At 38.4% G+C, this 288,358-nt stretch overlaps 8 protein-coding genes and 1 long non-coding RNA gene across 33 annotated transcripts in view; 5 read left to right on the top strand and 4 right to left on the bottom strand.

Annotated features, from left to right (window-relative positions):
* Positions 1 to 5,419, top strand: part of PNPO (pyridoxamine 5'-phosphate oxidase) — a 14,731-nt gene extending 9,312 nt beyond the window's left edge. The window contains exon 7 of the mRNA XM_081343141.1: positions 1,337 to 5,419. Coding sequence (XP_081199267.1) covers positions 1,337 to 1,502 — 166 coding nt within the window. The 3' untranslated portion in view covers positions 1,503 to 5,419. The remainder of the gene's footprint in view (positions 1 to 1,336) is intronic.
* An 11,117-nt stretch (positions 5,420 to 16,536) lies between these two features.
* Positions 16,537 to 24,550, bottom strand: PRR15L (proline rich 15 like). The gene is made up of 2 exons (XM_081343142.1): positions 24,333 to 24,550; positions 16,537 to 20,699 (listed from the first exon to the last, which is right to left on the bottom strand). Exon 2 carries the CDS (start codon positions 20,671 to 20,673, stop codon positions 20,350 to 20,352), a length of 324 nt encoding a protein of 107 aa, XP_081199268.1. The 5' UTR covers positions 20,674 to 20,699; positions 24,333 to 24,550; the 3' UTR covers positions 16,537 to 20,349.
* A 173-nt stretch (positions 24,551 to 24,723) lies between these two features.
* CDK5RAP3 (CDK5 regulatory subunit associated protein 3) lies at positions 24,724 to 50,424 on the top strand. Of its 3 annotated transcripts, none has more exons than XM_081343139.1 (14): positions 24,724 to 24,843; positions 30,192 to 30,237; positions 30,379 to 30,510; positions 30,690 to 30,790; positions 33,688 to 33,736; positions 37,509 to 37,687; positions 38,208 to 38,344; positions 38,982 to 39,126; positions 40,530 to 40,655; positions 41,283 to 41,349; positions 43,752 to 43,840; positions 45,340 to 45,545; positions 47,882 to 48,053; positions 50,087 to 50,424. In XM_081343139.1, exons 3-14 carry the CDS (start codon positions 30,468 to 30,470, stop codon positions 50,150 to 50,152), a joined length of 1,380 nt encoding a protein of 459 aa, XP_081199265.1. In that variant the 5' UTR covers positions 24,724 to 24,843; positions 30,192 to 30,237; positions 30,379 to 30,467; the 3' UTR covers positions 50,153 to 50,424. The 3 variants fall into 3 exon arrangements, with proteins under 3 accessions (XP_081199265.1, XP_081199264.1, XP_081199263.1); XM_081343138.1 differs by lacking the exon at positions 24,724 to 24,843 and adding an exon at positions 28,618 to 28,749; XM_081343137.1 differs by lacking the exon at positions 24,724 to 24,843 and adding an exon at positions 29,004 to 29,033.
* Positions 50,425 to 124,041: 73,617 nt separating this feature from the next.
* On the bottom strand, positions 124,042 to 152,418 carry COPZ2 (COPI coat complex subunit zeta 2). Of its 5 annotated transcripts, none has more exons than XR_014028578.1 (10): positions 152,215 to 152,418; positions 150,295 to 150,363; positions 147,627 to 147,708; positions 146,132 to 146,223; positions 145,383 to 145,438; positions 143,807 to 143,884; positions 142,122 to 142,173; positions 141,879 to 142,006; positions 127,169 to 127,207; positions 124,042 to 124,644 (listed from the first exon to the last, which is right to left on the bottom strand). XR_014028578.1 is itself a non-coding variant. In XM_081344784.1 (9 exons), the coding sequence occupies exons 1-9, from the start codon at positions 152,356 to 152,358 to the stop codon at positions 124,597 to 124,599; spliced, it is 735 nt and encodes a 244-aa protein (XP_081200910.1). In that variant the 5' UTR covers positions 152,359 to 152,406; the 3' UTR covers positions 124,042 to 124,596. The 5 variants fall into 5 exon arrangements, 2 of the variants coding, with proteins under 2 accessions (XP_081200910.1, XP_081200911.1); XR_014028579.1 differs by having other exon boundaries at positions 152,140 to 152,406; XR_014028580.1 differs by lacking the exon at positions 150,295 to 150,363 and having other exon boundaries at positions 152,215 to 152,406.
* Positions 152,419 to 166,501: 14,083 nt separating this feature from the next.
* Positions 166,502 to 192,595, top strand: NFE2L1 (NFE2 like bZIP transcription factor 1). Of its 4 annotated transcripts, none has more exons than XM_081345316.1 (7): positions 166,502 to 166,587; positions 169,661 to 169,870; positions 170,115 to 170,626; positions 184,819 to 184,998; positions 186,774 to 186,863; positions 187,652 to 187,813; positions 189,381 to 192,595. In XM_081345316.1, the coding sequence occupies exons 3-7, from the start codon at positions 170,117 to 170,119 to the stop codon at positions 190,692 to 190,694; spliced, it is 2,256 nt and encodes a 751-aa protein (XP_081201442.1). In that variant the 5' UTR covers positions 166,502 to 166,587; positions 169,661 to 169,870; positions 170,115 to 170,116; the 3' UTR covers positions 190,695 to 192,595. The 4 variants fall into 4 exon arrangements, with proteins under 4 accessions (XP_081201442.1, XP_081201440.1, XP_081201441.1 ...); XM_081345314.1 differs by having other exon boundaries at positions 184,819 to 185,037; XM_081345315.1 differs by lacking the exon at positions 166,502 to 166,587 and adding an exon at positions 166,774 to 166,838 and having other exon boundaries at positions 184,819 to 185,037.
* A 3,345-nt stretch (positions 192,596 to 195,940) lies between these two features.
* Positions 195,941 to 223,386, bottom strand: CBX1 (chromobox 1). Of its 4 annotated transcripts, none has more exons than XM_081343477.1 (5): positions 223,365 to 223,386; positions 205,748 to 205,918; positions 204,273 to 204,450; positions 203,062 to 203,156; positions 195,941 to 197,259 (listed from the first exon to the last, which is right to left on the bottom strand). In XM_081343477.1, the coding sequence occupies exons 2-5, from the start codon at positions 205,885 to 205,887 to the stop codon at positions 197,115 to 197,117; spliced, it is 558 nt and encodes a 185-aa protein (XP_081199603.1). In that variant the 5' UTR covers positions 205,888 to 205,918; positions 223,365 to 223,386; the 3' UTR covers positions 195,941 to 197,114. The 4 variants fall into 4 exon arrangements, with proteins under 4 accessions (XP_081199603.1, XP_081199600.1, XP_081199601.1 ...); XM_081343474.1 differs by lacking the exon at positions 223,365 to 223,386 and adding an exon at positions 214,318 to 214,520; XM_081343475.1 differs by lacking the exon at positions 223,365 to 223,386 and adding an exon at positions 212,963 to 213,758.
* A 1,538-nt stretch (positions 223,387 to 224,924) lies between these two features.
* Positions 224,925 to 241,630, top strand: SNX11 (sorting nexin 11). Of its 13 annotated transcripts, none has more exons than XM_081343469.1 (8): positions 224,925 to 225,104; positions 230,755 to 230,848; positions 232,805 to 232,849; positions 235,031 to 235,118; positions 237,229 to 237,329; positions 238,162 to 238,260; positions 239,058 to 239,267; positions 241,170 to 241,630. In XM_081343469.1, the coding sequence occupies exons 3-8, from the start codon at positions 232,833 to 232,835 to the stop codon at positions 241,342 to 241,344; spliced, it is 690 nt and encodes a 229-aa protein (XP_081199595.1). In that variant the 5' UTR covers positions 224,925 to 225,104; positions 230,755 to 230,848; positions 232,805 to 232,832; the 3' UTR covers positions 241,345 to 241,630. The 13 variants fall into 13 exon arrangements, with proteins under 13 accessions (XP_081199595.1, XP_081199590.1, XP_081199585.1 ...); XM_081343464.1 differs by having other exon boundaries at positions 232,805 to 232,856; positions 235,032 to 235,118; XM_081343458.1 differs by lacking the exon at positions 224,925 to 225,104 and adding an exon at positions 225,371 to 225,464.
* Positions 241,631 to 259,627: 17,997 nt separating this feature from the next.
* Positions 259,628 to 288,358, bottom strand: part of SKAP1 (src kinase associated phosphoprotein 1) — a 482,593-nt gene continuing 453,862 nt past the window's right edge. Inside the window, exons 11-12 of the mRNA XM_081343140.1 lie at positions 264,332 to 264,446; positions 259,628 to 259,677 (exon numbers count right to left, since the gene is read on the bottom strand). Of these exons, the coding sequence (XP_081199266.1) occupies positions 264,348 to 264,446 (99 nt within the window). The 3' untranslated portion in view covers positions 259,628 to 259,677; positions 264,332 to 264,347. The remainder of the gene's footprint in view (positions 259,678 to 264,331; positions 264,447 to 288,358) is intronic.
* On the top strand, positions 259,645 to 264,832 carry LOC308677025. The gene is made up of 3 exons (XR_014028399.1): positions 259,645 to 259,801; positions 262,748 to 262,904; positions 264,737 to 264,832. It is a non-coding gene; the product is annotated as an uncharacterized lncRNA (long non-coding RNA).

The following is a 288,358-nucleotide window of genomic DNA, read 5'->3' as shown; positions in this document are numbered from 1 at the left end:
AGATTACTTTAAAAAAAAAAAAAACTTCAGAGGAAAAACAGCTGCAGAAACATTTTGTCTCCTTGCTGGCTTGGTTCATCTACTCTTCAGCCAGGAGGGAGTCCAAGGCCTAGAGAAGGAGAGCTTTGCAGCATCCCTATGGACAGCTGATGGGCAGACAGCTGATTAGCGGAGAAGGCTCTGAAAGTAGCACCAAAGCCTCGGCCGCGCACAAGTCCTCGGTAAGTTTTTTTGTTGACTGGAGTATAAGCCGAAGTGGAATTTTTCAGCCCAAAAAGTGGGCTGAAAAATTCGGCTTATACTCAAGTATATACGGTATATATATATATATATATATATATATATATATATATATATATATATATATATATATATATATATTCTACACACACACACACACACACACACACACACACACACACACACACACACACTTCCCAGACAGTCCTCAACTCCATATTTTTGCAATCTAGGTTCCACTTCAGGGGAAGCTACAAACTTTTATAATTATGTCAAATTAACATAGTTTATTTATATAACTGTCGTTTCTTTTTTCATAATTTCTTGCTAAAAACAAATTCCAATTTATTCTAATTCATGTTTAAGCACAGCACTCAATCTCATATCTTTCAAGTATAATTTTTTCACCACAGGGATCAGAAAACTATTAATTTCAAAATAGGAACTTGAGTTTAATAGATGATTGAGTTCTAGGCTAAATGTAATATTCTGTGTTCAACAGCACAGTTATTCTTGGATAGATAGAAAATTTTTCTCCCGGGTTCATTGTTTTCGTTGACAAGTGTTTTTGTGAGCCATGCCTCTATTTCTGGGTCAGTAATGAGTGAGAACATCACATTGTCATGGCTTGCTTTTATTAAGTTATGACTGACTATCTTATCATTTATGGCAAATGGACAATCTGACTGAATGCAGCCTTTGGACTTTTTTTATGCTTCTCCCTCCCTCTCCATTCTTTTCCTTGCTACTTTTGCTATTATAGTTACACCGAGTAAGAGACTACAAAATATTTTTCTTAGGATTGCAAAGAGGAGTAATGCTGAAGTATCTATGCTTGTCCAGAAATCCTGAGTAAGATGGCCATTTTCTCCCTGTTTACGTCCAATCCCTTGGTCCATCTCTGTTAAAAGGAGATAGGTCTCCCCTTCTTGAACAAAAGAAGCCTTTGTGGGCATGTTCATTTGGCCTTTAACTCATTTGGTCTTATTGGATGTGACTTTTTGGCCTGAGTAGTTCAACCTAGTCTGGACTTGTAGCTTGTAGATCAGTCTAACTTTTATTGTCAAACATTTTGCTGTGGTCCTCTTTCTTCCAGGGGAGGCTATATCTTAAAGCCAGAAGTCATAGAGTTCTGGCAGGGCCAGACCAACCGTTTGCATGACCGCATTGTCTTCCGACATCTCCAGGACAGCAGCACATCCTTGGACCCTATGACTCACAGAGGAGAGGACAACTGGGTATATGAGAGACTCTCTCCTTAAAACAGCTTGCAGGATTTGTCTTTAAATATACATGGCAACATCTCTGATCCCAACCCTCCCGAGACAGAGCAGATGAAGAACCAAGAGGATAAAATCCTGGATCTGCAGCAGGAAGACCTGGATTCAGATTTCTGCCAACCATAAGTAACTTTGGACTAGCCCTTAACTATCCACCTATTTCATGTCACAGTTTTTGTGAGGACAAATTTAGGGTTTCTTCAGTGCAGACTATCCTGAGGTCATGTAAGAATGGAGGAATCTTAATGAAAAGGATTGAACTCTCAACAACCATAACCCCCCCACCCCCCAAAAAATACTTTCCAGAGATGGGTAGTAGCACTGGTGGGTGAACATAACAGAGTAGCCTAGTTTTGTAGTTTATGTTTTGCAGTCAAATCTATATTAATCTGCATTCAGTTGTAATAGATAAATTGGATTTGGTTTTCAAAAACATCATTACATTATCTAGGACAGAGGTCTCCAACCTTTTGGGCACCAGGGACCAGTTCCATGAAGAAAGGTTTTTCCATGGACTGGAAGGTGTGTGATTTTGTGTGCTGCCTGCATCCCACGGATGGGGCTTTGTTTGTGTGGATTGGTTGCTGGCATGCCGTGGCCTGCTACCGGTCCATGGACCCAGGGGTTTGGGACCCCTGATCTAGGATATTAAAAGCTTTCTGTACTAGAGAGGCAATTTGATGCAGTGGTTAAAGTGGTTTCTGAGCCAGAAACTAGGAGAAACCAGCTTGGTGTGGCTTGGTGCTAGTCACACTCAGTCCTAGGAAGAAAGCAATGGAAAACCATATCTGAAAATGTTGGCAATAAAAATTCATCAACTTGTCCAGGCAATCCCTGGAAGTCAAGACTGACTGGAAGGTGTTAAAAGAAAAAAAAATCAATTCTAAAGCACCTGCACATAAGATGCCTTTTGACTCAACCCAGCAGTTAAGATGAATTGGAAGCAATATGGACTCTGGGCCATGATTAGAACTAATGGAAAAGCAAGATCAGATTATTAGTGCCAAATGCAACAATTGGCATTTATAAAATAAACAAGACTAGAATAAGCTGTAGTACAATAAGATATAAGAATATCCAGGGTGGGAATAATAACTGAAAGGTCAGTCTTTTTGCTCCTGAACTTTCACTGCCTATGTTTTTAAACTTTTAAACTTTTCAACCTGTAAAACTTTTCAACATTTCTCACTAGGTTTGCTCAAGATTGATCACAGTTTTGTACTACTCTGAATTAAAAAACACAATACACACACATACACAGTAGTGTAAACCCTAAAATAAATATAGCATAGTTTTTAAAAAGCAAGTCTTCTCAAACCTAGAAAAAGCAGGAATTTTCAACTTTGGCAACATATGTGGCATGTTTCTGTGTGTTTTGCATCATCAGCCTGCCATCTGTAGTCTTCAGCTCTGTTGGATGTAGCTGTTGGCCACTGACAGTTTATTCACCCAACTATGCTTTAGAACAGAGGTCCCCAACCTATGGGCTGCGTCTCACTACCGTGGCGTGGCCTCTTGGCCACCAAGCTGCGTGAGAGCTGGGCAGTGCATGTGTGTGTGTGTTTCACCCTCCCCCGTGCAGCGTTTCTGTGAGTGTTGTGCAGTGACAGCACCGCCACCAGTATCTCATGGGTGATGGTGTTGCCACAAACCTTGCACAGGTGGCAGGAGTACCACGAGCGGCAGGTGGGTAGCAGTGCATCACATGCAGGTAGTAACATTACCACGAATTTTGTGCGGGCGGCGGCAGCACCACAAGAGGCAGCATGAGCCTTGCACAGGGTGGTGGCATCGCAGCGGGACATAGCATGAGCCTCATGCAGGGTGACAGCGTGATAGTTGTGCTTGTGGTAATATCACCACAATTCTTACACAGGCACTGGCATTGCTGAGAGCCTCGCATGCATGCTCGCAGCCTCGTTTGCATGGTGCACATGCTTGCAGCCTGTTTGTGCGTGTGGGTGCATGTGGCGTGTGGGTGCATGGCCACATTCACATTTGGACGTGTGTGTAAGGTGCCTCCTCCTCCCTCTCTCACCAGACCCCAACCCAGAAAGGTTGGAGACCCCTGCTTTAGAAGAAAGATGCTTGCTTAAAAAATAGAGGCATTGATGGATATCCAATTCTATAATTTCTAATTGTTCCTAGAAAAAAAGAATATGCAAGGGTAGATCCTGCATCTCTGCTTGCATTGTGGGAGAGGAAATCTGTCCCATCTCTCCATCTGCAAATACCATACAGGTAGTCCTCGACTTACGACTGTTTAACAATGTTTCAAAGTTATGAGCCTTAGGAAAAAAAATGACTCATGATCTATACTTGCACTTAACTACCATCACACCACCCGTAAGTCAAACAATCACAATTCAGAATCTTAGCAACCAACTCATATTTAAAACTGGTTACAGCATCCTGTGGTCACATGATTACAATTTGTGCTCCCCCCTCCCCAATTTCTTGCAAAAACAGCCATTGGAGAAGCTGGATTCTCTTAATGACTGTTGTAAAATTGGGTCCTACTTGACCCACAATGACTTACAATAAAAATTCCTGCCCCGAGTGTGGTTATACATTGAGGATTACTTGTGTTGCATCACTCAGAATGCTTTCCAGGCCCAGGAGTTTTTCAGTAATGTTGGAAATTACAACAAGGAAGGCGGGGGGGGGGGGAGGAGCTTCATTTTCTGAACTGTTGTGTTCAATTGCATAGGAAGAATTAATTTAATTAATTTAATTTAATAATTTGATTTCTATACCGCCCTTCTCCCGAAGGACTCAGGGCGGTGAACAGGGCAATACACAATAAAAAACCAGATACAAAAATTAAAAAACCATTAAAAACCAATTAAACATCATGCCCATAAAATCAATACATAATTAAGTTAAAAACTAATTTTAAAAACCCAACCCCATCCCGTCAGACCAGGCCAGCTTGTTCGAAAAAGAATGTTTTAAGATCGCGCCGGAAGGAGCGAAGGTCGGGGGCCGTCCGGAGCTCAACCGGTAAGCTGTTCCAGAGGTCTGGCACGCCCACAGAGAACGCTCTCCCCCTGGGGGTCACCAATCGGCATTCTTTGATCGGCGGCACCCTGAGGAGGCCCTCTCTGTGGGAGCGCACTGGACGGAGGGACGTTGACGCCGGTCGCAGGTGTTGCCGTAGGTAATCCGGACCCATGCCATGAAGGGCTTTGTACGTCATAACTAACACCTTGAACCTCACCCGGAGAGGGTGAGTCTAACCTGCAGTAATACTTAAAAAGGAAACCTGCTTTGTCTCCTGATGCATCGTCCACTATGATAAGCCCCATGTATGCTTTTGCTTTCAGAAATGTGATTCTTTTATGCTAGAACTGGATGTGCAAGTTCTACATCAGCAAGCAGTTATTGTGGATCGGACACGGGGTTGTTTGCACTTTGTGTTAATGTTATTTGTAAAAAAATATTTAAGTGGCGTTATTACCTTAATAATTGTTGTTCTGTCTGACTGACCTATCTTTGTGCTCTTATGTACTTAGTTGATTCTGTGACCATGTACATTTGGACAATAAAAGTTAGTGAATGATAGTTGAAGGTGAGCATAGTTTAATATTAACTTTGTCCTGTTTTATTGCTTTCTTATTTTTCTCAGTACAGAAGGATGAATCTTCTGTATTTCATATGCTCTAAGACAGATCTGGACATTTTATGGCCCATGGGTCACATCCGGCCCTTTGCCTGGAGCAGGGGAGGCAGTAAGCAGCTTTCCACAACCCATTTTCTCACGTGGTCCCTTGGGAAAATTAATTGCCTACCTCTGCTCTAAGACTTTATATCAACCAGACTCCAAAATAAAACTCAGCTGGATCAGCTGCTATTAACAATCTTTGTTTGTTTGTTTGTTTCACCCCTTATAATAGAGCAAGGTTTCTAAATCTTGGAATCTTAAAAGATGTGTGGACTTCAACTTCCAGAATTCCCCAGCCAGCATAAAAGAGCACAAGATACATACTTTTGGATATTCTAAAAACATTTGTCTTTCTTACATTTTTAACTAGTATCATTCTCACATAACTTTCTCCAGAGAAAGCCTCAGAGGTAAGGTGTGTGTGTGTGTGAGGGGGGGTGCCTTATCTGTAGAATGCCCCAAATTTTGGGCAAAATCCAATCCCAGGTTTCTTCCAAGATAACAATAACAATAATAATAATAATAATAATAATAATAATAATAATAATAATAATAATAATAATAATAATAATAATAATAATTTTATTTGTATACCGCCCTTCTCCTGAAGGACTCAGGGCGGTGAACAGGGCAAACATATAAAAGTACAAAGATACAAAAGTTAAAAAAGAATCAAACGAAATGCCCAAGCTAAAACAATAGGTAAATATATTTACAACAACAATAAAATCCCAACCCATCCCCCATCAGGCCAGGCCGGCTTGTTCGAACAAATAAGTCTTCAGATCGCGCCAGAAGGAGCAAAGGTCAGGCGCCATCCGGAGCTCAACCGGCAACCGATTCCATAATAAGACATAGAGGCTGGTGTTGCTAATGCTTCTGACGCAGAATTCTGGAGAAATGCTGCCAGTAAGAATAAGACAATGTTGGAACAGAGGAATAAATGGTTTTACCTGATATAAGCAAGTTACTTACATTCTAAAGAGACCTATCTGTTCATCTATCTACTAAGGAGCAGTCTAAGAATCTCGGCAGCATAATAGTTCCAAAATGTCAGGCAGCTGGTAGACGTTACTCCTGCCGCCACCTCTCCCACAATTATGGAAACCCATTTGACGAAGTACAGTATGAAGGACAAAAATCAAGTTGTTATTTCAGCTCTTTAAACTGTCTTCTAAGATACACACACCTCTAGAATTTGGAATTTGGAACCTGAGAAGGGCAAAAAGATGGAGCACCTGCAATGCTTCTTGTGTTTTTACAGAATGTTCTGAAATCGAGATCCGAAAAGAAAACTACAGAAAACGGTTATTTTAATAACATCTTCCTTAGAGAAAAGAGTAAAAGGGTGCCTTAAATTTGTTTTCCACCAGGAGGTGCTAGAAGGAGATTTCTAGTATACAGTTCAAGTATCGGTTCTCTTGGGCTGCATCCCAGTGAAACTGTAGCTGTGATAACCTTTTGCCCTTGCTGAGCTTCTGGAATGTATTTGCCTTCTCAGTCACTGCTCTTTTGTTTTCTAATCACGAATCAGGATCTCTTGCAGTAAGTGAATGATGGGATTCCCTAAGGCCCAGGTGAGTCCCCTGCTTTATGGAATGTTCCCTGAATACCCACTTTCCTCATTTAGCCTCTGGCTTCTTGACTCATTACCATGCCTGAAACTTGCAAGTCAGTCTTGTATTCATAGCAAGGATGGAAACTCTGCCTCTGCCCATGTGCAGAACAACAAAGCAGCTGAGCAATTGGAAGCAGTTCTCACTTCCTCCATTATATATTGGGGATTGCAAAAGAGGCTCCAATTTGGGAAGTAGTGTATGGCTTCCAAGTGCTAGTGATTTTAGAAAGGCTCTGTATTGGCCCCATCCTTATTCAACTTATATATTTCCGATATACCACCAATGGAGGTTAATCCCAAGCGTAAGTAAGACAGTCACATCATGTTTCCACCTTAATAATAAACTGGCAAAAAGAGAACTCAATGTATACCTAAATAACAAATTGCTCCCATATAAGGCAACTCCAAAATATCTGGGGGTCACCTTAGACAGGACCCTGTCTTTTAAAAAACATATTCAGAATATGGCTGCCAAGGTTAACAGCAGAAACAACATTCTGCAAAAACTATGCGGAACAACTTGGGGAGCTTCAGCTCCAACTCTTCGATGCGCAGCCCTTGGGCTTTGCTACTCTGTAGCGGAATACTGCGCAACTGTATGGATAAACAGCTCACATACAAGACTTGTTGATGTTCAACTCAACCATACAATGAGATTAATTAATAAAATCTACACCTATTCACTGGCTACCAGTTCTTAGCCACATACTTCCCCCGCACTTACGACGACAAGAAGCTCTCATTCGGGAGTATAGTAAGATCCTGCTAAACTCCTCTCTACCCATTCATGCCTATACCTCTGATCTCTTAAGATGTTGATTAAAGTCAAGAAATCCACCACTACTCACAGTGCTTAAGCTGCTGGCCGAACTTCAGAGCACTATACAAAAGTGGATGGAAGCATGGAGTAGCTATACCTCCCAAGATATTTCTGAGCATATTAATCCTAATAGTATACCTCCAGGATTTAATCTACCCCGACACATATGGGTGACATACAATAGAATTAGAACGACTCATGGGGTGTGTGCTGATTCTCTGTATAAATGGGGAAAGACACCTTCAGCACAATGTGATTGCGGGGCTCCCCGACAGACTATCCAACATATAGTGAGGGAATGCACTAATAGAAGATACCCAGGAGATTTTAAGGACTTCCTCTGCGTAACAACGGCAGCTACTGACTGGATCTCCAAACTCAACATTAAACTCAGAAATGTTATTTCTGTTTTCCTCTTAGGTTTTATAATTGCTTCTTTTTTTAAAAAAAAATTGTTTTAACTGTTCTAACTTGTAAATATGAAGTGCTTTTAATTCTGTGTGTGACCAGCCATACGCTAAATAAATTTAGAAAGGAACATATTGGCTGTATTCTAACAGGTAGGAACACAAACAAGCCAATCGCTTGTTAGTCTAGCTGTGCAAATGCTGCCTGTGGGGTTGGTTTGTGTTTTACAGAGGGGTGTGAACCTTGAGTCATTTGCTGTGAACTAAGGTCAGCATTTTTTCTTGAACTAAGCTCAGTGGGGAATATTTTTCAGGCTTGAGTCTCCCAAAATTGGGCTACAACAATTTTTTTGTCTTTGCCCAGCACTGCCAAGCAACTAGGGGATTGCCATAGTGATAAGAGATACTGCCTTCCCCAATCTGGTGACCTTCAACTTCACATTTTGAGAGTTGTAGTTCTTCTATATCAGTATTTCTGTCTCAGAGCCTTTAAGAGATGTGGACTTCAACTCCCAGAATTCCCCAGCCAAACTGCCTCCCCCTACCTTCATCTTCTTAAAAATTTTGAGAACTGTGGTTCCTCAATTAATCAGTGGAACAACCTGCCTCCAGAAGTTGTGAATGCTCCACCACTGGAAGTGTCTTGTCTATCAGAACCTTGACACGAGGTTTTTAAGAAGAGACTGGACAGCCATTTATCTGAAATGGTATAGGTTTTCCTGCCTGAGCAGGGGTTGGACTAGAAGACCTCCAAGGTTCCTTCCAACCAGGGTGGATAATAATATATTACTCAATCTCAGAGACTTTAAGAATAGAATAATATTTAATTTATTCAAGAAAAGTTGAAATACAAAACACCAAAGCATTAAAAAGACAAAGAAAAAATACAACAAACATTTAAAAAGGGCCTTTAAAAGATCAACATAGGAACATAACATCCTCCCTAAATGAATGCTGATTAATATAATACAACAGTGTTAATTCATCCATTACAAAACAGACCGGAAGAATTTTAAACTAAACTACTAAATCTGTTTAAAAATTGTTAACCTGTCATCTATATATCAGTAACAAAAGGGTTAACAGTAAAAGCAATAGTAATAAGAATACATAGAAATATAAAAGTAATAAAGATTATCGATAATAATGAAAGAAGACAAAATTAAAATTCCATATATAATCAACTCATACAAAATTTACCATATCTTCAATCCAAAATCATCCCCCCAAAATTAAACCCAATTGGTCCTGGATCAAATAGCCATATTTCTTAATGCCATCTCTTATCAATTGCTGATTGATTAAATACAATAAAGCCAATCTGTCTTCCCAAAAAAACCCAGATGAGATTTTTTTCCCTACTTAAATGTAATAGGTTTCTCCGCTCTCTTTCAAACCCCTTAAATTTAAGGCTTAAAAAGACCCATTTATCACTTATCCACCCAAATCTCAGAGTCCTTAGATTTGTGGACTTCAATTCCCAGAATGGCTAATTAGGGAATTCTGGGAGATGGAAGTACATACCTCTGCTCTATACCAAGGGAGTGCTACTTTGGAAAGAAAGATTTCAGTTATGGGGTTGGGAGATGATACATTTTAGGTAGGAATGTAGATTAACTGAATGGCTCTTTAAACTGGATTCTGTAACTTGGGGTATTTAATGCTTCCCCCCCTCCCCCCCCCCCGCTTTTTCTTGATAGTTTGATGGTATTAGATGCAATTCAGAAGAAAAAGCAATCTTTAAAGACCCAACTAATGACTTTCAGCCCTATTGTCATGAAATTTGACAGATTTTTAAAAATCTTATTTTGATGGGGCGGGAAATCTTTTTCTAATTTATGCTAGCTGGAAATTCTGTCTCTTGGATCTGACTGCAGGATTCTTCATCACAAACTTTTGCTTAACAAGACAACTTAGGAGTGAAACTAACATTTACAAGATTAGGTTTAAATTGTAAAATCACAGCTAAGAAAGCAGTGACATGTGGTATAAAGATCACATTTGCCCTTGAGTTATTGTGACCCTGTATAATTGGATCTGTGAAGCAGAAACACAGGTGGCATTTTATATCTGAGTGGGAGATTTGTAATCAGGTCAGGTGCCTTGAATATAAGTGACTGAAAGGTTGTTTACAATTCAAAAATGAAGAAATAAAAAGATAATTAAAAGAATACTACCAAAAACTGTATGATATAGAAAAAATTTCATGGGAGAAAATGATTCAATATATGGAAAAAAATAATTTACCAAAAATTCCAGAAAACTTCAAAACTATGCTAAATGAGAATATAAAAATGATGGAACTGACAGAGGCTATAAGAAGACAAAAAAAAACAAAAAACCAACAACACCAGGACCAGATGGGCTCCCGCCAGAGTTGTACAAATGTCTACAAGATACAATAAGTGTAATGAACGTTTGTTGGAGGTTAAACTCCCAAACACATGGACAGAAGCAAAAACAAAAAAGGACTCAGACCTGACACAGATAAAAAAAATTACAGACCGATATCATTACTAAATGCGGACTATACAATCTTTACTTTAATAATAGCGGACAGACTGAAAAGATTTCTAACTGAATTTATATATCCAGGTTAAAATGGATTTCTACAGAAGAGACAAATAAAAAATAATTTAAGTGTTATAATGGATACATTGGAATATTATGAAATGCATCCAGGGAAACAACTGGCACTGGTATATCTAGATGCTCAATTTTTTTAAAATATGATTGAAACAATATATCACAAACAAACAGCAAAAGTGATTGTAAATGGAGATTATACAGAAAACTTCGATATAAGAAAAGGCACAAGACAAGAATGTCCACTATCCCCATTGTTATTTTTTAACGTCGGAAATTTTAAATAGAAATATTTGACAAGACCCAGAAATTAAAGGACTAGAAATAAAAGGTGAAACATCAATTGCAAGCATTTGCAGATGACTTGGTATTCATCCTAGAGAAACCTGTAGAGATGATTCCTAAATTATTGGAAAAGATAAAGCAGTTTGGAGAGATAGCAAGACTGATGATAAACAAAATATCTTACAGATAAACAAAAAAAAAGTCAGAGAAAACAGAATTACAAATAGTCAAAAAGGTGAAATACTTGGGAATATACCTGACAGCAAGATGTTCAATAATAAAAGACGATAACTATATAAAATTAATGAATCAAATAAAACTTGACTTGGAAAGATGGAAAAACTTGCAACTGTTGAAGCTAGGAACAATTGCTACGGTGAAAATGAACATATTACCAAAAATATTGTTTTTATTCCAAATGATACCTACAAAACTAGAGAATTTTTTTTGAAGACTTATTTTCCCTAATTTTGAAATTTATTTTGCAAGGAAAGAAAGCTAGAATTAAATTGAAAATGTTACAAGAAGCCATGGAAAATGGAAGTTTTGGCCAGAGTGGGTTTTATATTATCAAGCATCAGTATTAATGTAGGTAAAAAAATGGATAACTCTTAGAAATAAAAGGTTGTTGTATTTGGAGGGACATGACTTGCAACTCGGTTGGCATGCTTTCTTATAGTATGGGAAAAATAAAATTCATAAATATTTTCAAAACCACTATACTAGAAATGCACTATTACTAACATGGGGAAAAATAAAATGTAAAATATATTTGAAAATTCTAGGATGGCTTTCAACAATGGAAGCATTTGTACATCCAAATTTAGTTAGTTTTGAAAAAATATGGACATATAAAGATATTCTAAATTCTGAAGGAAATTTAAAATCTAAACAAGAGATGGAAAATCAGGGTATTGATTTATCATGGTGGGCATATTTACAAATGCAAGTGAGATATGATAAAGATGTTAAACTGTATGGATTTTACAAAGAACAAACCTTATTTGATCAGATATTATAAACCTCTGATGAGAAATTTATTAAGAAAATGTATAATTTTTTTTACTGAATTTGAAAATGGAAAATGAACAAGTTAAAGATACAATGGTAACATGGGCAAATTTTTTTGGATATAATATAGATTTGGAAAAATGGCAAAACTTGTGGGAAAGAAATTATAAATTGACAATGTCAACCTCTTACAAAGAAAACTTATATAAAATGTATAGATGGCACTTGCCACCAGCAAGATTAGCAAAAATGTTTAAAAATATGTCAGATAGATGTTGGAAATGTAAACACAAGTCAGGTACTTATTACCATGTATGGTGGACATGTGTTAGAGCAAAGAGATATTGGAGAAAAATACATACTTGGCTAGAAAAGATGTTGGGAAAACATGTAGATTTTAATCCTGAACTTTTTTTTTATTAGGTATAATGCCAGAAAAGCTTGATAAACAAAATATATATTTGATTTTACATGTGATAACAGCAGCAAGAATCATCTTCGCACAATATTGGAAAAATGAAGAAATACCACCAGAGGAAGAAATAATAATAAAAATACCAGACTGTGTGGAAATGGACAGACTTACTTTGAGATTGAAAGAAAAAGAAGAAACAGAATACTTTCAAACTTGGGACTTACTTATCAATGGCTGGAGAAAAGAATAAGGAATTAGGAATCCAATTTGTATTAGTGAGTGATAAACTCAGACAACACGTTTGTTGAACAAATATTTTTGAACCGTATGAAAAAATCAATAAAAACTTTTTAAAAAAAGAATATAAGGGACTGAATCCATTGTAAAGGACAATTGCAAAAGACTTTAGATTTGTAAAGGATTCATATCTATGTGTTGTTATGAATTGAAAGAAAGATTATTCTAAATTCAATTGAAGTCAGTCCTTCCCACTCCTTGAAAAGGAAAAGCAAAAAAAGTGAATCTGTGTCTAATATCATATTATTAGAAAATATAAGAATTTTAGGAGTAAATGGTCAGGCAAATGTGGCTGGGGTGGGGACCCTATGCATTTCCTTTCAAGTAAACACATGGTTGAACATAGTTGTCAGACCTTGGGGTAATAGCTTAATTCTAGCTGAGGGCATGGTGGCTTTTGATTTAGTTTCTAAGAAAACCTTACAGAAGCTTAATAGTTGTCTTCTCTTAGCAGGATGAGAAATGGCTGTGAAATGAACTTGCCTAAACCACTGTCTTCTGTAAATGAACAAGAAATAATGTCATTATCTTCACCCAACGTGACCACTGAAGAGCACCATATTGAGAACCATATTGCTGATAGCCTAGATCACAGGTATCAAATTCTCCATGTCATGTGATGTGTCGTGACATATCGTGACTTTTTTTGCATTGCTGGAGCTGGGATGAGCGCGGCCTCCGTATGATGCAACCGGCGTGCGGGCCGGCAGTTTAATACCCCTGGCTTATATGCTTTTTGATCAAAACAGAGAAGGGAAATAAGTAGGAAGATAATTTCAGATGCAAGTGAATAAGTTCTTTTATAAGTGCTGATCCAAAACAGGAATAGTTACATAAAGAGCCTATTTTTAAACACCTCGGTGCATTCATTTCTCAAATGAATAAGCAATAAAGCAGGGATATTTCAGTATGAAGAAAGACTACATTGTATGTACTTGTGTTTTGTACAATATTCTCACACAGACATAAATTGTATCAAAGTTTGCCCCAAGGAAAATGTATTTCCTTTATTTCCCATTCTCTTTGTTATCTGTTACCAAAATAAGAGATTGCTTTGTCCTAGAATGAGTCCATCTGCATTCTTTACTGCCTGGAAATTTAGCCTCTTTTGGTTAGAGTAGGGCGGGTGAGCAAATTAAAACATATTTTACAAAGTATAAGAAAGGACTGGAGCTTGGGTACCCAGTGTCTCCTGTATTATGGTGACAGAGAATTAGTACCAGCAGATCACTGCTTAGGGGGCAAGGTTCCTAGATTGTGCTAAACTATAAACCATGCTCCTAAAAAACACTGGCATCTGTTGCACCAACTTTTGGCAGATTTGCGAAAGTTAGATTATAATTACACTTAGGGTAACTACAACTGGGCTGCCAAAATCCAGACAACCATCAGAATGTAGCAATGTCTACAGAGCTTCATCTTTGCTGGCAAATATATCCATAGGAATGCAATCCATTCCATTTTTTTTTTAGCATCAGCACTGAACCTTCATGCCAATGCCATACCATCCATCCCCTGCCAAATCAGTAAGAAACATACAGCCCTCGCTATTTGTCAGTGGAGAAGCTCTGAAAAATGCAGACAGAAATGTGAGACCTGTTCACAGGAAAACACTCTATACATGCTTAATTAGACTGACATTTTCTTCCCTTTCATTGTTATAAGAATCAAACCAGCTGTATAGCCAGGGCTTTTTTTCTCATAGAACGCTCAGAACGGAGTTCCGGCACCTTTTTTGGATGAAACCTTGTAGAGTAGGCAAGGCAGGTTGTATGACATGTGTGAGTTCTGGCACCTTTTCTTTTACAAAAAAAGCACTGTATATAGCTATCATAGGATATGAGTCCCTTGCCTTCTTCCAGGAATTATTTCACACTTCAATTTCCCTGCAGTCTAGGATTTCCTGGCAGTATCTTGTTGAAATCCCAACCATGCCCAACCTGCCTTATGTTTTTGCAATCGGGTAAAATTGGTTAAGTATTACCACCTGTAGATAATTGCAATATTGACGTGTTGAGCATCTCCAGTGTGGGGTATAATTTAAGGCAGGACTTGAAATTAAGTGCAGCCATCCTTGACTATGTTTCTCTTCCTCCTCCTGTCTTCTTACATTTGTCCTACTCAGTGCAGGGTCTACTTGTTTGTACCAAACTTGCTCAGTTTGTACAGCAAAGTCATCAATACCTGATGAATACTGCAGGTGTTTTGTTTTTCAGCCAGCTTGTCATAGCCAGCCCTTGTTTTGGGCTGAGAGAAGTGACTGGCCCAAGGTCACCAAGCTGACTTTCAGCTTAAGATAGAATTAAAACTGGGTTTCTCCACTTCTAATCCAGCACCTTAACCATCATATCAAGGGGCTCTCATACTGACTCTCTCCATATAATTTTCTTAAATCTTAAAGTACAATAGTTCTTTACAGAAATCGTGACCATTTTAGACCAAATCAAGTCCAAAAACACTAGAGAATTCCTGGAAGCCTGGCATTCTCACAATTCAGCCATCAATAAGCACATAGACCAACAACATTTACACGCTGTGCAAAAGACATAATCAACAAGCCAAAAAAGGGAGCAAAAAGACCAAAATACCTCCCAAAAGCAACCAAGAGCTAGATGAGCATAGATTAACATCAAGAGGAACATCAGATCAACTGTCAAGAAGAGAACAATATCCCAATCAAAGAGCTACCAGACCAGCCAACAGTAAACAGTCCACCCACCCACCCCCCAAAACCCCCAACAAGACCATTCCCACCAATGCTTGGTGGGGCAAGTCACTAGATATATACATTGAGAGCACACCTTACTCCATACCATCTCTGATGATGTTATGGCTTGGTAATGAGATGTCTGCAAGAAAACAGCCAAGCTCAGAGAGCATCAAGGATCTCTCATTTCAACCCTGAGATACGAACATTCTCCTTTATTGGAAAAATAGCTGATTTTGTGGTTTGCGCTAATAATTCTGATGAAATAAGTCACTATTTAATTGTTTGCTTTAGGACAATTGGAACAAATTACATAGCAAGCAATTTTTGCCAGATCATAAGGCAAACTGTTACAGAGTTCAACAAAACTGCTGTTTAAAGTTTATGAAAATTGTAATTTTTACAAGTGCAAAATGCAGTTGATGGATGAATTATTAATATTGTTGGCAGCTAAAGTTCATGTGGCTTGCTAGATAAATTTGAAAGGAAATAGTCTGAAGGCTATTGCAGTAAATGTGGGAAAAGAACAACCTTGAACTGAACGTATGTAGCAAGCAAATATTTTAAAGGCATTTCTGCTGATTTAGTGGATCAGAATTACACAATCATAGGTAAATTAACGTTTGTCATTGAAATGACTCGTAGGGAATGGAATTTCAGATGTGAATATGGAATAAAAATAAAACTTGAGGTTGAATTTATAAATGCACAGGAAAATGTTCAAATCTTCTTTTCAAATATTATCCCAGGTGATACCTAAAAAGAGATATTGGGGAAATTCTGAAGAAGTTATTCTAGGTAGTGTTAAAGAGTTCTGAGTTACAGAGTGAGAGAGACAAAAACAAGAAGTAAGCTATTCTTGATTCCTTATATTTAACAATGCCGTTTCTGGAAATGAATTACAATGTAAAGTTCTTAATTAACTTTCTGTAGAATTCTTCTGAGAAGGAACAGCCAGTCCAGCACCAACCCCCTCATCTCAGAATTTTCACTCCCACATCAGGAAAAAAAACAAAACAATCTCTTCAAACTTAGACATACTGTGGTTCAAAATGAAAGATTTGCCAAAGTAGTCTTTGATGATTGGAAGCTAAAAAAATGCATTGTACCTTAGAGAAAGACAAAATCTTTTTACATGGAGATTACTGTTCAGTTTGAATTGGAGAGAAACGACTTCTGTTTCAAGAATCCTTGGTATAAACCAGAGTTTTGGTGGACTTCAACTCCCAGAATATCCCCAGCCAGTAAATCAAAGGAGATGTTAAAACAATGTAATCTTTTAACAGCTTAAAACAATGCCGTACTAGAAGGAATTAGGAAGGAAACTAAGGTCATAAAAGGTGACTTTGTAGTCAAAGTTAGGGGAATTTTAATGGGGCACCAATTGACCTATTACAGTTCCCTCTTAAGTTAGCTCTTTTTTATGTGCTGTTGATAGAAATCCGATAATCTGTTGAGTCACATTTGGAGGTGGTCCAATATAAATTATTGTCTGAATAAAAAATAATATAAGAGTTTGAAAATGTATATTAGTTGCACATTGATATCAGAATGGTGATTTGTATCTGATCCATGTAATTCTGCAGGACAAATCCAACATTTCTGCCACCTGATGCACAGTACAAGAGCCTTCTCTTCCCAGTTTATAGACTAGATCCAACAGGTTTTGTAGCTAAATTTTTACTTCAAAAATTGGAAAAAGAATAGCAGATTTCATCATACTACAGGACAGCAAACAAATTTAGTGGGATCCCATGGCACTGTCTCATTTTCTGACTATAAATGGGATTAATAAATAAAATGAAAGCATATATCTGCCTTCTTACGAGATCCTACTACCAATCTCAGTCACATAGTGACTAGGTTCATATATTGTATTAAGCCATAGTTTATTGAATAAACCCCTATTGGTTGATTTTCTATTGCATATAAATTACTGTGCTTTGGCTCACACATTTTGTTAAACACCAACAATCACATCACTTAGTGGGTTATATGAAACCTGGCTATTATTGTCTAAGACATGCTATCATTGTGTCCTACAAAAGCACTGGCCTTGGGGTACATAAAAGTGTGGGCACAATTTCACCCATTTTATCTCATTGCAAGTTTATATATTTGGAGGCCAGTATCCCCACGAACCTACTTATTTGGCAGCCTGCATTAAGATCAGTATCCCTCTTTTTTTGCTAGGAATACAAAACATAAACAAGATTGTATATATTTTGCTGTGCACAGTATGGACTAAGCGGCTGGATTTGTGGACCTCACACTTAAGCAGCTCATGTGCCAGAAAGTTTAATAATATACAGATAGCCCTTGACTTACGATCAGTTATTTAGTGATCATTTAAAGTTATACTGTACATACCTCAGGGCTACATATGACATGGATTCAAAGGTCCAACAGTCATGGGATCAAAGTTCAGGTGCTCGACAGCACGGCCCCATTTATGAATGTTTTCAGCATCTCATGGTCATATAATTATGTTTTATGACAATTTTGCTGAAAACCGGCATTTACTTTTGGTGGCAAATATATGTAGTTTGGATGTAAGATGAGGATGGAGGTTCATTTTCTGAGCTTGTGCATTGTTTTCTGAATCTTTCATTACCAGGCTAAGTAATATCTTCAGTGGAATTTAGGAAATTCTCTAAACTCTGCTGAAGGTGTTACCTAACCTGGTAATAAAACGTTTGGAAACCAACCCAGAAACTCAGAGAATGGACCTCCACCCTCATTTACTTCTGGATTTTTGTAAAACTGGACCCATAGCAAACCATTGATTCACTTAATGATCATGGTGTTTGTTTAATGATTTCCACAAAAAAAGTTATAAAATTGTATTGGTAATATGACCAACTCACTAAATGATTGTCATGACTTACAACCATTATGAACAGCTTCATTATCTAGTGTGTCATAAGTTGAAGTCTATACTCAAAATTACTAGAGGAAAAATCTCTTTTCCTTTTTTGGTGAATTGGTAAAGTTATACTGTCCACACCTATGAAGTTCAAGAGCCATACAATGGAAGTCAACAGGTTCCAGTTCATTATTCCAAGTATAGATGATTTTCTCTAATCTTCACCTGATAGATTATTTATCTAATCTTCACCTGAATGCATCCAACAAAAGGGAAGCACTTCTTCTCTGAGTAATGTCAAACACTGTCAAACAACACTTACAATTCAGAAGTTATTTTTCCCCTCATACATATTCAATCAGAATCTCTTTTTCTGTAATTTAATTCATTATTCAGTGCTCTATGTTATGTTATGTTATATCCTGTCAAGTATTTAAAAAACATGATGATAGCTCTTGTTGGTCTCGAATATAATTCATTTAATCCAGTGTTTTTCAAACTTGGCAACTCATGATGTATGGACTTCAACCCCCAGAATTCACAAATTCAGCTCCATTCTGGGAGCTGAAGTCCACATGTCCGATGGTTTGAAAATCATTGATTATATCTGATTATATCTCTTTTCCCAGCCACCTCATTGCTGTACTTTAAAGTGTTAAAGATTGCCTGAATCAGAACCCAAAACTAGTCACCGTATTCAAGGTAGAGTTGGGATATCAAATGCAGAACAAAGTGCAAGTAGAATTTTTATTTTAAAATTGTATTTCTGTATATGCTACTTAAAATTATACTTGCCTTTTGGTTTTGGTTTTTTTCCCCACAGGCATATCACATTGTTGACCCAAATCCCATATTCAATTTACAATTTATTAGTACTGCAATTTATCCATAAAATATTTGCTTCCTTGGAAAATAATTTTGCAATCATCTCTATTAAATATTATTGATCTATTTATCCCATTTCTTTTATAAAAACTACCAAATTTTATTTCTGTTTTGAAAGATATCCTATCCAGTTTTATATCAGCAGCAAATTCAGGAAAGCATTCCCTTCGTCTCTTAGGAATAAAAAATGTTTGAGAGTACAAGACCTAGGATATTTCCCCCACCCACATGATACCTTATTCCAATTCAATAAGGAACCGCTCTGAGAATAATTTTTGAGCCAGGTATGTAATCACCAACCCGCTCATACTCAAGTAGCATGCTAAGCAGAATATAATGGGCTGTTTTGTAAAGTGCTTTTCTGCAATTAAGTTAAACGACATCTCCAGCATTCCCTCAATCTAAGGATTCTATCCAAACAAAACCTTTGCTAAGGGTTCATGTGGCAAGATTTATTTATTTTTTTGGATAGGTCATGCTGACTGCTGGTAATTATCAGATTGTTTCTGAGTTTCTTAAAAATAAAGATTTGTATGAACTGCCATAGAATGTTTCCATGTGCTGACATCAGATTGACTGGCTTTATTGATATCTAAGAGGCTACCAAAGCTTACCTAGAAGAAGCAACTAAATATGTAAAATAATTCCCATTTTCTATCATGACTTAGAACAAGACTATATAAGGTGAATTGGGGTGAGTGGATGTTTGGATAATTTTCAGTGATGGTCAGTTTCAACTGCTGTTGCAAGAAAGCTGACAAGCAGGAAGGAGGGTAGGAAGAGGAAAGTAGGTGCCGGTACCAATGAGGCCTATCAGAGAAGCTGCCCAAGTGTGCCAGGAGCTGGGCAGACCTGAGAGGCAAAAACAAACATTTTCTATTTACTTTGATTAGAAGGTTAACAAGGTAGCTAAGGAGGGGTGATTGATCTGAATTTAGCAATATTGCGTATGTTCCCTGTTCTGTGCTCTACCTCTCAGTTTTGCTTTCTCGTTTGTAAGTTCCTCATAAGCTTGTGTTTAATGAAAATATCACCACTCTATTTCTTAAATTAAAAAAAGAGGAAAACAAAATAAAAAAATAGGTAAAGTTCATCCTTTTTGAAAACTTCACATGAAAATCAGGGCCCTATCCTAAAAGTTTCAGATGGCTCCCTCGTTAACTTCATTAGCAAATGTAATGAACCTGGTGCGTCATCATCAGCTTCTCTTCAGCAGAGAAATGTCCTCAAAAAAAGGGCTTATCAAAAGCATCTCCTTCACTTGGCTCTTATTTTTCGTCCCGTTCCCCATCAGAAAAGAAATTGGGGTTTTCTGGCAAAGTAACCCTGATTTTCTTCTTTTCTTTGAAGCGTCCAGAATTGGAAACTTTGACATGTTTCCCTTTGGTGCTTTTGTCCACAATTTTCTCTAGCCGGGCATTGAATTCCTGCTCATTGTGGCTTCCGCTGCTCCCATCTGCTGGTATGCCCTCTTGTAGATTCTCATCATTGGACACTCCGTAAATATCTGGACTTTCATACAATACCTTTGGAGTTGATTTTTTCTTTCGGAGGAAGGTTAACTTCCACCAGCTATAATTATTTTCTGCCATGGAGCCAACAGGAAGGATCAGTCACCCTTGGGAAAGGGGGAAAAAAGTACAGATCTGTTATGATCTTGTGACTTGGCTGGTTTCCCCCTCCTCCTCCAAAAAAGGTAAGACCATATTTAGAATTCGGAGCTTCATATTCCTCATGTACACATAATAAACATCTCACCCCAAATCCCTATTTCCCTTCCAAAAATAAATTATGCAAGTTAGATGGACAACATAAGAAACTATGAACTTTCTTGATCTGTGCCTTAGAGAAGAAAATGTGTAATGCAGATGATCAGGACAAAATCAAATTCCATGTACGTGGGGAAAATTTCAGATTTTTTTTTGATGTTTAAGATGCAGATGTTGAAGCTTCAGTTTGAAGGGAGAGACTGAAACTTAGAATAGTTTCTTTACCAGGGCCACCTGCAAGAATGGCAACTCCTGGGCAAGTTTAAAAGTCAGCTTTAAAGACAACTTTATGAAGTCCACAACCACCATAGGGCTTACATATACTCTTTGCAGTGAGTACCTAAAATGATGAGATGCTGCCTAAAAGATTACTTGGTTTGCATGTTCCTGTTTCCCCCCCAAAAATGTTAGAGAAACTAAATACTGTATTTAAACTTTCCCTTTAAAACATGGAACACCTTATCTTTTTTTTCCTTTATTTCCAAGTTTTGTTTATTCCCCACTGATGGTGGCAGACACAGTATACATATTATTAAAGTATCAATGTTAAGGCAGGAAAATATTTGATGAAGCTCATCTTATTTGTATACGTCTTAGCTCAGTCAATTCATCTCTGCCTAAATTCATCCATCTGTTCACGAACTTATTGTTATCATTTTGAAAATTTTAAATGCGCTATATAAATGCTGCATTGTAGGTAGAGCAAAGCTCATTGTGATGCTTAGGCACTTGCGAATGTGCTTCTCAGATTCCTGTTCTTGGATCCATACATTTTGCTAAGCCACATTTATTTTTGGTTTGAGATCAATCAACAGTGTTCCCAAGAACCACATTGATTGAATTCATGCATTATCCTAAGCTAAATAACTCAAGCCAATTGTAATGGGGAAAAAGGAATAACCTTGAGGAATAAGAACAGCCACAATCAAAACAACAGTCAGATAAAAGAAGTCTGACTCTGGGCCAGAATTGAGAAACCATCTCCAACAAGATTCTTCCTAGTTCTCAGATTCAGACATGCAATATTCTGTTTCTATAACCTAATAAAAATGCATGACTTTGGTTTCCTAATCTGGTGTACCTTGAAGTGCTAATACCAGTGTTTCTTATGGGTCCTCTTAAATGATCTATATGGGCCAGCCTTGGATAAGAGGAAAAGATAATAGAAGAAAAGGCTATAGTTATATCTTCTTGCTGAACAGAAAAAAATGTCCATAAAGAACTACAAGAATTTTTATTCTTTCCATCTAAGTGGCAGCTTGAAAAATTAAGTAGATTTACGAGATTAGCATTTGGATGGGAGACCACCAAGATACTTAAAGGCTAGACTGTGGAATATTGAAAAAATCCTTTAAAAAGAAATAGGAAAGAAAACTGCATGGGATGCTTATTAAATCAGCAGGAGAACTCAACTTGGAGAGTCCATACCTTTAAATTATTATTATGTATTGATTATTATTTTTCAGCTTCTGCTCATCTCAGGTGTAACTTCTTGTTTCAGATCAAGAGCAATGGCAGGAGCTATATGTAAGTGAATTTATTTATTCTAAATTAAATCATCACTGTTTCCTGTGTATGATCGAAGGATGCTATAGCTTGAGATACCATGATAATAGTTTACAAATAGACAACACCTCCTTGAAAGACAGACTGAACTCAATCCTCTATCTGAAGGCCTGTCTATTCCCTGTGAGCCACGCAAAAAGGATGAAAGGCAGTCTTCCTCTCATTCACTGTGTCCATAGATTTCTGTGGGAGCTGTTAAAATCCAACCTTATTCTCCATCTCAGAGGTGGAACCAGAAAGAGATATTAGAAACATAGATGAATGGTAACCTCTAGTCCAGGGGTAGGCAACCTCGGCTCTTTTATGACTTTATGACTTTTATGAATTCCTGGCTCAGGAATTCTGGGAGTTGAAGTCCATGAGTCATAAAAGAGCCGAGGTTGCCTACCCCTGCTCTAGTCTAACACCTTAACTATTATACCACACAGTACCGGCATTCTCCAACCAAGTATCCTCTAGATGCGTTGGATTATTTTTAAGCTTGGTCACTAGGTTAGATTCAAATATGCTGTTATCAATCTTCAACTTCTCCAAAACCATGTTTAAACTTTATTTTAAGACATTTAATGTTTCTCTAAAGCACATAATCTATATTTTCTTTCTTTTGGACTTATGTTCTCTTTGTCCATCAACCTAGTATCGCCTCCCAATATATTAGACTTTAATGCTAGCTCAGAATTATGGGAGTTATTCCAACACAGGTTGGGGAAAGGAAGGAAGGTGGGGTCCATAACCCATCTTTCATTGGGAATCATAAATGACTAGATAAATTATCTACAATGTCCTCACACCAAATATTAACTACTTCCAGAGTGGAGATAACAGCTGAGAAGGCTCTCTTCTGAAACTTTGCCAGAGTTCTTTGATTAGGAGGGGGGCTGCAACATATCTTCCTTGCCTGACTGAGTGGAACAAAGTTGGGTCTGTAGGTAGCCTTGCTCTATGCAATGTAGGGCTTTATAGGTCATAAACAACATATTGAATTGAACCCGGAAGCAAACTGGCACCCAATACAATTCATGGAATAGAGGTGTTTGATGTGTCCTTCTCTGGGCACCCAATATAGCATTTTGCATTTGATTTCATCCATCCTTGAGAGGAATCTAATAGATTGGGAGCAAGGCAGTTTAAGAGAAACTGAAGTATTTTGCACAGATGTATCTTTTCATTTTCTCCTTCCTTTTCTCTATATAAAAAAAGAGAGCAGGAAGGATTCATTTGCCAGAAAAAAATTTTTTAATGGAATGCCATGATAATATTCAACTCTAATCCAATGTTTTACATGGATAACAGAAAGAGGGTTTTTAAAACTCACAGATTAATGGACACCCTTGAAATAGGTAGTGAAGTAAATAAATGTATCAAGATGTACTTAGCACAGAATTGAGCCAACTAATGTTCTTCACGTTTTGGGCTACAGTTCTTACAATCCCTTGTAATTTGTTATTTTGGTTGGAAGTGAATGAGAACTGATTTGCCTGACCTCTGAGCTAAAGAATCAGACCCTCTTTCTCTGTTAAGTGTATTTTTAGCAGTAACTCAAGTTTGCAAAAGTGAAATATGCAAAACAGATAGCTACTCAGTGGGTCATCTGAGATGTTTTTGTTTCCCTATTTTATTTGAAAGCCAAATAAAGTTGTTCCTTCTTCATTTTATGTTTACAACAATCTGTAAAAGATTATAATAAGAAATTGTATCTCGGTCTGAGATCATCCAGAGATTAGGAGTAATCATGGATGAAAACATGTGTTTGCCCCATCTAGATTCAAAACTCTGCCCACTGAAGTTCTACTCATTTTATCTTTATATCTGCTGGTAGTGATCAATTAAACATTTGTGAAGGCTACAAAACACAAGTGTTCCCAGGTGTGGAGTTTCCTTCCCCCCTTCTCTTAAAAGTGCCATTAACAACATACCTGCTTCGTCTGATGTCTGATTTGTCCGTCACTGAACAGTATCTTCAACTCTTGTGGGCAAAGGCCAATATGGAGAAGACGTGAGGTAGAATGAGACACTGAGCTGGACGTTGAGTTACTTTTGTGCAAAACGGCAGAGTTGGCTTTGGCAACCAGTAAAAATGTGATTCTCACATCTCAGGTGTGTGGAGGTGCCACATACCTATTTGTGCTTCACTTCTCTCTCCCTCCCTCTGTATGTCAAGGTTAACCAGGGACTGAGCCACTCCTGCCTAAAGTAAACAGGAGCAAACAGTGGCTGAGCAGGGACAGATCTGAATATTCATGATGAGGGAAATCTAAGCTGAGACCTCTTAGAGCAATTCCATTTGACTTTACCTGTGGAGAAGGAGAAGGTGGTATTTAAGGTGGGGGGGGGGAGTTAAATTCCAGAATTTGAGCCCTGTTGGATATTGGAAATGTATCCCATGAAGCTTTAGAGATTTATTTACTGAGTCAAAGTTTTAAAAAGGTAAACACTTTACTTCCTCAGGTGGATTATGTTGATAACCATGGACAATAAATGCATTACTGAATGTACATGCCGAGAGAGGTTTATACTTTATAATCCAAACTGAATTAACAAGGCAAAATCTAAAACACCAAAGATTGTAAAGAATTGTACCCTGATAAGTGACTGGTACTGCAGGGTGCAAATTCTCACATGGGGACACTATTATTCTGCAGGAAGGTAAGACCCATTTTCATTCATAATACAGTGTCAACTTATTAAAGATAATTTCCCATCAAGGTCAATTTTTGGTAATCTGACTAGTTTATTTTTTTTGGCGGGAATCAAATGTGGAAATCAACCACTGAAAAACATGGTAACTATGAAGAATTGAAAATTCACAAAAATTCTTCTGAGTTTTAATTTTCAGAGTCACATATACTGTACATATAATTTTATATTACAGTAATCAAATGATAAATGACATGTGTGAACAAGTGTTTTATAAATACTTGCTTTGTGACTTCTAGTTTCAGTTAACGTGTTTTTGGATACTTCTTTTATCCTTCCAATCACCCAGCAATATAGGTAGGCAAGAATGAAAAATAATGTGTTAGGTATTTATAGTTGCAGCATAGCGTGTAAAACTCCAGTTGGTCATATTTTATTACAATAAACAAAATGTTACAGGGCAAAATTGGGAGATGAGTCACATAGTTCTTTTCATGAATTGGTAAACTGGAGTAAGAAATATCTTTGGAAACTTGCCTTGAATATTGCAGATATTATAAAAGTGAAGTTTTAAGCTTTTATAATAAAGGCTTCAAGGTAGATGGGAAGGGTACAATGGCATAACCCCTAATTTTGAATTCATTTTTAAATAAATGAATATTAAACTGATTTGACCACATGAAAAGCTTCTTCCTAAAATAATTTTTCCACCTGCAGATTTTAAGAAAAGGAGAAAAATAATTCCCTCGAGACACATCTGGATTGCCATGTGCTCGGCTTCAGATCATGCTGGGGCTTAGACCTCTGTAATGCTGGGCAAGGTTAACTGGGTTTTTTTTAAAAAAATAAGGAAATGGACTTGCTTACTACTACCATGTTTGCAAAGCTTTCAACAATTGTGACTATTTGTTATTTATACAGTGTCTCAAACATACTTGGTTCTTTGTGGAACAGTATAAATAAACAAGGGACGCGGTGGCTCAGTGGGTTAGGACGCTGAGCTTGTCGATCAGAAGGTCGGCAGTTTGGTGAGTCAAATCCCGAGTGCCGCATAACAGAGCGAGCGTGCCTGTTACTCGTCCAGCTTCTGCCAACCTAGCAGTTTGAAAGCACATAAAAATGCAAGTAGAAAAATAGGGACCACCACGGTGGGAAGGTACCAGCGTTCCGTGTGCCTTTGGCGTCTAGTCATGCTGGCCACATGACCATGGAGACATCCTTGGACAAGCTCTGGCTCTTCGGCTTTGAAGCGGAGATGAGCACCGCCCCCTAGAGTTGGAAACGACTAGCACGCATGTTCAGGGGAACCTTTACCTTTATAAATAAACAAATAAAAATATAGATTTTGAGTTTCCAAAGTGCTTCCAGTCTAAACCGGACAACAGAAAAAAACAACCAAGCCTTTCTTGACTAAAATTCCCATGACAGTTAAACCCAGCAAAGAAGTCCTGGTAAATAGGGACCAATTTATTCATCTATGTAATCCTCCAAATCCAACTCTGTGGAGTATAAAATGTAATTTTCTAGATGTCAGAGCAATGCGGGGACAGCAGAATGTATACCCACTGGGAAACTAATTCTCAGCCTAATCCACCTAACAAAGAACTCCTTGTTAAAAATAAAACAAAATAACTCTTAGAATGACATTTAATTTGATATGAACAGGTGGAACTTCCTGGTCCCTGTTCTCACCAGTGCCAAACAATATTCTAATGTCTATTTTTTTTATCCTTCATTGAAACCAAAGGGTTAACATCTCTAGCTCTTACTCGTTTGGTTCTTTTACATCTATTCTTTTCTTTGGAGGATTAGTCAGACTAGACTTTGGCTCAGGCACTCATCAGACCGGTTTAGCCTTTCTTTTCTTTTTTCTTTCTGTGTTGGGGTGAGGGGGAATAATTTGTTCCTTTTCCTGTTCAGCTGCCAACATTTCCAGTAATCCAGGTTAGAGACCATTCAGTTGTTTTCCCAGGCAAACCATCATCCCAAAACAGCAGATCTTTCCAAGAGATGAACATTGTACAGTATTTAGAGTGGAAAAGAACCTGTAAGAGGAATTGTTCAGAACTGACTCTATTTGCAATAATTCAAATTTATATCAGTGCACCATTTTTGGACTGACTCTTAGTGAAATTCCAAACCCACTTGATTACCCATTCCTAGTCATACTAAAATTATGACCCTTATAATTTCTAAAACTAGACACAGGGCAAAGGTAATGTGAGAAAAGTTGGGCTTCCTTCAGTTATCTATAGCCCACATATTTATTTCCAGCTTAGATTTTATTTAAGCATTCTTAAATTTGTGTGCCACTTGAATCTATTCTCCAGACAAATTTAACTCCATTTATGTTCCATTCAAAATAATGGGGCTTAAGTTAAATATAATATCACCAAAATTCCTTGAGCAAAGATTCTATAATCCAATATATTTACAGGGAAGCATGACTGGAGAAAACTGACACATAAGACATATAAGGGAAATCCATCTTCCCATCACCTGCCTGAAAGTTATAATCAGAAGTGAGATTGGGAGTCTATCTAAAATATCAAAATTTACTTAATTCTCATTCAGACGATTCAGACTCTGAATCGTAAACTAACTGCTTATATGTGGTCGGATAAGCCATTTATGAAAGGTTTATGACTTTTGCTGTAAGCAAATATATGAACTGAATGCCAAGCGCTGTAATTTCACTTTTTTATGAAAGGCAGTTTCATTTTAAAATAGTGTTACTAAAACAAAAGCTGAAAATATTCACAATTCAGTTTGGAAATATGCTCTACACTTTGGTGCCAAATATTCTACCAATTAGAATTCCTGGACAATTCGACCTGGGGAATAGATATTTTTCCGTTGTTTGCTATTACTATTATTATTACCAGGTTATGCAATTCTTAACATTAACTTCTGGTTGGAGGAAATGGCTAATGTTGAAAAACAAAAATGTTAGAAGTTTTTTTCCCCAATGTGACCTTACATTCTGTAATCCATTAAATTACTTGAACGCAGTCTCGTTGTGTAATCATTTTTCAGCATTCAAGTTGTAAATAGCTGATGTAGTGGGCAACCTTAACTTGGATTGCTATACATACAATATGAAGGAATCAGACTACCGTTTTATCTCGAGCTATCGAATTTCTGAATACTATTCTGACAAGCTTTATAGAAAATAAAAATATAATTCTTCAGCCCTAGAGAATTCGCGGATTGACTTAAACCTTTCGTCTGCAGATAATCCTTTTACCACTGGTCATGTCCTTAACTGAAAGAGTTTAGCATTTCCGCTTCATCTATACTAGGGTTCAAATTTACACGTGCCGTTCGCTCATACAAAATTAGCCTCGTCAAAGAATCTGAATCTCTGCAAATTTTGAGCACCACCTGCCGACCAGCATCATTTCCTAACTCCTTTCTCCTTCTCCCCCTCCCCAACCCCCGCTTCTGCTATAAGTGAGTTTTTTTCACGGTGTGAATTTCTGTTGGCCAATCACAGAAATGATGCGTGGCCTTGTACAACTCCCTCATTTCACTTCCCTCAGAAGGCGGGCTCTGCATATTGGAACTTGGGTTCATTATTGGCTACGGCGGAAGAACTTTGTCCTGCGTCTGCGTCGATTGGTTGTTGAGGCGGAAGAGTAGCATCGCGAGGGGAAGCGAGTTCTTTTGGTGGCGGACGCAATAGAAATCATGCAGGTGGGAAAGAACATGTAACGTTAAGGGGGAGTTGGTGGGAAACAGCACTTGGGTTATGGGGTGGGGGGGGGTAATCACCTCATCCTGAAATTGCTTCGAAATCACTGTTTCTAGGTTTCAGAATAACAAGAGTTGGACCTTGGAGATCTAGTCCAACTCTGCTCAAGCAGGAGACCTTATTTTGCACCTACAGTAAACGCCTCTTGTTTCATTCTAAAATGAATGCCACTTAGTTTTCTCCGTTAACTCTAGCTTCGTGGTCACCCTGGATGCAGTTAGCAAGAGTAAATATAACACTGTTGGAAACACTTAAATATTTCAGAAGGTCTAAAGGCTCCCGTTTAAATGAAGTCTTACCTCTTGATTTCATTCAGGGTTCTATCTAGCTAGAGTGGAGCCCTCCACTTCAAGGCTCCGAAGCCTTTCCTGTTTCTATTCCAAGCCACTTTACTTTTTAAAATTGCTATTTTATTGTCTGTGAGAGAGACATCTTGCTTAATAATTAATAATGTACCCTGGGAGCTGTAGATTCTTAAAGGTTTTATTCACATTTGTGTCACGCAGGGTTTGCCAACCAAAGCATCTTTAAAATGTGAACTTCAACTCCAGGAATTGCTGGCTGGGGAATTCTGACTAGGAAACTCTTGAGAGTTGAAATCCACTCAACTTAAAATTGCTGAGGTTGACAAATAGTGGTGTAAGCATGTGGGTTGTTAATATGGTCACGCAGAAATCTAAGGCATTTGGAGGAAAGAGATCATGTAGTGGGTGTAAGCTACAACTTTCTTTAGCACATAGGAATTTCTAGATATTAAAAATCTATACAGCTATTTAACAATAGATGTTTCTGTCATATAAACTTTGAAGGGTTAATTTAAGGTGTTGAGTGACAAACAGAACTGAAGAGTTAGGCATGATTTTGCTAAATTCACTTTTATTATTGTATCATGTAGCAATGACTTAACTCCATCAAAGTGTCATTTAAAATATTTCAGATTTTCTATGAATAATGTAGAATCTTTCATCATCAATAGAGTTCACATGTCATGTTAAACTATATGAGTTTGTTTTTGTTTAGCACAAAGAGGTGAACCATGATATGTTTTGTAACTCATGGGTGTAGGTTTGTGTGATGTGTAAGCCCAACTAATTGTCATCTACTGAAGTCAACATTGCTAAGAACCTGGCACAGTGTGGTATGTGAAAGCAGTAATTGTGTTGTGTTGGAGCAAGAATTAAGCATATAATGGTCATTTTAGTTCAATATATTTTAGTATTTTAATAGATGTTTTATTTGCTAGTATTATTGGACATGTTATTTCCTTTAGCTCTTCAGAGAGTTCATATGTTGGGAGTTTTAACACATTATTGACATAGTAATTTCACTGAGTTAAATCTCTTTGAGAGTCTTGTTAAATCACCCTTTGTTTCTGTTTCAACAGGACTATCAGAAATTGCCAATTGATATACAGACCAGCAAGTTGCTCGGTAGGTCTCTTTTTGTGTTCTTTACTTGCCCTGTTCAAACAAGTGGTGGCTTTAAAAGTACTACATGCATAAATATGACTTGGGATAGATGTGTGATCTTTCTGGCTTTTCTTTTGATGTGTATTTTTATCCTTTTTGAAGATTGGCTGGTGGATAGGCGACACTGCAGCCTGAAATGGCAGGCTCAGGTCCGCATCATCCGTGAAAAAATTGCTTTTGCTATCCAGGACATGCCAGAAAATGAAGAGATCAAGTGTCTTCTTTCTGGTTCCTGTGAGTATTTATGGAAGTTCCTAAATGAATGTATAATTAACTTTATATTTAGAATATATGATTAACTTTAAATAATAAGCTTGGGATTTTTGCTGTTTATTTTTTAAAGAAAAATAAGAGATTCACAGAATAAAATATATTTAATCAAAATCTCACAGTTCTTCTGTCTCTGATTCCAGATATTCATTATTTTCATTGCCTCAGAATTGTGGAGATCCTCAAAAGAACAGAAGCCTCTTCTAAAAACATATTTGGCCGCTATTCTTCACAGCGAATGAAGGTGAGTGAACCAGAGGAGGAGAACAGCATATTTTGCATTTCACACTGCTCAGTGAACTCACATTTTCCAAGGGTTTGCTGTTCCCCTTTTTATTACTTATGCAAACCTATACCCATGGATTACAAAATATTAAGGTTTGATTAATTAAGGTTCAGTTTTTATGCTAAACCAAAACAACCTCATATAGTTTAACATAACATATGAACTCTATTGATGGTTAAAGTTCCTTCAATAAGTGAGCAATTTACTAATCCTGGGATTTTCAACAGTTGACTCAAGAATGCCAAGTTTCCATGTTGTTATCCACTTCCAACAAAAGTATTGGTTAAATTGAATAGGAGATGAAAGGCATAGTAATCCAATAAATCTAGATAAAAACACAACGTAGAAGACTGTTCAAGAAGTAGTGCACTAAAACTTAACATGTTCTGAAAACTCCTGTCTTTCAGAACACAATGTGGAGAACTTTTGCATCTGAAATATTATTTATACAGGATTTATAAAGAACTATATAAGCAAACATATAGTTCATTCATCTACTTTGCTAAAAATAATAAGAAACACAATATAATTAGAACAAAAAAACCCACAACACTGAGGCACAAGTAAAACTTGCATTCATTAACCACAGTAGCCTGGTCCACCCAGTCTTGGACCCAGTATCGGAAAAAAACCAGGTTTTCTTTGGTTTCCTAAAGGCCAAGAGATTGGAACTATCTGTATCTCTGCAGGAGGTTTTTTTTTCATGAGGCATGTGTCACCTTAGAGAAAATATGCTTTCCAGGCTTCACCAGGTAACACTGAGTGGTCTTGGAGCATGCCAATCCTGACAGATCTGGTGTGACAGGCAGAAAACTAGCCTGGCCTCATATCGTATAAGTTTTTAGAGGTGATCAATACCTTGAATTGCATGTGAAGCTTAAAGGGAGCCATTGCAGTTCATGCAACAGTGGTGGTTGTAATGTGCCCACTACCACCTATATCAGGGGTCCCCAACCCCTGGGCTGCGGCCCACCACCAGACTGTGGCCTATGCTGAACTGGGCTGCAAGTGAGGTGGATTGCTGCACACTTGTGAGTGTGCAGTTTCACTGCTGCAAGCTACACCCTAAAGGCTTCTCTCGCATGAGTGGAGCTGCACAAGCGTGCATGCCAGCCTGCCACTTGCGCAGCCCAGTTCCCCTTTTCTGCCCCCCCTCCAAACGGGCTGCCAAGCTGGCTGCTCCCAATACTCCAAAAGCAGAGCAGAGGCTGAGTGGGAGGAGTGTGCCCTGCTCAACTTTGCTGACCCATCGAGGCTACCTGCACAGGATGCCCAATCCGCTTTTGGAGCATCGAGCAGCCTCGGTAAATCTGAAGAAGCACGACACAGAGCCCACAAAGGCTTCACTTTCTCCATGCCAAAAGCTTTTGCAAAGGGATGAAAGGCTTCAGGGGAATGATCTCACGCTACTTCATGGCCTTCTGTCCCTTTGCAAAAGGTTTTGGCGCAGAGAAGCCTGAAGGAGCCTGAAACAGTGCCTCAAAGCCTTCTCTCTGGCGTAAGTGGAGCTGTGCATGTGTGTGTGCTCGCACAGTCTGGTTCCTCTCTCCGCTCTGCCCAGCTGGACCATGGAGCCACAAGGTTGGGGACTGCTGGCCTATATCACTGCATTCTGGACCATATGCAGTTTCCAAATGATCTTCAATGGCAATCCCATGTACAGACAGTCCTCGACTGAACAATGATTCTGAAGTTACAAATGCACTGGGAAAAGTGACGTATGACCATTTTTCATACTTAGGACCATTTCAGCAAACCCATGGTCATGTAATAAAAATTCAGTTGCTAGTCCACTGTTATATATCTTATGATGGTCGCAGTACCTGGGCTCACGTGAATCACTTTCGCAACCTTCTGTCAAGCAGGTCAGTGGGAAGCAGATTCACCTAATAACTGTGTTATTAACTGCAGTGATTCACTTAACTGTAGCAAGAAAAGTTGTAAAATGGGGCAAAACTCATTTAACAACTGCCTTGTTTAATAGCGGAAATTTTGGGTTCAATTGTGTTTGTAAGTCAAAGATTACTTGAACAGCAAGATGGGTTTGATGAATCCAAAGGTGACTGAAGCATGAGTAACTAAACAATACCTCCCAACCAACTGGGGCAACTGGGATTCAGGGTGTATTTGTGCAAAGGCCTCTAACCTCAACTGCCATTTCCTCATTTGACAGGAGCTGTGAGTCCAAAAGAACCCCAGAAGAGTATAACTCCTTGCCAAACATAAAAATGGCACATCATTAGATATGGGGGGTGTGGTGGTGGGGAGGCCCCACAGCACTTACATAGTTTTTTATGAAAATATACTCCATATCATGTGTAAACCATGGGTTAAAGTTAAGTACTGTATATGAATTAGGTCATTATTCAAATCATCATTAGATTAAATCATAGATTAAAACTCTATGAATCAAATTATATTGAGATGGATAGCAGATTGGTGTAATGTTCTCATAGATAACAGACAAGCTTAAAATACTTGAATGAACTTTAAAGAGGAGTAAGTACTAGTTTATATGAGTTTTAGTCTACTTAGATGGAGCAGCGACCTATTATTGCTTGGTTTAATAGTGCTTTGGGAAATCCTTAAAGAGCTAGCTCAACCTCTTATAATTTTGATGGATTTTCATTCGGTCAACAAATTAACTTTTTCTTCCTGGTTTATTTTCTATTTAATCATCTTCTGGATTTTTTTTCAGTTAAAAATAAGGGCAAAGTGCAAGAGATGCTGTAGTATCTATACTTTCTTATATCTGGGCGATGGTATTCTGCCCCTTAGAATGATCGGAAAATGGGTTGCAGACTGTATATCACAGCAGTATTCTCCTTTCATTGTTTTTTCTGCTCCTCTTACAGGATTGGCAAGAAATTGTAACACTATATGAAAAGGATAACACTTACTTGGGTAAGACAGCCTCCACGTGTTGCAGAGAAATTTACCAATTCTCATAAAGAGACTAAGACCACTCCTTTTTTAAGCCAGTAATTAAGGCTGTATAAATTCAGTGTTTACACTGCTTGCCTAGCAGCAATTTCCCCCTCTCAGAAACACCTTCATAGATCAGAAGGCTTAACGTTTGAAAAAGCTAGATTGCCCCAACTTAAGAAAAGCTTTCCACATTCATATTGTCCTTTCTTAATCTAGAGCAGTGATGGCGGTGCCCCAAAACTGCCCCGCCCCCCGCTCTGCCCCAGCCCCACCCCCTACGCCGCCTGCCTGTGTGCAGGGCCACCCACCGCCTCCATGGCCGGCCGTAGATCGCCCAGGTGGCCCAGCAGCACCATGGCAGCCACGCCCTCCGCCTGTGCCCCACGGCATCATCTGCATGTGACGGGGCATGAGGGCAAAGTCTTGTCCCCACTGCCCGGCTGCCATGTCCTTGGCTGTGCTGCTCCGCAAAGGCCACGCCCGGGGGGGACTGCTGGTGAGGGGGGCACAGGGGGAGGCGGGGCTGGGGTGACGGCACATGTGCCCACAGAGAGGGCTTTGAGTGCCACCTCTGGCATGCGTACCATAGGTTCAGCACCACTGATCTAGAGTATATATTCTCTCCCTCAGTACCTTACCAGTTTCCTTAATGTCTGCAGTCCCCAAGCACAAAGGAGTTTGAGGCGTCAAAAAGATTCAAGGGTTTTACAGCAGCCCTTCCCAATCTAGGTTCTTTTATTAAACTTCAGCTCTCTAAATTATCACCTACATGCACCCTGGATAGGGAATCTATATATCTGGTAGAAGTCCAGACTAGAGAAGACTGTTCTAGAGTCAGTGGCAAGAACCCTTCGACCCTAACTGAAAGTTACCATAGATCGTAGACCATGCTTGAGTTTTAGCTTTTTCTTGTCTGTTGTTTTATATCAGTCTTTAAAACTCTTGCACTAAATTTTCTAGGCTCAATATTTGTTTGCAGGTCTTACATCCTTTGTTAATGAACAATCCCAAGTGGGTTTCTTGGGTTCCTATCCAGAATAGGAATACACCTTCAATAGAGATAACTAAAGGTAAAGGTTCCCCCGCACATGTGTGCTAGTCGTTTCTGACTCTAGGGGGCGGTGCTCATCTACGTTTCAAAGCCGAAGAGCCAGTGCTTGTCCGAGGACGTCTCCGTGGTCATGTGGCTGGCATGACTAGATGCCAAAGGCGCACGGAACGCTGTTACCTTCCCACTGTAGTGGTCCCTATTTTTCTACTTGCATTTTTACATGCTTTCGAACTGCTAGGTTGGCAGAAGCTGGGACAAGTAACAGGCGCTGACTGTTACGCGGCACTCGGGATTCAACCTGCCAAACTGCCGACCATCTGATCGACAAGCTTGGTGTCCTGAGCCACTGCGTTCCTTTAGAGATAACTAGATGTCTATAATATTGCAAATCTGCACATTTCCAGAATACTTTCATTAGCTTCAGGCCTCTGATACTTGTTACTAAAGTTCTGCATCAGAGTAGGGAAATTCTGTGGCATTCTTTGTGTTACTGAATACATATTTAAATTCCTTGAACAATTTGCCTCCAGAAATTGTGAATGCTGCAATACTAGAAGTTTTTAAGAAGAGATTGGACAACCATAGGTATTTCCTATGGAGTACTAACTATAGTATTAGCATAGTATTAACACTTCTGTTGCCTAGCTGAATCATTGACACATGGATTCTTTCAATTTCTGAGAAAACGTTCTCCCAGTGTGGTGCTCCCTAGATGTGTTGGATCATTTGGAAAGTGATGTCAGCCATATTGAACAAGAACTATGAGTACTCCTGTCTGGGGACAGCAATTCAAAAGGCTGGAGATTTTCTAAGCATCACCATATGCTTTAATTAATATGTTTTAATTAATATGGAAAGATTTATAAATAAGCCCTATATGGTAAGTTGCAGTTGATACTTCAGTCAGGTTATGGAGGTGGAACAAAACATATACATGATTCTCATTTCCCTTTGTCAGTCTTTTGTTTCCCCTTTTCACTGATTGGCTCTACATGTTCCCCTTCAGCATCCGAAATTATCTATTTAGGATAAGGAGATCAACTTTCACAGTCGTCAATGCCAGTCTCTGTTCTTCTTTATTAATTTCATTGCATTACATATCCTAATGTGTGGGAACAGCCAGAATTTGGCCTTCCAAGAATTTGGTTTCTCAGCCTTCAGCTTTCTCAGCCCCCCTTAATTAGCCTCCCTGTTTGTTTCAGTGAGAGCAAACTCTCCTGGCTCACGGGCAGGCTAGCATGTGGGAGGTTTGGGAAACGCTATGATAAAGCTTTCTCATATAGTACCTTGTTTTTGTATGATCTCATAGGCACCTGAGAAGTTCAAATTATATCTATGTATCCTATGTTGTGTGAGAGGGAGGGAGTTTTTGTAATGTTGGAGGTGAATAAAAGTTCAGCGGGCAGTGCTCAAGGAGGCTTTTTTCTGTGGAGACGAGGCTGCCTGGCTGGTTCAAAGCTCTCTATAGACCCAGGTCTGAATTCCTTTCCCTTCCTCTGAATTTCTTTCCCCTTCACTAATGGGGGCACATTGGTCAAGAAGTGCACATTACAGGAGTGAAGAGGGTAATTCCAATGTTAAATTCACCAGCAAGGGTGACTTTAGAATTTGAGTTTCTTGACACCAAATCCAGAAGCTAAGCTTCGTAGCTTAGCTGCCCCCTCCCCAAATTCTCATTAACAAGTTTGTTTCTTCAAAGAAGAAAAAAAACCAGGCAGACTTAAATTAATCCACTTCAATTCTTTCTCTAGAGTGCTTGTCATGGAAGTTAAAGCAGCATCTGTTTTATTCTTACTAAATGGGTAGTTCCGTATTCAGTTGTTTATATTAACCAACTGTCATGGATAGGAGGTTCAAATTACCAGTACTGAAAAGTATCACTCCCTTGAAGATTAGTCTTTGCTTGGCAGGGGATGATTATGTTGTAAAACCGAATTTCTTGTGTACCATATGGACAGAGCTTTTCTCCCTGTTTTTTTTCTCCCAGTCCAGTTACGCTTCCCTTGCTTCACCTCCATTCCCACAATCTCTTTTTTCTCAGTGCAACTATCCATTCCTTTTATTGCTCCTTTTATACTACAAGGAGGGTGCTTGTGCATAGCCATGTGGTAGACTGTGAGAGTAGTTTGGTATATACAGATGGAGATCGGTTAATTCTATAAAGGGAGTGTATTATTTATAGGCAATTAATTTTAATTGGTAATTATTAATTCATGTGTTTAGGAGGGTATTTCTATGTTGGTCCAGCTTTGCCCTGTTTTGGATCATAGCTTCTGGAATATTCACGCGTGCATATATAAATATCTATATGCAAATACACACTTTTCCTTTTATTAGTAATCTCTAATATTAGTTGCATTTAGCATTGGCAAAAGAAGTTAAAGAAGCTGGGCATTCCCCGTGCTTTTCTCTGTTTGTCATTTTTTCCTACACTCTTCATTTTTTGAAATGGTGGTGGTCTTAACATCAGAATGGTCTTCCTTTCTGGTAAATCAGCATATCTACACTCCACCTGCTTCAGCTAAAAAACAAGGCGCTTTTCACAGGTACATTTCCTGGCCAATGAAAAGTTGCCTGTTCCTGTTCTATATTGCTTTGACGGGTGTGTATAGTTTGTCTTATCATAATGTCATGAGGCGTTTGCTGATGTGCAGAAGCAGCGTGAAAGACATCTCTCATTTTTATTTTCTCCTGCAGTGGAACTGGCCAGCCTTCTGGTACGAAATGTCAGCTATGAGATCCCCTCCCTCAAGAAACAGATCAGCAAATGTCAGCAACTGCAACAAGAATACAGCCGGAAGGAGGAGGAGTGTCAGCTGGCAGCTGCTGAGATGAAGGAGCGCTTCTGCAGCTCCTGCAAGCAGTACGGAATTTCGGTATAAAGCAGTGCTTTTCCCCCAAGCCCTGACTTTTAGTCTGTCTTGAACCTTTCGGCAGAAAGTGGAGGCTGCTAGAGATCTTGAAAGTTTATCCTCAGTTCTCCTAATTTGTTGACTTCTTGTGGTTATTTTTCTGCGGTAGAGGAAAAAAATGGCTCTTGATGGATTTTTAGATTTGATTGCTTCCTCTTCTTGTGATTTGTCTGAGTGTGTTGAAGGTGGGACAGATTATATATTTTTTAAAAAAATAAGTAAATTACGTTTAGAATATAGGGCTGATTGGAAACTCTGGACTCCCTGCAGACACAAGTGCCACAGTCACCTTTTTTCAGGCCCCTTCCTACCAAAGAATTGGAGCTAAGGCAAAAAGTTCAGGGATCACATTTATTTAATTAATAATGCTGAGGGGGATTAATTGTCACAGCTTCAGAATTAAACTCCTAAACCCAAGAGACCTTGGCAAACCTTTTTTTTTTGAATATTGTCTGTTTGTTCTTATGTGTCCCATTTCTACCAGGGGAATGATGTACGCCAAGAGCTTCTGGCTTTAGTGAAAGACTTGCCATCACAACTGGAAGAGATTGGAGCTGGTGCCAAGGGACTTTTGGAAGCCATCAATCTATACCAGGCCTGTGTACAATTTGTTTGTGATGGGTAGGTGCTTGTAAGCTGAAAATGGTCTAGATATGCAATCTTCCCCACTATTTAAAATCTGCTGATGCAGCTGGAAAAGAACAGTAGGTCTGTGCTAAAACAGGAGGTGCCAAAAGTGTGAAGTACTGCTTTTAGGGTCTCCCATATTAAAAAAAAAACACAAAACCTGAATTAAGAGTACTGCAAAAGATCTCAGGCTTGAAAAGGCTGGCATGGATTTAGGTAGCTCAGTGGTCCAATTCGGATAGATCATGTTGTATGATATGATGTGGGTGGTTGAAGAGAGAGGCTGTACTTCAGAAGAAGAATATGTCAAGCTGAGCTAGAAAAGCTTTTGTCAGAAACCCTGAGAAATGTTGATATGGTTGGTGTATTACTAACTAGATGGATAAACAAGGATTAGTTAGAGATGTTTTTTTTTCCTTTAAAGTGTTTGAGCTGCTCCACTTATTTGAGCCCTGTGCTGGAGCCCTGTGATCCTGAGATGAAGTTTGCAAGCACCACACAACCCACACATAGCAGTTCTTTTTACACTTACTTTCAGTTTGTAAAGTAAGACGTATTTCCAAAAGGGTGCAGATCATCTTTGTTTTTACAAACTAACAAAGTATAAATTGAAGCTTCTTTTGCATTCTAGTTCTACAGAACAAGTAGTCCCATTACTGAGACATGTGCAGGCTCAAGGCAACACCACCGTGTACGAATGGAGGCGAGGAGTCAAGCCAATATTGGTGGAACGGCCAAAGACAGAGGAAGCGAAGGAAATGGTCGAGGAGGAGGCGGTATGTCTAAAGGGGGCCAAAGGGACATGATAAAATGTACTGAATCTTATCTGAAAGAAGGACTTTTTTCCCCCTCTCTTCCAAATGTTACATTTTAAATATAAAAGCTTTACTTAAATTCTTTGAGAATATGGTAATGGAACTGTACAATTCTTTTCTGTCCATTTTGAGGGTTTGTCTTAAATTCAGAATTTTCTTCCTTTTCACTAAATATAGTGTATGATTCGATGGGGTGTGCCTGCAATACAAAATGTGTTTTGTTCCATGGATAAAATAAATCTATTAGGGCTCAGAAGTTTGGCCAGAACGTTCTGAGGGGGGAATTGCAGTCTGGTCAAACTAAAACCTGAAACATCTTTGTTTTTCTGGGCATTTGTGATAACAAATCCAGAGGTGAGTAGAAGAAGGCTTGAACATCTTGCCCCTCAGGCCTCCTTGACATGACTCCTGTTTCTGCACTCACCATGCTGCTGTTAGACATTGCATATGCCATTGGCTACCCCAACCCTCATCTTCCAATTCTCCCTCTGTCTCTTTAGCTGCCATTTCTTTTGACCTGCCCTTTTGCCTGGTGTCCCCATCCTTCAGTGACTACGTGTTTCAGCTCTGTGCTTACATGAAATGTGAGCGGAAACTTTTGCATGTTTTTATTGATTTATATACATCTGCTAATGAGAAAAAGAAGCAGAACACAGGACTTCAGGCAAACTATGCTTACATATGATATGGCAAACCATACAACTCCAGGCAGTATTAAATATTAAAATATATTTTGCACGAAAAAGGTATTTATACTAACTGTTACATAATTTAAAATGTCATAAAACTGATGCAGCATTAGAGAGATTAAAATATATTAAAATATGCAAACAATATAAATCAGGAGTTACGACTAACAGAGGATTACCATCTGATACCATCCGAGGTATCAGATGCGGAAATGAATAAAAATATGTGCCAGAATTGTAATAAAAATGGTACAGGGTTTGATCTGTAAGGGGAGGGTGTTTCACAAAGAAAAATCCTGACTGTGTAACAGAAATGCAGCATCTGTAGAAATAATTATCCTAAAATAGTCCCACGTTGTCCTCATATATCTGAAATTTGTCTCATTTTATTGGCCAGATGGGTACCCAAATAATCAACATTCTAAGTGGCCAGCGCAGAAAGTCCCAAGCTTTCAAATGTTAGGGAATTTATTTTGTACCTTCATGTTCTGTAAACAAGGGTAAGAAGCGTGAAATTCATAACCATGTAAGTATGTTTAGGAGTTCAAAAAGAAGACACCTAAGAATTTAAAGCATAGGTGTTGATTTGAAAGGGGAAAAAACCCCACCTTGAAATCATGAGATATCTCCAGAATTATTTAGTGATAGAGCCTGTGCTTTGTTTTCTCATTGCAGATTGACTGGGGTGATTTTGGAACAGAAGAAACAGTATCTATCTCTGAAGCAACAGATTATGGTATCTCAGTTGAAGGAGCAAGTGAGGAGATAGACTGGGGAATTTCTTTGGAACCAGAAGCTCAAGTGGGTGTCTTCCATATCTGCCTGCTTGTACATTAAGTCTGTATTCGTGCAAGTTTCAGAAGTACTGTGTCAAAACATGTTGACTGTCCATTATATGTGGATACTGTTGGTGCATAGCCACACAATATTGAGAGGAAATGTATTCAAATACAGCACTAGGCTGGGATTTATTTTAACACTGTTTATTAAACAAGCTGCAAATATCCTTTGGGACAGTCAAGGGATTGTGATTATCAAGTTATTTATCGGTGAAAATACAAAACAAGCCAGAATGTGATATACTTAAGCCATACTTAAAATGGGATCACGATTTGTAAACTGCTAAAGGACAATAGGTTTAAACTGCAGTCATGGAAGACTTAATTTTTTTTTGTTGCACTGAATTTACATTTTTTGTTTAGTTAGTTAAATGATTTCTGGTAGAGATCTTGATGCTACATATGAACCAGCCCATATTTCATGCAGACATAATATTCATCCACACAGTAATGGGTTAGAAATGCAAACTGACATTTTGGATCATGAATCTGTTAGCCTTGTGTATTGTTGCCACATGTCACCATCACCGGCTTGTGCATCTTTGCAGAACCTGATCCACTGAAATAGCCTATGCCTTCCTTCCCATAGGAGAGCAGCTCTTCAGGCATTGACTGGGGAGATATGAAAGATGATGTGGCTCAAATTGTAAGTGAGGGTAAGTGTCTGTTTTGCCACTGCTAGGAGCAGAGTGATGTGTGCATTTATATGAGCTAAAGTGAAACTGATTGGGGAATAAGTTGAAAAAGTCTTCCCCCTCCAAAACTGGTGAAGAAATGTCAGCTATGACATTCATTTCTCAACGAAGAAACCACTTCAACACCAGGGCCATTTGAAGGTGAGAACAGACAAACATGGGAGGGATTAAGAACCACTTTCTTGAACAATTTATTCATTCTTGGGATACTTCAGCTTTCGTAGAAAAGCCGTTATCCCAGGTCTAATTTGAGAGGGCCTGATATGAAAGAGAGGTGGAGAAGTTAGACACAAGAGGGCAGTATTGGATATGTGATTCTTGTTCCTGTTGTGGGATCCTTATCCAAAGATCAGGCTTTAGTTCATACTCATCCCTTTTTTGGATTTCTTCTATTTGTTTTCAAGATGTGCTGGTTGTTTCTTGCTTTATCCATTGGTGATACATGGGTGTAACTGTCAGTACTAGGATTCTTGCTGGTGGCTTTGAAATTGCAGGTGCTAGCTAGCACCTTGATTCATCAAAAGTGGATTTTCTCTTGCCCGTATATGAACTAGAAACATCTAATTGAGTTGTTTGGAGGCTGCTTGTTTCAGTGCTTGATTTATTACATGAAGCCATCATTCACAGTACGAGGCTATGATATAGTTCCACTTGTCTTTGGCTATGGTGGTTGGGGATGGTAGATTCAAACACATCTGGAGGCCATCAGGTGGAGATAGCTGATTGGTTAAGAACAGGGTAGGTTCCCAGTCATATGTAGATTGATTAATCTGTTAACTTGCTGTTAATCTGCTAATTTGCCTCTTAAGACAACAGCCTGAGAAATAAATCTGAATTCAAATGAATTCAAAATATCATTTGAAACCAAGATCACATAGGGGTCAAAGTTCCTAATACCAGCTACTTTGCAATCACAGAAGACTTGCCAAAAATGCAAATCTTTATATTGAGATACTGGTTTTCTCAAAAAAAAATGTGGGAGGTAGGCCTGGGCCTACTATTTGAAGTGGAGTTCATTTGGCATCTGTGTTCTCTCAGTCTTAGAATGGAACACTTTTTCTAGGTCGGAATTTTGCAGATGGACTGCTGACATAAGCAACATTGGAAGGAGGGAGAAAAGCTTTGTAGGTTGGAAATGACCACAGATAACTTACTGGTATCATTTAGGGTACTGTAGGCTAAAAATATGAAGAACAATTGCAGGAATTGCATATGTCTATTTTAATGAAAAGAAGGACTACGGGTGACATGATAGCAGTATTCCAATATCTAAGGAATTGCCACAAAGAAAAGGGGGTCAGCCTGTTCTCCAAAGCATCTGGAGTCAGGATAAGAAGTAATAGATGGAAACTAATGAAGGAGAGAAGCAACCTAGAACTAAGGAAAAAATTCCTGACATTTAGAACAATTAATCCCTGGAATGATTTGTCTCCAGAGGTTGTGGGTGCTCAAAACTGGAGGCTTTTAAGAAGAGACTGGACAGCCACTTATCTGAAATGGTATAGGGTTTGGACTAGAAGACCTCCAAGGTCCCTACCAACTCTCTTATTATGCATTTATACAAGTTTCTATCTGCATTAATAGCAGGTTTTATTTATTTTATTAGATTTTTATTCCACCTTTATTAATTTATAAGTAACTTAAGGTGGTGAACATGCATAATATTCCTTCTTTATAATAACAACCCTGTGAGATGGATTGGATTGAGAGGGAATGATTGGCCCAAAGTCACCCAGCCAACTTTCATACAATGCTTGCAGAGAAAAACCTAAAATCTATACAAAATCCTTCCCAGTTACTATGTAGAAATTGGATTTCTTATGCATTCTTTTTATGATAATCAGAAATTGTGTTCTTATACAGTACATAATATTACATTTGGGAATTGTTAATTCAGGCCTCACACCAAGAAAGCTGGAATCCACAATCCTTATGATACAGAATTAAGCAAATGTTATGTATTATTGCATATTTTTTTTGCTAATGTGAATGGAAAAGGCTCCATAATTCACTTCATTTGGTTTCTAATATTCACTAGAGCCTTGAAACAGATGTATGTGATTCTCATGAGAATTAGACATTAAGCTCAAGTAGAATAATTCTGTACTTATATTAATTCCCATCTTTGTACAGCACTTGCTGTCTGCAACTTCAACTGGTGATATAGCAGGGCATGGAGCCAGCTAGAATACTGAAATTATTCAGGATCTTTTAGAATGAATTCGTTCTGAATTCGTTTGATTGTGGGAAATGGAAAGAGAAGGAAACTTAAATCTTTGCCTCATAGCTTTTGGCGTTTTATATATATAAACAATAAATGGTATTTTTCTCTTTTACCTGTGTCCCTTGTTATTCCTATCCAGACCTTGAAAGAGTTGCACGAGGTCCTGATGCTTTCACCCTTCTGGAAACACCAGAGACTCGTAATCAGTTCATTGATGAACTCATGGAGGTAATGGTTGATAGGTAAAGGTAAAGGTTCCCCTGCATATGCGTGCTAGTCGTTTCCGACTCTAGGGGCCGGTGCTCATTTCCGTTTCAAAGCCGAAGAGCCAGCGCTTGTCCAAGGACGTCTCCGTGGTCATGTGGCCAGCATGACTAAACGCCAAAGGCGCATGGAACGCTGTTACCTTCCCACCGCAGTGGTCCCTATTTTTCTACTTGCATTTTTACATGCTTTCGAACTGCTAGGTTGGCAGAAGCTGGGACGAGTAACAGGTGCACACTCTGTTACGCGGCACTCGGGATTCGACCCGCCAAACTGCCGACCTTCTGATCGACAAGCTCAGCGTCCTAACCCACTGAGCCACCGCGTCCCGGAATGGTTGATACTTTTAGTTTACTCCTTTTGCCTCCATTCTTTTAATGTTGTATAGCCGTCCTGGGTCTGTCTTTGCCATCTATGTCTCACTTTTCTAGTTTCTTAGATTTTCTTGCCTTTCAAGATAAGTGATGTCCAAGATGCCCTAAGATAAATATATCTGGGATTCAAATTTATTTTTTTAAAAATAGCTGCAGTCTCGCAGTATTGCCAAATCCTGTGAAATCTATAGTATTCATACAATATCTCACTGGATTTTTTAAAAAGATATCACATAATTGATTTCTTTAAAAAAAGTTATAAAAAGTTATATTATTGTTTTCTTGTAGTCACCGACTGAAAAATTTTTATGCACTGTGTGATGTTACATGATGGCTGAAGATATCTGAAAATGTTAATCTTTGAGTAAAGCAAGGAGCGTAAAGATCCATTTTTGTTCATTATTCTGAAGGAAATTCAGGCATCTTGCTTCTCAATTCCTCCTTTTGTTTTTTCTTATTTTAATGTTCTCACTGAAATGAAAATCTATGTTTCATCTAACAGAAGAGCATTTGTTTTTTGGATCAACAGTGGCTTATGCCAAAACAGCTAAGATATGTTTTTACTTGCCAGTCCTGTGAATGAGGACTTAGGAATCAGTGCATAAAATCCTGACCTTAAAGTCAGAATGAACTGATTTGAACATGCAGTCAGGTACTTGACATCTCTAGTTGAATTTCCAGTTTGCTGGTGGTAGGCGGAATATCAAAATTAAAGGTTAATAGGTTAATAAAAGGTTATCTTTTTTCCCTTTTCCATCAGTCTTTGGGAGGTTTTATGCACTGTTTCAGTTCTTTTAAACAAAGCAGTGCCTACGTTCAAGATCATAGAACAAAATTTGGGAACGGCAACTTAAGCAATGTGCTTTCTTAATATCAGATGCCGATATTGTTCAAATGTCCAGAAAGAGCATTTTTCCCCTCCACCATAGAGAAAAAAAAAAGTGTACAGCAGAGGAAGATTGTGTCATTTTCTACATCCATCTACCTCAGTCACATCGTATGCTTTATTTCTAAGAATTGAATCAAATGTAAAAAGCTTATAATGGCAGTGTCTTTTTTAAATTTCTTACTTCTCTTTTGCTTTCCCAGCTGGAGATCTTCCTTTCCCAGCGCATTGCTGAGATGAGTGAAGAGGCAGATATCCTATCTGTGAGTCAGTTCCAGCGAGCACCACCTATCTTGCAAGACCAGACTAAAGAGAGATTAGCAACCATGATGGCAGTCATCCAGAATTTAATAGGACAGCTAACAAATCTGAGAATGCAACATCTTTTTATGATCCTTGCTTCTCCAAGGTAGGTAAACTACTGTTTTCACTCCAATCCTGATAATAATTTTTAGTAAAATTAACTGTGCTTAATGTTCTCACAGTTAAAGTTTGGTTGAGATAATAGCAAATGCAGATTAAATATTTCTAGAATCTCGAATTTTAGATTTCTGTAGAAGTTTTGGTGACACGGGAGGGGGGGAACAACTTTCTAGTATCCATTGATATTGTTGGGGAAAAATACAAGGTTACTTAGGAGAGTCCTGTGTTATGAAACTGAATTCTGATTTACATGGCTTTGTGCTTCAGACTCAATTTTTTTTTAAAGTCCTCTTTATGGCAAGGCGATTTTTTTCTGACGAAAGTGGTACAGGGACTAGAACTTCCAAGTGAGGCAGTTGTTAAGTGAATCACAGCCATTTTAATGACCTTTTTGCCGTGCTTATTAACTAAATCACTCCAGTTATTAACTGAATCAAATGGTCATTAAGTGAATCTGGCTTCTCCATTGGCTTTGCTTGTCAGAAGCCCAGGTTGCAAGTGGAGATCATGTGATCCAGGATGCTGCAACAGTCATAAATACATGCAAGTTGCTAGTACCTGGATTTTGATCATGTGACCTTGGGGATGCTAAGATCATCATAAGTAAGTAACTTTTTTCAGTGCTGTTGTAACACTGAACAGTAGCTAAACAGTTGTAAGTCGAAGACTACCTGTATGCCAAAGTGCTCCCCAGATGAATTAAGCATTGGTAAACAGACTGCCACAATCTTCTACTTGTGTGCATTGCTGTCTATTTTGTTTGGGATAACAAACCGCAATGCATGTGCATCAATCCATTCACTCTCTGATTTCTTGGAAGAACTGCTAGCATCTTGAGTTTCTGCCAAGTCATGAACTGGAAACAACCTGTGCTGCTAATTATTCAGCATTAAAATATACTTGGCTAGAAATTCATTCTGGTGAACCAATTAGATCTTACTTTGGTGTAAACATTTTTAAGGTCAAGTTATTAGTTTATTGAATTATTTCAATCAATAGATTAAAATGTGTAACTCCATTCCAAATACAAAGTCAACATTTTATGCATTTCTTCTCCTCCTACTTTTCTCTCATAGCTACTTTAAAATAAATTATTCTAGAATAGGTTACTTCAAAGATCATTCACCGCCTTTTTTCAGCTATTTTATCACTTCTATGAAACAAAACAAAAACATGACGTGGATCCCACACTTAAATTGAATGCTCTAATGTCTACTGATAGTCTTATGGTGAGATTGATCAGCCAGACTTGTCAAATACTCTGATTCTGAAATATCACAGTGATACAATGGAACTTTGATTTATTGGGTGGGAATTGTCTGCTACTGAATTTATTTATTTATCAAAGGTATATAGTCAGATATCTAAACAGACAAGACTCTGGGCAGCATACAAAAGTGCAATAAGATGATGTAAAAACAATATAAACATGAAAAATTGTTACTGAACATTAACATATTATTTAAAAATAAAGTATATAAATCATAAATGGAGAGGGTAAGTATATCAACTACATCATCCTCAATAGGGGAGTCACTTCAGAATGTTGTTGGTTCCCTGGGACTTCCAAGCCTGATGACATAATCAGGTCTTGAGGGACTTCCTAAACATCAAAGGGGATGGAACTTTGGGGAGGTGAGGAGAATGTTCCATCAGGCAAGAACCACAGCAGAGGATGTCCTTTAATTACACATTGGGTCAATGCATTATTTTATATTATGTATGTAATGTCATTAAAAGGGACGAGGTGGCTCAGTGGGTTAGGACGCTGAGCTTGTCGATCAGAAGGTCGGCAGTTTGGCGGGTCGAATCCCGAGTGCCGCATAACAGAGTGAGTGCCTGTTACTCGTCCCAGCTTCTGCCAACCTAGCAGTTCGAAAGCACGTCAAAATGCAAGTAGAAAAATAGGAACCACTACGGTGGGAAGGTAACAGCGTTCTGTGCGCCTTTGGCGTCTAGTCATGCCGGCCACATGACCACGGAGATGTCCTCGGACAAATGCTTTGAAACGGAGATGAGCACCGGCCCCTAGAGTTGGAAACGACTAGCACGCATGTGCGGGGGAACCTTTACCTTTACCTTTTAATGTCATTAAGTGTATAGTGTGCTAAAATAAAAATAATGCAAATATAACTCCTTTCTTCAAACTATTTACAATAAAAAAATTGTAATTTGATGACATCAGAACAGACATTTGGCCCATTGAATCCAAAGTCTCCTAAATAAAAGTTCGTCAAATTGAGATTTCATTCCATAACTGGTTAGGGATATAGCAGATAAGAATTGGTTTGTAGGTATTACATGGGTGCCATTATGATTCAGATATGTGGACCGAGTGACTGAGCTCCTCCACCAAAAATTGAAACAAGCAAATCTATTGCTCCTGAAGAAGGAGCTAATGGTGCAGAAGCAGAAGGAGGCACTGGAAGAGCAAGCTAACCTGGAGCCAAAACTTGACTTACTTGTAGAGAAAACCAGAGATTTGCAGAAACTGGTGAGTACCCAGGAAGTCATTTGAACAGTTTTCCATGTGATAAGGTCTTTGGATCATTTCTGTTTTTGTATAGTTCAGCATACAGTTTATTGATTTGATTCAGTATAGCTTACATTTCTGCCGTAAATTGCATCTTCCTCCTGTGCCATGATATCCAGAAAAACATGAAAGAAAATATAAATCAACATCACCTGACATTTTCAGGAAAGCTTTTCAAACACAAGGCATTCTATTAGGCCATGAAGAACAGAAATTCGGAATGCAGTAAGTGAGTATGTTAGTATGTGACTAAATATGAATGTATAAATAGGAAGTTGAGAATAGGAAGTAAAATACCAGTCTGAGAGCAGTTTTGCCTTCAATATGAAAGAGAAATATTTGGGCTGAAATGACATTAAAAAAAGAAAAAGATTTTTTTTCTGAATAAACTATTGGGTTACTTTGAATTAGAATTTCAATTAATCCTGCCTCATCACTTATTTGTTTATTTATGTTCTTGTTTATTATTGAAAATTGGTCCTCTCTGAGCAACTGCTGTTGCCTCTGGAGAAAATATATTTAATTATGATTAATGAATTGATGGCAGGCTGCAAGACCACATGTTCCTTTACTGCTTTGATCTGTCCTTTCACACACAAGTTCTGCCAGATATTTTCATGACCCTTGCTTGTAACAAATATTTGTTTTCCATTTGGCAGAGTCCTCAGGAGGGGAAGGACAAATTTTGGGGGGAAAGATATGTGAAAATCCTTAGCTTGAATTCAGTTCTCCAACTGAATTACCTTTTTTGGAAACTACAATTAAATGCTTGTACTGCAGTGAACAATTTAGACCATTAAACTGACCAGCTTCTTCTGGGCCTGTTATATATAGAAACCTGATATGATACAAGTTTATATTAGTAGCACGTCTTAGAGTTATTGATGCATACTTGTACTAATCCATTTTCACAAAAATAAGAATGTATGTAAGTTATAATTTGAATATTCATTCTTAAGTTGCTTTTTTCCCCTTCCTGAGTTTTATTGAATTTGTAAGTATTTCAATTATAGTGATACTCAAGACTCCACTAAGACTGCTAGTATTTTCCTTCTCTGTATAGGTTTTGCTAATATCATTATTAATACAGGTAGTCCTCAACTTACAACAGTTCACTTAGGGATCGTTCAAAATTACAGTGGCATTGAAAAAAGCAACTTATGACAATTTTTCACACATAACCATTGCAGCATCCCTATGATCATGTGATTTACACTCGGATGCTTAACAACTGGTTCATATTTATGACCGTTACTATATCCCAAGTTCCTGTGATCCCCTTTTGCAACCTTCTGACAAGCAAAGTCAATGGGGAATCCAGATTCACTTAACAACCGGGTTACTAATTTAACAACTGCAGTAATTCATATAACAGACATGGCAACAAAAGCTCTAAAATGGGGCAAGACTTTACAAATTTTCCACTTAGCAAAATAAATTTTCGGCTCAACTGTGTTCAAAAGTTGAGGACTACCTGTATATGTAGGCTCATGGTATGCTGCTCATGGTATGCTGTGCAGTGTTTGGATTTGATTCATAAGAGGCGAATCAAAATATGTGGGAATGTTAAGGCAGTACCATTTTGAGACCCATTAAAAATTACCATGTAATTTTCCAGGATTGTCCAACTGCAGGAAGCTTTGTTCCAATTCGGAAGCTCATCTTCCAGAGTGAATCCAAACTGCTGCATAGTTCTTCTTGCCAAACCTAACCTCATATGTCCCTCATGATTATTTGAGTTTGAGAACTCTGATTTAGAACAATGTTGCACGGTTGAAAGGAGGGGTGAAATATACAAATTAGAGGCTGAGAGGTGTTAATTGGTTAAAGAAAATTTCACATTATGGCCATAATTTTATGAAAAATTGTGCCTTTTTAATTCAGTAACAGTAGGTATACAATTGTATTTTTAAAATCCAGGATGTTTTATAATTGATAAAAGCCTTGTTGTTTGGACTCAGAATTCACCTGACAGTAAACATTCTGCATTTCAGATAAAAGCTGACATCTCTAAGCGGTATAATTGTCGACCTGTGAACTTGATGGGCACCTCTCTTTGATTATTCCTCCTCAAACATGCCAGACACAGCCTTTCAAGCAGCAAAGTGTTAAACATCTCCTCAAACAGAAGAAGAAAAATTGGGGAAAAGGACAAGTATCCAAAAATCCAGGAGTTTGGGATCTGTAGTGGAAAAGATGCTCTAATCCCATTTGGTATCAGCTATAAGCACTTCTTAATAATTTCTAATGAGTCAATAAAGCTGATGTTTCCATATTAAATTTCTTGTTCATCTTATGTATCCTCTGGTTGAGGAAGATAAAAACTATTTCACTGTTATTCTTTCTCTGGAGCATTTTTAATTTTTCCTTGATTTCTGGGAAATTCTCTGTACCCACTACTTGATAGCAGGAATATTCCGTGAATGCCAGTGAGTGATTAGTTTTTTTGCTTGATCAGAGAATTCCAGGAAAATACTGTACCCATGGTATTGAGTCATCTGTATTTCTCTTAATTTCTTTAACAAATAGGTCTGCCTGTCTGTGTGATATTTATTCAACTTTCAGTTATCCTAAGGAAGAAATTTTTACGAGTACTATCACTGTCATTGTCTTCTACATTTTTCAACTGCCATTTATTTCAGTGGCTTCATATAAAGTATGAAGGAGCTTGTAGCTATGGAAATTCTCAATCATCCAGATCATGGTTTTCTCCAAGGTGCTTTTTCCAAAAGGCAACTGGATCTTCTTGTTTGTTTGTTTTTTAAAACATTTCCTTTCTCATCTAAGAAGCTTCTTCAGTTCTTATTAAGAACTGAGGAAGCTTCTTGGATGAGATGAAACATTAAAAAAAAACCCCAAGAAGGTCCAATTGTCTTTTGAAGAAGCACCTTTGGGATTACGAAGGAACTTGCATTCAGCTACTTTCAGCTATAAATTCTAATTTTACGGTTCCAGTTTTGATTGTAGGAAAGATTCCAGCTGTTATATAACCTACTTCCACTTTTCAAGAGACTTCCATTTCTGCACAGGAAGCAAATGCATTTTGTATTGCTACATTTATACTTCATGTTTCCAGGTGCACACCTAACTCCAAATAGCTTCTGTTCATACACACAATGCATCTGGAATATAGAGTGTGCCCTATATGTGTGAGACAAAGCCCTAGGTATATACCTTCTATTGCTGCTGTTTCTCTGAAATATTTGCATCAGGTGAGATCAACAGATGTTTTTCTCATTAAGTCTTTCATTTCCATGTTGTCCATCTGTGATTCATCTTTGAATGATAACTAAATGGTATAGTAGCCAGTCACATAGTGAATCAGCTCTTCCCTTCTTTCCGTTCAAACTTGGCACCTTGGAAGAGGCTAAATCAAGTCATCCCTAAGCTGTGGATAGACAGAGATGCCAGCAAGTCACTGTGCGAGTGGCGTCAAGTCTGTGCCCATTGTCTTTTCCCCTGGCAGATGATAAGAGAAGAGTACCAGCACCACCCCTTTTTCCCTCTAATTTGTTTGGGGTGGGGGTGAAGAGAGTGAGATCATTTTGGGGTGTAGGGGGAGGTGATTCGATTTTAATTTCATAGGAGAGCAGTTGATTCATTGCTCTTTGTCGGTGGTGTTGACTCTCGTAATGACTTCCCATCAAAATGAAAAGTGGAATGACAGCGTTCATTATTCCTGCTGCTTGTTATCTCAGCAGTGGGGGGAGGGCTACACCTCCCCACCACGCAGCCTTTCAGCCATCCTGGACAGTGAGTGATGGGCCCTATTAATCACCGACCCTGCGGACTCTGGTGGACACACGCTACCCGGCAGAGAAGGAGAGAGAGATAAGGCACCAACAGCCGCTACAATCCATTAACGTCAAATGGAACTCTGGCCCCTCCTTCATTCTTTGCTTTCACCCTCTTGTGGCTATAGAGGTGGTTGTCTTGGGGTGGGGTGGGGAGGAGCGAGGGGAAAAAAACAGGGTCTCTACCCTTTTGGACTATCAGCTGGAAACTGAGCAGTGACCTTTTTTCACCAAAGCTCAGTACAGTAGCCTTCTGCGTTGTTTAGAGCCAATCCTTGTAATTGGATCACTATTGCTCTGGCTACCCAAAAGGAAAAGTTTCTGTTTTGCTATCTAATTTGCCACCCCCAAGCCCTCTTTTTGTTGACATAGCTCTCTAAATTCGTTGCCCGCTGCAAACACATTCTAACTCTTGCATGATTGTAAGGATCATTTATGACCCGCCTCCTGGTTGATGCATTTCAGCTGTGCCCAATCTGGTGACTTTCAAATATGTTTAGCAGAATTTCCAAAATTTCCAGTTACAAATGGATTTATTGCATAAAGTGCAATGGTTCCTATATCAAGCTATGAGTATATACTGTATTTAAGATGAAAGACAGCTGAACACAATGTGATTTGCTGGCTTGCGTTGGCTAGGCCTAGTACTCTTATTTTACCTACATTCCTGCAGAAAACTTGCCATAGTTTTACTTTGTGCTGTTGGAATTTAATTGACTATATTTTGAGATTTTGTCAAATATTTCATTAGTTTAATGTCTTGATGCAGAGATACAAAGAATAATATAAAGTGTAAAAATTGTTTAAAAGGTAGTGGCTAATAATATAGACAGCCTAACGTAACATTAAATACATCGCTCAAAAATCTTAGATTAAGGAAGAGACACTAAAATTGTATCATTCAATAATTTCAGATTTGGTGGAGTACATTGAAATTAACTGGAATGTAATAGATAGAAAAAGAAAACTAATCTATAATGACAACAGTGTACAATTGCACATTGTTGGATTTATGTCATTACAATTTATTTTGTGTTGCAATCCAGCAACAAGCACCCCTTAGTAGCTGTGGTTAAAATAAAAAGTTTGTTATATTTTTGGACATTATGTTTAATGTCAGATCTAATTTGCCCCTAAATTCCACCGTTATAAACATAAAGACTTTAGCCAGCAGCAGACTTGTGCAGGACTGCATTTAAGACTTAACAAAGATACCTATTTCTTAATAGTTTAAGCACAGATAGAAAACCCTTTGCAGTTCCAATGCAACAGAGCTCCAAAAATTTAAACTGTATCACCAATAAGATCTTGTCACTGTAACAAAGGCAGCTGTCTTAAAACATGTCACCATTTGAAATGTCTCATTATTACTATTCAAGTTTATATTTTTAACCACATATAAGAAAATCTATGGCAGGGGTGTCAAACTCAATTTCATTGAGGGCCACATCAGCATTGCAGTTGACCTCAGGGGGCCGGGTGGGTGTGGCCTGGGTGGGCGTGATGTACTAGGTGGGTGTGGCTAGAGTGTGTATGGCCTACTGGGTGGGCGTGGCCAGCTCTACATCGTTCACATCAAGGGGGCCTAAGGGGGCCTGGGCAGGAGTGGGACAGATCTGAGGGTCTCTGGCAGAAGGAGGGTCTCTGGGCCAGGGCCAACGCAGTGGGGGCTGTTCCCTCACTGTTTCCAGGATGGCTTCGCGGGCCGCATGAAACCACTTCGCGGGCCGGATCTGGCCCACAGGCCTTGTGTTTGACATGTCTGATCTATGGTGTCACAAATACTATTATTCAGGTTCTTCTGTTTCTACAAATTGTTATTGTTTGTCGAATACCAAAATTTTTTATTCCAAACATTAATCAGTAATCCTTTTATTTCAGAGCTGTTCCACTGGTGTTCTTAACTTTCACCAGCTGTATTAATGTATTAATATTGATCTTGTAATTTATCTTAATTCTGGTCTAGAATGGTTTCTTTTAACAAATAGCAGGAAGCTTTTTAAAACTGGATTTCCCCCCCTCTTTTTATCAGTTGTATACCACCTGATTTTTATGCCCAAATCTCTCAAAAACCTATCTGTGTTCATCTTCATGTGTGTGCCAGTCTTGAAATGTTGAGAACCTCAAGAGATAATTGCTGTTCCTTCCAGCTGATCAATATGCAAAAAACAGCTTTCACTTAGTCCTTTGCTAACGAACTACTGCCAGTTCCAAAGTAAAGAAATTTCTCTTATGCACATTTCACAGAAAAAGATAGTACATTGTTTTCTCCCCATTTTTGTTCATATCCTTATGCATTTCCCTGGTTATATCTGAGCAATTACAAGACCAGAACTAATGAGGTTTTATAAATGTAAATCTAAAGATGTTGCTGTGCCATCAAATATCCAGCTAATGTTAACTTAAAGGTAAAGGTTCCCCCGTACATGCGTGCTAGTCGTTTCCGACTCTAGGGGCCGGTGCTCATCTCCGTTTCAAAGCCGAAGAGCCAGAGCTTGTCCAAGGACGTCTCCGTGGTCATGTGGCCGGCATGACTAGACACCAGAGGCGCACGGAACACTGTTACCTTCCCACCATAGTGGTCCCTATTTTTCTACTTGCATTTTTTTTAACGTGCTTTCGAACTGCTAGTTTGGCAGAAGCTGAGACGAGTAACAGGCGCTCACTCTGCTACGTGGCACTCGGGATTCAACCTGCCAAACTGCCGACCTTCTGATCGACAAGCTCAGCGTCCTAAGCCACTGAGCCATCGCGTCCCTGACAATGGTAACTTACTCAGAGCTTATTCTAAGTGGATGTGGAAATTTCAAATGAAACTACCTTTACCTGCAAATTTACATAATAGCTATTTTTTGTTCTAAAATAGATCATAATACTCTGGTTTTTATCCTATTACTATATTTTGTATATATTTCTATAATCAGGGACCTTTAGCTGCTCCTTCTTTTGACTAAACTATAAACCAAGACATTGAAGTACATTAGCAGTAATTCTATAAATCAATATTACTAATCAAATGCAAAGTGATCTGAAAGAAAAGTTAAGGGGAAACCTTGATAAATGGTTGTGCTGAAAAACTAGATAAAGTGTAATAATTGCTTAATGTTTTGTATATTTTTATATCACACTTTCAGGGTATTTCACATACAATGTCTTACATTTCTTTTGATAACTGTTAAATTAGGACATAATGGGCTTTAGAGTAAATTAGGGACGCAGTGGCTCAGTGGGTTAGGACGCTGAGCTTGTCAGTCAGAAGGTTGGCAGTTTGGCGGGTTGAATCCCGAGTGCCGCGTAACAGAGTGAGCGCCTGTTACTCGTCCCAGCTTCTGCCAACCTAGCAGTTCGAAAGCACATCAAAATGCAAGTAGAAAAATAGCGACCACTACGGTGGGAAGGTAACAGCGTTCCGTGCACTTTTGGCGTCTAGTCATGCTGGCCACATGACCACGGAGACGTCCTCGGACAAGCGCTGGCTCTTCGGCTTTGAAACGGAGATGAGCACCGGCCCCTAGAGTCGGAAACGACTAGCATGCGTGCATGGGGGAACCTTTACCTTTTTACAGTAGTGACTCCAAAATCCTGATAGATTTCTAAAAATGGAAAAGTTTTTTTGTGGTGTGGATAGTGCCATTATCTAAGGCTCTTTTCATATTTCAGAATCCTAAATGGAAAAAATGTGCATACTTTTTCACTGAATAGAATCTATCTGGGTCATTTACTGAGATACTGGAGGTGAATAAAGTAGATAGAGCAATAGCTAGTACACTAGTGGGAGAAGGTAAGAGCTAAGTGCCTATTTAGCATTTATAATTTCCACGTTTCTGTACAGAGCTTAAGAAAATAACAGTTTCTGTTGACTTACAATAAAAGTAAATTTAGGTCCTTCCTTCTTTCCTTCCTTCTTTCTTTCTTTCTTTCCTTCCTTCCTTCCTTCCTAATCCAGGGAAACCTATGTCTAAGTTTCTAATAAACAAGAATAAATGCCACAAAGGTGCCAATAACAAGGCTTTTTGCTGTTACTTGCAAAACATTGAAGTTTTCTAAATTAATTTCTTAGTTTACCTATTATTTCAGAATGGGACCCCATTTCAGTCTTGACTTGATTTAATTTGGTTATTTTCCTTAAGGTGCCACTTGAGAATGTTTCATACAGAAAAGGGGGGAATAATTTGATGCAAATAATAGAAACTATAGAATCAACAGAAAACCCAATCAAGTGAATGGGTTGAAAAAGATCCCACACCTATGCCACCTTTTTGTCACTTCCTCCCACTTGTACATAAAGGCAGTCTTTTGGTTTGTAGCTTGCTATTTGTTTTTCCTTATTTTAGGTGTCTTGATTGATTGATTGATTGATTACATGCCATCAGTTCATTGTCATTTTTTAAGCAACCATGTATATAGATTTTCTCCCTGATTCAAGTGGCAAAATCTGGTTGATTTTTCTCTAAACTTCATAATAAAAGCCATGCCAGTCCTGGTTGATAGTTGAATGGGAGATTGACAGAGTATCAAGCAAATCTGTGAATCTGAAAACATTTTTGAAAAAGTCAATAGAAAGCCTCTTATTATTTTAATATATTATTATTATTATACTAAACTATATTATATATTATACTATACATCATATTACCAAGAAACCTTCATGAATATTTTAGTGTTTTATTTTACTTTAGATATCAAAAAGTGCAGTTATTTTTACAGATTCCACTGTAAATAGTCCAAATATTCAAAAAATATTTTATATTTTATTTTGTTTGTTTCATCGTTACATATTATACTTACTTTTTCTCAGGATCTTCTTTTAATGACTTACGATAGCTGAATTTTAGAAGTTGTTCTTTATGACATATGGTGCCTTGATTGATTGATTGATTGATTGATTGTGCATATGTCTAGTACAATTTTGGGAAGATTTCCCTACACTATTTTGCATTAAGGTGTTCATAGGAAGGGTATTTGCAATGTATGGCAGTGAAAGTTGGACCATAAGAAAGGCCGAGCACCAAAGAATTGAGGCCTTTGAGCTATGGTGCTGGAGAAGACTCCTGCGAGTCCCGTGGACTGCAAGCCGATCAAACCGGTCAGTCCTAGAGGAGATCAACCCTGACTGCTCTTTAGAAGGCCAGATCCTGAAGTTGAAACTCAAATACTTTGGCCACCTAATGAGAAGGAAGGACTCACTGGAGAAGAGCCTAATGCTGGGAAAGATTGAGGGCAATATAAGAATGGGACGACAGAGAATGAGGTGGCTGGATGGAGTCACTGAAGCAGTAGGCGTGAGCTTAAATGGACTCCAGAAGATGGTAGAGGACAGGAAGGCCTGGAGGAACATTGTCCATAGGGTTGCGATGGGTCGGACACGACTTCGCAGCTAACAACAACAAGGAAGGGTATTTCCCAAAATAGAGCATCAAGTGAACATAATTTTATACAGAATTATTGGCAGGATTTCACACGGCCTGATATTACTAAATGGAAAGTGCTAAAAATGAGCAGGAGCCGTCAACATTTACCTAGCACAGTTACACATCTATCGTTTTTCTTACATTCATATGTTCTACAGACATCTATTGCCCTGCTTGAACAAAAGCAGTGACCTGAGGAAATATATTAATTACCATACTCTTATTCAGAATTAATTAATCTAGACTAATTAGCACTCGCTGGACTAATACCAGAATTGTTAAGAAGGCATGATAGGAAATTCATCCAAGTATATTTTAAAAATTCTTTTATTTACAAAATAAAAATGAAATAAAAATACAAAATAAGGAATTTTCTGTGTTATTAGTTTTTCACTCCAAAAGTATGAATTCGTTCACTTTATAGCTCACCTATTTATTTATTTATTTATTTATTTATTTATTTATTTATTTATTTATTTATTTATTTAATTGGATTTATATACCGCCCTTTCCCGAAGGACTCAGGGCGGTTTACAGGGTATTTAAAACAAGAAATACAAAAGTTAAAAACAATTAAAAATAATTACAACAGTCCCTGAAAAAGTAAAAAAAAACCAATTAAAATTAAAATTAAAATTCTCAGCCTAAAATAACACATGAGGTGTTTTTATTTTTACAGATTAAATATTTGAAAACTTTCAGTGCTCTAATTCAGCATTCTGAATCCTGGTTCTCTACATACATTGAACTGTATCTTCCATCTTTCTCTATTCACTTGGTAGCCTTGTTGGTTGGAAATGTGGGAGCTGAGCTAAGTGCAACACTTCACAAAGATAGTAAGATTGTCCCATTTTGTATATTTGTGTGAAAGAATTATCACTGATTAACCACAGAACACAGACATCACCCAATTTAAACTCAAAACACTTTTGTGAAGAAGAGCGTTCTCACTATTAGATAATTTTATCATTCCAGGATAAATTATTTCCAGGATAAATTGTAATCTACTTTGCCAAAGCTTTAACCAAAAATGTCAAGAGCTGAAAAAATATTTTTGCATATAAGAATATCCGGAGTACCACTGCACTAGATTTTCTTCCTACTCACATATGCTGACTAGCCAAATTGTATATAGATATGCATAAAATATAATTTATCCTCTGTAAATTAATCTAACTTTTTTCACCTAGAAAGTATCATCTCATTTTGATGGTAATGCATTTTGTTTCTTTTCCCCTTGCTCTTAAAAGTTTTGTGGGATAAACATGTTCCTGTGTTTTGATATAGAGAAAATAGAGGTACTTTCTTCCATTGTTTTTTAAATCAAATTTAAACACTGTTTTGCAAAAGCTGTATGTATATTAATAGTTGGGTTTTCAGATGATACCTTTGAGAGCACCCATATCCTGAGCCATTTTTACTGATGTTGAGTAGATACTCTGCCTTCACTGATTTTTATAAACAATACTTTTGTTTTTTTAATGGACAATAAATATATTTGAAAAATAAGGGTCACTTTAAACATAATAATATTTCCAATATCTCTCTTAGACTTAGAGGCATTTCAAAAAGTACTGTGGTGTGGTTGCACTCTATTGCTTGGTTTAATTTTCTGCCCACCTGGGAAAAAAAAGATAAAGGTAAGTTAAGGAAGTAAAAAAAAATGCTGTGGGAGTTGAGAAGAGATTGTACACAACAATTTAGCAGTGCTGTTTCAATTATAGTATATTTTAAAATTAGTTAAATCCACCACAGTAATTATTCTATGAAACACATTATCTGGCAAAGTTACCATGCTCTATTATTTTATATTAGCATATGCCACATATGTCACCTGATCTTTTTTGGCAAATAGATACAGATAGCACTTCAAGAGCATATTGCTGGCACTTTCACAAAATGGCTGCCATGAGAGAATCAGTCATAAAAGCATCCATTTTACTAGAAGGCAAACTTATGATCACCACAACCATACCACATCATACCATTCTTTTTTTCTTTTAATGGATAATGTCATACAAAAGCCTGAACTGAAATTAATCTTCATTTTTCTAACAATGTTTATAGAGTTCATAGGCATTTTGGAAATTAAAAATCATGCTAAAAAAGCCTTGAAAAAAGCTGAGTTAAAGCACAGAGCATGTGTGATTTTAAAAAAGCATTCATGGGCTTATCACATTGATCACTCGAAGAAAATACCAAAAATAAAAAGACAATGTTTATTAAAAAAAATCATACTTATATAATTTAGACTGGCAAACTCTTCCCGAGGTACATTCAAAGCAATTTGTTTCCAGATTAATTATGTTCTAATATTTTATTTTGTTGTACAACTGACAATTATTAGTTGTCATTCACCTGTATTAGCCTCATCTTACATTTTATACACCCCTATTGACTTTATTAATTCATTAATTTCAATGAGGTTGTGCATGAGAAGTCTCCCGTGGAGTTATATTCCTATATACAGCAAAACCACTGAGTTTAATGAGGCTTATTCTGAGGTAAATGAATACAGGAATATAGCCTTATTTATTATCGTGACACACCTTAGCAATATAATCTTCACCCAAAATTGTCCTTGCAGTTTCTTTAATTTAAAAAGTTTCTTTAAAGGATAAAATACATACAATTTACCATTCCAAAGCAATATGCAAGGGCTCGATTTCACTAATACTTTTCATCAAAGTGGATGGCAAGTGAAAACCAGGAAGGGGCAGAGAAATAAAGAAGAAGTAAAAGATGGACTGTTAAAATAAAATAAAATCTTACAAGGCATATTGGACATGTTACTTTCTGGCAAGATGAAAAGTTGGAGGATGTGTGAGGTCTTTATAACTTCTCTATTATAAACTCCAGACTTGGCAATAACATCATGATCAGCAAACACAAGCAAACATCAATGTAGTACCCAATCTGTATGCAGCGTTGGCTTTGCTTTGATAGTCAAGTAACATCATATCTGAAGACAGCAGATTAGTCGGTGGACCAAGGACAGCTCTGTCATTTACTTAACTGTGTTTAACTCAGAAGAATAAAGAATGCAGAGCAAGAACTTCCACTGAACCAGCTTTCTTGTATTATTTTGATTGCTCTTAATTAAAAAAATATATCATACAATGAATTATAAGTAAACATACATGGACTTCTAATATATTTGAAATTGAGACCTAAATGTGAAGGATTTTTTTTTAATCCCATTTATATCCCGCCCTTCTCCAAAGACTCAGAGCGGCTTACAATTTAAGCACAAATCAAATGTGCTTAGCAATAGCCTTCATTCTATGTATATGCCTGCTTATTAGGGCTTTCACACACACACCCAAGCGGCATTATTACAAAGTCAGCTTAATTGCCCCCAACAATCTGGGTCCTCATTTTACCTACCTCGGAAGGATGGAAGGCTGAGTCAACCTTGAGCCTGGTGGGATGCGAACCTGCACTAATTGCAGGCAGCTGGTGTTACTTAAGGAGGCATTAGCCCACTGCTCCACTAAGGATAAATATGGGTTTGAGATGATAATGGACCTTGGAGTCCTATTGGGCGATCACTTGACTATGAGCCAGCAATGTGCAGCAGCAACCAAAAAAGCTAATACAATCCTGGGTTGTATAAACAGAGGCATAGAATCAAGAATGGTTGAAGTATTAGTACCGCTTTATAAAACCCTAGTAAGACCATAAGTGGAATACTGTAGCCAATTTTGGTCACCATATCACAAAAAGATGTTGAGAGTTTGGAAAAAATTCAGAGAAGAGCAACTAAGATGATCAAAGGCCTGCAGACTAAAACATACAAAGAACAGCTGCGGGACTTGACAGTCTATAGAAAAGAAGAAATAGGGGAGACATGATAGCAATATTCCAGTATTTGAGGGGCTGCCACAAAGAAGCAGGGGTCACGTTCACCACAGCACTAGAGGGAAGGATGAGAAACAATGGTTGGAAACTGATCAAAGAAAGAAGCAATCTAGAATTAAGGAGAAACTTCCTGACAGTGAGGACAATTAGCCAGTGGAACAACTTGCCTCCAGAAAACATGGGCACTCCATCACTGGAGATTTTTAAGAAGAGACTAGACAGTCACTTGTCTTAGATGGTATAGGTTTTCCTGCTTGAGCAGGGGGCTGGACTAGAAGACCTCCATAGTCCTTCCAGCTCTATTCTATTCTAAAATAATAATGTTCAGGGTGTTTTTTTTCAAGTAGCTGTGAATGCATGCCGATGTCACTCCGCTTGTTTATGAATCGTGTCTGATCAATTTTTGCTGGCTTTGCATCTGTAACAATCCCTTTGCCCTAAAAGCAGGAAGGGAAATGTGCAAAGAATCAGAAGCTTCTAACTTTCCAGAGACCACTAGAATCTTACTGGTGACGTGGTGGCATAATCTGAAGAAGCCGAGCCAAATTTTACATAACTTCAGACAAATGGGACGGGAAGTATGGGAATATGAATAGAAATCCTCCAGGAGATGTTAGTTCCCATTTATATTTGTAAACCATCTCCAAATTTGGGTGGTATAATGTCAAACCTTTTCAAGGTTTCTGGAGGGAAGTTTAAGGATGAAGATTGAAGAAATTTACCATTCAGGACCCTTTTGTTTTAATCCATACTTTTTTTAAAAAACAAGACAAAACATACAAAACTTAATGTGCCTTGTGTGTCCATATGGCTTATTGGTACCATCTCTGACTTATAAGATTGTTGTAACTAGATAATGCAATATTAAAGTCAATATGAGCCTTGGTGGAGCAGTGGGCTAATGCCTCCTTAAGTAACACCAGCTGCCTGCAATTAGTGCAGGTTCGCATCCCACCAGGCTCAAGGTTGACTCAGCCTTCCATCCTTCCGAGGTAGGTAAAATGAGGACCCAGATTGTTGGGGGCAATTAAGCTGACTTTGTAATAATGCCGCTTGGGTGTGTGTGTGAAAGCCCTAATAAGCAGGCATATACATAGAATGAAGGCTACTGCTAAGCTTGTAAGCCGCCCTGAGTCTTCGGAGAAGGGCGGGCTATAAATGGAATTAAAATAAAATAAATAAAATAAATATTAAAGTCATTCATACCGACAAACAAAGCAGTGCGTTTTTCTCCTCTCCATTCTTTATATTGCACTGTGAGATGGAGCATGTACATTTTTGAATGGAAATTTAGACATTAAAAAAAGATGAGAAAGTATTCCAATTTACCACCCTCAGTCATTCATTAATATCCAGTACTTCTGAAATGTCCCATTTCTTGTAAATGCACCACCCACACTTCAGTACTTCCCCCTGCTTACTGAAAAAAAAGAGGAAAGAAGGAAAGAAAGGGGAAAAATGCTTTAGTGCTCCAAAGCCATTTGTCAAACATTCCCGTGAGCTCTGCTTGGCTGTGTCTGAAAGGACACTGTGCCACTGCAGGGGAAGGTGAACATGAATAAAAGCGCTATGTAAATTGGTGCTTAATCTGTGGAGAAACACCCAGGCTCCAGAGAGCTACTCATCACTCCTCTTAACTGTGATTAACGGATGAATTAAGCAGCACCTTTAACACTTTCTTCACTTGCAAGAAGATGAACCACATAGAACTATGCATCCTTTACAAAAGGCCTGTTCTAACAACTCTTGGACACCAGAACTATTTAGAGAAGACTTAATATTCTGCCTTGAAGCAAGAGTTGCAGCATTTTTTCCAGTCTGAGAGGAGGATTTGGCTTTTATCAAGTCTGTCAAGGGTTTATACACTGCATAAGATTAGTTTCAAATAGACAGATTATGCTTCAGTATGCTGTGGGACATGTTATGTGACCTAGATAATCATGTTAAGTCCTGTAATACAGTTAGTTCATTTCAGAACAGCATGTTACAGGAACTAGTGGCTTAAGGTTTAGCATGTTATCTAGATCCAACCACTGAAAAAGGAGGAGATGATGGATTTTATATATGCATGAATGGACATTATAAGGCTTACTCTTCAAGTAAGGATGTGCCACATTACGGATATATGTTGGGATGCTATCTTTAATGTCAGCTCTGATGTAACATGGCTAAACATCTAACTTTGCCCCTGCAAGATTTTTCTACTTGTGCAATTTACAAAGTCTAATTTCCTTTATATTTAATCACGCAGGGGTATCCAAAAATGTAAATCTTTTCCCACCGCAGAAGTGACTTGTACAAATGTGAGAAACTAGGAACATATGTACAAATTCAGGAATGGAGTTAAAAGCCCAACTTTTCTGTATTCACAATGCCTTTAAGGATAAGATGTGCCTGACTGAGAAGATGAGTCAGTATTAACATTCCACAGCCTTCTTCTCTGGTACCTGCAGCCTCCCTGCCAGACTTTAGTTATTTTTAGATTATTTCAATTTAAAAAACAATGGGAAGCTGGTATGTGCAAAGCAAAGCACCAAGCTGAAGCATCATCTTTATTTACAACAATGCTTCTGCACTTCACATAGGCCTCGTAGGCATTCTTGAAAAATAAAAATGGTGGGTGGCTGCAGTGCTTTGCTTGAGAATGTGTCCACCAGAGCAAAAAACAAAAAGGCCAAAGTAAGCATGGGTGGAAGAAAACTTTCAGAGAAGCTAAAAAGGGTGGCAGGGAGCAACCTTCCTAATTTGCCTCCTGGTCAATGTTTGTTTTGTGACTGGTCATTCTGTGAGAATGCCCATGAAATCTTCTCAACATTCCAAAATATACTCACCAGTCCAAAACAATTGCCTATTCCTGACCTAATGTATCCAAAAAGAGAGGTTCAGATGCCATCCATCAAAGGCAATGTCACACATTGCAGTTTATTATCCAATGATCACCCTAACAAGGAACAACTAAAGTGGATGAATGAGCATCACACCTCATCATCTGTCGCTCAAACTGTAAAATCAGATAATAAATGCTCATAGAAATAGGGTCAAAACAGGCTACCAAGAAGAAAGAGGGAAATATTACCACACTTGGAGAAAAAGTTAAATTTGCAGATGTACAGGTGTGTTTTTTTTAACTTCCTATGGTCTATAGATAAATAGGGAAAATGAAGACTGAATATGTTCTGTAAACACACAGGACTGAATGTCACCTGAAAATAAAAATGGGAATCTGAGGAGAAGATGTGGTAAACTGCATTTAGTTTGCTTTTGTGCAACCATGCTGAAGAGGAATATGGCAACCTTGTGGTATCTCTTTATAATTCTCAGTTTTGTTGAATACTTTTGTTTATTCCCTCTGCAACATAGTCTTCTTACTGCTGCTTGAAGTTATTCTACTAACTGTTTGTCAAAGGCAGAAACTGGCAACTGATATATATTTACAACTGCTGCAATGTCTCAGGGTCATGTGATCGCTATCTGCAACTTTCCCAGCCACTTCTGACAATCAAAGTCAATGAGGGAGGTCGGATTTCCTTAACAACTATGTGATTCACTTAACAAACGCAGTGATTTGCCAAAAAGTAGTAAAATCAGGTGTAACTCACTTAACCGTTTTGCTCAACAATGGAAATTCTGGTCTCAATTGTTGTCTTAAATCAAGGATAACCTGTATAATTTTAATACTATTATTTTTATGGAAGGAACAGCCCACAAAGGCAAACGTGCTCACAAAGTATTGTCCTAATATTGCTCTGTTGCCATTCTATGGATTTCAAAGATCAGCTTGCAGCTACTACCACTCTGATGTAATACTAAAATAATGGGGAGAAAAAAGATGACGCTGATCACCGCATGAAGAAATAAAATGAATACATTATGTTCAGTGACAACACTCAAGTATGTAGTGACAACTGAATAATTAAAAATTGTGCTACGATTAGGCATAAACCTCCTCAGAATAGAATCTGAAGAATTGTTTCAGCTCAAGCCAGTTTGCTTGTGGGGCTAAATTGGGGAAAACTTTGCCTTTTTAACTTCGGTAAAGAAATTTTTATTGGGCTGAGAAATAAGCTTCTGTTCCCCCTCTGATTAGCCATTCTGGCTTTCCATCCGTGAATGATGGAGGGAAAGGAATGATGGAAAGTACATATCTATACAAAATATGCATACAGATAGTCCTCGACTTGCAGTCAAAACTGAGTCCAAAATTTCCATTCCTAAGCAAGACAATTATTAAGTGAGCTTTGACCCATTTTATGACCTTTCTTCCCACATTATTAAGTGAATCACTGCAATTGTTATGTTAGTAATATGGTTTTGAGAGAATTTGGTTTCCCCATTGTCACTAAACAAATATTTGTAAATCAAGGACTGCCTGTATCTAATTAATAAGTACAGGTAATCCTCAACTTATAACTATTCATTTAGTGACTAAAGTTACAACAGCACTGAAAAAAGTGACGATTGTTTTCCATTAGCATTCTCATGGTCATGTGATCAAAATTCAGATGCTTGGCAACTGGCGTGTATTTATGATGGTTGCAATGTCCCAGGGTTATATGATCACTTTTGCGACCTTTTGACAAGCAAAGTCAATGGGGAAGGCAGATTCATTTAACAACCATGTTATTAACTTAACATTAACTTAACAACTGCAGTGATTTACTTAAAAACTGTAGAAAGGAAAGTTGTAAAATGGGACAAAAGTCACTTAACAACTGTCTTGCTTTGCAATGGAAATTTTGGGCTCAATTGTGGTTGTAAGTCAAGGACTACCTGTACAAATATTAATACAAAAATCAGTTATAATTTAATTAGAAATTCATTTTTTTCCTCATCAGTGACTAACTGGGCATGTAGCTGTTGAATTTGTTGTCCAAGTAAACACTCATGGGCAACTCAAAGACCTCTGCTCTGTTTTTTTATGGTGCATATTTGAACTTAGACTTCAACTTTCAAAGAAGGCCTTTAACTAAATGATTGTCTGTAGGTAAAATGTGTGCTTATGTGAAATCTCCATTAGCAGCATGAAGACAAAAGTTCAGTTTTTAGGCATATTAAAGGTAAAAGTAAAGGTTCCCCCGCACATGCGTGCTAGTCGTTTCCGACTCTAGGGGCCAGTGCTCATCTCCATTTCATAGCCAAAGAGCCAGCGTTTGTCCGAGGACGTCTCCGTGGTCATGTGGCCGGCATGACTAGACGCCAAAGGCGCACGGAACGCTGTTACCTTCCCACCGGAGTGGTCCCTATTTTTCTACTTGCATTTTTACGTGCTTTCGAACTGCTAGGTGGGCAGAAGCTGGGACGAGTAACAGGCGCTCACTCTGTTACGCGGCACTCGGGATTCGACCCGCCAAACTGCCGACCTTCTGATCGACAAGCTCAGCGTCCTAACCCACTGAGCCACCGCGTCCCTTGTTTAGGCATATTAAACACTATGAAATGTGCCACAACATGTCTGCTATGTGACTGCTAATTTCTTTTTCTTTTAAAATTTCATTTAGTTTACATTTTCACCTATTCTTTTCTTTAATATTTTCTCTCTCTCTCAATTCTTTCTTTCTTTCTTTCTTTCTTTCTTTCTTTCTTTCTTTCTTTCTTTCTTTCTTTCTATCTATCTATCTATCTATCTATCATCCATCAACTCTATTATCTAGTTTATCTATCATTTTACTAATCTAGATGAAATGTTTATATATTACTAGTCCATGTGACTTGTATGATATGCCATTATCTATCTCATGTACCTACCTATCATCTATCTTTCTTCTCTATTTATTATCTAGCATTGTATCTAGTATTTACTGTAGTATCTAGATTGCTAGTTAGCTACAATCTGTCAGAGAATCATTTATCCAGCTACTATAAAGCTACTGTAGAAATCAGTGCCGTAATAAAATAGTTAACATTAAAATATATATTTCTTGTCATGTTTCAGTTCTTCCCCAAAATCTTCACTTCCCCTTTGTGGTGGTGAATGTAAGTTTTCTCCCATGTGGTGATCTCATCAAACATTTGATTCCATTTCCATAATCCCTATGCTAACCTGGAAATAACAGAAATATTATTTCTATTTAAATAAGGGCAAACCTAGATTAATTCATTCAGTAGCTAGATATGGCAGTTTTTGTTTTGTTGATACCATGCCAGAGAGGAAAATTTATGATCATGAATGTTTAGCATTCATGCTAAAGGCTGCATAGCGAAGCACACATTTTTATTGTCACATGCATACCCATAACAAGAAGTTTTAAAGTCTGTTACAAATAACCTTTTGTAGACCAATTTCATTAGATGCAAGATGTGTATCTCAGATTTCACAAATACAAGTATAAATCAACCTTAATGTTCTGGATGGGAATTACTGGAGCTGAAATTCAGAGTCCTTGAGACAATAGTTTGGAGATGTTTGATACACATGAATATAATTATAAACACAATTTAAAAAAGAACAATGGAATAAAATGGCCATTTTTTTAAAAAAAAAGTACAATCCATGATGACTAAAGCTTAAGTATAAGAAAAATAGGACACTAAGTAATTGCTGAAATTTTATTGGCAGATATTCAAAGCAGCTATGAAAAAGCAAAATTGGAACATGACATGTTTAGAAAGGCAACTTCAAGTGAACAATAGATGATAAAATCATTTTTAAAATAACTAAAGGCATATGCTCTGTAAACTGGGAGAAACATAAGAAAAGCTAGAACAATGATGGCAAACCTTTTGAGCTTGGCATGTGAAAAACTCAGAAAATGCCTAACTAGACTCAGTTGAATGTTCTTCTTAGAAAACAATAAAAGAGAAACAATTCTTTGCATAGTAATTTTAAAAAATACAGTCCAACCATGTTTGTGATTCCTGAATCTTCTAGATGCCACTTACCTTCGGCTGGTGTTCTCTTTCTGTTGATAGGCCCATGTAGCTTACTGAGGCAACTCTGAGTCACATAAGACCTTTATTCTTGAAGTAGTTTCAGAGAATGCTCTTCTGCAGCATGAAAATTATAGGAAAGCATGATCCTTTCTTGCCTAATTTGCGAAGGCTATGGAGGCCGCATGAGAGCACACTCTATTCTCATGCAACCTCCACAGTGTACAAAAATTGTGCAAGAACAGGTTGTTCCTTTGATAACAGTTGTCAGTTGTTGGTGAATCCTGGCATGTTGCTCAAAATGTCATGGTGTCAATGGCTTTCTAGCCATCACTGTGCTTAGAAAGATGGCATCTGATACTGGTACATGTCCAATCTCCCACAGATTTTATCAAGTGGAGAGGTAAGTTTAAACTGGAAGAAGTAATCCCTTAGGTAGCCTGACCTTAAACCATGTAGGACTTTAATGATCTGTACAAACCCTTAAAATATCTCTGGCAAGGAAATAGCAATCAGAGCAGATCTTACACTACAGTCAATAAAGGATCCAGTGCTGTATTATACTGGATCCTGGCAGCAATTTAACCCCTGCATCTTGCAGCATGTGCAACTCCCATACATTTTTCAAAAGTAGTCCATACTAAGCATGTTGCAGTGGTTCTCATGGGACATAACCAGGATATGGAGAATTGTCACAAAATTTGACCAGCTCTGAAAGAACCTCAGTTAGAATACTGAAGATAACTGTGCAAAAGTACCGGTACTTCTTGTCACAGTCACCCAGTGATAGTTGAGTAAATAAGGAATACTCTTTGGTTACAATCTTGATCCTTTGGGGCAGAACAACAGCATCCAAAGGACACTGAGCTCAGTCCCTGAGTTCTACCACCTGTAACCTTTTATTTGATGGCGTATTTCTGCAAGTTATTTCAGAAGCTAGGAAACCCTATGGGCAAGATGTGTGTGCATGTGTGTTTTCAACTACTCAGTGATCATTTTTAAATCAAGCATCAAGAAAAAGCATGAATGTGCAAAAAAAAGTGCTGTAAGATCAAAGTGTTTGACTGGGTCATGGCAAGATGGCTAATGTATAATATGAATAGGAAAGCAAGAGCTCACTGACCCAGCTTTTTAATCCTGTAGAAGTTAAGTTTATCTTCAAATAGATATGGTCTTGGATTTTGCCACGTTGGGCAAACAGCTGCCCAGAGAGTTAATTAACTGTTGTCTGAGATTGAGAAAACATCCTAGAAAGGATCAGGGAAACTAAGGAATGTAGTCCTTTTCATCATTCTTCAGTACACTTCTGATGGCCACATGAGGGAGTAGTGGGAAAAATCAGAAAGGATGGGGTGGGGCATTCTTCCTTGCACTTACCCATAAAGGTAAAGGTAAAGATTCCCCCGCACATGCGTGCTAGTCGTTTCCAACTCTAGGGGCTGGTGCTCATCTCCGTTTCAAAGCCAAAGAGCCAGCGCTTGTCTGAGGACGTCTCCGTGGTCATGTGGCTGGCATGACTAGACGCCAAAGGCGCACGGAACACTGTTACCTTCCCACCGTAGTGGTCCCTATTTTTCTACTTGCATTTTTACATGCTTTCGAACTGCTAGGTTGGCAGAAGCTGGGACGAGTAACAGGCACTCACTCTGCACTCGGGATTCGACCCGCCAAACTGCCGACCTTCTGATCGACAAGCTCAGCGTCCTAACCCACTGAGCCACTGCGTCCCATGGTAGACCCCAATTATGCTGTCTCTCTGAGTTTACTTTACACTGTAGAATGGAAAGTGAGGAAGAGGGAGAAGGAGAGATAAAGTTAGTCTATGGAGATTCTCAGTCATCCAGGTCATGGTTATCCCAAAGGTGCTTTCCTGAAAATGTTTTGCTTCTCATCCTACTGAAGAAGCGATGAGAATGAGAAGCAAAACATTTGCAAGGCAAAACGAAGAGAGTCCAGTTGCCTTTTGAAAAGCACCTTTAGGAGAGAGAGAGAGAGCAAAAGAGAAGTCCTCCAAGAAGTGCCAGCTTACTGTAAAAATGGCTGTGCCACAAAACTGTATCTCCAACCGTTGTATATTATCTCCTGCTGACACAAAAGGAGAATCAACTGACTGGGAAAGGAGAAGTCTGGATTGTTCATGTCCTGGCAACAAAAGACAACACGTGGTGCCTCTAATCCAGCTGCTTAGCACCCACATGGAGAGCTTTCCTCCAATTCTGACTTTGCATGGATGGATTTAATGGAGTGTTTTTCAAACTTGACAACTTTAAGATGTGTGGACTTCAACTTCTAACAGGCTAGGAATTCTGGGAGTTGATGTCCATACATTTCACAATTGCCAAGTTTGAAAAACAATGATTTAACACAAAAAAATAGCATGTAAGAATCCTTCTTCTGACAGGTTCTTTTTAAGCTACAAGTTCTACTTGCAATATAAAGGGACATAGTCAATCAGATACAAGTTTATTAAATTTTATGAGAAATAAGCACATTCTGAACAAGTTGTCTTTCTTATTCAAAGAAATTGCCTCAAGGTTTCACTTTTCTGTTTCCTTTGCTTTTGTAGAGTAGGTGTAAGAAAACTTTCCTAAGGAACATGTGTTCCTTCCACAAAATGCTATCAGCTTATTGACATATGCTACATGTCAGAACCAATACTGTCCATTGCTAGGGAGTGCAGCCATATTATTATGGAATGGTTGGTGGGTATTTTAAAACAAGCCAAAACTGCTAACAGGAGGAGTGAAAAACCACTGGAAAAATCTATTATAGCTTCACTAAGACATAAATGAACTGATACAGCATTATGTAAAACACATGAAAGATACAGGTAGAACTATTTATCTCAAATGTCCTATTTGTTTGTTGTACAACCCAGCTCTTACCTACAAGGTTTTAGAGTCTTAGACAAAAGTTTGAAAATTTTATATGATGGAAATGCATTTGCATGCAGAAGGAATTTCCCCAGTCTAAGCCTTGGGCATCTGTCATTTAGCCAGAAGAGGTAAGTAACACTTAGTGGTCAAGGAGCTTGTTTAGCAGTGAAAGATGACAGGCTGTCCATTAAAGTGAAGGAGAAAAGAAAGGATTGTGTCCCATCTTTTATTGTGTCATATTCTCGATGGGGGGAACTGTAAAGAAAAGCGGGCTTTGACAGTTCAGCTTGCCTCGCTCTCCTCCATCTCCCCAATCTATTAAAACATAGAGGCCTGTCAGGGTTATTAAAAGACCTTGTCACTCCTCTTTAAAGCAATCATAAATACCTACTGGGTACTGACTGGATTTAGCAGAGGGAGGTAGTGGGGCTGCAGGTGCCTTGGCGAATCTCTGCCTGATGACAGAAACTTGTATTGATGCCCAGTTGGCAGGTTTGAACAGTGGTTTGGTGCTTCTGTCTTCTTCTCTGAGGGCTAGGCTGGACTGCCATGAAGTATGCCAAAGATGTATGGGAATTAGTCTTTAATGTGACTGTATACTATGCATGTAAATCTTTACTTGTCCTTTAAAAATTTTCAGGGTAGATAAGATGCAAAATTCAAGAGATCAACAGCACCCTAATTCACTGTGAGTGGAACTATGATGTAGTTATAAATGAGGTATTTCTGAGTATGCACAGCCTATATTTTCTCAATGCTACCACGTTTCATAGCAATCGGGAGTAACAGAAACTAAACAGAAAAAATGGAATAGAACATAGTGATATCCCTACTGTCCTTATTTTCTTTTAGAGAAAATTGGCAGTGGGGGTGAGCCTGGGACTTATTTCCACTGGTACTTAACAATGCAACATGGTTTTCATGCTCCATGATTTTCTCCTTATCTTGCCTTCATCCCATGAGTAAGAGAGCCCTAATGCATCACTATCTGAACAGGTATAAACCAAAGAAGGCCTGGAACATCTGATCAAGAAAATCAAAAGAAGAAGAAAGTGAGAATGTTGGTCTTTTTCTGAACATCAAAAAGACTAAGCTCATGACCACTGCAAAGGATGAAAACATCAACATAGAAATTGACGGTGGAGAGATAGAATGTATGGAAAAATTAATAGGATCTCAGATTACTCAAAGTGGTGAATGCAGCCCAGATCTAAAAACATACTTGTTCGAGCAAGCCGGCCTGGCCTGAGGGGGGATTGGTGGGGTTTTTATTATTTTTATTGGGGTTTTTAGTATGTATTAACTGTATTTTTTAATTGGGCATGTATTTAATTACTTTTTATCTTTTGTAATTTCTGTGTTTTATTCTTGCCCTGTACACCGCCCTGAGTCCTTCGGGAGAAGGGCGGTATAGAAATATTAATAAATTAAAATTAAATTAAATTAAATAAAATGTGGGATTGCACTGGGTCACACAGCAATGATGAACCTGAGCCAAATATGGAAAAGCAAGAACATCAGTCTGGCAAACAAATATAGGTTAGTCCACTCTATTATGTTTCCCCTAGCCACCCATGGTTGTGAAAGTTGGACCTTAAAAAAGCAAGACAGAAAGAAAATCAGCTCGTCTGAGCTATGTTGCTTGAGAAGACTCCTATGTATTCCTTGGATAGCAAAGGTGACTAACAAGCAAGTACTGGAGCACATAACACCAGACATATCATTAGAAGGCAAAATCACAAAACTGTGTCTCACTTACTTTGACCATGTCATGCAAGGGAATTCACTGGAGAAAACAATTATGTTTGGAAGAGTTACTAGTAAAAGGAAACCAAGCCATCAAAGAACATGGTGGTTGGACACCATAAAAGCTGACACCAGCCAGAACACAGAAAAACTCAGAGAAATAGTGGAAGATCAGAAGATGTCAAGATACCTGGCCCATAAAATTGCCAAGAGTCAGACACAATTTAATGAATAACACTATCATCATCTCCATCATCATTATTATCATCATCATCAAGATGTTGTCTCTTATTCCAACCTGCCCAACAATAGCCTCAAGGTATGCAAATCTGTTAACCTTGGTCACTATGCCCTTTCTTTCCCACTGTTTGCCTACTTCATTAGAACTTCTGTTTCTAAACTTGTTTTATACCCACTTCCCTACTTTTGACAAACTTCTGGCAAGATAAATGGGAGAGGAGCAGACCTATATCATTTGAGGAGGAAGAGTAGTGCGTACTGATGCTTTGCCAATTTCTTTGTATTTGTCACTGCAATCATGTTCCTCTTTCTTTACCTGAAGCAGATGTAGTTGCCCAGTAGCTGACCAGTTCTCCAACTCTATTAAATCTAACTAGTAGGATAATCATGATAAGATTTGCCTCCTTCTTCTCTGAGGTTATTTCTCCTCATTATTTTGTGTTGTCCAAATTAGGCATGACAAAAGGGACAGACAAAACCACTTAGGAAAGCTCAGTCAGAATCCTGAATTTAGGTCTTCCTCTTCACTACTATAATCCCCTGATTGATGTGTATCCTTCCTGCTGTTTGGTAATGTGCTGAAACAGGGTAACAGCAAAGTCAGAGCCAAAAACTATTCAGTTTGTCTTTAACAAGTAGCACCCTCACAAATTAGCAGTGAGGCGGAACAGCCACAGAAGAAGCAATTAGGGATTGGCAATTGGCAATGGGTGGATAGCAATTTATAGTACTGAATAGTGGGGAAAGGGTCTGAAGTCCAAACTGCCACATAATATAATATTAACATGATACATTTTTTCTCGGTCTTCCCATGCTGCCAGTGCTCATTCATAAATTGGTCAAAGAAGGTCACCAAATATGGCAATCAGCTGGTGGCCCACATTCCCCTACTATTTTATTTGCTTTTTGCAGACACACACACACACACAAACACACTTGAAGGTCTCTCTCAGCTGGATGCTGTGGAAGGAATGGCAAAGTTGTCCATCAGAGCAATTGCAGAGGATAGGAGTTTGATGGCAAGCAGCCATGATACTTTCTCTGCAGGCAGGAGAGGGTAATGGTGGAAAGGTGGAAGTTTGTATCACACATTGGAAAATTATCTTCACAGTGTTTCTTCAGGAGCAGAGGCTGAACATTTAGTTAATTCACACAGCTTTCAGAGATCCACAAAAATTCTGCAGCATCTTGGAAATATAGAGATATGATGGTGAGAGTCAGTTAACATTGTACTTGCATTTCCAAGAGGTCTTTGTTTACCTCTCCACAATTAGTAAAAAGATAATAAATTCTGACAAAATAATTTGTAATTTAATAAAAGAAATTATGCAAATTTGTATAAACAGAGTAAGGTATGATATTTATAATATTGCACTATACTTTCTTTAGATTTTAGAATACCCTAGTGTAGAAAGTTTATATTATTAGGCTGGAATAAATGATGTGCTGTAATTATGAGATAGTTTTGAATGTTGTCTTTTTTTCTCATTTTTAAAATTAAATTTGAAAAATATTTCTTAAATTTACCAGCTATTCCTTTTTCAACTAAAACTGTTTTGGCTAGCAGGCATAAGATTGTCTTACATGTTGGTACTGGGGGAGAATAATAAAAATGAATAGCTGTACTTGTACAACATTCAGGTTGCACTCCCACCAATCTTCTTAAATTATAACATTTATCTCCCTTACTAACTTCAATACATTAACAAAGCATTAATGACCATACTTCAATTCTATTTCAACCCTCCTTTCGGAAAAGACATTAGATACACTATTCTGTGCAAAATGAGATGAACACTAGGTTGCTAAAATTGGTGTAGATCAAGGACCTGGGAGATTTGAACCACAGACCACAATCAATCATGAGGCTGGTTATTGCTTACTACAGAGAGATGATGTAAGAGTAAAGCAGTAGTGGAAAAGGAAAAAATCATGTTACCTTTTCTATGTTCCATAAAAAGAACAAGAGTAGATAATTCTGGTAGAGTGACTAAAATGTTTTCCTGTCTCACATAAAGGAAAAGATGCTCCACTTTTGCATGCAGAACCTTTCCAGGTAATACTGACAATCAGGCAGCATCTTTTAGATTATTTAGTGCCAAGCTGGTCATCTAATTCAATGACTATTTCACATAGGTTTTATTGCAGCTTGTTACCATGCCCCAAAGATAGAGTTGCTCAAGTTTTTTTCCTAGAAAGCCAAAAAAATGGCTATATGACTCTTTTAAATCTTCCTGGGAAATACAGATAAAAATAGTATTCTAATCATAAAATATAACTGATTATGATCTAACCACCAAAAGTAGTGGCAAGAATGAATTGGTGTAGTCAACAGAAAACCATTGTATAGCAGGATCCTCATGGATGCCTTGGTCAACACTGTGGTATGGATCCCTGTCTGCTTCAATTTGAAGCTGATATACTTTGTCAAGTGCCAGAAAGCCAATGTATTTGTTTCATTTGGTTGTGTTGGAGGCACTGGAAATAGCAAAAGAAAGACTTCATCCCCACACAGAGCCAGAGAGCCTCCTGGTTTCCATGGCAACCCCAAGAAATTTGAATCCTGAAGACTATTTTATTCCTATCTATAATAGGCCTTTCTCCTCACATGCAGTGGAACTAATGTAACCCCAGCTGCAGGGCTTGTGAAAGGGACAGTAAAGAAGAAGATTTCACACAGCCCCTTTTGCCACCTCCTGTGACCCAGCGCCACCATTGTTGGCCCCTGAGGTGCTGCAGCTGCTCCACCTGGGCCTTTTCCTTGAGTCAGTAGGTCAAGCAGTGACCTCGGAGAAGCAGGGGAGCAAGGGTCAGAACTTCCCTGACAAGGATCAGTCAGCCCTGGGACTGACGAGGAGAAAAATGAGTCCAAAAGGAAGGGGGTGGTAGAGTGATGTGTGTTGTGGTAATGGGTAAATAAAAGAGTCTTTGTACATCGGTGTAGGTTGCTGAAAAGCTGTGGGCTTCTGCCTGACCTTTTATCTTGCCTTATGTTCTATTCACTTTATTCTCTTATTTTTTCTCTTTCTCTCCTTGTATTTTGCAAAATCCTTCCTTCCTTCCTTCCTTCCTTCCTTCCTTCCTTCCTTCCTTCCTTCCTTCCTTCCTTCCTTCCTTCCTTCCTTCCTTCCTTCCTTCCTTCCTTCCTCTTATTATTCTTTCTTCATTTTAAGTGCTTATCTTTTCTGAGATGTGATGCTGAAATTACTAATTACTATTAGTAATTACTTATTTATTCTTATTCTTCTTAAATATCTTTCTATATAATCTTCATTTTCCTTCTGATTTGTCAGTTCCTTATACTTTTCATCCATCCACTTCATTTTCGGCCTGTAGTTTTTCTGGTCTTCTTCTTCTTCTTCTTCTTCTTCTTCTTCTTCTTCTTCTTCTTCTTCTTCTTCTTCTTCTTCTTCTTCTTCTTCTTCTTCTTCTTCTTCTTCTTCTTCTTCTTCTTCTTCTTCTTCTTCTTCTTCTTCTTCTTCTTCTTCTTCTTCTTCTTCTTCTTCTTCTTCTTCTCTCTCTCTCTCTCTCTCTCTCTCTCTCTCTCTCTCTCTCTCTCTCTTCCTGTGGATTTGTGTGTGTATGTCTGTGTTTCCATCCGTACAAATGGTGAATTTTTGTTTCTCTCCAACTCACTTTATTATTGTTAATGACAATTAGCAGCTACTCAGTGCACATATTATATAGAGAGAATCCTTTAATAATCTATGCCTCCTTTTTTAATCCAAATCTGTCACTGGGAAAGGGAGAGATGCTTTTTTGTGAAAGAAAACCAGCAGCATTTTTATTAGAAAGCTATCTTGTTCTTTTATTAATATAAATGTATGAATTTCCTGCAGGAGATTTATTACCTATTGAACTCTAGCGCCAATCCGTGTGAACATTGTATGCTGTTGTGCTTACTGTTAATGAGAAATAATAAAACTTCCAGTGTTGGAGCATTCACAACTTCTGGAGGCAAGTTGTTCCACTGATTAATTGTTCTAACTGTCAGAAATTAAGGAGAAACAACCTGCCTCCAGAAGATGTGAATGCTCCAACACTGGAAGTTTTTAAGAAGAGAGTGGACAACCATTTCTTTGAAATAGTATAGGGTTTCCTTCCTGACCTCCAAGGTCCCTTGTTGTTGTTGTTGTTATCGTCATCATTATCATTATCATCATCATCATCATCATCATCATTATCATTATTAAACTTCTGAAGCTTGCCATAATCAGAGATATGTACTGTTCATAGCAAGGAAAAGAAAATAGTAGGTCCTGTGCATAGGATTTACTCAATCAATAAACTCTTTTGTTATAGCTTACTTTAAAAGAAAGAAAAAAGGAATGGATTATTCTTTCAGGAAATAAGTCTGTCAATGGCTACTATCAAAGTAAAAGTAGAGCCTCTGTATTTAGAAGGAAAATATATGTGATTAACAATTCATGGAACAAGCACAGAGAATGGGATTATTTCCATAATGATATGGAACAGTGTAGATCCAGGAGAGTGATACATAAGGAGAATCAGATTCAAGGTCCTTCTCAATTTAGACATTTTTTTCATCTGTATACTCATCCCTTTATGGCAAATACTGTTAGAACAACAGATCTCTAAATGCCCAGAAGATTCTCTTTCTAACCAATTTTTCCCCTTTTAGATGTCTGTTCTTTTCCTTCCAATTTACAAATTGGGGTCATTAAATTCCCACTTGCCCCCATTTCCTGTTTACATGGGGGTTTTTTTAAAGAAAGGAAGTCAAGAACTGGTTAAGGTGCAAGTTTTTCAAGGCAGGATTTAAAGGGGGAGGGATTCAATGGTCCCTGTGGAGTGAGCCTTTTGGTTCTGCCTCCTTTCCACTCAGATTTCCTTAGTAGACCTCTGAGTGCCTGGAGTAAACAGGTCCAAGTCACTCAATTCCTACAGCTATGACTGTTATAGGCTTGGTACTAATTTGCATTTGCCTAAGCACCTAGCATTGCATCCTCATTTCTCAGCTCCTTCCAACCCCTCCCCCTTTCTTTCCCCAAATGAACAGAACAGCTTCATGCCGGCAATGCATTATCTTCGCAAGATTGAGGAGCTAATGGAGAAGATCGCCACCCAGCAAAGCAAAAACTCCCCTCAGAAGACCTGGGAGAGGTTGAGCTGTTTGTATTTCATCAGGAGAGTAGTCTCCCCTCTCCCCTTCCCCAACTGGGAGTTGGGTTTTGGTCCCTTGATACCTGAGAGCAGAATGATGAACAATTCAAATCCTCCTGCAACATGGGCCTTCAGCACAACTTGCCATAGCTTGCCAGATGGTTGTATTTTACACTGCTATGGTTTATTCTGCATTGATGCTCTTGAAAGTGTATCATGAACACTCTTAGTCTTTCTGTTTCATGTGCTAGAATTCAGGATGTTTCATATGCTAGAATTTCACTCAATATATTGCCAAAATACTTTCAGGAAAAACAGTTATGCCCCCTTCCTTCCTACTTCCTCCATCTAAAGAATTATGTTGTCTTTGAAATTATGTATTTTTTGTATTTCTATTCTAGGCTAGCCATCTTCTGTCTTCAAATAAAACAGTTCTCTGTTTAAAAACATTCTCTATTCAAAAAGCTCAAGTTTGCCTAAAGGAGGCAATAATAAAACCATTTTAAAAGTAATCTTCCTTTAACTACAAGTGCTGGGAAAGTATTAGTATGTCTCAAAATATGTTATTTCTGGCTAATGTGATTTAGAAATTGTTTCATCAGAATTCCAAGTACTTCTGGAAGATACTATATTTCCAGTGGTATCCCCAATGCTCAGAATCAATTCATGCAACCCTACGTTATCCTCAGTATTGGCTGCCAAAGAACCTCATTAATTCTTCCAGCTGGCCACTGTATGAGCATGAAAATCGCCACTCTAGTTGATGATCCACCTTACCTTGGACTTGAAGTATCATTGGAGGCATTGTAAAGTGAGACTTGTTTCTAGGGATGTCCATAGGTATTGTTAAAAAAAAATAAGATGGTGGCTAAAACTGTGGATTGAAGCTCTGTTTTTATGTGCATTGCACATAAAAGTCAAAATTGCATCATTGTGGCCACTATTTTGATTGTTTTGATCATATCTTTCAGGTAGCTCTGGTTACTGCCATGGGAAACTGCCTGCATTATAATTTCAAGAAAAATACCACAATATTATCCTTGCAACATTTTTTTAGCAGCAGAAGGCATGCTGATGCTCAAAACTTCAGCACAAATACCACAATTACAGTAATAATTACAATACCTTAAATAAATAGCTTTAATTTTTCTCTTCAATAACATGAAGATCAGCTACTTCAGGAACTCAGGACCAGCACTTATTTTGGAAAAATAATCATTCTTGGTCATCATCTTGATTAGGTTTTTGTTTGCAGCCCTTTCCCAGCCAGGAGCACTTGAATTCATAATAAAACCTTAGTGTTGCCAATAATAATATTGTTAGAAAGTATGACAACTAAGGAAGGCCTCAGATAAATTGTTTTTTCCCTCTGAAATATCAACATATATCAGATACATCATATGATGTATTCATCCAACACTTCTATACATTAGCCATTGTTTTATTATCATTTAGTTACTTATTTATTACCCTCTTTTTTGTATACAACACACTTTCTCTGAGTGAGGATAAAGATGGGAACACAGTGCTCTTTGGATCCATTTGTGAAACTAACCATGTTAGCATTTGGAGTGTCTTTAAAGTGAGAGTGGAACAGATGTTTCTGAAATATTAAAATCATTCATATTTCTAACTTTAACATATCCCTAAATTGGTTTAAATCCTGTGTCTCCAGCTCTTGTTCTCACCTTTGAAAAAAAGATGTGCTGCCCAAAATTGCCCACTTTCCTACAAAATGTTGGCAGCACAATTTCATGAAGCTGGAGACTGAAAAAATGGGGAGAACTTTCCACTCCAGGCCAAGACATATTTGCTCCTGGCCTAAACCATAGTTTTAACAGTTGTACAGTACAGGTGGTCCTTGACTTACAAAAGTTCACTTAATGAACCTTTTGAAGTTACAACTGCCCTGAAAAAAGTGACTTATGATCATTTTTTACACTTATGACTGTTGCAGTATCCTCATGGTCATGTAATTTACATTTGGATGCTTGAGAACTGAATCACATTTATGACAGTTGCAGTGTCCTGGGGTCATGTGATCACCTTTTGCAACCTTCTGACAAGCAAAGTCAATGGGGAAACCAGATTCACTTATCAACTGTATTACTAATTTAACAACTGTAGTTATTCACTTAACAAATGTGGCAAGCAAAGTTGTAAAATGGGGTAAAACTCACTTAACAAATTTCTCACCTAGCAACATAAATTTTGCGCTCAGTTGTGCTCGTAAGTTGAGGACTACCTGTATTAAGCTATACCTGAAGCAGAAGTAATATCATAGCAGATCTTTGGAGCAGTTCTATGAAATACTATTAAATAAGGGTACCGTTAAACCACCTGCTGCCGGCGTCGACTCCCCTCCGCCCTGTGCATGCCCACAGAGAGGGCCTCCTCAGGGTGCCTCCGGTCAAGGAATGTCGACTGGTGGCCCCCAGGGGGAGGGCCTTCTCTGTGGGTGCTCCGGCATTATGGAACCAACTGCCGGTTGAGCTCCGGACGGCATCAGACCTCCGATCCTTCCGTCGCGGGTTGAAGACCCATTTATTTGAACTAGCGGGTCTGGCCTGATGGGGGTATATGGGTTTTTATAGGCTTGTTTTATCATTCTTGTTTTAACTTGGGCATTGATTTAATTGTTTTTTAATTTTTAAAGAGCCTTGGTGGAGCAGTGGGCTAATGCCTCCTTAAGTAACACCAGCTGCCTGCAATTAGTGCAGGTTCGCATCCCACCAGGCTCAAGGTTGACTCAGCCTTCCATCCTTCCGAGGTAGGTAAAATGAGGACCCAGATTGTTGGGGGCAATTAAGCTGACTTTGTAATAATGCCGCTTGGGGTGTGTGTGAAAGCCCTAATAAGCAGGCATATACATAGAATGAAGGCTACTGCTAAGCTTGTAAGCCGCCCTGAGTCTTTGGAGAAGGGCGGGATATAAATGGAATTAAAATAAAATAAAATAAATAAAATAATTTTTGTATTGTTATTTATATATGCCCTGTGAACCGCCCTGAGTCCCCTAGGGAGAAGGGCGGTATAGAAATTTCAATAAATTAAAAAAATTAAAAAATTAAACAGAATTAAGAACAAATCTCCCAAAATATTCAGGCTAACTGTTCATATATTAAATTATATTAGTATACATCATCACCAAAAGAGTGAGACAGCATAACATTATTCAGCTCTAAAGGAAAGATCCTTTTCTGGGTTCAGATTCTGGCAACAGCATGATGGCAACCACAGCTGATCTTTCCAGTATTCTTTACCATCTGGTTAAGGCATTTAATTTGAATGTAATGTAAATTTCATCAGATGTAATGTCCTATTTTCTGTGTCTATTTGTTTTCACTAAATAATCTTTTCCTGTACCGGTAATTGTTTTTATTTCTAAATTATTTTAATTTTCTTCAGGTCAGAACTGTTGATCATCTTCTTGACAGGATTAGGGAATAGATTTTATATATAATAAATGCAATAAAATTACATAACTGCTGTAATGGTTAGAAAACGCATTTCCATTTCATAGACAATTGGAAATAAAATAGCCCCAAGAATACTTAAGGTTCATTCCTTTTACTCTCTTTGACTTGTTATTAACATCATAACTGGATAACCCACGCTTTAGCTATTATTTAGTTATTCTATTTGTGCAGGAATGTTCTTTATAAGAAGCAAAATGTAATGGATTTGGGGTATCATTAAGGAACAATAGAATAAGAGAGCTGAGTCCATATGTCAAACCACCAACTTCTTTCGTATAAGCCCGGAACAGGATCTATACAACCCAGAAGTACTCTGCTGTTTCTCCTTCCATCATTCCAAGATTGTCTGCTTTTTTGCCTCTTGTTCTATTTGTCACAGAGGAGCTGAATTGTGTGGTTGTACACAACAGCCTGTTATCAGCTAGGCAGTACTGTGACTTTCTGATAAACCAAAATAAAATACCCAACCCTCTTGAACAAAATCTTGTTAAAAGGCAGCAGGGACAAATGGTTGATCGATTCTGGGACATCCAGTTCTGAATGACAGATGATGGATGGGAAGAATGTCCTGCATGAGAAGGTTGAAAGAGGTCAGTCAGCTGATAGTAGCTGGAAAATTGTCATTCCCTGTCCCAATCTAGACAGGTGGGCAGATTATTGCATATGCATAGATATTAGTGTAACATGATTCATGTTTCAGTTTTGGAACTTGTTTCTAAAACAAGTTGCTGGGTTTCAGACCTATAATACAATAAAGACAAGAAGTGCCTGTGAATATATGGAAAGATTTTCCCACCATTTAACCTATACACAGAGTCTGATTATATAGAACAGATTTAAAGTTGAAAGAATTTACTCATGAATTCTACAAAATATGTTGGATTTGAGATGGAGAATTTCTTGGCTGCTAGAAACCACATAGTTCTAAAATCCTTCTTTCTCTTTTTTTCTCAAAAAAATGTCACAAATTTGTTTTTCTGCATTTATTGCCAACTTTAGAAATGCATTTTTCTGGAGATGCAAAAGGTTGCCCATTCATTTTACATATTTGTTGCTTAGGCTATTCTTTAAATATTGATACTCTTTTATAAATATAATGTGCAACAATAACATGTTCCTTGCACTGAACAACAGCTAAATGAAAGCCCTCTATAATTGTTACCAGATTTAAAATTTTAAAAATCTATGATAAAAGTGAAGGGACGTGGTGGCTCAGTGGGTTAGGACGCTGAGCTTGTCGATCAGAAGGTCGGCAGTTTGGCGGGTTGAATCCCGAGTGCCGCATAGCAGAGTGAGCGCCTGTTACTCGTCCCAGCTTCTGCCAACCTAGCAGTTCGAAAGCACGTAAAAATGCAAGTAGAAAAATAGGGACCACTACGGTGGGAAGGTAACAGCATTCTGTGCGCCTCTGGCGTCTAGCCATGCCGGCCACATGACCACGGAGACATCCTCGGACAAACGCTGGCTCTTCGGCTTTGAAACGGAGATGAGCACCGGCCCCTAGAGTTGGAAACGACTAGCACGCATGTGCGGGGGAAACTTTACCTTTACCTATGATAAAAGAAGTCCATAAATGCCATCTCTTCAAGCAATCTATACAAAAACATCTGGAGCTTTCTTACTCTAAGTCAGATTATTGATCTTTCTGGCTCAGTTTTATCTACGTTGGCTCCCAGCATCTTCTCAGGTATTCGTATTAGAAAATCGTGCCTATAAAGCAGGTGTTACTGAAGTGCCAATATAAGACTTTCAAATCTTGCTATTGAAGGTGGACTCACCCTCTGTTGATTGATTAAATCTGAGTTTTTGTTTTGGAATAGCTGCTCTTCAATATCATCAATGTAATCACTGTTACAAATGTGATTTCTTAAGCATCTAATTAACAGAGACTACTGTTAGATTTAACATTGGGCTTCCATGACAGAATTAATTATATTTTTATTTATTTATTTTTTAATTCCATTTATATCCCGCCCTTCTCCGAAGACTCAGGGCGGCTTACAAGCTTAGCAGTAGCCTTCATTCTATGTATATGCCTGCTTATTAGGGCTTTCACACATACCCCCAAGCGGCATTATTACAAAGTCAGCTTAATTGCCCCCAACAATCTGGGTCCTCATTTTACCTACCTCGGAAGGATGGAAGGCTGAGTCAACCTTGAGCCTGGTGGGATGCGAACCTGCACTAATTGCAGGCAGCTGGTGTTACTTAAGGAGGCATTAGCCCACTGCTCCACCAAGGCTCTATATTAACAATGACAATGAATATGGTAGGTGGAACTACTTTTAATTTAAATTTAATGTAATATAATTTTAAAAAATTATCAGCACCTCTTGAATTCATCCTTGTCGAGGACACCAACACACTTCCTAAAAAAAATTATGTCATTTGGCTTCTCTAGATAAAGTGCTGAGAATTCCAGATGCTATTGCAGCATAACTTGAAGCTTTGTAACCATTTTTCAAAGGTTAGCTTATATATAAGCATAATAATACTTTCTAGTCTGTCTCATTCACTTTTGCACAATTAGGCACAGGCTCGAACTGTGCAAATGTTTACCATTGGATTTTAAAATAGTAATTTAACATCTAATTGTCACTAGCCACCTTAGATATCCAGTACTAGACAGTCTAGCAGCCACATGGCTGAATTTAGACATGGTGAGACCCTAAATTATGAGAAGCGGTAGAGGCTCCATTTGTTAAAAACTAATGGAAAATAGCAGGGCTTACTTTAAGGAGACATTCATATATGAATTTATAATTAAAATTGTAATAATGTTATAACAAGTCTTTAAAAACTATAAAATTTTGAAAGGCTCTAAGCTGTAGTTGTTTAGTTTATGTCTAACTTTGGATCTAACCAACTGTCTATGCTGAGGTCATATCAGAGATTGGGGCATATGTGGCACAGTAGATTGTTTTCATTGTGACAATAATGACGTAACTATCACCTGATTATCCATTGTATTGTTTGTGGGAAGGATTGGAATAGTACAAGGGAAGATAGTTTAAGTGTCTCCTCCCTCATTCTTTGCCATCCTTCCTGCTCAAAGCAGAGACAGTTTCAGCAATAAACTGCTAAGACAAAAGAAACATAATGTATTTTATGCATCAAACAGGCTGCTTTTTGTAAAAAAAAAATAATGCACTGTACATACAGTCATTATATATTCTTGCTTTGACTTTCAGTTAAGAAAAAGTAAGCACTGATAACGCAGTTGTAAAACTCCTTTATGGATTTACACGTATCTGTGTTGATGATACACCAGTAGTAGCCAATAGGTGCTTTCCCCAGCTGCACTTACTTTCCCATTCCAGCTGAACTATTGTGAAAACCCACATAACTAATTTTGACAGAATTCTCCCCATGAGAGAAAAACATATGTTTGTCTACAGAACACCAGAAGCACAATGAAATCAAATCAACTCTTTTTTACATTTTACGATTGTCTTTATCCTTGGACAGGCATAAGGAATAGGAAGGCTTTTGAAATTCCTTTTTTAAAAAATGGTAAGTTGCTTTTTCTTTCTTTCTGTGCTAACAAGAATGGGATATGCTTCGCTTTGCTCGTAAGATAGGCTGCTGTACACGGTGCTAGCCCCAGAGGAGAAGAAAACTTCACCTGCTTGGAAGCAATTAAATTACCAATTAAGAGCCTTCCATTTGGTTGAGGCCTGCCAAGGAACATGCACTATACTCTAATTGCATTCCTGATAACAATTTCACACAATTAGTTGCCTAAACCCAGCATAGCACAATGGGCTTGGGGTCCCACTGCAATCTGGCCATCTGGGTATTCAATTAAGTGTTCCACTCCTATCTACTTTAACCCCTCCCTCTATATGGGTGAGTGAAAGATTCATCTTTCTTTCTTTCTTTCTTTCTTTCTTTCTTTCTTTCTTTCTTTCTTTCTTTCTTTCTTTCTTTCTCTCTTTCTCTCTCTCTCTCTCTCTCTCTCTCTCTCTCTCTCTCTCTCTCTCTCTCTCTCTCTCTCTCTCTCTTTCTCAATTTTGTTTAGAATATTTAGCACCCTCTTGTTGTATCCTGTCAAGATTATCAGCAAATATAAGTAAATAAAATGGAGAAGGAAAAGAGAATTTTTTTCAGTGAATATAAATGGACTGAACTCCCCATCAAAAAGGAACAGAATCTTTAAAAAATTACAGAATAAATATTAATATAATTTTTCTGCAAGAGACACATATAAAAAACCAATATTATAAACTTTTAGAATACCCCAAAATTGGAAAACTCTTATTATGCATCAGCACAACAACAACAACAAAAAGAGGAGTAGCTGTATACATTAAAGAGACAATAGATTGTAAAATGATTTATTTAGATGAAGAAGGTAGAAATATTTTTACATCAAAAACAGTAGTAATATATGATAGTAATATATGCACCAAACAATAAAGAAGAAGAAATCTATCAAAATCTTCATAGAAAAATAGTAGAAATGGAATATCAAAACATTTGCCTAGTAGGGGATTTTAATGCAATAGTGGATGGGTCATTAGACTATAAAAGTAGCAAAACAGGAAAAGAAAAAGATTACCTAAGACTTTTTTTTAACATGATAGAGGAAATTGGTGTACAAGATACTTGGAGAGATACTAATCCAGAAAAACTACAATATACATTTTACTCAAATAGCCATAAATCTTGGTTCAGAATTGACATGATTTGGATGACACCTGTATTAATAACCAATATGCAGGAGATTGAGATAGAATTAGGCACTTGGGCAGACCATAATCCTTTAAAAATGACATGGAAAGGAATAAAAAAAAACTAAGATGGACCTTGAACCAATCCATATTAAAAGAGAAATAATTTATGGAATTAGCAACAAAAGAAATGGAGCTTTTTAAAAAATAAAATAAAAAAGAAGATACAACATTACAAAATGTATGGGACACAGCCAAAGCATACTTTAGAGGTATAGCTATAACATACATGGTGAAAAAAACAAAAAAAAAGAAACAACAATATATACAATATGTTAAGGGAAGAATTTAAAATTAAATATTAAATTTAATTTAATAAAATCAGAAAAATTGGCACAGCAAATTAAAAGAGCAAAACAAAACTTTTTTTGAAAATGAAAATAAACCAGGAAGACAGCTAGCTTACAAACTCAAAAAACAGAAGGAGGAAAAAAAATGATAAATAACTTATGAAAAAGACTGTTGACAATTCAAAAATGAAGCAATAAAAAGTTAATTAAAGAATATTATTTGAAACTTATAATTATGATATAGAAGAAATTTCATGGGAGAAAATGATTCAATAGATGGAAAAAAATAATTTACCAAAAATGCCAGAAAACTTTAAAACTATGTTAAATAAGAAAATAACAATGATGAAACTGACAGAGGCTATAAGAAGACAAGAAAACAAAACAAAAAAAAAAAACACCGGGACCAGATGGGCTTCCAACATAGTTGTACAAATGTCTGCAAGATACATTAAGTGTAATGAACTTTTGTTGGAGGCTAAACTCCCAAACACATGGACAGAAGCAAATATTACTTTGATACCAAAAGAGGACTCAGACCTGACACAGATAAAACATTACAGACCAATATCATTACTAAATGTGGACTATAAAATCTTTACTTCAATAATAGCGGAGAAACTGAAAAGATTTCTAACTGAATTTATACATCCAGATCAAAATGGATTTCTACCAAAGAGACAAATAAAAAATAATTTAACACTTATAACGGACATATTGGAATATTATGGAATGTATCTAGGGAAACAATTGGCATTGGTATTTCTAGATGCTCAAAAGGCATTTGATAATGTTTCCTGGCAATTTATGACACAACTAAATACCATGGACTTTGGACAAAATTTTATAAATATAATTACAACAATATATCATAAACAAACAGCAAAAGTGATTGTAAATGGAAATTATACAGAGAATTTCAACATAAGAAAAAGGCACAAGACAAGGATGTCCACTATCTCCATTGTTATTTATTTTAACATTGGAAGTTTTAAATAGAAATATATTTGGGGTAGATATTTTGGGGTAGATTGTAAGGGTGACTCCGAAATATAATGTTATCATATTTTATCTATATCTTAAATTTGTATTTTATTACTATTTCAACTTAAATTGTATTTTAATTCCATTTTAAATTGTATTTTATCAAATTCCATTTTGGATTGCTTTTATCAAGTTTTGGTGACGGTTTGTTGCTGGAACTTTGTACTTTGATATGGCCCAAGGGCTAATCAATAAAGTTGTTATGTTAAATAGAAATATTAGACAAGACCCAATAATTAAAGGACTAGAAATAAAAGGTGAAACTTATAAATTGCAAGCATTTGCAGATGACTTGGTATTCATCCTAGAGGAATCTTTAGAGATAATTCCTAATGTTGTGTAGCCATTCTTTGCAGGCATTGAGAGAGACGGAAGGTTCAAAACAGCAACATGCTTTATTGAAGGTCAGAACAGAACAGAAGCAACAAGGGAGCTGCTGCGCAGCTATTTATATAGTTGGCCGATAGGTGGCGACCAATAGATTTGAAGCATAGGTTCGAGTGGGGTTTCCTTTCCTTCTGAACTGACTGATTATGCTGATGTGTTCAGCGAGACGGAGGCGGATCAATTACTCCCGCAAAGGCCCTATGACTGCCCCATTGATTTAGTCCCTGACGTGCCTCTCCCAGTGGGGCGTTTGTACTCCATGTCGGACCCCGAGTTGGCTGCATTGCAGGACTTTCTTGACAAGAATTTGGCTTGGGGTTTGTCATGATCTACTTGGAACAGAACAGGTAGTTCTCTATGCGGAAAATGTAGGATGACCATCTCTCTGGGTGCGTCATGTCAAATTCTTCGAGCTTTTCAACCTTCACCATGGTGAGATTTCTTCACAGCTTGTGTCTCGCATTGCTTTGTGCTTCTCGCTTCTGAGTAGGCCCTGGGACTGGTCCTCAGGGTGGGGTGGTCTGTGCTCTGTGCTGGTCTCACTCCCTAGTGACTTCAGGCTCTTACAATGAAGCAGCACATCCCACCTTTGTTGCCAGTGTTGTGTAGCCGGTTCTTTGCAGGCATTGAGAAAGACAGAAGGTTCAAAACAGCAACATGCTTTATTGAAAGTCAGAACAGAACAGAAGCAACAAGGGAGCTGCTGCGCAGCTATTTATACAGTTGGCCGATAGGTGGCAACCAATAGGTTTGAAGCATAGGTTTTCCGCCCAAAGACCTACTTAGCTGGCTGGAGACAACCAGCCTGGGCCGGCTAGCAACTGTTACAACATACACGTGAACTAGCACTTAGCAATTGAATGCAAGCAATTAGCAAACAGTGGAACAAGAGCAAACACTTACAACATATACAAAAGGCCAATACATTACACCTAACTTATTAGAAAAGATAGAACAGTTTGGAGAGATATCAGGACCGAAGATAAACAACCCCCCCCCCCAAAACTGATAGTTAAAAATCTTACAGATAAATAAATAAAAAAGTCAGAAAAAACAGAATTACAAATAGTCAAAAAGGTTAAATACTTGGGAATATACCTGACAGCAAGATGTTCAATGGTAAAGGAAGATAATGATACAAAACTACTGAATCAAATAAAAGTTGACTTGGAAAGATGGAAAAACTTGCAACCGTCGATGTTAGGAAGAATTGCTACAGTGAAAATGAATATATTAGCAAAATATTGTTTTTATTTCAAACGATACTTATAAAACTGGAGAAAAAAATTCTTTGAAGACTTAAATTCTCTAATTTTAAAATTTATTTGGCAAGGAAAGAAAGCTAGAATTAAATTGAAAATGTTACAAGAAGCTAAGGAAAATGAAGGTTTTGGCCTGCCAGAGTGGGTTTTATCTTATCAAGCATCAGTACTAACATGGGTAAAAAAAATGGATAACTCTTAGAAATAAAAGGTTGTTGTATTTAGAGGGACATGACTTGCAACTCAGTTGGCATGCTTTCTTATGGTATGGGGAAAATAAAATTCATAAATATTTTCAAAACCACTATATTAGAAATGCACTATTACTAACATGGGAAAAAATGAAATGTAAAATATATTTGAAAATTCCAGGATGGCTTTCAACAATGGAAGCATTTGTATATCCAAATTTAGTCAGTCTTGAGAAAATATGGACATATAAAGATATTCTAAACTCTGAAGAAGTATTTAAAATATAAACAAGAGATGGAAAATCAGAGTATTGACCTATCATGGTGGGCATATTTACAAATGCAAGTGAGATATGACAAAGATGTTAAACTGTATGGATTTTACAAAGAGCAGACCTTGTTTGATCAGATATTATTAACTTCTGATGAGAAACTAATTAAGAAAATGTATAACTTTTTATTGAAATGGAAAATGGAAAAAGAAACAGTGATAAGATGGGCAAAGAATTTTGGATACAATATAGATTTAGAGAAATGGCAAAACTTGTGGGAAAGAAATTATAAATTGACAATGTCAACCTCTTGCAAAGAAAATATATAAAATGTTTTATAGATGGCACTTGCCACCAGCAAGGCTAGCAAAAATGTTTAAAAATATGTCAAATAGATGATGGAAATGTAATCACAAGGCAGGTACTTATTATCATGTAGGGTGGACATGTGTTAAAGCATTGGACAAAAATACATACTTAGCTAGAAAAGATGTTGGGAAAACATGTAGATTTTAAAACTGAACTTTTTTTATTAGGTATAATGCCAGAAAAGTATATACTTGATTTTACATGTGATAACAGCGGCAAGAATCATATTCGCACAATATTGGAAAAATGAAGAAATACCACTAGAGGAAGAAATAATTTTAAAAAAACACTAGACTGTGCGGAAATGGACGGACGGATGCTGAGGTTGAAAGAAAAAGAAGAAACAGAATACTGTCAAACTTGGGACTTATTTTATTAATGGCTGGAGAAAAGAATAAGGAATTAGGAATTCAATTTGTAAGTGAATGATAAACTCAGACAACATGTTTGTTGAATAAGTACTTTTGAATTGTATTAAAAAATCACTAATTTTTTTTTAAAAAAGATTATCAGCAAAGACTATTTCCCCCTGAAGGTTTTAAAAAAGGTGTAATTTTTACGTGGAATTTATGAGCATGCTAGCTGCTAAATTAGACAATGTCCTAACCTGATGACATTTCAAAAAGAGGGAGAGTGCATGTTATCTGAGGTTCCTTTATCATACTTGATACTGATACCAGAACTACTAGCCAACCTGACTGTGTTGCACTGGCTTTATTCCATGTCTATCCCCCAGATAGTTTTGTCAGTCCTTTTTGTACCATAAAAATAACTCTTTGTTCCTCTTAACCTGATATTGAACCATGGGTGCAAATTTTATTATACTTCCACTCGACCCTGCTTTACAAAAAGATGCATTCATGGGACCAGACTCATCTAGTTCATCAGATTCTTGGGAGATGCCTGTGTATCATGCAGGGGAGTGGGTTACTTATTTACCAATAATCTTCAAAATATTTCCTTCACTATGGAAGACAACATATTTCAGGCGAACATACAATCAGGACAGCATACTTTTATGTTGACATAGTAAGGGATTAGTTAGTTAGTAAGGGATTAGTTATTCTAAGTAAAAAGCCCATGCTTCTCTTATGATTTTTTCAGTACTCAGACTGTGTTTTGTCATTTCTCTTTAATCTGGTACAAGTTCCATTAATATTGAGTCAGTTGTACAGAATTGGTTGTGCATGTATCACAGGATAATATTGGATACACTCAATAAAATCAGTTCCTCCCTTTCTTATGTCTGTATCATTATCTAATTTTTGTATTTTTTTTCTAAATTAAATAGATTTGAAGTATTGACTTCCTATACTGGATTTTTCTTTCTTTCAAAAATTAGTATCTATTCTTGGCACTTGGATATATTGGTGTGCGTGCCCAACTTAGTGGTTATAGACCATGAAATACCAGTGCATAAAGCATAAAATGTTTAAGGAACATGTTGTTCTGCAACAGACTCATGTACGAAAATGTGTCTATTTTTTATGAAAGTACTCCAAGCAATCTCATAGTGTTATGCTTTGTACATTTTATACCTGATGTTACTAGTTAGAACATTTAGTTTGAAATGGGTAAGTCACAGTACTGAATTAAAAGAAGGAATGAACCAAATTCACACACAAGGAATTGGCCAAGTAGTTTTGGACCATATAGAATAATGGTCTTTCGAATGAAGGCAAATAAACCTGTCCCAGGATAGTGTGGCTGTTTTTTTCCTCAACAATCTACATGTAAAAAGCTACACATTTAAAGGCCAAGTACGGCCTATTCCCCCAAAACCTATACCCACTCAAGGAAGCAATTCAGGTTTCAAAATGGAAGTCTTTATTCTCCATAAATGATTATTCTTCTAAGACTGAGATGAAAGAATAAAAATCCAGCGTCTCTCTCACCGCCACCTCCACCGCTACTGTCATTGGCTTCCGCTACAGCTGAACCCGGGCAGCCTCCTCCACCCCCAGCAGTGGTATCCGGGGATTCTCCGGTTCCAAGCAGCAAATGAAAAAGTTAGCAGTAGCAGGACTTCCTGTTTGGCAGCGTTGGACAAGCTGGAAAAGTCAGTGCTCGGCTTTCCAGCTTGATTTTTTTCGTCGTCTAACGACCCTTAAAGGGTCGAAAGTTGCCTTGGAGAGGCAATGAAGGAGGAGGGGCACTTCAGGAGCTCAGATCAGGGAGCACCCGATCAGAGCGAACTGTAAGACCCTCTGCTAAACAAAGATAAAAGGCTGTTTTTTATCATCAGCCATAGACATCTCCAACGGGAAGAAGAGAATCACAATTCAGAGGAACTCCAACAGCGTGTTGAATCTGGGTGAGCAGATTGTTTCATTTCCTTCTCTTAGAAGATTATTAATGTTGAATCCTTGATGATAAGAGCTGGAAGGCAAAGACCCCCAGAAGATTTATGAGCGGCGGCTAATTACTTGGGGTAAAAGAGATTCTCTTTTTAAAATATTGGACATTGATTCTTCATTTAAAATAGTGGACATTAATAAATAAGCTAAGGAGGACATCTAGTGGTGGAAAAAAGAGAAGAAGAATGGTAAAGGTAAAGGTTCCCCCGCACATGCGTGCTAGTCATTTCCGACTCTAGGGGCCGGTGCTCATCTCCGTTTCAAAGCTGAAGAGCCAGCACTTGTCCGAGGACGTCTCCGTGGTCATGTGGCTGGCATGACTAGACGCCAAAGGCGCACGGAACGCTGTTACCTTCCCACTGTAGTGGTCCCTATTTTTCTACTTGCATTTTTACGTGCTTTTGAACTGCTAGGTTGGCAGAAGCTGGGACGAGTAACAGGCGCTCACTCTGTTACGCGGCACTCGGGATTCGACCCACCAAACTGCCGACCTTCTGATCGACAGGCTGAGAGTCCTAACCCACTTTGTAATTCCCTCTGTTGATTGCGTGACCTTGGAAAGAACACCTGCAATAAGATAAAGTTGCTTTGTTATGAGACTGAGACTTTAAGTTACTTTTGTTGAACTTGAATAAGTTTAAAGACATTGTTTTTGCTACAGACTGTAAACTTCAAAATGACTTCATCTAATATTACTAGACTTACGAAAAAAACTTCCTCTGCACCCTCAGTTGGCCAATCCAGTCCTACAACATAGGGATCCATTGAAGCAATGTTGCAAAGGGAAAAAACTACAGTTCAAAGTGAAACACAGACCTCATTAAAATTTATTCAGGATCTTATGTTGAAGAATCAAGAGACGGTGAAGAAACATCTCTTGGAGACACAAGGGAATCATAAAATTACACAAGCAACATTGGAGAAGTTAAATGAAGAAATAATAGATATAAAGGGGAAATTAGAATCTCAAAATCAAATGATATTACAAAACCAACAGAAGATAAATAAGATTGAAGAAAAAACATGTGATAATGACAAAAAGATAGAAATTTTATTGCAAGAAAATGAAAAGTTAGACAATGAAATTAAGATTTTAGAGATGGCAAATGCGGAGCATTATTTGAGATTCCAAAATATTCCTGAGGACAGAGCAGAAAATATAGAAGAGGTGATTATTGATATCCTGGAGGACGCTCTGAAAATAGACAGATTGGAAATTCAACTTGAGCTTGATGGGGCTTTTCGTTTCAATTCAAGTTATGCAAGAAGAAATATATTACCAAGACAAGTACATGTACGGTTTGTAAGGAAGTCAATAAGAGATGAAATATTATGAAAAGTAAGAGATGAACCAATACAATATAAAAATAAAAAAATTGTGGTCTTAAAACAGATACCCAAGAGAGTTAGAGATTCTCGAAGACAATACCATTTTTTGACCATGAAACCTATGGCTAATGACATAAATTTTAGATGGCTAATACCAGAAGACATCTTAATAAACTGGAACAATACAAGATACAGACTTGATTTAATTCGGAAGGCAGGAGACTTTGAAGAGAAGAATAGATCAACTCTGGATGAAGGAGTAAAAAGAGGTCAAGAGGAAAGTAAAGAACAGAAACAAACAGAGGAGGAGATCCAAGGAGCAACCGCACAAACAAAAGAACAGAAAGAGGAAGGTCTCCAAAAGGGGGAAGATGAAAGACTTGTTAGAGAACGAAGAACTACCAGATCGGTTAGACCAAAATATAAGTAATGGAAATGGATAAAGAAAGTGGAATTTTTTCAGTAAATATAAATGGATTGAATTCTCCAATTAAAAGAAACAAGATTTTTAGGAAATTATGGAAACTAAATTTGGACATAATTTGTTTGCAAGAAACACATATAAAAGCACAACATTATAAACTATCGGAATATCCAAAAATTGGAAAACTTTATTATGCATCGGCACAACAACAAAAAGAGGAGTAGCTCTATATATTAAAGAGACAATAAATTTGAAAATGGTGTATTCAGATGAAGAAGGAAGAATATTAATGGTAGAGATTTATCTGCATCAAAAACAAATATTATTAGTGGCAATATACGCACCGAATAACAATCAGGACAAATTTTATAAAAATCTACATTAAAAAATAATAGAAATGGAGTATCAAAATATTTGTTGACTAGGAGACTTTAATGCAATAATAGATGGAAAAATTGACTACAAAAGTAACAAAATAAAGAAAAATGGTAGAGGAAGACTACCTAAGACATTTTTTGATATGGCAGAGGAAATTGGAATTCAAGATGTTTGGAGGGAAATAAATCCACAAAAATTACAATATACTTTTTACTCAAATAGCCAGAAATCCTGGTCAAGAATTGATATGATTTGGATGACTGCGGATCTGAGAATGAATGTGCAGGACATTGAAATAGAAATAGGTACATGGGCAGATCACAACCCTTTGAAAATGACTTGGAAAGAGATACAAAAAAGGCTAAGATGGACTTTAAACCGTCCTATATTAAAAGAAAAAGAATTTATAGAATTAACAAAAAAAGAAATGGAATTTTTTTTAAAGAAAATAAAAAAGAAGATACTAAGATACAAAATTTATGGGACACAGCTAAAGCATATTTCAGAGATATAGCAATATCGTATATGGCAAAGAAAAATAAACAGAGAAAACAGCAATATACATTACTAAGAGAGGAATTTGGAAAATTAGAATTAGAATTGCAAAAGAATCCACAAAAAAGACTTTAAAAAGAGATATGGATATGATAAAACATAAACTAAACTTGTTATACTCAGAAAAATGGCAGAACAGATTAAAAGAGCGAAGCAATTTTTTTTTGAAAACGCCAACAAACCAGGAAGATGGTTAGCTTATAAACTTAAAAAAACAGGAAAAAAAGATATATAATTTGCTGGATGAGAAAGGTTATTTACAACATAAAAATGAAGAAATAAAAAAGACAGTTAAAGAATTCTATAAAGACTTATATGATAACAAGGAAACTCCGAGAGAGAAGATTGTAAAATATTTAGAAAATAGTAATCTTACGAAGATTTCAGAGACATTTAAAAATATGTTAGACAAAGGAGTTACAATGATGGAAATAACAGAGGCTATAAAGAGACAAAAAAATGGTAAAGCTCCTGGCCCAGATGGACTTCCGGCAGAACTATACAAAAGTTTGCAAGAGATACTAAGTGATCCGTTGAAAGATGTTTGTAATGGACTTTTAACAGAAACTAAAATGCCAGCAACGTGGACTGAAGCAAATATTTCTTTAATACCAAAAGACGATTCAGATTTTCACTACTTAATGTGGATTATAAAATTTTTACTTCAATAATGGCAGAGAGATTGAAGAAATATTTGGTTGAATTTATACATTCGGACCAAAATGGCTTTTTACCAAAGAGACAAATTAAAAACAATTTAAGAATGATAGTAGATATACTGGAATACTATGAATTACATCCAGGGAAACAAATGGCATTAGTATTTTTAGATGCTCAAAAGGCATTTGATAATCTTTCATGGCAGTTTTTAATTTATCAATTACAAGCAATGGATTTCGGACAGAATTTTATAAATATGGTAAAAACAATATATAGCAAACAAACTGCCAAAGTAATTGTGAATGGAGATTGTACTGAAAGTTTTGAAATAAGGAAAGGCACAAGGCAAGGATGTCCTCTGTCTCCTCTGCTATTCATTTTTACCTTGGAAGTTTTAAATCGAAATATAAGACAAGATACAGAAATTAGATTTGGAGTTAAAAGTTGAAACATATAAATTACAAGCATTTGCTGATGATTTGGTATTCATTTTGGAAGATCCTTTGAAGATGATTCCAAAATTGTGGAAGAAATTGGAACAATATGGTGAAGTAGCGGGATTAAAAATTAATAAGGAAAAAAACTAAAATAATAGTGAAAAATGTTACGGATAAGCAAAAAAATTGAATTTCAGGGGTGATAGAGGTACAGATAGTGAAAAAGGTAAAATATTTGGGTATATATTTATCAGCTAAATGTTCAACATTAAAAGAAGACAACTATATAAGACTATTGAAACAAATAAAGCTAGACCTGGAAAAGTGGAAGAATTTAAAATTGTCCTTACTAGGAAGGATAGCTACAATTAAGATGAATATATTGCCTAAGATTCTATTTTTGTTCCAGACAATCCCGATAAAACCTGAGGGACTTTTTTTTAAAGAGTTGGATTCTTTAGTTTTGAAGTTTATATGACAGGGGAAAAAAGCTAGAATAAAAAAGAAAACTTTGCAAGATACTAAAGAAAATGGGGGTTTTGGTTTACCTGAGTGGACTTTGTAATATCAAGCATCAGTATTGACATGGGTGAAAGAATGGATAATGCTTAGGAATAAAAGGTTGTTATGCTTGTAGGGACATGACTTACCGTTGGGATGGCACGCGTTTTTATGGTATGGGAAAAACAAAATTCATAGATATTTTCAAAACCACTGTATTAGAAACGCTTTGATAACTGTATGGGAAAAAATCAAAATGAAAATATATGTAAAAATTCCAGGGTGGTTATCAACAATTGAAGCTTTTTCACATGTAAACTTGTTAGATTTTGAAAAAACGTGGACATATAAAGATATTTTAAATATTGATGGGACATTGAAATCGAAGCAAGAACTGAAATATCAGGGTATCAACATGTCATGGTGGGTACGTTTACAAATACAAAATAGATATGAAAAAGATATGAAAATGTATGGATTTTATAAAGAACAAAATGTGTTTGATAAGATATTATTAACGTCTGATGAGAAATTAATTAAAACATTGTATAACTTTTTGTTAACTTTAGAGATGGAAAGTGAACAAATTAAAGGGACAATGACAAGATGGGCGGAGAATTTTGGTTATACTATAGAGTTAGAAGAATGGCAAAAACTATGAGAGAGAAATTATAAATTGACAATGTCAACTGCATATAAAGAAAATCTGTATAAAATGTTTTATAGATGGCATTTACCTCCAGCTAGATTAGCAAAAATGTTTAAAAATGTATCAGGCAAATGTTGGAAATGTAAACATAATATAGGTACATATTACCATATTTGGTGGACATGTGATAAAGTAAAAGCCTATTGGAGAAAAATACAAGTTTGGCTAGAAAATATATTAGGAGAACATGTAGCATTTAATCCCGAACTATTTTTATTAGGTATATTACCAGAAAAGACTGATAAACAAAATACATACTTGGTTCTACATATCATAACCGCAGCAAGAATAAGCTATGCACAATGCTGGAAAAATGAACAAGTACCGTCAGAAGAAGAGCTAATAAAGAAGATATTGGAATGCGCAGAGATGGACAGACTAACTATGAGACAAAAAAACAAAGAAGAAACAGAATATTATGAAAGCTGGAATTTATTTTATAAATGGTTGGAAAAAGAACCAACCATTATATATGTATTAATGAATTATAAACTCAGTTCGCACGGTTTGGAAAATTAACATATGTATGTAAAGAATAAAAATTATATATAAGTTAGCAGTAGCAGCACTACTGGGAGCAGTTTTAATCGGCCCCTTCATTGCCAAGCGTCCCCATGGAAGTCAATGGAGGCGCCACGGCTGGCCTTTGGAATTGGTGAGTGAATGAGAGCGAGAGAGAAGCATTTTCGAGCAAAGTGTGAGTGAATGAGTGTGTGAAAGAGGCTTTTTAGAGCAAAATGTGAGTGAATGAGAGCGAGAGAGAAGCTTTTGCAAACAAAACGTGAATGAATGAGAGCAAGAGTGAAGCTTTTCCAAGCAAAGGCGAGTGAATGAGAGCGGAGGGGGCAGGGCGGGTGAATTTCTCGCCTTAGGCTCCAATCTTTTGTCAAGCCTCTTGTCCTGTGCATGCGTGCGCATGCATGCACATATTTTGCAGCTCCCAGTTTTTCCTTTTGTGAAGGAACCGGTTCCGAGTGGCTCTTTCACTGTTTCAGGTTGCTGATCCCTGCCCTAGATAGTCACCTGTTAGTTTTCTTGTTCCTAACTATAGTACTCCACAGATGCACATTTTATATTTCTGGATTGCAACTGCACAACATTTTGTAGGCTACAGTTTCGATGGAAGAGAAAAGGAAGAGAAAAAGTGTGGCAGTTGTAAAAGAATAAAATAAATAGAAATAAAAGGAATAAAATATTTTCAGCAATTAACAACTGCCAATTTTATATATTTATAGTTTCTTATTTAGAAAAAGTTGCTCTTATTTAGCAAAAAAAAAAAAAAGCTCACGGGAATGCCTCTATTGCTACAGTACTTCTGGAACTCAGAAGTCAAATCTCATCACTGTCTCTTCCACCTCCTTCTTATCATGGTTTATTTCCATTGCCTCTCATCTTGCCCCCCTGGTAACATTTACTTTGTCTTTGCTTTCTTAAGCATATACAGTGCAGCTGCTTAAAGATCTCTAAATTTCTCTGTTAAACAATACTTAACTGCTCAACAGATGCCCCAGTGCACCTTGGGACAGCTGCATTGCAAAATACAGTCACAGTCATAAAAGCAACTGAAGTTAGCATTACTTTGAAAAGTTTATTCTAATGTATATATTCCATACCCACCTTCCAAGTATTTTTTAATTAGATAGGTAAAGACAATTGGTCCTTAAAAGATATAAAATTAAAATTGTGTTCAACAATATTTACAATTAAGAAGCATGAACACGCTTTAACTCCAGTACTTATGTCATAAAAAGAGAATTGTGTGCACTCTTCAATGCCTACGTAGATCTACAAAAGTACCAGGGCTTTTTTTGTCATAGAACGTTCAGAACGGAGTTCTGGTACCTTTTTTGGATGGAACTTTGTAGGGTAGGCAAGGTGGGTTGTATGACATGTGTGAGTTCCGGCACCTTTTTCTTTTACAAAAAAAGCACTGAAAAGTACTAAATACCATTTGCATTGAATTCAACTTTGTTTAAAACTATAATAATGATGTTTCCTCTTCTATCTAATAGAATTTGATTTAGAGTGTTGTGGATAAACTTCATACAAGTTTGTCAGTATGAGAACTGAGATCCCTTCAGTGGACAGATCTATTAATTTTTTTTACTATATTTAAAAATTCAAGATTCATATCCTACGCCAGAAGTACCAAAATGCAGTCAGGGGATTGGATGAGATGAGAAAACTGTCTAATATGGCCTATGTAATGATACTATGATACACTCAATCCATGTAATGATACTATTTAGTGCTGGTTACATCTTTTTAAGAAACAACAAGTATGCAAGAATATACAGATAGTCCTCAACTTACAACATTCATTTAGTGAGCATTCAAAGTTAAAATGGCACTGAAAAATGTGACTGATGACCATTTTTCAAAGTTACAACTGTTGCAGCATCCCATGGTCACATAATCAAAATTCAGATGCTTGACAACTGGTTGATATTTATGACTTTTGCTGTGTCCCAAAATCATGTGATCACCTTTTGCCACTTTCTGACAAGCAAAGTCAATGGGGAAGCCAGATTCATTAATTTATCAACTGCAGTGATTCACTTAACAACTTTGGCAAGAAAGGTTATAAAATGGGGCAAAACTCATTTAACAAATGTCTCACTGAAATTTTGGGCTCAATTGTGGTCGTAAGTTGAGGACTACCTGCACATACAAAGAATATGCGTATAAAAAGGTCAAGATTTTCCCTTTCCAGTAGAGTCTGACTGTAGGGGATGGTGCTCATCTTTGTTTCCTAGCCAAGGAAACCAGTATATGGCCAGCATGATTATACGCCAAGGTGCACAGAATGCTGTTACCTTCCCACCAAAGTGATACCTATTTATTTACTTTCCTGTACATGCTTTCAAACTGCTAGGTTGGCAGGAGCTGGGGCAAGAATGAGAGCTTCCCCTTTGTGTGATGCTTGGGTCTCAAACTGCCAACCTTCCAGTCAACAAATAAGTTTTGCATTACATTGTAGTGGAAAAAACTATTTAAAATGATAACTAAAAAAATAAGAATGATACCATCTATTTTGGGATTTAATCTGCTTTTAGAGTTTGGCCTATGATATGCCTTCAAACAAATGGAAATAGGAAACTCCTATTGTATGTTTAATCCATGTTGAAATACTTTAGTGGGAAATGAAAGAACACACTGAAACCATTTCAGATGGCTCTGAGAAAGTTTTTGGACAAGTCAGGAGAACTATTATTATTACTCTTTTAACTTTCAGGACTGAGTTCTAATTTTGAATGTAAGATTAAGAATGAATTTCTAGATTTAATTAATCTCTAGGATGATCAATTAAACCTCAAGATCCACCAGGTATCTATAAATTTCATGACTGAAATCAAACTAAGGGGAGTTTATTCCAAACTATAAGAATTTTTATAATTGAATGTTTTCTGCACTCCTTCCACACACACATTTCACAACACATCACTCAAATTTTGAGTAAGGTAGAAATGGCAGGGGGAGGGTCAGGTTAGAGGAAAAATACAGAGGTAAATTTTAAAAAACTAACGTTCTTTTATCACTGCAAATCCCAAAATTAAACTTGCTTTTTAATAGAAACAGTAGCTATCAATTTTTAATTAGGCCTTGATCCTTGTTGAAACTGTCCCATGTATTTCCAAAGCACACAGCTTTCAAAAGTTTATTTTAGCAGAGAGAATTGAAAAGTTTATTATCTGGTGAAGCTGTATTACACTATTATTTAAAAGGCATATATCTATATATTGTAATTATGTATAGTTTTCTGGCTATTAGAATCTTAATTATATGTGTTCACTTTCTGAAGCATATACCAGTAATTTAATTTGGAATACTTCCAAAGCATCTATATTTTGCAATTCATGTTGATATTTATGGATTGTGTATTACATGGATGTCTATTTTTTACAGTTATAAACATTGCAAATAATATTTTGCTTTCTCTGAAAAATAGGCTACAGAGAATGGCAATAATATCTATCTTGGCTTCATCAAAGCTGGTCAGTATCTAAGAGTTCTATGAGCCAGCATACAAAGCTAAGCTCACAGTGCACCAGGTTATGAATTAACAAAAACCTCTTTAATCAATGTTTCCACAGCAAGAAAACACCTTGATTGTATGCATCCCATCTCCTGAACCATGCTTTACCTAAATATATGAGGTTTGCAAGAAAAAAAATTGGAGGAATGCATAGTAATGGCAAGTGAAGTTTAACTGCAAAAATGTAAACTAATATGCAGATAAAATAAAATATTATAGTATAGTATATATTGTATGCCCCAAGATAATGGTAAACTTGCATGCAAAAGTTGTTGCAAATGGTCTAAATCATAGAAGTATGGTAAGCATTGCATGCCAAAACAACAAGACACAAAAGACAGTTTTTATCCCTCGTGCAATCACTCTACTGAATACTTAATTAACCCAGTACTGTCTTATGTCTAAGGATATGTAGTATGGCAGCATTATTATTATTATTATTATTATTATTATTATTATTATTATTATTATTATTATTATTATTATTATTTCTCATCTTTTCTAATACCTTCTCCTATTGGTAACTTATGATTATGTTACTTTGTTGTTTGTATGTACAATGAGAGTTAGTAATAGAATAACAGAGTTGGAAGAGACCTTAGAGGTCTTCTTGTCCAACCCCCTGCTCAAATAGAAGACCATTCCAGACAGGTGGCTGTCTAGCCTCTTCTTAAAAACCTCCAATGATGGAATACCCACAACTTCTGAAGCAAGCTGTTCCACTGATTTATTGTTCTCACTGTTAGGTAATTTCTCCTAGGTTGCTTTTTTCCTTGATTAGTTGCCATCTATTGTTTCTCGTCTTGCCTTGTTGCTTTGGAAAGTAGGTTGACCCCCCTTTTTTGTGGCTGCCTCCCAAATATTGGAACACTGCTGTCATGTCACCCCTACTTCTTCTTTTCACTAGATTAGACAAACCTGCAACTGTTCTTGATATTAGCCTCCAGCCCTCTAATCATTTTCGTTGCTCTTTTCTGCACTCTTTCCATCTTTTTATAATATGGAGATATTATGGATTTTTTATGAGATGGTGATCAAAACTGGATGCAATATTTTAAGTTGGTCTTTAATGATTTATAAACCAGTAATAATACTTCACATGATCCCTCTGTTAATGCAAGCTAGGATTGCATTGGCTTTTTTGGCTGTTGCCACACACTGCTGGATCATATTTAAGTGATTGTCCACTAGGACTCCAGGATCCTTCTTAGAGTTACTGCTATTGAGCCAGGTTTTACCTAATCTATACCCATACACTTGAATTTTTTTTGCCTGTCTAAACCTTACTTTTCTCTACACTGAATTTCATTTCATTAGATAGGGCCCAGTGTTTAAGTCTGTGGAGATCTATTTGGATCCCGAGCCTATCTTCTGAAGTGTTGGCTATTCTTGTCAGTTTAGCGTCAGCTGCAAATTTGACATGTTCCCCTTCTATTCCCTCATCTAAAACATTTATGAAGATGTTGAAGAGTACTGGACCTAAAATGGAACCTTGGGGTACCCCATTACTTCCTTTCTTCCATGTAGATGTAATTCCATTGAGGACTACACATTGAGTGGGATTTGTCAGCCAGTTACAAATCCATCTGGTGGTGATGCTTTCTATCCCATATTTTTTTAACTTACCAAGAAGTAGGCTGTGGTCTCCTTTGTCAAATGCCCTACTGAAATCCAAGTATACGATGTATACTTCTATATGTATACTCTGAAGCTTGTATGTTTCTGTGTTCCTTGTGTGTTCCATCACAGTTGGCCAATAAATTATTCTATTCTATTCTAAACCTGTATTCCAAAGATTTAAGTGGAGTAATCTATGTGGGAAGGAGTGAATGAAAAATATAGGTATATCTTCTGTAAAAATGCATATCCAAACCAGTGATATTTTAGCTCTATAAGCAACATGCTGGAGAAGAAGATCAGCTGCAAGTACTTTATCTACACTGATATTACATAGGAAGAAAATGGCAAAATTGTGCTCTAGAGACAGAAGACAACTTGTGGTAAGAAATCCTTTGCAAAAAAAATAAAGTACCTTTATGGGCTGCAGAGATATTACAGAGTAACCCAAGGTAGAGGAATTTAGTAAACATCACATACTATATTGCAAAGGAAAATACAGTTTCCTTGGTGAGAAAGAGAGGATGAAATGTTGATTTTGAAGACTGCTTTGATATTATCAAATTGGCCAGTAGATGAGATTTTCTGTTAGCTGATTAAAAAGGATATCTAGAATGTATGAGAGTAATATGCCATATTTTGAATTACTCCACATTTCAAAGAGGGAATTAAATAGTTTGATGTTTCTGTCTCTATCATCCTGATCCCAAAACCACATAACAAACATTAGAAATGGACTTTTTTTCCTGGGACAGCCTCTTTTTCCTTCCCCACCTCAGTTGCTCAACTAAGCAGCAAGTAGAGATAGCCCTGCTGCACAATAATTGTGCTTTAATTGCTTCTCCTTTCTGCTCAGCCCCCATGCTCAATAATAATTTCTCCACCTCCACCACTACTCCCGCACCCCTGTCCCTGAATGTGCAGAAGGCTGGCTGAAGATGCTCTGGATAAAGCAACCAGTCCCTTGCCATCCAATTGTTGTCTCAACTATCAATCAAGTGTGGCAGCTCGAAGAAATGTGCAGGGGTGAGATGGGAAGTATAGAGTTCTGCTTGCATAAACAGCTCCAATGCTTTCCAATCCTCTCTCGGTCATGTTTTCTCCCCCCACTTCACTAGCCAAAAATATATGGCAAGATGGAACCTGGCCCATTAATCAAGGCAGCTGGTTGAACAGCCTTTCCCAGTGTTAATAAATACATTTCCCTCGCCTTTATTATTGGATGCTTGTCCTAATTTGTTTCTCCTCTGGATTCTCACCCCCCCCCAATCCTCTCCTCTTTCCAAAAGTGAAATCCTTGCCCATTTCTCCCTCATCACCCCCCAACTCCCAGCAGCTCTTGAGAAAGCAGATGTTAGGCAGCCCAAACAGAGCCAGGCTGAGGCTGGAGCAGCCCAGTAGGCCTTGGTTGCCATGGCGACTGAGGAGACCGCCTGCTGGCTGCCTTGTGTCTTGTCTTGCTGGCTCAGTGATTATCTCCATCTCAGCAGCCCTTGCCATACGGCCTGGGCTATAATCAAATCCCCTCTGTTCATCCCCTCAAGAGAGCCACACACCGATTTCACCGCTTTCTCTGTGCCCCTGCAATCAGAATGCAGATACACGAGCAAGCCTTTATTAGGAGCCTTTATTACTCTAGAGTTTCCATTTGAGTTGGAGAGGAAAGGGCAGGAGCAGGCAGAAACAAGCTGTAGAAGAGCACGCCCATGTGCTTGACTGTGCATAATTTGTTTTCATAGCATCCAGTGTAGATGTGGCTGAGGAAAAGAAGAGTGAAGAATCAAGACCTTTGTAGACCTGTACAGTCGAGTGGAGGATCAGCCTCTCTTTCTGTTCTTTGATAAGTCTTTCCAGCCTGATCACCTTCAGCCATATCAGACCTAAAATCCATTATCCTCAATTCTTTTCTCATGGAAAAAAATCTGTCTAGGTGGTTTCTAGAAATCAAACATGATTTGATGGCACATAATCAATCAATTAATGCATAATAGTATAGGGCAGAGGTCCCCAACCCCTGGTCTGTGGACCAGTACTGGACCGTGGCATGCCAGCAACCAGACCACACAAACAAGCAAAGCCCTATCCGTGGGATGAAGGCAGCACACAAAACCACATACTCTCCAGTCCATGGAAAAACCTTTCTCCACAGAACTGGTGCCCAAAAGGTTGGAGACCTCTGGTATAGGGTATAAGATTAGGGGAGAAAGTCCAACACATCTGGATAAAGGCGACATAGAGGTTTGGGTAGGTTTTTGTGTAAAAAGCAATAGTTTCTAGGGTTGGAAATGTAAGGTTGTTAATCAAGAGGAACCCATGCTAAATGCAGAATGCTCCTTGTTACAGCATCCACACCAAATGTTCATCCAGCTTCTGCTAAAAAGCCTCTGAGAATCCACCATCTTCTAGGACCATCTGGTTCACAATTCACACATTTCACACAACTGACAATTTCTTTCTAATTTTCTGGCAAAATCCTGTTTCTTAGAATTTGAATGTGGTAGTTCAAGTTCTATTCTCTGAGCAACAGAAAATAAATTTATCTTCCACATAATAGCCTTTTAAGTACTTGAAGATGGCTGATATATTGCCTTTTAATTATCTTTTATTCACACTAAGCATCCTCAATTCTTTTAGCCACTCCATGGAAGAGTTGGTTCACATAAAAGCTCAACTTGTTTCCTGTTTGGCATTAAACCCTCCAGGAATGAAAATTCTTTATTGTGTATTATTTCCAACCTTATACCATAGTTAGTATCAACCTGCCACAATCTGGTATCCCATATTGATTGATTGCTTTACATTATATATATCTGTTTTATCTCTCCATGCTGATTTTATGGAAAGAAAGATAAAATTCCTGCCTTTATTACTATAAAAAAATTGGCTTTTATTGGTTCAGTTTATAAAATACAGCAGGAGCAAAAATGTTGGATGCTATATTTTGTTCACTAAATAGTCACTAAATAATAACAACCTATACATATACATTGTTTCTTTTTTATACAGTATATAAAAAGTGCAAAACATCTTTGAATCAAACTCAGCTCTTATATGCAATGTTCTTTAAGAAAATAAACAAACCCCTAACATTGGATCAGCAGTCTAGCACTTATGAAATGTCATGAATCCCAGTGTATTGGTGTACTAATTAAATATTAATGCTATACAAAAAAGCAGTTCTAAATTTGATTACTTTTCACCAACAACTCAAAAATCGCTGGCAATTAGCAAACCATTCTTGGATTCAAATATAAAACAATGTGTGTGTGTGTGTGTGTGTGTTTGCATTTTTGACATGACCCAGTAGCATTATTCTATGTCACTATGTATCAGTAGCCCTCATAAAATAGCTACTGTTTGATAACAATTTAAACTGTATTTTGCTGTAGAAGACCGCTTTAGTTGGTGAGTCTAGACATGCATCTACTTAGATCAAAGCCATCAAACAATATTTTCCCTTTTGCATTGCAAACAAATAAGACAAAATGTTTTGTGATTACATAAATGCAAATTAGCAAGTCTCCAGCTAACAGAAATGTAATTTCAAGCAGTGACTGCATGGCAACTCTTTTATGATGAGCAGGCTTTAACTCATTTATTATGGGTTCTTGTCATTAGCACTCTCAGGATGTTTGAATGCCTGAGGAAGAAAATCCTCTAGAGCTTTCACTAATCCACTGAAACAACTGACTGGGATCTTTGCTGAAATGAATAAGAATCTTGTCCTGTACATTTCAGAATGTCCTGAGCAAAAGACAACTGGATTAGATTTTGCTTTGTGGGTCCAAAATAAATACACATGAAAGCAAGTGGATTCTGAGTACTAATAAAAAGCCAGTTAGCCGTTATAGAGCCTCTCTTCTGTTGTGAAGACAGCAGATTTTATGCTATAATGTTTATAATGTGCTTACCACTACTAAGCAGCAATTTTATTTTATGAAATATTTTGTTTCATATGTGGAAGGATTTCTGTTGTAAATTCTACCCAATGGCTCACTATTGTTAATTAGGGCCAGAGAATCGAAACATTCATGTGAATATTGTCAGTGTTTCTATTATATTTCTCAAATGACAAGATACCCACCTTTTTGGAAACACCTTGGGTCCCCAGGGTAGAATGTGGGATGAAAAAGAAACTATTGTCAACATGAAACCCCCCCATTTATGACAGAAAGGCTACTCCACCAAAGCCCCCTTTGGTTTCACATGTACTTGATGGGCCTTTTGTACATCTCTTTCTTAAGTCTATTGACTGTAGCTCTGTCTTTGTCATCCTGTCAGGCAGAGGTTGAAAAGAGGATGGGGGAGTGGCTCTTAGGGCTTGAGAGGATGAGGCAGCAAGGAGAAGACTCACATATTAGGTTATAAGCAGCAAAGAAAGAAAGAAAAGATTCAGCAATACATAGACTGCCTTGGGCTTATTGCCCTCTGTTCCCCTTCAGTCTTTACATGCTTTTTATACAGGGAATCTCATACGGTAAGTGATGCCAACAGATGCCTTATTGAAATCCCAGAGTAGAGCAGTCTTTTCTATACTCCGCGTAAGGATTTTTTCCCCCCAAATGAGAACAGTGGCAAGTTCTCTCAATTGATCCAGTTGGTTGTTTCACTGTATTTTCTGGAGAAAGCTGCCATAGCTTTGAAGATATATGCTAGTACAGGAAAACTGATTTGCAAAAATGTAGTGCAAGATGTCCCAGGATCATCTTTGTTACACAGTCTATTGTTTGCCATATTCATCTTTTTACAGATTTTATATATATACATTTCTTAGAATGGGGATAGCATAAAGGTATGAAAACTGAACTGACAATCTATTGTAATAATAATAATAATTAATAATAATAATAATAATAATAATAATAATAATAATAATAATAATAATAAGTAGTTGTTGGAAGGGACCTTGGAGGTCATCTAGTCCAACCCCCTGCTCAGGCAGGAAACCCTATACCATTTCAGACAAGTGGCTGGCCAGTCTCTTCTTAAAAACTTCCAGTGTTGGAGCATTCACCACTTCTGGAGGCAGGTCGTTCCACTGGTTAATTGTTCTAACTGTCAGGAATTTTCTCCTTAGTTCTAGGTTGCTTCTCTCCTTGACTAGTTTCCATCCGTTGCTTCTTGTCCTGCTTTCAGGTGCTTTGGAGAATAGCTTGACTCCCTCCCTTGACTCCCTTGCTCTGAACAAGTCTGCCCATGTAAATGTTATGTTAGCAATCATCAATATATCTGATATTTCATACCCTTTATACCAGAGGTCACCAACCTTTTCATGCTGGCAACCCGGAGGGAAAGGGAGCAGCTGGGAAATTTGTGCATGCATGCACATGCGCCAACAGGGCCACATGCATTAACAGGGGATACACCCACCTGCACTGCACTAGCAGCCCCATTTGCACGTGCGCACAGGTGTTAGCTGCCACTACTGCTAGCCCAGCGTGCATGCGCAAATGGGCCACGCAACCCGCACAGTGCTAGCAGCCCATTTGCACATGCACACAGGCATTAGCAAACGGGTCTTCAGGCTCCAGTGCAAGTGAGTTGGCCATGGCCCAGCAGTGGGCCACGCACCATAGGTTGGGGACTCCTGCTTTATACCCATGAAAAGTGCTTCTATCACTAATAGTCTCACTTTATTTGATACGTTGATCAAAAATGCAAGGCAGATCATACTTTAAACTAGATTTCAGGCAATATGCACGCCAGATCCTTTTTTATGGCTCCAGAGCTCCTTCAACTGTGCTGCTGGAGGACAATGGCATCATCATGGAAATCAGGATTGTGATGATTCTATGCTATTTTGATGCAGAAAACATAGCATACTGCAGTGTGAAAACTACAAAATTGCCTTAATACAATTTAAAAAAAATATTCTCCCCAGGAAAAAAAGTAACTGACTCACATTTTTAGTTACTTGAAAGATTAAATGTATATGTTTTTGTGACTGTATTTGTGTGTATGAACATTTTACTTGTTCAACATTACTGATTATCAGTCTAGCTACAGTAGATGGCAGTACCCAGCCATTCCTGGCTGAAATAAATAGTAAGCAGCAAGGTCAAATTTGGTCAGTATAGGAAATACAATAGAATAGACTGGAAAATAAATAAAATGGCGAAGTCCTTCCATATTATTGTCAAGTAAACTACATGGATCACTACATGAAGTTAACAGGAGTCAAACTCAACTCAATGAGTCTAGATTTACATTTTATTATGGTGTATCATATTTTTCAGTGGTAATATTGTGAAAAGCTGCTTGCTTTGTTATCCATCTATACATTTTGATAAAGGAAATGTGATATGTTTTTTGCACTCTTACTGGAACTATCTAAAGATGAAATTATTTTGGATCAGACCAATGGGGGAAAATTGAGCTAGACTCAGTTTTAAGATTAAAGCAGATTTAGGAAGTATACAGACTAGAACATGATTTAAATTAGTGTTAAGAACTAATGTTTTAACTTAATTATTTGATTTACAGAATCTTATCCCTTTAAAGATTTTAATATTTGTGTTTCTGAAATTTCATATGTAAATCCTGTTGACTGAATTTTATGACGTGATTTTTAAAAAAATCTCATAGACTATATAAATGTAAGTAAACAAAGTGTGATTATGCCAGATGAAAAATTATTATGGAAGCATTCCAGATTTGTCTCTATTCTAGTATTGCAGCTTCTGAGCTGAGATATTGTAGAAGAAAAACAGTCTTGGGGAAGTGAGAATTTAGCATTTCATCAAGAGTATCCATGGCAAATTGTAACATAGTGATTTTTCATAAACAGGCAGAAATGAACTGGCAATGCTGGAATATATTTACTTTTTTTACTTATACTGTTTCCCAGAGATTTGAATATCTCCATATATATATGGTAATGAAAGATGAGGGATTTAACTGTAGAAGTCCTGCCAAAAATCTTGTGCCAAAGTGAAATAGCACTGAAACACTATATATAATAAATCAGATTAACCATTCAGTGAAGAAATAACCTCTCCTCCATTTGATAGAATTTAATATAATTCAGGGATCATTTTAGTATATATTCAATTTTACTATTCACAGTTTATTAAACAGTTTGTTTTTTTACCCTTACTTTTAATTTGTTTAATTATAGTCTATCTTTATGCATTTGAATATTTATTGCTATGCTTTTAATAAGGCCATTGACAATATTTACACATGTGAGCTAACGTCTGTTAAACATTCAGCAATATGCTAGTTAAAGGTGCCTCTTCTCTTGCTACATCCAGAATCAATTGTGTTTATAATAATTTGTAATTAATACTGCCACATTGTAATTACACTATTCGATTTCTAATTTTAGTTAATGGGAATCCTGTTCTGGAAGTTTTATTTTGGTGAGCATGCATTTCTTTTTGGTGTACTTTTGTGTTTCTTCACTACTGCTATTTGCTTGTTAGTGGCCCAAGGTTCAGTCACACATACCAGAGTGTGTGTTTGTGTGTGAATATATATATATATACAGAGAGAGAGAGAGAGAGAGAGAGAGAGAGATGTTGTCATACTGTTGCTTTTTGGATCATGAATCCGGACATTATTCTCTCAGCCTGTCGCTGCCTTTTATCAGCCAATAGTCTTCGGATGCCCTCTGTTGGTAGAAGCCATCATGCTCCAGGAAATGCCGATGGACAGGTTTACAAGAATAAGAGACCTTCCCTTTCTGAGATTGTAACCATAAATATTATTTCATTAATAACTCACATGTCAGTTTTGTCATGTATGAATTAGAAAATAGTTAAGCACATCCAAATAAGTAGACCATAGCTTCTCTATTAAACAAAAATGTATTAATTGAAAAATCTCTCAGTTATATTTGATCAAAAATAGACAGAATACATGAGTTGGATGTATATAATACATAAATATAATTATATCTATAGTACATTTAGTTGATAAACTTTTAATTAGCTAAATTAATGGATCTATTCTAAATATAGCTCTACAGCAAGAACCCAGATCAATTATTATGGGCTGACATCCTTCCACAATCTTCAAGGGAGTTGTCACTGATTTGATAGAGGTAGCATTTTCCTAGAAATATACTTATTTCTGTTATCTCATTGTTCCTTTGATTAAACATACTACCTCCTTCTTCCCTGAGCCAAATTAATGCGAAATTAGGCAAATCATCTTTGTTCTGATTTTTAATTTTCATTTTTTGTTGTTTTCAAAAGTTGAAGCCATATATATATATATATATATATATATATATATATATATATATATTACAAGCAGAGATTACTACATCAAACTTGCAAAGTTTCTTTGTTATTTCTCTCATTATTTATTAACCTGTTCTTTATAGTCTTTACCTTTACTGCATCTTTCCAATTATAGTTAGTTATAGTCAGTTCCAGGGCTTTTTTTGTCATAGAACGCCCAGAACGGAGTTCCGGCACTTTTTGGGATGGAGCCTTGTAGGGTAGGCAAGGCGGGTTGTATGACATGTGTGAGTTCCGGCACCTTTTTCTGTTACAAAAAAAGCACTGGTCAGTTCTGTATAAAAATGTCAAGTGCCAAAGAAATCAGGAGATTCAGGCAGTGTAAAATTTATTGCAAGCTTAAGTTGTCTACAAGAATCTGACCAACTAATAGTCAAGGGAAATAAGTAAGAGGTAAGATAGGCATTCAAGATGGGCTGGACTTCTTGTAGGACTTATGATGCATTTGACTCCATCTTTGGGCTCAGCCTGGTTATTTCCCTATTTCTCATTTAGGTACTCACCCATCTCCTATGTCAGTGCGTGTAATAAGTATAAAGCCTTATGTGTTAAGTAAATGACCTATAATAATTATTTTTGCATTAAATGATCAGGAAGGAAAGAAGGAAGGAAGGAAGGAAGGAAGGAAGGAAGGAAGGAAGGAAGGAAGGAAGGAAGGAAGGAAGGAAGGAAGGAAGGTTGGTTCATGTAGCATTACAGAAAGTGCTTTTCCACCCTCTTTTGTTTATGGGTTGAGAACTGTTAAAGTTCTCATTCTTTCAAAAAACTATCCACCTGGGCATGAGTTCCTAATTTTTAGCAAATAAAAGAATAATAGTTGCATTTGTCTAAATTTTCTCAAGACCTTCATTTTTAAAAATCCCTTTAAAATTAATTTTTCTTTTTGTCCCTCCCTAAAACCTAAATAATTACTAAGTATTTTATATACACCATGTGATAACAACAATAGCTTTTAGCACAAATTGCTGGTCAAGAGAGTTCTTCAGTAGAAGTTACTTGATTTAGGAGCTAGGAGGGACAGGATTTTAATCTCAAGGCTTTTTGATATAGGTTGATAGTTAAATAAATAAGATTTGAGATAATGAAAACTGTATTTAATTCTACATACATTCAGATATGAACTTAAATACTGTGATGTCTCCAAGATTGAAACCTTTCCTTCTTCCTTCCTTCCCACAAAAGAAATCAGAAATGTGGGCCACATGTATTGCTAGATATTCCTAAACTGCTTAAAGAAAGCAGATCTAAGCATGAATTGTTGTTTCTAATGCCAAAAACTCTTTAAAGTCTGTGATACCACTTGGGCTGCCCAATTTGATATGGAAATATAAAATGTTTGTCTACACAGTACATGTAGCCATTGTTTTACTTGGGCCATTTCATGATGCAATCAACTCTAATACTACTCACTTCCATCATGTAACAGGGTTGTGCCATAACCCCAGTCCCTAGATCTTGTAATTAATTTTATAATTATTGGTTGGTTTTTTATTCTGTTTTTATTCCATTTTAAGCATCAGCTACTCAGAGTCATGTATATGAGATGGGCGGCCATATAATGTGTAAAATAAATCTGTCTATAGAGATCTGTTCTTACTTACATTGATTTGATTGACTAATCTGGAGCGTACATTATACCAGTGCTGAGAAGAAGAAAAAGTGTAATTCAACAATGGGAAAACTACATCAAGAAAAACCACAAAAGATATGAACTCGCAAAGGCTAATATGCTTCCATCCATTGATTTGAGACCTTTTCTATTTTCTTATCTTGGGAACTTGCATCAGAAATGAATGAGGGGGAGGAAGAAAGGGATATGTGAATAATGCTACTGATTTTCTCAAGGGGCCCTAAACTGCTTAATTAATTGTCAGGGTTTTGGGGTAGGTATAGCCCAGCTGTAACATTTGTCAGTCATGAAGATGGCTATTCATCACAGCTTTATCAAGGGCCACTCCATGAATAGAAATCTTTCTAGCAGTTAGCCAATCGTAAAAGTCTAAATTAAAGGTAGAAACTTCTAACACAGTCTGTTAGAGATAATTTATTTGTTGATTTCTTTAGTCTTCATTTGCAAAAACAAATTGAAAGACCACTTTTTTTTTACTTTCGGACTAAGGAAATTCTTATTCTGTTTTCAGAATCCATGCTAATTTCAGCTAATTTTGAGGATTCAGTTGTTTGGAAATGAGAACTTTGCAAAATCTGAAATTAAATTGTATTTAGTTATTTATTTTGTGCCATTGTGCATATTATCTGTCTTGGGACTATCTGAATAAAAGGCTATAGACATATACACATAAATATATAACTTGCTAAAGTATGTTAACTGTGAAATCTTACATTCATGTACCTGTGATTCAGCCCAATTTATCTCAAAGGAACTCATTTATGAGCAAAGATGCATTATTGTATTGTTGGAAAAGTTGCACATCAAATGTCGGTAACAATAGCAGAAACTAAGGGATTACTCTGAAAGGTAAATTTAGATTTTTGAGAGAAAATAGTTTTGGGGGAATAGGGTACTAAATAAAACTTTCAAATTCTTAAGTAACACCAGCTGCCTGCAATTAGTGCAGGTTCGCATCCCACCAGGCTCAAGGTTGACTCAGCCTTCCATCCTTCCGAGGTACGTAAAATGAGGACCCAGATTGTTGGGGGCAATTAAGCTGACTTTGTAATAATGCCGCTTGGGGTGTGTGTGTGAAAGCCCTAATAAGCAGGCATATACATAGAATGAAGGCTACTGCTAAGCTTGTAAGCCGCCCTGAGTCTTCGGAGAAGGGCGGGATATAAATGGAATTAAAATAAATAAATAAATAAATAAACATGTTTTGATAGCAATACAAAATTCATTTAGAGGATTTTTTTTTGATAATACTTGATTGGATGCAATTCAAGAAGAAATTTTAAAATATTCTTATTGCTGTTGTGGATACAATGGAATGATTTAATATACTCTCATGGCAACTTGGCAAACTATATGAACTCCAAAATAGGGTTCTGGAAAATTTTGGGTGAGAAAGTTGAAGTGTGGATTTTAAATATAACATTCAGTAGTCTTCAGAAATGCACCTCTCAGAAATGAAAAAAGAGGCTGCTTCTCCAAATTTCTTTCTTTTACATGAGATGTGGCCCAGGAATTAAAAATATGATATTTTGTCATATTTTTGTCATAAGGTAAAATTATTTTGGATTGAAGGACAATATCCTAATTAAAAATTATCCTTGAAACACTGTAATAAATTTATTTGCACAATGTATTTTAGTGAATACATGCCATGCTGCACAGGGTAATTCTGGGGGAAGATTAACAAATGAATTAAATAGTAAGCGTAGTAAGATTCTATAGTAAGAAGGTGCACGTAGCAAATCATACTGTAAATGTCAGTAATTGGAAACTGTCAGCATCCCCTAGCAAATGCAGTCAATCCTACAGTACCTCCAGGAATTGTCAACATTCACCAGTAATTGTTTTTCCAGCAAATGCTGACAGTGCCAATAATCTCATGTTTTTGATGTTTGCTGTTAATATAGTGCTTGACACCTAATTATTTTATATGAAATGTTGCATTTCTATACCACCTAATAGCAAAGCTCTTTGACCTTTTCACAAGTAAAGGTAGGCAATGTACAGTATTCAAATATAACATCACAATGTAAAGTCTAAAAAGAATACTTTTAGAGTAACTCAAATAAAGTCAACAGACAAAAATAATATAAGTATATGGTTTTGATGCCATTTGCAGATTTCAAAAAAGGAAATTCTTCTGTGCTTTTTGAGACTGTAGTTGAAGTTAAGAAAGATGCAACAGACACATTCTCCAAATATTTTTCATAGTATGAGAACTGACTCTTCTTCAGCCAACTGTCTCCTACTTGCCATCAAAGGAAAACAGATTAACTGTATACTCTGTTTCTTGGATTTATACAAGTTATACCGAATAATTGCTACAACCTGTTTTGGAGCTCATAATTACAGCTTGTTATTTTGCCTCCACTACCTTCCGTATGCTGACACATGCTACAGGATGTCTGTGGAGAGAGCAATATACGCTTTTTAAAGAAGAGGACAAAAGAATATAATGCATATATCACATATATGCAGTCATAAATATTGTGCAATCAGTACACAATTAAGAACTATCATTGTAATATTGGTTGACTTTTATGATAGGGCACAAATGTCAAGGTCAAAATCGGAGAGAGGAATGCCCTCCAGGTATATTGGACTACAACATGTATCATCTCTAATGATGGCCTAAGATCTGTCAGTAGATTGTCCAGTCTCTGCTTTGCAAGATGCCCTAGAATGATCCCTAGTTCAAAAAAGTTTTCCCTATCACAAGAGTATGCAACAAGTATATTTATAGATACTACATCATTTTGCCTCAATTAAATTATAGAATACTCTATAGTTAGATCATATCTTTATTATAAGGATAAAAATGCAACTTTTATCAGATAAAATATTCATGGAAAGAAGGGGCTGACCACCATGTTTGACAAAATTTTCAGAAGAATTTGAATGCTTCTACAAGATATTTTTGGCTTTAATAACGTCTTACCTCGTTACTGATTTTGGATTTTTTTCCTCCTTGGGTATCAACATGGCTGTCTTGTTGAAAATGATACTGTGTATCTATGAGCAGTTCAGATGGCTGATCTTTAAAAAGTTAAGCAGAATCAGATGAGTTCTATACTTGCAGATTAGATTGGAAAGTTAAAAGAAAAGAAAGTATTCCAAAATAGCAACAGCAAGCACTTACAGTACATACTGTTGCCAAGACACTTGAACATGGAATCACTAGGACTCAGGATAAAGTTGATTCAACCAATTTACTTTTCATGCATATGGATGAGTTGTATATATGCATGTTTTTAAAACAAAAATGTTGCAAACTTTTTAGAAAGACTGTGGGGAACATAATTCTGTTACAGGTAGTAGTATTTCATTTCTCTATATTCTCTATTTTTTAATTTTCTTGAACATACTTCCTAGTTCATGTAAGACGTGACTGAAGAACTTCAAATAAATCCTTGAATAATTTTAAAACTATTTGCTGTGAGCTCACCTTGATAAATCAAACCAAATCAACCAAATCAAAATTTTATTCATGATCTAAGACCAAACATCTCGATAAAACTTCCACAAGCAACTTATTTTCAAACTGCAGTAATATCCTTGCAGACCTATTGCATGCTTTTTTTCTCCATTCTTGATCCCCTGACAAGAATAGAAGACAAAAGGAATCAACCACAATATATGGCAGTAAGTTGTCAAGAGATGATCCCTTCATCTTCTCATAGCTCTGGTTAATTCCATTTTCTTCCTCATCAACAGAACAGAAGTATGTGAATGCCTCTACTAGCCATCAAAAATATATTGATCTGGTTTGGGTCACAGTGCTTGAAGAGGAGATTGTTTGGGAAACAGATATGCTAAAAGGAAATGCAGGTTGCTTTTTGAGATGGAACCAGGACTAGTTGCAGTGGGTGGAAAACTTTGTCATAATTCAAAGGCCAGCAGAGGGCATTCTGCTATAGGGATCCAGTTATCATCACCCAAACAGAAACAGCCTAAGCTTGAGGAAAAGTATTCTGAATATATACTGTGCTTGAAATCTCTAAAACCTTATATCTCATTCCCCACAGATTTCTAAACTAACATAAGCAATATACTTTAAATGGATTTGATGCTGGTATCAGAATAGCTAAAGGTTGCTATATGGTTTGCACTTACTCATAATCAATATTTTCTTTCTCTCCTGATATTCATTTTGGAGAAATACTACTATTCTTCATAAATATTTGCTGGTAATGACAGTCCAGTAAATGATTCACTATTGTGTTTGGGCATTTGACTTATGAACAGTTTTGACATAATGGATATTTAAGTCTTACAGATGGAAGTCAGGGATTTGATGAAAATTATGTCAAGCTTTCTCCGTAACTGGCTATGAGATTTAGTCCAGAGTAGCAGCACAATCCAAAGACTTTGAACTGTAGCCTTTTTTTTAGCAACACATAGTTCTATCTCAAATAATGAGATTTCTACTATGACTAACGTATCCTCATTGCTTTCCACAGAACGCAATTGCAATTTATTTAATTCACATCAAATCCATTATGGGTAGATATCAGGATGGACTATTCATGCTTCATTTCCAACCAGGTTTCTGAAAGGAATGTCCATAGGTGAGACAGAGCAAAAGAGATTTTAAAGCATGAAATGCAGTACTGATAGAGAAGAGACAGAAGTGAAAGTTATTTTGTTGCTATCTGCTATCTGCTGAGAATTTGCTTTTGCCTGCCATTATGCTGCGTTTGCATATTTATAAATGAATCAAATATTACAATGCTCACAAAACATTCTAAATTTTTCTGGTACCAAATAGTTCTGTTCTTAGTGGAAAGTACATAAAAGCACATGGTAAAAATGGTGTGTCTACAGAAGAAGAGAGAACTGTGGGGGAAATGAGACTTTTGGAAGTAGAATATATCCAGTATGATAGAAGGAAGAAAGTAATTTGCAAATGAATTTCGTAATCCAAGAATGCTGAAATATATCAGAATCCCCTAGCCTTGTGTCCCATGGATATATTGGATGTAATTCCCATAGACCAAAAATAATTCTACAGGCTGCTGAGCAATTCTATAGGAAAGCCTTTTTTTCCTGAACAGTTATATTATTCTTCATTGCTTCACTCCTCTCCTCAAAAGTATACTTTGGTTTAAGCCAGTGTAGATGCTTCTCCCTGGCTGTGAATGCTCAGTTGTCCCTTAAATACAGCAATGCAGAAGCCATATATGGTTGCTCATAGTGAAAATAAAATATTGCATGTGTATTCAGAACCGTTGTTTTTTAAAAATGTTCCAGAGGATAATGGTTAGCCATGTGAAACCTTTGATCCCAATTCAGAAGGAACTCCTGTAACTTTGATATTTGACATACAGAGAACACTATGAACTCTTGATCTTAGAAGAGGTGCCAAAAATTTCTGAAAATACAAAGAGTGTATGGCAATTACCAGTGCTTTTTTTGTAAAAGAAAAAGGTGCCGGAACTCACACATATCATACAACCCGCCTTGCCTACCCTACAAGGTTCCATCCAAAAAAGGTGCCGGAACTCCGTTCTGAATGTTCTATGAGAAAAAAAGCCCTGGCAATTACTGTTTGAAAATTTTTAAGACTGATCAATGATTTCAGCAATGGAAATTTCCATCTTGAGTTATCAATAGTGTCAAATAGTATTATCAGTTTTTGCCAGTAGGTGGAGATGCAAGATCACAAATTATTCTCAATGCCTCCCAAGCTAAGTTAGGACAATTTAAATTTTAAATGAATAATTTTAGGAAAAAAGGAACTGGGAAGGGAAGGGTGAGAAAAAAGTGAGCAATCAATAAAGGTAATAAAAGTGCTGCTTATGATTAATATTTTTTTACATTGATGGGAAATGTAGTATTGTAACAAATTTCTCTGTAAGAAAAGGGCAATTGAGAAAAGGGTGTGAAATTTTGACACTTAAATATAAGGTGCTTATAATTTATTCCACTTCAGTTTCATCATTCATAATGATGATATCTCTTCAGCAACAAATCTTTAATCATAGACTGGCATAAAATGCAAACAAGGAAAATTACATCCATTTTAATAATAACACCTAAAGTTTAAAAATAATCAAACGATAATTAAAAGCTAAGCGTACTAAAGCAATACTATACAATTTAAAATACTAAAATATATCTAGAAAATGCTTAATAATAACACTAAGAGGCTAAAGGTATAAAAAATAAAGATTAAGGAAAAAATCAGTACATAAAATAATTGTTAGTAAGTTGACCCTTGCCCAGTATGTTTAATTGTTTCTTTGTTAATGTCAATTGCTGCTAGACAAAATGTAGCAATATTGTGTTATAAATGGTTCCTTATCTGAGAGGAGAAAAAAAAGGATTCATTATGCTCTATAACATGTGTCAATAAAAGAAGAAAAAAAGTTTTTTTACTACACTGGTAATAGCAGCAGTGCCTAAAGACATGTGTGATGGTCTATAGTGTTGGTAAAATAAGGAGCCAGATTGTTGGGGGCAATATGCAAATAATGCTTACATTTAAACTGCCCAGAATATACTGTGAAGCACTATGGAGTGGTAAGGTAAAGGTAAAGGTAAAGGTTCCCCCACAGATGCGTGCTAGTCGTTTCCAACTCTAGGGGCTGGTGCTCATCTCCATTTCGAAGCTGAAAGGCCAGCGGTTGTCCGAGGATGTCTCCGTAGTCATGTGGCTGGCATGACTAGATGCCAAAGGCGCACGGAACGCTGTTACCTTCCCACCGTAGTGGTCCCTATTTTTCTACTTGCATTTTGACGTGCTTTCGAACTGCTAGGTTGGCAGAAGCTGGGACGAGTAACAGGCACTCACTCTGCTACGCGGCACTCGGTATCTAAATCTAAATCTAAATCTAAATCTAAATCTAAATCTAAATCTAAATCTAAATCTAAATCTAAATCTAAATCTAAATCTAAATCTAAATCTAAATCTAAATCTAAATCTAAATCTAAATCTAAATGCTATTGCTATTGCCAAATGGGTAAGCTGTCATACACTTGGGTAAATCTCCCATTAAGAACTGCAGAGGGTAAAATTGCCCTAAGAAGGGCATTTTGCTTTGCAGGGAAGTTAAGGTGATTCCTGGTTCCCATATTATGCAAGCTGTAAAGTGGGCTGGAATATAGCTGACTCTGTTCTGGAATTCCATATCCTTTGTCAAATGCTTTTTTTAGCTTGAGTGTATTCCCAAAAAAGCAGATGCTCAAATGGCAGACCATAATGGGTACATTTCCCCATTGTTGCTGTGATGGTTGAAATTGCTGTGTTAGGACTAATGGAAAAAGTGGCATTTGAGCTAATATGTGAATATTAGCAGTCATACTCTCATCTCCACTCTTTGTGGACCTGCTTCCCTTCAGTAAGTGTTCCAGCCCAATTATCTTCTTTCTAGTATTTCCCACAGATTTTTCTGCCCTTATTTTTTTATTTCATGAAATAAAAAATCCTCCCATATTTTAATTTGCTGATTTAATGAAATATTGTAGCAAGTGAATTGATGCTGATAATCTTTATTTTTAAAAGCACCCCAAGTTCCTAGCAAGAATGAGTAAGGAGCTACTGGATCCTGCAGACCTCTCAGCAGCTGAAGACTCTGATATCTGCTGCAGATGTCCTCTTGGATTGTGACAGAAAACACTGCCAGTATTAAGAGGTTAAAAAGTGGCATATTGGGTTTTGTTTAAGATGGTTAAGATTTCCAAGATTTCCTCACAAACTGAAAAAATACACCTGAAAGAATGAAGGGGGGGATTGTTTTTTGGGGATTGGGGGGAATAAATCTGCTTAAATTTGTTTTAATAATCAGCGATTTTGAAAGGGGAAAAATATTTTCTTCAATCTGTTCCTCATACCTGATCCTTCTATAAACACACTCAAATATTTATTTTTCCCCTCACCACCTCTTCACGGCTTTGTCTTCATCTCAAGAATGTCCCATGAGTAAGACAAGTTATCCTTGGCTGGCCTGATGTTAAAGTAATATTTTTGCCTCATTCAACTACCATCCAAGGTGATTGTCAAGATTTGTCTTTGTCACCCATTATCTTAGAGGGAAGTTTGGTGATTCAATGACTTCAAACAGAGGCACTACCGAGGATAGAGATCTGATAGCAAATTTCATGCCAGTATAATTGTCTGCCAATTCAAGGATGGCTGGGTAGCAGTTTCACTCAGCAGTGGAGAAAGGCCCTTTGTGTGCTTCCAGATGGATAGCTCTTCAAGCTGCTAATCAAAATATATTGTGCAGCTAGTCTGTCTTTTCCTCCTTAATCAATTTTTTCAGAGCAAGATGTGCTTGGCTCTAGCAAGCATGTATCTTTGGAGAGTGCCATTTACATCCCACATGTCATCAAAATTAAATTCCGGTGTGCTTTACAGCAGGCACAGAAGAGATATTCCATCCTGGATAGAAAAGAAACTAATCTGCATTTTAAACAACAATATTAAAAAATAATCTGATCAATGGGTGGGTCAATCATACTTTCTACAACAGAGAATTCAAACATATAAGAAAGAAAAATGTTTCCTCAGAGCATCCTTCCCCAACTTGAGCAACCTTCAGATGTGTATATTCACTTCCAAAATTTTCCAGCTACCATGGTCAGTGTTAAAAACTCTTGAAGTTGAAGTCCACACATCTGGAGAATGTCCAAATAAGAAAGGCTGCCATTAAGGCTGGGAAGAAGGCATCTGAGATTGCCTTCTCTTACTGACTTTTGGGGTTTTTCTGATCATGGGAGGGCAAAATCTAATCTATTCTGAGGTCCCTAAGATATACTCACAAGCACCATAGGATTGTGTTAGAAATAATATAGTTTTAGATATGAAAATATTCCACGAATGGGTAGATAAATCAATGTTTCTCAATCTAAAGTTTTTAAATGTATCAGTATTATTACTATTCCCATAGATCCCAGCCAGCATAATCACTGGGAATTCTATACAGCTTTTCCAGTGCATGTGCAGGAGACCAGGTTAGTAAAATCTGATATATGACATATAGTATTTTAAAAACAATGCAGGCTCAACTGAAGAAGAGAACTGATAAAATCTAGTACCTTATACATCCTGCTTCCAGAAAGATTTTTTCCTCAGCTGTTTTGCTGTAAATTGAACCCCACATAATAGAAATGCAAATACAGATGATGACTCTATATCAGATACATCCAAAGAAAGGGTGAGACAGGAAAACTGGTGTGTCACAAAGAAAATGAACAGATACTGATCTATTTTTGTTTCTAGATCAATATACAGGTTTTTTTTCAGTCTTGCCACTATTAGCATGTTTATTTCTCAAAGAAATCCCAGCAGTTTTGGTCATTTCCCTAACCTTGGCATCACCAAAGTTTTATGACCCTCTTGTATTTCCACTTTTCCTATCCCAAATTGATATTTTTGTGGCATATATTTGTTTGATGACATGTTTTGGAAAATGTAAAAGCCCACACACACTTCTGTATTAATTTGATTGGTCCTCATAAAATCCATAAAAGGATTCTTTAATAAAGCAAGAATCTCACTGTTACACAGACAAATTGGAAATAATGAGGGATGGACGTTATAGGACTTTAGTGTAATTTCATCCCAGAAAATAAGTTAAGAAAATATAGCTGACAATTTATAGCAGTTTTAGAGGTGGCAGTGCAAAAATATTTTAAAAACAGGAAATTGCAGAGGGCTCTTCCAGAATGTGTGCTTAGCAACATGAAAGTGAACTAAATTCCATGCTGATTGCTTGGTGTCATCACTGCATGCTTCTTATCATGCCTTGTCCAATTCTCTTCCTGTTGTAAAGTTTTGATAAATTCCTATTTTGAATCAGCAAGTCTCAGGACAGAGGAGGGACAATTTGAAGTGTTTTTCTGTGCAGGATACTCTGCAGAGCCATTCCAGGGTATAGTTGGCTCCAGTGCTTTTGTTGTAAAAGAAAAAGCTGCCGGAACTCACACATGTTATGCAACCCACCTTGCCTACCCTACAAGGTTCCATCTGTTCTGTACCAGCCTACTACCGGCCCTGCAGAAAAGGCAGGGACAACCCCTTTTACAAAATGGCAAGAGGCTGGAACTAAGCCTGCCAAATTTATTAACATAAAACAGAGCAAACACAAACCATGAAACAGGAGCTATTCAAACAGTTGCCTTCAGCAAACCAGCCCTCCCACACATTCCCCTTTTAAACAGTTCAGGGCGTGGCTTCTCTCTGCCTCCTTCCGAGGTGCCCCATTGCCTTCCTCTGTTTACTCCTGACTGACTGCCTCCTGCGTCGGGCGTCCTTGAACAGGGCCAGCTGGGGGTCATCTTCATCCACACTGTCAGGCTCACACAGCTGGGTCTGCGTCGTGACCAGATGGGAGGGGCCTGGCTGAGGGTCTGCAGAGCCTCAATACTATCCTCAGCAAGGTCTCCAACACCCCCCCTCCTCCTCTGAATCATCCGACCCAACTGCTGAACCCACAGGCTGACCCTGAATCACAACACCATCCCAAAAAAGGTGCCGGAACTCAGTTCTGGGCGTTCTATGAGAAAAAAACCCCTGGTTGGCTCACCTTACTTCCCAGCCTCTGATACTTGCACAGGCAAATAAATCTAAATATTGATTGATCGTAACAGGGATCATGCTGCCCTGGTGAGCCAACAAGAGCCAACAATATAAGAGAATATATGTAGCTTGGGACTGAACTATGGAATCCTTGGTGCTGTCTGACCTTAGTTGTTTACTTGGAGACATTTCTAGATACCACGTTCAATTCATTTCTAGATAACACCTTGAGCTTCTAAACACACGGCAGAATATAACTCTCATGAATAAACCTGAGAATGGAGTATTTATCCTGTTTGATTTTATTTTTTGTATTCAGAAGTCCTGGGTGATGGAAAGAAAAGGTGAGTTGTCTGAAAGTGTTTTAAATTAACACACCTGTTTTTATGTCTATGGAGATTCTTAGTCATCCAGGCCATGATTGTTCCAAAGGTGCTTTTTCAGGAGTTAATTGGACTTTCTTGTGTTAATTTGAAGATGTTTCACTTCTCATTCAAGAAGCTTCTTCAGCTCTGACTGGATGGTGGGGAATGGAAGGATGGAACGATGGAATTCTTCCATTCCCCACCATCCAGTCAGAGCTGAAGAAGTGTCTTGAGTGAAAAACGAAATGTCTTCAAAGAAAAATAAGAAAGTCCAGTTGCCTCCTGAAAAAGTACCTTTGGGACCTGTTTTTCTGTTTCACATTTACCCCACCGCTACATTTAGTCTAAACTTCACTTCTTTTTCAAAATTAGAACTCTTTTTTCAGTCCTACAAGACAACATGAACAAACAGAGAATCATGCCAAATTCCAGATTGGTTCAAACATCATTTTGAAATTGGAGACTGAACCCCATGCATTTTGAAATATCTTCCAGCAATTCTAGTTGCTTCTTGATAAGAGTTTTACTTTACATTTTTCCTTTGCCTTCACAGATTCTTAAACATATTTCCACTTTGTTTGCTGTTCCTCTTGTTCATGTATAATCTCCATCTATGGCCACATTTCTGATAAATAATATGATGTAATCAACTTTGAAAAACTTAAAGAGGTGGCCTATAGCAAGTTGGGCTGATCTGAGTAGCCATCACACAGCCTTGCAAAGTTTTCATTCTTTGGGGAAACAGAGTAATGTAAGAAACTGAAAATGTTCCAAGACAATATTTAGGATATTTTATTTTAATAAGGACCACTTAATTTGTTCTTTGGCAGATTGCAGCACCTACAAGGAAGCAAAAGGAGAAAGATATGAGAACTATGTCATGACTGTCAATTCACGGGATGTGCTCTGGGTGAGACCGATAGTGCTTTGCTCAGCATTCGGTTTGTTAATGAAAATGGTATTCCTCATTTCAGCACTACCTTATTTGCTGCCATTGCTTTGCTGTTAAAAAAAAAAATCTATTGATGAAACTTGTTCTTAAACGTTTGGTTTTATATTGTCCTCAGGCTATTATTTGAAAGGCATTATAAAAATAGTTCAATAAACCAGCCAGCCATTCAGCATGTTCACTTTTATGAACTCTGCAGACAACAGGATTAAATCGTTGACTAAGATTGGCAAATTGCCAGCTAGAGAACCAAGTTGCTACCAAGAACATTCCTGCCAAGCATTTGATGAATTTTGTTCAGAAAGACCCTCTCCCCCTACCAAAAAAAAAAATAAATCCAGCTTTCCTCAATACATAAATTTAATCCTGGTGAACCTTGGTGCAAACTAAGTTTTTTTTTAATCAAGCCTGTGAAAAGGGAAAACATTTTAGAACAATTGGAAGAATTCCCTAGGGCCTAGATTATCTGACCCTAGTCTTCCTATTCTGAACACTAGATGGCAGACATCTCTTTTAGATAAAGAATCGACACTGACCAGAAAGAAAGTTCACTAAATGAAAAAGAAGACTTGAGGCAGTTGCAGTATTTTGTGCTATTCTTTTTAGTTTTTCATTTATAGTCTTTTAAACCTTGATGATAAAATTCAGGCTTGATCCAAAAGTTGATGATTTAAATGATTTGTTTTACAGCAGGGGTGTCAAACTCAATTTCATTGAGGGCCGCATCAGCATTGTGGTTGCCCTCAGGGGGCCGGGTGGGCGTGGCCTACTAGGTGGGCATGGCTCAAGTGCGTATGGCCTACTGGGTGGGCGTGGCCAGCTCTACATCGTTCACATCAAGGGTGCCCAGTGCTTTTTTTGTAAAAGAAAAAGGTGCCGGAACTCACACATGTCATACAACCTGCCTTGCCTACCCTACAAGGTTCCATCCAAAAAAGGTGCCGGAACTCCGTTCTGAGCGTTCTATGAGAAAAAAAGCCCTGAGGGTGCCTATGGGGGCCTGGGCAGGAGGATCTCTGGCAGGAGGAGGGTCTCTGGGCCAGGGCCAAGGCAGTGGGGGCCGTTCCCTCACTGTTTCCAGGATGGCTTCGTGGGCCGCATGAAACCACTTCACGGGCCGGATCTGGCCCCCGGGCCTTGTGTTTGACATGTCTGTTTTACAGGATCCCATGCGGCTCCAAAAAAAGGTTCTTAATACAGGCCTACATCAGGTGTTTTCTGGCCCAGAGGAAGAGAAAGAGTTCTGGAGCTTGCATTAAGCTTAAGAAATCAGGATACAATTAATTCATGTGCCCAAATGCAATACTCAGTTCATTTACTTTTTTATTCTTTTACTCTTGATTAGCCAACCTTGTAGTAGGATTATCTCAGAACAGGTAACAAATCTAGTCTGCTCTCATCAAACAGCATTGAAGAAACCACTACACATCTAAACATAACACTGGAGGAGTTCTTAAATTTTAAATCATTTCATAATCTCTTGATTTCTGCAAAACTGATCACACAGCACTTTTTCAGGGAAATTAAAGACTTTCAAAGAGTTTGTTTTGTGTTTGTTTTGTTTTTTTGGGCTAATTGAGATCTGGTTTAATATTTTATTCCATCTTCCTGATGAATTCTGGGAAATGTAGTTCTATGAAGAAAGCTGTGATTATTAAACAGAAAATTTAATTATTTTATCGAACTACAGTTTAATTATGATTAATGGATACAAAATCCCAGTGCTTTTTTTTGTAAAAGAAAAAGGTGCCGGAACTCACACATGTCATACAACCTGCCTTGCCTACCCTACAAGGTTCCATCCAAAAAAGGTGCCGGAACTCCGTTCTGAGAGTTCTTTGAGAAAAAAAGCCCTGCAAAATCCATATCAATGTATTGTCTGTACCTGAGCCAGGGAGCGATGCTGCCTCAAGAGGGAAGAGCGTCGGGCGGGAGCCGGCAGGGCAGTCCTGCACACGTGCGCACTCCCTGGCTGCTAACAGCCGGGGAGCGTGCGCGTGCGCAGGACTGCCCTGCCGGCTCCCGCCAGACGCCAGCCTGCCCTGCTCCCTCCACAGTGAGAGGGGAGGGCGTGCCTTCCCGGGCTCGCTGATTTTCCAGCGTATAAGATGAAAAATCTTGAAAATCATCTCAAAAGTTGGGGGGTCATCTTATACGCCCAGTCGTCTTATACGCCGGAAAATACGGTATTTTATTTTTTTAAGAAAATGAACAGAAAGGATAGAATATTCAGTACCCATAAATGAAAATGGAATACAGAACTGTTATCTTTTAAAAAATTGGCAACTGGCTGATTTCCAGAGAACATTTTGCCACAGATTCCGCTTATCTGGCTAAGCCATCCAACTCCACCATACTTGAGAAATCAATGACTCCCTACAGAAGCCAAACTTCAAATGATTCAAGCAGTCTTACCTGAGTGACACTGTGCTCTGCTAAAGAGCTGTCATCGACCTAAAATAAGAAAAGAGATTCAGATAGTTAAGGAAGATAAAGATTAGCCAGGAGAGAGATAAATAGAATGCTGATAGCTAAGTCAAGAAATCTATAAAAATAAATAAGGCTTATTTAAAAAGGAGAGAGTCTTGACTAAATGGATTTGAGCAGGGGGGAAGACACAAAGCCAATATATATTGACAATTCAGCAAACAAATAATGAATTTCAGAAGCAAATTGCTAATGACGCAAAGACAAAGATATGGTTCTCGATTTAGTCATAGAATTTTTTTCCATTTAGAGTTAGTCATACTTAGAGTAGATCCATTAAAATCAATGATTTCTGAATTATTAATGATACTTATACCTTACTGAGTCCAATGAGTCTAGTCTAAATATGTCTAAATCTGGAGCCAATGTCATAAAATTGTCTTGCAGTATGAAATATAATATCCAACTAGATAGCAGTGTCTAGCCAACTATGGTTGATTTTGAAAGCTAAGCTGGTGGGATCTGGTTAATTCTTGTACTGGAGTCCATCAGGAAATGCCACCAGGAAAGACTTAAGAGTGTCTGCATTCATGAAATAGTTTGTGGGAATGTGTCTCAGAGAGCATTAATTTTTTCAGGTTTCACCTCCAAGTTTTCATAGATAGAAATTCTGTTCAGAAGGGGAATATCCACCATCAGAAAACCTCTTCTGACTCATCTAGAGTTGCTAAGTCATGTTCATTCTAATTCAATATCAGAGGGAATTGAAATTAAGCATGCTAGGAAAGAAACCACAGGTTCTCTGGATTTAATGCTTTCCAAACTCAAGGGAAAGATTTGTAAGCTAAAGAGATGGCCTATGGGATTTCTTTTTCCCACATGAAAACCAAAAACCCCTGTATCTTACTGTTTGTTGCTGTAGCTACATCAGCAACTATGCAAATGTTTGTGAGATTCAGACAACAAAAGCCTTTTGGGTAAATTCTAGGAAGGCTATGGTCGTATATGAGAAGGCGTAAAGAAGATTGTGAAATTGTATGGACAAAGGCAATGAGCAATTAAATCAGATGGAATATAAATAGAACTTATGCTAATTGACAAATTGCAAATTAATTATCCAGACAGACAGTATCCTCACAAATATATTTAAAGTTCTCAGATAAAACTGCTGGGTCATCTAAAACTAATATGCAAAATTAAAGCCAAATCTCCTTCAAGTCAACTTTGATTCCTGATGACTTCCTAGCCACCCTCGACAACTAGAAGAAATGGTTTATTATTATTTTTTAAAATTTCCCTGTTAATTTTCAAGAAGAAAGTGATCCTGTTAGTGCCAAAGTAATACTGAAATTACCCTTGAAAAAGCTTCAATTTGCCAGAAGGGAAATGAAGCATACTAAACTGAATATCCTACAAATAAATGAACATAAGAATCCAGGATGGATAATTTTAAAATCAGATGATAAATCAGATGATTACATGATACATGGCATATTTGATCATGTTTAGAACACAATATATTGTTACTTCTGGAAAGCTTTCTGTTAACACTAGAATTGAAAACATAATAGTTTATGGATTTGTTTATAGGTAGGATAGGAAATGGAGAAATAAATGTTTGTAACATTATAGGGTGAAGAGTCAATAAATTTGTTTATATGTGCGATGAAGGTTGAAAGTCTATTCTTTATGGGCTATATATTAAATTATTCAGATCATGATACATATGGCAATAAGAATGTACAACAACTAAATATGGTTATTGTTGTGTATGTAGGATGCTTTGACTGGCACAGCCAACCTAACATCACTGACATTACCCAGGTGATGGGATTGGTAAACCTGTCTGGCGGGAAATAGATAACACCGGGTTGGGTGTTTCCTGGCAGGCGGGAAAATAGAGCAATCGGGTTGGTCACCTGGTGGGGCATCAGTAGAATGAGGGTAGGTCCGGGGCTTCCATTATGTAATCAATAAAAGGAACAGTCATGTACCAAGTCTCTTCATTGTGTCCACGCGGCGGTCCACGCGGCGGCCATGACTTAACAGTGGCGACGAGGATGGGATTCCGTGAAGCGCTGTGAGCTGAACGCGGAAAAAAACAGCCGGAACAAGCGACTTCCGCAAAGAGCGGAGACGGCGCAAAGAGCAGAGGTGCAGCAGCGTGAAGCAGGAAATTTTAAAATACCGTCAAGAAGACTACAGAATGGCGAACGTGGGAGTGATAAGAGAATTCGACGTGCATCACCCAGAAGAATGGGAAGCCCATGTGGGACAAGTGGAGGGATACTCGTTAGTCAATAACATCACGGAAGACCAAAAGAAAGCGGCTGCATTACTATCCCTCAGCGGACCGGCAGTCTATAAGGTAGCCAGGTCCCTGTGTCACCCGACCCCTGTGGCAACCGTCGCTTACGCTGAATTAGCAAGGAAATTCAACCAGCGTTTTACACCTAATCGTTCAGAACTTTACTGGAGAAGGAAGTTCGTGCATCGCAACCAACTCCCAGGCAAATCCCTGACAGATTTTGTAGCTGCTGTGCATGAAGCTGCTTGCAGATGCACATTCCCAGACCTGGAGTTTTCGGTCTGAGGGATGAGCGGTTGCAAAACCGCTAAGCCCACTGGAACTCTGTTGGAGGTCATGGAAGAATTAATGACCCATGAGGACAGCGAGTTACGGGAGCCCCCCCAAAATAGCAATGCTGAAAGAGGGTCAATTCACAAACAAGGTATTGTGGAAGTCGGGGGGGAAGAGCTGGATTGCAAAGCGGAGATCGATGAAATAACCCAGAGGTTCGAGAAAACACCGATGAGGAGCGATTGCCGCGACAATGCAGGACGACAAAGAAGACTAGCAGCAACAATAGCGAGACCACCGAGGGACGGAAACAACAGTTGCCGGGACATGGAACAAAAATGTGGCAGCTGTGGGGGACCCCACTCCAGGGCATCGTGCAGATTCTGCAGTGCCAAGTGTTGCGCTTGTGGCAAGATGGGTCACATTCAGTCCATCTGCCGGAGCCGAGCCCGTGACAGTCTTCACGACCTAGATGCGTGGGCCCCAGGTAATTCAAAAACCCTGCACTGAAGCTCTGAGCCCTTTCGGCCCCAGGCACTCACCTGTAACCGAGGGAAAAAGGTGGCATCTGGGACTCACTATTCCATTCATCAATTATTAGGCCCAAAGATCAGAGTCGAGGTTCTCTTGCAGGGAATTCCCTGCAAGATGGAGATCGACTCCGGGGCTGCAGTCTCCATAATTTCTTGGGAGACATTATCTACAATTGCAAATAAAAGCAGCCACCGGATCCACCTTAAACCCACTCCCATTCAGTTAACAGACTTCCAACGGGCACCAATTAAATTAATGGGCACAGCCAAAATAGAAGTGTGCTACAAAAAGTTTAAGGGCCCATTGGAATTACTGGTAACTGAGGGGAAAAGAGCTAGTTTAATTGGGCTTAACTGGTTTGGGGCACTAGGAATTTGGTTAGGAGGAATAAATACAATTCAGTCAAAGAATCTCGAATATGTCTGCAAAAAATATGCAGATGTATTCGATGGGACGCTGGGAAAATACACACCCCCCATTAAATTTAATTTAAATCCTAAGGTCTTGCCAATCAGGATTAAGATCCGGAGAGTTCCATTTGCTCTCAAATACAAAATTGAGAGCGAACTGGAAAAGTTAGTAGGCCAAGGGGTCTTAGAACCGGTAAAAGAAGGGCCCTAGGAAACCCCCATTGTCACCCCCCTCAAGCCCAACGGTGAAATTTGCATCTGCGCTGACTATAAAGCGACACTAAATAGAGCAATTAATCCTCATGCTTACCCGGTTCCGACGGTGAAGCATGTTCTCGGCTGTGCAGTCCAGCGCCATCTTTGCAAAGTTAGATTTAACGCAAGCTTACCAACAGTTACCGGCGGCTACGGAAACTGCACACGCCCAAACTATCGTCACCCACAAGGGGGCGTTCAAGGTAAACAGATTACAATTTGGAATCTCAGCAGCCCCAGGTATTTTTCAAGAAGTGATGGAGAGAACATTCAAAGGTATTCCTGGGGTATGTCCCTACTTTGATGATGTATTAATTGCTGGGGAGGATGAGGAAAATTTAATTTAATTTAATTTAATAATTTAATAATTTGATTTCTATACTGCCCTTCTCCCGAAGGACTCAGGGCGGTGAACAGGGCAATACACAATAAAAATCGAATACAAAAATTAAAAAACCATTAAACATCATTTTTATTTTATTTATTTATTTTAATTCCATTTATATCCCGCCCTTCTCCGAAGACTCAGGGCGGCTTACAAGCTTAGCAGTAGCCTTCATTCTATGTATATGCCTGCTTATTAGGGCTTTCACACCCCCCCCAAGCGGCATTATTACAAAGTCAGCTTAATTGCCCCCAACAATCTGGGTCCTCATTTTACCTACCTCGGAAGGATGGAAGGCTGAGTCAACCTTGAGCCTGGTGGGATGCGAACCTGCACTAATTGCAGGCAGCTGGTGTTACTTAAGGAGGCATTAGCCCACTGCTCCACCAAGGCTCATGCCCATAAAATCAATACATATTAAAGTTAAAACTAGTTTTAAAAACCCAACCCCATCCCATCAGACCAGGCCAGCTTGTTCGAAAAAGAATGTTTTGAGATCGCGCCGGAAGGAGCGAAGGTCGGGGGCCATCCGGAGCTCAACCGGTAGGCGGTTCCAAAGGTCTGGCACACCCACAGAGAACGCTCTCCCCCTGGGGGTCACCAATCGGCATTCTTTGATTGGCAGCACCCTGAGGAGGCCCTCTCTGTGGGAGCGCACTGGACGGAGGGAAGTTGACGCCGGCCGCAGGTGTTGCCGTAGGTAATTTAGCTAGCAGATTAGAAGCTGTCTTGGAGAGATTCAGGGCAGCTGGCCTTAAACTTAAAAGGGAGAATTGTTCCATAGGGGTAACATCCATGGAGTTCTTAGGCTATAAAATTGATGCCCAAGGCATACACCCTACTGAATCAAAAATTAAGGCTATTAAAATGGCACCTGCATCAAAAAATAAGGCAGAACTACAAGCTTTTTTGGGGCTAATTAATTTTTATCACACATTTCTTCCGCATAAGGCTGCTATAGCTGAACCTTTACACAGGCTGTTAGATAAAAAAACACCTTGGACGTGGAATAAGGTTCACAACAATAGTTTTGAGAACCTTAAACAACTACTGTCCAGCAGTTCCACTGTGACACATTTCATTGAGAATAAGCCCATCTGCCTAGCTTGTGATGCATCCCCTTACGGAGTGGGAGCTGTAATAAGCCATTTGGAAGCAAATGGGTTGCAGAAACCCATTGCTTATTATTCCAGGACATTGTCTAGGGCAGAGAGGAATTATGCTCAAATTGATAAAGAAGCTTTAGCAATAGTAGCAGGCGTTAAAAAATTTCATGATTATTTGTATGGAAGAGAATTCACTATTTTCACAGACCATAAACCTTTGCTGGGACTTTTCACAACAGACAGACAAACACCACAAATTATGTCCCCAAGGATGTTAACATGGTCAATATTCCTTTCTGCCTATACGTTCAAAATGGTTTAAAGGCTGGGGAAGGAGATGGGACATGCTGACACATTAAGTAGGTTGCCTTTACTGTCCATTGACCCAGATCCTGCTCCAGCCTACCAAATCTTAGCCATACAAGAACACCCTGAATGCCCCCTCACAGCAAGGAACATTGCAGCGGGTACAGTGAGTGATGCTGTGCTAAGCAGAGTGGCACTGTGGGTACAATCCGGTTGGCACGAAAAAAACCCGGGACCTCAGTTTCAACCTTATTTTGTGAGGAGGAATGAGATGTCCTCACACAAAGGATGCTTATTATGGGGAAATAGAGTGGTAATTCCAGAAAAATTCAGGAAAAGGGTTTTGAGAGACTTGCATGAGGATCATCCGGGAATTGTAGGTATGAAAGCATTAGCAAGGAGTTACTTATGGTGGCCAGGTCTGGATAAAGCTATTGAGGACCAAGTGGCAAGTTGCTACCAGTGCCAAAGATCCATGCCTGAACAACCATGTGCTCCTGTACATAGGTGGGAGACAACGCACAACCTGTGGTCTAGGGTACATATAGATTATGTGGGACCATTCCAGGGACAAACATTCTTAGTAATAGTGGACAGTTATTCTAGATGGTTAGAGGTGGTGCCTGTAAAAAGTATGACGTCTGCAAAGACCATACAGGTGCTGAGAGGGCTCTTTGCCACACATGGGTTACCTGACGTCATTGTTTCTGATAATGGCCCTCAATTCACATCTACTGAATTTCAGGATTTTATCAGGGCCAACTCGATTAGACATGCAACATCGGCACCCTTTCATCCCTTCAGTAATGGATTGGCAGAGAGAATGGTAAGATCAATGAAAGATGCACTGCGAAGAGTTATAGTGGGCGACTGGCATCAGAGACTGGCACAATTTTTATTGGCTCAACACACAACTCCATGTACAGCCACGGGTAAGACTCCAGCAGAGCTTATCACTAGATTGGACAGACTTCACCCAGACAGGGTGGCCGCAGAGGCGGAACAACCCAATGCAGCTAGGGAACTGTCTGTGGAGGAATTAGTTTGGTACAGGAACTATGGACAGGGTGACAAGTAGATGCAAGGGGTGGTGGCTGACAAAACGGGACTGTTGTCTTATGTTGTTGAGGGGGAAGGGGGAAGACAGATCAGAAGGCATATTGATCAGCTAAGGAAGTGGGTACCTGAGAATCTGCAACTTCAACAACCTCAACAACAAGTGGCTCGCTCAGAGACGGAAGACCAATCAGTGAACCACAAGTGGTACCGACGGCGGCCTTCTTTGTACCAAATATAACTGCACCTCGTTTTAGGCAAGAAACAACTGAAGTGAGCAGCAAAGCAGTCACAGCCGGATGGCCTAATCAGGAATCTATCACAGACCACACAGGGACTGTAAAACAGGCAGTGGGAAAAGAGTCCTCGCACGAAAAGAATGTTGTGGTCAGTAAGCCAGCTAACACAGAGGACGGGAAGCCGTCGGGAAGGTACCCTGTCAGAACTCACAAAACTCCGACATATCTTAAGGATTATGTGAGACCTTAATGGGAGGTGATTGTTGGTGTTAGATGGATAGTAATTGTTCTCGTGGGGGGGAAGGGGTGTTGTGTATGTAGGATGCTTTGACTGGCACAGCCAACCTAACATCACTGACATTACCCAGGTGATGGGATTGGTTATCCTGTGTGGCAGGAAATAGATAACACTGGGTTGGGTGTTTCCTGACAGGTGGGAAAATAGAGCAATCGGGTTGGTCAGCTGGTGGGGCATCAGTAGAATATAAGGGGTAGATGAGGGTAGGTCCGGGGCTTCCATTATGTAAACAATAAAAGGAACAGTCATGTACCAAGTTTCTTCATTGTGTCCGCGTGGCAGCCACGACTTAACAGTTATTAGTCATGAAGAAGGAAAGGATAAGGAAAGAAAATCAACCATGATCGTAAACAAATAGAGAAAAATAACAAGGAAAAACCACAAAAGATCAGAGCAATCAAGACATTTTTCCAACTAATGGAAGACAAGAATAATCCTGGACAAGATCTAGTAGAGGCAAAAAAAGTTAAAGGAAGTTAAAGGAAGATGGGAATACTAATACTAATCCATCAATTTCATAAATACTACAGTCAGTGCTTTTTTGTAAAAGAAAAAGGTGCCGGAACTCACACATGTCATACAACCCGCCTTGCCTACCCTACAAGGTTCCATCCAAATAAGGTGTCGGAACTCCGTTCTGAGCGTTGTGTGAGAAAAAAAGCCCTGACTACAGTATTATAAATGAGATTACACAATGAAAGATAAACTATTTGTGGAACTAACTCTACTAGAAAGAGAGGTGTGAAGGAAAAATACCAATAATCAAAGAGAAAGGCACCACATTATTCAATGAATTGTTTTAAGCTGCAAAAGAAAAGGCGGTGCTAAAGAGTTAGTAACTATCTAAACAAATGTAGAACAACATTGTATGGGGGTCCTTGGTGTTCTATGACCTTGGTTGTTTTCTTGCAGAAACTTCATTACCCAAACTAGTAACTGTTCTGAACCAGCCCTCTTCTCGCAACCCCTAATTAAAAGAAGAGTCTGGAAAGCGTCCAAGGCTAAAAGGCTTCTGCCAAGATTTAATTACGCAGTTAACAAAAACACAAGAGCTTGTCTTCTCAAGCGGAAAAGTTGCTTTCAGCAACCAGCCCCTCCCCAAACACTTCTTTTATAGAGAGCTCAGGGCGTGGTCTCCCTGTGCCTCCTCCCGAGGAGTCCCATAGTCTTTCTTTGTTTGTCCCTGCTCGTCTGCCTCCTGCGTCGGGCGTCCTTGAACAGGGCCAGCTGTGGGTCATCATCCTCCGCACTCTCGGGCTCACACAGCTGAGAAGAGGTCCCCGGCTGAGGACTCTGCAAAGCCTCCAAATCATCATCAGCCGGTTCGTTTCCCTCCTCCCCCACATCTGAGTCCTCCGATACATCGGAGCCGGCTGTCGGACCCACAGGCTGGCCCTGAGTCACAACAGTAACATCCTAGTTTAGATAACAAAATATCTGCAAGAAAACATCAAGGACCCCCTCATTTCAACCCTGAACTGCAAATATTGTTTTTTACAAGATTGTGTGGTTTGGAGAGTGAAAAGTGCAGTACAGGTAATCCTTGAGTTACAATAGTTTGATTAGTGACTGTTCAAAGTTACGACATAACCACCATCACCCCAGTACTTGCGACACAGTCCAGAAGTTATGAAAGTTGCAGCAGCACTGCAGTTGTTCACCCTTACGAACGACCACAGAAGCACTGCAACATTCACCCTGCCTAGTTCCCCTTCCCCCGTTGGGTCTCCACAGGCACTGGGCCTATGGATACTCGCTTTGCAAAGATCTAGTGAGCCTTTGGTTTCTTGGCCTGTTTCGGTGTTTCAGTACATTCACAGACAATGGGGACCTAAAGTACCGCAAGATCAAGTGGAATCAGTAACATGAGATCTTGTGCTACTGATCTCCCACGATCTCATGGTACTTTAGGCCTCTTTTATCTGCAAATGAAGGCCTGGATGAGATCTGCGGCAAAAGGCTTTGCAAATGGAGGGAAGCCCTGAAACACCAAAGCCTTCCGTCCATTTGCAAAGCCTTTTGCCATCTTTGCAAAAGAATCTTTGCCACTAAGAATGGAGGCCAGGAGGGGCATATGCATCCCTCCAGGCCTCCATTTACAGCAGCCTGGAAGGATACATACACACCTCAGTTCTTGGTGGCAAAGGCTTTTTGCAAAGACTGGAGCCTATAGGGATGCAATCTCTCGTCCCTGCAGGCCTTGGCAAGCCTTTGTTCAAGGCAAAACTGTGGCAGAGAGGTTGGAAAAGAGATGGTTCCCTTGATCATCGAGATCTACATAAGGTAAATAACTAGTGGGCAGGATGGGGGGCAGAGGAAGCATGAGATATCGCAGTGGATCGGGGGAGGTCTTGGGTGGTCTGAGGCACTAGCCCCCCCCATGGCCTTCCCTAACCTGAGATACCTCATGCACTCAACACCCCATGCATTCGATCAGCAAACGCGTGGGCGAAAACAGGGAGTGATCAGATTCAAGTTATGTGATTCACTCCTATGAATCCTCAGGTTACGAATGTAATTGGCAGGCTCCATTATATTTCTAACTCAAGGATTACCTGTATATGTAATGAAGGGCAGTATATGTATTGATTCATAAAATGCAAAAATGTTATGGTTATCAAACTATTGTGCTAGTTCTTCATATAAGCAAAGTTACTTTGATTTCTTAATATTTCATATTAACCAAGATTTTATCACTTCACATTTTTATTTTATTAATGAGGGCTTCTAAGTATTCTTTGCTTCTTCCAAGAAAGTTGTACCATTTGACTATATGTAATAGTGTTTTAACCTCTGATTTTAATTCTGGCTGTCAGTTCTTCAGATTCTGATATTTTTGTAATATATTTGTTTTTCAAGTGATGTAAATATAGAGAAAATATTCTTGTCCACCTTCCCTATTCTGAACTACACTTCTCTCCTATCCCAGGCTGGAATGGGACAACTTACCACAGCCAGCTCACCACCAAGTCGCCTCTGCCAAGTCAGCCATCTGCGGTGAACTGTCCCAGTGCCGAATTGGCCATGTGGAGTTGTCCTGTGCCACTTGGTGGCAATGAGTTTGCAGAGGCGCCTTGGCAGGAACGAGCTGACCCTAGTGAGCTGCCTGTGCACAGTTGGCCACAGCAAGTTATCCTAGACCCGTCCCAGGCAGTCTAGGTCTTCTTTAAGTAGATCTAAGTTACTAATCATTGCAAAATTTCTTCAAAGGAATCATCAGATGTTTTCACATAACTTTTAATTTTTTTAAGCCTTTGAGCAAGTGGTGACTCCTGGTGACTGCCTGAATTAGTCCATGCAGTTTTCTTGGCAGCAGTTTGGAAGTGGTTTGATTTTGCCTTTTTCCTAGGACTAAGAGAGAGTAACTAGTCCAAGATTATCAGTTGGCCTGATGGCTAAGGAGGAGCTAGAATTCATTATCTCCATTTCTAGCTTGTTGCTTTAAGAACTACACTATATTGGCAGTCCACATGTCTATTACCTGTAATATATTCCATATTCTGGCATTATATTAACCATTGCTGTGGTCAGTAAAATAAAGTAAACCTCTGTAAATTCTCCTGTTTTCATCATTACTGTCTTATGTTAACTGATTGCATATTTTTCTACCTTTTCTTAAACTTATATCTTTATTTGACATTTCCGCATACACGTCACCAAGCCTATCAAACAGACTCCCATAATATATAGTAGGAATCAAGGTTAGGAATCAATCTGAAATATGAGTTGGAATTTTTAAAAGAACATAGAACATCATTAGAGTTGGAAGGAATCTTGGAGGTCTTCTAGTCCAACCACACCTGCTCAAGCAGGAGACCCAGTGGTGGGATTCAAATAATTTAACAACTGTTGTCTGCCCGAAGAACAACTTAAGAAGGCACAGGCTTCCCTGAACACTAAAAGTAAAGGGGGACCGGGGAGGAAGAGGCAGAGGTGGAAAACTATAGCACAGTGGTTGGTTTCACCCACCACCACCCAGGAACAAAACTTCTCAAGTGGCCCTGAGGAGCCTCAGTCTCCAGGGATGCACCCATTTGCATGAAGCAGCAGTCTGTGTGGGCTGCCTCCATCCCAGCTGGGAAAGAGAGAAAGGTGGCTTACAGTAACTTCCTTTGCCTCCCTGGGTGTCCTTAAGTCTGTCTTCCTTCCTTCCTTCCTTCCTTCCTTCCTTCCTTCCTTCCTTCCTTCCTTCCTTCCTTCCTTCCTTCCCACAGCGATCACTGGTCTGCACTTTCTTGTCCTCCTGCATTGGTGCACGTCTCCCTTCTTCGTTCTGGAAATGGCAGCCCCATTTTTGCCGCTTTCTTCCTGGCAGAAGGGAGGAAAGGAAGGGCGCTTTGTATGAAAGGACACTTCATATGGAAGGATGCTATGGTAAGCTCTGGGAAAACTATGCCAGCTGGAGCTGGATGAGGAAGGCCAGGCTCCCCTTCCCTCATGGTTCTGCAAAGCTCTTGAGAAGTGGAGCAGAAGTTGATCCTCTTCGCAAGGGCTTTGCAGAACCATCGGGGAAGGGGAGCTTGGCCTTCCTCTTCCAGCTGCAACTGGCATAGTTTTCCCAGAGCTTACCATAGCATCCTTCCATACGAAGTGTCCTTCCTTTCCTCCCTTCTGCCAGGAGGAAAGTGGCAGAAAACAGGGCTGCCATTTCCAGAACAGAGAAGGGAGACATGTGCTGATGCAGGGTGGCAAGAAAATGCAGTGGCGGCAATAGAGGGTTGGCAGAGGGATACCAGGGCTGGTCACAGCACAAGCCACAGGAGAATTGGCAGAGGAGAAGGGCGGCAGAGACCGAAGAAAGCCCATCCAGCAGCAGACATGGCTGTTGTATAGCAGAGGCAGAGCCTGGCTCCGAAACTGCGGAGGGGGCCCATCCTCCATAGCATGGCAGTCTGGCTTGGGAGGGGAGTGAAAGGGAAGAGGCAGCTGGGCAGCTGACATGATCGAAGGCGCTGCGTCTCCATTGGGTTTCCGTCGCTCCCCTCTTGGACTTTTGGGGAGGGTTTTTTTTCCCCGGCCCAGAAGGAAGTTGAATGAAAACCAGACATGTTCTGGAAAACACAGATTTATCATAACTGGTTTGCCAGTTATTTGAACAAGCCGGCCTGGTCTGATGGGTTTAGGGGTATTTTAACGCTTTGTATTAATTTATTGAATTGGGCTGTTGTATTTAATATTTCTTTTAATTTTTATATATTGTATTTTATTGTATTGCCCTGTACACCGCCCTGAGTCCTTCGGGAGAAGGGCGGTATAAAATTTAAATAAAATAAAATAAATAAATAAATAAACTCAACAAAAAATTAGGTATTGGTTCTGCCGAACCAGTGTGAACTGGCTGAATCCCACCACTGAGGAGACCCTATACCATTTCAGATAAACAGCTATCCAGTCTCTTTTTAAAAGCCTCCAGTGATGAAGCATACACAACCTCTGAAGGCAAGCCATTCCCTTGTTGATTTTTCTCACTGTCAGGAAATTTTTCCTTAGTTCTAGGTTGTTTCTCTTTTTGGTTAGTTTCCATCCATTGCTTCCTGTCTTGTTTTCTGGTGTTTTGGAAAATAAGTTCACCTCCTCTTGTTTGTAGCTGCCTCTCAAATATTGGAACACTGCTATCATGTCACCCCCTAGTCCTTCTTTTTACTAGACATACCCAGTTCCTGCAATCATTCTTCACAAGTTTTAGCCTCCAGCCCCCTAATCATCTTTCTTGCTCTTCTTTGCATTCCAGGGATGTCAAACTCGCAACATCACAAGACATGTTGTGATGTATCGTGACTTTTTTGGGGATTGCTGGCAATGGGGTGGGCACGGTTTCACTATGATGCATCTGGCCCGCGGGCCGGCGGTTTGACATCCCTGCTCTATAACTTTTTTTTAAAAAAAATAGATGCAGTATTACAAGTGTGGTCTTTCCAAGGCCTTATATAAATTGTGATCTTGATTCTATCCCTCTGTTAATGCAGCCTAAGATTACATTGGCTTTTTTGGCAGCTGCAGCACACTGCTGGCTCATATGTAAGTGATTCTCCACTAGGACTCCAAGATCCCTCTCGCAGTTAATGCTATTGAGTCAAGTTTCACCTAATCTGTACTTGATCCCAGAACAACTCTGAGGCTTGCTCTGGGATCTCCCCAAGATCAACATATTTTAAAAATATTTGCTAGACATGTTTCAAATTCTCTTAAATAACAAGAAAATGTTAGCAACCAGCAGCTTTTACAGAGTGGAATTACACCAGGGCCTATAAGTTGGAAACCTACTGTGGGTAGTTACGTTTACACCCAACACATTCCCAGTCAATCCTTACAATCAAATCAGTATAAACACGTACACAACTCAGTTTAGCCAGCAAAAATGTAGGTTGATGAGTATTTATTATCAGCAAGCATCAACAATAGTTAACTGGCAAAATGGGACAAAAAGCCAGCAAAAGCAAGGAGAGACATGAACAAAAGCAAGAGTTTACATGATCTAGGAAATTAACTACAATTTTTTTCAGAGCCACTGGAAACAATATGGTAAGTAATTAGCATGGACAGTCCAAAGGAAGCCGCTTTTAGCATTCCAATTTTAACACTTTTATAGATAGTTTCTGCTTTGTCTGCAATTCTTATACCTCCCATGTTGCCCTTAGGAAATGTGTTCTTTTCTCTTTTAAGTTCTCTGCATGCTTGCTCTGCAACACATATTTAGTCTCTATAGATGACAGGGCTATTTGTGAGGAAAATAAATTCTCAAATTTATATATATATATATATATATATATATATATATATATATATATATATATATATATATACACACACAAAGGTAAAGGTAAAGGTTCCCCCGCACATGCGTGCTAGTCGTTTCCGACTCTAGGGGCCGGTGCTCATCTCCGTTTCAAAGCCGAAGAGCCAGCGCTTGTCCGAGGACGTCTCCATGGTCATGTGGCCGGCATGACTAGATGCCAAAGACGCACGGAGCACTGTTACCTTCCCACCGTAGTGGTCCCTATTTTTCTACTTGCATTTTTACGTGCTTTCGAACTGCTAGGTTGGCAGAAGCTGGGACGAGTAACAAGCACTCACTCTGCTACGCGGCACTCGGGATTCGACCCGCCAAACTGCCGACCTTCTGATCGACAAGCTCAGCGTCCTAACCCACTGAGCCACCACGTCCCGTCCCATATATATATATATATAATTGCTAAAAAGAGATAAAAGAGGGACACCAGGTGATTCTTCCTCTATTCTGCATTTATAGAGACAGTTTGGTAGACAGTGATGGTGCATTTAAAATCAAACAGAGAAATGATCCCATTTAATATGTATTGTAATGTGTGGAATGATCAAAAAGACCAACACTTTTCTTTCAAGGCAATAATGCTAATCATTTATAGTAACAAGCTGAGCAGTTATTTTATATGTTGAGCATGGGAAGGACTATATCTCTGAACAATCATAAATGAGGTCCATGGTAAATATTTCAGCCCAGCCATTCAACATGCCACACTTAACATGCTTAAGGGAACTGATGTCTTACTTCTGCTTCCCATTTTGGGAGATGTTTCAATATTTGTACAATCTTTCCGATATACTTTCACTGTGATCCGAATTACTGGTGATATAATCAAAGAGAATGAAGCCATAAGCTGCAGGCTCCGGATTTGTCTGAGATGAAAAGAGTTTCATGAGTAAAGTAAGTTGGAATAAAAGCAAGGATGATGCAAGAATCACCAAAGAGTAAGAAATACAAAAGAAAATTAGAAATGTACAGTAGACTCACTCTAAAATTCAGCTTCTGGATGACTTGTTGGGCATCACTTTCCATGATCACACTAGAATTTTAAAAAAGAAAGAAGTTAAACATCTTAGGAAGAAGAATTTTCAGTCTTGTTAATAATGCTAGAAAATCCTGGGAATTGTAGTAAGAGTTTCCAAACATGTTTCCAGACATGTTTCTTCTTTACTCATTAACAGTGATCATCTTACATAGAAAGAGACATTGTTCCACTGAAGCAACATTTTCTTCAAATGCAGTATTTTGTGTAGGTTCTTAGTGTTAAAATGCCATAAGAACCAATTAGTCAGTGCTGATGTCTGTTATGAGATTTCCTGGGTAGGATATTTAAGATATTTATTTTGTGGTTTAAATTTTTATTATAAATTTTATTCTGTCTCTCTACATCTTCTGCAGAAGTGTGAGCATAGCCATTGCTTTCCTGTATGAAATATTCCTTGGTATTTATTTATTTTTATTTCTCCCTGTTTCTTTTCTGATTTCAGTTCAGCAGTCATGTCTCCTACTGAAGTGAATTTTCCTTTACTTATAAATCTCAGTCTCAGCACTTTATATCCCAGGGTAATCAGTTCTCATCCATAAGCTACATTCAGCCTTCAATCTAATTGCACGTAACTTCTTTTATATTCCATTTGAAATGTCCCCTTTTGCAGAAGCACCAACACAATTGAGAAGAATGGAAATATAGAAAAAGGTTTACCACATCTGCTTCTAGCCTGGTCTTGATCTTACTAGCTACAGCTCTGCCCATCACCAGCATTTCCCACCCTACTATGGGCCTGCAGCCAATCCAGATGCGCTGTGCAGCCTCCTGCTCTGGCGCAACTGCAGGCAAGCTGAGAGACAGTGGGATGGAGTGGGCAGTTCATCGGGATCGCCTGCCTCCCCTCCGCCTCTGTCTCCGCACTCAGACTTACCTGTGCTGCGTGGGCTGGGGCTGCTGCTGGACACCATCGGCCCCCATGCTCTCTCCACCTCCTGTGTTGGCCACCCCCACTTCTCTGGGCTTATTTTTGGGATAGGTCTTATATTAGGTACACCCTAAAAATTAGGTTAGGTCTTATTTTGGGGGTAGGTCTTATTTTCGGGAAAACACGGTACTTTTACCTGAAACAAACACTGCTGAATTGAGAGAGATTTACTTCTGATTACAGATGTAGATAATCGTTCTATGTCTGTCTCAAGAAAGCAGGGGCAAGCATATTTCAGAAGTAAATAAAGACAAATGTCTTATTTTTACTATTCAGCTAGCTTTCTTAATGTGACGTATATACCCCCTTGAGTATATCTCAACTACTTTAAATCAGTATGATTTATTTATTTATTGAATTTATATGGTCTTATGTCATGGTTCGAGGTGATTTTGAGCAGTTTATGAATCATGGCAATTATTTTTATATTCTGATTAAAATTTGAGAGTAATATGATTAGCTTGTTTTCCAAGACTTGCCAAATGTATTTTATAGTGGAAAGAGATTTTGAATAATATTGTATTAAACTGTACAATACTGTGGACTATACATTGAGTACACTGTATAGTGTAGTATAGTACACTTTAAATTTAAGATTGTATTTAAGAACAGCAGATAGTGTTGGTATGAAATGTATTTTATTGTAGTTTTCCTTGTGATTCTTTGCATATGGTGTTTTCCCTTCCACAGAAATCTCACCCTCCATCAACAATTTCATCCACTACAAGGAATACCCCATCCATGTTGTCTATCAGAATTCGCTTCTCCACATTCTTTCTAGATAAAAAAGAAAATGACACCAATGTTAATTCCAGGATGTTTTATCTACATCTGCTTTCCATGACTTTCTGCCCTCTACATTCCCCAGGATTTGTAATGTTATGGTCTCTGACAATGGTTTAAGAGTTAACGCTTTTCCCCCAAGAATCTCTAGGAATTATAATTTCATAAAGGCTGGAATTGAACAAAAGATCTTTAAAATAAAGAATTCTCAGCACCTTGTCAAATTACAATTTCCAGAATTCACTGGAAAAAACCAGGATAAATATTAATCTGTTAGAATTATATAGATTGGTAATATAGATGCTTCACAAAGGAAAACAAGACTTTTTTTAAAAAACTATGAAAACAGGAAGATGTTTCTAGAAATGGGCACTTCTTTCCAAAGATAATATTGGTTACAAATGAAATCATTGTCTAATTCAGGAATTAAGAATGGGAATTACATAGCCTACATTTGCTTAGTTGGGGATATTCTTTCTGCTTTATTTGTTGCCAATGATCTAGACCAGGTGGTCTAAATTTTGAGAAATCGCAGTAGCAAATAGAGCTTTGATCCTAGTAGATCTCAGTTGGAGTATCTAGAGGGTAGAGGTCAAAGACTGGATTTCGTTCCCTGGATTTTGATATGGTATTTTGGATAGAATGCAATCTCTTTTTTTGCACTGCAATACCCAGGTGATACACTATTCAATCCCTTCTGAATTATGTACAGTACATCTCTCCATAATGAACTTTTGGCTTCCAGAAATAGCTTCCAAGAGAATTCAAAATAGCAAAGAGTGACTGTTTAAAAAGTCAATTAAATTCACTTGTTAAAAGGCTTTGAAAACAAATACAAAGGTCTTCATTTAGTGTCAACTTTATAGTTAAATCTGTAGAGGGGAGATATTTCAAGGTTGAGATATCAGTGCCAAATTAGCAACCAACTCTCCAGTTGCTACTTGTCTTATTGTACTTTTACTATAGTTCCTGAAGAAGAACCTCAGATATTGTTCTCCAAATAGACTTCTATGCAATGGGAGGCCAATAATGGACAGCATAATTCAGAGGACATGTTTGCATACAAGGAATTCCTTTAGGGAAAATATAATGTCAATTCACACAGCCAAGTTTAGGTCAGAAATGATAATTTGCAATAAGCCACCCAGAATTGCTTAAGATGAATGGCTATATAAATCTTTTAAACAAACAACAAACACACTAGCTTTTAAAATGCCAAAGAAACCCAAGGAAATTATAGACATTTCTTGAGAGATTTGCTTTTCTTAGAGCTTGCAACTTGGCTTGCATGCATAGACTAACCAAAGTCTTTCCTTCTAAAGACAATGTTTCTTGCCATGTTCCAGGTCACCATAGACAGCAATGTGCAACTGGGATTATCCAAATGTATTCATACACAATGAGTTCTCATAATTTCTGCTCTCCAGTCTATAATTTTGGAGCTTGATAAAGTGATCCTTAATCTGTAACAGAAGCATCAAAGGTAACTCACCGCAGCATATGACTGAGGGATTCAAAGAGACAGGAAAGAACTGACATCAGCATTAACTGGAAAAAAATAGGATTCAGAAAAGAAACTCTTATCAATAACAGTTAATATCTGATCTAAGCATATATTTCTGCCTAAACAGTGCTCTTCAGAAATCAATTGGAAGCAGAATCAAACTGGGGTTTCCACACGGCTCTTTCACCTAGTACCATATTAGCTTTTTGAACAAAGGTGATTTTGTGAAATGGAAATGGAATTTTTCTTCAAAGAAAATAAAAAGAAGATATAACATTACAAAATGTATGGGATACAGCCAAAGCATATTTTTGAGGCATAGCGATAACATACATGGTGGAAAAAAATAAAGAAAAGAGACAACTATGTCAGTTGTTAAGAGAAGAATTAAAAAAAAATAGAACTTGAACTACAAATAAACCCACAAAAGAAAATGGAACAAAATGGAAATAATAAAACATAAATTAAATTTAATAGAATCAGAAAAACTGGCACAGCAAATTAAAAGGGCAAAGCAAAACATTTTTGAAAATGCAAATAAACCAGGAAGATGGTTAGCTTATAAACTTAAAAACAGAAGGGAAAAAATGATAAACAATTTAGTAGATGAAAAAGGCTGTTTACAATTTAAAAATGAAGCAATAAAAATGAAATATAGAATATTATTTTGCCTACTCTTTCGCCAGTTTTTGCTTATTTGCCTATGGTTTAAAAATTATTTTAAAAAGACAGATTACCTCATTTTCATGGGAACTCCCCACCACATAAAAGAAAAGATCAATGCTGCTTTTATAGACTATAGTTAAGCCTTCTAAGAAAGCAATCTCACCTGTGGGAGAAAAAGAGAAAGAGAGAATTATATCAACATTGTGTTCAAAGTATCCAAAAACTAAGAGGATGACGATTTGTCCTATCTTATTTTGATTATATCTATCTAACATCTGCATAATTCAAGAATTGTGACTCAAAAGGAAGCTTTCTTTTGACCCTAGGCACTATTGATATGTTTTTTAAAAAATAAAATCTTTCAAATTTGCAAATTTGAGTTACTGGCAACCAGACCTACAGTTAATTTGGTAGCAGTAGAATTGTGCCTGTTATGAAAATAATTCAGAATGTTGTGCTTTGGAAATTGCCCAACCATGAATGCAGCCTCTTCCTGCTACTTGTTAATGCAATCCCCTTTTTTTCTAGCCTGAAAAAAATGCCTGCTTTAAGAGTTGGGTTAACTTTAATAAAACAACTCCTTCAATGCAATTGCCTTTCTCATGTTTGCACAGAAGTCTAAAAAAAGATTGGCTGTTTCAGTAAATAGCAGAGACATGTTGTTCATGTTTGTATAAGGTCCAAAGCAGTGGTCCCCAACTTTTTGGCTTGGCGGCCCAGGGGATCCCGGAGGGGATGGTTCCATGTGAGTGAGTGCGAGTGCCCACCATTCATGCAAATGGAACTATGCACGTGCTTGCCTGCCGCATATGCGATCTGGTTCTGAATGGGAAGTGGCCCACTAGTGGGCCATGGCCTGGATGTTGGGGACTCTTGGTCCAAAAACCTGAATTTTGAATCATTTTCAAAGCATGCCCAATCCTGAGCTTAGGTGAAAAATATGTTTGCCCTCATGATCACAATCAAATGTTGCCTTGAGGGCTTTTCCTCTAAGGCAGGGGTAGGCAACCTTGGCTCTTTTATGACTCGTGGACTTCAACTCCCAGAATTCCTGAGCCAACTATGCTGGCTCAGGAATTCTGGGAGTTGAAGTCCACGAGTCATAAAAGAGCCAAGGTTGCCTACCCCTGCTCTAAGGTATAAAAATGTGCCTTGAGCATATAAGTTTATGAAAGAGGTCTTTAAACCCATTTCACCCACTACTAGCCTCTTTGCTTCTGCTAGACTGGGTTCATAGGACAGGCTTAACCTCCAACTCAGATTAACAAAACATAATTGCTACAATCGCATGCATGCCATGGCCGCAAATGAACCATATTATGGATTAACATGAAAGTGTGGGTTATACTGTAGGCTAAGAGTTTCTCATAAACTCTGAACCATAAACTGCACAACTTCATTTTAGCATAGTCAAGTGTGTTGAATAAATCTGCTCTATATGCTATTTGTTGCCCCTGGCTGCTTGAAATACATTTTGTGACACAGGAAGGAGACCAGAAGTGCTAAATGAAAGGTGTCTGTTCAGCAGACCAGATAGTCCAATTGCTGAGTTTTGAAATTACTCACTCTCTGTCTTATGGGTTTTGTTGAAGACATTTCTCTCAAAGCTCTTCTGTTCTTTTGTTGATGAAAATGTGTTGTCGTAATACTGTGGACGGCCAGAAGAGGAGATTTAAAAGAGGGTAGACACAACAGAGGGGATGGGAAACGATTTGTGAATTGCAGTTATCTTTATCCAAGACCATCATACATCTTAAACCAGTGGAGAGAACTTTGACCCAAAGAATGTTGTTAACTATAGCTTCCATCATTCCTCCCCATTGGCTGTGTTGGTTATGGAAAATGGGGTACCATATCCTTCCAAAAACATTCAGGCAAAATATATTTTAAAAATACAGAATTTCCCCATATATAATTACTCTTTCTTATGGCCTTTTCTAATAATTCAAAATGTTTATCACCTATGTTCTTTTTTTTCTAATGTTCTCTTATTTGTTGTCATTCTGTCCTTGGCTTAAAACTTGTTTTAACTGCCATCTCATTCCTTTTCTAAGTTCATCTCTGTGATTCTCTCCAAAGTATAATCTGTGCACTGGTAATTTTAGATGCTAAACTTAATTCTCTCTCTCTGTGTGTGTGTGTGTGTGTGAGAGAGAGGGGGGGGGAGGGAGGGAGGGAGGGAGGCAGAGAGAGAGAGGGAGACTTAACTTACAGAATAAAGTGGGCATTTATTTTGCAGCTCTCCTTAATAGGGTCCTGATCTCTGTGACCTAAATTCTGGCCTCAAGAGCAACACTGAACACACATAGGCTTCTCTCCAGGATGATACAAATCATGATCAATTAGGGTTTCCATCCTCAGAGACAACATTCATAGTGCCTGGAATAATCTATAGTTGTTAACAACACCTAATTGATTTTGGCTGATTTTTTTCAGTCTAAGTAGTGTTGGTAGTGGTTAATACTTGATAGGAGTTCATCAGGAAATCAAGAACTACAATAGTCCTCAAATTACAAATGCAACTGGGAGCAGAATTTTAACCATAAATCAGGTCAGATCCAATTTTATGACAGTTTTTACAGTGGGCAAGCAAATCATTATGGACATTAGGCTAATCTAGCTTCCCCAACGGACATTTTCTTGACAGAAATTGGTATAAAAAAATTCACAAATCATGATCACAGTTCTGCAAAATACTACAGCCAACTGTAAATGCAAACTGGTTATCAAGTGCCCAACTTGTAATTGTGTTAAACAATGCTTTAAACAAATAAGTTGAGGACTATACTAGGAAGTAAAAAAAAATCTGAGTGGAAGACATTAGCAAACTCTCTCCCTATTGGTACCAAAGAAAGTATATTGACCTGCCCATATACTCACCAACAGCTGTGTTTAATTTGAAGGAATTCTTAACCTTTATTTTGATTGATGATGATCAAACTCCAGATGTGGCCAATAGCACCAATAACAGGCAGCAACTGGCATAGACCATTATGGGTATTGAACAATGGAGTAAGATCTATAATTGACTTCTTATAAAACAATTGCCTACATAATAAATATATCAACCAAACCTATCATGATTACTAAAAGTAAAGATCACTGATTCAATTGACTTATTTATTTGTACTTTCAATGGGAGTTAGTCAACAATTGCTTTAGATAATTATTTTATATTTTAATTATTTATATTTTATCCTTGATTGTAAAATCACTTTAGATGAAAGATAGTGGATGACTGATATTAACAGTAATAACAATTACAGTAATGATAATGGAGATTCCAGGCTTAAGTTGTAATCTCTGTTGGAATAAGTGAAACTGATTTCAAAGTAAAATCATTCATGTACATATTCTATAGGATGGCTAGAATTTAAGAACTTCAATATATCCGCAAACACCCTGTTGTTTATGTGTGATCTGGCAGCAATTCTGCTCCCTTGGTCTCCAAAATTATGTAGTAGAAAATGCAGAATAAGAGTGACCAACAGATGATTTTCATTTCAAAGAACTGCTTGGAGAGTTGGTCTTTTTTATTGTAGGAAGTAGACAGCTGAGGCAGCTGGGTCACTTAATGGAGCTTTATAAAAACAGCACTGAGGAGGAAATGAATTCAATGAGATATAAGTGATGAATTGGGAGTGAAAATGTTTTCCCTGTCAGAATATTACAATGCAGAGACACTGACCAAAGCTGACATATAAGAGAAAATTTTTCCCTCCTATAGTAAGAAGCAATTGACAGAAATCATAGGATGTTTGGCTTCAAGCAGCAAAAATTGTTTAGAAAGAGGATAATTCTCTTGGATAATTTCAGAGGTCCCCAAGATGACGCTCAGATGCCTCAAATGTATTTTTGTAAACACAATATTATATAGATATATAGAAATAGTAGGGGGAAATAATGAACTGTGTGAAGGGGTAATCCTGTGAACTAAACAGCCACTTTGGTCTAGAGGTTATGACATCAGAAACCATGACACTCTATGTGCTAGTCTTGCCTTAGTAATGAAAGCTGGTGGGATGAAACTGGGTCATTATCCGTCACTCTTTCTTAGCCCAATGCACCTCAGAGGATTGTTGTGAGAAAGTAGGAGAAGGAAGGAGTGGAAGCCAAAAGAAGGGAATCATATTCTCCACCTTAGACAGTTTTCTTAACTCTCCTTGTCCTTAAGTTTATCAATCCTTCAATAAGTAAGCAAAATGTCAAACAAAAATTGCTAGATGTATCCTACCTTGGCCAAAAGCCGATGCCCAAAGCTGTCCAAGATGAAAATTGCTTTAATGGTGTACAGAGATGGTTCCTGGGATCAACATTAATTGGTTTTATTTTATTGCAAGATTCAGAATATTCAGACAGTAAAATAATTACTCAAATAAATTGAAAAGACAGGCACTGATAAAGGAGAATGCTTGTATCTCAGGGTTGAAATAAGGGGTCCTAGGTGCTCTCTGAACATGGTTGTTTTCTTGCAGACATTTCATTTCCACCACATCACCAATGCTGGTAGGGAGTGGAATTTGCTCTCAATTTATACTCTAGTCCAGAGGTCCCCAACCTTTTGAGCACCAGGGACCAGTTCCGTGAAGAGTTTTTTCTGCGGACCAGAGGGGGCGTGGTTTCATGTACTGCCTGCATCCCATGCATGGGGCTTTGCTTGTTTACATGGCCCGGTTTCAGGCATGCCACGGCCCAATGCTGGTCCATGGACCAGAGTTTAGGGACCCCTGCTCTAGTGGCTTGTCCTGTCAGTGTTTGTGGGGGTGGTCTTGGTGATGAGGGTTTTTGGGGAGGTGGGTGGGCTGTTTATTTTAGGTTTGTTTGGCAGTTCCTTAATTGGAGTATTGTTCACTTCTTAATTGTTGGTCTGGTATCAATCTTGCTATTAAACTATGCTCTTCTGGGTATTGATTGCTGATAACGAGGTATTGGCTTTTTGCTACTTTTTTTACTTGTTGATTGTTTCTTTTGCACAGTATGTAGATGTTGTTTATGTCTATGTGTCTATTGAAGACTCCAGCAGTTCTCTAGCATTTTTTATTTGGTTTGGTTTAAGATGGTCGTGATTTCCCAGTTAAAATTATGGTTAAGTCTGTCCATATATTTTGAGAATAATATTTCATCATGTCTTGTGCTAGTTGGTTTCATGGATGCATTCTCTTAGTCTTCTGCCTATTTGCTCTATGTAGTGGCTGTTGCAATCATTACACTGAACGTTGGAGGTGACTCTTATTTTTTCTTCTGGGGCTGTTGAGTCTTTTGGCTTACTTAGGATAGTTTGGAGGACTTTAGTTGGTTTGTGTTGCACAATTATGTCATGTAGTCTGTTGGTGGTTTCTGAGATGTTTTTGATGTGTGGAAGTGTTATGCTTCTTACGCTTCGGTTGGTTGTGATATCTTGGGTTGAGTGGTAGAAAGTGAGGTCCCTGGTGTTCAACAAGCTTTTCAGAAACTTTTCTTTTGCATTATTTCAACTAGTATTTCTACATGTCTATAGTTAACATACCAAATTCTAATCATAACCTATCATTTTCTTTAATTTCTGTACTAATGTTCTGGATTCTACTACATTTCTAGTCAAAACAATACCATAATAGGAAGCTGCCACTAGGTTGGGAGAAAGGTTTCTTTTCCTATATAAGTTACTGTTGTTAATTTGTTTAAGTATATGCAAATATGTAACAAAATATACATTACAAGGATTCTGTCTTGACAGCATAATAAGCAAATAAACATCAAATCAGAATTTGTCCAAGATAGCTAACAGTGCGGATATGTATGAATTCTTTCAATATTCATTTCTCCCTTTGGGTCCCTGTCACTTCACAATTCTATGCACCCCTATTCTGGATAATACTTTAGGTCGGATTGGTGTTTTCCTCAGCTACCCCTCCCTCCACCTGTAGTCCGAATGATTACGCCTCAAGAGACTCAACTCAATGAGAATCAGGCCACTATTAAGACTACTTCATTCTGTTTCTATCCCTCTTAGGAAGATTTTTTTTTCTCCAGTATCCCAGCACTCTTTTTTTCTGCCTGGCCAAACGCGTGCCAAAAGTTTAGAGACCTAAGTTCTTACGTAGGCATTTGCTGTGATGCTTCCCCCTCCCCCGTGGCGCCCGTCTTCCTTGCAGCTGCTTCCCCACCCGCGTACCAATGTCAGACCAGAGGGGATTTCCATGGCTCCAGACGGCACTCCACCGGCGCGGTCCGCACCTCCACCTCCTCCTCCTCCGGATCCCCTAGCAGCGTTTCCGAGGTGGTCGTGCTGACGTGGCCGGGCCTCTGCTTTTCTCATCTCGGGTCGCTCAACGCCAGAGCTCAGTTCAGACCAACTGAACTGCTCCGCCCCATTCGGGCATTTGGGCTGCAACGCTCCCCCCGCCCTCCCGGCCCCTAAGTATAGAATGAAGGACCACTCCTAAAATGTCCTTGCAGGGAAGAGGCGGCGGAAGAGAAGAGCGGAAGGTGGGGAAAGCGAAGTTCTGGGAAAAGGGCAGCCTCGGATTTGATAGAAACATGGAAAACTGATAGCAAAAAAGACTCAGTGGCCCATCGAGTATGCCCTTCGAGGTTTTTGTTTGTTTTTCTTTTCTATTTTTTATTTATAATTTTAAATATTATTTTTATTTATTATTTTATTTTTATTCCCCCCCCCCGCCCCGATAGTGGACATTTGTTTATCCCAAGCATGTTTAAACTAAGTTACTGATGATTGACCCACTAACTCCATTGAAAGTTATTTCCAAGTTTCCACTGTGAAGTAATATTTTCTAACATTATTGTTGAACTTCCCTCTTGTCAGCTTGAGGAAATAGAATAGAATAGAATAGAATAGAATAGAATAGAATAGAATAGAATAGAATAGAATAGAATAGAATAGAATAGAATAGAATAACAGAATTGGAAGGGAGCTTGGAGGTTTTCTAGTCCAACCCCCTGCTCAGGAAACCCTATACCAGACATGTCAAACTCAAGGCCCGGGGGCTGGATCTGGCCTGCGAAGTGGTTTCATGTGGCCCACGAAGCCATCCTGGAAACAGAGGGAATGGCCCCCACTGCTTTGGCCCTGGCCCAGAGACCCTCCTTCTGTCAGAGACCCTCAGATCTGTCCCACTCCTGCCCAGGCCCCCATAGGCACCCTTGATGCGAATGATGTAGAGCTGGCCATGCCCACCCAGTAGGCCATACGCACTCTAGCCACGCCCACCCAGTAGGCCACGCCCACCCTTTATATGTTTGGGCTTCCATTCCCCTAATCATCTTTGTTGCTCTTCTCTGCACTCTTTCTAGAGTTTCAACATCTTTTTTACATTGTAATGACCAAAACTGGATGCATTATTCCAAATGTGGCCTTACCAAGGCATTGTAAAGTGGTATTAACACTTCACGTGATCTTGATTCTATCCCTCTATTAATGCACCCTAGCACTGTGTTGGCTTTTTTTGGCAGCTGCTGGCTTATATTTAAGTAATTGTCCGCTAAGACTCTGCAATCCATCTCACAATTACTACTATTGAGCAAGGTACCACCTATACTGTATCTGTGTATTTGATTTTTTCTTGCCTAAATGTAGAACCTTACTTTTTTCACCATTGAATTTGATTTTGTTAGATAGCGCCCAATGTTCAAGTCTGTCAAGATACTTCTGTATCTTAAGCCTATCTTCTGGAGTGTTGGCTATTCCAGCCAGCTTGGTGTCATCTGCAAATTTGATGAATTCCCCATCTATCCCCTCATCCAAATTATTGATGAAGATGTTGAAGAGTATTGGGCCTAAAACAGATCTTTGGGGTACACCACTGCATACTTCCCTCCATGTAGATGCAGTTCCATTGAAGACTACACGTTGAATGAGGCTCACTTATCTAGTAGTAGGTTGTGGTCTACCTTATCAAATGTCTTACTGAAATCCTAGTAAATGATATCCACAGCATTCCTCTGGTCCGCTTATTTTGTCATCTTGTCAAAGAATGCAATAAGATTTGTCTGGCATGTTCTGTTTTTGACAAACCCATGTTGGCTTTTGGTTATGGCTTTGTTATGCCCCTGTGTTCTGGATATTTGCTTAATATTGAAAGTACTACCTTCTAAATTTCTATTCACACTCCTAATATATTTAAAGGTTTTAATCATGTCCCCCCTTTTCCCCCTCTGTCTTCCAGGCTGTACATATTCAGTTCCTCTAATCTCTCCTGTTATGTTTTGTCCCTCAGACCTTGTACCATTTTTGTTCCCCATCTCTGAACTTGCTCAATCTTATCAACACCTTTTTTTAAGTGAGGTCTCCAGAAATGGAGAAAATATTCTAAACAAGATCTGATAAAATCCTATATAGTGAGATTAAGGTAAAGGAAAGGGAAAGGTTCCCCTGCACATGCGTGCTAGTCGATTCCGACTCTAGGGGCCGGTGCTCATCTCCGTTTCAAGCCGAAGAGCCAGCGCTTGTCCAAAGACGTCTCCGTGGTCATGTGGCTGGCATGACTAGATGCCAAAGGCGCACGGAACACTGTTACCTTCCCACTGTAATGGTCCCTATTTTTCTACTTGCATTTTTACGTGCTTTTGAACTGCTAGGTTGGCAGAAGCTGGGACGAGTAACAGGCGCTCACTGTTACGCGGCACTCGGGATTCGACCCGCCAAACTGCTGACCTTCTGATTGACAAGCTCAGCATCCTAACCCACTGAGCCATCGCGTCCCTTATAGTGAGATTAGGACATCATTTTTCCTGCTGGTGATCACTCTAGTGATGCATCCCTGAATTTTGTTTGCCTTCACAACTGGTCACAAAGTTTACTCATTTTACAGTCATCTGCTATGAGACGTCTTTCTTTCTTTCTTTCTTTCTTTCTTTCTTTCTTTCTTTCTTTCTTTCTTTTTCTTTCTTTCTCTTTCTTTCTTTCTTTCTTTCTTTCTTTCTTTCTTTCTTTCTTCCTTTCCCCCCCCCCTCTCTCTCTCTCTTTCCCAGGATCTTGAAAATGGGAAAATGTTTCTCAACTCATGAGCTTTGCCATTATTCAAAATACTTTGTGTAGAAACCCAATACCTCACATACAGGCGGTGTGGAACAATTGGACAGCCATCTAATGATTCCTGGATTATCAATTCATTTCTATTTTTCTATTTTCTCCTCCCACTTTGATATTTGTAGTTTTTAAGCTTGTTAGCATTATTAGGAGTAAATTTAAACCCAGCACAACTCAACTAGCAAATCTTTGGAAACATTTTGAAAGCAAACAACTGGCCTTTAATATTTATTTCCATAACTTAATAAAATGCATCAGTTAGTAGTTTCACATGGCAGATGGCTAGAAATTGAATAAAATGGGTATATTTCAGACCATAGTATAAATTTATGGCAGAAGACAGATTTTATCAGAATAAATTCTAGTTTAGAGTTTAATGTTGCATTTCATAGCTTTGTATTCATTTGGTCAGAAATAACCATAGAATTTCAGTAGAGACTGCAGCATTTGTTTTGCAACCGTGTACTATTTTGGCCATTAGGAAATAGGCAAATAAAGAAGAAGGATTTTCACCCCAGCCTGTGTCTGACTGTGATGTGGCCTATTGTTAGTAAAATAAATGTCTGTTTTTCTTGTCTCTTTTAAGATGTACTGTAGTTAGAAAGCAATAAGGCTTTCCTATCTCATATATTTCTTAATAAATCTAGATTTTACTTGAAATGTAATGAATGTTAACATGTATTGATGGTTGAGCTAAGTCCATACTCTTCATAAAAGACAGTTATGTTATGGGTTTTTATTTTTAAAAATGTTTTGTTCTTTCAATATTCATATTGTTATGTTCAACAACACATCCTCTAAAAATTGCATCTGTTGAGCTAAAATCTCTATTTCAACCAACATTTGGTTGTGGTAGTGTGGGAAAAAATAGTTTTCTGGGCACTTAGGGGGTACTTTTTTTTTTTTTACAACTGAGCTAAAATTCTAAATTTGAACAGCCATGAGACTACATAGCTCTTTTTATCATGCCATCTTCTTAATTTTATATTGTCCACAGCAAAATTCTCCTGATGAGATTTGGGTTGCCCAAATTTAGATATTCAGTCACAAATTTTCCCCATTCTAAAACATATGGTTATAAAAATTATATCTAATTTATGTTTGATTAATATTATAGCAGAAAGGAATTATAATACTTTTAAGATAGATTTGTCTCTCTATCTGGGATACTTGTCCATATTATTCAAAAATAATATTGTAGAACTATTAAAAATGGAGTAAATCATAAATGTTCTAACATAACCCATTTTAAGATGTCCTATAGATTACAGTGTAAAAGGTTGAAATCCCCTCTAAAGGTAGTATCTTTAAATCAGACTTGACTCTGGTGGCAAACATGTGGTTTTCATAGCAACATGAGTTTGCTACTGACTTCTGAGGTGGCCTTGTCTTTTCAGTCCAGTCTATAATCATAAGCATAATCATACATCAGTCAAAATTCATAGGTATTATCACCTAACTGGCTAAAAGTTATCAGAAAATAGTAAATTCTTAATAGGGGCCATGACAATAAAATATTGGAGTATTTCCAAGCCTGATGGCGTTTTTAATGTGGACCTCCTAGTTATGGAAGGGATAAATGTACCTCTTCCCATGGCAAATGAATTTTATAATGGTGTCTAATAGTGCCATTAATGTTGGGACAATTGGTACAGACCTCCACAGATCAAAGTCTAAAATTCGCTTCTTAATATATTTAGAAAACACAGGTGCTATGTTGTTACTTGGTACAACATAGGTGGGTTGGAAAAGAAAGAAGGAACTGGGGTGAAATTGGGGAGAAAGAAAGAGTGCAGGGAGGAACTAGGGATGGGAAGAAAGGTTGAAGCACATTGTATTTAAGGGAGGCATTTAATTTAGTATCACCTCATCCTTAGCAGCCCTGCTTCTATCTGATACAGAAAATTCCTACAGCCAGTGGTGGGTTTCAAATAATTTAACAACTGGTGGTCTGTGGGGGGAGGGAGGTGGGAGGCACTGCCACGAGGCAGGGGGGAGAGGGGGGAGCTGCCCCATGCACCCCACCACTGCTTACAGGACCAAAGGGCCCCTGCAGCCAGGCTCACCACACCCAGACACCTGTCGCGCCTCACCTGTTCAGTAGTGACTTCTCCCACTTTCTTCTTCTTCCTCCTCCTTTGAACAGCCATTCACTCTGGTTGCTGCTTTTTAAGTCCTGAAGTTTGTCCAAAGCCTGTGCAGAGGGTTTCTGGAAACGAAGCCCTGCAGCGATCGGGTGGGGTCGGAACCATTCCCTTTGCTTTTGGACTGGCTCCGAAATGGACTGGAAGTAGCAGCCCAAAGACTCCAATCTGGCTTTCCAGCAAGCAAGAGGATTGGAGGCACGTGAATGCACACTAGCCTGGTGTCTCAAAAAACTGGTTTTTTTTCTCCCCTGTGCTGGATTTTCACTGACATACAGTTTAATTTTCTTTAAAGTTTACTTGATGCAGAATGAGGAAACTTTAAAGAAAGTTAAACAGTATCCAGTCATTATTTCTCAGGAAACAAATCTCTTTATGAAGGAAGAAATGTTGAAAAAAGCTGGATCACATAGAAAGCAGATTATTCTGAAGAAATAAATTGCACTAATTTGCTCTCTTCTCATTAAGTGGCCAAAGTATTTGCATTTCAGCTTCAGTATTTGTCCTTCCAAAAAACGCAAAAGACAAACATGACACAATCTACTGTAACAATAGAAAAGCCAATGTGTACATTTAACTGGGTTTGTGAGCACAGCCAAATAATAACAGATATATTTAATTACATTAATTTATTTGGGTGGCCATGTCTAAGGACTGCTGGATTATAATTTTATACATTTTTGAATTTTGTTCATCTTCAGGTAAAGCTGTGTTCTAGTTTATCCGTGAAATGTGCATCTTTGGTACAGTTCCAAACATACAGCACCTCCCTTATTGTTTGAGACAATATCTAATCAACATGTTAATGATGACTAGTTCATCTGAAAAGGGTCCAGATGCTTTGCTACTAATTGCTTCCATGGAAGGGAATACTAAGCACCTATGAGAAATGTTGAGGATAAACAGGCTACTGGAAAGGTTTTAGTTAGTGCATAAAGAGGGCAGTTAATTAACTTGGATTTTTCAACAAAGTCATGAGGAAGTTAAGAAAAGAAGAGCTTTGAAAGGACTATAGTTAATTCTGAGGGGCCTTGTATATCTAGACTGCTCTCTCCATTTCAGCATTGTAGCCTGGCCTGAATTTGCAATAGCATTTAGGACTGCCACTTTGTACATTTGAAAAAAAATATTGGGTTAGATCTATATATTCATTATATATTCCACCAGTACAATGATTATCTCATTCTTGAACATAATGCACTTTCCTCCTACTGATGTTATTTTGCCTTCAAAAAAATATTTTTAATCACTTTTATGATGGATGTGTTTAGTTACTGAGACCTTTCTCTCTGGCAAGTACAACACATTCCAAATTGCATTAATACTTTCACTCTTATTTCTGTAATATTATGTGAATACATGGAAATTGTATATTATATAGTAAATTGTATATTTTTATTTATTTTAATCCCATTTATATCCCGCCCTTCTCCGAAGACTCAGGGCGGCTTACAAGCTTTAGCAGTAGCCTTCATTCTATGTATATGCCTGCTTATTAGGGCTTTCACACACCCCCAAGCGGCATTATTACAAAGTCAGCTTATTGCCCCCAACAATCTGGGTCCTCATTTTACCTACCTCAGAAGGATGGAAGGCTGAGTCAACCTTGAGCCTGGTGGGATGCGAACCTGCAATAATTGCAGGCAGCTGGTGTTACTTAAGGAGGCATTAGCCCACCGCTCCACCAAGGCTTGTAAATTCTCTAGAACTTAGTTTATTACTCTATAAACTGGACTATATCATGAATATAACTGCATGATTACAATATGACACAGACTGGAATATGGTAGGGCAATCTGGAAGGAAGCTTTGATAGCCAAAGGCATAGGCTAATGATGCAAAATGGATAGGGTGAACTTTGATGGCAATTCTTAGCTTTATAATTATGTTAATATTGTTATTTGTCTTAAGATTACAAGCTCTAGAGGTAGAGCTGAAAAAGCCCTGCCTGAAATACTATTGGTAATGAAATGGATGAAATAGACCAAGAATCCTCTAATTTTTAAAATGGATATTTCAGATATATTTAAAATTTTAATTGTCCTTCAGCTGTTTCTTTTAGAAAATGGCCTTGAAATAGCAGCACAAGCTTATAACATTTGGTGCCACTGAAACTTTTATGAAGTGCCATGAATAAACTTTCCTTGAGCTTTTCAGCACATGAAATAAAAGTGCTGAAGCCAAAGCTTTCTGGAAGGTCAGGTGGTTCTTATAAGTAACACTGGAATATAGTAGAAGAGATGCAGAAAATATTTGGTTTTGGCATCCTTGTTGCTCTCTGAGCTTGGTTGTTTGCTTGCAGATAGTTCACTGTCTGACTGGGTAATATCATTAGTGCTAGCGAGTGCATATTTGTTTCTTGAGCCTTCTTAAAATAAGGATCCAGGCCATAGACAATTCCTTCCCCCTTTCCTTCTCCTAGCAGCAAGCCCATTCACATTTCATTCCACATTTTCTAAAAAGTACTTCAAATGTACTATCACCACAAGAAATCCAAAGGGCAGCACCATCAAGCAATTTATTTCTTTGAGCAATGCAACTCATGTGTGGACATTTTTCTTGTCAATTAGTAAACTCTGGATTAAACTGATAGAACAGTAGCTATATCAATATTTTAATGATTGGTTGGTATTATTGGGTTGGAGTCTTTGCTTAAGAGTTGCAGAAAACAGTGCATCATATTAATGGGAAACCATGGAGCTATCACCATCATATCTAAAATGTAAAGGCAAGACAAATAATAATTTATTTATTTATTTTATTTGTTTGTTTTTATATACCGCCCTTCTCCCGAGGGACTCGGGGCGGTGTACAGAGCAAGGTAGGTATACAGTTAAACAATAGTAAAAAACAAATGAAACCCCAAGTGCTATCAGGCCAGGCCGGACTGCTGGAACAGGTAGGTTTTTAAGTCGCGCCGGAAGGTGCGAAGGTCGGGGGCCATCCGGATTTCAGTAGGCAAGCAGTTCCAGAGGGTTGGTGCACCCACTGAGAATGCCCTCCCCCTGGGGGCCACCAGCCGGCATTCTCTGACCGGTGGCACCCTGAGGAGGCCCTCTCTGTGGGAGCGCACAGGAGGGAGGGGTGTTGACGCTGGCAGTAGGTGCTCCCGTAGGTAATCCGGACCCATGCCATGTAGGGCTTTGTATGTCATCACTAGCACCTTGAATTTCACTCGGAAGATGATTGGAAGCCAGTGCAGCTCACGGAGGAGAGGTGTGATATGGGAGTATCGGGAGGCTCCCAAAAGTGTGCGTGCAGCTGCACTCTGCACCAGCTGAAGCTTCCGAGTGGCTCTCAAGGGCAGCCCCATGTAGAGAGCGTTGCAGTAGTCAAGGCGAGAGGTCACAAGTGCATGGGTGACTGTACGTAAGGCATCCAGGTCCAGATAAGGTCGTAGTTGGCGCACCAGTCGAACCCGAGTGAAGGCCCCCCTGGTCACAGCTCCTATGTGATCTTCCAGGGATAGCTGTGAGTCTAGGAGGACACCCAGGTTGCGGGCCCTATCAACAGGGGGTAATAACTCACCCCCGATGTTAAGGGATGGAATGCTCTGAGTATCCTGGCATGCCGGTATGTACAGCCATTCAGTCTTGTCCGGGTTGAGTTGAAGCCTGTTCCTCCCCATCCATTCCCGAACCGCTTCCAGGCAACGGGACATCACGTCGAGGGCATCACTGATGCTGTTTGGAGTTGAGATGAAAAGCTGGGTGTCATCAGCATACTGATGGTACCCTACTCCAAAACCACGAATGATCTCACCTAGCGGTTTCATGTAGATGTTGAACAGGAGAGGCGAGAGGACCGACCCCTGAGGGACTCCACAAACGAGAGGCCTCGGAGTCGACCTCTGTCCCCCTGCCAACACCGACTGCGAGCGTCCCAGGAGAAAGGAGGAGAACCACCGCAGAACCGTGCCTCCCACTCCCAATCCCCTGAGGCGCCGCAGTAAGATACCATGGTCGATGGTATCGAAAGCCGCCGAAAGGTCTAATAAGACTAGGACAGAGGAATGGCCCCTGTCCCGGGCCCTCCAGAGATCATTCATCAGCGCGACCAATGCCGTCTCCGTGCTGTAGCCCGGCCTGAAGCCCGATTGGCACGGGTCTAGATAGTCCGCTTCATCCAGGACCTGAGGAAGCTGATGCGCCACCACACTCTCAACAACCTTCGCAAGGAAGCGAAGGTTGGAGACCGGACGAAAGTTATTTAATGAAGCTGGGTCCAAGGTGGGCTTCTTGAGGAGAGGTCTCACCACCGCCTCCTTCAAGGCGGTGGGGAAGTGACCCTCACTCAGAGAAGCAGAGATGACCGCCTGAAACCAGCCTCGTGTCCCCTCTCGAGCTGCATAAGCCAGCCAGGAAGGGCACGGGTCCAGTAAGCATGTGGAGGAGCTTAACCTCCTCATAATCCTGTCCACTTCCTTTGGAGTCACAGGATCAAACTCCTCCCAGATGACGTCGACAAGACTGCCCATGTCCTGTTCCTCTGACTCTGCCCAGTTGGAGTCCAGGCCGGTTCGAATCTGAGCGATTTTATCCAACAGATATTGACCGAATTCCTTGGCTCGACCCTGTAAGGGTTCCTCCCTCACCTCTTGGTTCAGAAGGGAGCGAGTCACTCTGAACAGGGCAGCCGGGCGATTATCTGCGGACGCGATGAGGGTGGAGAAGTAATTGGATCTCGCCGCCCTTATCGCTGCGAGATAAGACCTGGTGTGGATTCTTAGTCGCAACCGGTCGGATTCGGATCGACTGGATCTCCAACGGCTCTCTAGGCCCCATCTCCGACGCTTCATCTCCCGGAGCTCCGCGGTGAACCATGGGGCTCGCTGGGATCTGCGCCGGGTCAAGGGCCACAGGGGTACAACTCGGTCAAGTGCCTCCGTGGCTGCCCTTTCCCAGGCTTCCACTAAGGCATCCGCCGAGCTGTGAGCAGGGAGTGCAGGTGGGTTCCCAAGTGCTGCCTGGAACCTATCAGGGTCCATTAGGCGCCTGGGGCGGTACCATCTGGTTGGTTCCGCGCACCCACGGCGGGGGGTGGCAAAGCAGAAGTCTAGCCGTAGGAGGTGATGATCGGTCCATGACAGGGGCATAACGGTTGGGGAGCCCCCACCCATATCATCACGCCACCGTCCAGATAAGAAAACCAAGTCGGGGGTGTGGCCTCCCTCATGAGTCGGTCCTGAAATTATTTGCGACAGGTCCATGGCCGTCATGGAAGCCATGAACTCCCGAGCTAGTTCGGACGATCCTCCTAGGGACGGTAGGTTGAAGTCGCCCAAAACCATGAGTTTGGGGAATTCAACCACCAACCCCGAGAGGATATCGAGTAGCTTAGGCAGGGCTGCCGCTGCGCGATTAGGTGGAAGGTACGCCAGCAGCAGGCCCAACAGGAATATAAAAGCCATAATTTTGGGGTAGCATTGCAAGGGAATGTCAATACACTATATGTTAGCCTAAATTATTATAACTCTGATCTCCAAGAGTGCAGTATGAGAGACCTACAAAAAATGACTATCCTCAGGTTCACAAAGTGAAGCATTCCTAGGCCATAAGGCCTAAAATATAGGGCCCTGATAGAGAAGGACATGTAGCATATGTGTGGTAATTATTTATCTCCACAATTGTAATCAGATTAGACAAACATTAATGGTCAGCAATATGACTAAAAAAGAGGAGCAAGAAAAGCAAGGGTCTTAAAAGCTACTGCCCTGCTGCTCTCCTATTGCAGGTCAGTACATATTAAGGCCACATGTCATTTTGATTAATTCATCTGTCAACTCTACAACAAACCTGGCTGCAGCCATCTTGCTCGTTCTAAGTTGCCACATGATTGGGAGGGGGTGCAGAGGATTTCTGCTAGTCTAAACAACTCTGTGTCCAGTGGGGAACTAAGGTCATTCTATCGGTTATGCTAGGGGGTTGAGCAGGGTATTAGAAAGTCCACTGAACTATTCTATTGAGGAGTGTAACTGATTGCATAGCACTGGGGTGGGAAGTTTGACTTTGTAATAGTGTAACTCTTTGGAGGGAATTTTAGACTTGGTTTCACTTTTGACCATGCTGATACTTTGTAAACATGTTCTTTGAGGAAGCCTCTAGCCTCAGAGTTCTGATTTACTTGGCTTTATCTATCAGAACCATGACATCATCTTTTGTGCACCCCCATACTTGGCTTTAAATGCTGAAACGGAAGATGCCCACATCTTTTTGATTTTCTAGAGGCAAACCGTTCTTCACAATATGCTGGAGGGAAGTTTCTTTCATTTTTGTTGATAGATGCAATTTTGGTCTCTGCCTGCATTTTGGGAACTCCAGAGCACCCCAGATTCTGCTATTAAAAATAACTGTAAAAATGCCAGTTTTCACCAGCATTTCTCTCTTCTTTTTCCTTTACAGAAAAATTACAGCATAAATATCACAAGAGTTTTAACATATTTATTTTGCTTTTAAAAACCTCCAACCCTCAAAAAAGCAGAAACAATTCCTTTTGAAGGCAGAAAATATTTTCCTCCTTATAACCAGTAGCTGAAAAACTTGTCTGGCTCACTTAGGGTTTCGCCAAAAACCTGTTTAGAGAAAGTAAAATTGCAAAGAGGGTGTGAAAGAGACATGAAGTCATTTGCTGTACTCTTTTAAGTCACCAAACAAGCATTTCAGATGCCTCATTTCTAAAGAAAAAGATCCTTTACCACTTTAACCCAATTAATAGCTTTGTCAAGCTGTTTACGCCTATATTTATGCGGGCACTGCCTTACCCAACACACCTGTTCAGGCAGTTGGCTCTTTCTCTCTTCAAACACAGCATTAAATTACAGTATTAAATAGTTCTCATGATGCAATGGGTTTCAAAATGAATACCACAAACATATATTTGATACAAGATATGTCAAGGTTGATCATTCTATCACTTTGTCAACTGGGGCTACTTTTTTGAGATAATTTATAATAAACTAACTATTCTTTAATGTCTCTGGCTGTTCTTTCAAACAACTGTTTTTGTTCTTGCTTGTTTTCAAAATTTGAACATATTGAGAACTTCTGGACTAATATTTCTGAAGTATTTCTAGTTTTCTAGTTTTGAGCTTTTTAGTAAAGTACTGCTAATCCTTCAGACAAAATAAACTAGCATATTTATAGAATCATGCATAGTTACTATGTTAGGCAGATAACAGTTCCTTCTCATTTACATAAATTAAATACTGAAAAACAAATTCTTGATTTCTGTCACAACTGATTTCTGACAAGATTTAAATTGATTTATCTTTTTTCATGGATTACTTTAGCAAAATGTATATAATTTATAAAGGTTTAGTACAAAGAGAAAAATAACATACTACATGGCTGGCAGGAAAAGAAACAAAGTTTCATTATTATTTTTTTTGATGAGAGAAAATGGAAAATGTATAATGTCCTTGTAGAGTTCAACTGCCAAATAAGCACATGCAGTTGAGTTCATCAGGTCATCATACAGCTTTATTTCAAGGATGCTTCAGCTTCAGTGAAATTTCCATCTCTTACCTAGTCTAAAATTCAGATTAAAAATATGTGATCTTCTAAATGAAAAACTGTACAATTAATCCTTAAATTGGCAAGCTCAACTTGTTTATAGATTGTTTAGATTCTGTGTCTACAATTTTTATATTACATTAAATTTAGGTGCCTACCTAATACACATGATTTACAGAGTGGTTAGGGTTAATATATGGATATTTATTATATATTTTTTATTTTTTCTGTGCTGTATTGGTTGCTGAATTTAATAAAGTATATCTATCTAATCCAAAACAAGACTGACGGGTACACAACATCCAACTAACAATCAGTTTGTAAGGATTAGGTAATAAAACAATCAAATAGTAATGTCATGATTTGGAGTCATACAGTCTCCAACAATGCCCTTGACCCATATAATATTTTTCTGAGGGAGCAAAGAAGGTTTTAAATTTATCCAATAATTCCAAATTTGGGACAAGCTGTCAAAAGCACCTAACAGTGGGACGTGTCAATAGAGAATTGAAAGAACTGGTACATGTCTCATGGTATGAGAAATGAAAAATAGTAATTATGATTTCGCCATTACTTTATCTTAAAGAACAGATATTAGCTAATGTTTGGTGGCCTAATATGTTAATTCAGAGATTATAGGTGTTCCCAGATTAAAATTGTGCAACTTCCTTGTCTCATTCTCACAATTTTAGGAGTGAAGAGTTTTGCAGGAGTAGACATTTATTTTGTACCTTGTTTATAAAGTTAAATGTTGACTTGTGTATAGGTAGCATGAAATAAGCTTGAAATACTTTTGAATTCTATCCTGGCTTCTGACTTCTTGCATTTGACAAATAAGTTCCCAAGTTCCTTAAAGCTACATTAGCAAAACTCATACTTCTACCATACTGAAAATGTGAAGCTCATGCTTCCTTGCTACCATCATTACATTCATCATCACATGCATTATTTGGAATAAAAAATGATTTTACATGTTCTATTTTCAACCTTATCATATTTAATATGCCCGAGTATACCTTGGATGAATTTCAAGTTTTAAGAGGAGTAAAGGAATGTTACTCAGATAAATAAGAAGTCATTAAACCTGAATTATCTGCAGCAACTTCAAAATTATACATAATATAATCTATTAATGTAAAATTACGTTGTAGGTGTGATTTCAACACCAGCAAAGAAGCATTAATCAAAACTTCCAAAATAATACCGAATGCTTAAAATCCATAAACAGGAACTTCTGAAGACGTTACTTGGTTGTCAATGGCAACACTCAATATGGCGCCATTTCGCAAGGGTAATAGGCCCGTCATTAGGCGGTTATATGATTACGTAATCGGGTGGGGAATGGTAAAGAAACTAACTGCAGCTTTAGACCCTAGAGTCCAAAGGTAATAGAAAGAGGAGATTACATTTGCGAGCGACAGTTGGTTGTCGCTTCTGTCAATCAAATCATCCGTTTCAAGGAACTAAGCGAACATTAAACGGATTGGGGAATTTATGTTGTCAATCAACAAGCAACGTAGCCGGCCCTCTAACTATCGTGATTGGCTTTTTCTCTTGCCATTTTTTTTGCCTCTGTTAACACTTTTATCTGTGTGGATTCTGACTGGTCGTTAAGCTGTCACTCGCTGTGAGGTTTGTGGTTAAGTAACAATACTTACTTTTTGAGTGGACAAACATGCTGTCATTCATTTTAATCTTTAAAAATGATTGGACAAAGCTACACAGAAGGCAGGAAACCTTGTGGTAGCAGTCGAGTGCCGCTGTTTGGCTTAAGACCGGCATTGAGGCAAGGCCTCCTGTGAAGGTAGTCGTGTGTGCTGGAGGGTGATTGCTGGACAGGGAAGGTATACTGATGAAATGATTGATTTCTACGACGGGAAGTTGGTGGTGATAGCCTAAACGGGGGAAAAATAAAGGGGGAGGAGTGCTAGAGGATAAAAGAAGGGATTGCATACTGGGGGGGGTGAAGTCTGGGGAGAAAAGAGGTGGGGGTGACCCAGAGAGACGGCCTGCAATATATAAAGGAGGGGGAATTGAGAGGCGTTGACGGGGATGGTTCAGAAGATGGAGGTAAAAATACGAGACGAAGAGCCAGGTAAAGGAGGGGGCTGGGAGGAACAGGGCTGAACGAATATTAAATACGAATCGAAGAAAGGCGACTGCGGGGTTCAGATGCAGGCTGGGCAGAAACGAGGTGGGGTTTAACCAGATGAGGCTTGTGGAAGGAGGGTCGGGAGGGAAGAAGGTAAATGAGGGCTGTGGAAAGATGGGGTAATATATGGAATTTAAAGGGCACTAGGTAGACGCCGAAAATAAAATATGGGGAAAGTTAGACAGGATACGAGGAGGTAAAAAGTTAGATTGAGAAAGTGAGGGTTGGAGAACTGCTTTTCCCTTCTTGTAAGAGAAATCCAATAAGGGAATTTAGGATAGGGGGGATTTGCTGAAAAACGAAATGGGGGTGGGTGGGTTTTTGAGTGGGTGAGGCACAATAGAACATAAACGGAATGAGGTTGATCCTACAGAAGTAGAAATGGAGTAGAACCAAATAGTGGAGGAAATGCGAGCCTAGCAAAAGTAATTGGGTGGGGAATTGTTTCTGGAATAGAAGCAGTTTGAAATGTAATTGTATTCTCATGCCTGTTTATAGTAAATGGATGTATTGTAGGCCAAGAGCTGTTCTGTTTAATTAAAAGAACATTTGCATGATATTATTCTGTGTCTTAATAATTAGCTTGTGGGAGTGAGCAATCCTGACCTATTTTTTCAGAGTTCTTGTATTTGGAATCCAAGACATTTAGGGAAATGAAAGTAGGAAGGTAGATAAAAAAGAGAAATGTAGGATTAATTATAAAATCTTAAGAGAATATATACACCAGATCACATCATGGATTAATTAATTCAGGAAAAACTCTAGCCTGTTGATCTCTTGTTTAGAATCTCATTAAATGGGTTGCGCTCCTTACTGCACAGGAAAAGAACGCTTTCGCATCTAGATAATGTTAACTTTTGTGTATCACATTATAAAGAGATATTTAAAAAATGACAGTTAAAGTAAAAGTTAAAGTAAAAGTAAAAGTTACTTTTATTGGAGTTGTACTTCTTCATGGTTCTGTGTACTGTAAATAGGACAAAGTTCAAGCTCTTGTGTGAAAAGATTTATGGTAGAATTCTCTAGGATCTCTTGTATGTCATTAGCTTGCATTTTGAAGAGTTTAAATCTTTAAATTAAGACTGATGAGAGTCCAGAAAGTCTTCGTGATTGAGAAAGTAGGATTAATCAGGGAACATAAGAAAGTGGCTGGTGGAAAGTTTAGCTCTCATGTCTTTCAAAACAACAAGTATTACTTAGAAATCATGCGTCCCTGATGGAAATAGAAAAAGATGCTGAAATATGATAGTAGAAGGAAGCATAGATTGGATTATTCTTGAGTATATGGTTGCTGTTCTTAATAGAGCAAGGTACGATTTTTGGAATTCTTGTATTCTGTTTAATCTGTAGTGGGAGCAGATGAAGCAATAGTTGTAATATAGATTTTAAGAACAATTTTAAGTTAATTGAAGGAAAAATTGTATTGAAAAGCTCAAGAAATGAAAGCCAAAACATCCTCGCATGGCTTTATATTTAATTCTAAAAATCTGAGCTACTAGTAGCAAAGTTTTCTGATAATATGTGTAGAATTATTGTGATGGGATATTGACCTTATCCTCATGTTTCTAATTTTTATCAGAAAATGCTTTATGTTTCTAATGTTTAATTCATTTTGATAGATGCATTTTAATATTGGATGTACAGAAATTTTATTGCTTGAACTTTGCTGTACACTTATATGTAAAAGTATAAGGAAAATATTTCATTGTGAATGCCACTTTATCCATAATTTTCACTGGATAGATAATTCAGGGGGAAATGAAAGAAGCCCTATTTTTTCCCAAAAAAGTTCAAAAATTTGAATGAATCTGCCAAATACTGACCTGCCAGCAGTTATATCTCCTCTTCTAAGCAGGAAGGCAATCACATGCTTTCTATAAACATTGACAGATTGACAATCAGGAATCTGGGAAAAAATGGGCAGAGGTCACCGGGAACACCTGTAGCTATTAGTAATGTAAGGGTATAGAATCACAAGCCCTGGTGTTTCCTGGAGTAGGGAAAAGAGTTAAAAGAATCTGAATAGCTAAAGCAAGAATCCATCCATATATTAGAAGTCATGCCCTTTATTAAATCCAGTAGTTTCTTCAGTAGGCATGAAGTTGTAGGCATGACTTGGGAGAAATAGTTGCACATATATCTCTTGTGCTGATAAATTGCAACATCTCTAATGCTGAAAGTGAATTTAAAGTCCTTTTAAATTACTCAGAAATTTATGCTGAATGAAGGTTTAATCAGCAAGTTTAAACATCACCCACAGTTAGCTCTCAATGGTGAGAGAATAAAAGGCAAACACCAGTATTCTTTGGAGTATTGATATTTGGCTTTTGCTGGGTAATCAGATGTCAGAAACCAAGTTGATAGTTCCTTGAACTGTTCCCCCCCCCCTTATGTTCAATCAAGTCTGATTCTCAGAGACTACCTGGACAAATCTTTGTAGTTTTCTTGGCAAAGTTTTCCAGAAGTGGTTTGCCATTGCCTCTTTCCTAGGGGTAAGAGAAAATGACTATCCCAAGGTCATCCAGTTCCTTTTGTACCTAAGGCAGGACTAGAACTCATGATCTCCTGGTTCTAGCCTGATACCTTAACTACTACACCAAGTTGATTCCCCCTTGAGCTGTAGGATAATGCTAAATTAAAGTTTACTTGGCTTGTTGTGTCTTTTTTTAAAAAAATTAAGCCTGTATAAAATAAAAAAGTGTTGAACTGGTTTAAAATATGGTGCCTTTTAATGCATCTGCTTGATTTTTTTGGGTGTGTTTCAGTTTCTGATGAAACTTGCAGCAAGCAGCAGAAGAGTCTTTCCTATTCTGCAACCCTGTACTCTTTAACTGCTCCTTCAGGAAGCTTTTTAGAGTGAAAGGAGGAAAGAGGGAGAAGATCAAACTTGCAGCTCTTGAAGACTTGTTCCATCTTGCAGTTGCTGTGGGAAAATAGAAGATTCAAGGAAGTTGCTGTGTGGATTCATTAAGACAGTAAGTCACATGAATTTATATGCTTCATTTTGTTATAAAACAATTTTGTATTCTGAATAAGCTATCCCATTAAAAATTAATGAGATTTTTTTAATTCCTGGAGATTTCTCAAATTTATTCATAATCTGAATGCATTTAGATTTTTCTTTAAAATGGAATATGAGCATTTGTTTATTTGTTCTGTAATAGTATAAAGATATTTGAATATTATTAAACTTATTCTACATATACTTTTTCTTTCTAGAAATGCTTTTTCTGAAGAAATATTTCACTGAAGGACTCATTCAGTTCACCATTCTTCTCAGCTTGATCGGAGTGAGGGTGGATGTAGATACTTATCTAAATTCACATCTCCCTCCCTTGCGGGAGATCTTTCTGGGCCAGAGCTCTGCTTACACTCAAACACAGTTTCACAACCTGCGGAACACCCTAGATGGATATGTTATACATCCCAAAAGTGTAGATCTGGACTACTATTTTACAGCTCGACGGCTTCTCAACCAAGTGAGGGCCTTGGACAGGTTTCAGGTGCCCACCACTGAAGTCAGTGCTTGGCTGGTACATCGAGATCCTGAAGGTTCTGTCTCTGGTGCTCAGCCCAATACAGGAATTTCTCTTGAGAATGGCAGTGGCTTGCAAAATGGAACTGCTTCAGACAATGTAGTCAGAGAAAATGCAATGGAACAAGCATATAGTGAAGACTTGGAAGATCTAGGTGCAGTGGCTCCTCCAATAAATGGTGATCTAACTAAAGAGGTACGTATAGCAATATTCTATGGAATGAAGTAATAGAAAATAATTGTTTGGGGATCTCTGTAACTTTTATTAATAAATATACTGATTGTTGTCAATATTTTAACATTTCTTTGGTAAGAGTGAAACAACAGTATTAAGTAATCTATTATGATACATGGTGTATATTCAGAAGTCAGACCTCGTAAACAATTTATTACATAAAATACTTTAAACGTTGCTATTCTAAACCAGTGCTTCCTAAACCTTTTCCTTCATTACCCGAAACTGCTGATTAGAAAATTGAACTTTGAGGACAGGTCATAAGTACCTTTGTTTAGCATTATCATAACTTTGAATGGTTACTGAATGAATGATTGTGACTCAAGGACTATCTGTATTAAAAACATAATTCAATGATCTTTATGTTATTTTAGCAAATTACCATTGGTAATTTCATTGATTTTCATCTTAATAAAAATACTTCGGGAGATTTTTGAATATATTTTTGTACACACAATCTTTTGTAATATGAAATGGGTTCAGGCGAAAGAAAAATCCAAAGAAAAACTATTTTTATCCAATTTGAGGTAAGTTACATGGGTTTTACATTTTCTTATTCATGACAAATGACACTTGAAAAATCCTAAATATCATAACATATTCTTTTTGGAGAAAGAGGTAATGAAACATATTGCAATAAGCCTGTGGAGCATCATTTTTGGCACATCTTGCATATATTAACTTAGTTTTTTAAACTGTCTTAGGTGGGAGGCATCTCAATAATATCCCCAGCTTAATTTGTAGTAATAATAATTTCATTGCATGTATTAAGTTGGTGATGATTTAATCAATTTTGAATTCTTTCCAAGGATTTTTTCTAGTATGTATTTAAGAAAGCGAGTGCTTATAGTTTTATTAAGCAATAAAAACTATCCTTTGCAGTCTTCTCCTTTTTTCCTCTTTCTGCTGTCCTATGTGATTTACTTTATGGGGGTCTATTCTGGTTTGCTTTGTTTGTACTGTACTTGTGTTTTATTTAGTGATGAGTTCAGTTATTTACATGGATGCTGAAGTCTCTCCCAAACACATGGTGATGTAGGACTACTTCCAGACCATCCTTAATCCCTGGTAGCTTATGTTGCAAGTGGACTGTGTTACTAGAGCTGGTATCCAGGCTTGTGGGGGTGGGGTTTGAAGCAGCTGTTGTGACTGTCTTCCTCCCTTGTCATGTTGCTTCATCTCTTTCATTGGCAAATATAGAGTAAAGATTTCAGAGGTTTTGCCCTTGAGAATATAAAATTGACATATAAAAGTGAAATTTGCTTTGCTTGGAAGGCTTTCCATTGAAGTAAAAGTAAGTCACTAGCAAGCTGAAATAATCATTTTGTTATGAAAATATAAATACTATTTTTTTAGAACAAGAAATCAAGCCACTTTTGTGGAGGTTTCAACCCTCATGTCTTAAAAGGACTTATTTCTAAAATGGCAATAACAAATGGATAAAATTGAAATTTTAAAAATGAGATAACCCTTCCCAACTACAATTATGAGGCTGACCAATATGAGGAGTTGTCTAGACTGAAGGTCATTAAAATATAGAAATTTTGGGTTCCATTATGGTTGTAAGCTGAGAACTATCTGTATTGGAGGTTTTTAAAAAACATTTGAAACCAAGATACTTAATAATCCTTGGCTATGAATTTGAAAATCAGTACTGTTTGCCATTCTAAATACACAGGGCCTGCATAATATGATAAAAGGAGTAAAGATGAATTTATTAAAGCTCATCTGATTTAGATTTTCATCAAACTCTGATTGATATGATATGTCTAATATTTGATTTAACAAACCTACTTAGGAGCTCCTTCTCTGGAATGGTGCTGCCATAAATAAAGTATCTTTCCATGGTTTATTTTGAAGTTTCCATATCACTGCAATGGCTTTTTATGATGTAATACAAACCAGAGAATGAATCTGTGGTTTATTTTGACATATGGGAGAAGGAAAAAGTATACTATACTTTTATATCCAAGTATTTTGGTCCTTGCTGGTCCTTTCATTTTCTTAAACTGCTCATTCTTTTATGGCAGTTATTTACAGGCACTGTGACTTTTCACATTACTGAAGCATTTGAGCATTTGATCTGTAACTTTATGCAGTATAATATATATTATAGCGAACAACGTGAAAGTAATTTTCCTTAAAATAAATTCATGATGAACTTGAGCTCTATATAGCTGTTAAGAATTTCTGTAATAAATGTATTTAATATTCAATGTATGCTGCCATAAAAATCCTTTTTGTTTGCTGACCAGCGAAAGGAATTAATTTTATGTGCTATCTGTATTGGAATCTAGGTACGGGGAACACAGATCTATAGGGCAGTGATATGGGCATAATATTTAGATTCAATGAGGCAATATATTGCTTTCTTTTCAGGAGTGCAGAAGACTAAAAAGTACATGTACCTTGTAGTATAAATAGATAACTTAAAAAATTATGAGATGGTAGATTGGACACAGTTCAATCTTAATCAGGAATTCCGTGAACATACAGAGGACAAAATTTTATTTTTATTTTTTTTATTTTAATTCCATTTATATCCCGCCCTTCTCCGAAGACTCAGGGCGGCTTACAAGCTTAACAGTAGCCTTCATTCTATGTATATGCCTGCTTATTAGGGCTTTCACACCCCTCCCAAGCGGCATTATTACAAAGTCAGCTTAATTGCCCCCAACAATCTGGGTCCTCATTTTACCTACCTCGGAAGGATGGAAGGCTGAGTCAACCTTGAGCCTGGTGGGATGCGAACCTGCACTAATTGCAGGCAGCTGGTGTTACTTAAGGAGGCATTAGCCTACTGCTCCACCAAGGCTGTTTTGTGTATACAGACTACATATAAATGACAGAAATGAGGAAACAAGGTATCAGAAAAGCTTTCTAAAATATATACATCTTCAATTGGTTTTTGGACTGATATTTCAATGTTTTTTGGTTTTTGGACTGACATTTCAGTGCTAAGATTAAAATGGTAAAGACTTGCCACATTTAAATTTTTTTTTAATATGCATTTATATGTTTGTAATATACCCTAATAGAATCTGGGAGTACAGTATATAAAATGAACAGAATGTGCTAGTCCTGAACATAATTAGTTTTTATATAATCTTTATCAATTATTTTAACTATGTTTTCCACACGTTTCAAGATTATTACTAAAATTATTACTGTTGTATAATGGATTGGCAGTTTGCCAATATATGCAATTTATTTTCAATCCAGTGAACACAATATATTTTTTAAAGTAGAGGTGAAATGAGTGCTGTGGGTTATCCACCCAAAAAACTTAGTGGTGGGGCATGAATTCTTGAACTTTTAAAATACAATTGGCCATAGTCCCAGAAACCCATCTTTTTTCCTGACCATTGGAGTATCATTGAATTTCAGTGACATCATTGAAAATTTTGAAGTGTCCTGCAATATTTAATACCTAAAATGCAGAAATTTTATTTACATAGTTAACCCCCCCAATAAAAACCCCCAACACCCCTGAATTTCCTGTAGAACCTAGATGAACTGACCCTCTTTGGGGTAATTTACATCATCAGCCTCATGGCCTAGGTGTGAAATGTGGGCCTCAAAGTAATGTGAAATGCATCAAGGTTTTTAATAAGCTTTATCATTAAATTAATGCTATAGGAATTAGATGTGTTTGAATTTGTTTTTCTTTATTCAACTTGTATTCCACTGCAATCTCACAACTTGTGGAAGTTTTTAAAGGAGTTGGGTACTCCTTTAGATAAACAAGTTCTGGTATTGACTTAACTTTGAAACTGAATTTGTAGCTTGTCTAAATTGGCTAAGTTCACAAGTTTTTATTACTATAGTTCATTTAGTTCTAAAAGAATGTATTGTGTGAATTTAGTCATTTATGACTTATTCAACAAAACGTGCCATAGCATATTGGGTAAACCTAACTCTCAACTTCATTGACAATTGTGAGGGGGAATGCAGGATATCTCTATAATCAATAAACTATTGTTATAAGAACAGTGGAATAGAGCTATGCTGTTCCTACTGGAGGATATTAATCTACTGTGTAGCTTTAGACTTTCTCTTGCTTCCTCTTAAAATGTCAGTTTCTGTAATGGGAAAAGTTACCCATCTCACAGGGTATTGAATTTCTTTCTTTATTTCTTACCAAAGAAATGGTTAGACTGCAGTGAAAGGGCTTTTGGATAAAGAACCCACCCCAATATAGATCTGAGCTTTAGGACCTTGATCACTGTTGTATTATTACAAAGTACTAGGAATGAATGCTGGGATTATTTTGGAGTGAGTCTAAGATGTTTTCCTTTTTCTCCCCTCAAATTCATACAGCTTCCAAATGCAGTCTAATTTGTGTATTTTAAACTCTCATTTTTAATATATATTTTTTACTATTGGGATGTACTCAGTTGAGGATTTTAAGTGTTTAGACTGGACAGAAAGGAATTCATTCTAGTCCAAATATGACAGGTAAGCATTATTCAGGCCTCAGAACATTTTTTCCCCTTACAGTTTCCAAGGAACGTCTCTTTCCTACAATAGCCACATAGCTATTTCTGCCTGAAGACATTGCTAGAGAGCATGGTTTATTGAATTCGGGAATTTCTGTCATTTAATTGCTTCATTTCTGATTGCTATATGAAAATAGAGAAAGTTAATTTCCTATTGAATGGTGAATGTTAATTTATGCACTTTAGTAGTTTTTAGTGTATAAATTGAAAAACGTATAATTTCTCTTAAGGATTTTAAATGACAGATAACATTTCTAGAAGAGAACAGTGTCTATGATAGCAAAAAAATATCAGCAGTCTGGTATCACCTTTTACAATTAACATTTTTTGTTAACAGGCATAAACTTTCCAAGCTCAACAAAACTTGTACCTTTTAATAGAATTTATTAGCTGGAAAAGAAGTTTCTAAACTCCTGACTTTTATATTAGAAGGTGTTCCATTTTTTTCATCATTATGAAACTTAAAAAAAACTTTATTAAATTGAATATGCTAATGCCTACTTGTAGCTTTTTGAGATTTACAGCAATAATTTATAGTTTGGATTTTTCTACAGTAAAGCTCCATAGCATTTCCTGGAATTTATCACATCTCCCAGGATTTCCATCCAGTATTTAATACTCACCACTAATAATTTTTCTTCATCTAACTATCCAGGCACATCCCCATAGTTCCCCTGGAAATATGCAAATCCTTATTTGCTGGCAAAATAAACTTTATTTTAAAGAGCACTTCAAATTTGTTTTTCTTTGAGAATACTGAAACACGTAAGAAAGTTTGAGATGCTATGAAAACATTGCATTATTAACATAAAGGATATCCTGCCATTCTATCTAATTTGGGGGAGGAGGTTAAGTACAGTATGAGGAGCCTCTGTTTGTATTGAACATCATAAAAAAGGTAAAGAAGTCTCCTAGTTGTTGCCGAGTATAGGGGCCGGTGTTCATTTCTATTTCAAGTCCATTGAGCCAGCACTGTCCAAAGATGTTTCTGCATTCATCTGGCCAGCCTGATGTCACAGTGCTGTTACCTTCCCCACAAAACAGTACCTAATTATCTACTCGCATATTGAACATCATAGTTCTTTTTAAATGTCATAGGCATAAAACTATTCCTATAATTAATTGTAGCTATGTTTTAAATTATTGGCAAAAAATACCACATGCCAATTTAGTTTTCAGTGTTTCTGTTAGAGTAGGCATCTATTTCCTAGCAACCATAATGTAATATGATACCTTAATTTACTTTTATATCTTAACTAACATTTGTTTACAATGGAAGAGATTAAACTGCAGTAAATGACAGCCTTCTACTATGTCTTCACCCAATGGTTGTTCCATTTTATTTTAAGCTAGAATTGATAGCTACTTAGTTATTAAGATAATAACTAAGATAACATAGTTATTATTTTCCATCTTTTATGGACTCACATAAAAAAAATTAGAAGTAGTTTTGGAAAGTATTATTAAAGCTTAATTGAAATTTGAATTATCTTTCCTATAATATCTTTTTAATGTGTTTGGGTGGACATGGTTATACATATTAAAATAAGCCCCCACATATGCACATTTACTTAAAATTCTTTTTTTTACTTGATATTTCCTATGAAGAGAACTAAACTAAGATTCCTTTTCCCACTAGAGTAGTTCTACTGCTGAGACCACATTCAGTCGACAAAATGTTTGATAACTAGTTCATGATAAAATAAGTACAGAATTCAAGAGTGTGTAGAATCTTTTATAGCAGTTTGACATTAGGTAAGTTAATAAGCAAGAATCAAGCTCATTTATCATATTAAAAACTAAATATATAAGTAATGTTTGTTAAAGTGTGTTGTAGCTATTTAATATAGGACATTGCTATTTTACTCATACCTTTTGGTTTAGTTATAACTGCAGAATGAGGAAAAATGTGTGTAATAGTGATTCTCTATTAATTGCCTTTACACACACTTAATGAACAGGTACAATTATAATTCTTTTTTCCTATGATGTTTATTCTAATTGAATTTATTGAAATTTAACAGAGTTATGTCTGTTAAATTTAACAATAACAATTGTACTTTGTATGCCTTTTTAATTTTTATTTTTCTAATTGTTATTGAATATAAATAAAAAGTCTTAATGTTCACAATGGATTGGAAATAAAAACAGGTCCTTCTCCACAGATAGTTGAGAAGCACTATGTTAGAGTTACCCAGGTATAACAAAGCCTACTGTTATTACTATTATATAAGCACAACATGGTTGGCTATTTCTAGAAAATGCTGTAAGTGGAAAAATGGCTATGATATGCAGTTTTGCAAATGCAGAAAATGTATGCAACTGCTTTCTATATATTATTTAGATATTCTTAAACAACCTTCTAAGGAAAAGTTTATGAACCTATGAATTTCCAGTTATTATTAACTCTGTTTTTCCTATCAGCCATGATTTTAAAAGTAAAGAAATTAAATCATACTCCAAGGTTACTTTCTGCATTTCCTTCCAGTGGTTCTCTGGAACATACCTTTGTGGGACACTGTGTTCCTATTTCTCTTCAGACACTCGAGTCATTCCCTTCAGCTTGCTAATTCTCTAATTGGCTTCTTTGTCTTACTGTTTCTGGACTTGCTTTTTCAGTCCTGCTTCAGTTTTCATATGCTTCTTAGATTGTAGTTGTTTCTATGTGCCCTGGGATTCGGTGATAAAAAAAACTAGGAAGTTACAGCTGCCCATTAAGTGGGTTTGTGAGTGTGTGTGTTTATGAGGTGGAAATAGTGTTAGCTTAAAAGGTATTTATGTTTATGAGTCTAAAGACCTGATGCTTGCTTATTATTTGAATTATACTATAATATTTCGACATCAAGGGATAAAAATAAATGTCTTGTTCAGGCAACATGTGATGAGAATTGCTAGAGTTTGTGTTGGGTTACAGTAACCTTCTTCATTTCAAGTCTGTCTCTGTTCGGGCAGCATAGACCATAAACATTAGTAATTGAGAACATCCTGATTTTCTCTTGTCTCAGGTGACCCCTGCTCTTTCCAACATGTAAACATTAATGAAGTTTAGCTAACATATCCTAGTTAGTATATGGGCAAAGAGTTTCTGAGACTACGTTGAACTTTTTCATGATCCTGCAGTGATGTCTAGAAGAACTTTGAACAAGGTCAAACTGTTTAACATAGAATTAGGATGATAAAACAGGATGGAAAGAATTGAGATTGAAATATATTAAAATACATTTAGTAAGCGCAAATCTTTAAAATATTATATTTTTAATAATGAAACATACATCTTTGAGCAAGAATGTAGTTTAGCATCTTTTAATGTTTCAGTTCTATACTACAGTGATTCTTTTGCTATAGGCCTTATTTTAGGGATTTTTAGGAATTGTCATGGTTTGACGTTGTTGAGCAGCTGTAAGTTTTCTCTGGGATTAGACTTTGCCAGTCAGTCAGCCAGCAAGCCAGCCTGCTGTCTATCCATCCTTCATTGCCATGTAGCAGCATGTGTCATACCATTTTCTTATTTGTTGATTGATTGTTATTTGCTTATTCTCATGATATTTGCTTGCATTTCTTTTTTATGACAAGAATGGCAAAAATTATTGCCACCAAGTTCTGCCAAGAGGAAATAGAAAAAACTGTGTTTGTATCAACAAGTAATGGAGGCCCTCTAGGAGTGTGGCTGTTTTGCATTGTCCAAAACCTAGAAGCAACTCTACCTATTTTTCGTATGAAATACAGTAGTAGTTTTGCTAAACTTGCTGTGCAGCTTTGATCCAATTGCATCCCTTTGCTTTTGCCTGAGACTTCAATTTTAATGCAATATTTCCATTTGAGATATCTCTCAAGAACTCTAGATCAGCTGGCCCCAACCTTTTGGGCATCAGGGACCTGTTCCATATGGACCAGGGGAGCGGGTTTCGCGCATTGCCTGGATCCTGCATTAGCACGGATGGGGTTTTGCTCACTTGCGTGGCAGAGGTTGAGACCCCTGCTCTAGATGGCCTACACAGCTAGTCCTTGCTTAACAACCATTCATTCAGTGACTGATCAAGGTAATGTAGGTGCTGAATGAATGAATAATGGTTACAACTGGTCTTCAAAATTATGGCTGTTGTAGCCCCATGGTCACTTTTTCAGAATTCAGATGTTTGGCAGTTTACCCAGGGCAGTGCGCACTTAAAAGCCTTGTGAAGGGCCAGCAGCTGCTTTCTCTGTGGGAGGAAGAAAATGGTACAAATAGGAGGAAAAAGACAGTGATGGTCAATAGGATGGCAGGACCAGGCAATAGAGTGCAGGTTGGCTTGAAAGGGCAGAGATGGGTGGGAAATAGGCAGGTGAGGAGATGAAGAGGCGAGCATGGTGAATAGGTCAGAAATTTGATGTCTTTGCCTAACAGCATGGTCCAGATCTAACAACTAGGATTACTGGAACTGCTGTTGCTAAGCAGTGTGGTATATGATGTTTCGCCTAACAGTTGCTTTGCTTAGTGTCGAAAAGTCAACTTCCAATTAGGATTGTTAACCAAGAACGTAGTTTTTACAAAAGTGGTGCCATATCTCCAGGAGTATGATACTGTGACACATTTTTTTAAAAAGTGTAATTACTGTTTCTATACTGGAAAATTATAAGTTGTACAATAGCATGAGACTAAATTGCAGAAATATTTTATTATTACCGGCTGTTGCATCTGCCTGAAAAGAGGGTTGTAAGTTTGAACTCTGAAGCAGCCAAATGCTGAAGTAAGTTTTTGGCAAGCTGTCAGAATAAAATGTGAGGTACTAGTTAAATGTTGAACTAATTCTAAAAAACTCAGTTTCATTTTGGGAGAGTTTGTTTTTTTGCTTTTATTTTTCCTACTATTCTGTTAAATGTACTTTTTCCTATGGTAACAGATTAATCTTTCTCTGATCATTTAAATAAGATTTCCCTAAGAAATAGTAGGTTATAAATATTTTCTGCGATTCCACTGCTGTTGGAAAGTGTATGACTTGTCCTGGATGCAGACAGGCTATGTTGAATATAGGTCCAAAGAGCCTTGGTGGAGCAGTGGGCTAATGCCTCCCTAAGTAACACCAGCTGCCTGCAATTAGTGCAGGTTCGCATCCCACCAGGCTCAAGGTTGACTCAGCCTTCCATCCTTCCGAGGTAGGTAAAATGAGGAGCCAGATTGTTGGGGGCAATTAAGCTGACTTTGTAATAATGCCGCTTGGGGGGGGGGAAAGCCCTAATAAGCAGGCATATACATAGAATGAAGGCTATTGCTAAGCACATTTGATTTGTGGTTCTTAGATTGTAAGCCACCCTGAGTCTTCGGAGAAGGGCGGGATATAAATGGGATTAAAAAAAAAGAATCCTGGAAAGTTTCTTGAAACAATATTTTAAAAAGTAATGCCCAGAATAAAACTTGAATTGAAAATATTTTTTTTCATACAGAAAAAATACTTTTAAAAGACTAATTATTCTTTATTTACTAACATAGCCTGTTGTTTATGTGTTACTAAAATATAAAGGGCAGAGACTCAGAAATGATATTCAGATAAGTAACTATGGAAAGAGATATGAATGAAAATAACCAGTTATGAAATTAAATAAGAGGCTGAAGATATATTATGTCAGCATCTTCCTCTTTACTAAGAGCTCTTTGAAAGAAGGGAAAGTAGCATCAATAGCTTGACATGACTGTGGCTTTCAAAAGCTCTTTTTGTCAAAGAAGAGGCTTTTTTATTCTCAGCCCACCACACAGTTCTTGTGTTTTTTTGTTTTTGTTTATGAGCTAGATGTCCTAATTATCTAGTTGCCCTTATATAGTGGCCTAACCTGGGCCCACACAAAAACAAAAATTGCTGCACTATAGGATTTACAGATATTCAGCCATATTGGAAAATGTTCTTACTTAAGGCTCTGTTTATTGCACAAGAACACCTTAAGCTGTGGAAAATGCATTGCTCTTAGAATATGATATCCTAGCAATATAGCATAATATAGCATTGATTTGTGCTAAGACTCCTTTACTGAACTAAATGAAGCCCCTCCTTCAAGTCTGGAAAACAAGTGTTGTAAATGTGGTGCAATCGTAATAAAAACTTGTGAGCGAATGGAATTTATTGACTGAATTTTCAATGGTGGAAAGCTTTTGCTCTACATTTTCTTTCTTTTCCTAAAAATAAGAAAATAAAATGGACCAAAAAACCCAACTGTAAGCAGGTTTATATATAATTATGTTTAATTTTGATGCAGAATTTCATTTAATGTATGGTGTTTGTTCTAGTATTCATTTCTTGTATCTGGTGACTTCACCTGTATTCCAGTGATGTCTCATTCATTATTAGTGGAATTGGAAGAAAATTACTTGAGTAAAGAGAGAAATTGCATTTCTTATTCCATTATTTTATGTCAGTTTTCTGAAAGCTGTAAATCAAAAACTAAAATTCCAGGGTAATTATTGATTGGGGTTATTTGGGGGAAAAGAGGCTCTAATCCTGATTTATAGGGTCAAAATTTCCTTGTAAGATGATTTTCATCTCTTACCTGTGTAAAACACTCTACTTTGTTGCCTGCCACATTTCTGCTTCTTTTGGAGAGTGAATGAAAACTCAGTTGATGAGAAAGGGAGAACTTTGGGTAATCTCCGGTGGAGAGAAAGGAGGAGAAAATATTCAGTACTATCTGGAAAGGCTTCTTTAATGTTGTTCCCCCTGCACCATTGCAATCATCATTGCAACCATTGGGTGGGGCATCCAAGCATGGGAGCTTTTCAAGGAGAGAGAGACCTGAATGCTGCTGCAGCTCCCAGGGCAGCCTGGGTGGGGTGGAGGCTTAAAAAGCAATTGGCTGTGTGTTTTGCGTCCTAGGTGACGAATGCAAGGAGGAGCACTTTCTCCTGCATCCTCAGCAGGGACCAGAGGCAAGGGATTGGTTCTTTCTGCAACCTAGGTAACCAGCACAGGGCGGAGCCTGGCTCCCTCTGCATCCTCCGCGGTGACCTGGGGGAGGGGACTGCCTTCGGCTGCAGCCTAGGTAACGGGTGTGTGTGTGGGGGTGTTGTCTCAGTCTCACTGCAGCCACAGCACAACACATGGGGTGGGGATTCCATCTCTGCAGCTTGGGCATTGAGCAGGGGGTGGGGATTTGATGGAACTCCTCTCTTTAAGCGACAAGCAGAAGAGAGCTGAGGATTGGATCTCATGCTGGAGTGAGGGGAGGGAGGAGGACTGGCCATAGCACAGCACCTGTGGGTCACATGCTGGAAAGGAGGGGGGGGGCTTTCAAACAATTTTGGGGCAGCTAGCAAGCCTGCCAAAAAAAAGAGCAACTGTTAACTGAAACTGGAGATGTCTGTCCGGCACACAGCTCGGGTCACCCAGCTCTGCCTGCCCGGAATCTACGCTCTACATAGACCATGATCTGGGTGGACAGCTCTGGGAGCGGCAGCTGGGGACATGAGAAAGGTATCCTTTTTTTTTTACTCTTTTCTCACCCCTCATGTCTGTCTGCTGCTTGCTTTTATGATAGATTCAGGCCAGATACAGCTCAGGTACAATGTACTAGAAAGATGTGCAGTAGGAAAGAATGTGGTATACATTGGCTGAGGAATAGACTGGAAAATATCATACATATTGGAGGAAAAGGTATAATCATTGCTTGATTTCTTAATTTATATGGATCTTTCAGTGAAGCTTTTATTATAGAAAGAAATTTATGTATTTATGGCGATTGTGTATTTTGTGCCAGTGATTTTCACAAAAGGTGGAGCGCGATGGACAGAATTATAAAATAAGAATACTTGTAAGAGGGAGCAGGCAGTTGAGAAAAATAGATAGCAGTCTGAAATTAAGAATATCTTTGATCCATGTGGCCTGCTTTACAATGGAAGTTGGGGTGAGCAAGTACCTTATGAAGCATTATTGGGTCTTTCCACCCATATCACCCAATCACTTCCAAACACTCATAGTCTGGCAGTGACTAGAAAAAGTACACATTTGGATTAGAATCTTCAATTTGAAGAAATAGTTGATAAAAGGGCTAAAGGAGAGGGAAATACTGTTTTGTCTAAAACTTCTATTTGCACTGAATGTTCCATGGAAGAAAGCTTGTATTTTGCAGTTAGGGAGGGGATGATTTAAATTAATTTGAATGAATGCCAGATAGGGAAAGGAGGAGGAAGAAGATGTGATCCCGACACATGTTTGTGATCAGTTAGGCCGTGGAAAAACAATTGGGTCTTTTGAAGCTGAAGATGCTGAAGGTCTAGGGCAGCCAGTTTGAGGATGGGCAGAGGAGCTGTAGCAGTTGCAGAATAGTCTGTCTGCAAATTAGTTCTGAAATACTGGACCAATTATTTGAGTTAATACTAGAATGGTTAAATTAAGATAGAGATATTAGAGACAAGCTTATTCTGAATTATTGTTCCTTACATAGATGGAACAATCAGTGCTTTGAAATTGGGTGGACAAATCAGAGAGATTGTAACATTGCTGCATTTTATATTCCCCAATGTTCTGAAATGAAGGGAGATTTAGTCTGGAACAAGGAGAAATAAGTTAAAATGAGTATACTTGGCATCCCTAATTCAAGACTTCTTTGCCACTTATGTATTATATAGAGATAATGATAATTTGATGTGGTTTCCATTGGAAATGGAAATGTAGAAGGGTGGAGCCCCAAGTGCTGATCCATCAGCATCATTCAGCCAGATTTATTTGCAATATTAAAAAAACATTCCAAAGAATAGGAAGGCATTTCTGATCCTGAATGAAAGGAACATCCTGCTGCAGTATGTGAATGAAGATAGCTTTGGGTGATCTTTGTCCTGTAGCTGAAGAATTTGTAGGATATTGTAGGGCATGGGATGAAAAAGAAAATTTTAAGGTATGATAAACCTTGTTTAAAGTCTGTTGTAGAGGAAGCCTGGTCACTGCTTTGTGGTTAGAAGCAGAGAGATTTGTTTAGAGTGCATTCAGCAGAGATTGTTTTCAGTTTGAAGAACTGGTTAAGGGAGGCAGCTCAGCTGTGTGGAGCTGAGGGAGCTGGCAAGACATAGGACGCATGGCAAGCCGGATTTTCAAGTTGCATCAGGTGGCTGAAAATGCAGAGAATCTCCACCCCTTTATGCAAATAGACAGAATGGCACCACAGGCTGATGCAAACCCGCTATGGAGCAGCAATCCGGAATGACAATTGGCCCTCCCTCTCTAACCCAGCCAGCCGTCTGAGCAGTTAAAGCTGCAGACTCCTGCCTGGACAGAGAGAACATTGCTGCGTAGCATGGGCAGGGAGGAGGAGACAGCTCAGTTGCTGTCCATGGAGTCCCTTGTTTGGGGCCTGGAGCAGCTCCTTTGCAGAGCCACTCTTGGCAAGCTCCCTGTGCAGGATGGCTGTAGGGGGGGGAAAGATGTCTGGAGCACCACGGCAGCAGAAATGGTCAAGGGAAGGATCAGGGCAGGAGGGACCACACCCCATTCAGAATGAAGGGCGGCACTTAGAGGTGAGTGGGGTCAAATGATGGTGTTGGGCCTATATCACAGAATGGATGAAATTATGGTAGTGTTTTGGGTATAGAAGCTGGAGGCATTTGTGCTGGAAGTTTTGTAGGAGAGGTCATCCTCCTGAATAAGTCTTTTTGACGAAGAGAGGCAGTCATGTTTCTTTCTCTTTTTTTTCTTTTAGGATATTGATTTAATTGATATCCTGTGGAGACAGGATATTGACCTTGGTGCTGGGCGTGAGATTTTTGACTATAGCCACCGCCAAAAAGAAAACGACGTGGATAAAGAACCGAGTAACAGTGAAGAATGTGGGGATGGCTGGAGGAACAGAGGGGACAGCAGCATCGCTGACAGAACTGAGGTAGTGGATGGCGAGACAGGGGAGAGTTTCCCTGCGCAGGTAAAAACACCCTGATGGAGAAGCACAGATGGCTTTCCTACCATTCTGAGATTGTACTCCATACTGTCCAGTAAAGAAGATTGCAACCTGTAGTTCAGTTCATTTTCTGGGAAGTAGACTATCTCCCATATTTTTCTTTGGGGTACTGTTTTTATATTTTCTCGATAAGTAAAATTATTTATATGTTTATATATGCTTACATGTTAAAGTAAACTCAGCTTTTGGAATAAGCTAAAAAGATATATAGAAATTTGGCACCTTATTAGTTGGACTTTGGTGGATCTGAGAATAGAGGCTACATAGAGTTTGTTGCCCAAATTCTTGTGATCTGTATAGCCAGTCTGCCGACTGTCAAGTTCAGTCTTTCCAATATCTTCCGGTTAGAATTCATATGCAGGGCAGAGAATAGTCCTCAAGAGGGCAGAATAGGCTCTGGTTCATTGATACTTAAGGGCTCAGCCACTGTTCTTTGGGAAGCAGGCATTCAGAACCATCTTCACCTGTACTTTTTGTAGATTTCATCTGACAAGAAGTACAGGTAGTCCTCGTCTTACAACTGTTCATTCAGTGACCATTCGAAGTTACAACGGCACTGAAAAAAGTGATTTATGACCATTTTTCATGGTTATGACCGTTGCAGCATCTCCCCAGGATCATGTGGTTTACACTCGGATACTCAACAACTGGTTCATATTTATGAAAGTTGCAGTGTCCTCGGGTCATGTGATTCACTTTTGTGACCTTCTGACAAAGTCAGTGGGGAAGCCAGATTCACTTAACAACTGGCTTACTAATTTAAGAACTGCAGTGATTCATTTAACAATTGTGGAAAGAAAAATCGTAAAATGGGGCAAAACTCACTTAAAAAATGTCTCACTTAGCAACATAAATTTTGGGCTCAATTGTGGTTTAAGTTGAGAACTGCCTGTAAATGAAAGTTATATCTTAATTGTAGCACTTAAGTTTTGATACAATTTGTTTGCTGCTTCTGTTTTTACTGGGATAGGTTATGAGATATATATTACGTATGTATACAAATTGGGACAGGCCCTTGAAATTATGCTCTTTGAATTAATTAAATATTTACTTTTTGTTGAGAATAATTAATTTTAAATTAATTCTAAATTAATTTTAAAAAATTGCTTTGGATCAAGTATATCAGATTTTGAGCAGATGATTCTATTTTTGACTCAGGTGGAACACCTCAAGCATAGGTTTGCAGATGGTCACACATGGGTTTTTTTTTCCCCTCTCCTCCCGAGTATCTTCTGACTAAAATTGCACTTTGTGTGTGAGATGGGTGGTCTCCATATTTGATACATAAATGAATAACTAAAAATGATTGTATAATTCACTGATATATTAAGCTATAAACTCTTAAAAGAGGCATAATGACAGCTAAACCTTGTTTGCCATCACCCTTGCAATTCCCTGAAAGCAAAAAGCTGCAGAAAATCATTTTTCTATTCACTTGAAAATTATCATCCTACTCTTTTGACACTCCTGATAGCAAAAAATAAAAATAAAAAATAAAAAGCAGATCCTGTGTACCAAAACATTGGCCATTCTGTCCCTGGTTCAGTTTATATGTTTCATATTAAGCGGCAGGAAAAAAAAGAAGTAAAGAAAAAGAACATAAATATTGAACATTAGAAAAACCACAGGAATAGATTATCTTCATTGTCTGGCCTTGTGTCAGTAAAACGACCATTATATTGTGTTTTTTTTTCCCCTAGGCGCCTGGGGTGGAGGATCAGACAACCTTGTCCTTGGAGGAGTGTCTTAGATTGCTGGAGGCTACATTTCCTTTTGGAGAAAATTCAGAGGTACATATTTTCACTTTGGAAGTAGAGCTGATCAGTTTGGTTGCCTACCGCAATGCTGTACCTTCTAGATATATCAAACTGCAACTCCAGTAATTTTCAATCAGCAGCAATGGTAAGTTGAATTGTGGTAGCTGGGGTCCAACACATCTGGAGGGCATCAGGTTGGAGAAAGTTAGCTTAGGGTTCACTCTTTTGTCAGGCCCAGTGATCATTTCAGTTTAGCAATAAACTTGAGTTTCCATCTCACGTCCTTGCAACAACCTTGTGAAATAGGCAAGTGTGCTATCCTTTGAGAAGAATAGAATCTCCTGAATAATCCAGGAATTTGCTGACCCACTAAACCAAGTGCCTTGTCTGTTTTAAAACGACAGCATTGCAGGTCTTGCAAAATGAACCCCCTTTCCCTCCCCCCCCCACTTTTCTTGGTCTTATTCTAGTGTAGACTTAGGGAGGTTAATTGCATACAGACTGAATCTCACTTATTCCCACTCCTTCAGTGTGGTTCTCTACGAGTTCTTTGCCAAACCTTATCCTTTATTCCAACCTATTCACAAGATTTCTATGAAGGAATATAATGTACAATATCTTGAACTACCATTATTTATTCATGTCTTTATAAATGTGTCAAATATATTTAAGTAAATAGATCTTGGGAAAGAGGATGGACTGCTCTAGCATGTGGCAAAAGAATCTCTAAAGTTCATAAATTGAAAGGAAGGAAAAATGATTTCTTACTGTTTTCATGCCACCTAGACACCATTAATTCACCCTGATATGTTTTGTTTTAGTTTCCAGCTGCAGATGTTCCCAGCCTAACTGACTCTCTGCCTAATGAGAGTGGGCCTTCTGTCGTGTCAGACAGTCTCCTCTCTCCCCTTCTGACAGAAACAGAGCTGCCCTTTGATCTGGAGCAGCAGTGGCAGGACCTCATGTCTATCATGGAAACACAGGTAAGGAAGGCAATTGCTCCACGTTTTGTTTTTTCCAGGACAATATATGTAGGTAACCTCCTATGCTTGCTAGATTTAGCATTGCTCTTTGCCTGCTTGCATCCGTTTCCCACAGTCTATAGGTATAATCCTAGAAGTGGAAGAAAGTTGAGTCTTCCCATACACATAGTTCCAGCCTTCAGTTTGGAACAGAGAATTTAATTAACGATATTACTATTGAATTGCTGTTGTTATGCAAGGCTTCAGTCAAATGTAAAACAACATTTTATTTTCTTTGTAGTATCTGTAGTGCAGAGCACTTTCTTTACTCCTGCTAGGATTTTTTTTCCTGTAGCATTTGGTAGAAGCATAGAATGGAACACTCATCACAAAGGATAAAATCAAAATTCTGTAGAGTTGTAACTTTCTTAAAACCATCTTATTGAACGTATTCATCAAAATCAGAAAAATGTGTGGCACTTAGGGATTGCCAGCAAGATAGTAAAATAGAGAGCCATCCAAACCACTTGCTAGAGGGGAAATCCAAACAATCGTCAGGATTCTAATAATTCAGTACAACCTAGAAACAAATCCTTCATATGCACAACCATGCAGCATGTCTGTACTTGAATTATATCACATAGTGTTTGTTCTTGCCAGGATTTTAAAAAAATAAATATTACCAGTAATAGATGGTCTCTGTCCCTGGAATTTCGCTTAAAATCTCACTTCACTTTCATTTTTTTTTTAAATTCCATTTATATCCCGCCCTTCTCCGAAGACTCAGGGCGGCTTACAAGCTTAGCAGTAGCCTTCATTCTATGTATATGCCTGCTTATTAGGGCTTTCACACACACATCCCCAAGCGGCATTATTACAAAGTCAGCTTAATTGCCCCCAACAATCTGGGTCCTCATTTTACCTACCTCGAACATGCTAGCAGTATGATCTGTAACATTTTGCTAGATGTTTAGCTTTTGCTTAGGAACCCCCTCTTGTAGCAGTGTTTTACTTATATAACAGTTAATTCTCCTCCCTCCTCCTGCTTTTCTATTTTGCCAAAAGCTCTGTGGCTAGAGGGGAGAATTGGGTAGGATATGCGTTTATATGTAGAAAATACCTAGAAGGAAAACAATAGCTAGATCTTCGGAGATGCTTTTTTGATGATTAGGGGGCAGTAAGTAATAAGATTGTTATTTAAGAACATGGTATTTAATTTCTGATTTTTTTACAGTGAACTCCCTAAATGAGTTTTCTGTCCATTTAAGTGGATGAGGAGGCTACCATAAATGTTGATGTGTACATGTTTCCAAGCCAGTGTGCCAAGAATTTAACATAATAGGTTTGGAATTAAATCTAATATACTGCTTCTACTATCTTCTATGCCCTCTGCTCTGGGAGATTGGAGGGTCCACAGATTTTATGTCTGTGTTAAGTGTTGTAAGCAGTGGGGGTAAATTTGATCCACCAATAATATCCATCCTGCTAATGGAAGCATAATTTATTGTTACTTTTTTCTTGGACTTTATTTTTTTAATGATGTTGATTGAAACCTGCAGAATCTAAACGGTCTCTTTTTCTTTTGCAGAGCATGGAGGTAAATAGTACTACAGCTGTAGAAACTTTATACAACAACCCAAGTGGAGATCTTCTGACAGCCAACTATAGCCTTGCTCCATCTACCCCTATTAACCAGAATGTCAGCCTGCATCAGGCATCACTAGCTGGCTGCACACAAGATTTTCCTTCTCTGTTCAGCTCTGAAATTGAAAGTTCTTCAGTGGCTGGAGGCTCAGCTTTGCTGCAGCTGGTTCCTGATAACTCCACTGGCTTCAATACCACATTTGGCTCTACCAACCTAAGTGGAATTTTTTTTCCTCCCCAGCTAAACTGTACTACAAATGAAACATCTGGGCCTGAACTCCCAGACCCTCTCGGAGGGCTTCTGGATGAAGCCATGTTGGATGAGATTAGTTTAATGGATTTGGCTATTGAAGAAGGCTTCAACCCAGTGCAGGCATCCCGCTTGGAAGAGGAATTTGATTCAGACTCAGGGCTCTCCCTGGACTCAAGTCACAGCCCTGCTTCTCTCAGCAGCTCAGAAGCATCATCATCCTCTTCGACCTCTTCCTCCTTTTCTGAGGAAGGAGCTGTGGGCTACAATTCTGATACTGAAAATGTGGACTTTGAAGATGCGGAAGGAGCTGTTGGGTATCAACCAGAATACAGCAAGTTCTGTCGGATGAGCTACCAGAATCCTCCTCAGTTGCAGTACCTGCCTTATCTTGAGCATGTGGGTCACAATCACACATATAACATGGCCCCCAGGACCTTAGACAATGATGAGTCCCAGCCAGCTAGTGTGGGAAAGAAGAGTTCCAAAGAGAAGCAAGCAGATTTTCTAGATAAGCAGATGAGTAGAGATGAACACAGAGCTAGAGCCATGAAGATTCCTTTTCCCAACGAAAAGATCATCAATTTGCCAGTAGAGGAATTCAATGAACTCCTGTCCAAGTATCAGTTGAGTGAAGCACAGCTTAGTCTAATCCGTGACATTCGCAGAAGGGGCAAGAATAAGATGGCAGCCCAGAATTGTCGTAAAAGAAAACTGGACACTATCCTCAATCTGGAGCGGGATGTAGATGATTTGCAGAGAGACAAATCAAAGCTGCTCAGGGAGAAGGTGGAATTCCTCAGGTCCATCCGCCAAATGAAGCAAAAGATGCAGACCCTCTACCAGGAGGTATTTGGCCGTCTGCGTGATGAAAATGGCCAGCCCTATTCTCCAAATCAGTATGCTCTACAACATGCCAGTAATGGCAGCGTTATTCTAATACCACGTTCCTTGGCTGACCAGCAGGGACGGCGTCAAGAAAGGAAACAGAAAGATAGGAGGAAGTGAAAGATGATGAATATCATTTGGAAAGTATAAAACTTGCTGAATCTGCAACTTCGAGAAGGGCTGAGCCCAGAAGAATTTGGAGGAACTTTCATGCCTTCTTATCCAATATATCTTCTCAAACCATGATAGCTGCCAGCCAGTGTATAGGAGCATACTGCTAGGCAGGGGGCCTACAAGTCTTGAGAGGCGGAATGGCAAAGCATGTTGGGAAAGACCTGTGCTTCCAGAAGCCTCAAACCAATTGAACATTATGAGAGTGTGAATTAGCTGGCATAATGTGTGTTTGCAGGGGGGAGGGGGGAAATATCAGCAAAGGATAAACAATTTGAATAGTTAAGGCTGGCTTTTTGTAAAGGAAGAAAAGTTAAATGACTAGACGGAGAAGACCTAAGAGTATTTTTTTTCTTTGAATTCCCAAGTCTTGGGTACTTCAGGTAGCTGGTTGGATTTTTTTAAAACTAATTTGACGTCAATTATATGCAGTTCAAAACCATGCCTAAATTTGAATACTTAGCCATGATTTCTTCATAATTTTTTATCTACTTAATTAAAGAGGGAGCACAGAAAATTGTACTAGAGCAAGAGAAACATTTTCCCTCAAGCTGAAAGTAAGAATTTCCCATTCAAGGAATCTATATGTACTACCATTTTGTACTTCAGCAATTACCACAAATATTTGGCAGAGTAGGAGTGGAAAGAGTTAACAGGATTACTATAAAAATGCATCTTTATCATTCCTCACCAATTGAATACTTTGTTAAAAATTTTACTTGCCCCCAGTGAGGAGCCAGCATTAATTCTGGGCCACTATCAAGATGTATTACAACATGATGGTGCATGGTAAAATTGCATGCTATAAAGCTGTCTTTTCCCATTGATTGGCTTAGAGAGACTGCTTTGGGTGAAAGGAAGTGTAGAGCCAAAGGTATAGATCTTCATTTGACTAGAGTCTGCAATATGTGACCATCACCATTTGGTCTACATCACAGCGGGTTTTGCTTCTATTAAGTGGGCATGCTGTGTTAAAAGCCATCTACAGCAAGCCTCTTTTTCAACGGACACTTTGATTTTAATTTATTATGGTTTTAGAACTCTGTGTTCCTATATTGTTTCCTCTCCCCCGTAGGGCTATAGAATGAACTGCGAGTATGCATGTAGGATAGAAGGGTAGTACTTCCCCTGAAGATCAAAGCTACTGAAAGTTTTTTTTCTGCCATAAAGACTCAAAGTGTGTTAATGGTGATTCCACAGCTGGCTTCCCTTCTGTCCTTGGATGTCATTCCAACTTCCCCCTTCCTCCATTGAAAAAAAATAAAATAAGGCGAAGGGTGAGGGTAGTGCCTTGAACACAGCTAGCCTCAAGTTCTGAGGCCATCCCCGAAGCTGTTAACTTGCAGTATAGCACAGCTGGAAGTATTACTGACTTGACCAGCAACTGTAGAGCTAAATGGCTTTGGTTTTTTTTTCCAGCCACTCAGTCCTGTGTATGTGATGATATGTGAGGGCATAACACTGAAATGGGCATCCTCCTGAGTATTGTAGAGATGGGATGCATTGTTTAAGTGATATAAAGCAATGTTTGCAAACATATTAGGTTTTTTTTTAAGGCCATGACCTTTTCAAAAAAAATATATGAGAGTGGATAAGAAGTATATGTATGAAGCCTTCTCCATTTCTCATGCTTTTGGAATTAAGAGCATGAAATTTGAAGCACAAAATGTGTTGGAGCTGTGACTAGTTGGATGGGAAGGATGGAGCCCTGTTGTGTGCATGTGTTAATTTATTTCTGAGGTTTTATTCTGAATGGTTTCTATGAGCTATTGGGAAAGTGAGGAGAGTGTGAGCACAGGACAAAAATAAAATGGCTTATTCACTATTTAAACATTGGTTTCGTGTCTTCTTTGCCCAGGACTGAACCTACTATATATTTACAGCAATGCTGATTACTCTTCTGTAGGCTGTTGAAACTGCTGTCTTAAATTACATTGCCACAATGAAAGCACAGATGGCTATTAGTTGTGATAATAGTAGAGAGCATCAGTGTAATTATTAAAACTTTCCTTTTGTGAAACTCATCTTGTATATCTTAAAGGCCATGAAAGATGAGGAATCTGATGTTTACTTTCTTGTAAGTATATATACTCAGATCTCTTTGCAGATTGATTTGGGATATTTTCCTTTAACAAATTTTGTGAAACAGTGTGTACTACTTTCTCATATTTATAGAAAGAAGCAAGTTTAGCTGGACCAACTGACTGAAAAACTTCCTGCAGACGATGATATAAAGGCAATTTAGCAGAGGCTTTATACACTTAAGTTTAAACATTAGGCAAACAAGTTAAGATATGTCAACTGTTACGAAACAGAACAATGCATTGTCAAAAGGTAAAGGTAAAGGTAAAGGTTCCCCCGCACATGCGTGCTAGTCGTTTCCGACTCTACGGGCCGGTGCTCATCTCCGTTTCAAAGCCGAAGAGCCAGCGCTTGTCCGAGGACGTCTCCGTGGTCATGTGGCCAGCATGACTAGACGCCAAAGGCGCACGGAACGCTGTTACCTTCCCACCGTAGTGGTCCCTATTTTTCTACTTGCATTTTTACGTGCTTTCGAACTGCTAGGTTGGCAGAAGCTGGGACGAGTAACAGGCGCTCACTCTGTTACGCGGCACTCGGGATTCGACCCGCCAAACTGCCGACCTTCTGATCGACAAGCTCAGCGTCCTAACCCACTGAGCCACCGCGTCCCTTACTGTCAAAAGGTAGCATTCATTAAAGAAACTACCGGTATTTGTGTAGTAAGTAGTAATATTGTACTTAATTTCTCCCCCCCCCCCAGATGAAATTATATGGAATAGTACCTGGATAATCAGTGGTAGATGGGAGGAATGGTGGTTTTGGTAACCAAAAGAATCATCTTGAGGTAATACCCTGCACATAGAATTAGTAATTTCCTTACACTTAATTACTACAGAATTGCAGTTCAGACTTTCAATCACCTGGTATAATGTAACATTGTTTCTAATTATGATATGGAAATACCAGAAAAGAATAAAAATCTATTTGAAAATATCTACCACAGTGCTGTGGGCTACAGCAATGTATATTGGGAGAAAGGGATTTTTCAGTAAGGTATTCAGACCTCTTCTCTGGAAAGTTTCATCTAATGCAGTAGTTCTCAATCTTTTTTTCACCATGGACCCCCTTTAAATACCTTTTGTGGCCAGACCATGACCACAGACCTCCAAGACTTAATTCAAAATTTAAATCATAAATCATCACAAACCTGTGATGACATTGCACCCGCCCCCAGGGGTCTGCGGACCACAAGTTTAGAACCACTGATCTAGTGGATTTATTTCCATGTAAATTTTGTTTTCAAAAATTAAATGAATTATAATTTGGTACTCTAAAAAAATCTGAGCTAGCTAAGAACCATAAAAGGATGTCACCTCTGGGATTGTTTAAAAGAATTATCACAAATTGTTTATGGCACAATTAAACAAGCCATTTTCAGAATTTGTTCAAAGTAAAAATTATTGTAAAAGTAGCCCGCATATAGCAAAGATCTCCATTCTGGACTCCTAACTTTGTTTTGCACTTTTAAAGAAGAAAGCTAGTGTTATTCCTGGAATACTGTATCCAGGGATATGCCGCATGTACATTACTTTCTTCTCCAATTTTAACATATCCTGTAAACATCTAGATCACAAGTTCCATTTTGATTCTCTTAGCTGGGGTCATCCACATTTTCAGTTTAGTTTGTACCCTCACTAGCATTTTATCAGACAATCTATTTAATAGAAAAACATTAAAAATATTTTAGCATAGATTTGCTGAATCCTAATGCAATTACCCATGGCTAGGTACTGGAAGTCTGATGTTCCTGTGTCTTATCATACACTTTACAGGTATAATATTCTCTCCATTTAATTCCATTAATGTTCATGCTACTTATAGAACCAATTCACTAGGTATGAACTGTTCCAATATTAACATTCTTGTTCCTTTGTTCAATTTGTTGCATTGACAGTAAGATAAGCTAGCATAGATGTGCTTTGGATACAAATTTGCAATGTGTAAATTTGTCCTTCCCCCATGACTTGTGCAGGCTGTTTCCTGCACTTCCATTTAAGAAAAAAAAAGATACAAAAAGAAATCTTACTAATACTTTTAAGATTGACTTTTCCTTGCTTGCTTACTAGCTTTCCAGGTCATGAGTTGTTGTTGGTGTTTAAGTAGCATATTAAGCAGTGTGTAATAGGTTGTTCTTAGCTTTCTCCAGAGAAAGTGCAGAAGCTAGTAATTAAAATAAAAAGTAACAAATAAAAAAGTAAATTAAGTAATTAAAATTAAAAAAACCAGAACATTACAACAAACTCACACATGAGTTATACATGAGTAATATAGTTGCTACTTAACTAAGTAGGAGAAATGTGTGGAATTACTTAGCTTTAAGATGTTTTGGGCATCTCTTCTACAAAGTGCCATTTGTAGTATGCTAAACAGGTTATTTTGTCACTCCATATCTTACTAGCAGGACCTACGAGATACAATGCTCTACGTGATGTATACGGTACACCTGACATGTCAATCTAAAGGCCCCCAGGTCAGATCCGGCCCATGATGTGTTTAGATCTGGCCCTCAGGCAGACTAGCAGGAGGAGGCAATTGAATATGTGGGGGTCGGTGAGTGAGGCAATTGAGTATTTGGGGGTGGGTGAGTGAGCTGAAGTGGTGGTAGTGCCAGAGAGGCCTGGGGGAGTCAGCTGGAGTTGTGGGGCTCTGCTGAGGCTCTGGGATCTGCACACACAGCTCCAGCTAATTGGGGCTTCCTGCACCTCGGAGGTGGCCAGCTGCCACATGCAGTCTTGTGTGGGGGGGTGTCAGCTGGAGCTACGGAGCAGCTGGGGACCCCAGAATCAGCACAGGCAGTTCCAGCTGATGATCACTGTGTGAAAAGGTGAGCCGGACAGGGAGTGAGCACATGGGAAAGGAGGAGTGGGGAGAGATGGTGATAGGGAAATGTCAATGGGGCAAGCCTAAGGGAGAGAAGGGGACAGCAACTGGCCCTTTGAGGGCAACCATATTGCTAATGCAGCCCCTCAGTGATATTAAGTTTGACACCCTGCTGTACAATGCCATGAACAAATTTAAAGCTATGAATTTTTCCCTAAATTCTAGATTCATGTCCCATTATGTAATATTTGCAAAGACCCTGCCTAAAGAAAAAAGAAAAAGGAAGGTCAGGATTATAAATCTAAAATTTTATTAGGACAAAAAGACAGCTCATTATGAAGTTAAATCCAAACACTTAAGTTTTAGACAACATTTTCACAGAAGCCTACACATGCTTTATCTTAAAAAAGATTTGTACAATACAATTCTACGTACATACTGCCCTGTGAAGGAGTTGGTGGCTTACTAGGATTTGAGCAAATGCATTGGTAAAATTGTGTCCTTTGTAAAAACAGAAGTCTATTACACTGAAATCGGGGGCGGGCTAAGACAAAAAAAGTAATAATGCCCAAGTCTGACAGAAAGTGTTTACAGAATATTCTGCAACTTATTTGTGCTATACAAAGTAGTTTTTTCTTCTGCTTTTTGCCACCACTCATTTTGATTCTCAAGTTTACATACATACAGGAAAGTTTAAAAAAAGTAATCTTAATTCTATGGAAAAAGATATTAAAAGGATGCAGAAAAGAAAGGTTATTTTAGAACAAGGCGTTCCCAGTTCAACTACAGGGTCTAAATTTTATCTTTCCCAATTTTAGATGCGGCAATAATTCTTGTATTAGTTGAATTGCTGATTACACTCTCAACTGTTAATGCTAACACTTGCTCCAGCATTTCAAAACTGAGTAATTTTACTCAGTTAAAAGTAACATTTTTAATTGCAGTAAGACACAGGATTTTTTTAAAAAATTATAATTCTGGCTATAGAATACTGTGAACCACTCTTCGTCTCAAGTCAGCTGGAACATACCTACCCTTCCCACCCCAACAATACACAAATAATACCCCCAAAAGGAATTAAACCTACACACACATGCTAAGCTGTAAAAATGCAGTTAACACTATTTGAGAAAAAGGCTGCAAATTTCAGGTGATCTTTAGAGAACACGCCACCTCTACTTGCTGTTTTCTGTTGGTGGCTCATTCTTCCAATCAAGGTGACAGATTATGAATATATATGTTATATGAATATATGTTTTATACATATACATATATGTGTGTGTATATATATATATATATATATAAACATAAACACACTGTCATAGGGAGAAATCTTGTCCTGTTTCTACAGAGGGCATCCTCCTCAGCCAAGAGCTTCTTCACTTCTCCCTTATATTCAAACCCACAGTCTGGTATTTTAATACAAAAGTCAGCCAAAGGAGGAATGAGGAAAGAATAACAAGCAGATTAATTCTTGTCATCCTTCTTATCATCATCCTCTGAGGGATAGGAGTGCCATGTGAGCCTTTCCTCATAAAACGAGATGACCACTTGTGGACATTTGATGTTAGCTTCCTTGGCAGGAACCAGATCAGCTTCATCTGAGTTTTTCCTAGATAATCAAGAGAAAAAAAAAGTTTAATATTTATCCCATAAAGAATGATAAAGATCTATTGGTGTTAAAATCCTTTTTCAAAATATAGATGGTCGTCGTACCATGTCATCTAAACTCTAAAAGAGTTTATTGTTTAAAGTTGTAACATATATCAATGTCAATGTGTTCTGGTAGCAACTACAACCATTTTTATTTTTTTCCTTCTAATTTAAGATAACTCACTGGATATTTTCTAATTGTAGGGCATCCCATTAATGTGCAATAATACTATGACATCATACTTTCAACCTCTGATGGGCAATATATTTGCAGCTGTAACTGTCCTTTTAGATCACAGAAGTAGACTGAGACCCTCGAATTGCAAAGTAAAGGTTATTTGGACCTTTATTGTCAGCATGTTTAACAATGAAGGATGCTAGAAATTGTACAAGTAGTTCTTGACTTATGGCCACAATTGGGCCTGGAATTACAGCTGTTAAAATTGTTGAGGTTGTAAGTCAAGAGATTCAAACTTACAACTGATTTTTTAATGGTGGTCATTAAGCAAACATGCAGTTATTAAGCAACTCCATTTTCTCCAATAGGTAATTTTTCTGGAAATTAAAAATAAATGGTGGAAACTAGCGAAAAAATTGCAAATCAGTCATGTGACCACAAGATGCTGCAAATGGTTGTAAAGGAGTTGCCAAGCACCTAAGATGCAATCACATGACAGCATGCATGTTTGTATTTGTGGCCATTGTAACTCAGAAAACAGACTTTAAGTAGTTCTGGAAATCCGCCTTAACTTCATTCATTAACTGACAGATCACAAATCAAGGACTGTCTGTACAGATAATCCTCAATCTAAGACCACAATTGGGACTGAAACCTCGGTAGTTGAGCAGTTAAGTGAGACATCCATATGACCAGGCTGAGAATTCTAATTTTAGCTTTAATCTTAATTTTAACTGGGGTTTTATTTATGCAGGGACGAATATAATTTTTTTAATCTGTTTTTAACTTTTGTATCTTTGTTTTTTAATCACCCTGTAAACCGCCCTGAGTCCTTCGGGAAAGGGCGGTATATAAATGTAATAAAATAAATAAATAAAATACTTTGCTCAATGACCACAATCCTGACACTCCCAGTTGTTGCTATTAAGCAATCTCCTAGGACCCAGGTTGTTAAGTGGGCAGTTTAACAATTTAGAGACTTATTCCCCCAGTAGGTGTCTCAGTTCTCAGAGGGTGCCCTCTTGGCAGCAGCTTGCAACTTTCCCTGCCTGCTTCTCCACTGATTTTTTGGGGAAGACTGCACATGGCAACCACAAGATTGCAGGGTCCCTGGCAACTGGCTGCAAGTGCGAACAGGTTACCAAGCATCTGGCTTGTGATCGCATGAAGCTGGATTGTAATCACATGAGGACAGCATGGTTTTACAATGGTCAGGAAGTAACCTTTCTGAGATTACTGTAGTTTTGAAAGTTGTTAAATGATCAATTCTAAGTTGAGGACTACCTGCAATTTGGCAAAACCAGACTTTGAAGGTTTGTGGTTGCATGCAAAACATTTCATTCTAGTGACAAGTTGAACTTTCTTAATTCTTCACAAGGTCACAAGTATCTGACCTGGAGTTGTCAAGATGTGAATCTTTTGGAACAGGAAATATTTCACAATTCATTCATTAAATGTTCCACTGGTTTATGCTTGACATTATCAATAAGACAATTATAATGAAAGGTGGCTGATCTCTAAAATGAAAAATCACTTCTCAGATCTTATACAAATAATTATGTTTTTTGGAATAAATTTATACAGCATTTTCTTTAATGGAAAATCTAAGTACAGGACTGGTAGTCCTAGACGTATGACCACAACAGAGCCCAACATTTATGTTGGTAAGCAAGACAGTTGTTATGTTAAGCTAATCACTGCAGTTAAGTGAATCATGTGGTCATTGTGAATCTTGCTTCTCCCATTGACTTTGCTTGTCAGAAGCCAAGTGATCACATCAGTCTGAAACAGTGCAATTGTCATTAATGTATGCTAATTGCCAAGTCCCAAAATTTTGATTATGTGACCATGGGAACGCTGCAATGGTTATAAGTGTGAGAACTTTGAGTGGTCACTAAATGAATGATTGAAAGTAGAGTACACAAAAAAACAGTACCAGCAAAAGATTATGCACCTTGCTTTAATGCTAAACAAGCAAGCTAATTCAGGACAGCATATAACAGTGATGGCAAACCTTTTAGAGACCGAGTGCCCAAACTGCAACCCAAAACCCACTTATGTATCGCTGGGTACCGGGGCCCACTTGGCAGGTGCAGCTACAGTGGGCGTGGCACTGGGTGTGGCCACCTAGATGTTGCTCATGGGGAGGGACACCTGTTGGAGCTAGGCAGGGTTGGGGGAGATCCAGGGGGGTCTGTGGCGGGTGGGATGGTGGGCAGGAGGCTCATCCTGCAGGGTGAGGTGAGGCGAGGCAGGGGTGCCAATGCCGCAAGGCGAGACAAGGCTGGGGCGGCTTCTACTTGACACCATCAGCCCCCGCACACAGTGAGTTCATGGGGGCCAACAGTGTCCGTCAGCAGCCACAGCCTGCCCGCCCCTCGACCAGTGGACTCTGGGGCTCCGCAGGCCACTGCCAATACTGGGCCAGCCCTCCAGCAGCAGGCAGAATAGGGGAGGGGGGAGGCAGACCGCCAGACACACGTACTCCGTCCCATCTGTTTTTGCTTGCGGCTGGAGAGCAGGTTGCTGCTAGTCATCTCCTTGGCCGCCTTGCAGATTTGCCCTTGACACACATGTGGAGCCTGTTCCCCTCGCACACCCGACGCACCTTAGCCCAACCTTGGGCTGCCGGTGCCAGCAGCTTGTGCAAGTCCATTAGGCTACCACCGCTGCCTGGAGCATTTGGCCCGCCCAGCACAAAGGAGGTGAACTGGCTGGCTAGCAAGCTTGAGTAGAGGTGGTAGAGCACGCCCACGCAAGCCAAAGGCCACCCCAAGTGGGGAAAGCCGGATCTCCATCGGCGTCATGGCCCCCCAGTCCCAGCTAGGCTTGTGTGCCTCCCCCCATCTCTGCTGGGTCTAGGTGGCCATGACACCGATGGGGATCTTGCGTTCCCCACTCGTAGTGGACTTTTGCCTACTGGCCCTGGGTGTGTTCTACCACCTCTAAGCAGGGCTTCCTAGCTGACTGCTTCACTTGCTTCATGCTGGGCAGGCGTGCAGCTCTGGGCGGTGGCCTAATGGACCTACGGAAGTGGCTGGCGGCCATGGTAAGTACCGATGTGTGTGAGGGGAGCGGAGACAAAAACCCTGATCCCACATAAGGTGGATTATTTTCTCTGCCATACCTTTAAAAACTTTCTTTAAAGTTTACTTGCTACAGAATGTGGATCCTTCCCATTCTGCTGCATCAAGTAGAACAGTCTGGCAATGAATATCGAGTGGAGAAAAAAAATCTGGTCTCAGGTAAGGTGGAGTATTTTCACTTGTCAGGAGCAGGGGGAAAAACCCGGTTTTTTTGAGACACCAGACTAGCGTGCATTCACCTGCATCCAACCGTCTTGCTTGCTTGCTGCAAAGCCAAATTGGAAGGAAGGGATTGGAGGCACGTGAATGCAAGGAAAGAAGGGATTGAAGGCATGTGAATGCATGCTAGTCTGGCCATTTCTGGGCCGGTTCTCTGAACTCAAAATAAAATAGGTACCGGTTCTATGGAATGAATCCCACCACAGGGGTGGGATTTTTGTGGGGTTGTTACTGACGGGTGGTAAGAAGGTAAGTTCAAGGAGGCCATTGTATTCCATTCAGCCATGGGTTAGCTTTTCCATGATACAACTGTTTTTAAAAAATGGTTTAAAGGTCAGGGGGGAAAAACGCAATGAGAATGAGAAGTGCCCTGCCACCAGCCACTATTCCCCCCCCAACGGAGCGCTCCATCACCACCACTGCTCTGACCCACCCGTCACACGGAGCGTCCTGGTCCCCCCACCCCAACCCTCCTCGCAGAACGCCCTTTCGCGCTCCACTTGCAGGGTGCTGTCCACCGTTTCTTTCAATTTCCCTTCTTTCCATCCATTCCTATGAGTCAGGGCTTTGGATGGAGATCTGCTGTTTGTGCCTACCAGGCCTGCCGCCCCACACTGACCATGACTGCCAGCCAGCGTTGCCTCTCCTGCGACCTCCCCTGTGGCTGGGATATAGCCAAATTTGCCGCCGTTGGCCCTGTCCTGTCCTCACTCAGTGCCAGGACAAAGACCCACTGGAGGACGGTGGCTGTTTGAAGGCGCCGTCGGAGCAGTCACAGCAGGGCGAACCACAACTACATGGCCAGCGCGATGGGGTCAGGCTCCTACAGGTTGCCCGCCAAGCGCAGCTGCAGCTCACCACGGATGGACGAGCTCCTCCTCCTCTGCGAGGCCCCGCCCTGCCCTATAAGCATGGCATGTCTGCACTGCTGCGTGGGGGGAGGGAGCACCTCCCCAACGGCGGCTCCAGGCTAGCTGGCCTTAGGCCAGTGATGGCAAACTTTTAGAGACCACGTGTGCTGGGACGATGGCACATGCCCACAGAAGGCTCCGTGTACCACCTCTGGCACATGTGCCATAGGTTCGCCACCACTGGCATAAAAGCCTATATGCTATTCCAACTGTCAACCAATTCAAGACCTTAGATTCTGCCACAGGCAAACAAGATTAAGTGAATAAAAATCTTAGTAATGTTGGAGCAAGTCAAATGAGGGGAGGAGCAATGGAAAAGACCTGCCACTGAGAATACATGTCACAGTAAATGGTATTTTTTAAAAAAGAGGAAATCCAGAAGGGAGCCTATTCTTCTTGATCTAACTGGTCAGGTGGAAACCATTAGGAACAGGTAGCACCATAATTTAAAACCAGAAGTACAAAGTGACAACTTGCACTTTGAAATTAATTGGTAGCTAGTGCAGATAGTGGTAGAGTTACATGAGCATACTACCTGTGTTTCCCCGAAAATAAGACCGCGGGTTTTTTAGTTTTTTTTGCTTCCAAAAGAGGCACCAGGTCTTATTTTCAGGGGATGGTTTTTATTACTCACTTCCAGCACTGACAGCCCTACCCAGCCATCCACTACTTCTGCGAAGGAGCAGCTTCATTGTCAGCTGCATTTCAGCCTGCGTTTTGTAATCAGCGCTTTCCAGAAAGCCACTGCAGCCGAGTACCGAGCTATGGATTCAGGTGCAGAGGTCTTGCAAAACTGAGCTAAGGATTGAATCCATAGCTCGGTTCTCGGCTGCAGTGGCCTTCTGGAAAGTCCTGTGACTGAGAAATGCAAGCCTGGCTGCAGAAGATGCCGCAGAAGTGGGCCAGTGAGGAGGGGTCTGGCTGAAAGGTAAGTGGGTGTGGGGTGCTGCTCCACACCCCCACCCTAGCTTGATTTTTAGGTTTGTACCTCAGCCCCAAACTAGGGCTTATTTTCGGGGCAGGCCTTACTTTCAGGGAAACAAGGTAGTATACTTCTTTTTGGATTAGATGAACTGCCTTCTCAAAGGCAATCCAGATGGAAGTGCAAGGCAATAATCCAAATAGAGCTGACTATTTCTGGTAAAGTGAATATGGTCTTATCCAGAACAGGGATGGAATATCCATAGAATCAGATTGCTTCCAAACCCATAGCCACTGTCTTTTTGGGATTTAATCTGAGTTTATTCTTCTTTATCCAGCAGTCTGACATTAGGTCACAGCATTTCCTTAACATTTATATAAGTAAATATCACATTTCTATTTGAAGATGTGCAATGAGAGCTTCAAAAATTAAAGGACAAATTTACCATTTCATTAGAAACATGAGCTCCCCACTGGAATCTGTGGCACCAATAATTCGTTCTGGTTCAAACCCTCTTGCAAACCCTCGAGGCTTTTCAGCCTAAAGAACAAAATAGAAATGTTAATATTGCTAGTTTTAGAGTTTAATACAAACAGATCAAGCACCCATCAGATAACACAAAACATTACTTCCAGAAAATGGTTTCTGCTATACTCTAGATATAAAGGAATCCTAAATTAAGAATATAGTATCTATTTTTATATGGAATTTATATTATAATAGTAGTAGTAGTAGTAGTAGTAGTAGTAAGTTGGAATGGACCTTGGAGGTCATCTAGTCCAACTCCCTGCTCAGGCAGAAAACCCTATACCATTTCAGGCAAATGCAGTTGACCAGTCTCCTCTTAAAACCTTCCAGTGTTGGAGCAATCACCATTTCTGGAGGCAGGTTGTTCCACTGGTTAATTGCTCTAACTGTCAGGAAGTTTCTCCTTAGTTCTAGGTTGCTTCTCTCCTTGACTGGTTTCCATCCGTTGCTTCTTGTCCTGCCCTCAGGTGCCCTGGAGAACAGCTTGACTCCCTCTTTCTTTGTGGCAGCCCCTGAGATATTGGAACACTATCATGTCACCCCTTATCCTTCTCTTGCTCAAAACTGTTTGATTTCATAAACCCTAATCTCATGTAATTTTAAGGACAGACCTTTAACAAAATTAAATAAAGTTGAGCTGTTATTTTTATGAACTGTTCTCTTCTTTAATGGCAGCTACCAGAGATCATTTATTCTTTGAAATTTTATTTTAAAATTCTAGGCAATATCAAAACAATGGGCTATGGATAAATATTAATGGGATAAAAACTCTGCATTATATTGCAATGAAAGTTTCATAGCTATAAATTGGGAATTTAACTACGTTTCAAAGATGAATGGAGAAGAATCTAACTGTAAACAGAAAAAAAAACAGAAAAGGAATAGACAGTATGTAAAAACCTAAAAGAATGTTAAACAAGATAGATAAACCTGGGGGAAAGAATAAAGTTCTTCAAAATCACAGACAGCAAAAGTTATTTTTAAGATATTTATGCTTCTCAAAGATCCTTAGCTGTAAACTATAATTATGTCCCTCTCTTTAAAATGTCTATCTAATTCTCTTTTTCTCTTTAACTATAAGATATAAGCAAACTTCAGTGGATCACATGTTGAAGGAATATGCCTTACCTCTTCTCTTTTTTTCTTTGGTCTGCTTTCTTCCCCCCTATCCTCAGAATCTGACTCAGCCTTGCGCTTGCTTCCCTCTGACTTGTCAGTTTCATGTGCTGTTTTCTGGGATTGCAGGAATTCTGCAATTAGGTCAGGGCAATCGAGATTCTCCTCTGGCTCCCATGTATTATCTTCACTGCAATGCAGCCAAAATACCAAAGTTTGTAACTATAATTTTTGTATTTCTGTTATATATTATTAAAGACACTTGATTATCAGACCTGGAAATTCTTGGCATAAATGGAAAAGTATTAAATCTATTTATTTGAAATCTGGCGTAATTGCTGACATTTTTATGAGTACATAAGAAAACTTTCCCTATACTTAAAAAAGTTACAAAACCTGGGAATATGGCTTATTTTAACTAAAGCAGAAGGAATGTTGCATGACATACAAAGTATCTAGTGACAAGAACCAAATTACCAAGATTTCAGTGGTTTTGTTGTTCTGTGCGAGTCTTGGTTTTATGAATTAAAATACAGATTTGAAAGAAAAAAGGAATAGCATTTCATTTTCTTCATTACTAATAAATATATGGTTTAGGCAAGGCTCCTGGAGGGCAAGAAGTCTTTCATACGAGAAGGCATAATGCACGACAGGGACAGTGAATACATCCCTGGCAAAACATATATAGAAGTATCTGCACATGTTCACCAACCTATCTAAAATGTAAGGAAAAGGTAAAGGTTCCCCCGCACAAGCGTGCTAGTCGTTTCCGACTCTAGGGGCCGGTGCTCATCTCCGTTTCAAAGCCGAAGAGCCAGCGCTTGTCCAAGGACGTCTCCGTAGTCATGTGGCCGGCATGACTAGACGCCAAAGGCTCACGGAACGCTGTTACCTTCCCACCGTAGTGGTCCCTATTTTTCTACTTGCATTTTTATGTGCTTTTGAACTGCTAGGTTGGCAGAAGCTGGGACGAGTAACAGGCGCTCACTCTGTTACGCGGCACTCGGGATTCGACCCGCCAAACTGCCGACCTTCTGATCGACAAGCTCAGCGTCCTAACCCACTGAGCCACCGCATCCCTAAAAATGTAAGGAAAGAACTGTCCAAATCAGAAAGCACTTTTTGGGGAAGAACAATGTACATCTGATTTTTAAATACATTGTTATCCTGCAGGAACATATAGTTCATATTACCACATCTTTTCCTAAAGTGTCATATTTGCCTGAAGGCTGCTGAAAGGTACAATGAAGATAACATAAACAAATATAAAATGTTTGTTTAGTAGGATAGGTTTTTAAAGCCCAGCTATTTACTAGTTGAAGTACATTACCACAAGGTAAGATTTTTAAAAAGTTGAACCGGATTTTTAAAAAGCCATCACTCTAAAAAAACAAGCACTATGAAATGTTAACATAAGGTCTTCAAAAACTGATGTCAGCTGATCTTTCTTTTCAACAGAACTACAAAATAAAGGAAAGCAGCCTTACTCTGAAAAGCCTTTCCACTTAAGCAGGTATTCCACTTTGCCTTTCACCACCCGCCTGTCAAGAACTTTCTCCACCACGTATTCCTCCTCTTCCTCTTCTAAGACCTCCTCCACTTTCTTCTTGTTTTGCTTTTTTCCCATTGTGCTCGCCAGCTTTGCAGTTTAGAAGAGGCTGTTACAGATAAAGAAAGAGATATCAGGAATGAAAATGCTGATTGGGAACCTTTGGGAGCTACAGCAGCAGTACTAAATAGTAGTTGCTATATTTTTTTCTACCCAGTATTCAACCATAAAACAATAATGGAAAAATTAAACCCAAATATGCCTTCATGGATACATGGCTGCCAATACAATCACAAAAAACATACATGAAATATGTAAGTCCTATTAACATCTATGGTCTACAAATATCCACACAATAGCAATAGCACCTAGACTTATATACCATCCCACAGCCTTTACAGCCCTCTCTGGAAAGTTCACGACGTCAGTATATCACCTCCAACATTCTGGGTCATCATTTTACCAACCTCGAAGGATGGAAAGCTGAATTAATCTTGAGTCCATCAGGATCAAACTCCACACTATGGGCAGAGTTAGCCTGCAATACAGGATTCTATCCACTGACCACTAGGACATAAACCCAAGCCTTGCTGAATGGCATTCGTATGTCCATTACCTGTGATGATTTGATTCAACAGCATAGCCTTTTTAATTAGTAGGACGCACAGATCAACTCTGGAATCTGATTCCACTAGGATAGCACATGCAACTTAAGACAACTAAGATGACTATTAACAAGTTTTATGCAACCTAGGTTTTCTTCCAAGAACAAAACACACTGCAGGAAACAAAGCATTGTTTCAACTTTAAATTCCTCAGAATGAATCTTTATGTTCAAAGCAAGAAATATTAGCCATCACATTCTCTTTTGCTACTCTCAGAAAAACCCATAGGTTCTATCATATAGCGAGGGGGAAATTATTTAATTCCCTGCTGATTTTGTACATTTGTCCACTGACAAAAAAATAATCATCTATAATTTTAATGATACGTTTATTGTAATAGTGAGAGACAGAACAAAAAAAATGCAGAAAAACACATTTCAAAAAAAAATATAGATTTGCATTTTAATGAATGAAATAAGTATTTGACCCCTTTGCAAAACATGACTAAGTACTTGGTGGCAAAACTTGTTGGCAATCAGAGCAGTTGGCTACCAGGTTTGCACACATCTCAGGAGGGATTTTGTCCCACTCCTCTTTGCAAATCCTCTCCAAGTCATTAAGTTTTTAAGGTTGATGTTTGGCAGCTCAAACCTTCAGCTCCCTCCACAGATTTTCTATGGGATTTAGGTCTGGAGATTAGCTAGGCCACTCCAGGACCTTAATGTGCTTCTTCTCGAGCCACTCCTTTGTTGCCTTGGTCATGTGTTTTGGGTCATTGTCATGCTGTAATACACATCCACAACCCATCTTCAATGCCCTGGCTGTGGGAAGGAGGTTCTCACCCAAGATTTGATGGTACATGGTCCCGTCCATCGTCCCTTTAATGTGGTGAAATTGTCCTGTCCCCTTAGCAGAAAAACACCCCCAAAACATGTGTCCACCTCTATGTTTGACAGTGGGGATGGTGTTCTTGGGGTCATAGGCAGCATCCCTCCTCTTCCAAAAACAGCAAGTTGATGCCAAAGAGCTCAATTTTGGTCTCATCTGACCACAACACTTTCACCCAGTTCTAATCTGAATCATAAAATATGTTCATTGGCAAACTGCAGATGGTCCTGTACATGTGCTTTCTTGAGCAGGGGGTCCTTGCGGGTGCTGCAGGATTTCAGTCCATGACATAGTGTGTTACCAATTGTTTTCTTGGTAACTATGGTCCCAGCTACCTTGAGATCATTGACAAGATCTTCCCGTGTTTCTGGGCTGATTCCTTTGTTCTCATGATCATTGAAACTCCACAAGGCGAGATCTTGCATGGAGATTGACAGTTGTGTTTCTTCCATTTGCAAATAATCACACCAACTCTTACTGCCTTCTCACCAAGCTGCTTCGCGATAGTCTTGTAGCCCATTCCACCCTTGTGTAGGTCTACAATCTTGTCCTGACATCCTTGGGCAGCTCTTTGGTCTTGGCCATGGTGGAGTTTGGAATCTGATTTGTTTCTATGGACAGGCATTTTTTATACAGGTAACAAGCTGAGATTAGGAGCACTCCCTTTAAGAGAATGCTCCTAATCTCAGTTTGTTACCTGTATAAAAAACATCTTGGAGCCAGAAATCTGGCTGATTGCTAGGAGATCAAATACTTATTTCACTCATTAAAACGCAAATCAATTTATAACTTTTTTGAAATGCATTTTTCTGGAATTTTTTGTTGTTATTCTGTCTTTCACTGTTACAATAAACCTACCATTAAATTACTGATTGATCATCTTTGTCAGTGGGCAAACGTATAAAATCAGCAAATAATTTTTCCCCTCACTGTGATAGAAAAATAGTTTGATAAAGATAGAGGAAGATTCAACATTCTCAAGTAGTAGGAGCAACAAAAGTGCATCCAGCATGCAAACTAGATTAAACAGCTTGCTACTCCTGGAAATGAAGAATTACAGTCTACTGGAAAAAGAAAATTGTAGAGGCATCCTGCCGGCAAAGCATGTCACAGCAGCAGGATACACTTGTCTCAGTTGGGGTCTGATAAAAACAGACAAAAGGGGCCGTCAAGCACAGCTAGGATTTAGAAAAGGGTCTAGTTTGCAGTGAAGAATGGTTAACTAAGGAGATGTCTATGACCAGGGACTGAGAAGGAAGGGAAATTTCTAAAGAACATGTTCTAAGCTTAAACTAGCTTACAAATGGTGGGAACTCTAGTTTTGAACTGTTCTGAGTATGGCTTCTTAACATTCTGGGCACACCAACAAATCTTTTTTCTGTCTGTACTCCCTTTTCTTTGTATGACTTAAGTCTTTTCAGTTTGTAAGCTTGAAGCCAGTGTCTTTTTTTTTTAGTATGTGAGCTCCTTTGATGCATTACTATTTGAAAAGCAGAATAAAATATACATGATTAAATAAGTACATTATTGAGTTATATCCAAATTAATTCAAATTAATGGGAATTAACTTTCTTGGGAAAGAAATATTGGAGTAGGATTCATACATTAATGCAGAAAATTCTTAAAAGTGAACAGAAAAATTAAACCAGAAACTTTCCTTCTGGGATGCCTTGATTCCCACCATGGACAAATGGCTACAAAAGCTGATGGAATTAGCAGAGATGGCCAAATTGACTGTTGATTAAAAAAAAAAAACATAAGTACTTTTGTTTCTACTTGGAAATCGCTTCTGGACTTTGTGCCTGAGATGGAAAAAAATGATCTATGATTTTGAGTTTTACTGCTTAGATGTATTTGCCGATACAGAAATAGCTAGTGCATACTACTATAGAAATGTAAAAAGTTGAGATTTGATTTTAATGTCTGATTTTACTGCAACAGAGTTGGAAGTCAATGCCTTTTGTTTCTTCCCTTCCCTCACATTTTTTTTGTTTCCCCTTCCTCTACTGTTGTCCCTATTTGCTTTTGTATTTTCACATTTTTTGTTATGAATAAAACTATAAATACAAACTTTCTACAGTACTTGCATATGGATTTAACTGAGAATCCAAATTTCCTTGAATTAAGGTTGTTTTAAAATTTATTTCAATTTTCACCATATGCATATCCCCCTAAAACAGGAAAGGGAAAAACATACAATTTTATATAGATTTTAATAATCTTATGGCGCCAAGACTCAGAATAGTCCAAAGCCAGAATGAGATGGACAACCTGGAAAACAATGAAGTTTTTGGGAAAAAGACATCTTAACTGAAATAAAGGGAACAATAGGCAAGCATTTGATTGATCTCCCTTCAAATACTATACACTGATTCAAATCTAAACTGTGCTTAATTACACTGATTCTAATAATCAAGAATTTGCACAATATGAGATTTGAGTATTATTTTCCTTTTCCAACAAGTATATATTCCTTATTGGCTTTAGATATTAATATTTTTAAAAATGGAATTCTATGAAATTCTTACTGTCAGATGCAAGCAACTAAATTGGACTCATGAAGGGCCCAATTCAGCAACTTTGTGTTCTACCAGTACAAGAATTTCTCCAGACTGCCTTGCTTTCTCTTAAGAACTAGATAAGGTCCCACAAAATTCTAGGACAGGGCTCTTCAAACTTGGCCCTTTTATGACTTGTGGACTTCAACTCCCAGAATTCCTCAGCCAGCGTGCCTGGCTGAGGAATTCTGGGAGTTGAAGTCCACAAGTCATAAAAGGGCCAAGTTTGAAGACCCCTGTTCTAGGAGGATGAGTTTCATGCCTTTTGCGGCTGTGCAAGGACTCAAGGCTACCGTAGTTCCCTGCTTAATCCATCCTCCCTGCCTGGCTCAAAGTTTCCCAACATGTACAGACTTTATATATATTTTCAAAGTTTTCTACAGTATGTGTAAAATGACATTGTGAGCAAGACTTTTGTCAAAACTTATTATTTCAATAAACTTTTCCATGATATACCAAAAGTTTATGCTAAAGAGATGGCATGCAGTCAGGAAACACAAACTTTCTCTGCTGTTTCATCTTCCAATGTTATTTCCCATTTCAGCATGTAGAAATAGATGGGAAGGGCTACAGCTTTTTAATGCTCACATATCTTTGAAATGGGATTATTTTAATGTGATTCTGTTTTTCAAGGACTCTATGTGTTGTATTTATAAAAAGAAATTTATCTTTCTTCCAATAATGATACATGATGTTAACTAGGATGGAAGGAGCATAATCTCTACAGAAAGGAAGATGTACAAAAGATTTTTTTTCCTTACTTAGTTTCCATTTCATCAAATTCCTCCAGACTCTTGAATGGGGAAGAAAAGCTCAAGGAAGATTCAATTACACTTTCCTCTCTTTAATCTCATGCTTCAGTGTGCCTGCTTTATAACAAAAATGCTTTACGATAGGGCATGTATGTTGGCAAAATTTCCTCCTCCCAGTATATTTCATCTTAGCTTTATAAAAACAATATTTTAATTCTTTCCCTTTTTTGCTTCAACTATATCCTTTTATTATAAAATTATCCCTTCTACATGTTTTACTATCACTCTTCTCCATTATATCCATCTGCCACCCTACAATTCTTTATTAAACTAATTTCTCCACTACCAAAACCATTTATTTCAAATTGCATTGAGGTTATTTGATCAATACATATTACTGTTTCCTTATTCATATACAGGTAGACCTTGACTTACGACCACAATTGAACCCAAAATTTCTGTTGCTAAGTGAGACAGTTGAGTTTTGCTCCATTTTACGACCTTTCTTGCCACAGTTAAGTGAATCATTGCAGTTGTTAAGTTACTTATAGAGTTGTAAAATGAATTTGGCTTCCCTACTGACTTTGCTTGTTGGAAAGTTGCAAAAGGTGACCTGGTGCGCAGCAACTGTTATAAATATGAATCAGTTACCAAGCATCTGAATTTTGATCACATGTCCAAGGAGATGCTGCAACAGTTGTACATGTGAAAAACAGTCATAGGCTCCTCTTTTCAATGCCACTGCAACTTTGAATGGTCACTAAACAAATGGTTACAAGTCGAGGACTACTTGTAGTACAAACCAAACAAAAACAAAAATATATAGTTCAAGCAGGAAGTACTAAACACATCAAGACAATCCAAGTAAGTATGTAAATAACTATAAAATAATGGAGAATTAAGTCAAATATTTGCAATTTATTTTCACTATAAATACAATTGCTGTAATAAGAGGTTATAACAATACAATACAACCATAAGCTTCATATAATTTCAGAATGTGCAGCATAGTTCATTTATATTTATTATTATGGGGGAGTCCTACAAATTGTTTAGTAATTTCATTTTCATGACCCTACATTGCACCACAATTAAATTCCCATTAGGTACACAATGCAAACATATTTTCATTTAATTATTCTGCTACAAATTTCCTTCTCACCAATCTCACCAAAAAACACTACCAGGCATATCTAGAACTGATTATAATATCTGGGCAGTTAAATAGAAAAGAGAAAGGAGGGGGGCATAAATACTTATAATTAATATAACTAATTCATTTTCAATTATTACTAGTTCCTAAGCATAAAATACATTAAATACTGCATAATATTTGTGATAGGTTACTAGTTCTTGGTCCATACTATCAAGCCATAAACAATTATATTGGATAATGAGTGGTCAGTTTTCCTTGCTTGTTCTTTGCAAAGTACTGTAATCTTTCATAAGGATATCAGCTCAGTTCTAATGGACTATGTATATATTAAGCTAAGTTTTCATTTGAAACCTGCTAAGAGAAAAAAAAAAGATTAACCCATAACAAAGTAGGGGAGCAACTAATGAATAGGATTAAACTTCTGCAGAGTGACGGAGTTCAAAATGAGACATTTATAGAATTCCTGTGCATCTGGAATGTGAATATCACTTTTTCTCTAGTACTTCAAATTGATACATATAATACAGGTAGTCCTCGACTTATAATAATTTAATTAGTGACTGTTTGAATTACAATGGCACTGAAAAAAAGCAATTTATGACACTTTTTCACACTTACAACCGCTGTAGCATGGTCACATAATCAAAATTCAGGCATTGGACAACTGCCATATGACAACTACTATGATAGTTGTATTGTCCGTGAGTCATGTAATCACCATTTGTAATCTTCTCCACTAGTTTCCAACAAGCAAAGTGAAGGGGGGGGGGGAGCCAGATTCACTTAACCACCATATGATTCACTTAATCACAATTCACTTAAGCTGTAAATCAATCATGCAGTTATTAACAGCTATAGCAAAAAATGTTATAAAATGGGAAATCACTCAACTGTCTAGCTTAGCAACAGAAATTTTGGGCTCAATTGTGGTCGTAAGTCGAGGACTAGCTGTACTCCCACCTTGTTTTATTTTCACATCCTGACCAAGGTCAGTAAGGATTGCTCCAAAGTTATCCAATGAATGTAGACTTGAACCTGGGTCTCTCTGGTTCTCGTCCAACCCTCTAACCAAAACACCACATTATATTCAAGTTCATACTGTTACATTTGCAATTTAGTGTTTCATGGTTTATTATACTGTAAACTACCTTGTGAACATAAATTAGTACTGAAACCCCAGGAGCAAGTACTTACTATCAGGAGCAGCAAAATGATTGAGTGTTCAGTGAAGGGCTCCTGAAACAATTGAGCAGGGTTGCAGATACTGCTCTTATCAGCATCACTGACAGTGTCTGTTTAATTCTTTGGATCTGCATACCTAGGTGCATTAAACATACATCAATGTGGTAAAAGAATAGAGTATTAAACCTGAACTGGGGAAACCTAGGCTCAAGTCAGGTACCTTAGAACAGTTAATATAGTACATCTTTGCCTGATCTAGCAGTATTGATGATGAAGTATGATAAAACCCAAATTCCTGACAAAAATGTAATAAAAAAGCACAAGTTAGTATTTTCCAACATAACCCATCATAAATGCTTAATACAGCCTAAGTGTAACTCCATAAAGATATTTTTAATAATGTATCACCATCTCAAATAAATTTCACATCAATTTTGTTAAGGCATAGACCTTGAGGTACTTTTCACCAATTCTTTTAAGATCTACTGACTTCTTGCTAACCAGCAATAGGTGACTGGCTTGACTATGCTCCAAATAAGATCACTTATTCATTGAACAGATTCTTCTCACTACCAATAGCTTTTGGGAATGTCTGGGCTCTGCAAGTCTCCATAGTATTTACAGAAAACAAATTAAATATCTTATTAATCCCCCACTAATCTTAAGGGGGGGGGAATCCTACTCGGTTCCTGAGGATAGAAATCTACTCCATCCCTGTTTGTATTTCTTTCCAATAAAAAATGAAACCTCTAAGAACCACCTAATTTTCTCTTGCAGCCTCTTTCTCAGTCAGAAAGATTTCCCCCCCTCCAGCTGTGCATCTATTTGGAACCCAAAATTTTCATTTCCGCCCAGTCCCCACCCCCTTCACATAATTAACCCTTCATTTCACCGACATGAAGCACACATATTTAGTATTTCCAATTATACATTCAATGTTTGTTTTTTTTGAAAAGCAACTCCCACAAAACGGTAACCTGTACAGCCCTTCTCCCCCAGCCTGCTATATTTTACGGTGCAGTCTGTCGGAATACCGCAGTATACATACTTCATCTGCCTTACCCAGCCTATAGTACTTCTTCATGCAAAGTCCCCACCATACTCCGTCGCTTATCAGTTACTAGCCCTTCCTCCTTAAGGCCCAATTAGGGTTCTAACCTCAGCCCACCCATAATTCCCACGCCATACTTTTCGTTTCTTTTTCCCCCCCATCGCCTGTAGACTATTCCGAATTCTGCAAGGTCTCGAGCTCCAGAAGCCCTCTTAAAACCTTTTCAGCCCACCCCCAATATGGCCGCTTCGCCCTCATAAAGCCGCGCGCGCGGTATCTGGGCGCCCTCCACCTTGTTCCCTTCTCCTCTCTTTACCTTGAATAGCCCCGCCAAGAACCCACAAGTGGAAATGTAAAGGTAAAAACAAGCACGGAGAAGCAGCGGAGCCTCGGTTGGAGTGGGGGGGGAAAGCAGTTCTGGTTTTGAAGAGAGCAACGGCTGGGAAAAGGGCCTCCCGCGTTCGATCTGCCTCCGCCAAACAAAAGAGCACTGAAACCCCTCTACCCGCCGAGACCCACTACGCATGCTCTTTACAACTCAACGCCCCCTCTACGCCTCTCGAAGCTATCCTAGCCCGCGGCATCTTGGGACCGGATGCTGTTTTTTTTCCCTACTGTGTTCATAGACTTAGTCTAAATCAGCGGACAGATCTTTTTCTTTAGATTTAGAAGGAAAAACGAGACTTGTTCATCAAAACAAAGACAAAGTCTAGAATTTTGACCAACTATGGATGATCGGGATTATTGCCTTTCTTAAAGAGCCAATTTTTGTTTATTTCACTAGCAACTTCATTTTGTTGTTAATATGTTTTAAGTTTTAAGACTTCCATCTTATATAAGTTGATTCCTCTAGAGTTTAATTCCGAAAAAAGTGTTCTTATTGCAGCCTTAATAAAGTAGTAGTTACAGTAAGGAACTCAGCGGAAGAAAAGCCTTGTGCTGGCATTAAGCCCTACAGTTTGCCTGCAAACGTATCTGAAATTATTTCTGAAACTTTGCTTCCCGAGGAATGGTTTTTATAAAATGATTTTTGGCAGAAATTTTAAAACAATATCCTATTGACCTACGATGTTAATGTACTAAGCATCTTATCCATAACAGCAGGAATATTTTTAAAAAGAAATATTAAAATAACTTTCCCCCATATGAAAACAAATCAAACATATAACAATTATAGGAATAGGAAGCAGCAATGCAACAAACAGAAACTAGTTCCATTAATACAATCCAAAATATGGATAAAAAGAAAACAAATTAACCACAAAGAATCAAATTCACAATAAAGCAGGTAAAACCTTGGTGGAGCAGTGGGCTAATGGCTCCTTAAGTAACACCAGCTGCCTGCAATTAGTGCAGGTTCGTCCCACCAGGCTCAAGGTTGACTCAGCCTTCCATCCTTCTGAGGTAGGTAAAGTGAGGACCCAGATTGTTGGGGACTTTGTAAAAATGCTGCGGGGAGGGGGAGGGGGCAAAAGCCCTAATAAGCAGGCATGTGCATAGAATGAAGGCTATTGCTAAGCACATTGATTTGTGCTTCTTAGATTGTAAGCCGCCCTGAGCCTTCGGAGAAGGATGGGATTAAAAAACTACTTTTTTTTCTAAATGCTTGTCAGCAAACAGCAACCAAAGTACCGTACTCAAGTCTCCTGGAAAACAAGCCACATAAATCAAATCTTCCTGAAGGATCAGATGAAAGAATATACATGCAGAGGTGGGGATCAGAGGAAGGGTCATATGTGGAGATAAGACCAGGTGTGGTTGTGATGGACATGGGAGTGAGGAAGATGAATTCTGAGAAGAAACATTTACTCTTAAACAACTTTTTCTTTAACAGCTTTTTTCCTTTCTGCTCACTGAGGGTTTTGCAGATAAGCTTGCTAACAGTTGACATGTTAGGGGAGGATGGGGGGGTACAGGGTCAATGAAGCGAGACAGATTCACAGGTTCAACCACTTAGCCAGGATGTTGGGTACATGAATAGCTCACTTATAAGAAAAACCAAAATGACATAGCTGGCACAGGAAACTAGAAGCTTTGCAATATTCCTGTGATCTAAGGTGGGCAAAGATGGTGTGACATTTAGCTATTTTGCATAGCAAGTGAAAAAACTTTAGGGGGCTGCAATCCATGTAACTATGGATTACTGCCTTGTTGTGGCGAAGGGGCTTGCATAATTCAATGAAGCTATGAGCTATGCCATGCAGGGCCACCCAAGACAGACAAGTCATAGTAGAGAGTTCTGACAAAACGTGATCCACTGGAGAAGGAAATGGCAACCCACTCCATCTTTGCCATGAAAACACCATGGATAGTACCAAAAGGCAAAAAGATATGACGCTGGAAGATGAGCCCCTCAGGTCGGAACGTGTCCAATATGCTACTGGGGAAGAGCAGAGGGCTAGTACTAGTAGCGCCAGAAAGAATGAAGCGACTGGGCCAAAGCTGAAAGGATGCTCAGCTGTGGATGTGTCTGGTGGTGAAAGGAAAGTCCGATGCTGTAAAGATTTTTTTCTCCATAGGAACCTGGAATGTAAGATCCATGAATCAAGGAAAGCTGGACGTGGTCAAACAAGAAATGACAACACTGAACATCAACATCTTAGGAATCAGCGAACTAAAATGGACAAAAATGGATGAATTTAATTCAGATGACCATCAGGTATACTACTGCAGGCAAGAATCCCACAGAAGAAATGGAGTAGCCTTCATAGTCAATAAATGAGTAGGAAAAGCAATACTGAGATACAATCGCCAAAATGACAGAATGATCTCAGTTCGAATCCAAGGCAAACCATTCAATATCACATTAGTCCAAGTCTATGCCCCAACCACCAGTGCTGAAGAGGATGAAATTGACCGGTTCTATGAAGCCCTACAGCACCTTATAGAACTAACACCAAAAAATGATGTCCTTATCATCATGGAGGATTGGAATGCTAAAGTAGGAAGCCAAAGGATAACCGGAATAAAAGGCAAGTTTGGCCTTGGAGTACAAAATGAAGCAGGGCACAGGCTGATAGAATTTTGTCAAGAGAATACGATGGTCTTTTCCAACAACCCAAGAGACGGCTCTACACATGGACATCACCAGACAGTCAACACAGAAATCAGATTGACTATGTGCTCTGCAGCCAAAGATGGAGAAGCTCTATACAGTCAGTAAAAACAAGACCAGGAGCTGACTGTGGCTAAGACCATTAGCTTCTCGTTGCAAAATTTAGGCTTAAACTGACTCCAGAAGATGCTAGAGGACAGGAAGGCCTAGAGCAGACATGTCAAACTCACGACGTCACGTGACGTCGCGCGACGTATCGGAACTTTTTTCCCATTGCCGGCAATGGGATGGGCGCGGTTTCTCCGTGACGCATCCGGCCCGCGGGCCAGCAGTTTGACACCCCTGGCCTAGAAGAACGTTGTTCATGGGGACACGACTTCGCAACTAACAACAACAAAAATCCAGGTAACCAATCAATATTATATATTATGCAAGTATTATCAGGGGGAGGGAAAAGGGATGTGTTGGGTGGGCAAAGGGGTGTATGAGAATCACCTTTGATTATAAAAACTGCTGTAAGATTGTAATTGGGGCTTCGGTAGCTTTCAAAGTCGGGGTGACTTTTATTCTTTGGTACCAAAATAAAAGTGTTTTTTCCCATACCTTGGGTTTGGTGATCAATTGGCTTCACCACCAAGCTTAGGCCCAGTTTTGGGAACAACATCCCCACAAACTAACACTACAATAGCACTTTTATTTAGTTTTTTATCAAATTTATATAGCTACTCATCTCACAAGGAGTGACTCTGGATGCCCTAAAGCAAAAAAAATGTATGAGCAATAAACATGTCAAATACAATCATATTGAACATACAAGAGATTTGATCAGCAATGATGATGCCTCAAGATCTCAAGTGGTTCCCTGAAATTGTGAAGCCTGATGACATAAAAAGAACTATGAAAAATCCCCACTCAGGTAAGCTATAGCAAAATACAGTACATCAGAATTACAAAAAGTTAACAACATCTGTCAACATAACAGATACCCTCAGAACTTCATCAAAACGTTCATGTTACTCAATTAAAAGTAGCACAGACATCTCAGCTTATCAAAAGATTGCTCTATCTTACATTAATCACATTTCAAAGACCACCATCAGGCTACTAAACGTTCAGAATAATTGTGCCAACAAAACCCATGGAGTATATATTCTAATCTAGGCCACGGATGGCAAAACATTTGGGCTTAACATGTCAAAAATTCAAAAACTGCCTAACTTGATTCTGCTGGTGTGTCACCTGCCACCCCTGAATAAATGAGAAACAATCATCTACATATTGATTTTTTTAAAAAATATAGTCCAATCAAATACCACTTTATACTGCACTGGTGAGACCACGCTTGGAATGCCGCATCCAATTCTGGTCACCATGATACAAAGAAGACGTTGAGACCCTGGAAAGAATGCAGAGAAGAGCAACAAAGATGAAAAAGGTCTGGAAGCTAAACCATATGATGAATGACTGAGGGAATGTGCATATCTAATACAACCAAGAGAAGGACTAGGGGTGACATTATAATGGTTTTCCAGTACTTGAGGACCTGTCACAGAGAAGAATGGATCAACCTATTCTCCAAAGCACCTGAGGGTAGAACAAAATCATTAAAGAGAGATCCTACCTAGAACTAAAGAGAAATTCCCTAACAGTGGGAACAATTTTACTGATTGATTGATTGATTTGACTTATTTTCTACAATGACACCTCATGGTGATTCTAGGCAGTATGCAAACATTAATCAGTGGAACAGCTTACATCCAGAATTTTGGATGCTATATCACTGGAAGTTTTCAAGAAGAGACTGGACAGCCATTTGTCTGGAATTTCTTGATCATTAAACCAAATTGGCTTTTTATTGTCTCTTGGGCAAACCTAACATCTAGGAGGGATGGGAATATATGTGTGGGGCTATAGCAGACATGTCAAACACAAGGCCCGGGAGTCGGATCCGGCCCACGAAGTGGTTTCATGTGGACCGCAAAGCCATCCTGGAAACAGTGAGGGAACGGCCCCCACTGCCTTGGCACTTGCCCCGGTCCCATCTCCTTCTGCCAGAGACCCTCAGATCTGTCCCACTCCTGCCCAGGGCCCCATAGGCACCCTTGATGCAAACGATGTCGAGCTGGCCACGCCCACCCAGTAGGCCATACGCACTCTAGCCACGCCCACCCAGTAGGCCGTGCCCACCCTGGCCACACCCACCCGGCCCCCTGAGGACAACTGCAGTGCTGATGCGACCCTCAATGAAATTGAGTTTGACACCCCTGGGCTATAGTAACAGTTCCAGGCAGGGCTTTTTTTCTCATAAAACGCTCAGAACGGAGTTCCAGCTCCTTTTTTGGATGGAACTTTGTAGGGTAAGCAAGGCAGGTTGTATAACGTGTGAGTTCCGGCACCTTTTTCTTTTACAAAAAAAGCACTGGTTCCAGGAATAACTTTGTCCAATAACAACACTGTCCAAGAATAACATTATCCAAGAAAAATGTCCATTTCCTTAAAATTTAAATGATGAAAATTCCTCCTCCTAACAGGGCAAGGCCGTGCAAAAATATGGTTTGCCCAACAGACTCCAACAGAGCAGACCTGTACAATATGTAGAAGAGCAAGCAAATGAAAATGCAGAATCCTGTCAAAAACAGAACAAAAATATGGTCAAATAAAAAAAGAGCTGCTAATAGTATTTGATGTAGAGGATTTTCAGTTATATCCTTATAGGAAATAAAAGTGAAATCAAAGGCCATTTGAGACAATTATGAGAAAAACTCTTCTCAGCATACCACAACAGCTGCATCACTGGATCTGATATTGCTATGGAAAAGCTCTTTAGCAGGTCACAACTACCTATTCTTCTCACTGGGGGAGCTCAAGAAAATCAGGTGAATTGTTATGACGAAGTACATCTCACTGAAAACAACATTACAGAATTAGACTACCTCCAAGTGCACAAATAATTTTGAACACCTTGTCTGCAAATAAAAGTTTGAACAATGCTTGAACAATGGGAGAATATGTGGATAAAAGGCTTAAAATTCACATTAAATTATAACCTAAAAGAAATTTTTTTACAAAATGATGTATCGCTGGTATTTAACACCAGATAAGTTATCTAGAATGTATAAAGGTATGTCAAATGAATATTGGAAATGTAAATGTGAAGAAGGGACTTTTTATCATTTATGGTGGACATGTGATAAGGCAAAAAAAATTTGAGTAGGATTCATACATTAATGGAGAAAATTCTTAAAGTGAACATAAAGATTAAACCAGAAACTTTCCTTCTAGGTCTAATGGAAAGAGAACTGGAAAAAAAAAATGGAAATCTGATTTTATATATGGTGATGGCAGCAAGATTGCTCTATGCACAAAAGTGGAAGGATGCCTCGATTCCTACTCTGGAGGAATGGTTACAAAAGCTGATGGAATTAGCAGAGGTGGCCAAGTTGACTGTGCTGATAAAAGAAAAGAACATAAGTATTTTTGTTTCTACTTGAAAACCTCTTCTGGACTTTGTGCTTGAGGTGGGAAAAAATTATATTATGATTTTGGGTTATACCGATTAGACTGAATTGCTGATACAGAAATGGCTAGTGCATACTACTATAGAAATGTAAAATGTTGAGATTTGATTTTAATGTCTGATTTTACTGCAATGGAGAGAGTCAGAAGTCAATGGCTTTTGTTCCTTCCCTTTTCTCACATTTTTTTTGTTTTCCTTTTCTCTACTGTTGTCCCTATTTGTTTTTGTATTTTCACATTTAAATGAATAAAACTAAAAAAATATCTTGCTTACTGTGGGCAAACACTTATCACTCTGCAAGAGTGCTATGGAAAAACATGAGTCACACATGAAACTGACAGTAATTTTTGGCAAGCTTGAGAGTGTTTTTATTGGCATGAAATGAGCACATTGTTGAAAGTTTATATGGGAAAGTGTAAATCTGTAATTCCTGTGACAAGTGTTAAGAGAAGGAGCCCTTAAAATTACATAAATTTATCGTTAGGCAGAGATTGGCATATGTCTATTTACCTTTAAACAAAAGCAGTAACTTTAACCTGCAAAGAATTATTCCAGCTTCAGAAAAATCAAAATATCCTGACCTATAGAATAAATGAGCAAAGAAGTAATCTGGACACTTGTCCAGGTACGAGATATCTGTCCCCCGTTTTTAAGTACCAACAGCTCTCAATGTAAAAGTGATAAATTCAGACAGTTTTGACATCTATGAGAAGCTGACCATTTTCTTGCCTTCCAAACAACTGTACAAAGCAATGGGAAAGTAAAACCAGCAATTATACCAGAAAGAAACTGGGCGTAACTTTAGGGCCCAATCCCTAATTATTTCTTCTGGTTTATCAAAATATGGAATATGAGAAAGCCAGAAAAACTCAGTACAAGAATTTATAGGATGCAGAACGAAATTGTGTTACCAATCTGCAGAAATTTGCTAGTGCCTAAAGAGGAAAGTGCAGAGAAAGAATAGTTGGTAACTGAAGGAGGCAAATGGAACACAGTAAGGTTCAGCCTGAATCTAAAACTTAACATGAGTTATCTTGCATGAATAATATAAAGATATAATATAAAAATTAAAAAAACCTGACTCATTTAAAATAGTGACTAAGGTCCTAGTGCCAGATCCTGAGGTAACTCATTCTGAAGACATGATATTCTCTCACTGTCACAACCATCTGCATTAGCTCTGCACCTTGGAGATACATTCAGCACAGTAACTAATCTAGACCAAAAAAACTCCCAATGTTAATTTACAAATCATGAAGAACCAGTGTTTCTTAACATGGAAAAGGTCAAGAATAAAATGTATCTTGATACAGCTGAATTTGGAGACAGTTTCAATACTGCAAGGACTTTCTAATCAAGTGTAGTATATGGGGTAGGGATGGCTTTATCAAGTAAACTGGCTTGGAGAAATAGATCCAAGGAATGGAACCAGTTTTTTATATATTTCAAAGTACATGGTACAGTACAGATAAATTAGATTTTGTTTTGTTTTCCTTCAATTCACAATCAGAAAGTCATATAGTACAGTTGTTTTCTGATTATCATTCTTACGACCTCACATTTCTTGTTCAACAAATTGTTGACTCTTGGAGTATTTTGCTATAATTTTGAGTGTCATTTTATTAGTATATGAAATCTGTACATTATTCAGTAGTTGTATACTCCTCAGCATTGCTCTTTCCCCCCCAAAATGCATGGAATAATTTAACATTTTATAAGACTTTAAATGGTGTTGGTAATTTATCAATCTTGCAGTTTGCTGTCAGCAATGTATTTTAAGACCCATTTACCTTCACTTTCCAGAAGTGCTCTAGAATCCAATCTGGGCTGGTCTTGCAAGCTTTTGGACTCATGCTGGAACCCATCTTTGGGGGAGGAGGGGAGGGGGGGGATGAAGATGGGCTCCAGCATGAGTCCGAAAGCTTGGAAGACCAAACCTCTGGCCCTGGTGACCAGCCCAGACTGGATCCGGCAAAATTATCATGGGACTTGTATATTCACCTTTATTCATGAGAAGCGCTCTAGTAGTTCAATGAATAAACTTTCACATATATACCATCTATTCTGGGTCTCTTTTGCATAATTCTATGCACTATTTCTCCTTTATATCTTCTTTTTCCATTAGATCTCTACCTTCTTGCTTTTGTGTTTTGGCCAACAGGTTTCTTTTGTATTTTTCTAATTTTTCTTGATCTTCTTATTTGGTTGTAATTCTTACTTCCTTTGCACTGCTTATTTAGATATAATATCTTCTATATTTTTCCTCTTCTTTAGAGACATATAGCTGAGGAAATCTTCCTATGTGTCTTTTTCTTTTTTGTTTCCACTCTATTCAACAAAATTAATCCAGGGGTGAGAAAAGTACAGTCCTACACATAGGCAAAAAAAGACAAATGTAGAGATATACAATAGATGGTACCTGGATCTGAGAAAGGGAACTGAGGTGTCCTAGTGAACCACCACTATCAGTTCCCTGTGATCAATTACTTAAGTATGCGCCAGCAGTGTGCTGCAGCTGCCAAAAAAAACCATTAACAGTCCTGGCAAAAAGTGCGAGTACTACTTTATACCATGCTGATGAGACTACATTTAGAATACTACATTCTATTCACAACAGAAGAAATTGTGACCTGGAAAGTGTGCAGAGAAGAACAACAAAAATGATAATGGGTCTAGAGACTAAATCATATGACAAATGGTTGAGGGAGCTAGGTATATCTAACCTGTTGAAGAGAATGATTAGGAGAACATGGTAGCTGTCTTCCAGTACCTGAGGAGTTGTCACACTTACTCTGTAAGGCACCAGAGGGCGGGACAAGAAATAATGGATGGAAACTTGTCAAAGAGAGATCTAATCTGGAAGTAAGGAGAAAATGTCTGATAGCAAGAGCAATTAATCAATGGAATAGCTTGCCTCCTGGGTTTGCAGGTTCTCCATCACTGGAGGTTTTTGAAGAATAGACTTGACAGCCTTTTAATTTACATGGTATAAGGCTCCTACCTTGAATAGGGGGTTGGATTATAAGACCTCCGGGATCCCTTCCAGCCCTATGATTCTAAGATTAAAATGTATTCTTTCACTGACCTTATGATAATCATTACATAGATCACCTTTGTGATGAAAGAGTAAATTTTAAATAGTCTTAGGTGGCTACTGTCAATAAAGTTGTTATAATTTTTGCACCTATCAACAATCCATTCCCCTCACTCCTTGTTCTTCTTTCCATTCCACTCAATCTCATGAATGTATCTGTATCCTCTTAAACCAGCATGCTCAACCTGTAGCCCACAGCCCCGCATGTGGCCCTGGACAGCTAGTAATGTGGCCCCTCAAGATATAATTTTTTTAAAAAAAGTAGTTATTTATATATATATATATATTCACCATATTATATATATGGCCCAAGACAATTCCTTTTGACACAATGTGGCCCAGGCAAGCCAAATGATTGGACACCCATGGCTTAAACTATTATATTTCATACATCTAATGACATTGGTTTATAGTCTGCAAAAGGTTATGCTGTAATGTATACAAAGCGTTTTTTAAGCTAAAGATAGCCTTGAATCAAAATAAATTATTATAACTCCTGTATTACAAGATTACTATTGCAATTACGGTAATAGGAAATAGTGCTAGAACTAAAGCTTGGAATAAAATGAACACTCAAATGACAATTATCAATTAAAGTGACTTTATAACAGAATGCGTTTGATTGGGGGTTTGGGGGCTTGGATGCAGAATTCGTATCATTCCAGTCACATTTCTGAAACAAATTGTATAATATGCTTTTTATTCCAAATAGGATCCAACACACCAAATCACTCCCATGAGCTTTATCAGATAATGCTTTTTTCCTTCCTGTATACTCACTACATATACTATACATTGCTAGTGACTCCTACATAACTATATCCCTGTGTTCATTCTAAAGTAAAATGTTTTGTTACACCTCATATAGAGAACTAGTTTATTTCAATTCAGTCTATATTTAAGTACCAGCTTTTTATTTTAAATTTGGAATTACATGAAGGAATTACATGGAAACCCATGCAAGCAACTGAGTAGGCTGCCAGAATAAAAATGCTCAGCTCTTCTGAGAGCTGAGTTACTGAGAAGAGTGCTTCCAACATAAAATATAGCACTCTTCTCCCATGAGTATATTCAACAATAGCCTAGGAAAACAACATAAAAATATACGCATGCAGTTGCAGTGGGGGTGGGTTATTAACAAGCCTGATTTAAATAGCCACCTGCTCTGTCATTCTTTTTAGTACATTTTCTTCTCTGATACACGGGGATGAGTTTACTCCTTGCTTCCTTTGATTGGCATTTACTCAGAAATCTGTTTTCCACAGCACTTACTTTCAATTACTAAGTAAGGATATAGACTTGCTGTTTAATGAGAGCATCGATTCCTGGTGATGTTTACATTCCAACTCCAATCTCGTAAATCATAATAGAATCGGGATGATAGATTTTCTACTTGCATCGAGCGCTACAAATATGACTTTAATATCAACTAACAGGGTAAGTGAAAGATGCGTAAACAGGATTTAATTCTGTAGGCCAGGAAATGGGAAAACAACAAACTGGAAAGCGCTAATTTATGTTCTCAAGCAGTTATATTTAGTAACTAGGCTCTCACAAGCAAAATTCTAAACTTGGATTAATAAGACACACGGAAACCAAAACACGAAGATGAAACTTTATCCGTACAAGTTACTACCTTACGTTCAGAATCGGAACTACGTTTCCCAATAGCCCACGCGGCTTTTATCTTTAAACGGAAGCTAGGTCATTGGAAAGATGATTTAAAAAACTATGAGAGGAAGCCAGCGGTGGAGCTTGGGTTGTTTTAAAGGGGACGTATCTAAATCAGAAGCTTTGGTAAGAAAAGCGGGACGGCTGCAAAGTAAGCGGAAAGCTGGTGGCAGGGTCCAGGATCTGAAAGACAAGAATTAGCAGAATAGACCATTAATTGATTTTAAGAAAATGCAGAAATAGTGAGAGGGAAAAATGAAGTTGGTCAGGTAAGAAGTGGGGAACGTGAATAAAGAACGGTTGTTCCGACGAAATGAGTCGGCGGCAGCAGAAGCAGCCGGGCGAATATAAAAGTGGTTGTCGGTGCAAGTGGTGCTTTTTGGAGCGGATCCCGAGCATATATATTGATAGTCCAGCACACAAGACTGGTGGGCTCTAGGGAAGGTTGGCTTGGAGTGGAGCGATGATGGTTATGGGGCTAGCGATCTTCACCTGGGAAGCGCAAAAAAGTATCACTGAGTGACAGAAAGCAAGTTTTGGCACAGTTTTCTTCAAACGGGTATTGTCCGCTGGCGTTGATGGAGCTGCAGCCCCAGTCAGTATGCCCGAAGGGAAGAGTTGGCCTATTATTCGCTACTAAGCAGCCCTTTTTCCTGCTGGAGACTAAAATTCGCCAGGACGAGTGGGTGGAACAGAGGGCCCAGATCGGGGCCTTTCCACAAGGCGCCGTGGGCGTTGCGTGGGCTTCCCTTCTTTTCCCTTGCAGATAGATGATGGCCCTAGGAAAGCTCGCCCCCTCCGCTTGAAGCTATTTCCTCTCACGGGTGGGATCCACCTGTTGGTGACAGAGTGGAGGAGGAAAAGGCCGGGATGGAAATAAACTGCATAGGCAGAAAGGACTCCTGTGGTTCCGCTGGAAAGGGCTGGGCATGTTACAGAAAACTTTCCAGAAATCCAACCTGGTTTGCTTTATTTAAATGTTCAGAAAAGGCAACAGTTGATTGTTACCAGATTTGGAGCAGTTGCTACTAACAGGCCATTGGAAAGGAACATTTGTCTCAGAAATAGACAGTTTATGTTCTTGGAAGTTGAAAGAATGATGGATGAATGCCTAACTTTTGGTGGGAGCAATCAGCAGGGATTCTTGGGTTATCTTTTTATCAAGCATTGTGGTGGAGGACATACAATGCCCAAAGAGAGTAAAAAGTACTCCACTGGGTTATTACAGGGATTAGCAGAGCAGTGTGAATTCCTTCCCCCTCATCTAACTGCCAGGATGTGTTAACATTTCCGCTAATATTGTCCTGAAGGGAAGTCAATGAGCATCTACTAAAAACACATTTGAACAAAGGGCATGTTTTCCCTAATGCTGGTTGGATCATTGTAGGCCAAGAAATGGGAAAATAACAATCTGGAAAGGTCTGGTTTATGCTCTAACTGGGTTCTTAGAACAAAAATCCTAAACTACAGCTAATCCTTGACTTACGACCACAGTTGAGCCCAAAATTTCCATTGCTAAGCAAGAAAAGTTGTTAAGTGAGTTTTGCCCCATTTTGCAAACTTTCTTGCTGAAGTTGTGAAGTGAATCAGTGCAGTGGTTAAATTAATAAAACAGTTAAGTGTATCTGGCTTCCCCATTTATTTTGTCAGAAGGTCACAAAAGATGATTACATGACCCCCCCCCCCCAGACACTGCAACTGTCATAAATATATGCCAGTTGCCACATGTCTGAATTTTGATCATGTGGTGATACTGCAACTATTATAAGTGTGAAAAACGGTCATAAATCCCTTTTTTCAATGCTATTGTAGCTTCATGTAGTCCCTAAATGAATAGTCGTAAGTCAACAACTTATAGTTGTTATATTTGCATTACATGTGGCTGTGCCCAGTCAGGTAAACCATATAAGAGGTATTGGGGGATGGTGCAGTTTGCACAACACATTGCAACAGGGATTGAATTTCTACAATATCTTGTGCCATGTCTTTCCTGTTCTATTTCAGCTTAATATATCCTACTGAACAAATCCAGGCAATGAGGGTAAATGGAAGCTGAAGCTGGGCAGAGCTTTACTTCTAAAGGAAGGAATGCTGAACTCTATTCCTTGTGTGAATCAAGGCCTTTTGTCTTGAATTTGACCTGCTAATAGAAAGTTGGGGGCAGTTGTGGCCTTTCTTCAGCAATAAAGGAAACCTGCGCATGGCTAGATGCTTCCTTTTTTCCAGCTTTGGAAGTGAATTTTGATAATGAAGTAGACATTCAGAGGTCCAATATAAGTAATGTAACTGCAAAGATGACATACAGTGGTCATACTGCAAGTATATAAGTTATAAATAGCAACTGTGCTTTGGAACAATCTATTATAATTTTTATAGGCCTTATTGGTACAATCACTCTGTGGGTCATGGAATTACTCCAAAATGAGGTTTGAGCTATCTAAAAGATGAGATGGTTTTATTCTGGAATAAATTGACGATTTTTATTGACTGACATAAGAGAACTTTTGTCTTAACAAATCTACAAATGATGAAAAAAAATTCTTCCTGAAGATATTAAAAAGGGATGGGCTTCAGCTGCAGAGTCCCTTGGCATTTTTGACCCCCTCTCTCCTGTAGGTGCTCCTGCTGTAGGATTTAGGGACGAGCCAGCTGTGTTGAGCCAAAAGGCAGAGCATATAGAAAGCCCTTAATAACTCCCTCCTTGCACTGCTTAGAGAGTTTATGATGGGAATTGGTTCAGGCAATGGAGTCAGAAGTTCTTAAACTTTTTGTGCCATGAGTCTTTTTCAGACTCTGGTGACATGGAACCCTTTTTTGAAAAATATATTTAAGCACATAAATTATCTAGATATAGATTGTGCTACTGAGGAAGCTCAAGTATTCAAGTACCATTACTAAAGCATTAAAAATAGCCAATATGTAATATAGTAATATTCAACTAAAGACAATACATTCTAAATGTATAATAATTTTTTTTTATTTTTATTTTTATTTTTTATTACATTTATATCCCGCCCTTCTCCGAAGACTCAGGGCGGCTTACAAGCTTAGCAGTAGCCTTCATTCTATGTATATGCCTGCTTGTTAGGGCTTTCACACACCCCCAAGCGGCATTATTACAAAGTCAGCTTAATTGCCCCCAACAATCTGGGTCCTCATTTTACCTACCTCGGAAGGATGGAAGGCTGAGTCAACCTTGAGCCTGGTGGGATGCGAACCTGCACTAATTGCAGGCAGCTGGTGTTACTTAAGGAGGCATTAGCCCACTGCTCCACCAAGGCTCTTGTTAGATAGCAAGATGTAAGATGTTTTTGGAATCTCAAATCCACACATTATTTTGTTGCCTACTTAAATGAAAAAGTAAATTTCAGTGAGAGGATCCAGAAAATAAAGTTGTATTTATCTTCCTCATCCAGATTCACAGCCTCTATAAAAGGGTTGGTGGACTTCAAGTTAAGAACTCCTTCTTTAAACCAAGCCCACATTTTTGGCCAGTGGATGTACTTGAAGCTTTGAGTGCATGCCAGGGACATACTCAGAAAGGTTGTTGTGGTATGCATATGGCTAAACAGAAAATTCCTGTTTTTCAGAAGGCAAACTGGTGAAGTTGTTTTCCACCAGCCCTTCTCTCTCAAGTTTCTCTCTATTACTTTAGCCTGCCCTTTTTGCTTGTTTGTTTTGGATATTCTCATTCAAGCAATGAGCTGTGCAGTGGTGTGCTTCCCCCATCTCTTTTTAAAAATTTTCTAAACAATTCTCTGAGATATATGTGGGGCTGCAATGCATTGTTGAAACAAATTATGTTTGAGGCTGGTGCACTGCTTTGCACCCAATTTCTATAGTTTAATTAAAGTAGCATAAAAATTAACATTGGCTGAGGCAAGGAGATTTGCAGGTGCAAAAAGAGCAGTCTACAGGCAGATTGGCACGGACAACCCCAAGCTTTAACTGTCTTTTCAAACAGGTATTTTGCATGTGGATTTCAACTCCTGTAATTCCCAGCCAGGAAGGCGAGCAAGCTGCTGGCTGGTAATTACAAGAACTGGAGGTCCAGCACATCAGAAGGGAAATGGTTGTGAGAAGGCTGGTTTAAGTTCATATCTAGAGGTTGGGGATTAAATCTTTATGTCTCTGCCTCATTCTGTATTTTTGGAAGTTCATGTTCCTCATAATATCATTTCTGCAGCATTGTCTTTATTAGCAGAGAACCCTTGAAAATAAAATCAGTCAGTTTGTCCTACTTAACAGTCCAACTGGGAGATTAGATGGCATAATAATGAAGTAGTTTGCAAGGCAATTGAAAGGCAGAACAATCTAATTTGCACTTAACTGAGGGTACAGGAAGAATAAAGGTCCCTCTTAGTTAACCTTAAAAGCTGTTTACTGGCTTTAAAGTATTTTTATGTTTTGTCTATTTAAATCTAGTTTACCATTTCCTGACCTGGGGAATTCTAAAGAATTGGGGCCTTTGAGAGAGTTGACACTAGAAGTCCTGCTCTGCATAGTTACAGTGACTTGGATAATGTAGAACACCACACTGGGGAACATACAGTGCAGGGTTTCTCAACCTCAGCAACTTTTAAGATGTGTGAACTTCAACTCCCAGAATTCTAGGAGTTGAAGTCTACAGTCTTAAAGTTGTCAAGTTTGAAAAACATAGCGAATCTTTCTAATTCAAGACTATGCAAATGGATGCCCCTCATATGTAGAAAAAATTATAAGATTTCCTGGCATTGATTAGACTGTCTATATGGGTATTCAAAATCTAGGAAGGGCTCCTACAGCCTATCCCTTCCTCAGTCGGTCAAGTACCCAGGTAACTTGTATAACCTGTTTACTATTTCTATAAATATTTCCAACAGTTCAATAATACCTAATGACCTATGTTTCTAAATAGTGTCAAAAGGCACTATTTCGTGGTCAAACCAGATCTAAATGTACCTAGATAGTGAGGACTGAAATTAGCTTCTGTATAATCCTGACATGAGGGATTGGAATCACTCTAATGCTCAATAGCACTACTACTAAATTTGGGGTCCCTTTGTTATTCCTCTTTATTTGTTTTAATGAAGGAAATACTGGAAGGAGCAAAGAACAACAACTCCTGCTCAGTTTTCCCATCTGGAAAGTGAAGAAGGGCAAGTGAACAAGTAGTGATGACAGCAGGAATAAGGGGAGAAGGCCCATTCAGGCCATTTTGCCTAATCCAAATCCCCTCCCCTCCTCAAAAAAAACCCCAACCCCTCCTGAATCTACCTGTTTCTGTGTTTTTCAGGCATATGTAACTATAGTGACATGTATAATCTTTTTTAAGTGTGTTTTTTTCCAGATCAAATGGTACGAAAATACATCAGTATTAAGTCGTCCATGAGATCTAATAGTGTTGGAGTTTATTACGGTATATTATTTCTTTCAGGCGCACAGGTAAACAGATTCAAAAAGCTGCCACTTCCACCATGTAGGATATTAACCAGAAGGAAGCCATTTTTATCTGCTGCAGCACTCTTGTGGTATGCTTTTCTCACTTTACTATTGTGGACGAACAGGTTACAAAGTGCTTAAAACTATATGTGGTTGCCACTGAATTTCAGTAAAAAGAAGGAGGGTTAGTACTGACAATGCATGTATATTGTACATCCAGGAATTAAAAACAAAACCTGAATATGTCAGAAAGTAGGGCAAGGGCACTGCTGATCAAAGTGAAGACTTAGTAGTAATTTTGTGGGACTTTGCTAAGAATCCCAAGGCAAGGCTGCTAGGGATGATGTAGGGAAGCCAAGTATAGGACAAGATAAATATGAGCATGCATAGTTTTTTCAGTTTTTCTCAATGGGATGTTCATGGTTTTCCCTTTATTTTTTTTAGAGTCATAAAGTCATGAATCATTGAGTCTGCTACCTGCCCAACCCATTCCTTGTCCCCCTACAGCAGGCATGTCAAACTGCCGACCCACAGGCCGGATGCGTCACGCCGAAACCACACCTCCCCATTGCCGGCAATGGGGAAAAAGTTGTGATATGTCACGTGACATCGTGAGTTTGACATGCCTGCCTTAGAGCCAGAATTAAAATTAAAGAAAATTCTGTTAAACTTAATTTAGCCAGCTTTTATGTTTTGCTTGATTGTTTGTGTGGCTGAAGGAATGAGGATTAGGAATTGTGTGTATTTCTGAGACCTTTTGAATCAGATGCAAAAAATGTATGGAATACATGTCCTTAACAAACTCACCTTGTATCTGTCAAGCTAAAGCAAGTGCTTGCATTCTTTCTTGGTCTCTGGAAATAAAAGCATTAAGACGTTGAGACTGAATCTGTTTCTGGAGAACTATTGGGTTTATGGAGGATGTACAATTTAGTCTTGGGCTCTATCAAATTCTTTTTTGAAAAAATCTTGGCCATGCAAGGTTGAATTAAAATTACTCAGATTGAAACAATTCTTATCTTTTTTCAGGACATTCTAGGTTATCCCAATAGCACTGCTTCGTCTCTCTTCCTCTCCGCTTATCTCTTCGCTTATCACCCTAACTTAATCTGTTTTTCAAACAGATTCCAAACTAGCAAATAATTAGATGCACCCATTGCTATCTGGCTTTCCAGTTACTAAAAAAAGAAAGGTGGGAAAGTGAAGTGAATATATATTTTAAAAGATTATTTTAGAACATAAGAGGAAGATTGTGGTCCTCTGGATATTTGTGATTGCACTTTTCATTAGAGCCAGTCAGGGCTGGCCAGTGGTAAAGAATGCTGGGAGTTGTTACTCAACAAAGTCTGAGTTAGCACAAGTTTTCTGTGCCTGGTTCATAACTGGCCAGGCAGTTTTCTTCTGATCTGCCAAAAGAGATTTATATTTACTAAACCCAAGTTTGGTCCCATTCACTCAATGGATTGAAGATCTGAGGCACTTGCCACCCATGAGTGGATTGCTGATAGATGTACATATTCTACGGTCAGGTATAATGAAGTATGGAACTCATTTGTACAAAATACAATAAGTTAGAAAATGATGGTTATACAAAGGTATTAGAAATTTATATGTGCTTGAATAATATTCACAATAGTTAAGTATATATAAAATTGTGTTAATTGCTACATTTTTTCATATTAGGCACATTTATATATATAGTTTGTGTAAGTATATAGCATTATAACTATCTTCGTGGTTTTTTTTCTTTTTTTTAACAGTAAAAAATATTTTTTTTAAAAAGCCCAAAGTGACATTTCCTTGGTTCAATAACAGCAGGTAAGCTAACTCTTTAGTGGACAGCTTTGGAATATAACCTGAATATAGCTTTGTTCTTCTGTTCTAGAAATTAACTTTTATCTGAAATATTTCATTTACTCCCCCTTACTCTATCTCCAGAGCAGGATCTGATTTTATTTAGTAGGTAGGTTGATGAAATGCAGATAGTTGATGGATAATTAGGGCTCTGGTATTAATTGTATGCCCTTTCTTTTTTTTTTACACAGATGTTTCCCTCTGAGTAGTGAAAGTAGGATGTTAGAATATCAAGAACAAGAGGTAAGATTATTAGCATTAGTAGACATGGCCATATTTTCTAATCAATTTTCTATTTCACCCATTCTATAATAATAATAATAATAATAATAATAATAATAATAATAATAATAATAATAATAACAACAACAACAACAATAATAATAATAATAATAATAATAATAATAATAATAATAATAATAATAATAAAGTTGGAGGGAACCTTAGAAGTCATCTAGCCCAACCCCCTGCTCAGGCAGGAAACCCTATACCATTTCGGACAAATGGCTCTTCTTAAAAACTTCCAGTGTTGGAGCATTCACGGCTTCTGGAGGCAGGTTGTTCCACTGATTAATTGTTCTAACTGTCAGGAAGTTTCTCCTTAGTTCTAGGTTGCTTCTCTCCTTGATTAGTTTCCATCAGTTGCTTCTTGCACTGCTTTCAGGTGCTTTGGAGAATAGCTTGAGTCCCTCCTCTTTGTGGCAACCCCTGAGATATTGGAACACTGCTATCATGTCCCCCCTAGTCCTTCTCTTCATTAAACTACACATACCCAATTCCAGCAACCATTCTTTATATGTTTTAGCCTCCAGTCCCCTAATCATCTTTGTTGCTCTTCTCTGTACTCTTTCTAGAGTCTCAACATCTTTTTTACATCGTGGTGACCAAAACTGGATGCAGTATTCCAAGTGTGGCCTTACCAAGGCATTGTAAAGTGGTATTAATACTTCACGTGATCTTGATTCTATTCCTCTGTTAATGCAGCCTAGCACTGCGTTGGCTTTTTTGGCAGCTGCAGCACACTGCTGGCTCATATTGAAGTGATTGTCCACTAGGACTCCGAGATCCCTTTGCAATCAGTCTCCAAGAATGAAAATAGCTTTAATAGTCTCCAAGTTTGACTGAACATGGTGAAAGAATAGAGGCTAAAGCAATATTGGGATAGGTTGATGACACTTTATTTCCAAGCATTGTTTCCTACTGAATATTTGTGCTTAAAGCAAGTAACTTCGAATAAGAAAACTCCTGTGCAGAGCCATAGAAAAGTTTCAGGATTTATAGCTTAAGTCAGAATCCATAGAAGGTGCTACTATCCACACCTACATATATATGCACTGATTTATGTGGTGGCAGAAAGCTGAATCATGCAAATGCCCTAGAGAATAAGTACCTAAATACACATGAGATTGTGGTGAGATATTTTGAACAAGATATGTTGTTTAGCCTGTCTGTCATCCTCGTAGTATGTATTTATATCTCTCTGGCTGTCTTTTACCACAGACACGAGGACATAAACTTGCACAAGGATTTCTCTCAGGTGCCCCCAGCTCAGCTTCACTATGTTTCGAATATCCAAAACAAACATACTTGAAGAAACTATGTTTGTTTTGGATAGCTTGTAGGTTAGCCAAGCTTTCCTTATCCACTCATCCTTTATATGTGCTTTACTGCAACTTTCAGAAGGTGGCTGAGCATTTTGAGTGTTGTAGTTCTGAAGCATATAAGTTTGGTGATGGCTGGGCTGAACATTGCATTATTCCTCTGTTTTTATCCCTGAGGCAATAGATCAAATCCTGCTTTCTTTGCTCATCAATTCTTCCAAATGAAATGAAGCAGGAATGTACATACATACATACATACTGTTTGATAATAAAACCAGACATAATTGCAGACTTATGTAATAATATGGTGTGCCGCCCAGTTATACTACTTGGCAGGTATGTTTAAGATTCAAGAACTTCATGTAATAACTTATTTAACTTGTGGTTAGCTGCCTTTAGCTTGCATAAATTTAATTAGGCTAGGTGTGGCCCTGTAAATATTCATTCTCTCTGATCACTAACCTTTCTGGCTGGGATAGGATGGTATTGGAGTCCTAATGACATCCAGAAAGTCATAGATTCCCCATAATAACTATTGGAAAAACATAATCGTGTTTATCTAATAGTTATTAGATTTTGAATATTTACTTCTTTTTTCCCATCTTGAGAACCATGAAATAAATCTGCCTGAATTTCTTTACAGCCTTTTGACCTTAATATAGTAAAGCTTTTCTACAAACATAATGAGCTTCTGTTTGTTCAATTCTTTTGGCTGAAAAGGGGGGCAATCACTGTGGATTAGGCCCTAACATTTAGATAAGTGTTGCAAATTAAGTGCACTCTAAAGATGTATTTTTTCCTCTGGGTCTGAATCCAGGAGCTGACTACTGTGCGTGTTCAAGATCCTCGAATACATAATGAGGGCTCATGGAATTCTTATGTGGACTACAAAATATTTCTCCATGTAAGTATAGAAACACCGGAAAAAGCAGCAGTAAGTGACAGAACACAACAGAATAACAGAGTTGGAAGGTACCTTAAAGGTCTTCTAGTCCAACCTCCTGCATAAGCAGGAGACCCTACCAATCTAGACAAGTAGCCATCCAAAATGCCTCCAGTGATGGAGGTCTCACAACTTTTGAAGGCAAGCTGTTCCACTGGTTAATTGTTCTCATTGTTAGGAAATTTCTCCTTAGTTCTAGGTTACTTCTGTCCTTGATGAAAAACTATTTTCTTGCATGCTTTGCAGAGCACCAGATGAGAAACAAACAGCTGCGTGGTTTATTGATATAGAAAAGAAACTTGTGCTTGATTTTTTTACTTCTGTAGAAAAGTCACGCTATTACTTGATGTAAAAGTAGCAAGAAACAGTGGGAATTCCCAATTATTCTTTACTTCTGCTCCTTCTGCAGACTGTTGTACTCTACAAGCATGGGAAAATTGCTTTTTCTTCGAGCAACTTTTAAGATGTGTGGGCTTCAGCTCCTAGAAGAGAAAGAATCTTAAAGTTGCTGAGGCTGGGGAGACAAACATTTTGACACATTTTTCTTTCCACCCATTTGGTAGGGATTATTACCTTTGCAGACATGCTATGCCTACTTGAGGCATACTGCAACTATTTTCCATGGTTTCCACTGAAAATCATAAAACAATTATTGTTCTTGGCATTTTTTGAATGTATGAATCATTGAGCCATGGTGGTGCAGTGGTTAAAATGCAGTATTGCAGCTAATTCTGCTTACTTTGCCAGGAGTTTGATTCCTTCAATTCTGACTGACTTAAGTCTTCCATCCTTCTGAGATTGGTAAAATGACGACCCAGATTTTGGGGGGGGGGGCAATATGCTTTGTAAACACTTAGATAGTGCTGTAAAACACTTTGAAGCAGCATATAAGTCTTTAAGTGCTATTGCTATTGTTATTTAACTGCTAATTTTCAGCAGTGTGGTCCTGGGGGATACTAGGAATTATGAAAAACGGAATGAGGCTTGATGCACACTGCCCCATTGTCTTCTGAATGAGGAAGAGAAATTAGTATGTGTACTTTCAGTGTAAACAAAGAAGCTGGCTGGCCTTGTGGGCAGAAACAGGGATTGGATTATCAGTCTGTCATGCAGTTAAAGAAGAATGGGAGGCAATACATATAATCCTGGGTTTACAACCATAATTGAGCCCCAAATTTCTGTTGCTAAGCAAGGCAAGTTGTTAAGTTTTGCCCCATTTTATGACCTTTCCTGTCACAGTTGTTAAGTGAGTCACTGCAGTTGTTAAGTTAGTAACATGGTTGTTAAATGGATTTTGCTTCCCTGTTGACTTTGCTTGTCAGAAGGTTACAGATGGTGATCACATGAACCTGTGACACTGCAACCATCATAAATACATAAATATATTTTCCAAGCATCTGAATTTGGATCGTATGATCATGGTTATGTCATAAGTGTTAAAAATAGTCAAGTCACTATTTTTAGCGCTGTTGTAACTTTGAATGATTACTAAATGAATGCTTGTAAGTCAAGGACTGTTCCAGATGTGAATTTTTCTTCAGCATCTGACTGACTGGAATAGACAGAACTTTGATTTCATGCACCCTTCCTTGAATTATTAGAAATTTCAACCAAATTTAATCTATTGTTTGGCCACTTTTTTACATTTCACAGTATGAAACACTTTGGAAATCAAATTAAATAGAAAGAGAAAAACCTGAGAAGAGAATTGTGATGTAACCTTAAAGAGGAAAACAGACAATCCATGTATTTGTAACTGATATAAAGAAGATTTAAAGCTACTTTATACTTTCTTCTTTATTTACCAGTTTTCTTCCATCTTTTCTCTTAAATGTGTGTTCCTTTATTACTGCATAAAATTCTTCAATAAAAATCAAAAAAGAAAATCAAATGATTTTTTTTAAAAAAATATTTTTAATCAAAGTTTACTCTTTTAAAAAATGTTGTGATAAAAGCTGTTTATCATAGCAATTCTCTATTAACACATCAGCCAGCAGAAGGAGACAGTTTAAAAAGGGATTTTGAGTAAAAACAGGTGGAATAAACAACCATCTTTCTTCTTATTCTACAGACCAATAGTAAAGCTTTCACAGCCAAGACATCTTGTGTGCGCAGACGATATCGTGAGTTTGTGTGGTTAAAGAAACAGCTGCAAAAAAATGCTGGCTTGGTGTAAGTGTGAGATTGTTTTTTTTTAATAGTAGCCTATGCCATCAAAGTACATCGGCACATCATTTGAAAATATTTTAGTGGTAAACTAGAATATAATTTTCTGCACTGGTGGTAAGACTAAGTGACACTTTTAAACATACCTTAGAAATGTCAATGTCGATATATGCCTGAACGGTAATACATAATTATGTATTAAAGCTGAACAGAGCTTAGCAAAGAATACATGATTTGCATATAGACAGACCTAGAGTCAATTTCTGAGATCAAAATTTAATAAGTTCAGGTCTGTCATGGAAGACTATTGGCAGTTCCAGAAGATAATGATGGTTTTATATTTTGGGGTTTACTTTCCATTTTATGTATTTCCAAGAAAGCTTAATGAGCTTGTTGATTTTTTGCAAAACACAATTTGTAAACTTTCAGGGGAGAAGATCTCTAACCTTGACCTATCATCTTTAGAATCATCCCTAAAAGCCTTTCATAAATTTGACGTAGATATAGCACAATACTGTTTCAAAGCACTGCTTTAGCTTGCAGAAGATTTGAATTTTTGCAGAGAGCGCTGTTAATGATCCAGACGTCCAACTCTCTTGGAGAAGATATATTCTTCTTTGTCAGCATTACTGCTGAATTAAATTAACTTCACTGTAGGCTTCGAACCTTGATGGGAATAGTCTTTTAATAGAATGGTATGTTCCAGAAGGTGGCCCTATTTTAGTGAAGAACAAGCTCATGGTGTAGCAGAAGATTGCTAATTACTTTTTATAGGGATGCATCCTCAAGGAGTGGTGTATTTTTATATGTATGTACTCCTCTCCCTCATATCCTGTAGGCCTGTCCCAGAACTTCCAGGGAAATCCACTTTCTTCGCAGGCAACACTGACGAATTCATTGAGAAACGAAGACAAGGATTGCAACAGTTCTTAGAGAAGTGAGTGGAAACTGAGGAACAGGATAGAAGATTTTATAGATCCCACCTGATTAGAATTTGTCATCAATTTTATAATGGTGGGCAAAGGAGTGAAATGATAACATAAGGTAGTTTCAATTTACTGTAAATAACCAAGCTTAGTTGATTTTAAAAAAAAAATCAAAATCAAAAATATGACAAGAAAAAGTTGACAAATAGGTAGAAAATCTTGGAAAACCCAAACCCTGTCAAAAAAGACAGGTCTCTCAGGTACAGTTCAGTGATCCTGGCAAGTTTCCTAGGAATTTCTTAGGAGTGATAATTGATCTCCCCTTCTGCAGCTGTAGGAACAAATTTGTTGCTGTAGCAACAAATCAGTATTCCTACTACAGCGGCAGAAAGCTTTGATGGCCCAGCAGTTTTACTATTAGAACTCGTAACAATGGTGAGGAAAGGCATGCCAGTGTGGCTCGAGAAAGCCATGTAAAAACCTCTTCCCTTTCCTTCAATACAGGAAGAATTATATGCTAGCATTATAGCTGGCATATCCTTTTCCTCTTTCAATGGAAACATTGCAGTGGAAATGAACAAAGGTTGGCCAAGGCTGCCAGCAGATTTTTTTTTAAAAAAAAAAAGTGGTTGGGTGTGTTTCTTCTACTGTAGATTCTCACTTCACACCTTGAAAGTCTCTCTGTCTATGAGAACCTCAGATGTGCTTGAGCAGGGAAGGTAATAAGACCTTAAGGGTCGTTTCTGAAGATCTGATTGTTGTAGCTTTTTGTGCTTAGAATTTCCAATTTTTTCTATTCATATTCTAGGACAGTACAGAATGTTGTACTCCTTTCAGATAGCCAGCTGCATCTTTTTCTACAAAGCCAGCTCTCTGTACCAGAAATTGAAGCTTATGTGCAGGGTCGAGGCCCTATGAGTGTCACTGATGCTATTCTCCACTATGCCAGGTCCAACTTTGGTTGGATTCAGGAGGACAGTCATTCAGCTTTGCTGGCTGTGCATGACTTTGGCAACAGGTGAGTGGAATGAATGTAATGGTCCAGAAGACAGTAATGACAGTTTCTTGTCGAGGAGGTTTTGTACTTCCTGTCTTCTATGCTTGCTCAAGGCTTCCCTCTCTTTTTAATCAGTCGTCGTTTGCAAGATCTCTGATACAGATTGTGCTAGAGCTATAGAAATAAAGCTTTCCAGATTCCAAAATCATATTTGGAGGGGACACCTAGATATGTGACTTTAACTTCTCTGTGATAAGGTCAGTTGCATGGAAATGTTGGGCAAAGGTATGAATGAGATGGGGAAGTAGGCACCTAGAGTATGATTGCATGTGCGATCTTGAGTTTAGGAATGTGCATGTGTGTTAGGGTTCAAAACCCAGCAATAAATGTGAGTGTAGAGCCTGAAGGATTGACCACAGCCATTAGGTGCTGAATCCAACCTCTTTCTCTTAACCCACCTAATAGGAAATGGAAGTGGGTGATCAATATTTGGCTGGAAATGGTTGTTTATGTATGCAGTTGTTGACTCTGTCTATCATGTCTGTCTTTCAGAGAGAAGCCTATTAGTGGTTCTGTTTCATTCTTAATCAAGAATCAATTCTAGAACTTTGATCAAGCAGTTATGACAGTCAAGTATGATTTTGGCAGATATGTGATATTTTAGCAGAAAAAGCTCCCAATTTCTCATTCTTTTATGCCATAATTTATGACATGATTTTCTTGTTTGATTTTATGGATTTTTAATGGAATTCCCTAATACATTCAGATTTGACTATGATTTGTATCCAGTCCGTATGAAAAAGTGTATCATCATTCCTTTTTCTTCCATATCCCAAGTTTTACTTGCATTTAGTATTTAGAGTAGCAGATGTTAAAATTGTTTTGTCATACTATCTAGTATCCTAGCTCTATTATCTTTTAAAGGATTCTTTTATGTATTTATTAAATGTGGTAGTTTGTTTCTCTAAGAAACTGAATTGGTTATGCATGGTGAAGACAGTTTTAGATATGTGTTTACATTCCAGATATTTCTTTACTGGCATCAAATTACAGCACAAACAACAACCCTTTTCTGTCTCTTCAAGATACTGCCTTTGTCTGATTCCCGAGTCCACACCTGTTGTCCTTAACTGTATCATTGCTAAACTAGTATTTTCCCCTTATCCTGATAAATATTTTGCTATGGAAACAATTGGATGTGCTTTAATAATCATTCTATGACACAGCCAGAAAACCTCTAGCTTGAAACCTATTGGTTACTTAGGCTGTTGCGGTTATGCCAACTTCCCTATTAGACCTGTACACTACTTTTAGTATATTCTGATTTAAGCAGTCCTTACAAACCAAATCTCTTCCTGTATTTGTTGAGCTGATCCCTGGAACTAAACAGGCTTAGTGCTGTTCCAGAAGAAAATATAGATCATTTTGAACATGTCCTCACTGCTTTCCTGGAATATTGCTAAATCTGTTTCCAGTAACCTCACACCCCTCATGTTTAATACCTCCATAAAATCCAAGCAGGTTTTGACAGATAGCTAAATTCACTGATCTAGCCGTCTTCAAAATACTCCTCCATCCCATCCAAAGTTAAAGAGAATTATTACTGGATGTTTTCTTGCAGACTGATGAAAGTTGAAAGGACAATCTTTGCCCTAACATATCCTATATATCATAAATAAGAACACTAGTATTTGCTGGCAGCATGCTTGTGGCAGGCTAGGGAATCCCTTGTGGGGGAGGCACACTGTGCTGGTATTGATACTGGTGCTATGTGAGAAACTGGTGCATCAGAAAAAAAGCTCATAGACCTCTGGTTCTAGACCATGAAACTAAGCAGTAGAATTCTGGGAAAGAATCAGCAGCTTTAAATTAAATATCTCTTTCTTTCTCTGTTGCTCTCAACTCTCCTGGTCTGTGCTCAAGTTTTGATGAAGAAAGCCAATTTGCCCAAAGCTCCATAGAACCACTCCCTCATTGGAGTGATGTCAGCATAGATGACAACAAATTGGAGAGTCCGTGTTCTGAGGAAGATGACCATCAACCAACAGGACTGCTGCAGGCTAGTTCCACAGCATCAAATCACCACATCAACAATTAGAATAAAAAAGCCCATTCAGGATGTGCTTGAAACTCAGCATTAACTTTTGCCACTTTGTTGAAAATTATTTGGATTATTAGAATTCCAGCCACAAGTGTTTGGATTATCTCTAGCGGCTTGGATGTGAACAAGCCTGGACCAGTGAAATGCTTGAACCATTAGAATTTGGGCTTATGAATGCAGAAGTAGTTTTGGGGTATCCTTTTTTTCTGTTCTTTCATCTTGATCCTCCCTCAAGTCTTCCTCAACTTTTTGTATACTTTGACAAATTATCCTGAATAGAAAATTACTCTGGCTTGTTGACTATGTTCTCTCCCCGCATCCTTCATATCTATAACTGATAATTCTTGTTGCAAAAATCCAGCTGTCTTTTGTATCAAAACTATTTGCCTGTAGTACAATTTCTTTTTAAGATGGTGCCAGAAAGCCCACCTGCTTGCCATGGATGCCAAATCCACATCTGAGTTCCTTGGTAGATACACACAGCTGGGCCAAATAGCCAGACTCTCTCCCCAATTCATTATTGCCGAAGCTGCTAAGAGGAGCATGTTATAAACATACAAGAGAAATGAGGAATGATAGTCTGTATTCTTCTTAGTTGTTAGGTGCATATCTTGAGAAGAGTCCTGCTGTATTTCATTGCTTTGACACAGCACACAATTTGACGAGACAGTAATAAACCCCACCTTATATACTAAATAAGAATTGTACCTATCTGCCTCTTAAGTTCTCTTATTCATTGTTATAGCAGCAGCAAAATAGCAATTCTATAAGTCTAGATATTTCAATTTGCAGATTCTTATTTGACTTGTCTGATCTTTGAGCAAGATATTAACAGAATTGAAATCAATGACTCTGAAGAGCTGGAAGATCCTGTTTGAGATGTTTCAGTCCCTCCCCCCTCCATTTCCACACACTACACAACAGAAGTTAAGTAATACACCCACGTTGTCTCCCAGTTTTTGCCCTTTAAACTGGGTAGGGAAACACAAATAAGGCTATTTTTGGCACAATATTTTTTATCCTATGGGCAGTGGCTTTTTTTTAGCTAAAGTACTTAAAGGTTTTTTGTCTTCTTTGTGTTTCCTTCTTTTGTGATAATCTCAACAAATGTACATGAAAGCAAAACAATTATTACTTAAAAAGAACTAGTGCATTGCCTATTCCTCTCTTCCCACTCTTGTGATTATGTCATTTTTAATTTGAATTTTAGTTTTATTATAGAGCACATAAAGGAACAATATTTAAAGCTATAGAGAAAACTAAATAAAACAGATATTTAAAATAAAATTGTAAAAATGGCCTGTTTTCATGTATGTGTGAAATATACACATACATATGTGCACACACTCACACAAAGCATTTCACTGAATGGTTATCATACTTTATCCATAGCTGAACTATGTCAGTAAGTGATTTGTTTGTTGGGACCATGTGTTTATTTTTCCAGTGCTGAAATCTTTTAACTATAAACAGATAATCTACTTTCTTTATATGCATAAGAATATAGTTCAAAATGAACATCTGGAAATATTAAATCTTGTCTCAAAATTGACTTAATACATATAACAGTTTCTTCCCCCAATGGAACCTTTATAGGAACCTGTATAAACATATATTTTAACCAAAGCATTAGATTTCACTGCTGCTCCCGCACCTGAGGATTTACTCAAGCTTCTTCAATGTTTGTGTTGAGGACCTGGGGAGAAAATGAATCACCTTTTCTTTCATCATGTTACAGTTTGTAGAGTAAGAATAAAGTAAACCCATTCTAGAATTGCCACGTTCCTTGCCTTTAGTTGATGTTTCTCAGTGTGTGGGTCATCAAGAAAACTGCAACAGGTTGCAAAATAGTAATATTCAGCAGATTTCCTCACCTGTATCTGTAATGTATTGTCATAAAATTACAACATGCCAGGCCTATGAAAAGTGCATTATGCTTACTTGAAAAGAAATCCCTGGATTTATGAAAAACCCTGTTCTCAAAGACGAACCAACTCTTTCTTTCACACCAAACTCGATCCAAATCCTGGGGTCTCCCTTCTTGTCAGCCAAGAGTTATCAAATCTATTTGAAATCAATACTTAAGATTCCTCACTTCCTGTAAATATGGGCATGTTACACTCTCATATATACAGTATATGTGGGTATATGCTTGCCAGAAGCCCCACTCTTTATAAAATAGCATGGCCAGGACAAGGAATGTTTGAATTAATAACTACTAATTAAAATTAGCTGTCTGTAAGATAAAGTACCATATTAATACAATTAATGGAGAGCCAATTTGGTCTAGTGGTTAAGGCAAAACTAGAAACTGGGATACCGTGAGTTCTAGTTGTACTTAGCCAAGACGTCAGCTGGGTGACCTTGAGTCAGTCACACCGTCTCAGCCTGACTCACCTCAGAAGATTGTTGTGGGGAAAATGGGAAGGTGTGTTGGATATGTTTGCTGCTTTGACTTATTTGTAAAAATAATAAAGGGATACAAATAACTCATCCCATATTCCAACTATTCTCACACAGAGAAACATGATTGCCTATGCACACATATATGCCTTCTTTCTAGTAAAATATGGGAAATGGGGTTGGGGAGATATAGCTGATATAAGAGGAAAAAAGAATATGCGATGAAGAAAAGGAAAAAAAGGGAGGCACAAAGCAGGATGAGTTTGAAGAAGAATCAGAACCAAACAAAGAAAATAGAAAAGCTCCTTTTAAGCTTTCCAGGCAGGATTAAATTTACCACCCAAATAGCCCTTTTCAAGCCTCAAGTAATGTTTAGGCTAAACATAAAAGCAGACAGGTGATATCCTATCTAATGGATACATTTAGGGCTAATTTTTTGTCTTCAGTCACATCTTTCAGAGAATGCAAGGCTTTTATTATCTGTAAACATGGCACCTTTCATCCTAGAAGACAAATAAAATACATGCTATTAATTTCATTAAGGATTATTTTGGACAGACACACCCACATTACACCCACAAATGAGTTCTGTGCTACAATAGATTGATTTGAAGGAGGCTACGACCTAATAGGTAATATCATCCTTCCTTCCAATGCTAAAAATGCAAATCTGCATTAGCTAGTGGTGGCACTTTCAGTCAATGTGATTGGGGAGTGCTATAGTCCCTTGAGCTGGCACTGATATAAGGCAAATTTTTCTCCTCGGATGACTTTGTTACCTCAAAGATAATTTGTTGGAAACAGTGTGATGGTCAAAACTAAAGCAACCATTAATTGGAGGAACAAAAAGATGGATATTTATCTTTCTGTTTCATCTCTACCACCAGATGTATGTTTGTAGCAGGGAAATGTTAGAGAATGTAATTATTACAGAAGAACATTGTAGGAGGTCACCCACTTCTGCCTTACAAGATGTAGTGGAGTTACTATAGTGGAGAGCTTTACTTACAACACAGTTTCCTACAATGAACTTGTACATTGCTTATGGAAAAGCAGATTTTGATATAGATGACGATAGCATATGGGCCACAGCTGAATATGCAGGCTTACTTTGTGTTTGGAACGTTGACCAGATAAGACTCTTGGACAGTTTTGCTTGATGATGGACCAATGGACTGTAGAGATGAAATGCCTTCAAAATCTCAGTTAAGCAAGAAATCTATTGATATCTTCTCTTAATTATATACATGTGTATATGGGCGTATATGTATTGGACAGCTCTCTCAAGGCACTGGAACTACAATCTATGGAATTTCTAACCAGCATAGTAGCTGGGAATTTGGGGAAACATATTCCCAATATACCTGGAATATCAGGATGTGGAAAATGATTTAGGATTTGCTGTATTATTTTAACTGCACGGAATTGGTGGAATGAATTTTTCTCATGTTCTTCCAGTACCATAAGAACCCCCCCCCCCAAGAACTCATGCATGAAGTGGGTCATGTAACTTGTGTGGCTATGGGGTCTTGTGTTAGAAGGGTATGTACAAAATAATACTGGTATTTGGAACTCAGTATGTTTTTAAAGAATTGGTATGTAATATTGGTTGTCAACCTCCTCCTCTTAGATTGCAATTCTTCATTTCAGGGGCATTTTGGACCTCTCACATAAGGGATTAAGCCAAGCACACAGGGGGAGGGCTCGAGAAGAGGACTTTGAAACCTATGGAGGAACATTCTCAAAATGTCAGAAGAAGTTCACTTTAAAGAAAAACTCAAAACAAGCCTCTTCTCACTAGCCAGATGCTCACTAACGACAGCTACTCTGCTGATTGGCCAGGCTGCCTCATGAATATTGATAGGAGCGCATGATCCAAATGGCACAGCTGTGCAACCACCTGCCCTTGCCAGCTTAGCTTTCGAAGCTTCCAGAGAGTTGCTTGGAGCTGTTGGGAGATTTGATTTCCCATCCTCTTGAAAACTTCACACCAATCTTGTCCCCTTTTGAGTGAAGCCCTCATTTCTCCTCTAGTTAGGAGAGATATAAGGAGGTGATAGCTAGAGGAGTTAGTGCAATTTAAACAGGGTTTTACTTTTACCCAAGTTCAGTTTTTACATTCATTTCCAGTATGAGATATTACATAGTATTGGGACATACAAAAATGATTGCCTTTATTCAACTAGCAGTTGACTTGCTCTTCTAGTTGACTATTTCTTCTAATATATGCTGCAAAATAAAGTAATAACCAATGGAGGCACATAAGATAATACTAATCTGAAGCTACAAGTGTTAATGTTTATTTTTGAACATTCCCATTTTTTTAAAAGCAGCTATACTGTATAGTGATTGTAAGTATAAATCTAACATAGCAAAAGTGAGGACTATGTTAGGAGGGTTGTGCTCAATTTGATATTTTCTCCATTTGAATATTTTCTAATGCAGGGGAGTGTAATAGAGTGCAGGCTATAGCTCAGAATTTCTCCTCCGCCCCGTTATCCAATGGCCCATAATGTCTCCAATGCAATGGAAGCCAGGACTTGTTCAGCAAGAAGAAAGCCCTATAGGTATTTTAAGAATGGGTTAGACAAATTCACATGGGGTAGTCTGTCCATTACTATTGAGTCCTTCAGGAAAAGGGCGGTATATAAATTGAAATAAATAAATAAATAAATGGACCAATAAGTGGAGTAATTAGACCCTGCCTCTCCATTTTTTGATGTCAAATAAAAGATGCTCATTTCTTTCCTAACCTGGTGACTTTCAGGTGCACCAGGATTGCATCATTCCTAATGCAGTTTTGGAATTACATTGCTAATAATATCTTCCAGAGGCATTGGCTAGCTACAGCTGTGTTATCTGGTTTAAAAAAAATGCTATATGTGTTGTTTATTAAAGTTGGTGGAATTTTTTTCCTAGTTAGGAGCTGGCTAGAGTCTTCCTATAAATAGTCTGAGTTGTCTAGAAAGTTTTTTTAATTTTTGCTCAGAGAAAGACAACCTGACTCTACTGTGCTTGGACAAGGCTTTGTTAGCCTGACCTTCACAAAGGATCCTGAGAGCAAGATTCAGTCATGCTGAGCTTCTGATACGTTTATCCTTGGAATGTGTCATTCAATATGCAAGAAGAAAATCTCCAAGTCTTCTTAACTTCCAATCCTATACAAATTCTGGAAGTAGGAATTTTATTTCTCGGTAGCTGTGCAAACATTTGTCCTGTTACAGTACCACTGAACGAACATATGCAGAATTGTAATCTCTGTTCCTTTTAGAAATTACATAGTACCAGTGTGTGGCATTTCATGAGTTAAAAAGAAAAAAAACACCTGATTCTCTGCTGGAATAAGACACCAATATCAACATCTGCATGCTTTATTTTTAGATTAAGCTGATTTAATCTTCCTACTGCCTTGGGATCCATTTATTAGACTCCCTACAAAGGACTAATGGCTTGGAAGTTCTTTTATTCATAATGAGTTCTTAGTTCAAGTGCTGGTCTGTCTTTTCCTTTTTTTAGGCCTTTTCTTGACCATAATGATGCAAGTTTCAAATTTCAGAGGCTGAAAGTGATTGCTTTGGAGCTGAGAGTCTTCTTTGAATCATTGATTATAGAAGGAAAGAGGAAATAACTGAACATGCTCAGGTGATTCTCATTTCTGCTGGGTTCTTCTAAGAGAAGCTTCTGGAAAGATGCTCCATATCTGAAGGCTAGTTTGCTTCATTCACCTTCTACCTCAAAAGATGCTGAAATGCGAGGATAACACACACCCCTCCCTCCCCCCCCCCAGCAAGCTGGTAGCTGGGTGTAGTGTTGGAGACACAAACATCTCCCCTAGCTTGTTTCTTTCTCTCTCTTTCCCCTGCTGTTGGCTGGATTTCTGACAGAGCATCATTAAGGCTCCCCAAGTCTCTCTGCCTTCTGCTCCATTCCAAGTTTCTCTTGGCAGTCGTTTGCCCTTTTGTTGTTGTTGTTGTTGTTGTTTTAAAATAGAGAAAGTAATTTCTGCTGTGCCTGCCAGCAGCCTGGAATTTCAGGGTGGTGATTAGGGAAAAAGAGGGGGAAGGGGAGGGAAAGAAGGAGAGAGGGAGGTTGAGTGCTGTGCTATAACAGGCTCATTAAGCTCAGGGTGGCAGGGTGGCAGCTGTGGATCGAGATGTGGGCAGCCATCTGAGACGCTGAGAGAAAAAGAGATGCATCTCTCCATCAAGGCCTGGACATGGATCCTGTGCTCCGATGCTCCGTGGGCAGCCCCTGCCAGGGAGAGAGAAAAATCACCAGACTTGATTTGAATCAAGATTTCAGTCAGAACTTTCCAGCACCAGAATCTGCCATAGCTCACCTGGATTGGGATGTTTTCATTAGATGTTTCCTTTGAAAAGAAAGACAACCCTCCCTTTCGTGTTTTGCCTTTTCCTAATACCAACCTCTGCTCTTTGGCTCTGAGATACTAAAGCAGAGCTGAGCCCAGCCGACAGCATCGAATGCAGCCTTCTGAAAGTTTAGGATGCACCACAAAGAGATCTCTAAAAACAATTACTCAGTTGCAACACAAAAGGGCAAATTAATAAATGCATCATTATAGAGTAATTAATTCATATTTAACGTTAATAAATAATTTCAGTTCCGGGTAAACTGGCATTTTTTGGTGTGTAAACCTACTCTAAAATTAAAAATGCTGGAAACACAATTAGCTCTGAAAATACTTAAACTTGGTTCTGAATCTGATGCTTCCCACCCCCCCAACCCAGAGGCCACTAAGTTGCAAAATAATGAAGACTCCACTCAGCATGTGTAGAGTACATTTCCTTCATGTCCAGGTATATATACAGTCTGGGATACAGAGAAAGTTTTCAAAGCTCAGGAATGTGCTTTCCAAAGAGATATTTTTATAGTTTTTTAAAAATGTGATTTTTGTAACTATCTGGGATATACTGGTATATAGAAAATAACCACCAGACTCTCAATTTTTCTACTAAGAAATCAGAGGTCCAAGCTACTTACAACGGTCTCTCAGATTTGGGGCCAGCTAGACCCATTCCACTTTCAAGGGGAAGGAATTCTCTGTTCTTCAGTCATGTCCTAATATTTCATTATTTAATTTCCCAAGGGAATGAAATTCCCTCTCCAAATGGGTGCCAATTCTAGAAATAATGTCAATTTATAATTTTTATTAATGGATTAGTTTTTACTGAGGCCTTCATTAAGGCTAAGAATAGAAAGGTGACTTGAACTACTTTGCTAGGTTATTGTAAGGATCACAAAGCTGCTTTAAATATGTTAATGTTTAATTGCAATGAGAGATCAATAGAAATACACAAGATTATCCTCTTTGGTATTGTGATTTCCAGTCAGCAGCACCAATTACTGTATAAGCTATAGTGCATTGGAGAAACCTGGCAGATTATTTTAGCAATAGGAGAACTATGCTTTACTTAAACTCACCAGTCAATATTCATTTGGAAGTCTGTAGCACCAGCTACCTGAATGGACATAGGTCCCCTTATATTAGTGGGAGAAACAAAAGCCCACCAAACTGCAAGCTTGGTCTTGTTGGAGTTCCTCTTGTGCCAAGTATTGGTTCTCAAGCAGGAAACAACTAGGGACACAAGGCCGAGAGAGCATGTTCCTGCAGGTTTTTTTGAAACTCTTCTGTTGGATGTCATTAACACATTTTATAAACAGAGTCTCACAAGAAAGTCTCACTGCGACTTGAGGATAGCTACTGTCAAAGCGTTATCCAAAGGGATTAAAGTAGTGTGTGGGTATTGCATGTATAAAATGGAATGGGGTGGGACAAAGTAGGATGGCTTTAATTCTTGACCAATTACATGCTTCCATTTTTGTCTTTGACACAAGATACAACAGAAGTATAAAGAATAAAAGAGATGTCCATGTCATGTCTCACATCAATCATGAACTTGCTTGATCAGGGTTGGGAAACCTGTGGCCTTTGGTTTAATTTCCAAATTCCATTGTGAGTAATCAGTTCAGACCTCTGGCAATAACCATCTGTCTCTCCCTGGCAACTGTCTAAGTGGGGAGAAAAAGGACAAGTGGGGAGGAGGTAATAGCAGAAGTCAAAAGGGGAGAGGAAGAAAATGGTTTTATTCATTGTCAGCTTTAGCCCTGGCAGTGTTCTGTAATATGGTAAGAAAGTGACTCTTAATCAAAATGGGTTTTCCATTTCCTCAGAGCCTTTAACATGACAATGCCATTAGGCTGGGGCAAAAATCTGGGTCCCACATTCTATAGAATAATACTTTGCCTCCAACTCACCAGGGTTGATTTGCCATGGTTTGATATGAGAGATGTAATTTTAAGTTTACTCCAAATTGGTCAATTCCTAAAATAAGCTGCTCTTTTCCCAACTGTAGCTGCCGTTTTGCACTTGCAATATGAAAATAATAAACACCATGTTAAACTGGTGTAAGGATTATTCAGTGTGAAGCACTTTGAAAGCTCTAATGGACTACATATGTGGAACAAAGCAAGGCTGCCATTCAGTTCCAAGTTTGGACTTTGGAACCTGTGAGATATTTAAATTACAGCTGTGCAAGTACAGCCAAAATGAAGGGGATTTTTTAAAAACACTTTTTCTTCAGGGGTTGGAGAGAGGAGATTGTTTGGAATCCTTTAAGCCAACATCAAGAGAGGCTTGCATTGGAAGGCATGCCAAGGGGCTGGGAGAGTATTGGATCCAACAGATCTATGACCCCTCCATCAGGATATTTCCTTTGCCTTTGAGTACCTTCCAGCATGCTGGATTTAGAAGCTGAAAGGAAGGAGACAATGGGTGATATAGTTTTCCTCTCCTAAGATCAAAATCCCTTCAAGTCAGGTTTTTTCCCCCCTAGGGAAAAATGCAAGAAAAAAAAATCGGTGCAATCAATTGCATTCTTAAATATTCTTGAATATTAGCAGAATGGAAATTGTGGTAGGAGGACCGAATCCTGTGATCATCTACTTTCCTTTACTGGAAGCTGTTGAGAATCAAGACGGCTCAGCATTCTTTCTTTCTTTCCTTTTTTTTATCACTTTGAGGCAGTCCTTTGCAACTGGGAGGCCTCCTGATGTGTCAGGACCTGGGAAGACAACAGGACACTGGGAAGACATCAGTTGGAAAATGTGGAATGTAGCAGCAGCATGTGGAGTGGAATATGGCATATTTGCACTGTGTGCACGAGAAGATATTAATAGTTTATTTTGGAAATAGAAAATTTTGTTCCAGGTTGGAATAAACTAGGACAACTCTCCCATTTATTTCAGTGGCACCAGTGCAGGAAAACTTCTCAGGGCACCATGACCTTTATTTTTCCTTTGCTGGGAACACAGTTGTGAAAGAGAGCAAACAATTTGTGGCAAGCAGTGATCCCTGCTTCCTGTGAGCTGAGAGGTTCAAATATGTCTTCCCAATTAAAGCACATCTGTTCAAAATGAACTGGAGAGGGCTGCTGCTGGTAGAGCTGCCGTCTCTTTAAAGAGCCCTTGTAGTGACTGATGAGGGTTAGAAAGAGAGAGAGAGAGAGAGAGAGCCCAGCAGGTCCTGATGAAACACTCATCGCACAGCTAGAAAATGACTGTAATTATGAGTTGGTCCCTGCAGAAGAATGAACTCCAAGTTTTCAAATAACCCCACCAGGTGCTTTTCTCTCTCTCTCCATGCCCAAGTGGTCTCAGTGACAGCGAAGTGTGCCTCATAGAAAGTGCAAGCAAAGTCTTATAATGCAGGATAAATCCATTTCAACCATTCCTTCTGGAGGATGGAGTCATTTGGCCCACAAGGTCATGACTAGGTCTACATAAACCAGAACTTTAGAACGATTGTGACATTTTAGACCCAAAGAACTACCCAGCCCAGAAGTCTGTTTCTCAACTGACCAGCCAAATGTCTCAGGCAATCTTTCTAGTTTGGGGACATGGGGGATGTTGGCCAAGTATTTCATTATCAAAGATATATTCCCATTGCACATGTGTAATATTTATAACAATATCAAGACTGTTCATAGATGAATCTGCCTTTTAAAAATTGTTAATAAACATGTGTAAACATGTTTAACATGTGTAAACATCAAATATAATATCACTAGGTTGCACAAGCTGATCATCCATTCAATGATGGCTAACCCTAAAAACAATTATCTTTGATTTAGGACTATTTTTTTTAATCCCATTTATATCCCGCCCTTCTCCGAAGACTCAGGGCGACTTACAATCTAAGAGCACAAATCAATGTGCTTAGCAATAGCCTTCATTCTATGTATATGCCTGCTTATTAGGGCTTTCGCCCCCCCCCCAGCGGCATTTTTACAGTCAGCTTATTGCCCCCAACAATCTGGGTTCTCATTTTACCTACCTCGGAAGGATGGAAGGCTGAGTCAACCTTGAGCCTGGTGGGACTCGAACCTGCACTAATTCAAAGTTTTGATGGTACTGAAAAAAGTGACTCACAATTAGTCTTTGCATTTGTGATAGTTGCAGCATCCCCAAACCTCATGATCAAAATTTGGGGACTTGGCAACTGGCAAGTATTTATGAGACCTCTTGTCATTTTTAGCATCAGAAGTAAGTTGCAAAGTATCTCACTCATCAGGATATACACTCTGACTTTCAATAGGCTTTCTACTTATTGTTCTCTTTGGGTTTATTTTACAGTAACCATCTAAATCAGGGGTTCCCAACCAGGGGTGCTCGCACCCCCTGGGGGTGTGAGATGATATTCCGGGGTATGTGAAAACTTGGGTTTTCAAAATTGTATATGCATAATTTGTTGCTGTTATTTCGAACTTTTGTAAGGGCTGTGAGAAAATATCAGAAGCGTTCTAGGGGTGTGGGGTATAGAAAAGGTTGGGAACCACTGATCTAAATGTATGATTGCTTTATAATTACAATAGCTCTAAGGAATCTTGGACACTATCTAAGGCTAACCTGGAGGAATAGTTGTAAAACAGTCTATTCGAATATTCTACAGTAGTGGCAAAAATTGTGGAAACCTTTGGGGAAAGTATTTTTGAGGTTTGATGGCTAATAACACCACTTTTTTTGTAGTAGTACCATAAAATTGTATATCAATGGAAAGATAATTTAATCAAGAATGTAATGCAACATAGTTTGTTCAATTATCTGTACTGTATTCTAACCTCCCGGTTAGACTACTGCAATGCCCTCTACATGGGGCTGCCCTTGAGGACCACCCGAAGGCTTCAACTGGTGCAGAATTCAGCCGCACGAGTTTTGATGGGAGCTTCCCGATACTCCTGTGTAACACCTCTTCTCCGTGAGCTACATTGGCTTCCGGTTGCCCTCCAGGTGAGATTCAAGGTGTGGTAATGACCTATAAAGCCCTAAATGGCTTGGGTCCGGACTATCTAAGGGAACACCTGCTGCCGGCATCATCTTCCCATCGTCCTGTGCGCCCCCACAGGGAGGGCCTTCTCAGGGTACCGCCGGTTAATGAATGCCGGCGGGTTATTCCCAGGGGAAGGGCGTTCTCTGTGGGTGTGCCTGCCCTATGGAACCAACTACCCACGGCAGGTGCCTTCGATCTTCGCTCATTTCGCCGGGACCTTAAAACTTAGCTCTTTGATCTGTTTGGTCCAGACTGTGGGGTTGTTAATTTAACTGGGTTTTAGATTTACTCTTGGGGCTTGAATTTAATTTAATTGTTTTAATTTATTTTATTTTTTTGTATTTCATGGTTTTAACTGCCCTGTAAACTGCCCTGAGTCCTACGGGAGTAGGAGGGTATACAAATTCAATACAATCAATCAATCAATCAATCAATCAATCAATAAATAAATAAATAAATAAAATGTATAGCCAAATAATCAGAAAAAGGAAGCACAACTTGCTTACAGTAGGTTGATATTGGGTAGCTTTCCTTTATCTGATTGTAGCCAATGAGCATGAGTGTTTAGAAAGCCAATCAGATGTCATCTTGTGTTGGCAATGAGCCAAACAGATCACAGGAGGATTCAGTTATTGATATCATGTATTGAAGCTGAGAGGAGGACATTTGTCAATGTGTTATGCGATCGCTATCAAGTTGGTTGTTTTTTCCCCCCCTTTCATTTAGTGAGCTTGTAAAACATAATAAAATTAAAGTAATGGTGCAAAGAGTTGACTGGTTGCCCAGAAAGCGATGTAAAAGAGTATTATTAAGTGAACAAGGCTACATTTATAACGAAATAAGAAGAAAAATTGGTGGAAAGTTAACCAAAGCTGGCATTTCTACTGTACACTTTTCCCAAAAGGTTTCCACAATTTTGGCCACTACTGTAGATTGCTGTATTACCTTTGTGTAATTGTAAATGCTGCTGCTTATTGCAAGCGTGATTCATTTCATGCATAAGAGGAAGGAGAACCCTGAATGCTGAAGTTACACACATTTAGAAAAGTGCAGAGTAGAACCTAAAATAATAGCATAGTGATGTGAAGGTCTATGGAATTCAGACTTGCATGGAGGGGAAGAAGTTAAATGATGATAACTTTATTGTCACTTTGAATGTACACCAATCGGCATACATCAAAATGAAATTTCGTTGCATACAGCTCTCAAAGGGTCACCACCTCCGATATATACTTCTTGTTCGTGGCCCGCTCAAATTTCACATTGTCCATTTTAGTCTCTAGGGAGTGAACAATGGCACACAGGACAGATGGAAATGGGGCTCCATGTGGATTAGCCCTCAAATTCGCTTGTATTCTGGCAACCTCGCCTTCTTTCCTTTTTCTGATCCTGACTCTTCCACCTTTTCCTTAAAGAGGCCTTGCTTCTTTTCGCCCCTGGAGCACGCTGCTGCCGCCGCCACCAACTCATCCAAAAGCCTCTCTCTCTTCCTCTGGGCCTGCCAACAGCCTCATCCAGTTCCTTCACTCCATAAGCTCCAGGTCCTCTCCTCCTCTGTCTCCTTTGGAAACAGCCCTGATTTGCAATACAATCCATCTTGCTGCTGGTAGAACAAATTCAAACAGCGCCAACAACTTTTAACGGTCTCACCAACAGTTCCAAAACAACTAGAAACTTGCCATGCCAGCAAAGATTGTCGGTCGTATGTCGTATGTTGAACAGGACTGAACAAATAACTGGAATCCTGAATGGTAGCACTGCATCCTGCAGTCTTTCCTGTAGCAGTCACTTCTACACACATTTAAAGAAAATATGTGTATCATTTCATCTGAATCAAAAATGACAGTACATGAATTTTAACCACCACTTTCCAAACATAGAGTCTGGGTGTCTGTGGAGATTTTCAGTCATCCAGGTCATAGTTGTCTCATAGTTTTCAAAAGGCAACTGGACTATTTTTTCCTTGAAGAACAAAACATTTTGCTTCTCAACCACAAAACTTCATCAGTTGTGATGGCGGGGGGGAGGGGGGAATGGAAGGATAGGTACTGACAGTTGAGACTGGATGGAGGGGGAATGGAAGGATAGGTTCTCACCTGACGGTGGTGGTGGGGAATGGAAGGGTTGTATTTCTGTGCAGTTATCTAGTTGTTAGTACTCCCTGAGAACTCTTGAGGCTACTTGAGGGTTTATTTTTGCCTTTGTGGTCACCTGAATCAGAGTGCAATTGGTTGTGAAATGTTCTTGAAACTGCTGCAAGGCTGCTTTGTAGACTGGAGATGGGTATCTTATGACTCCCCCTCTGTTGAGAGGGCTGCTTAATGTAGGGTCTGGGGCTATTTTGTCTTAATTTCAGAACCCAGGAGAATTCCTTTACCCACTTTGCTTCCTTTTGCAAAGGCTTGTTGTCAACGGTGTGACTTATCTTGTTGATTCAGCCAAACCACCACCATTCCAGCATCTTATCTCCAAAATGGCCAGATATCTTTGGAAACAAACAGGGTATGATAAGCAAAACTCATCCAACCCAAGTAACTGGTGAGTGGTTGTTCTATCCACAACATATAAATCCTTGAAACAGTATTCTTTTCCTATCATCCACCTATCCATTTGTCCATCTGTCCATCTTATTTCTCCATCCTTCTTCTACCTCTATGATCTATCATCCATGTATCTCTGCTGGTTGATACCTTTGGTTAATATTTGAGTGAAACAAAATATGCTTGTGCTTCCAATGAATATCATGTCACCTGATCCATTAAGTGCGGGCTAGGTACAAATTCGCCATGCATTTCAACTAGCTTATGCAAGCTATACTTAGTGTGTAGCCTTTTGTATTTTGTTTACTGAATTTGTTGACACAGAACTGAAGAATACTTAGTTAGCATTTGTGAATTATTTTCCAGGTACCATCACACACACACACACACACACACACACACACACACACACACACACACACACTTTCTTCCAGTGGGAATTCAGATACCTTAGCTGAGCAGTTAGCTACTGCCATCTTGTGGCTTTCATTACTTATATACCTGGAATGCAGAGACATATCAGCTAAGGGGTTCTCTATGTGATACTCTCATAACTGCGTTTTCCCACATAGGAGATGCAGCTCAATAAAATGCATATTGCCAGATTCAAAATTAGGGAAGGAACGATCCCCTTTATGATCTCAGCTGTCACAGAATAGCACCCATGGTTACTGCAACCATGGACTTCAACAGCCCCCATTGTGCTAGACTCTGTGTTTCCAGACTCTGCAGAGTCCTCTCTGTGTCCCCATCTGAACTGTACAACAGTGTGCCTTTTTCATACAAGAAAGACTGCCATGTATCTAGATGTAAGCAAGGAAAAGTACCTAAGGTATTTGTAATCTATTTAGATCCTGCATTCATGCGTAACAATATGAGGTCTTAGAGCTAGAATGAGAAAGTTAGAGGTAACAGTGAAAAAAAGTAGTGTCTTCGGGCACACAGTACATATCTTTTATTACCAAGTACGTGCAGATAGTCTTTACACATAATGGCTGGATTTCCATGGCACAGAATATAACCTCTAGTCTAAGCAAACTGGGAATCCCAAATTTCCAATTTTAGAAAATAAACCCAATAGGAATTGGCTGCAATTATATTTTGCAGTCAGCCAGATTACTTTGGGTTTTCACTTGATTTTGAAATAAAAAGAGAACATTTAACAAAATTATATTTTTATCCAAGCACATTTACTTATTTATTAATCTAGCGAGTAAAGAAAACCAATGGATTGTCACATCCCTTGAGGATGCTTGCCTTCATTGCATAATCTCAAACTGTATATACCACAGCTTGTTCAACCATCTTGCGTTCGACTCGCAAGTAAGAGTTGCAGATCTGGAAGATCCATTAGATGACATAAAATAGGGGTTCCCAACCGGTGGGCTATGGCCCACTGCCAGGCTGTGGCCTATTCACAACAGAGCTGCTTAAGTGGAAGGCCGGCACATACCCACACACTGTCTCAGTCACACTAGCAGTGGGCACCAGTGCTCTCAGCCCCACTCATACACATGGGGGGCACTGGCGCTCACAGCCCCACTCGTGCTCGCTGTGCCCCAATGGCTTCTCTTGCGTGAATGGAACTGCACATGCATGTACACTGCTCCCCCTGCGCATGCTGCCCAGTTTCCCTCTCCCCCCACCAGCCGGGCTGCCAAGCCGCCTCTTCCGATGCTCCAAAAGCGGAGAGGTGAGAGCAGAAGCTGAGTGGGATGAGCTGTCTGCTCAGCTTTGCTAACTCATCGAGGCTACCTGTGCAGGACACTCAATCTGATTTTGAAGTGTTGGGCAGCTCAGTGAGTCTGAAAGAGCACAAGACTGCGCTCCCAAGGCTTCTCTTCTCCACACCAAAAGCTTTTGCAAATGGCTAAAAGAGCTCTCTCTCTCTCTCTCTCTCTCTCTCTGTGTGTGTGTGTGTGTGTGTGTGTGTGTGTGAGAGAGAGAGAGAGAGAGAGAGAGAGAGAGAGAGAGAGAGAGAGAGAGGGAGGGAGGGAGGGAGGGAGGGAGAGAGAGAGAGAGAGAGAGAGAGAGAGAGAGAGAGAGAGAGAGAGAGAGAGAGAGAGAGAGGTGTCTCATGATGCTTCAGGCCTTCTGTCTTTTTGTAAACACCTGAAGGAGCTGAGATTTCACCCCAAAGACTTCTCTCTTGGGTGAGTCTGCTGGAGAGAAAAAAAAATACTCTCTCTAGATATGTATGTATATATAAGAGAAAGCATGACACATATATAAACAAATACCTTTGAAGGTCAGCATAGGCAGTTAACTATAAGGGAGTGATAATTATGTAGAGAACAGCCTCTCTGCCCTACAGTATAAACTTGTCGATATTTCAAAATTTCACCAAAATACTCCCTTACTGACACTATGGGACGTGTGTTTGGTGGAAACTGAAGAAAGAATTTAACAGCTAGGGTAAGATTCTGGAATTGTTATCAAGGGAGATTCATTTACTGTGTTTCAGTATTTTTCAAACCCGTCAGTTTTAAGACACGTGGACCTCAACTCCCAGAATTCTCTAGCCAGCATGCTTTTTACATTATTTATTTATTTATTTTATTTATTTGTTTTTATATACCGCCCTTCTCCTGAGGGACTCGGGGCGGTGTACAGAGTAAGGTAGGTATACAGTTGAACAATAGTCAACCCGCCGGCTTCAAACGCCCTTCGCCCAGTGCGCTCCCACAGGGAGGGTCTGCTCAGGGTTCCGCCGGTAAGAGATTGCCGGCGGGTGACACCCAGGGATAGGGCCTTCTCGGTGGGAGCGCCTGCCCTCTGGAACCAGCTGCCGGTGGAGCTGAGGACTGCCCCCGACCTCCGATCATTCCGCCGGGGCCTGAAGACCTGGCTCTTTGAGCTCTCGGGCCCAGGCTGAGGAGAAAATTATTTTAATTGGGGTTTTTAATAGCACAGGGTTGATTTAATATTTTTTAACTTGGCTTTTAACTTTTGTATGTTTGATTTTTAACTCCCTGTAAACCGCCCTGAGTCCTCAGGGAAAGGGCGGTATATAAATGCAATAAAATAAAAAAATAAATAAAATAAAGCATGTTGCCGTGGAATTTGAAATGAAATTGACCCATCTTAAAGTTTGTAAGTTTGAAAAACATTACCTCACTTTTATATAAATTGATGTTTCACCCATTTAACTCCTTTATTTTTTTCTGCTGTGTTGTGTTTGTAACTTGCATTTTATTAATATTATTTTAAGTATATTCCCATTTGATTTTTATATATTTTTACATTATTTTTTTAAAAATAAAAATTTTAAATTATTTCTTAGGTCACATTTTTATTTTGAATTTTATTGTTGTTAGTTATCTTAGATACATTTACAGAAAGATAAGAGTATATGTGTAAAACTGAATAATAAACTACATAAGGAATAACAACACAAACTTTTTTTTCCAGTTTAAGAACTGTGTATTCTCAACAATTACATCCAATTTTACAGCCAGGAAAATGTTGACTATATTTTAATTCTAAAGATTCTGTTGAATTTTTTTAAAACTAAACATACAACCAAACAGATTGCCTTTAAAATTTATTCGTACTTATATTTATTGAAAATGACCCTGAGCGTTTCTCTGATCCGAATTAAATTTCTTCCTTTTCAGTCATTTTATTTGAGTATTTTATTCTAATATATTCACTGCTGGTGCATTGTGGCCCAATAAAAATTGACCAGCTAATTAAAAAGGAACAGTCCAGCAATAATAAACACTTTCCAATCAGAAAGTGACAATAGTATTTATTCTGGAATATCAGCAAGACATCCTTTTACTTTTTAACAGTTTTGAGAAAACAGACTCTTTCTTCCAAAATCATAGTGGCAAATCTTCTGAAGTACAGTATACAGCTGGCACGCCTGATGATTATAGCCTGTGAATAAAATTCCAGGGGAATGAAAACACATAATGACTAAAGGTTAGGGGATAAAACATTATATTTCTGTATAAAGGAGGACAAAGTGTTGATGGCGTCAACTTCTGCAGGTGTGCAACTGTTTCTTATGAATAGCCAGGAGGACCCAGGAATTATCTTCATTGTGATGGAAAAACAAAGAGATGGAAAGAGAAATATACATAATCTAGGAATAAACATAAAATCAATTTGAATATTCATTTGAGAAAAACACATAATATGGAAAAGGAATTCATAACAGGTAGGTTGATCATTCATGGTCTTTCTCATACATTCAGTCCATGACTGTAGCTATGTTTCACCTTGCATAGGTTTCTAACCTACATAGATCTGTTGTTCTTCTGGAAATATTTCTGTTTTTAAATGTGTTTAATGAAAGAACAGCAGAACCTTGATTTTAAAAAACAGACTAGCCCTTTTTTCATAAAAAGTTTATTTAAAGCATGAAAGGAAACCGCATACTACTAGCTATCAGTTACCAGTTTGGTCAAAAAACACTGATCTTCTGACAAGGGGCTTGTCCTTGCTAGTTAATAGTTTCATTACCTTCTGCATCTGGTGCGCAAGTTTGCTTACTACACAGACCTTCTAGTCACCCTTTCTGGTTGCTGCCAACCTTCGAGTTAAATCTGGGTTTACCGGTCAATCAGGACCTTTTTGTTTTGGGCTTTTTAATGGCATTTGTAGGTGATGAGCATTGTTGTTATGGATGAGCCAGTTCCAATATTGCACAAATTTTCCAGGATCATTCACCAGCTCTGCAGGAGATGTGGAGAGGGATCTAAAGAAAAACCTTTCATCTCCTTCATACACTTGTGCTGGGCTAACCCCTTCAGCTGACTCCTCTAGAACATTTTTATTTCATGCACAGGTTCTGCTTAAACTTTTCCATGCAGATGTAAATATAGTTCTCTCTAAACTTCGTAAAATTTGGTCATGGGGACAGCATAATGAATGTATCAACATTGCTTTCTACCATCTATGGAACAAGAAGAATGTACATGAAAGCAGAGGTAAACTCCTAAGGTAGTGGTCTCAGGTTTTAGGCTAACAAATTGAGAACAAGGAGTAAAACATATGATGTTATTCCATAGTTAATTCTACAGAATCCTTTCCTGTCCAGGAACATCACATATACCTATTGCCAGTATTAATTGAAACATCCCTGCCACAGGTTGAGCACATTCAATAAAATTTTTAATGGACTTTTGTAGCACAATGGACTGCTATTCATGCCTACTACATCCACATGGAGAGAAGTAAGCAGTGGCATACCACAGGGCTCCGTATTAGGCCCAGTACTCTTCAATATCTTCATAAATGACTGAGATGAGGGAATAGAAGAAGAACTCATCAAATTTGCAGATGACACTAAACTGGCAGGAATAGCCAACACCTCAGAAGACAAGCTCAGGATCCAAAAAAGTCTTGATAGACTTGAACAATGGGCGCTATCCAACAAAATGAACTTTAATGTGGAGAAAAGCAAAGTTTTAGATTTAGACAGGAAAAATCAAAGGTATAAGTACAGATTAGGCGAGATGTGGCTCAAAAACAGTAACTGTGAGAGGGAACTTGGAGTCCTAGTGCAGTGTTTTTCAACCTTTTTTGGGCAAAGGCACACTTGTTTCATGAAAAAAATCACGAGGCACTCCACCATTAGAAAATGTTAAAAAATTTAACTCTGTGCCTATATTGACTATATATAAAGTAATTCTCTTGAATAGGAATCAAATAAACATAAAGAAAGTATTTTATAATTACCGGTACTTTTCAATTTTTCCCACGGCACACCAGGCAACATCTCGCGGCACACTAGTGTGCCGCGGAACAGTGGTTGAAAAACACTGTCCTAGTGGATGATCACTTGATCTAAGCCAAAAAAGCTTAGAATACAGTACAGGTGGAAGGGATCTTGGAGGTCTTCTAGTTCAGTCCCCTGCTCAAGCAGGAGAACCTATACCATTTCAGACAAGTGGCTGTCTAGTCTCTTCTTAAAAACCTCCAGTGATGGAGCACCCATGATTTCTGAAGGCAAGCTGTTCCACTGGTTAATTGTCCTCACTGTCAGGAAGTTTCTCCTTAATTCCAGGTTGCTTCTCTCTTTGGTCAGTTTCCAAAATTGTTTCTTGTCCTGCCCTCTGGTGCTTTGGAGAATAGTTTGATGCCCTCTTCTTTGTGGCAGCCCTTCAAATACTGGAATACTGCTATCATGATCACGCCGGAAGGAGCGAAGGTCGGGGGCCATCCGGAGTTCAGCCGGTCAAGATCTTTTTGGATCCTGAGCTTGTCTTCTGGGGTATTGGCTATTCCTGCCAGTTTAGAGTCATCTGCTAATTTGATGAGTTCCCCTTCTATTCCCTCATCTAAATCATTTCTGAATATATTAAAGAATACTGGGCTTAAGACGGGGCCTTGTGGTACCCCACTGCTTACTTCTCTCCATGTGGATGTAGTACCATTGAGGACTACTCATTGAGTATAGTTTGTTAGCCAGCTGGGTTGTATAAACAGAAGGCACAGAATCAAGATCACACAAAGTATTCATACTGCTTTATAAAACCAGTGGAAAAGCTTGCCTTCAGAAATAGTGGGCACTCCATCACCGGAGATTTTTAAGAAGAGACTAGACAGTCACTTGTCTGAAATGGTATAGGTTCTCCTGCTTGAGCAGGGGGCTGGACTAGAAGACCTCCAGGGTCCCTTCCAGATGCAATCTATTCTGTCTTCAGGCCACAGGAATGCAACAAACCAACATAATATAGAAACAAAAGGCACATGGTCATGCCATAATGCAAATTCTGCCTTTGTGTACTTGTGTCCAAACATCTGACATAACTCTTGCCTTCTTCCATCTGCTGTGGACACTGATACTTCACTGTCTCTTGGGACTTACTTGATTCTTTTCATATCTATCTCAATAGTCATTGCTTTTTCCAAGCATGGGGACTTTCTGACTCACTTCTGCAAAGAAAAGAGGCCAGAAGATGGAGCCAGAGACAATATTCCTTCAGGTTTAATTCAGACTGAAACTGAAAAACTGTTAGAGGTTATGGCTTTTCCATGTTCAGATTCTGGCCTTCCTCCTGGACTGGATAAAATTGTTCTTAATAATGCAAAGCCAGAAAAGTCAAAGTTCAAATTTAGTTAAAATTCGCTAAAATTTAGCTCCTGAATTTCTTTTCAGTGCCAAGATTTCGATCTGGATTGTACAATACAAATAAGTGTGAGTACACGTCTAAGCATGGATAACATTCCTTTCTTTGACCACTTATCTATCAGCCATTCCAGAATATCTTGAATTACGGCCTGAACTTCCACTTCAAGGCAATCTTCAGCACTTGGTAAGTATATAATCTCCCTTCTAATTATGATCTAAGAACTGTCTCTTTTATAAAGCAATTGTAGACATCTTTGAATTTCTTAAGAAGACATATGTGATTAGGAAAGTGATCAATCATTTATATTGAGCCAGTTTCTCTTAGTGAGAATAGAGGCAAGCTTTTAGATTTACACCGTGCTCTTCATTAAACCTAATTAATCAGGGTCAGTTCTTTAGTTGACAGTCAATAATTTGCCCCTTCTAAATAAAACAAGTCTTTAAAAAAAGAAACAAAGTATTTTCTCTCAGTAGTTGGAAGACAATGTTATTGTAACTCTTCACAGTATCTAACGAATCTTGAAACCAGATTGTTGACAGAAAACATGTAATTGGCTAGCCTTAATTCATTAATTCCTTATCAAATGTCCATGATTCTAGGCCCCTTCTTTTCTCTGGGTCATGTTTCTTACAAACATGGTTTACTATTAGCACCACCTCTTGGTAGTTATTAAAACATTATACTATGTCTTTCAAGTCTCTTAAGCGTTGTTCACTTTACTGTAAAGTACCTGAGGGAAGACTGAAAGCTGATGAAGCATTAATAGCTTTGGCAAGAGAATGTTTAGTAACCAGCTGAAGACAAGAGGCATACTATTTACATTGCCAACATCAGAATGCAGAGGGAAAGCCCAATTAGCCAACCCAATTATTCCTTCTTTGAGGCTATAGGTTCTACTGTGTTTCTTTTATATTGCCTCACTTTGAAAAAGGTAAGGTAGCCACTACCATTAAAGGATTTCATATCCTATTATATACTGCAAAGGAGTGGTCATACTACATATTACAAACACAGACCTACATTTATTATGTGCTTTACAAATTATGACCCACTGGGAAGAGAGGTTGAAATTCAAGTGACACCATAACATACCCTATGAAGGAATCATAGCTCAGTGGTTGAACACATGCTCTGCATCTAGAAAATCAAAATTCAGTCCTTACCTTAACCAAATTGAGCTGGAAAATTCTGGATAGCCACTGCCAGATAATATATACAATGTATTGGTGTAATCGGGTTAGGGATGCTGTCATATACTAATTTTTCCAGGGAGTAAAGGAGTATATTTTGATTATTAATTGCATTTTCTCACCAGGGCAAATGATAGTTGTGTGGGTATATGTGGATTTTCATTGGGATTACAGTCTAGGACAAGGTGTTTAAACCACTGCCTCTACTCACATTGAGGTCATGATTTTAGGACAGTGGTGATAATTAATAATGTGTGAATTTTTGGCCTGAAAAAGCTATTGGATCCATGGAAAAGTTTACTGGAAAATTCTAGAGCTTTAAAGAGATAAATGGAACTTGTGTGAGAACATGGAAAACCACTTGCAAAAGGAGAAGCTGAAGCATAACACTATAAGCACTGTTTTCCTTATTTTCCTTACCTTTTTCTGTTGTTCATCATTCTTCCAAATCATAGGCAGGCATGAGAAAGTTCTTTGGGACAATCCCTACCATGTTGTTCAGCTCTCCGACCCACCAACCATACATGTTATATTCCTGGAAAGAAAGTACCAGCAGCATTCATGAAATAATGGAGTATAGGGACTTGATGGGATAGAGCTAAGATGTCGGTTTCTGGCACAGATCATTTTATGCATGCTTCTTTCCTCCATCTATTTATTTAATAGAAATGTTTTCATTTTTAAGTAGGCCAAAATATTGCCTATTTTTATATATATTGTCTAAATATGGGGACATCTTATAGTGTTGTCAGATATATTGTTGCATAAATACTGTCATTATTACTACTGCTACTTAGTTACTTCACCACCTGTTTTTCTTTTCAGAAAGCAGAAACTACTATAAACATGGATGGACCAGACATACTTTCCTTTTTTTCTTTCCTCTAATGTCCAGAGTTATTCCCCCCCTTCCATGATAATCTTCCAATAGATAGATTTCAATTGCAAATAAACAAGGTGAAGACTTGGGGAAAAAGTCACTTGGGAATATATATTTTGGGAATCATTTGAAAATTAAATGAAATGTGGTGTGGTAGGCTCCAGAACTATTTAGCTTCTTTAAATATGCAATTCTTATGTTTTCCAGGTGTAAGTAGACTAAAACAATACACAGTATATGCAATGTAGCAATGGATTATCAAAGACACGGGAAGTGAACATGTATCTGTCTAGATACTGCTGAAGTATCCTGAACATCCCTCTCCATTTAGCTATATTAACTGGGACTGATGGGAGCAGTAATTTAGTAACATCTGAAGGGCCATAGATTCTTCACATCTAATACAGGACTTTCAATCCTCTTCCCTTCTTTGTTAGTCTATTATGAAATATACTACATTGCATCCTATTTTCATTTTAAATAGAATTTTGGATTTTGGTTGAAAGTCTTAATCTTTAAGCGCTGAAGCAATTGGCATGTGTGTGTGTGTGTGTGTGTTTGTGTGTCTATGCTTCCCCACAGACATATACATTGTGTGTATGTATACACATACATGTATATGTATACACATACATGTATATGAATACGTATACATGTATATAATATATAGAGAGATGGGGGGAGGCTAGATCAGGATTATTAAGAGTGAAAGGCAGCAAGTCCCCTGGTTTTAGGCAGGATTTTCTCCCGATGTTACTTAAATATATCAGGGGTTTCTATTAACAGTCTACATGCAAAGCAGGTGTTCTGGCACCAGCCTACCCTTTCAAAAAAGTCAGCAATTCAGCAGTATCAAGTTGGCAGTCTGCAATGTTTCTTCCTTCCTCTTCTTGGAGCTTCCTAGTCAAGGTAAGCTAAAAACATTATGTTCAGGAAATGTGGCTTCATCAACAAATCAAGATCTGCTGTAACCTATTCTGGAATGGAGAGGAGTAGCCCATTGCAATGTTTCTGCAGAGCATCATTTTCTCTGTAAACTTCAATATTCTGGAGGGGTTTGATCAATGTAGAACAGATCCAGGAGTTGTCTTTTTCAAACTTCTGTTCTTCATTTCATCCCCCTTTGGCACTTGATATACCCATTTCTGCCCTTTGGTGTTTGTGAGTCAAAACCACAGAACTGGAAGGGATTTTTTAGGTCCCTAAACCACCCTGCTTAGTGCAGGAATCCAAATTAAAGAATTCCAGACAGATGGCTGTCTAGCCTCTCTTGAATACATTCAGTGAAAGAGAGCTGTATGGATAAATGGCTCCACTACTCTTACTGTTAGGAGGTTTTATAACATTCGATCAGAATTTGATTTAATACCATTATTCCATGTCCTGCATTCTGGAATCAATCATATTTTCTCAAAGCTAATAAACCTAGTCTCTTCAATCTCTTTTCGTATATCTTAGTTTCTAGGCCCATCTGGCCTTCTTAGTTAGTCAGTCTAATGAGCCAATGGACAGATCTATATTTAACTCACCTTTGGCATTTAATTTGCATTAACCACAGTGTTGGAGAATTAGTTTATACATGAGTTTGATTATCATGGCTTCCCCAAAGATTCCTAAGAAACGTAGCCTACTATATATATACGTTGCCTTGATACCTTTGGGGGGAAAAACCTACCGTATTTTCCGGCGTATAAGACAACCCGGCGTATAAGACGACCCCCCCAACTTTTGAGACGATTTTCATGGGTTAAAAAGTCGTCTTATACGCTGGAAAATACGGTAAAGAAATGAATGGGAAAATTTATATATCAAAAGGTAGTTTGGACTGTATAATGCTTTTACTGCCAGAACTCACTAAGAGGCTTATGGGATAATGATTTTTCTAGGGCTTTCTCCTCAGATCTGAAATAAACCAACCAGTGATTTTTTTAAAAAAAAAAATAGGTGCCTTTGAATCAGCATTGCCTTCTGGCAGCTGTCTGGACTCATTCTGCAGTTTTCTTGGAAAGATTTCCAGAAATGGTTTGCCACTGCCTGTTTCCTAGAGCTGAAAGAGAATGGCTGAAAGTCATTGACTGCTATGGGCCAAGAGACTAGAACTCATGGTTTCTAGCTTAGTTTCTTAACCAAAGAGCCTTGGTGGAGCAGTGGGCTAATGCCTCCTTAAGTAACACCAGCTGCCTGCAATTAGTGCAGGTTCGAGTCCCACCAGGCTCAAGGTTGACTCAGCCTTCCATCCTTCCGAGGTAGGTAAAATGAGGACCCAGATTGTTGGGGGCAATTAAGCTGACTTTGTAATAATGCCGCTTGTGGGGGGGGGGGCGAAAGCCCTAATAAGCAGGCATATACATAGAATGAAGGCTATTGCTAAGCACATTGGTTTGTGCTTAAATTGTAAGCCGCCCTGAGTCTTCGGAGAAGGGCGGGATATAAATGGAATTAAAATAAATAAATAAATTAGATCACACTGGCTTTCTAGGTTATGGTTTACACAAAAGCAAACATAAATTCCTTCAAAGGGAATATAACAGGAGTGATATTACCAGAGTTAGTTTTAGCCATGGCCTCCAGCCCAAGTCCATTTATATGTATTCAATTTTATATATCAAGTTCAGAAGTATATTATTGGAAACATTCGTTTTAGAAAAAAAGAGGGGCCATGACAGAAAATTCCTCAAATAATAACAGAGCCAAATGGAGTAAGTTTACATTACCACCAAATACATAAATAATGTTTTTCTTAGATCATAGTACTGCAAGTCAAATTGTCCTGTATGGATAAAATTCTCTGCATGCAGAAAGTAAGTATGTTAGGGAGAACAGTGTAAACCAGACTTCACACTGATATACTAGCTTTGTTTTCTAGGAGAAAGGAACTTTTCAGAAATCCAACCATGCATTCTTCCACCTGCAGGCTAAGAGAACAAAATGTTCTATAGCCAAAATCCCAAATAAAAAAGTACTCTGTTCGGGATGGCATTTTCATTTGTTGCATTTTTATCACTGGATTTCTTCCTGCCTATGAGAATATGTTCCTAAAAATTGCTAATTAATGCTGAAATTATGCTGCTCTGCAATTTGCTCCTTGAATAGATACAATGATATTTCATAATGGTCAATAAGAGTTCCTCTGAGTATGCTCAGAGAGTTTCCTCTTCAGATACATCTCCCTCATATAGGTAGTGTAAATGAAACACTGAAATAAAAAAAATGTTTTCACACAAGTTTTATTTCAGCAGCCACTGGCATAAACATTATGGGTTGTTTCTAGGCATCTATGTTCATCACTTGTTGATTCACAACATGGCAACTAACTTGGCAAATGAGTCATTATGGATTAATTATCACAGATATTCACATCTTTCCTCTCACCTGATGTCCTTTCAGGAACAATGCTTTTCAGCTGAGTCTATTCACACATTCTACTCCAGTCATCAGACTGTAATCATGAAACAACCCACGATGTGTAAGTGAAATCCAAGATTGAAGAAAGTCACAGAGAAAAGATAACGGCACTATATGGCTGGATGGTAAAGCAAAGATTAAGATCCAATCCACTTTCCATACATTGCCTTGGCCTGAGCACAGTGAAGTATTTTAAAACAATTTCAGCTTTGATGGATTGCTGGGAGCTGGCGATTGCTCATAATCAAGAAAGGAAGAATGGAATGCAAATGAGCACAAGCCGAGAACCATCGGCACTGGGCGCTTTATTTCCCTGCACTGTGCCAAAAAGAATTAAAACAACATTAAACTCCTAGCAATAATGTTTAAGCTCTCATTTCCAAGTGCCAAATTACACCGCTCTGGATCATACAGATGTTCGTTAATTATGCTAATTTTTATTAAACTATTAAAATGGAGGAAGTTGCACTGGCAGAGCTCCGGCCCGAGGTGAACCCTGCCTTGCGTCTGGAGGTGCTTATTTGCCAGCTTCCCTCAACAAGCTGCTGATGCTGGAGGTTTGTGCTTTGCTTAGCGAGGGGAAATTTTTTGTGTGGGGGGAGATGGAGAGGATTACTTCTTCAGCAGAAAACTGTGAAGGCAAAGTCTAGCGCTGTTAGCGAGATCAGGATGCACTAGCAATCTGTTATGTCCTTACCACAAGGGGAAGATGAGGCAATGTTCTGGAGTGCTCCCATTCAAGGAACTCTAACGAAACCAGATCTCTTAGCCTCCTCTTGTGAAATATGGTGCCTCGTGGAATATCTGTCTCGTGTAGTGTTGATAAAATTGCCTCTGCCTTCTAAGTCAGGCAGCAAGGCCACTGCCTGTTCTCTGGCAACTGGCCACCTATATTAACCTAAGACAGCAGCGGTGGAGGTGGCCAATTTTTACTTCAAGCAAATGTAGCTCAGAGAAATCAAATTCTCCATCCTCTCAATGTGGCTTTAATAGTACATCAAGATCAAAACAGAGTATTGAAAAACCATCTTCCTTCCTCATAGAGCTGGTTAGCTCACCTGGCAGGAAGAATAGAAGACAGCAAAATATTGAGAAGAGTTACCAAATACCAATAGTAGACTGGTTCAGTCGACTATTTACATTTTACAGTATGACCTGAAATGGTACTATATTCACGGCTTTATGAAAATTATAACAGCAACTAGACCCAGTAGCCACAGAGTGCTTTTCAGAGTGCTGTATTAGATTGTTTTTAAGGAAAGCTCAGAATGAATATTAGTGCTGCATTCTTATGAGGAATTGAAATCCCACCAGTTGCATAAAGTTTCAGCTCTTCTTTAATTTTGGAGGTCCTTGCTGTAGGAAGTTCAACAATGAGCAGATCTATTGTTGTGCAGATCCTCCCTCTCTCCACTCCTCTTTTTGTAATTTCTTGAAAAAGCATTTCAGTGGGAAAGATCCTGTGACTTTAATGTATTAATTGTTCTGAATGGTAATGAAGAGCAATGGGCTTTGGGAATTATTCAACACAGAATACTTGCTCATATCCTTTCCTTGAGTCGATAAATCCTGGTCAAAACACCTCATTCCCAGATTTATTTTTAGGAAAGGAGAGAAAAAGACTAACTTTCAAGCCATTACATAAATTTGCAGATTACATAATCAAACTGAAGAATAAGGAAAAAGATAAGAAAAATGTTAGGTTTTGTCTCTGAGACAGAAGCCAACAAGCATTTTAATCTACCCTGAGTATATCAACAAAAAGAAGAATGAGAGAGTATATTACCAAGTGAACATTCAATTATCTCAAGATAAGCATAGCCCCAAGGTGATATACCCTCCAATTTAAAATAAATTCCAAAAACATGTAAGGAAAATAATAATTAAAAACTTAATTCGTCTTTCCGATCCCTATGGACCTGTTTCTAAATTCCATTTGAGCCTCAAAATGGGAAGGGTGCGCCTCTCTCTCCCTCTCCCCTCCACCCATCCATGTGTGGGCATTATTTCATGCAGGAGTTCCACATGTGCAGACTTGGAAGATGGTGAGACCCATCAACAAAATGACATCTAGAACTATAAGAAAAAAAAGCATAGGATATGATCTAAAGTAGAACATAATTGAGAAAATCATGGATAAAATATTCTGGCTACCCTCATCTTATAGCCTTCCCCGTTACTATTTTACTGCTTTTCTACAGCGTACTGGGTGTCCTCTGCATATCTCCTGCCTTAGTGTCTGGCTTCTCTCTTCCATGCCAGGAGAAAATGCCTTAGCAAGCAGGTAGCAGCGGGGGTGGGTGGGTTGTGGGAGTGAGACTAGGAGGAAACAGCAGGCAGCTCTCATAAGCTGGAAAAGAGACTGAAGACCCCTGCTACAAAACTGCTTGCTTTTAATTTCCGTATGCCCCCATCCCTACTGTTTCCCTATTTGTGAAACGTTTTGCATGATAGTTCAGAAACTACCCAGATGACCACTGAGATGTCCTTAAAGGGCAGGACAGATGCATTTTCAGAACTGCAGGCATACTTAGCTTCTATATAAATAAAACAGGTGTCAGGGCTCAAGTGTAAACTATCCCCGATTGATTGGGAAGCCTTTCTCTATTCACACAACTGCAGCTGTCTGCTGCAATAATTTAATGGTCATGGGAACTCTGCTAATCTCCCTATACGCAGTGAGACCATGAATCTAGGTGCGTTCTCAGTAGCAAATAGATCTTTCCAGCAAGACTTCTTCTCTAGACTACTTCCTGATATGAAAACTGGTTCTTATGGTTTTCTACTGAGCTAACTCTCTGTAAACCTGTGTTTGTTACAACTACTTCAAAATTAGATACAGGCACAAGAAAGCCATTATTTGAAGCAATGCTTTAGGAATTAGGAAGATGATAAATGGCTGTAATATATGCCTTGCTATAACACTCTTACAACAGCTTCTAACTCTCACAACTGGAAAGAACATTGTTATCCTGTATTTTTTTCCTAGTGTAACTTCTTTGGGAAAATTCTATAGAGAGTTTCACATCAACAGTAGGTATAGCTGAAACAAATGATAAATGGATTCAGACCTAAAAGTGGACAGGCCAATTATCAGTCGGATTCATACAATATTATTGAAGTAATCCATTTTATGCAAAGTGCACTTGGCAATAAGCTAACCAAATGGCCTTAGTTTACACAATACATTGAGCCATGAATAAGTTTAGAAAGTTGTGTGAATGTAGTTCTAGAGTTTTAATTGATCCAGAGAAGTATCTTGTCTTGAATGCTTTCTAGGTTGAGCTACAGGCCCGACAATGTGACTATAGCCGTTTTCTCTCTTTCTGACACTTCTCTCACTTCTCATTTGTAATATTCTTATTTTTCCTATCTTTCTCCATATCTGCAATGACATGCCTAACCAACCTGGAAACATAGAAGCAAAAAAAAAAAAAAAAAAGATAAAGGAGGAAGTTGGACTATTGTGGACAAAATTAAGTCCAGGGAAGAGAATCCCATGAGAATGAAACTCGAGTAATTCCACCTTAATTTTTTTTTAATCCCATTTATATCCCGCCCTTCTCCGAAGACTCAGGGCGGCTTACAATCTAAGGCACAAATCAATGTGCTTAGCAATAGCCTTCATCCTATGTATATGCCTGCTTATTAGGGCTTTCGCCCCCCCCCCCAAGCGGCATTATTACAAAGTCAGCTTATTGCCCCCAACAATCTGGGTCCTCATGGAATCATGGAAAGTGTATGTCAATTGCTTTTAATATTGTTACATTACTCTACTAGCAATAAAGATGTTTCCATTAACCCAAGCAGTTCTCACAGGGCTTGATGACAACTATTCGGCATACTAAAAGAGATACTTGTTGCTAGAACAAGGGCTTGCAGAGAGGCATTAAATAACTCTGGCAAATTGGCTGCCTTCCATATAATATATGATTGGATTGGTTACCTGACTATAGTCAGGTATGCTACTTCCTAAAATCTTGAACATATATATAGGTGACAGATACTGCAAAATTGTCATTGTTAAAAACTTACAAGTAAGGAGCAGGAAATGTGGCTAGATTAGAAAATAGTAATCAAACATCTGAAAGAACGTTTGAAAATAAAAAAAAAGCAATGCAAAGGTAAAGTGAAACTTCACAAATGCCTGGAACAAATGCTCTTAAAATCATTCTTCCCAAGATAAGTAGGGACTGATCCTGTGAAAATTCAAAAAAAGACTATATTGCTATGAAAGCTATAGGATTTCTATTAAAAAAAATCAGTAAGCTCCCTCCTCTAAGTTGTATTAAAATTATTCATATGACGACCTGATATCATCACATTGATTCATTTTTGTTGATAGTGTGATTGTGAAGAAACATGCAATGCAATATCAACAGATCAGTTATACTTTATGATACATTAAGATGACAAGAATAATTTAGCAAAGTGTACTCTGTGGATTAGCAGCTTTCTGTTCCAGCACCTGATTCTGACCTCTTTTTTAAGAGAAAGTAGCACTGCATCGCGGTGGCTCAGTGGGTTAGGACGCTGAGCTTGTCGATCGGAAGGTCGGCAGTTTGGCGGGTCGAATCCCGAGTGCCGCGTAACAGAGTGAGCACCTGTTACTCGTCCCAGCTTCTGCCAACCTAGCAGTTCGAAAGCACGTAAAAATGCAAGTAGAAAAATAGGGACCACTACAGTGGGAAGGTAACAGCGTTCCGTGCACCTTTGGTGTCCAGTCATGCCGGCCACATGACCACAGAGACGTCCTCGGACAAGCGCTGGCTCTTCGGCTTTGAAACGGAGATGAGCACCGGCCCCTAGAGTCGGAAACGACTAGCACGCATGTGCGGGGGAACCTTTACCTTTACCTTTTTAGCACTGCATCTGATAAAAACTATTCTTTCTTTAGATACTTCGCATATTCTGTAACTGAACCTTGGCATTAAAAATAGGTTCTGAGACTGATTCATCCTAGTTTCCAATTAATGCAGGGGAGACATTACAAGCCTGGGAGCCTATGCCTTTTCTCTGTAGTGTTATATTCTGTTTTGGGGGAAAAATAAATAAAAGAGGAGCTGGGTCCACAGCCCATCTTGCCAATGCTGAGCTAGCACTATTTGCTCTTCAGCTCTACTTTAGCTCTAGTTACAGTCCAAGCTTCTCATAAACAACCCCAATCCTTCTTTGGCGATGCAGTTAATCAGCTCCAGTCACTCATAGAAGATCAATGGTGGGATGACGGATGTCTGAAGAGAAAAGCCAAAATCAATCACTGGCTTATCGGTATATGATTGCTTGGCCCCATTATTAGTGCCCGAATGTCATACATTATTGTTAGTAAAATGGAGTCCTCTAATTCATAGGTGAGCTGTGACATGCATTATTGGAAGGTTATGTGACATAGGAGGGTTTTATATTGCGTCGCTGCAGACATCTGTTTACCACAAAAATTGGCCCACGGCCATAAGCCAACTTAGAATAAAATTTAGAGCTTCTCATTGGAAACAAAGAAACCTGAGCATGTTTGCTAATTTTTAGGAAATTAAAGAAAGGATGGATGCCAGAGTCCGATTGTCTTCCCGGAACCCTCAGTTACAGCCCCACTTTTTCTGGACATTTACACGACATCCATGTTTCTCAATAGGGGCTTCACCAGAAAATTTCACAGCTGCCTGTATTATATACAGTACTTCTTGCAGTACTGCTCAATATTTCTCCCCTAAGAGTGTAATATCCTTTTGCCCAGGGGTAGGCAACTGTGGCTCTTTTATGACTCATGGACTTCAACTCCCAGAATTCCTGAGCCAGCCATGCTGAGCCATGCTGGCTCAGGAATTTTGGGAGTTGAAGTCCATGAGTCATAAAAAGAGCCAAGGTTGCCTACCCCTGCTTTTGCCTGTACAAAGTTATAACATGGTGCCATGAAGCTGAATTCTTTCCTATTGAAATCTGTTATCTTTAATCTTAGAGAAGGCTCAAAGCAGATTTATCAATGGATCTTGAAACAGTCACATGGAACTTGGTCGATATACTTGAAGACTTCCACTTCTTAAATAATCTTTCCTTCTACTAGGGCCTTTCTCTACTTGCAGCAAATTACTGTATGGCATTGACATAACCTGACAGCTTTTTTCCCCCCAAGACCTTATCATGTTATCTTTATTTCATCTCCGACCATACTTGAAGCAATCTAAAGTCAACTTTAGCTGCCTTGAAATTAAATAATGTTTTCTTCCTTAAGTAATATTGCTGTGGGAGCAATCTGATGAGCTCTACCATTTGTTCACATAGTAGGTAATACTGAATGGATGGAAGCAGCCCAGCACCTATTAGCTACCTTAGGTGATATGACCATACCCCTTCCCTTCTGTTTCTTGTGCTATGTCTTACTTAAAAATCTGGGCCAGTTTAAATAACAACTGACCATTTACAGTTGTTTTTTTTGAAGAGAGGGATTATTACACAGTGAAATGGAATAGAATGAGAAGCTGTTCTCTCTGAACTGCTTGATGCCTACTGTTCAGGCTGCTTTTCAATATGGGTTTAGCACACTTCTGAAAAAGTACTAAATCCATGTTCCAAAATAACCAATTATTACGTGATATCAAAATACTTGTAGAAAACATTAGAACAAAATGTTAGCCAAAATGTTAACCTGTTCCCCAATCCCAGGCCACATTATGAAGAGTGACTGGTAGATGTTTTCCAGGTAGCTGGTGATATCTGGAGGAATAAAGGGAAAATAAAGGGCTAGGGGGGTTGGATTAGAAGAGTTGGTGGTTTTTTCTGCCCTAAGATTCTATTACTCTAAACTGGAGAAATCCATCAACCCATACCTATAATGTGGCTTGCACATATAAGGATAGAACTGTTTGCTGGCATTGTGCCTATGAAAGATAGGGTTGATAGTGACTAGAAAAAAATATCTTAGGATAGTTTTTCCCAAGATCAAAGTTTAATAGATGGTACTTTAACTCAGCCATGAAGAAATGCCCTTAGTCTGGAACAACAGGAAATGACACAACTAGGGAGGAACTTGCCTCTGTCTTCCCACAAAAGAAGCTATCATATAGTTGATAGTGACTAGTTAAAAATGAAGTTCAAGATTATGAGGAGATCTTTGTGGAATGTTTAGGTACTTAAAAGAATTCAAGACTTAATGGCCAGAAAATTTGCATCTTGGGATATTATAGGAAGCTCCTGATATATTCTCAGACCATTTTCATCTTTCAGAACCTAGAGATAAGCAGATATTGTTCCAATGTTTAGAAGAGGGTGGATAGTAAAAAGGAAATCTCAGAATACAACAGACTGGTCAGTCTGACTTTATTTTTATTTTTTTATTTTATTTTAATTCTATTTATATCCCGCCCTTCTCCGAAGACTCAGGGCGGCTTACAAGCTTAGCAGTAGCCTTCATTCTATGTATATGCCTGCTTATTAGGGCTTTCACACCCCCAAGCGGCATTATTACAAAGTCAGCTTATTGCCCCCAACAATCTGGGTCCTCATTTTACCTACCTCGGAAGGATGGAAGGCTGAGTCAACCTTGAGCCTGGTGGGATGCGAACCTGCACTAATTGCAGGCAGCTGGTGTTACTTAAGGAGGCATTAGCCAGTGAGTTCATAACCATGGTAATAACATAATTATTAGTAAAGTCAAAATAAATTACTGTGTTAAGAATAAATCCTGTAGAGAATTTGTAAACTGTTTACTAGCTTAGTGGATTGTTAATTTACGTGGAAACCATTTATCTTGATTTTAACAGATTGTTTGGGAAGAATTTTTATGATCTTTGGCTTAGAAAACTAGTTTGATGTAGTTTAAATGAGAGATGGATTCAAAGAAGAAATTAAAACTAAGAAATTATTATCATTGGCATTTTTCACTTAATGAAGAACATTTTTTGAATTAGATGCTTCAGGACTTTACTCAAAATCTAGCACTCTTCGACATTTTTATCAATGATTTCCTAATTCTAGATTGGTCAAAGATCAGAAATGAACATTGATGAGAGGAGACTGTGAGACATAAAGTACATTGAGGTAGGTTACATATTTTATGTTTACACAGATATTTGCCATAGAACAAAGGAAGATATGCTATACAATAATTAATCATTATCAAATAAGGCTTTAAAGCTGCAAAAAGAGGACTTGGGAAGTACATATAGACCTGGAGTTGGTTCATATCTATCTTAAATAAAGAAGTGTAGATGATACAAATTGAAAAGTATATTTTAATGTCTCAAAAGAATAAATCTAATATATTTCATGTTAGCTTTATGGAATAGTAAAGTAGGCTGAAATTAAAGAGAAATAAATGATATTTAGGAAGAAAACAAGAGTAACCACAACATAAAATGAATTAGAGGATGGGAGACACTCTGACTTTACAAACAAAATATATGAATACAATTTCAGGATTGTGACTGATCATAATTGGGAAACATATCAGTTACAAAATATATCTTCAAAAATGCTGGGTTTTTTTGGCTACATTAATAAACAATGTATTCCCATTTAATGTAATTCTAATAAAATTAAATTAATTCAGTGTTCCTTTCTATTGGCTCAGCATAGATGTAGTACAGAATCCAGTTCTTGGTGTTTATTTTAAAATAAGATATGGAGAAATAGAGATGGTTCAGCAGAGATGATATGTAGAAAAACTGAAATAAAAACCCATGAGGAAACTAGTTATGTTTTAACCTGCAGAAGAGAAAGGTTAGGCTTAGGGATAGGGTTAAGGAACAATGTTCTCTGTTGCCACTGAAGAAGTACACTGAATGTACTAAAGTTGTAGGATAAGAACTTAAACTGAACACTAGGTGAAGCTAATAGTAATTAAGGATACATTAGAAGTATAAACAAGAAACATTAGCCAAAAGGGTAATGGGGTCTAGCTTAGTGTATACGTTTATATAGGATAAACACCCATATATTGTAGCTCAGCAATTCAAGATTCCCTGCATAAACTGAATATCAGCCTTTCTTAGTTGTTGGCTTAAAGATACATTGGACCGACTCCTATAATTTCAGCCAGCAAGGCATAATTTTTAATCCAGCTTGATAAGAGGTATACGTTTTGGTCTATAAGCCCTCTCTATCTTTGATTGTACAATATTAAATGTCATAGAGGAATAGAATATTCAATGCTGTCTTAGTTTTTGGCTGATATGGAAGAAAATTAATATAAATATATTTGTCTAATCTTTGGGATCAAGGATGAGATACCCTTCCAGATCATTTTATTAGGACATGTGAGTGTTTGGCAATCACTTTCAGTAATGGAAGAATAGGATAATTGGCCTACCGTATTTAAATCTGGTGGCTTAATACAGTGGAAAATATATTGTGCCTGTATTTTGAAATATTTTCTTTTATACCTGAGCTAGTTCTGACATACAGGTCTCGCCTGAATCAACCTTAAATTTTTCTCTTCTTCAATTTTATTCCAGCTGCTGAAAGTTCCAGTCTTGATAATTCATCTTCATTTTACTGCAATAATACCATGTAGGAAGAAAGGAGAAGGAAATGGTTCCATCTGTGCTTTGTATCACATGCCATTTTTTTTCTCAAGAACACCAATGTATCAAAAGGAGTGTGCTCTTTCTAAGAACTGGGAAAAAAGCAAAATACATGCAAAGTGCCGATAGATCAAGACCCTTTCCATTAAAAAAAGGAATGATATCTGAAAGATGTTAAGTTTGATATGGATGCTTTGCATAAGACAAATAGCAAATACAAGTGCAAATATTATTCTTACCACAAAGATGCAAAACTAAAGATGATAATTAAATGACAGAGCTATCCACAAAGATTCATTCCCAAAAAATTATTTCAAGGAAGGCTTATCTGCATCCTATTACATAACCTTTAGTTTTTACTTAAACCCTCACAACCCCCAAAATATTCATGTCTTTGTTATGTCCATAAAGAGCTCTTTCAAACAGCAAACAAATATATACATAATCCAAGTTTGTAAATCTCAGGCGAATCTATTTTTCCAGCAGTGAACAGTAGTACTCTTTGCCACTGAAAAGGTATATTCCAATTTAAAAACCCTATGGTATTATTGAATGAAAACCAAGAAGAAAAAAATGGTCATAATCTATGCCTTTAATTTTACTTTCAAAATTACTGTAAATAGGCTTTGGGCTTGCTTTCCCATTTACACTAAAGTATTTCAGAATATATATATTTTCATGTATTTTTATTATTTTTACAAATAACTCAAGATGGTAGACAGGCTCAAGGTTGACTCAGCCTTCCATCCTTCCGAGGTAGGTAAAATGAGGACCCAGACTGTTGGGGGCAATTAAGCTGACTTTGTAATAATGCCGCTTGGGGTGTGTGTGAAAGCCCTAATAAGCAGGCATATACATAGAATGAAGGATACTGCTAAGCTTGTAAGCCGCCCTGAGTCTTCGGAGAAGGGCGGGATATAAATGGAATTTAAATAAATAAATAAATAAATAAATAAATAAATAAATAAATAAATAAATAAATAAATAAATAAATAAATAAATAAATAAATAAATATCCAGCAGAGCTTCCTATTATTTTCCCCACAAGAATAACCCTGTGAGATGGATTGGACTGAGAGAGAGTGACCTACCCAAAGTCACCTAACTGGCTTTCATGACAAAGGGAGGACTTGAACTCATGGTCTCCTGCTTTCTAGCCTGGTGCCTTAATTACTGATGCATAGAAATCTTAATAGAGACTTACGTCTTTGGGGCTTCAGTTTTGGATCAGTTCTGAAGAATGATTTTACACTTGAGATATATTTGATGATTAAATTAAGCCACTGTGCTAAGCCATGGTTTGTTAAATCATAGTTTATTAAACAAAATATAACCGGCTGCATTCATCCAATGCATTAAGCAATAAACAATGATTTACAAACTACAATAGCTGTGTGTTTGTCTTTACAACATAAATTACAAATGAAAGAACCTTGTTATGACTTAGGTCCTTGAGTTCTTAAGCCTTAGGACAATATTATAAACTCAACTTACCATTAACATCTTCCTAAATTGTCTAATATATTGTTATCCTAGGAGCCATCCTTGAGATATGTGTATTAATTAAAGAAATAAGAAATTTCAGCAAGAAAACATTTCTCTTGCTAGAGGTGGCATTCTTCAAGAGCATTTGATACATTTCTCTTTTTTTGCCCTCTTTATCTTTCAATTCTCTGCTGTTACTTTAAGTAACTCAAATGTTTTCTTATGTAAATCAGAATTAAAATGAATGATTGAATCTTCTCTCTATATCATTGCTTCACAGGATGCCCAAAACCCCATAATTAGCTTCCAGAGAGAGAGGCAAAATAAGCAGTTTATTTCCAGGAGTGGTGACCTCAGAGATGGTTTTCTTACCAGGAGGCAAGGCCTTCTCAGCTGCCTGATTTTTGCTGCTTCCTTTCATTTCAGGACAGCTCTTCATTGTATCTCATTTATTAGTGCAAGCAAGTATATTAATTACATTTTCCATCTCAGACATCACAATATTATGAACTGGATTATGTGAAAAAAGGTGGAGGCAAAGCTTCCTGAAAATGTGGCCTGGATCGCTTTCATCATCATCATCATCATCATCATCATCATCATCATCATCATCAGTTGGAAGGGATCTTGGAGGTCATCTAGTCCAACCCCCTGCTCAGGCAGGAAACCTTATACCATTTCAGACAAATGGCTGTCCAGTCTCTTCTTAAAAACTTCCACTGTTGGAGCATTCACCACTTCTGGAGGCAGGTTGTTCCGCGGGTTAGTTGTTCTAACTGTCAGGAAGTTTCTCCTTAGTTCTAGGTTGCTTCTCTCCTTGACTAGTTTCTATCCATTGCTTCTTGTCCTGCTTTCAGGTGCTTTGGAGAATAGCTTGACTCCCTCTTCTTTGTGGCAGCCCCGGAGATATTGGAACACTGCTATCATGTCACCCCTCACCCTTCTCTTCATTAAACTACACATACCCAATTCCAGCAACCGTTCCCTATATGTTTTAGCCTCCAGTCCCCCAATCATCTTTGTTGCTCTTCTCTGTACTCTTTCCAGAGTCTCAACATCTTTTTTACATTGTGGTCACCAAAACTGGATGCAGTATTCCAGGTGTGGCCTTACGAAGGCATTGTAAAGTGGTATTAGTACTTCACGTGATCTATTAGTACTTCACGTGATCGTAATCAGTGTCCTCTTCTTCATACACCTGTTCTCGGTTAAAGTTTGACCTGCTCTCCAAGATAGTGTTTCTCAATCTCAGCAACTTTAATACTGGCTAGGGAATTCTGGGAGTTGAAGTCCAGTTCTATTAAGTTGCTGAGGTTGTTTATTTTGATCATTTAGAGCAAGGGTCCCCAATCTTTTGGGGCACCACGATCAGTTACATTGAAGATAGTTTTTCCACGGATTGAGAGGAATGGTTTTAGTTTTGTTCGCTTGCTCACTGCTCACCTCCAGCTGTGCAATCCGTTCCTAACAGGCCATGGATAGGTGCCAGTCTGTGGCTCGTGGGTTAAGGACATCTGATTTAGAGGAGCAGGAAAATAATCTCTGGAAAATATAGCTTATAGCTTAAACCTTTCTAGTTCTTGAGTGGAGATAGCGAATGGGGAAGAGAGGTCTATATTATTATTATTTATTAAATTTATTGGTGGCCCATCACCACAGGGCAACTCTGAGAGGCTTACAATATTAAAAAGATAAAGCTATATAAATAAAATGCTACAAAAATACAAAATACAATACACAGCCCTAGCCAAAAGATGGGGAGGGAGGGAGTAGGGTGAGTGGGGTGGAGGTGGGATCTATTTATTAATCTATCAACCATCTCCAAGTTAAAGTACCATATAGCAGTATAGTACTGCTAAAGCACATATGAAACAAGAACCAAAGTCTTGATGAATTTTAAGTCAAAACATTGGGCTTCCAAATCTATCATTTTCAAACTTGCTTCCCTTCTCAAAATTCCTAAAGCAGAAAGTATAACAAGAAAATTGCATTAAAATATTTGTGTGTGTAAAAATTGATTTTCCCTAAGATTGTTGTCCCAAAGATGCTTTTTCACGAAGCACCTGGACTTTCTTGTTTTTCTCTGAAGATGTTTCACTTCTCATCCAAGAAGCTTCCTCAGCTTCTGAGCTTTTTGGATGAGAAGCGAAACATCTTCAAAGATCCTTGGTGGAGCAGTGGGCTAATGCCTCCTTAAGTAACACCAGCTGCCTGCAATTAGTGCAGGTTCGCATCCCACCAGGCTCAAGGTTGACTCAGCCTTCCATCCTTCCGAGGTAGGTAAAATGAGGACCCAGATTGTTGGGGGCAATTAAGCTGACTTTGTAATAATGCCGCTTGGGGGTGTGTGAAAGCCCTAATAAGCAGGCATATACATAGAATGAAGGCTACTGCTAAGCTTGTAAGCCACCTTGAGTCTTCGGAGAAGGGCGGGATATACCGTAAATGGAATTAAAATAAAAGAAAAAATAAATAAATAAAAGAAAAGAAGAAAGTCCAGTTGCTTCCTGAGAAAACATCTTTGGGACAACTATGACCTGGATGATTGAGAATCTCCATAGTCCTAAGATTGCTGATGCCCTGATATAGTGTTAGAGCAGCATTCCCTAACTTTTCCGGCTTTGCGGACCGGAGGAAGGAGAGGAGAGGGGATGGTTCTATGGGAGTGGTGGGTGAGGGCATGTGAGTAGCTCCATTTGTACAAGTTCAGTTGCTTCCACAGGCGCAGCTGCATGCACACATGCTCACCCGCTGCTTTGGTGGCTCAGTTCAAAATGGGCCAAGGCCCAATAGTGGGCTATGGTCTGTGGATTGGGAACCCCTGAGTACAAATCAAAAGGGGTTTAGAAGCACTTTTTCAAACTAATCAATTGTATTAAATAGCATATGCTTTCATGAATTACAATTCATGATAGTTTATGCCTTTTAATAAAATTGGTTACCCAAGTGCTAACAGAGGCCTGCTGTCTTCCTATAAGGTTAAATAACTAGTATGTACAATGTTTTTTTTAAAAAAACTATTCACTCTCAAGTATTTTATTTTGTTAATTTTTTCCTTTAACTTCTACATAGAGAACTCTTGAAAGAATCATAGGTTGAATAGCTTCACATGCTTGGTTTGTAATCTGGATTTATCAACTCAGTTCTTTCATTTACCCTGAAGAATTTTTTTTTAACAAAAGGCAATGGCAGTTTCACCTTAATAAAATCCCAGAGAGGATGAACATTCATGTTGATGTGATTATGGTCAGGTGGCTCCATGCCTAGTTTTGCTGTCTTAAAAGGAAGAGCTACCTGATCATTTTGGGATCCTTCACAATGTTATGATTCTATAGTCAAACTGTACTACTTTTGATTATACAAAATCCTTTGCAATCCTGATATTATTCGCCCCTCAAAACACCAGCAACAAAGAATCTGAACCGAATTCGGAGACAATAGCTATGGCTGCAGCACTCCTCCTCCTCTCCCTCCACCCATCTCCTAGAACCCATGGAACTGCAAAATCACATGACACAGCTATATTAATATTTATTCCATAAAAGTGTGGCTGCTTCGTACCACTCCGCTGCACTGTTCTGACCGCAGTGCCAACCCTCAGGCACCACAACACAATTTGGAAACCATGTGACGGAAATGTTTAATCTGTGCAGCCCATCTGTGCTGCATATTTTTCCACATCTCCCCGAGAGAGGTGCCTCTGAATCTCCACACTGCCTTTAATATTCTCCTAAATCATTCCCCCCATTGCACTTTAAGGGCCATTGTTACAATTTCACAGGTTCATAGAAAGTGCACTGAGGAGGGAGGAGGAAGTTCTTGGGGTGGGAAGAGAACCTGAGGTAATAGGGCATTAGTTGCTGGGGTTCTTTTCATATATATTCTTGGGATAACTCTTGCTCATGCCTCATGCCATTTGGAAAAGGCAGTGGGAACTTACCCTTAATAAAGACATCAAGCTGCAAGCTGCAGGAAGGTTGTGTCAGCGCAAGCTGATTGGGAATGAGGGAAAACATGATTTCCTAGGAGCCTAGCTATAATCAACCTTTCAATTTCAGGGCATGGGGCAATGTTCTACCCTTTGGTTTTCAGTAGGAATGTCTGTGATCAACAGATCTGGCAGTTCCCACTAAGTATATGAAAAAGATGAATGTGATTTTGCCTTTGGTTGGGGGGTTGGGGTGGCTTTTTCCACTCCTGTCCAAGGCAAACATTCTTGGAGTAATTTGCTTATATGAGCCTCATAGGCATCCATGTATCAAATGAGCACATAGGTCTTCAATACAGCCAAATGTGTAAAACATAACAGTGTTCACTGAATTAATAAAGCAATGATTGTCTTATAGGGAACTCCTGTTCCAAATCTGATCACTAAGCATAGCTAGTTCTCATGTCCAATAAAACATATAAAGATTTCTGCTAGTTCATGGCTCTTGAACTGAGGTGGATCTTATGGAAATTTCTAAATGTCCTCATAAGAGAAGAAAAACTATCAAATTTGTTTAATGTAAAGCTATATTATATATAGGACAAACAGGAACATAAGTGCAAATATAATTATTTTTAATCTGAGGAAAAAAACCTATAGCCACACAATAGCCAAATCAATGACCTAAAAGGTTGACTTGATCAGTAACCTTACAGATATTTGTGTAAGATCCTCAGATGCAGTTCCTCAGAGAATCTGTAGAACTCAAATGATAATAAAAGTAATAAAGTTCTATATATAACAGCAGTTACCTAACCTTTAGAAGTAGAGTATTGCAACATATAAAGTTTGGACATAATTATATGACATTAAATTATAACTCTGAAAATAGATTTCTAAAAGCAAACTACTGAAATGCAACACATTTCAAATAATATCTTGGCTTCTAAAATTTTGCTGTATTGGAAAATTCCTGTAATTATCAGACATTGCTTAGGCTTTGATGAGCCTTGAAAGGTAAGTCCAGAAATATTGAGAAGCCTGGGAAACTACTTCTGTAAATTCACTCCCTGAATTTTAGAAAATGAATGGTTCTAGCGATCATAAATTATGAGAAATTTGGTAGAAGCCTGAGAACTGGATATGCAGGTATAAAGCTGCAACATAAGATTTTCATATCAAAAGTTACATCTTGAAAATATGTCCAATAAAATTGAGGAAACCTGACATTATTTTCACTCTTTAAACTGTTAGGAACAATTTAAATCTGACCTGTATTTATCCTTACTGAAGTCACTCATAAACACTGTCAGCACACTTGAGCAAATCAGGTAAACAACAGGGGAACACAAAGAATGGCATATAACTGAGACCTTCCATCTGCATCTAGGTAATAAGAATTTCATGTGTGGTTTTGGACATTTTTTTAAAAAAACATGAAGGGTTGTTATTTTACTAAGATTTCTCCTTCGGCTCAATATGGGGGTACCTTCATCTGCATTAAGCAAATTGTGAAGCTATCTCTATTGGAAATGGGAAGAGCATGGGAAGAGCATTGTGTTTCCAATTCCATTTTCTCAATAGCAGACCTCAACATGATATTAGTCTTTCATTCAGATTTCAGCCAATTCAATTTCTGGTGCAATTCCTTCTGTACTTGTCTTTCAGCTAAAAGTCCCAGATATTTTTACGCATGCATATTTTGCTTGTGGGCATACTGCCTGATGACTCTTTCAATCTTATAGCAGCATGATTGAAGTTCCAGACATATAACGGGATTTGTGTAAAGATGCTTTTTGAATAAAGATTGGACTAATGAAGTGATATATACTGGTTGCTCATGAACACACAACATGAGTTTATGACAATATGGTGATTTTTAGAATGAGTACCATAATTTTTAGAAGTGAAGGATTTTCAGTTCCAAAATCCATATTGTAGTTGTTAGAAACTTGAAATAATACATTTATGATTTTTTTAAAAAATCAAACCTTATTCAATTTTGACCCCTCAGATTGTAACATATGACTTTCCACATTCATTTTTGATCAGACAATGATATCCTCATCTTTTGACTTGATAAAGCCTAGAATTTCATCTGTAAATCATTGCTGCTTACTTTGTAATTTTTGTTTGGTTTGCATCTATTTTCTGATGCTACAAGTTAAATTTGGCAATGTCTAATTGCATGAAATTGGTTGTACTTATTTCCTTCAGTATACAATATGTGATAGAACTGATCTAGGGCAATTTTGAATTAGACCAAATGTGAATTTTTAACAGGCATACACTTCAAGGCCCCCAGAGGTGTCAGGAATGACCTGGATGTGAAGTTAAAATTTTAATTTGTCCTTCACAGTCTCCCCAATTTTCCCATATAGTTGTCTTGTTTTGAATTTGCCCACAGCTGCAACTAATGACTGTCGAGGTTCAATATCTTAGTATATCCTGTTGTGAGAAAAAATGTTCATGGTGGTATATGTGGTGAAGACAGAAATTAATCAAGCAAGTCGAACTCCAATTTAAACAAATCAAGCATAGAGTAGCTCTAAAGAAAGCTATTGCTTTTGATGAAGATATTAATCTTTGCCACTGAATTTGTAGAATTATCTAATTTGTGGGATTTGAGAAAATAAGGACATAGTTTATATACAGCTAGGTTTTCTGATTTTCTAAACTTTGTGAATTTCCTGAGAAAGACAGATAATATTAAACCTGCTTGGGTAAGGAATGTAATGGTGCACTCCATAGCTGCCCCTCTCCAATGATTCATAGAAATGTTCAGGAATTATAGGAGAACCAAACAAAGGTAACAAAATGTATTTTTAGGGCTGGCCCTCCTGTTGGAGAGAGTTCAGACAATGTCTCTTGGAGCAGTAACTGATTGAATTCTTTCTTAAAATCAAACCTTCTTTCCTTTTATCCTCTGCTGGATAGAAGGTAAAGAGTCACCACCAGTGTTGAGATTAAATTCAATTGACCAGATCTAAAAATGAATAAAAGAAATTTTCTGCTTCTGCCCAGGCACTAAAGTGTCCTCAACTAACTTGTTTCAAAAGGCCCAGGCATCTTTTTCTCTATAATCCTTAATCCCTCTCTCCCACTACTTATCTGAGTATTGTAAGGGAATCAAGGAAGATGGAGTGGAAATCGTAAGCAATCTGTAGCATTACTCATTACCTTCCAATATATACAAGCCCCAGGCTATTGCCTGATCTTGCCAACTACTGCCACTGCCAATGAACTAGCTGCTTTTGGGGTAGCGATGAGTCTCAGAGGAAAAAAATGTTGGAATAATTCACTCTGAGAGATTTCAATCCCTCATTTTGAAACTAAAGGGTAAAAAAAATACACATTGAAAAGGAATGAATGAATCAGGTTAAGAGGTGTGATTACTTTGAGAAATCCCCTCCCCGTGTGTGTGTTTAGGTGCCTGTATCTAAGAGATGTAAGGGGGAAATTGGACACATTCTGGTTTGCCAAGATATTCAAGTGGAGACTGATGCTGTTTGTTACATCATCTGTTCAACAGAGGTGTTGCTATAGCAGCTGCTTATAGCTTCATTTCCTGGATACCCCCCAGGGGGGTGTCACAGCCAGATCCACCTGCTCTTTTACCCTACCCTCGGTGGGGTCATCTTAAGGTCGCCAAAATAAATGAACGTCGTTGCTAATGATCTGTTTGCTGGCTGTTTATTCTCCGGGAGTGTCAGGGGCGCTCACATTTAGTAAACTCATTATGGCTCCAATTAGACTTCACCATTGCTAGATATTTAACTCCTTTTTCCTTTTAAATTAGCATTTTAATAACATTCTATCCAGCAAGGATGGGTGGAGGGGCACAGGGAACAAAATGACCGTTTTTCACGGACAAAAACTTCCTTTAGCCGTAGGTGGAACTTAAATAGCAGATCTGTGAAGGTAGCATAGGAACAGGTCCACGTTCCATAAACACACCCACACGCACACACACCCACACACCCACACACAAGTGCACATAGATACAGCACCATTGTGCCTGGGAAGAAATGACAGAGGGTATGTGGGGGTGGGGATGGAGGGAGCTAAAGGAAACATTTCTATTTGCTTTATCACACACTCGATTTCCTAAATTTGTTCAGCAGCCAATTATTTTCAGTGTTAACGTCTTGAGCTGCTCGCATCTGATGAAAATGAGCAACCATCAGATTTAAACTTTGGAAGTGACCTGTGAAGGGGTTTGGAATAATTATGTAAAGGACTCAATTTATTTTAGATTCCCCTGGCTGGAAGAACCATCCAAAAGAAAAAAGAAAAGTAACAAGGGTGGAAAAATTAAAAGAATCCAACGCTGATTAGATGATTAGAATTATCAAAATATCTCTTGAATAGAACCCCCCAGAGAGCTACTTCTTTTAAAAAGGTCACTCCAATTATTTTCATGTCTTTTCATTCTCTGAGAATTACTCCCTGCATGGAGTAATTTATTCCACCCTCCCCACCTTGAGCAATCTCTAATGGTCAGTTCTGCAACTGAAAGGGTGACATAGCATGTAGAATGAGGGGATCACACCCATTAGTTTTCAACAAGGATCAGTGACTATTTTTAAAATGTCAGGATTTTGTATAGTCAGACCTAACACTCATTTGTAGCACACAGTCCTATGTTTATTTATGAAGAAATGAGCGAAGCCATTCTTTTTGGCTGTAGAATGCTGTATTTGTAGGTTTCAAATAGAATGAAGAGGTTGCCTTAGGCAAGAGAAAATAGAAGACATGGGGAAAAAAAGTTACCAGCTGTTTCCTTCTACTGAAGCTATCTCTGCCACCCTGCTTCCTCTGAGCCTTACAACCAACTCACATGAAAAAGGGGTTGGGTTCTGCTCCATCAGAGGTATTGACCTACGAGTCAGTTAGAGAGCAGATGCTACTGAGAAGCAGAAAACCACTCTCGTTCATCCCATGCAACTAATTGTCTTGGTCTGAATCTATGTCCAAGAAGGTTCTTTTTTTTAGTAGTCATACTTACTGGCTCTTCTAAGAATTAAATCTAATTATTTTAAACATTTATTTATTATGAACCAGCTATTTATGATTCTATGAACCCATGCCGTGCCCTTTTTGTGTGTGCTTCACAGGCTTAAATTATCATATCTTGTCTCTTGATCACCTTACATGGCTAGTGTTTATTAATTTATTCATAATGCACATTATGAAAAAAACAGTTTAAACATATGTAGCAGTCCCATAAT

Source organism: Vipera berus, assembly GCF_964194415.1.
Source record: "Vipera berus genome assembly, chromosome: Z".
Lineage (NCBI taxonomy): Eukaryota > Metazoa > Chordata > Lepidosauria > Squamata > Viperidae > Vipera > Vipera berus.
This window is presented reverse-complemented; position numbering and strand designations above follow the sequence as displayed.

What these genes read in the sequence shown, in the direction of transcription:
- PRR15L (XM_081343142.1), bottom strand. Translation starts at nt 20,673, where the DNA reads ATGGCAGAAAATAATTATAGCTGGTGGAAGTTAACCTTCCTCCGAAAG.
- CDK5RAP3 (XM_081343137.1), top strand. An exon ending in ACAGACCAGCAAGTTGCTCG is followed by an intron (nt 30,238 to 30,378) that starts GTAGGTCTCTTT and finishes TCCTTTTTGAAG; the next exon opens with ATTGGCTGGTGGATAGGCGA. An exon ending in GTGTCTTCTTTCTGGTTCCT is followed by an intron (nt 30,511 to 30,689) that starts GTGAGTATTTAT and finishes CTCTGATTCCAG; the next exon opens with ATATTCATTATTTTCATTGC.
- COPZ2 (XM_081344784.1), bottom strand. Translation starts at nt 152,358, where the DNA reads ATGAGAAAAGCAGAGGCCCGGCCACGTCAGCACGACCACCTCGGAAAC. An exon ending in CAAAACCCATAAGACAGAGA is followed by an intron (nt 146,224 to 147,626) that starts GTGAGTAATTTC and finishes TTTCTCCCACAG; the next exon opens with GTGAGATTGCTTTCTTAGAA. An exon ending in TCCAGAAGCTGAATTTTAGA is followed by an intron (nt 127,208 to 142,121) that starts GTGAGTCTACTG and finishes TTCTTATTTTAG; the next exon opens with GTCGATGACAGCTCTTTAGC.
- NFE2L1 (XM_081345314.1), top strand. Translation starts at nt 170,117, where the DNA reads ATGCTTTTTCTGAAGAAATATTTCACTGAAGGACTCATTCAGTTCACC. An exon ending in ATGGTGATCTAACTAAAGAG is followed by an intron (nt 170,627 to 184,818) that starts GTACGTATAGCA and finishes TTTTTCTTTTAG; the next exon opens with GATATTGATTTAATTGATAT. An exon ending in TGTCTATCATGGAAACACAG is followed by an intron (nt 187,814 to 189,380) that starts GTAAGGAAGGCA and finishes TTTCTTTTGCAG; the next exon opens with AGCATGGAGGTAAATAGTAC.
- CBX1 (XM_081343477.1), bottom strand. Translation starts at nt 205,887, where the DNA reads ATGGGAAAAAAGCAAAACAAGAAGAAAGTGGAGGAGGTCTTAGAAGAG. An exon ending in CAAAGAAAAAAAGAGAAGAG is followed by an intron (nt 203,157 to 204,272) that starts GTAAGGCATATT and finishes TTTGTTCTTTAG; the next exon opens with GCTGAAAAGCCTCGAGGGTT. An exon ending in CTCATGTTTCTAATGAAATG is followed by an intron (nt 197,260 to 203,061) that starts GTAAATTTGTCC and finishes TTGATTATCTAG; the next exon opens with GAAAAACTCAGATGAAGCTG.
- SNX11 (XM_081343457.1), top strand. An exon ending in ACTACAAAATATTTCTCCAT is followed by an intron (nt 235,119 to 237,228) that starts GTAAGTATAGAA and finishes CTTATTCTACAG; the next exon opens with ACCAATAGTAAAGCTTTCAC. An exon ending in TTGCAACAGTTCTTAGAGAA is followed by an intron (nt 238,261 to 239,057) that starts GTGAGTGGAAAC and finishes TTCATATTCTAG; the next exon opens with GACAGTACAGAATGTTGTAC.